This window comes from Eschrichtius robustus, chromosome 15 (assembly GCF_028021215.1).
Source record: "Eschrichtius robustus isolate mEscRob2 chromosome 15, mEscRob2.pri, whole genome shotgun sequence".
Taxonomy (NCBI): domain Eukaryota; kingdom Metazoa; phylum Chordata; class Mammalia; order Artiodactyla; family Eschrichtiidae; genus Eschrichtius; species Eschrichtius robustus.
In genome coordinates this window covers 75,058,565-75,346,922 of record NC_090838.1, presented here as the reverse complement: position 1 = coordinate 75,346,922, position 288,358 = coordinate 75,058,565, and the positions used below count along the sequence as shown (strand labels likewise).

General features: G+C 37.4%; 2 pseudogenes; one reads left to right on the top strand and one right to left on the bottom strand.

Annotated features, from left to right (window-relative positions):
- Positions 1–9,996: 9,996 nt before the first annotated feature.
- Positions 9,997–13,408, top strand: LOC137777391 (guanine nucleotide-binding protein subunit alpha-13 pseudogene; annotated as a pseudogene).
- A 58,038-nt stretch (positions 13,409–71,446) lies between these two features.
- Positions 71,447–271,278, bottom strand: LOC137777390 (tigger transposable element-derived protein 1-like; annotated as a pseudogene).
- Positions 271,279–288,358: the final 17,080 nt, after the last annotated feature.

Genomic DNA, 288,358 nt, shown 5'->3' with positions numbered 1-288,358 from the left:
TAATTATCACTGGAAATTTCAAGGAAACTAACTCCTTCTGCTAAAAGTTATCAATTCCAACTTTTCTAAATAAACTCTAAGGTAACTGGGTAGCCCTAGTGAGGAAAACTCTTCGTTTACAGAAGAAAACCAACCGATAAATACAGCGAAAGGGGAAAATTAGAATATATAACTCCTGTTTGTAACACCTAACAAAATAACTGATTCAGGAAAAGGTAAATGGATGAAACTATTAGATGAACAGTTGATGAGAATCTTTATTTATTTATTTATTTTTTATGTATTTATTTATTTTTGGCTGTGTTGGGTCTTCATTGCTGTGCACGGGCTTTCTCTAGTTGTGGCAAGTGGGGGCTACTCCTCATTGTGGTGCACGGGCTTCTCATTGTGGTGGCTTCTCTTGTTGTGGAGCATGGGCTCTAGGTGGGCGGGCTGCAGTAGTTGTGGTCCCGGGCTCTAGAGCACAGGCTCAGTAGTTGTGGCACAGGGGCTTAGTTGCTCCACGCCATGTGGGATCTTCCAGGACCAGGGCTTGAACCCGTGCCCCCTGCATTGGCAAACGGATTCTTAACCACTGTGCCACCATGGAAGTCTTGATGGGCATCTTTAGAATGAAGGGATAACACTGGCAGCATCTGAACCCAGTGTCAATCAGATGTTAGGTGCCTTCAGAAGTGATACAATATGAAACAGATGGCCTATGAAGCATTCCATCAAAAATATATATCCAAAACCTAATTTAGAAGCTAATTTTCTGCTTATAAGAATGACGAAGGATAAGGGATCATGTTAAACAACAAATGAAGAAGGAACAAGATTTTCAGTTTCCTCAACCAAACAACTGAATCGAAGGAAAAAAAAAATGTGTGGGAGACAGGCTGGTCTTGACTAAAAGAGGGGTCAGAAAAACAGGCACATTTAGATTCTCAAGGTCATTAGTAATCAGGAAATGCAAATTAAAACTACAATGAGGCATCACTTTATACCTTTTTAAATGGTTAAATAATAATAAAAAATACTGAAAATAACAAGCGTTGACTAAAATGTGGAGCAAACAGAATTCTCATATATTGCTTTGGAAAGGCAAAATGGTGCAGCCACTCTGGAAAACAGTTTGCAGTGTTGTAAAAAGTTAAACGTGCATTTACCATGTGACCCAGCAAACCTAGATAAATACTCCTGGACATTTACCCCAAAGAAAAGACATATATCCACACAAAACCTACTGTGAATGTTTATATTAAGATTTATTCATAATCACCCAAAATAACCCAAATGACAAACATTCCAAATGTCCATCAGCTTGTGACTGGATAAACAAACTGTGGCAACAACCATCATCCATATGATGGAATAATGCTCAGCAATGAAAAAGGTACAAGCTATGATAAAGGGAGCAACAAGACCAATTTCAGAATAATTATGCTAAGTGAAAGAAGCTAGACTTAAACGTTTAGACACTGCATGATTCCACTTATAGGATATTCTGGAAAAGAAAAAACTATGGGGACAGATAAAAATATCAGTTGTTTCAAGGAACTGTGGTAACAGGGAGGGAATAGACTAAAAGGAGCACGACAGAACTTCTTGATTATGCTGGTGGTTACACAAATAGATAGATTTGTCAAAATCCATAGGACTGCACACCTAAAAGTAGTAAAATTTGCTGAATATGAATTACATCTCAATAAACCTGAACTTTAAAAGAGAGCAAGAGAGAGAGAAAGGGAGAAGGGCCTAGGAAACATAACAACAAATGCAATATATGGAATTTGTTTGAATTCTGATTCAAACAAATAACTATGAAAAAATATTTTTAAAGCAAATTGGAACACCTAATTGTGGCCTGAATATTAGCGGAAACCAATAAATTATTTTACATTTTGCTAGATGGGACAATGACAAAATGGTTATGTTCTTTTAAAGCCCATATTTTATATTTTTAAGAATAGCGTTTAGGGGTAAAATGACACGCTTTATAACATCCAGACAAAAACCTAAGAGACAAAAAAGAGACACATTTAAAAACTGGCAACATGTGTATAATTCTAGCACCCAGGTGAGGAATATACGACAGACAGTTCATTATAAAAAAGAAACAAGCTAGTCATATAAGCAACTCTATTTTGTGTATGTTTGAAAATGTTTATAATTAAAGATTAAAATAATAGCAAACATTTGTTGAGCATTTATCCCGTGTCTGGCAATGTTTTAACTACTTTACAGGTTAACACATTTAATGCTCATTGCAAACCTAAGTACAATTATAATCCCCCTTTTATACATGAGAAGACTGAGATCCTCTAAAGTTTAAAAATTGTCTCAACATGAAGTAACCAGTAAGAGGCAAGCAGGCTCAGCTTACATTCTTAACCACTTCTAAGTCATAATATAGGTTACAAGGTCTGCTTATAGTCTGTCTATGTTATTTCTCTTAATTCAGTTATCATGTTGACACATTCAGCTATATAACTTCATGCTCATCGTTTTTTTAATTCTGTGATTTCACACTAAAGTAGAGAAACCATACCATCTGCAATTCTCTAAACTGTAACAACAGGCCTAGTTAGATTATGGAAGAAACAAAATGTGAAAGTTAATTTCGTATATAATTTGGAATAAGATAAATCCATTTGAACTACTACTTTTTTTTGCCAGGAGAATGATTTAGTAAGTGATAAAACTGATTTACTCCACTGGTTCCTTTTCAGTTTCATATGCATACCTTCAATTCCATTTTCCCATCTGCGTTTTCTATTACTGAAACGAAGAAGTGTACTACACCATAAAACTATCCTGAACAGGCTCATGAATATTTAGTAAGATGTTTTTGTATAGATATGGCTAATCACTGTCAGCTGAAAAAAATGGGAAATGGCAAAGAATTTGTCAACCCATGGACTTTTACTTCTCTCTGTCTTTTTTTATCCTTGGGAAAAAGTATAAACTCTAAAATCTAGCAAAATCAAAGTCATAGCAAAGACTAATGTTTCTCTTTCTGGATTTGTCTCCACCGACAGGAAGTTAAAAATAACACAGGGTTGTATGTGTGATCCTTCTCTGAGGTACATCTCCAAGAGGAATATTTAAAAACAAGATTATGGAGGGATTTGATTTACACATGAAAGTTTAGCCAAGACACATTGATCTAGGGAATAATTTGGGGTGATCCTAATAGCAGTTTGTTTTTCAGAGCGGCCAAAAAAAGTTAATCAACAAACATTTTGGGAAGTTAAATACAGCTCCTTTTTCACTGAAAAGGGAACACAATGATAAAATCAAATCACTCAGCAACAAAACTCAAAGCTATAAATGAATTTTTATTGGAATGGAGGGTTCTGACTTTTTTCCTCATACTTACATATCAATATTACCTATTCATCAGGAAATACACTCTAGGAAAATATTATTTAATTCAGATTACATAAATTAGCCAACACTTTGTTCTTCTTCAGATAAGAAAAACATTATATTTAAGAATGAGATGTCTTCATAAATTTTATTAGATTTCTCCTTTGTATCCATGACCATTTTAAAGGGAAAAATCAGTTACCCTTTGTATTAATTTTCTATCACTGCTATAACAGATTACTACAAATTTAGTAGGTTAAGCAAACACAAATTTATAATCTTAAAGTACTGTAGGTCAGAAGTCCAAAATGAGTCTCAGCAGACAAAAATCAAGGTGTCAGCAGAGTGGCATCTTTTCCAGAGGCTCTAGAGAAGAATCTGTTTCTTTGTTCATTGAGGTTGTTCCCTGAATTCAATCCTTAGAGGTTGTAGAACTGTCTGCAGTTTCTTGCTGGCAATCAGCTGAGGCCCATTCCTAGCTTTAGGTGCCACTACATCCCTTGGTTCACAGCTCCTTTTCTCCATTTTCTAAGCCACCCATATAATCCAGGATTACTTCCCCAGTTCATGGTCTCTAACCTTAATCACATCTGCAACATCCCCTTTGCCATGTAAGAGAACATATTCACAGGTTCTGGGGATCAGACAGACAACTTTGAGGGACCATTACTCTGCTTGTCACACCTTTTGTACTACAACATCAGAATCTGAATTAAATTTCTCCCTGCTCAATATAAACTTTCAGACATTTTTGCCTTGGCTGCATGCATCAAGCACCTGGTAATACTGAGAGCAGGTAACAAGGCAGTGGATAGTGGGGCCATTTCAATCACTGAATTTTTTCCAAACCTTCTCACCAACAAGGACCATAAAGAAGCCATTAACCGATCTGCGTTACTTACCAGATTATTACTCTTTAAAAAGTATTCAAAGGCATAGGTGATTATGGTCAATTCCAGACTTCTGATCACCGAAAATGTTAAGCATCACCAGGCTGCCCTTACAAAATTTCATGCAAACACAAAGAAGACTGTTGCTTTAGTTGATTCTCATATGTATGCTACATAAAGGTACAGCTGCCACTAGTTTTCTTGAAACATTGAAATCATCACTAAATCCACTGCCCACTAAGATTCTCACAAACTGGTATGGAAAGATATTTCACAGCTGCCAGTATTCAATCCCTCTGGCATTCTTGAAAATCAAAACATCAGTTTTCAAGTGTAATAAATCAGTTTCTTCTATGAGAGGAACAGCAGCCAAAAATTAAATTAGGTGTGTCTTCCTAAAATTAACATCACTGGGAAACTGCCAAAGTCATTGTATATAAAATTCCATTATCATTGTGGTATTTTTCTCCCTTTACAGGTGGGAGGGTGAACCAATTTTCATTTCTGCCTGATTTTTGTCACTTAGCTGTCTTCCAGTCAGGATTCCATCCCACATCCCTTTTTACTTTCCCAACATACATTTATTTAATGACTCCTGGGAGCCAGGCACAGTTCTGGATATTAGAATCTGACAAACTCAAAGATAAGATAAAGATATTTCATGAATATCTCGAAAAAGGTGACAGAGGAACTGGTGAATTTCTGAAACGCCTCCACCTTCAAAAAGCAAATCCTAACTGGACAGCTGCATGTAAATCAATGAAGTTAGAACACACCCTCACACCATACACAAAAATAAACTCAAAATGGATTAAAGACTTAAGTATAAGACATTAGACCAAAGTCTCCTAGAAGTTAACATAGGCAAAACATTCTCAGACATAAATCATTGTAATATTTTCTTAGATCAGCCTCCCACGGCAAAAGAAATAAGAGCAAAAATAAATGAGACCTAATCAAACTTACAAGTTTTTGCACAGCAAAGGAAACCCTAAACAAAATGAAAAGACAACCTGTGGACTGGGAGAAAACATTTGCAAACAACGCGACGGACAAGGGCTTAATTTCTAAAATATACAAACCGCTCATACAACTCAATACCAAAATGAACAACCCAATTAAAAAAGAAAAAAAAAAAAAAAGAAGCAGATCCTAAAAAACACGGATTTCTAAAATCTAATCAGGAGACGGGGTTGCTACAATGGGCATTTCTTGACCAAAGCTCCAATTCAGACCTACTTGCCTTTCCTGAAATAGTGGTAACTTTTGTAGTAACATCTGAGAGCCGAGCATTTGCCATTAAATTTTCTGTCTTCAGTGTTAGATGGCCCACAAGCTTGTGGGAACTCTGTTCAGAAGAAATATCCTTCCTTTGTGCTGAAGAATAGCCAAAGATTTGGAGGTTAAACCATATTCTCCTGACTTCTCCCCAAACAAACACGCTGTCTATTTTAAAAGCCAAGGCAATACAAATATTTAATTTGATGACAAAGGGAGGATTGAATAAAGATTATATTAAACTGGCCCACTGGTGGAAGAGTTCAGATGTCTAATGGGCCTTGTAGGCACCTTTAAACACAGGATTAAATCTTTAATGAGACCTTGAAAAAACAGTGAATTTCTGTGGCCGTGAGGGAGATCCAGGGCCTCAAGACATACCTGGCCAGGTACCTGATTACAAAATGAAGAGAATTCTAAAAAGAAAATAAAAAGTAGGGTAAAAATTTTAAAAAGACAGAATCAAAGAAAAAAAGTACAACGTACGCTATTCAAATATGATAGGAATCCCAAACAAAATGAAAGTAGGCTACAATAAATTATTAAAAAGCAGAGATAAAAAAATTGGAAGTTTGGGATTGACATATACACACTACTATATTTAAAATAGATAACCAACAAGGACTCACTGTACAGCACAGGGAACTCTGTTAAATATTCTGTTATAACCTAAAGGGAAAAACAATTTGAGAAAGAATAAATACATGTATATGTATAACCGAATCACTCTGCTGTATACCTGAAACTAACACAACATTGTTAATCAACTATAATCCAATATAAAATAAAAGTAATAAAAAAAAAAGAATATGCCAAAAAAAAAGCAGAGATAGCCAGTGTGGCTCTTAAATATACAGTTATATACCATTTAACGGACAACATATTCAAAATACAAAAAGACTGAAAGAAAGGAAAATATGCACCATGTGGAAAATTAGATACAATACTTATCTGGCTAGATATTAAGGCTTATTACAAATCACCAATACTGATAAAATATACTGACTTGGAAATTGTCCAACAGACCAGGACAGAAGAGACAGCCCAGGAGCAGATCTATGCTACATGGAAAGTCAGTGTGGACAGAGGGTACATGGCAGATGAGCTTGCAAAAACAGACTACATGGACTTCCCTGGTGGTGCAGTGGTTAAGAATCCACCTGCCAATGCAGGGGACACAGGTTCGAGCCCTGGTCCGGGAAGAGCCCACATGCCGCGGAGCAACTAAGCCTGTGCGCCACAACTACTGAGCCTGCGCTCTAGAGCCCGTGAGCCACAACTACTGAGCCCACACACTGCAACTACTGAAGCCCACACGCCTAGAGCCCGTGCTCCGCAACAAGAGAAGCCACCACAATGAGAAGTCCACACACTACAACGAAGAGTAGCCCCCGCTTGCCGCAACTAGAGAAAGCCCGCACAGAGCAACAAAGACCCAACACAGCCAAAGATAAGTAAAAATAAAATAAATTTATACAAGAAAAAAAAAGTAAAAACAGACTACAAATGCTACTGGGGCAATTGTATTCATCCACACAATGAAAAACATAATTAGATTCCTACCTGACTCATACTTAAAAATATATTCCAGACAAATGATAGATTTGAATATAAAATGACAAAATGTTTAAACTAAAAAGAAAATACAATGAAAAAATGTTTAAACTAAAAAGAAAATATTGGAAAATATTTTCTGTCCTTAAGATTAGAAAAGAATTCCTAAGCAAGATGCCCTCCACTAAAAAGGAAACCCACAAAATGCAAGTTAAAACAATGATAAATTATTTATCTCAAAAGTAGCAGCATCAAAAGTCCCCATTAAATAAAAAATGGCAGAAAATATTTGAACTTTATACAACCGACAAAGGAATAGTATCTTGAAAATATAATGAAATGCCACATATTAATAAGAAAAAGACAAATGACCTAATAGAAAAAAGACCAAAATATCTAAACAGAAAATTTTAAAGCAAAATAAGTAGTGAAACATGTACTTGTAGCTATGGAGCTACTGAGTGTTGGGGTATTTTTCACTCATTTACAATTTCCATTCAGTTGTTGGACTGTCTGGGCCCACTAGTCCAGATGAGGATATCTACATGGCAGCTATTCACACCTCAGTGACCACACCTGATTAAAGGCAGTGATGACGTTAGTATACCCAAGTGTCATCTAAATAATCTATTCAAACATTTTCCACTTACATCTATCAAATGAATTTATAAAATTTTACATTAAAGTATCGGATAAAAAGGATACAATATCACCTTCCTAAACAGAGGGACTGAATTAAACTTAGATTCTCCCATTTTTAGAACAGCAAATGTATTCAGCTCAGAGTGATTGCATGAAGCAAAACTGTCATAAACACATGCAGAGTGCCAGCATTATTAAACTGGTAACACCTTAAAATACCACTTACCTTTATACACCTGACCTAATTGGATTTCAAAATCATAGGGGAAAAGTAAGTGTATTTTAAAGCACCAAATTAATTAATGGTTTAAAATAAATTTTAGGCTATCTACAATAAATGATTTAGAAAGGATGAAGGTACTTCTTCCGCTAATCAAAATATTATATAATATTTTTCTGTAACTTCTTCAAGCCTGAAATAATTTGTAATAGTCTTCCTACAGTTTGAAAGGGCAAATGTCACTGACTTTCCAGTACCTTGTCATATCATTGCAAAATGACCTAAAATAACATTTCTAAAGGAAAGCTATGTCTTTCTGATATGAATCAATATTTTTACAAAACTTGTCTAAATAAATACATAGTTTTAAAATTCCTAAATAGATTTTGATGTCATTAAATACCATTTATTGTAATATTGGAAAATTTTATCTGAAAACAAATAAGTGAAATTAAACTAAAAATGTATCATTCCTTCAAAGAATGAAGAAAGCATTAAACATTCTGAAACTGCTTGTGGGTGGTAAGCAACCATCATACAGTGGAGTCCAATTATAAGAACTTACAGGTGATCCTGACATCTTAACATTGTGTAAAACACATGCCTTAAGCAACTGAACTATGGTTCTCACATGAACATTTGAAATGCACTAAGATCAAAGAGGAAAATCATGAACTCAAAGAAAGCTTAAAATGTAAAACCAACGTGAAGAACATGGCTGTAAACTCATATACTCACATTTTCAAATGAGTAAACTTAAGTAAAATAAATTTAAGTTAAAGTGGAAGTCATGCTTTAAAGTTTTTAGTAGACATATTTCCTAAATGATGCATAATAACTCCATTTCAGAAAGCAAGGAAATCTCTGAACTTCTTCATTTATGAATGAAATAATATGTTATTTTAATACCAAGTTTAAATACATAAGGATTTTAATTTAAACTCTCTAAATAACTGACCCACATATTTTACAACAGGCTCAATGTCTAGTGAAGTTGTAGGTTCAAAAATAAGAGAAAAGCAAACACTAAAAATGAATGATATCATCTATCAATGAGCATGCACATCCCATAAATTTAATATCAGATATACTAATACCTGGTCTTATAAACAATACATAAATAAATATATGACCTTGACTAACAAAATAATGAGATTCTTGTTCTGGACTCTTTAGATGGAATCAAACGAAAGTAGAAGATATAACCTTTTAAAATACTATATAAAGTAATGTGGGTCCTTTTTTAAACTGAGGTATATTATACCTCAGTTTATTTGTTTGTTAACAAATAAAAAGCACAGATATATTTAGTATGTTTAGTTTTAAGAATTGTATACACTGGTGTAACCACTACCCAAAACAAAATATTAAATAAATAGAGAAAATGTCCATCTCCCATAAAATCCCCTTTACCTCCTTCTATTTAATTCCTCTCCTCCCCAACACAGGTAAATGTGGTTGATTTTTTTTAACAAAGCAAACAGAAGTAGACATCTAAATATCTCAATTGGCAATTTATTGAATTGAAATTGTCATTACTAACAAATGTTTGATCTCATTTAGAAGTGTTTTCAGAGCCTGAATAGTGACAAACGTTCATCTTTTAAATGTTTGATTATTGAGAAAAAATTCCAAAGTCATTCATAAATAAGTCTAAAAAAAAAGGTAATTACAGAGAAGAAAAAGGAGGTAACATAGTCCAGACACCTAAGTGCCAAGTGCTGGGCTAACCATTTTAGACTAATGCTCTCATTTGCTGTTCACAGCAATACTGAGAGACAGTTATGATTATCCTTATTTTGGAAATGAGGAAATTGAGATTCAATAATGTTAAGTAATTTGGCCAGGATTCCTCATTTGTAGACCCAGGATTCAAGTTCAGGTCTTTTCCTCCAAAAGAGATGCTCTTGTACTAAACTCCAAGGAGACTCTTTACAGTGGTTAATACTGTTTGGAGGGAAAATGAAGCCTCAGGACTTCCTCTCTTTCTGTCTGTGCTTTCAGTACACTTACCCAGCTGTGTGGTAGTGGAAGGCAAGCCAGGCAGCAGCAGAATCTAGGTAGATGGACAAATGCCTGTCCTGGGAAAAGTCAGACCTACCTGAAGCAGTTCATGAAAAACCGGGCTTCTGGGAGCAAACCAAAGCAGCAGGTCCATCTTCCTGAAGTTGACGTGGGTCATCCACAGGCAGGACTCTGAAGAGTGCTGGTGAGGGGTTTCACCCCACTATCTCCAGCAACATGACCAAAGGTATGCAAGTGCTTGTAGATTTCAAGAGAAGCTTCATATTCCTTGGGGAGGTAATTCAAACCAACTCAATAAAGACAAGATGATGACAGCTGACAACCCTGGTCACCCAAGGTGGCCCAGGGAATGGTGACAATGCCAGGTTTTTGTTTCATTTTTTCAATATTTTTCTGCTATGAGGGCACAGTGGGCAGATGGAAGCACATGACAACCATGGGTAATTTCAGCTGGGTGAATCTGTAAAACTATTTCCTTGAGAATGGATAAGCTTGAAGAGCCAGATACATTCCATCACAAGAGGATATTCTGCTTTGCAGAATACCTAACAAAATATTCCTAAGTACAACTTTGAAACTTACTATGTTCCTTTCAAAATGTCTGATGTAGGCGGTCAAAGATCAAAAAGGAAATGTCGGTTTGAATGCTTCCTTATTTCTTCCAGTGAGTTTGACCAGATGGTAGGGAAGATAGATGACCAATGCCTTACAGAACATCTGAGCATTTTTGAAAGGATTGTCAATAACCAGGTTTTCAGCAATGTCGCCAAAATTCTCTTCTTAAATGAGACAGACTTGCTTGAGGAGAAAGTGCAAATGTTGAGCCCCAGAGATTATTTCTTAGAATTTGAAGAGGATTCTCACTGCTTAAGAGACATCTAAAGACTCCTGGGGGAATGTTGCTGTTAACAAATGCCAGGACCAACAGCATAAGCTCTTATACCAGCGCCTCACAGTACTATCAACATGGAAACACCTGCCTTATTCTACAGTGATGCACAAAAAACTTGTTATTCTAGTATCTTCTCGTGTTTTTATTTTTTTAAATTTACTTATTTTTGGCTGCATTGGGTCTTCGTTGCTGTGCATGGGCTTTCTCTAGCTGTAGCAATTGGGGACTACTCTTCCTTGCGGTGCATGGGCTTCTCATGGCAGCGGCTTCTCTTGCTATAGAGCAAAGGTTCTAGGTGCGTGGGCTTCGGCAGTTGTGGCATGTGGGCTCAGTAGTTGTGGCGCACAGGCTTAGTTGCTCTGTGGCATGTGGGATCTTCCTGGACCAGGGCTCGAATCCGTGTCCCCTGCATTGGCAGATGGATTCTTAACCACTGCACCACCATGTGAGGTGGTAACTCATTGTAGTTTTGAGTTGCATTTCTCTAGAATTAGAAAAATCTTGATTCTATGCTTAACTTCTTGGAAATCTTAGTCCCTCATCTGCAGACTTTGGTTTGTGGCTGAAACCTGCTGAATAACATAATCTGCAAAGTTCAGGCTTTGATCTGTTTCACTATGGCTATGATTTGAGTTAAGTGGTAATCTCCTAGCAGACCTCAAACTAGGTAAATTTCAGGCTTTAAATTTTTCCACTTTTAATACTGAATACTCTGTTGGTGCCAACTACTGGCATCCTTAAATACTGTAGGTATGAGGTTAAGGACAAGCAAAACAAGCAAGATTAAGATCTTCCTCTGCCTTACATCTGTTACCTATCTTTATGGTGGCCTCCTACTTTGAAAAAGATACTGGAAAAAAAATTGATCTAAGGAATGACATTCTCTAAGTTTACACAGATTTAGCCTTCATGTTTTTTAAACTGCTTGTACACCCACCTCACCTTGTTTTTGAATTCTGTGGTTTTTGAAGACAATGTTCTCAAGGTTTTAAAGTTTATACAAGTATTTCTGGTATGATGCTAATGAAGGGTTTGCAAGTGGTACCAAAGAGCAAAAGGTACATGAATGCCATATATAATATTCTGATCAAAAGAGTGGAAAAGAATTTGCCTTTTTCATATTTAATTATTATGTAATTAATGTGTCATATGTAGAACATTCTGGCCATAACAGCAACTAAAAACTGCAAGCAACTTCATAATAGAATGGTCTAAATAAATATATACTTTCCATAAACATTTTTTAAAAATAAAAAAAATCAGATGTCACTATATTTTAATAAAGCTAATTTTCTTAGCGTCATCAACTTCTACATTGGAAGAGATGTAAGGTAATATGTGTTGACCTTGTAATTTTTTAAATGAGGAAACTAAAGTAGAAGACAGTGAGGAGTTAAAACTGGACATAAAATCCACTCTCTTTATTCCAAGTCTGGGTTCCTCTCCAAGTTTTCTGGGAAAACTCATTCACAGTTTTCAAACATCTTTAGTCTGAATGCTTTTCTCAAGAGTAATCAAATGCAGAAATTTGGTATAAAAACAGATCAAAGCAGAGGTGTTCAGGTAGAAGCTGTTGGGGAACCACAAATTCCAGTCTACACCCTCTCCCTCCCCAGTCATATTTCCAGGAATCCCTAAGATTTGGTGGAATACACTTAGAAAACCATATGCTCTATACCGTATCAACTCATAAAATAAATCTGGAAGACATCCAAGTATTAAAATGTGAAAAAAACGTTAAACATCAATACAAAAGATAGCCAAGTATTAAAATGTGAAAAAAAAGTTAAACATCAATACAAAAGACAAATTACAATTCAATATAACAATCTGAGAACTGTCCCAAGTTAGCTCATGATTATGCACCAAATGAATGAGGCTGAAAATGGGCACCCATAAGAGTTCAGGAAAGGAAGCATCACAGTGTGCTGGGTGTGGTCTGGAGTAATTTACCAAAGAGAGGACTGGGAGGTAGGAGGTAGATGGAGCCCTGGGTGAACAGCTGGAATCTGTCAAGTGGAATAAATTGGAGCTCTGTTTTCCCTAGACACTTCAAGGATAAAGTTAATGGCAGGAGTTGAGGTCTGATGGAATCAAGAGATAAAATGACCACATCTATCACTCCTGAAGTCAAGAAAACCTCCCTGGCTGTACATGCACAGGAAGGCTCCTTGGGGGGTCAAAAAGGGAGGGGTCGTCACCCCGTAACAGATGGTGTCAACCTCCCATAGGCCTCTGCACTGGAATCCATCTTAAAAAAAGATGTGCACGCATACTGGGGAGGGCCCTAAGACAGGTCAGATGTGGGAAAAGAAGCGAGATAATTGGCCAGAGGAGAACAAAGACCCAGAAGAACCGCCCTTATATGAATGATTTAACTGCCTCTTTACTGCGTTCCTCCTCAATAAGGAGGACGCCCACACCCTTTCTCTCTGGGTGTGTATTCCTGCTTTGCTTCTGTCTAAAGAAACTGCTTCTCTGCGTGCTCTCCCACATGTTGTGTTGTGCTAATAATAATAAACTTTGTACCTGTTTTTACAGTTTTTGCCTCCTTAAGACATTCTTGTTTTTCAATGGGGGCAAGAGCCAGGGCAACTTTGCTTCTAGCCTCTAGCCCCTGGTGGACTACCGGTTAGGATTCCTGGTTTTCATCCAGCCTTGCCAGGTTCAATTCCTGGGCAGGGAACTAAGATCCTGCTTCAAGCCACCACTCACTGCTGTCTCCCCAAGATCAACTTCACTCTTAAGATATGTGTGGTATTTAAATAAGAGGAGAGTAGTAGTGAAAGAGGAAGAGGTAAGGGAAGTAGCATCAGCAATAGCACTGGAACAAGAAAGAACAATATAATTTCAGCAAAAGTGAGTAAGTAGACCAACTAAGCTCAAAGGATGGGCTGGGGAAGCTGAAAAAGGTGAAGTTAAAACCAGAAATATATGTTGGGTTAGACTATTTCAAGTTAATGAGTTCTGATTTTATCCTGCAGGCTACAGGGAATTACTGAAGGTTTCTGAATCAAGGTAGCAATATGATCAAAGTGTTTTAGGAATTTTATTGAAACAGTGGTGTAAAGATATTCTAGGAAAGAAGAAATTGGAGAAGAAAGATCAGTTAGGAGGCTATTTGCAGACATCCATGCATGATGACGATCAAAACCAGGTTAAAAGCTGAAAGGACAAATTATATATATATATATATATATATATATATATATATATATATATATATATATATATATATATATATATATATATATATCAATCAGGAAGTAAGATTTGAAAGGACTTAGAAAGTTACCTGTCATTCCAGATATTAAAAAAATAGTCTGGATATTTATCAGAGATCTTGTAAAGAGGATGCATATCTCAGACGATAATTGAACTATATGACCTCTAAGGTTCCTTTCCAGTTCTGAAATTAAAATTCTATGTAATAGACTGAATATGTTGATAAGGGATGGGCGTGGGTAGGAGCCAAACAAAAATTAAAAATTTAAAGCTTGGTGACTACATAAATGATGGATATCATTTCTAAGGTGAGACATGTATTATTGACCATTCCAAAAAAGAAATAAAAAGTAGGCCCGATTCCTTTTAAAACACTGAAATACTTTAAGCCAAAAAATTCAAGTAGCATATTATGGTACATAATCCTCTAGAGTCAAGTGCTTCTAATGATTTAATGACCCACATTTTCCCAGGCTATATACATCAAGGAGATACCTCAGAAGAAAGTGAACTGGGTTGTTATCAGTGCTGATATAAAATAGAGCAAAATCATTTAACATTTGGTCCTTTCAACCACCCACACAGGCACTCAACAGTAGGCAAATTACCCTGAGTTTGAATGAGAACAACATAGATACTTTACAGTTTGGACCTTTCATATTTATATTTTTTTCATTAGTTCATTGGTCTCCTGAGGGCAGCATTATATTGTTTCATTTTCTTTGTAATTCTGCATAGCACTTAATCTACACATTCTATGCAAAAGACGAGTGACTAATTCATGTTCAATTTTAGTTCACTATTATCTCTAGATCTTTTTTCACTTATTAAACTTATAGTGTGTCATTCTCATTTTCTACATTTACAGCTTATTATTATTCTGAAGGGTACTTCCCAGAATGTGCCCCCAATTAAATTTACTATCAAATTTTCTCATCTCTTTTTCAATTTATAAAAGTGCTTTGAATTCTACATTTAGCCTGAAGTATTCCCAGTGTGATCTACAAGTACCATCATACTTCCTATACTGACAAGTTATAATCAGCAAATTTCATCGTCAGGTTCTTAATTCCTTTATCTAAATTGGATCATACAATTTTTATATATCAGTTATTTGTGAGAAATTCTTTTCCATGTTTACAAAGACTTCAACAACAGTATCTCACTTTATATCCCAGAAATATGTAAAGGAAAAATTATTCCTGGGATTTGCCAAACACCTGGGATTGTGATACCAAGACCTTGTCCAACACTACTTAAGAAATGCCAGTTATCTCATCAGAAGGAAAACTGTCTACTAGGGGAATACAACACTGAACTGATCCACTGAACAGAGTACTGGAGCTATGTTCCTGAAGACCTTTCAAGAAATAATAGATCAGGATAGACAATTATCTGCTCTGGGTTATTTAGACATCCATCTGTCATAATTTAAAAGACATATATCAAGGTTTCTGACATAATTCTAGCTCATTAAAACTTTCTGAAGAATAAAATCTGCAGAATACCAATAAATGGTAGAGTAATTCCACCTTTCTTTAGATTTCAGGAGCAAATGATAGCTGTGAAAACCCCTGAAGTTCTGTCCTTAATTATAAACAGCAACATCATTAACACATGTGAATTTAAATTTATCTATCACTTGAACGTCCTGGTTTAACACATTTACAAGTCAAGATACAGAATAAATTCTCTAAGTATTACAAGGCAATGCTGTTATAATGTGAGGATTGTACATAATGATGCCAATTTACTGGGTTGAAGAGGACATTACTGCAATTTAACCAGTCATTATAAACCATGGTCTCATTTTAGTTCAGCTGTGTTAATTTAGAAAGTAATAAAATGTGTTTTTAGAATTTATGGCCTGGTTATCTCCACAATAAATATCAACACATTCAATTCCAAAAGGGCTTTGGCATGAGAAGTAATTATAATGTTTTATTTGTACCTTAATAGATTTTTTAAAAGTCTCAGTCTACATATGTTGCTTAAGCCTAGCTGACACTGAATTTAAATTTGCCAAAGAAGTTATTAAATAGGAACACGGAGTTTCCAATGCAGACACAACCATTAAGTGACTGGTGATTATATTTGTGACAGTGGTATCAAGTCCTCCATTAATTCCTGCATGGTTTAATGTTTTAAGACCTAATAGATTCCTAGAAGCACATATGGGATAGGACATCAAAAATTAGGTGGAAAATAAAGCAGTGAAGAACAAAAGAAATGCACTTAGAATTCCTTTATAAATCCTTCAGTCCTTCTCAAGACAAAGAATCAAGTTCAAATTCTTTAGTATAGCATGCCTTCATGATCTGACGCCTCTTTGCATTTGCTCTCTCCTACCTTTTCAATCCCCAGTACACTCACCTACCAAACCATTTCCCCTACATTCACATGCATTTTTGCCCCATGACTCTCCTGGCCGCCTCCTGCTCATTCCTCCACCCAGCTAAAATGGACTCTTTAGCCTCTCCCTGAGAGTACAGCTATTTCCAGAAGGGCTCCCATAATGCCCCATACAGAAACCTGTCACCATACCTAATGCAACCGTGGTAATCATTTACTGTTTGCTTTCTCCTCTAGATGGTGAAATAAGCACTAATTTTGCTTCTCTGTATAATTACCAAGATATAGTTAGTACTTACTTTTTAAATGAATGAATGAATGATTTAATGAACTTAAAAATTAAAAATGTCAATATGTCACACTTCCATATATAATGGGTTCAACATTTACTAAATAAATGAACAAATATTTACTTAGCACTTATGATATGCCAGACATTATACTAAGTGAAGAACAAAGAAGAATACAATAAAAACATGACTATGAAGACTCTTACATTTATCAGATGAGATAAAAATTTATCATCCTACTATATGTAAATGGTATAAGAAGCATTACATGATGTCTGAATAAAAGATCTGGTGTCCTCCTCAGGTCAGTGTCTTTAATGCCTACCTTCTGCCCCATCAAGTCTGCAGGCATCTTGTAAGAACAGTCCAGTCTTCTCTGGTTTAGTGATTTTTTTTCAGGTACCATCTCTCTCCTCAATTTTAAACCATTTGTTCTGTTCTGATTGGAGCCTCCAGTTTGCACCATCCCTCAAAGCCTAACCATCTGGAGTTGATGAGTCATTGCCTGATTTTGGCTTCTTCCCAGGATGCTGTATTGTAAAACACATCCCTTGGCTCCAGCTTCTGTGGCCTCCCCATAAGCAATGGCCACCTAACCTCAGACTGCAATTCCAAGGAATTCACCTAACATCTCTGCCTCTACTTGACTGGGAAGGGGGCTGGGGGGACTCACCAAGCCAGAATAAAGAGGAAGGATTAACTCATTCTGACTAGGATGAAAAGTGAAGACTATACAGGGGCAACAACATTTGAATTGGCCCTTACCTGTTGAGGCAGGTGGAAAAAATGAGAGGCAGAAGGTAGAGGTGCCTTCCTGCTTGAGTAATGGTATAAAACGTAAAACTGAAAGGCCTCTTCAGGTAAAGTCAAGCAGACTTGCCTGCATTGGTCACACTCAATCACATATCCAGTAAATGTGGAAACATTAAAATGTTGTAAAAGCCTTAGGAGTGCCAGATTAAGGTCTATAAGAAATTCAAGGAAAATTCCATCTTTTAGAGATAAAAGATGAAATACATTTGGGAAAGAGAATGCATTACAAGTGATAACACTGTAAGAAAAAAGGAGCAGCATGACTTTATGAAATTGGCCTCATGCAATCTCAAGGCTATTTGAGTTGTCAATGTACCTTAGTCAAATAAATTTCCTTCTTCCAATTCAGCTTTCTTGTCTACAAAATGAGTAACTTTCTTTCTAAATCCTAGTTAAAAAATTAGCTATTATATTGAATTTGGTAGGCATTTTCTATGTGTTTATCCAAATGTTTGTTCAGTATAGTATCTTCTTTTTATTTAAATTCTTGTCAATGTTGAGCATTTGACATTTTATTATGTTTCATTGATTAAAGCAAATCATAAATATGCTACTTCTGTTTTTAACATATCATTTTAGTAAGAACTTTAAGTACAGAAGAAATTCTAATGGCAAGAAATTAAAGTAGGATTCAATTGCCAAATACAACGTAACTTAAAAGTATTTCATTTCATCACAATGGACAGGTATGAATTGTACACTGAGTACCAAACTAAGGAAAAGAAAATAATACTAGGATTGGATTTCCATTTTTCCTTCAGTTTTTCCAATTACATTTTCTCATCATTTTATGCAAAATATTACATTTTCTTTCATCCAAATAATCATAACTATCTCATATGACTGTCTGCCTATCTATGTGCACAGCCAACATCAAGAGAGTAAAATGAAAGAAATCAGTTAAGTGTGTCAGCATTTCATCTTTTGGGTCTTTGCATATCAAGATACATCTTCAATATGCAGATTTAGCTTTGATGAAAATAAAAGTGGAGAACCACTTTGGTTGGCAACCTTATAAAAATTTCCATTTTTCTCCTAATGAATGAAATTATTCTTCATGGGAAAGAATGTTTTCCCGAGAATTATACATTTGGACCTGAATACAGAAAAGATAGCTCTTCACTTACATTCTTCTTTTTTCCTTGCAACATGGGAAAGGTCTTTTCAAGGGGGGAAACAGTCAGAAGGCACAACCTGTATTAGATTATCAGGAATTAACTGTGGCAATTTTTTTAATGAAATACTTTGAAAGCTGGTGGCAAGCATTTACTGGGTTGGTTTGAAGACCCACTCATACAATAGGCCCCCAATAAATGCTGTTTCAATAAATGTCTAATAGATTTCTCCTACTCGATTCCTCTGCATCATCTTGTACTGTTGGCCACAAACTTCCTGATATGTTCTTCTCATGGCATATCATGTGCCTGGTTCTCTGCCTACCTCTCTGGATGCTACTCATTTTGTCTTCTTGGGCTCTATTTATGGAACAAATGTCAACAACCCTCAGGGCTCAACCCTCAGTCCTCTAGTCTTCTCTTTATATTTTTCCTGGAAAATCTCCCTAACTATGGCTTCAACAGCCATTTATGCTTTGATAAACTTAAACCCTATTATCCTCAACATGGATCTCTCCCCTGAGTTCTAGATTCCTATCTCCAACAACCTACTGGGTATTTCTTCTTGACGGCCTTCGGTACTTCACATGAAACAAACTCCTAGTTGAACTCATTGCGTTTTAGAAAAAGTATTTGTCTCTCCTCACACATGATTCCATTAACTGCACAAAAAGAAACCTGAGGATGGTCCTGCACTCGGCCTTTCCCTCACTAATTACATCAATCAAGCACCAAGTTCCATGGATTCTACCTCCTTAATATTGCTTATATTAGTCCATGATTTTACAATCTACTAACAATATCTTAAATTGGGCCATCATTATCTCATATTGGATCAGCTTTCTAAGTCCTCTCCCTGCCTCCAGACATGCCCCCACAACCAGACCACCATGATCCTACTCTGAACTCTAGCTGTCTTTAAATTAAGATGTAAATCTGATCAGGTTATTTCCCCACTTAAACCCTTGTTCTCTCCCACTGCCCACAAGATAAAGGTTTACATTTTAGTATGATCTGCCAGGTCCTTTATGATCACTATAAGCCCCTGCCTATATGGAGTTTACTATTTTAGTGGGAGAAGCGGAAGATAAAAAAATAAAATAGTGCTTGATTAAAACAGCTCAACTGAAATAAATACTTGAAGAGATGTCAGGACTTACAAACTATTAGCTGTTAACATCACTAGCATGATGATTGAACTCCAGAGCAAAAGAGAAAAAAAAATTTAGGATATGTTCTAAGGAACAGAGAAGTATTGAGAGGCCATTCTTTCTACTCTTTGCCCCACATATTAAATTAAATTTAAGCACACTTCTGAAAAAAGTGTGAGCTCACCATTTAAAAAAAAACTTTAATGTGCAATACAAAGGTGTTATAAATTACACTAATCAATTTCACTTTTATCCCACGAAAATCAATGCAAATGTGTATGGTCTGCAGAGTAGGATTTCTAAAATAAACTAAGAATGTGTAAACTCCTCCATTTGAAAAGAAAATTCAATCATCTTCACCTCTCTCAGCTTAAAATATTCTGTCTCCCTCCTTAAGGAACCTCTGTTAAAACGTGTCAGCTAGCAGTGACTTTTGTTAGTTCACCTTTTGTCTCCAAAAGGTTATCTTCCACTAACATGTATGTTACATTATGGAATATCTAGTTGTACAGAGTAAAGACCTGAGTTTGCCGTTGGCATTTATCTAAACAAACAGCTGAATCTTCAAAATTACATAATAAAAACTCTGAAATGAAATTTAATAGGATATTTTTTACAACATCAGTTCAAAATGCATTTTTTACCACCTCCCTGTAACAGGGTAGCTGCATTCCTACTTCGAGTGATGGTGAAAGTGGGCAACATATACATAAATCTACACGTGGCAGAGCCAAAATCGGCTGGAAGGAAAAGAATGCTTCTTGCACCATCCCCACAGGTGCACTCTGGTCAGACCTGCTCCAGGAATGCCTCCTGGAGATGGCCTCCATTATTATAATGGGAAACAGCACCACGTGCTCTATGTCAACAAAGACTGGAACGCAGGAGCAGAAACATACCATTCAATCTTGCCTTCAATTGTATCTGATATGATGACTCTGAATGACCAGTGTATAATTTAGCAAATCATGCTGTTTCCAAATTAATGAAAAGTAAATAAATGTTGCACCAGTATACTTGGTGAGTGTGACAGAGCATAATTATGAGTTGGTTTAAAGAACAACATGTGATTCAAAGGCCTGTCCACCTTTAGAACAGGATTTTAAAATGAAATTCATAAATTAAATGTGGAAATAACTATTTTCATAATTAGTTCCAAATTTTATATGCCTATTTTCCTCATAGAGTAAAATAAGACTATTTTGACCAAATAAGGACCCCATTCCATCCTTACTCCTGCATTTATAAACCACCACCCACTGGAAAACAGCAATGATGTTGAGAGAAAGGGATGCAATTTGAGCTGTGTAATTACACCTTTCACTACACAATGAATTTGAAACAAAACCAATTAATTGTAGTGTAGGGTCTGGATGGTTACATATACAACTTTTTTTTAAAATCTATTTTTGCTATAAAGAGACAAAGGATATGTTATTACCTAGAGCCTGATTGGGGGGGGGGGCGTCAATCCAGACCAAACAACTCTGAATCCCATCATAAATTATATGAGAATAATTAATACATTCTTCATACAAATACATGTACACACACTAAATGAAAAATAAATGACATACACTCGGAAGAGAAAACAACATTGAAAGAAGGAAAGAATATACAGATCCTATTATTAGATGAGATTTTTTTCCAAATGTACAACAAAACAATGTCTGCAAAATATGATGAATCACATACCTGATCATATCAGCTGGATTTGCACTTCACCCATCACATTCAATGTACTATACCATGAATAAACACATTCTTGGCATGTGAGTGCATATGTTGTTTGCATATTTTTATTACTCATATCCATATCTTAGAAAACAGCAATGTCTTAGAAAGTAAGTTCATTAGTATTCTTGTTCTCCCTTTCTCTCTCTGTCACACACAGATACATCACAATTTTAGTATCAAACAAGGACTCTGGCTTTTTAACATCTAACTCCAATTTATCTACATTTATTCTTTCAGATTAATAAAAAGGAAAGTGATATAATGCTGCTTGTTTCACATATGCATAAATGCATGAGTACAGCTAAACAAAATATGGATATATTACATGTATATAATATATCCAAAGCTTCTCTTTTCATGCTACACAGGTTTCCAAAAGGAAACCCATAAATGTTAAGTTTAAAATTACTTTATAATCCAATCAGCAACAAATAATATTCAAATTACAGACCTGAATTGCTGAATAATATTTTATTTTTTCTAGAATTTCTACAACCACAGCCATCAATTTCTCTTCAGATTTGTACTCTCCATCTAGGCACTTTTCCTCTGTCTCTGTTCAGAGAAATTAAGGGCTGCAAAGTCCTATCAAGTTTTCAGCCAGGGAGACTAAAAATATCAACTTTCAGCCAAGGTGACTAAGAACAGAAACTAGCAAATGATTCTGCCTAATTATATTATTAAAAAACACAAACTTTAAATTGGCAGTCATAAGTTTTACGGTATTTAATATTAAAAGGTAGTATTATTTCAAAACTTACTACAAAGCTGCTGTAATCAAAACAATACAGCATTGACATAAAGATAGACATACTGATAAATTGATTAGAATTGAGAGTCGAGAAATAAGCCTTACATTTATGGTCAATTAACTTTTGAAGACAAAAAGTACTGAAACAATTGGATATCCACATGCAAAAGAATGCAGGTAGACTCCTATCTCACACCATATAGAAAAATTAACTAAAAATAGATCAAAGATGTAAATATAAAAATTAAAACTATGAAACTCTTTAGAAGGAAACACAGCTGTGAATCTTTGTGATTTTGGATTAGGCAATTATTTTTTGGAAACAACAGCAAAAGGGCAAGCAACCCCTCCCAGAAAAGAGATAAATTTGACCTCATCAATATTAAAAACTTTTGTGCTTCAAAAGACACCATCAAAAAGTGAAAAGAGGGCGGGGGGGATCGATCAAGATGGTAGAGTAGGAAGAAGTGAACTTACCTCCCCCAACAAACACATCAAACATACATCTACATATGGAACAATTCTCATTGAAACTGGAAACTAAGAAAGACTCCTGTACAAACAAGGCTGTAAGGAAGAGCTACACAGAATCGGGTAGGAAGGGAAGAGAAGCGATCGGGTCAGGACCTGTGCCCCTGGGAGGGGACTCAGAGGGAAGGGGTGAAGATCTGCCATGAGGAGTAAGCTTTTCAAACCATGTCTCAGGCAGCCCAGTCCTGGAATCTGACACAGGGAAGACAAGCTCACTTGGCTGGTTGGAGAGCCGGTGGAACTCACAGAAGGGCCGTGGGAATCCTGGACTCCACTTGTGAGAAGCATGTGAGCGCTGGCTTACTCCCAAGGTGGGGCAGAGGGCTGACTGAGGACTGCTCCAGTGGCTGCCCAGTTTCCTGTGACCACCCCAGTACGTGCCCCAGCCTGAACCAAGTGAATGCTCCAGCCACACTTACTTCACCTCACAGCTCTGCACTGGAGCGAGGACTGCCAGGACCTGGGAGAGAGCTCACTAAGGGGATACAGAGACAACTCGGACCCTGGGTGGCGTCTGATGGGACCATGGCATGGTGGGGGCTGCCACTGCTGATGCTTACACAGGCAGCACATCAGGGGTGGTCCCAATCTGTGACAGCAGCCGGACTGCCACAGCCTGTGTACTGATACATGCCAAGAGCCCATGTAGCCACGTGGGCCCCACCTGCCCTGCCTCATGGCTCCACAACTGAGCACAGTTGGCAGAGGCTACAGGGAGTGATTGGCTGTGAGGGGCAAAGGAGACTCAGATGCAGCAGGGATGGTACACTGGAGACAGACCAGACCTCTGTCTTCAGCTGGCACACTACAGCTCAAAACCTGTCACGAGCCGAGAGCCTGCATGGGCCCCTCCTGCTCCATCACTGCCCCCCCTCTGGGGAGAGGGTGCCTGTGCTGGGAGAGAGGAGAGCACATGCTTAAAGGAAACAGCTAGCTCAAACCTGAGCCATAAGACTGCTGTTCCATCAACTTGGGATGTGACCCTGCCCCCGATAGGGCAGTAACAGTCACTGAGCAGAGGGGAAGCCCCACCCCATACAGAGCTCCAGCCCTAGCCCCTCCATCTCCAGCCCCACCAAGGTGATAGCTGACAATATACCCTAAGGAAGGACATGACTTCTGTTCACATCAAATCCAGCTTTTCCACCAAAGACGCTGGGCTCATGCAGACTGTTTACGAACACTTCCACATAAAGACACCCCTTTAACACTGTTATAGGTAACTGCTCCACCTGTCTTCACAGAGACAGAAAAAGTTAAGTAAAATGAAAAGACAGAGGAACTACAGAGGAACTACTCTCAACCGAAACAGCAAGAGAAAACCCCTGAAAATTTAAATGATGAAACAGAAATAAGCAACTTACCAGATAAAGAATTCAAAGTGTTAGTATTAAGAATGTTAACTGAATTAGGGAAAAGAATAGATGAACACAGTGACAATTCTAACAAGGGACTAGAACATATTTTAAAAAACAGTCAGAACTGAAGAATACAATAATTGAAATGAAAAACTGTACAAGGAATGAATAGCAGACTAAGTGACAGAGAAGAACACATAAGTGATCTGGAAGATAGAATAATGGAAGTTATCCAATCAGATCATCAAAAAGAAAAACATGAAAAAAAATGAGAACAGTTTAGGAGATTTCTGGGATAACAAGCATACCAACATTCACATTATAGGGGTCTCAGAAAAAGAGAGAGAGAAGGGGGTTGAAAATGTATTTGATGAAATCCTAGCTGAAGACTTCCCAAATCTGAAGAAGGAAACACATATCTAGGTACAAAAAGCACAGAAGGTCCCAAACAAGATGAACCCAAGCTGATTCACACCAGACATATCACAATTAAAATGGCAAAAGTTGAAGAGAGAATTCTAAAGGCAGAAAGAAAAAGCAGAGTCATATACAAGGGAACCCCCATAAGGCTATCTGCTGATTTCTCTGCAGAAACTTTGCAGGCTAGAAGGGAGTAGCATGATATATTCAAAGTACTGAAAAGGAAAAACCTGCAACCTAGGATACTCTACCCAGCAAGGTTATCATTCAGAATTGAAGGAGAGATAAAGAACTTCTCAGACAAGCAAAAATGAAGAGAGTTCAATACTAAACCTACCCTGAAAGAAATATTAAAGGATCTTCTCTAAGTGAAAAGGCTATAACAAGAAGTATCTACAGGAAAGGAAAAATCCCACTAGGAAAGGCAAATATATAGTAAGGGCTAAGGATCAACCACTTAAATAAGCTAGTACAAAGATTAAAAGATAAAAAAAATTGTCTACAATAAACGGTGAAGGGATAAACATAAAGATGTAAAATATGACATCAAAAACACAAAATGTGGGTGAGGAGAGTAAAAAAGGTAGATATTTTAGAGTATGTTTGAATTAAATGACTACCAGTTTAAAGCAAGTAGATATAGTTATAGTCAACATATATAAACCCCATGGTAACCGCAAATTAAGAACCTATAATAGACACCCAAAAACTAGAGAGAAAAGAACAAATGTATACCACTAAAAAAAATCATCAAAGCACAAAGGAAGAGACTAAAAGATGAAGAAAAAACAGAGAAGAACTACAAAAACAACCAGAAAACAAGAAACAAAATGGCAGTAAATACAAACATATCAATAATCACTTTAAATGTCAATGGACTAAATGTTCTAATCAAAAGAGCATTTACGGTGGCTGACTGGATAAAAAAAAAAACAAGACCCATTTATATGCTGCTTACAAGAGTCTCACTTCAGAGCTAAATACACACACAAACTGAAAGTGAGGGGATGGAAAAATATATCTCATGCAAACAGAAATGACAAGAAATTGTAGGTAGCAACAGTCATGTCAGACAAAATAGACCTTCCTTTCTTTGTGGAATTAAAAATGGACAAAGGATTTGAACAGAACTGACTCAAAGAAGAGATACAATAGCTAATAAGTACAGGAAAAGATGCTTGACATCATTATTGAGTAGGGAAATGCAAATGAAAACCAAAATGAGATACCTCTTCACACCCACTAGGATAGCTATAATCACAAAGATGGAAAGTTAAGTGTCAGCAAGGATGTGGAGAAATTGTAACCTTCATACACTGATGGAGGGAATGTAAAATAGTACACTCATTTTAGAAAATAGTTTGGAAGTTGCTCAAAAAGTTAAACACAGAATTACCATATGACCAAAATTCCACTCCTAAGTATATACCCAAGAGAAACAAAAGCATATCTTTACACACACACACAAAAAAAACTTGTACTCTAATGTTCGTTGTAGCATTATTCATAATAACCCCAAAATGGAAACGACCCAAATGTCCAACAACTAATAAATGGATAAATAAAATGTGGTGTACCTATATAGTGGAATATTATTCACCATAAATATAAATGAAGTGCAGATAAATGCTATAACATGGATAAGCCTGGAAAACAGTATGGTAAGGAAAAGAAGCCAGACACAAAAGGTCACATATTGTATGACTCCATTTACACAAAATGTCTGGAATAGACAAATCTGTAGAAACACTGTGTAGATAGTGGGGCTGAATAGAGGGGGAGATGGACGGTGATTGTTAATGAGTATGGGGTCTCTTTTAGGGGTTAGAAAAATGTTCTGGAATTAGATAGTGGTGATGGTTCTATAACTTTGTAAATATTCTAAAAATTGTTCTACTGTACACCTTAAAGGGCAAATTTTATGGTATGTTATTTATATCTCAAAAAATGAGAAAAAGCAATATTAAAATGTTAAAATTGGGGAAAAGATACAAGGAGATGAAATCTGGGATCCTTCTTCTCCATGAATGTCCAGCCCTGAGACCGAATAAATAGCTCATCATGAGCATTTCCTTCTGGTTAAGGCACTTCTGGGATATAGTCACAACTCAGCATCTGTCTGTGGCTCTTAAGATCATTTTCTGCTTACCTATTCTTTTTCTACCATATTCACACTTTATTGTCTGGAATTGAGAGGCTTAAGAGATATGCCTTTTCTAGGAAAGGGCGTTTCTTTTGCCTTTCCAATATCCATCCTCTTTTTCTCCTTAATAGCAAGAGTATGAAGAGACAAAGTCACATCATTATCCATCCAACCACCCACACTTGCCACATTCTCCAATTGTTTTTTCCTACCCGTAGAAGCCAGCAACCTGAATGAAAGCCAATTTCAATGACATTTTTACAGTTATGCAACACTCAGATTCTTCCAAGCCTATTTCTATATTTTAAAAGTGTGTGAACATTTTCACCCTGAACATTCACAGACAGGGCCTCCCCTCTTTCTTTTCCATAAACACCAACCTGCTGATAGAGCTGCTACACTCAACTTCTCCTGGTCTCAGAAGACAGACTTCTACCTTGTATTGTCTTCTTCCATCTCCATTTCTCTGAAATTCTAACCTCAGAGGTTGCTAACGACCTCCTAATTGCCAAAACCGAAGATTTTCTCAAGTTCTGATACAAATTTACTTCTCTGAAGCAATTATTGCTGTTTAAAAAACCAGTTTCTCCAAGTTGTCATTTTCTCTTTCAGGTAAGTGAAAAAAATCTCTAGCTGATCTTTCTTCACTATTTTGTCACTATGGCACAAAGATTTTTTTGGAGTCGTGTGTCAAGTGCTGGAGTTATCAAAACATATACACCACACATTCACTAGTTGTTTGATCACAGGAAAATGAAATTCTCTGAGTCCTAATTTTTTTTTTCTGTAAACTGGGGATCTCCCAGGGTTTTTGTAAGGATGATGTTAGATACTGTATGTAAATTTCTTAGCAGCAGCCTGCTACATAAATGGTAGTTTTATAATGGTAAGTAGTATTTACATTTTCATTACCATCATAATCACTATTATTATACACTTTTATAAGAATCAGCTTTAAACTCTTAATCCCCAGTTCTGTGCTGTCCTCTCTTTCAAGCAACCCTGGAACCCTCTTCTGGACGGAGATCCTGGATGTCCTCCTAGCTCCTCCCACTCTCTCCGTCTATCCAAAGCACAATTAACATCGCTGTCAACAACCATGAAACACCACTGCTTCACTGATGATATCACCAGCCTCCTAGCATCAGGATTGAAAGCCTGATGTCAGTTTTGATTCTTTCCTACCATTAGGAAAGAATTTGTTCGCAAGTTTACTCAAGGATATCTCTGTAACATTATCTGAGTACAACCCCTGTCCTCCATTTCCACAGGAAAATGAAGCCAGGCCCTCATTATATCTCATTTATAAGTGGTTCCCAGACCTGGCAAAATATCACAATCAAATCCAGATCCTTGGCACCCCACACCTACCAAATCATAATCTCCAAAGAGTAAAGCTTAGAAGTCAATCAGATCAAAAAATTTCCAGGTGATTAGCATAAATTGCCAGATGTAGAAGTTTAGTGGTATACACTGGGGAAACAACCTCTGACTGTGTACTCTGGTATCAGCTTTTTCCAATGTTTCTTCTTACCTAATGATGTCAGCTCTTATTTTTCCCAAATTTCACCTTCCCAAAGTACTAGCCTAAAATATGCTCTATCTCTCCACTACCTGTAAAGTTGCATCTTGATTATTCAACATTCATTCATCAACATCTGTTTTAGCACCTCCAATAATAGATGCTGAGTATATGAAAATCAAAGATTAAAGATTTGATGAACTGACAATCTAAAGATAGCAAGACAGAGGCAGAAGGATAGGGGTGTAAGGACAAAAAACGAGAGAGAGTGAGAAAGTGAGAGAAAGTATATAGGCATCTATTCAATACCCATAACATGCTAAACAAAGAACCTACAGTTGCAACTAATTTTCTCCTTAGCTTGGCATTCAAAGACTTCACTGTCAGGCTTCAACCTTATTTACCACCACTACCCAAGCTCCAATCAAAATGAAGAGTTCCCACAGTTTCCACAAAAACTGCATATAAATTTTGGCTTACAGTTTGTTCTTTGGCTAGAACATCTCCCTACACTAGTTGATTTCATCTTTCGTGTCCTAGCTAAGCCCTTGTTAATTCCCCAAACAGGAAATTAGTTCTTCCTGTTATTCCAAGCTTCTAAAGCTCTATGTGGTACTGAATACCTTCTACACTATATAATAGATATTTTATATTCATTATCTTTCCTATTACAACAAAAGGCCCTCTAGGGCAAGACTCATAATGGGTCTTTCATTAAACCCTCACAGCACCTACTGTAAACCATAAATACATGTTTAATTAATGAACATAGATAGATACATAACTAATACTTTCATAAAATCTGAATTCTATTATCTATTAGGAGCTTTATTAGAAGAAGAAAAGTTCACTAAAATGACATTATCAATATAAAATGATAGTTGATTAAGTTACAGTTAATAATGGGATATGGGTATAATCATTTTTTCATCATTAGATGGCTGGATCAATCTGCATAGTAGTGCCACGTTTAGCAGTGAGTTAGTAACAATTATGTGCATGTTTAATTGCAAACTAAGCTTTGAGTAAGAAGCTACCTAAACACACCAGGAATATTATCTAAATTTCTTGAGAAAAACCTATACAGAACTAGAATATGCTAATAACTATATTCTGGTCTGAAATGTAAGACTGTCTCTGTATGAATATTTATATGTGTGTATATCTAGATATGTGTAAACACTCTGGAGCTTCTGTGCAATGATGTCAATTGAGCTTCATACTTAAAAACAAAGCAAAACAAAATCAAGCCTAAGCCTCACCAGGAAAATCCTATGCACGGCTAAACAGATAATTCTACTGAACCAAAAGTTCTCACTTAATTAGGTTTACACTGCAGTAGTACGCTTACAAAATAAGAGGTAGGAGACCTAAAAAGTGAATTACATTTAATTTTCAAATGTGCATTGCTACTAGCTACTCTAAGACCTCTCTCCTGGATATTGACTTAAATTCAAACATTGAAAGCTCACCCAACACATTCTGTCTCCAGTTTCTGAAACAAAGGGCTTCTCACTGACAATCACCAAGGACAATACATGCCAAGAAAATAAATGCATTACATCAAAATTAAGAGGGATACCTGAGGCACTGAACTCTTCCAACAGGCAAAAGTTTTAGGTTATGAAGAAAAGTAATCTCAAGGATAACTAAGTCATCATTTAAATTCATTTCTAGGGTTACTATAAGCATAATAAACATAAGTTACAAGGAAAAATGAATTTAAATTTCAGCAGCACCAGCGATGCACCAGCGATTTAGATCAGATATGAGAAAGAGTTTCCTGACTATGACTGCTGTTAGGTTCTGGAATACTCTGCCAAAGACGCTTTAGAGTTCCCCTCTCTGAAGACCTTTAAGAATCAGACTGCATATATGTAAGGAGACTCAACCCAGAAGATAAAGATAAGTAATTTCAGTGACTCACAGAGGTCCTTCTAATCTTATATTCTAAAAAACTAGGTAAGCCAAGAAAACTTTTTTTTAATTCCTCTAATAAAAACTAACATTTCCAAACACTTGCTTTTATCATTTAATAATAAAACCAATCTATTTTATAATACACACACACACACATATATAAAATACCGTTTCCAGATTTAACAACTGGAATCATGTAACTCAAAGAGAGGTTACATAATTAACATAATTTGGGGGGGGGGGGTCAGTATTTAAAGCTACACTTGTCTGGCTTGAAATCCCATTTCATTGCACTATTCTACATAGAAGAAAACAAGGGATGTTAACACTTGGCTACTTTTGCATTGGAGAATAGCTAGGGTATCAGGGGCTGCATTTCAGGCAGGCAGGTTTGAGCACCAGAGAGTTTCAGAACACATACTCATCACACATCATTCGAGTGCCCAGTTTATACACAGCAATGTAACTAGGAATATATCAGGGCACTGGTTTTATTTCAAGCACTACAAGAAGCCATCATTATCATATATGTTTGAAGATGCTCTAGACCAAAAAGTCAGCCATGCCTCCTACTTTTCAGATGCATGGTGAACCAAGAATAAAAGGGCTAGTCGGGTCAGTACACACAATGGTGCATTCTGCCAGGGAGGTCAAGGTTACCACTACAAATCTTCTGCAAACTAGATAGAATTACATGGAAGAGTATCTCTAATCCTCAGTCACGGGCTCAGCTGTAACCCTGCCAAGTTTCTAAGCAAATGGTGGTGGCAGATCACATTAAATGACAGAATTGGGACAGCTCGATACAACCTATAGTCTTAGTCCATTCAGGATGCTATAACAAAACATCACAGACTGGGTAGCTTATAAACAATAGGAATTTATTTCTCACAGTTCTGGAGGCTGGAAGTCCAAGATCAGGGTCCCAGCATGGTCAGGTTCTGGTGAAGGCCCTCTTCTGGGTCACAGGCCGCTGACTTCCCTCTGTGTCCTCACACGACAGAAGGTACAAGCCGGCTCTCTGTCCTTTATAAGGACGTTAATCTCATTCATGAGGGCTCTGCACTCACGACCTAATCACCTCCCAAAGGCCCACCTTCTAATACTATCCCATTGGGCATTAGGATTTCAACATATGAATTTTAGGGGGACAGAAACATTCAGACCATAGCACCTCTCATTAGTATTAGAAAATTCACTCATAGAACTTGTTCTATTAATGATGAGTTGGAAGAGTATTCTATTATATAAAGGATAATGCACTACTTAATCAGAAAAATAAGGCAATGGTAAATAAACCTACAAGGAAGGACTATAGCCTTATTCTCTTTGAAACTTGAGGTTAATGTGTCTTGACAATAATTGGATTCAAAAATAGAGACCTTTACAAAAATTGTAATGGACCAATTTATAGAACCAGAAAGGTGTCAGAGCAGGTGAATTTCTTAAGTTTCAATGAGAAATTAAATCCTCACAACTGCCAATGAAAAGATTTACATTTTTCACATTTGTTTACTTATTGAGCTCAGTCTTTGAAAGGAACTGCATGAAGTCTTTCTTTAGTCAAGGTCAGTGGAAAACACAGTGAGCTGTGTTTGAAGAATAAGCGTTTATCTTATCTTCTGAGTAACTGTTATATTAGTCGACCTTGGCAAAGCCTAATGTGAAAAACACTCTTGCCAAGTGGAAACAACACATAACCAACAATGAGAGCCAATGCTCTAGTCAGAATTCTGTCCATGATAGAGGACATGGTATCTGTTTCTCACACAAAAAGAAATACTTCTGAAGGTATGAAAATAAAGTTATATATTCAGACACAATTCAAATAAAATAGAGCAGTTGAAATGTTAAAACAAAACAAGGAACTTCTTAAATGAGATGGCTGATCGCCTTTTCTAAATTAGTGATAAACCCATATTAATTATTGAAACATATAACATGAATGGGAGATCTGAAGTAAAACTCTCTTTCATGGCTTAGTGTGAAGCCAACTTCACACTCACCTCTCCTTCCCAGCACTGAACACCTCCGCATTCAGGGGCACACATGGCGCATGGCATGCGGGCAGGGGCAGAGGGCAGGCTGCTGGCTGTTTTCTCAGCCACTCTATACTCCACTGTATGCCCTTAAACAACAGTTTTCACATTTTGCTCTTGAAAAGGCAAAAGTAAATTTGCCAGAAAAGAAGAAAAGAGATAGGAACAGTTTTTGTTTTTTGTTTCTTTGTTTGTTGTCACCTACATAGCTTAAAGCACTGTGTTGCTTTGCAGTCCCATTTGCATACAAAAATATAACCCACAAAGGAATGGGCTCTAAGGCAACAAGAGCACTACACCCAACTATTAACCAGCTGAGTGACATGGGGCCTCAGCCTCTGCAGGGCGCTTTTGGGTTTCATCTTTAAAATGAGGAAAGGCAATTACAGTTGACCCATGAACAATGCAGAGATTGGGGGTGCTGAATACCTCTCCCATCCAAGTAAAAAATCCCTGTATAACTTTACAGTTGGCCCTTTGTATCTATGGTTCCATATCTGAGGATTCAACCAACCATCCATCTTGTAGTACTGCAGTATATACATACTGTAAAAAATCCACATATAAGTGGACCCATGCAGTTCAAACCCATGTTGTTCAAGGGTCAACTGTATATGATTTCAAAATGATCTTTAAAACACACTGATACCAAAAATCAATAGGTTTAATATCCATTTTGCTCTCTGGATTTTGTTTCATGCCTCTTTTGGGTAGGACAAGGCAAAGCCACAAAGAAAGAAAACAAAAAGAGGAAGGAAACCAAGACCATGGAAGTATCACCATTTTCCTGTTATGAAATAAGAACAATAATTCCCATTTCTGTGGGGCTGTTTTGAGAAGAGGATTCATTTAGATAAATAGAATGTCTAGTGCAATCTGATGCTTTGCATGAGGTAAGTCAAATCTCCTTTCCTATTTTTATTTTTTACAGAGGCATTCATATAGGAACCTTGACAACTGAACAGAAGTTGGATCCAGAACCACTGGGCTATTTGATTCTGGTATATCAAAACTACCTCAATAAGTCAATGTGTCAGTCCCACCAGAAGGCGACATCTAGAATTATCCCTGGGCTGATCTCAGTGTTCTCTGAAACACAGTGCACAAAACTATATTTTAACAGTACGTAGCATATGTCCTCTCAAAATATTAAGGATCTCCGTACATACTTTTTTTCCCCTAAACAATCTTAAAGGAGATACTTCCAGCAATTAATGCAAACTAATGTTGAGTGATTTTCCTCAAATGATGCTGCAATGTCATTTCACTTCAACATATAGGAAGCTCTTAATACTGTTTCTAATATATATCCTCAGACACTCAAACAAAATTTCATGTACCATCAGACATCAATGTTTATGAAGAGGGCCCAGCAGATGAGTGACAAGCAAGTCTCCATCCACCTTTGCTAAATGCAGCCAAAGCTTTACATCAACAGTATGTTATACTCCAATAAGAATTTTTTTAAAAATCCCCTTCAAAAAAAAAAAAAAAACAGTATGTCACATTGAAGAATCAGACAGCAGATCAAGTATAACCATTCAACAACCAAAATCTATTTGAAGAATTTATATTGACACATTGACACATAGTATAAAATACTAAAAGACACAACTATAAGAACAAGTTGCAAATTGCTCTCACTTCCTAAAGTAATAATAATTCTTATTTATCTAAACGTCCCTCATTGACTTGAATCACACATCCAATGTACTCTATTTCTCCACTTTTTAAGCAGTAACCTTGGTTAAGGTTCTCTATAACACCTTTAGTTTTAATAAGAAGGGCACAGCAGTCCTTGGAAGCAGACCCGGGTTCTACCTGTCACTCTCCCAAACAATGGTAGGATCCCTAACCTTGCTCACAACATAAAGTATTTGGTATAAAGAGTTAATGAATTAGTGAATGTTATATTCAGTGACGTTATGATAATACTACAAGGTGAAGCTTGAACACTTTGATATTTGGCCTTCTCACTATCTTATTTCTTTTCTTATATTTCATTGCATTCTGCTATTACAATCTGGCTATGGTGTGCTGCCTAGATCCCTTTTTCAGGACTGAAATACTCATTTCTCCAAATATTAGGAGAGATATCTATTGGTGGCTTATGTCTGAGTCCCTGTCTGGAAATTGCCTTTGACTGCAGGAAGATGCCTTGCCAAGGTTATGCCTTCTCCCCAGGGAATGACTGCATCCAGTGACTGCTCCATCTAGGGGTTCAAAGATGTGGTCCTTTTACCTCAAACAGAACAACTCTGAGAGACCATTCTAACTTGAGAGTTCCCGGTGGGATCAGCCGAGCATCAGTCGTTTATAAAGGCAGCCACACAGTATAGAAAGGGGAAAACTAGACATTTTGAGAACTGTTAGACACAGAGTATGAAATGACATTGCTCTCTAGGGACATAATAATAACACCATTATGCCCTCCCCCCATTAGAGTGGGGATCTCTGGGAGTCAGGTAACAGAAGGAGTCCTAGTTCAAGTCTGGTTCATAGCGACTCCACTGGGTCTATGGATCCAGCCAGTGAGCAGTGTCAGTGGTCCCTGAAAGTATAATTGAAACAAACATACTTGCAGATAGCAGAACTCCCAGTCTGGCTCACTGTCCTTTAAAATGAAATGTTAGAGAAGGAAAGGCCCAGTAGAAGTCTTGGATACTGCCCTCCTCCTTGTTCTTTCAAGATGGTGTATAAAAAACAATATCCCTTAATAGGGGGAATAGCAGAAATTACTGTGAACCATAATGTTCTAAAGGATCTAGGGGTGGTGGTCCCCATCATGTCCCTATTTATTTCAGAAGACTGACCTCTACAAAAACCACGTGGGTCCTGGAAGATGGCAGTAGGCTACCACAAATGTAATCAAGGTGTTACCCCAAGTGCAGCTGCAGTGTGAAATGTGGTATTTTTACTAGAACAGATTAACACAGACTCATGTATGCAGTCATTGAACTAGTGAATATATTCTTTTCTAACTCTCTTAAGAAGTATGTTCAGAAGCCATTCATATTTACATAGGAAGGAAAACAGCATACATTTATGGTCTTGCACTAGGGTTATGTTAACTCTCTTGTCTTCTGTCACATTGACGTCTGAAGAGAGCTGAACCATCCTGGATGTTCTGAAAAACATGACATCTGTCCCCTATGTCAATGAAATTAAGTTAATCAGACCAGATGAGCAAGGAGAAAACCTGTTTTGGGCTCTGCAGGCAGCATATTCCATACTTTAAGAATCCTGCCCTGATCCATGTGCCAAGTGTCAGGGTAGTTATGGCAACCCTAGGAACTAGACAATAAAACTCCACCCAAAGACATTTAAGTTAATTGTTTTAAAAACCACTCTGTTGGCTAAACCACGTTTCGAATCTCTATGTTATAATACCCTACATTTTAAGACAGTAATTGAGATATAAAACAGAGAATTTAAAATAATTAGTTTTTGCATGAGTAATCAGAAGTAGATCTGAGTTCTAAAACATTATTATATTTTGCATGACCTGTGGACACAAAATCCTCATGTCACAACAGATCTTCTTCAGGATAAATAGCCTTTTCTTTAAAAGACATTTCTACGCAGGTTGGCAGCACTGGGCATGGGTCATCAGCCTGAGTGCCTGGGAGTGGGGGTAGGGAGGTGACACGGAGAAGGCTGCAGCAGCCAGACCGCGGCACGGCACGTGTGAGTCAGGTCAAGAGGTGAAGGCACTGTCGGGGCAGGCCAAGCCAAACCGCACCTGCCCTGATGGGAAGTGTTGCATTTTCAGGTCTCTCCACTTACTCAAGAAATCTCCATCAAGAAAGAGGAGGCAACAGAAGCTGAGTTATGAACTGTCTAGTTCCCGACACGGGTGACCTTCAGGAACGTGGCTGTGAACTAGACGAAGGAGAAAGAAGTAAGAGCTGTTGTACGCTGCTTAGCAGATCATTTACAGAAACGTGATGCTTGAGAAGTACAAGGACCTCGTTTCCTTGGGGCATCAGCTTTCCAAACAGATATAAATCCTCTAGTCAGAAAATGTGGAAAACCAAGGCTGATAGAGAAAAGGAATCACCAAAAGACCTGGCCAGATTCAGAGACTGTAGTTAAAATTACATCATCAATTTTCAATAGTAACACTTCTGAAGATAAAAAGTTCTATGATATTTAAATGGAAGAAATGGTAAGAAATGAGCTCTGGTAACTATCATGAAGAGTCTGGTAATGTAAAGACAAATTGAACAATTATTGGAAGAATGAGGAGAGGCACTTCAGGCAAGTTGCATTCATACAAAAGAAAGTACTTAGGAGAGTCTATGGAAACAGTAAATATTGAGGAGATCATATTCTTCCTGCTCAGCTATGCTTAGGGAGTAGGTCTGTAAAATATGGCTTGTGTTAAAAGTTTAATACATAATTTAGCTTAGTGGACATCAGGAAAGCTATGTAAGTAAGAGAAATAAATATAGTCAAATCTTTTGTTAGAAGAGTCACTTTGTTCAATTTGCAAGAACTCCAGCAGGAGATAACTGAACAAATGACAGTGATAACTTTCTTACTCGTAGTACATCCGTTGGTACATGTGAGGGTATAACTAAAAACACAAGCCCTATGAATGTAAAGAATACAGGCAAACCTCAGAGATACTGCAGGTTTAGTTCCAGCTCAATGCAATAAAGCAAATATTGCCACAAAGCAAGTCACACGAATTTTTTGGTGCATATTATAGTCACATTTACATTATACTGTAGTCTATTAAGTGTGCAGCAGCATTTTGTCTAAAAAAACAATATACATACCTTAAGTAAAAAATACTTTATTCCTTAAAAAATGCTAACCACCATCTGAGCTTTCAGCAAGTCATAGTTTTTTTGCTGGTGGAGGGTCTGAAATATTTCGAGAATTAACCAAAATGTGACACAGACAGGAAGTGAACAAATGCTATTGGAAAAAAATGTCACTGATAGACCTACTTGGTGAAGGGTTGCCACAAACCTTCAATTTGTAAAATAACACAATACACTGAAGCATGATAAAATGAGGATGCCTGTATGCAGCTAGAGTTCTCACTACACTGACATCACATAAATCATACTAGTGAAGAACCTATGAATGTAAAGAATGTGGAAGTATGTCCAAGTCTTTACTGCTTCTATCTTTTTTTTTTGCACATTGGAGAACTCATACTGGAGACAAACTGTATACATGCAATCAATGTGGGAAAACATTTTTTCGTATCTATAGGCTTATTGGAATATAAGATAACTCATACCAGAGAGAAACCTTATGAAAGTCCTGAATGTGGAAAATCTTTCAGACAGAACACCCACTTCATAATGTATCAGAGAACTCATATGTAAGAGGGAGTCTCTGTGAATGAAATGAATGTGGGAACTCTTTTATTTTTTTTAATTTATTTATGTAATTTTTTGGCTGCACCGCCACACCACAGGGCTTGCAGGATGTTCTCTGACCGGGGATTGAACCCAGGCCGTGGTAGTGAAAGCCCAGAATCCCAACCACTAGGCCATTAGGGAACTCCAAATGTGGGAACTCTTAAGGCCAAAAATCTCATCTCATTATGCACTACAGAATTCACAATTGGATGAAACCATGAATGTAAAGAGTATGGAAAATACTTTGAAACTGTCACCTTTTTTTCACATCAGACAATCCATGCAGGAGAGAAATCATATGAATGTCATCAGTGTGGAAAATTCTTTAGCCAGAGTTCTGCCCTTCTTCTGCATCAAAAAATTCATATGGAGAGCAATTATATGAATGTTGTCAATGTTGGAAAGATTTCATCCATAAGAAAACCTTACTGAGCATCAAAGAATGTATACTGAAAGAGTATGTAATCAATGTGGAATTTTCTTCAGCCAGAACTCTCTATTTGTACTCTTGTTAATGGCTTTAACACTATTAGGTACCAGAAGTCATACTGGAGAAAACACTTATTAATATAATAAATATGAAAAATTAGTCACCAAAAATTTTGCATCAAAGAAATCATTTTGGAGAGTAGCTCTGTAAATTTCATCTATGTAGAAATATTGTAAATCAATAAATCATGTTATTACCCCTACTATGCATTAGAGAACTGGTCCTGGAGAGAACCACACATACACATACACACACACACACACACACACACATGCACACTACATTTCAACATTGCAGTAAACACATACATCAGATTTTCTTCTTTCCAAAAATTCCATTAATTCATATAAAAGTAATTGGCCTGGAAGCATTTTTTAATTGATGTACAGTTGACATACATAATGTTAGTTTTATGTGTACAACATAGTGATTCAGCATTTAAATACATTAAGAAATGATCACCACATTAAGTTTAGTAACCAGCTGTCACCATACAAAATTATTACAGCATTATTGACTATATTCCTTACACTGTATACTACCTTCCCATGACTTATTTATTTTATAACTGGTATTTTGTACCTCTCAATCGCCTTCACATATTTGCCCAACCCCTCACCCACTTCTCTCTGGTAACCACCAGTTTGCTTGCTATAAGTCTGTTTCTATTTTGTTTTGTTTGCTTGTTTATTTTGCTCTTTTAGATTCCACATAGAAGTGAGATCATATGGCATTTGTCTTTCTCTGTCTGATTTATTTCACTGAGCATAATACCCTCTAGGTCCATCCATGTTTGCAAGTGGCAAGATTTCGTTATTTTTTATGGCTGAGTAATATTCCATTGGATACTATATGCATCATATACTACATCTTCTTTATCCATTCCTCTGTTGATGGACACTTAGGTTGCTGGTCTAAAGCATTCCTGACCAAGACTTAAGGCTTAAATCTGAGAAGGAACCTTTAAGTAGGCAAGTTGCTGTTGAGAGATGATCCAGGTTCATTATCTTCTTTAGAAAGACAAATAAATAAAAATGCTTCTGCAGGGAGTGCTGTTGCTGAGAAGGCCAAGAATTGTATATAGTTCTTAAGATAAAAGTAGGAAAATAATATTCCAGTGAGTTAACATGCAATTGTTTACATGACTGCTCCACCTTTGAGACATTGAATAGGTTTTAATCTGTTTGTCTGTTTTTAATCTGTTTGTCTGCTCAAAACCACATTCTGGTTAGCAACAGAGAAATGTAAAGCAATCAAAGAGAAATACATACTACTCTTAGTATCTCTTTTAAATATATCTGCATATGGATAAGAATTGAATGAACACCTATAGATAAATGAACAGAAGTAATTTAGTAAATAAAAGGATTATAAGGAAGTTTCATTTTATAGTTTATTCAGAACTACTGTAATAATATGGTGAATAAAATTTTAAATATTTAAAAAAAGGATATCTAGTTTGTCTATAATAAGGTCAAGAAAGCTTGGATACAACTTGCTAGGAAACTGTCCTGTGAATTCTAAGTTGTTTTAGGTCATGGTTAGAGTGCTAGTCTGTGGGACATGGTTTTAAAACTCCTGAGAATTAAAGAACCCAGTAATTCTCTGTAATTTGGGACCTAGAAGAAACAATAGACAGTTCAGGGAAAGGTATCATTTGAGTGGAAACATGTACCTGGATAATATATATAGTAATTGTGCTCAAATAATAAACACAACACTGCATAAGCTGCCCCCATGCCCAACCATTCTCAACTTAGTCTTTAATCTTCAAAAAGAAAACATAGTTAAGAATAGAGACTTAAGCCTGACTGCCCAGGTTAAAACCCCACCTCTTCCCCTAACTAGCTGGGTGATCTTGGCCATGTGCCTGAATTACACATCTCCTCTTTTCTTAAATAGGGATACTAATAGTACTGATCCCACAGGCTTATTGTGAGTATTAAATCAGTAAATAAATGGTTTAGAATAGTGCCTGACACCTATTAAGTGCTTATAATTACTATTAATTTATTATATTTATTAATAAATATAATTTATATTTATTAATTTTATTAATATTATTATTATTGCCCTAGCCTAATTTAAACCTGCTTGAGTACTTACCTCACTTCCAGTCACACATGTTTTCCCCCTTTGCTGAAATCAGGAGTTTCTAACTTGGGAGATCCCTGACCCTTTGTGGGTATATGGATTCACTTTTGAAAATCAGTAAACCACTTTTAATATTAATTTTAAAAGGAAAAAAAGACATTCTCCAATTACACAAAAGTATTGTTTTCACTGTTTTATCATCTTAATATATTGATATTTAAGGTGTTGATGTAGTTAGGATACCAGGTCAGCTGCTATGACAAAAGGCAACAGAGCAAGTGATTAAAGAAGGTTTTTCTTTCTCATGTAACAGTTGGAGCGAATGCAGTTCTTAATTGATATGGTTACTCCATGTCATGGACCCAGGCTCCTTCTATCTTATTGCTCAATAGGCAGCTTCCATCTTGTGCTCTAAATTTCATTACCATAACTCAACCCAGCCTTTGGGTAGCACAGAAGGGGAAGAGGAGTCATGCCTTTTCTCTCTAAGCCTAGGTCCTAAAAGTTGCACACACCATGGTTTACACTTTATTGGACATAACTTAGTCAATGATCACATCTAGATACAACAGAGGCTGGGGTATATATTATCCTACATCTAATTCAGGGATTCCATTCTTTACAAAGGAAGAATGTGAGAATGCATATGGGGGCTAAAATGCTGTCTCTGAAACAGTGGTATTCTATGAAGCCCAATTTAAATATCATATAGATATGTGGAACTAAAGAAAAACCTGAGTCTGCATGACCTATAAGATTCATATTGATATTATCCACTTTAAACAAGAATTTATAATGGAAACATAGCTACAGTGTTGCATATATGATATCATAGCATTCATCAAGACATGGATATTACTAGCCTAGTAATCCTTCTAGGATTAATTGACATATTGCAACTAAAGCAACCACTCCCAAGTAGGCACTCAGTATAGGTTTGTTCTCTTCCCTTTCATCTTCCTTCTAGATATCCCTAGCCTGTTGCCAATTAAATAGAACCATTATCTTATGCTCCAACTGGAATATAATCAGCTCCTCCCTAGTGAGTAAACTGTTGGTCTTCAAAAGGAGTCTTTTAATTGACAGCCACTTGCTTCCTATTGCAATGTTCACCTGTCTGAGCTTGGAAGTCCACCCAGAACTCAAGGAAAGAAAAAAGCCAAGAAAATATTTCTGTTAGGCCACGTGGACTCTAAATACCTGCTAAGCATTTTCCTTGGTGACCCACAGAATTTAAGAAGTGATCTCTATCTCCATACTGTGCCCCATGAAAAATCCACCCTCTTAATGTCACCATGAAATAGCTCTGAAGATATTATACACTCCTACCATGTCACTAACACCTAGTCTAGCTGTTCCTGAACTGCTTATCAACAAAGCCACATGAACTTGTCTACATCTTCTACACCATAGAAGAGACTTGTATTGGCATCCAACATAGGAACTAGTAGAGTTATCTTCTAATCTCAGAATCTCCCCACTTGATGGAATTACCAAATTCAATTTTGACCCATTCCCTTTATCCAAAAGAATTTGTTTCAACTGCTTCACTTACAAAAAAGAATGTCATATTTATAGGTTCTCATGCCAAGAAAGCCACTGTGTGCTATGTCTCTTAATCTCAGGAGGTTATAGACTGACTTTTCTGGAACTGACCTATACATTCAACTGATGTATTACAACTATTCAGTTGTCTTTTTCTACTTTAATAATTTTATAACAAGAATTCTAAATTAAGTAGTCTTTTCTTTATTATTTAATATTTCCAAAATTTTGATGTTAATAAAATTTTGATTTCATGATGAAGGTATAGAGTAGACCTGGTAAAACAGATAGATACAATGTATTATTCCCAGATAGTTCTGCAATATTGTGTAGCTTATGAAATAATTTCTATTGTAAAACCACATTTTCAAATATGGTCATCAATAAAGTGATCTGCTCATTTTCTAGTCAAGTATAAAACCAATGCGTTAAAAAACGTCCAACCAGGTTGATGGAAGTAGCTGAGTTACTGAAAACAACTTGGCAGAGGGAAAATGGTGAATACAAGGTAGTCAAAATAATTGCCCATAAATAAAAAGAGAGCATTTATAAATGGTTGAAAAGGAATTAGAAATTTTTAAAAACATAGGAATTCTATTTTTTAAATGACAAAATATACATCAAACTATTTTGATACTAAATTTACTAAACTCCTCCAAATTCTGATTATATGTTAAAATTTCACAGCAGCATATTAAGGGCAGAAATGCATCATGATGAAAAACAGACACTAAATTATAAATGTTTCTTCTTCAGAGTTTTGACTAATTTACTAGGAGATAGTGAGATTACCTTTTGGGAATAAATAAATGAGTGTGTGTATAAGATTTCCCAAAGTTAAAATAGTTACATTCTACTCTAACATATGTTAAGATAATAATTTATGATAATGTTTCAAGTACTGTGCTATGAATTTTATGTACATTATCTCTAATCATTATGACAACTCTGCAGGTTAGCATTATTACCTCATTCTACAGATAAGTTAATTAGGGCTCAGAAATGCTCATTAAATCTGTCTAGCACTAGTGCGCAATGGAGCTAAGACTGAAATCTAGGAGTTTTGCTCCAAAGCTCAAGACATACAAAAAAATGGAGATATTCTGTTTAACAGTTTGCAACTTAATTTCAAAACATTTGATTCACAGGAACCAAAAAGGTCAAATAATAAATACAAAAAGGAAAAGTAAGTTCTGCTGCTTAAGTTTGCAAAACTCAACACAAAGAATTCTAAATAGAATAGTTATTTTAGAATAAATCATTTCCTTTTAATGTCAGATAATACAACAGTGCGTTTTGTAATACAACATTTCTTTCTTTCAACATTGAAAGGCTGACGACAATAGCCTATACAGGGGGATGAAAATGTGGGCTAATACTGGCAGTAGGAAATTGCAGCAGGCAGACAGAGCCCTTCAGGTCATCATGGCAAGTCTAATAAAAGTGCTAAGAATGTTCACACAATATATAGTACTTTCAGTCTAAAAGGTTAGGCATTTTTCAGTTGTAGAAATATAAAGCATAGTTTTTTAAAAGCTAAAGAAAAAAAGAAATTAGAAGGCCAGAAAGCTTTCAGTTGAATGGCAGTATTAGTTTTCTAGCATTATGAAAAACTATCACCACAAGGACCAGGTCAAATATTCCATAAAAATCATGAAGGTTGGGGAAATGCAAATTCCATACATTCTCAAAGGTACCATTCTAGTAAACTGAGGCTCTAAGCACTATGCTATCTATTTAATCAACTCCTAAGCCCTAGGAATTTGGGCTAGATATCAGGAATCCACTCCATTATTAAGCATATTGTCTAGTACAAACTTCAAAGGTTGAAAATGTTGACAAAACACGCATAGATAAGCACAATTACAATTTTAGATTTAAAACCTAACAAAGAAATATTCCCTCAGGCCATGTCTCATGAACTTTTTACAAGGTACAAAATCACAGGCAAACAAAACAAAACCCTTTGATCAATATGACATTAAAATTACACATTTAATCATACCAATCAGAAAGCTATTAAGTAAATGCTGCCAGTTTCCTACTCTCTAGACAGCATTAAGATGTCTAAAGCAGCTTCTCTGGTCAAACCTGTGGTAAGTAGGAAAATTTTTCAATACTAAAAAATATTCAGAAAAACAAATAAATCATTAATGACTTAAATGGTGTCCAGAAACTACACAAAGCACACTCATAGAATCCAACAGTTTTTTTTTTAAACTTTTAAGTGACTTCATTAATATATAAGAAAATTGAGTCACATATAATTCATTTATATATTTACCATGAAAAATATTTACTTTAGCTTCTTTGTAATGAAATCATCTATTTAATGTACTAGTTATGAACACGTAGCTATTAATTAAAAATTTATTTATCCTGTGAATCAGCTAAAAAAAAGCAAGTGGCCTTCATACCATAGTTTAGGGGACCCCAGTGTAAAAGATTACAACAAGAATGCAATGAAGATTAGTATAATTTTGGCTGAGGAGACTTAAAGTGTGGATATTCCAAATGGAGAGTCAGCTCAAGCAGCAAAACTCTGTTTCTGTTCTATTCATTTTAAGGACATATACTGCACTTACTCTGTGCCAAGCACTGTTTTAGGTGCTTTACAAATATCAAGCTTTTGATTCTCACAGCAATCCTAAGAGCTAAGTAATATTATCACCTCCATTTTACAGATGAGACAGTTGAGGCACAGAGAGGCTCAGTAACTTGCTGAAGCAAGTAAGTGGCAGAACCAGCATTTGGACCCAAACAGACTCCACACCACTAAGATGTGCTGCCTCTCTTTGAATGGTCCAAACCTGGCCCGAAGATTTGACGTGCATTTCTGTATTCCCTCTTTGTCTTACTCATTCCCTTTTGTGATACAGGCATAATTATTATTTCATACAACAAATATTTATATAGGCTCTTGGTAAACAGCAGGCAAAAGCAGACATTGTTTCTGTTCTCATGGAGGTTGCAGTCTGGTGGGGAAGACAGGCATTATAGAATAATTACACAAATGAGTGTATAACTGCTAATTAGGAAAACTGCTATGAGAAAAAGCATGTGACGAGGAACCTGATATGGTCTGGGCAGTCAGGGAAGGTTTCCTTGAAAAGTGACACCAAGCAGGAGCACTAAATACATTGTCATTAACCAGATGAAGAAGCGGGGGAGCTAGAAATTTATAATCCCTCTAATTTCCAAGCAGCTGAGGCCAGCTGAGGAGCTTATTGAAGCAGGAGTGAGAGGACAGATCACTCTAATCCATGTCTTAGGGACTTTCAAATGCTGCCTAGCAGAGGGGTCCATACAAGTATGATGAGATGACAGGATCAGACAACTGAAGGCAAACATAGGCCCAGCTGGGGGTAAAGGTAGCACTTCGAGACCTCCTTTTCTCTTCCTCTCCTAATAAAGCCCCCCACTACTTATTATGTTAAGGATAAAAGTGGGAGGAAATTATGACTAATGCAGAGGGACTTTTGTGAAAGCTTAGTTCTTTCAGCTGTTAGAAGTGACATTAACTACTTCCATGGCACCAATGGGTCTCACAAGGTCAAAAAAGGTTTACTGTGAATTAGCTTTATCTCAAGGACCTTCTGTTATCTCCAGCATTTGAACTGGCCTTCTCTAGGTCTCCCTACACTTCCTAAACAACCTCTTGAAGTGCGAAGACCAATCGAGTCCACAAGAAAAGTAAAAGTTTGAACAATGATGCATACAGCAGAAAGGCCACTTCCTGCCATGTGCATGCCTCACTCCTATTAATATATTTCTCAATAGTGTTGGTTCTGTTTTTTTTTTAATAACAGCACAACACTGCTGACTCACATTCACCATATGGTCCTCTTGGACTCCCAGGTCTCTGTCTGCTGTACTTGTGCCTGCCTAGTTAGTCTTTTCTTAACCATTATCTGTGCAATTACTTGGATGTTTTCATGCCTACGAGAACCTTGGGTTTATCCTTATTGATTCTGATTTTGGTTTCAGCAGATCACCTCTAGATTATGCCATTCTCAAGCACGCTGCCCTTGTTCAGGCCCCCATAAGACCTCACTTGACTTACTACAAGAGCCTCCTATTTGATTTCTCTGCCACCACCTTTCCCAATTATGATTCTCTCTTTGCACAGTCATCATGTCATGCTTCAGACATTAGAACATATTAATTAGACAGCTTCCCCTTGTGGAAAAATGAAGCCCAAATCCCTCAGCTTAGCATTCAAAAACCTTTACATCTGGTCCCAACCGTTTCCCTACCAAACTCTGAGCCCACGGAGCCTAAGTTATCAAGTACACAAGCCTCCTTACCTCTCCACAACATTCCCTGAGCTCCTCTGGTTTTGTTCGTACTCTCCATTTTTTCCCGAATGCCACCATTGCCAACCCTACCCCCTATTTCTACTCTCAAAATCTTCTCAATATTAAGGCCATCTTCCATATTTTTCCCAATCACCCCATTCAACATGTCCTGCCATCCACTGTGCTTGCACAGTATTTTGGATCACTATTTCAAGCCAGCAGTTGCTCACGAATTCTAAGGGTCACTAAATATCATGGCTGGAATAATAAGGACTGGCCTGCTCAAGTTCTGAGAGAAAAAAAGGGGGGGGATTAGGAAGAAATGTAATATTTTTAGATTATAAAAGTACAGTAAGTATAAGGTTCTTAAAGATACTTCTTTTTGATACTTTGCGGTTAAAAGTACAAACAAGGTACTTCCCTGGAGGTCCAGTGGTTGACTCCATACTTCCACTGCAGGGGGCATGGGTTCGATCTCTGGTCGGGAACTAAGATCCGGCGTGCCGCTCAGCACAGCCAAAAATTAGAAAAAAAAAAAAAAAAATACACACAAGTTGTTTTTTTTTTTTTTTTCAAATAATCTTTGTTATGTAACTACTGCTGCAGCGTCATCCCTCTATAAGCTGACAGCTCCACAATTTTTAGGTTATGGAGAAAACACCTTAGTTGCCCTGCCAGGAAGCCAGCTGGGTTTTACTCAAGTTGGGTTTTCCTAAGGTCAGATATGTGATTCCTCTCACTATTGGAAAATACAGAAAAAAATTCCAAAAATAGACACTGGAACCATATGAACAAAAGGATAAAAGGATTAAATGTGATGCAACGACATAAGAAATAGCATGAAGTGACAGGAAGGCAAGAACAGAGCACGGGCAGGGCATTCTGAGAGATGAGATGACAAAATCCCAGAAGAGCAGAAATCTGGGGGAAAGCGTTGGGAAATAAAGTAGGATTATTAGTACTGAGTTCTAATTTCTAGAAATAGTAGTCATTTCACGGCAAGGCAGGTTGGTAGATCGAGCAGGTCAAATCACTCAAGGAGTTATTTTCTCAATTCATCAAGAGAACCACTTTCAGTGGAGTTTTTTGAGCCCACTACATACATATAAAAAGGGCAGAGACACTGCAGGGAAGAATGGCCAATTCAGCCAACAATGACAAAGTGCGATGAACAACATTAGAACCCCAGGTAAAGAACAAAAGGCAAATACGAAGACCAAGAGATACAGGTGAACTTCCACTAAAATCCATGGGGCCAATGTAGTAGGAGAGGATGAGCTGAAAGCAAATGTGTGCACACACTGCCTCCCCGCCACACACACACACACCCCTTCCTTATAGATACTTATATATATTAGTTTAATCACTCAGAAAACCTTGCTATAATTTTTGTCCATATTGAACAATTTTATTAGTCAAAAAATATTTGTCACAATTTTGGAATCTTAAAATGGTAGTGTAGTATCAGGGACAGCTGAATCTATTTGGATCTTACCATTTCAGCTGAGGCTGTATTATCAGCTAGGACAGCCTATTGAGGAATTGGATTGAGTGAATCTGCCCACACTTTTCCTAGCAATCTGGATAGTGACAAACCATACTGTTTGTATCTTAATAGGGATGAATATATAATCAAAATCAACAGAACAGTGATCATGCTATCGTCTGATTAATTCCACCACTCAGCTCTTGACAAACTACAAAACACCCTAGCTACTCAGGAAAGTGAGGCTAGCAATGTGAATTCAGATACAGTTTTCTATTGTGTCTGACTGTTTTGATGAAAGCCTTAACTTTTGGTTTCAAGGTTCATAGGATTCGCTGGCAAAATAACCACTCTACACTCAGTTAAACGAGAATTTAGAGAGAGTTTATTGAATTAACAAAGATTACAGTATACTAACTAAGAATAGTATAACTAAGAAAGAATAGTAAAGACAGAGGTTTATACATCACTGAATTGGGGAAGCACCTACATCCAGATACAAGTAGCGCTGGGAAGTCACTTGAACAGCAATCTGGAGTCCCAGTTGGGAAGGTCCCGGGCAGTGCATCCACCCCACAGGTGAGACTTCAGTTTGCCACTCGAAAAGCCCAGCTTTTAGCATCAGGCCGCAGGCTAATAACAATCAGAATGCAAGTTTTCGGCTCTGGTTGTTGTCATAAATGCCTTGGTCTTAACTTGTAAGTTTTGGAATGTTCTTGATCCCCAGGGGCTGGCCAGACACTCAATATGCAAGAAGTCCCATGACTTACTCTCTCTCTTATCTAGTGGTTTACAACGTGTGCTGGCGCCACCCCTGCTGGCCTGGGTGTAGCTCAGCAGTTTGGCATGCAGCCAGCTTTAGCGTCATTGTCCAGTCAGAGAGAGGCCTGGTGCTGCCTCTGAAGCCTGAACAAGACTACTTTAGTAGCTTCCCCAACACTGACTTTTTGGCAACCTCTCTTCCCATTTCAGCAGACACTGCTCAGTGTCCTATGACCCTGGGCCAGTCATTGCAGGTTTGGCCTCTCTGAAAATTATTTATCCACATGGCCCCTCCTCAAGAAGCTTGGGTACCATCTACTCAACATGATAAATGCCTAAATCAGGAGAGAAATTGAGAACTAGTCACTTATGTGTCTTTTGAGACATTCCAATAACATTAGTGATATTTTCTGGCATGGCAGCTCTAATCATGGTAATTGGGTGGGCTTTTTCTCAACTCATCAACAGAACTGACAACGTGCAGTCATACAGGAGCCTGGGAGAAAAAGAAAATAAGAATCTTAACTTATCATCACTATCTTTAATTCTTTCTGGAAACACCCATTCAGCACCTTGTTTTGCTCTCTCTTCATATTTGATCAATCTCTTGAAACTCAAACTCCACTAGCATTTATATCTGATGTTACTGTTTATTTTAAAAAAGATTGTTTACTTAAAGTAAGATTGTATCATTATACAGTAAGAATAAATGACTCAGAAAGGTGGCACAACTGCAAAATGCCTACCTTTATGTTCTATTTATCACAACTTTTTCCTGATTATAAATTTTCTTTTTTCCTGATTATAAAAGCAAAACATGTTCACTGGAGTAAAAGCTTATCCATTTTTTTTCTGCAAAGGGCTTTTTACTTACTGATCTGTAAGAGGTCATTAACTACGAAATAGACTAAGACTTATACATAATGTATTTCAAAATTTTTTTTTTAACATCTTTATTGAAGTATAATTGCTTTACAATGGTGTGTTAGTTTCTGCTTTAAAGCAAAGTGAATCAGTTATACATATACATATGTTCCCATATCTCTTCCCTCTTGCATCTCCCTCCCTCCCACCCTCCCTATCCCACCCCTCTAGGTGGTCACAAAGCACGAGCTGATCTCCCTGTGCTATGCGGCTGCTTCCCACTAGCTATCTATTTTACCAAAATTTTTTTTATGTGTATAGTTTACTACTTTATTTTGTCTTTTTTTTACTATTTAAAAATGTATGTCATATTTAATCTATCAGTTGTTTACTTTTAAATTCCTTCCTTTTTTATGCTTAGAAAGGCCTTCCCTACTTGCTATCAAATAAATAGTAATATATATTTCTTTCTAGGTTATTTTTGCAAGAATTTTTCACAAATTAGTTTTTCAAATAATTTTTACCAATTGGCCATAATGAGATAACACAGAAAAATCCAGAAATGGAAAAAAATACTCTAAAATTGATATTTTTTAAAGAGGAGCCTGTAACGACACAAATGGAAAGCTACTTAAAATATAATTGAGAAGTTATCACAAAGTCATGAACAATGTTATATTTGAGAAATTGGAGAAAACAAGAACAATATCAAAAATGCAATGAGCGGCTCAGGACAAAAAGCGCTATAGGTACTAGAACAAATACATCTGTGTCTAGATAGTCATGGGTTAAGAACAGCAAAAGTTATTTGTAAATCATTTTTATAATAAACTAATTTTCATCTATATCAGCTTGCAGAATAAAAATGCCTGTTCACAAGTTTCCATTTCATGTCAATTAAGTTGAATAGAATATCTGTTGCTAGCATGACAGTAGAAGGCCTGGGTATAATCAAACACCGCAGGAAGCTATATAAACTGATCCAACAGTTACAGCAAACAATATGGTCATAATCACTAGAGCCTTCAACTCCTATCTGTAGTCTTAGGATTTGTATGCTGATTTCTTACTAGAAAGCTATGCACACAAAGGTGTTCATTTCTAAATTGTTTGCAAATGAGAATCAGAAATAATCTAAGTATTTTTAAATGCAATGAAATATACAGCCATTAATTGATAACTACAAAATGTATATAACAATAGGAAACTACTTATAAATTTTAGAAATAACCATATGCATGGTAAGGTTACAATAAAATGCTGAAAATGAACATGAACAATCCTGAAAGGCAACACAGAAATGGGAACAACATATGCCACAATGATGACACAAGGGTTACAATTTCTCCTTTTAGAAAAAGTTCCTTGGCTACAATATTATTTGTGCAACAAAAATAATTAATAGAAAGCTTTATAAATGCCTCAGATCAGTTATTTCCTCTGGTGTATTTTGCAGGATGCCAGTTTTTCCAGCAGGATTGGGCACAAGAGGGTAGACTGTTAGAGTTGTTTTGTTTTTTTGTTTGTTTGTTTTATTTGCCAAATGACTATAGGTATCTGGATGTCTGATATTTAAATGTAGTTCAACTGCATTTTGTTGTTTGCTTTCGGGGCTGTTTATTTGCCTGTTTACTGACAGAAACTCTCAAACACTATTAAAAAACAAAAACCAGCAAACAAACAACATCATTTCCCAAGTTTAGTTGCCTGGAGAACTTGCTTTGAATGAAGCATTGGTCAGGACTAGTCTCCCACAGAAGACATAGTCTCTGTGCTCTTCTAGATACTCCCAAATCATTACAAACATATGGCATTATTAAGATCTTAACCAGTTTAGGGGTTACTTCTGTCACTCATAATCTATAGCATAATTACCAAATTATGTATTCTTTAATAAACTCTGGTTGATAAAATGCAAACGTTATGATCTTAGATAATTATGCAAGACTATGCAACACAATAACGCATGGGAACTCACTGAGTTTTTTCTAATTCTCAAAGAATAACTGTCAACTTTTTAGATACTGTAATGTTGATATTTCCAAATACCCTCAAATTTATACAAACTTCCAATCACTTCATGTCTTAGAAGGGTGAACATACTTAAATTCAATACGTTTACTAAACTACTCTCATACTTACTGAACATATATTAAATTACGGACACAGACTGAAAGGGATACTTAGATGAATATAACTTATCCCCGCTTTAAAGACATTCACAGTCAACTGTGTAGGCTGTGTAGTGGGATATGTAGCCAGGGCAACAAATACAGCAATAAATCTAAGGCAAGGTATAACATAGGTGGGGTACCAAAAATGGATCTAGATGTTAGGAGAGTGAGATGGAATCATTTTAAGGGCTCAGATACAGGGTCATCAAGAAGGGAGGATGCATACTAGATGGACTTAAAGAACATGTAGAATGTCTCCTGGTAGACAGCAAAAATGAGTCTCAGGTGCCCGTGAAGGAGAAAAGGGGTATAATGGGCGAGCAATGTTGCATACATGCCAGCACACAGGGTTCACATAGAGGAGCATGCGAATATATTTTTGGAATAAGAGATTGACTTTGGAACATGGGAGCTCTGAGTGGCAGGCTAAGGTACTTAGATTTAATTTGGTAGCCACGGAAGTGCACCAAATGTTTTTCAGTAAGGAAAATTAGGACTATGAAAAACTAATCTGGTGCAGGCGTGTGTCAAGATTAGGAGATGTAACACTGGAGAACTGACACTCAGGAAAAGAGAGAGGGAGAGAGGGTGAGGGAGGGAGAGAGAGAGAGGAGATTAAATTATGTGACAGGAGGACAGTATAGAATTAAGTAGCAGCCTGGAGGTTTTTGGATGGTTCAAAAATCTATCATCAGAAACCAGCAAGAGAAAGGAGTTTAGAAAGTTCACATGTCAAGAATAATCAATGATGGTGAAAAGAAATCAATTATTTAACCAGGGGAATGTGGTCAGAAAGGAAATTTTAAAAGGACTGAAGCAAATTCAATGAATCCATCTAAAATCATCTTTAAATTTGATTCTATCACAGTAGTACTTTTGCAAAATAACACAATCATAATACACATTTGGAGGAGGAAGTAAGACAAGAGAGCATTCTCTCTCAGCCGCCAAAATCACTGGGGTCAGAAAACTCCAAAAAGCTTATTTAAGCATCTGTGAAGTCACTCCCTAATCCCTAGGGCAGAATTACTCCCTAGGGATTTGAGTCCACCTCTATAATTTTATTTCCTGAGACAAAGTAGGTTGAGAGGGCAACATTTGTTGATCCATTAACCCTGTCCATTTCAAGAGAAGTGGAGCAGAAATTGGTTACTTCAGCATCCTCAAGCACACTATGATATGGTGGGAGAATTCTTGAGACTGGAGAAATCATTTACCAAATCCAGTGTATGTGACACATTTCAGGAAAGTCCTTTAGGTCTTTTCAATATCATTACTCACTTAGTGGGTTAATATTTAAAATATTTATTAGTATTATTTTAGCAACTCAAATATCATTTTTAGAAATGCAGTAACACCCCCTGCATGCATACTCCTGTGTCAATACCTACACACCTTGCCTGTCTAGGACCCTAGGCTGCTATTCTTGGACACCCTGTTATCTATTATTGCAGGCATAAGGCAAACGTGCAAGGAGACGGTTTCTGTTGCCATGGAAATATCATTTAATGTCCTAATTAGTAGGTATATAAATGTAAAACCATAACATTTGCTTATTTTACAAGTTTGGCAACCGAGTCTATTCTTCATGTCTGAAGACAAATTCCTAATGTCTTCAACACTTTTTTTTAAAGTAAGAATTAAGAACTTAACCTGTCTGGCATTTTAATATTTACAAATTGATTTGGTGTACACAAGAGAAATGAGAGAATGGAACAAAAAGCATATGTAAGTCATTAATTCTTCTCCTTGAACAAACTATATGAAAATACCTGTTTACTAACAAATAAAAACAAGTCGTGGCATTAACTTTAAAAAAGGGATTTCTTTAAATCATAACTTCCCTTATAGTTAGGATTTACAAAAGGTAATGATAATTACAAAACTAGACTTCAGCAATTTATCCGTCATCCAAAGCAAGGCATAACTGACATCTTTCCACCCCTCCACCAAGTTTTGTCTAATTTGGGCTTTGCAATCAGGTAGAAATAAGAGAAATCGTGGAGATGAAGCACAAAATTTTAAAAAGTGGTAGCATTCTAAAACTCACTGCTTTCTACCTACTACCTAATTTGCCAGTGAACTCCCTACGCCCAGGCTCAAGCTGCTCCACTGAAAATGAAGCAAACTAAACTAAACTTTCCCTTTCTACTACCCCTTCCCTTGCCTTTCAGCATCCAACTCTGTCAGACAACTTTGGAAACACACAATTTTCAGTTTCCTTCTTTTTAGTCACTCCTATTTCAGATTTCTGAGCTGACCATTTTCCTGAAACTACTTTGGCAAAGAGCATCATGACATCAGCTTCTTATTGAGCAAACGGTGTCGCCTCTCTTTAGTCTTGACCCTCCCTGATCTCTGGACAGCATCTGGTGATCGCCTTTCGCCCCTGGAAACAATGCATACTTGGGAAACTCTTTCTTCTCATCCGAGAAAAAGTTGAGGAAAACCAATTAATGGTGAGCTCACCTCCACCCGCTCCCACAATAAAATCACGATCCCTCTGCCTGTGCACAGAACAATGGTGTGAAAACAATTTGGCAGGGGCCAGATATATGGAGACATGTTTCCTCTTTACTGATAAACTATTTCTGCTAATTATAGGGGTACTATTAGAAAAACACCTTTATTTTTGCTGGAGACACAGGCACACTGTTAACAAGAGATACAGCTTTTCCCTCCTACTGAAAGCATATTTTGCACAAACCACACATAAGAGTGACAGTTAAAACCTTACCCGTGCCAATAATCGATTAGTGAGTGTAGTGGTAAAGAATGTAACTAGAAGGAAAATTCTGCCAGTTTAAATATCAAACATCAGGATGCAGAGAAACCAAATCTAACACCACAGGCAGCCTTCTAAGCAGACCACGCGTTGGTCATGGGGTCATCATTTGGCTGCTGATCTAGCCACGTCTCACTGCCTCTTCTCATCATCAGCTGAGCTAAGGGGGTCCCTAAGACCAGGCTGCATGACTTCTGAAATCCTAAAGCTTTGGCCACAGAAGAGCCTCCCAGCTGACTGTGCCATCTTTTACCCTCCTTCCTCCCACTGGCTCTCAAAACCCAGAGACCTCATGGGTGGAAGCAATGAACAAATGCAAGATTTTATTTTACAATCTGCCTTTCTTTGCCTCTGTATATTCTGGGTAAAAATCTAAACCAAGTGTTCAAAGTGAGAGTAACAGTTCTCTCTCTGCCATGTTTTGTTTTGTTTTGTTTTCCCTTTGCTGATTTCCTTGACTTCAATGGTAAATACCCTGACATATTTTCTCACTTTCTCATTAAATGTTTTTTATTCTTTGTTTTTCTCTTAAGTGATTGGTGTTCTTGGGAAATCAGGATCCCATATTTCTTATAGCACTTCAGACAACCTCTGGGACACTTCATCTACTTCCATGGTTTTAACTGCCACCTTCATCTTTGCTCCAAAATTTCTAATTTGAATACAAACAACTCAGAAGTCCAGACCTTATTCATAAATGTCTACTGAAAACTTGTGTCTTTAAGCTCTTCAAATTTAACATCACCCAAACCAAACATCAGCTTACTCCCAAACTATCTTTTACACCAGGAGGACAAATTAAAAATCAGAGTTACCCTTGTCTTTGCCTTTGTCCTCTCTCACATCTAGATGGTTCCCAAGTCCTCTGAGTCCTATGTAATCAGTGCTATTTTCTCCATCCTTCCCACCACCTCATACACCAGTCCTCCTCTAAGCACCATGGCAACTGTATTATTTGTTGGTCCCTAAATTTATAATCCTACTTTCATGCTTTCTCCTTAGCCTGGAATGCTATTTCCTGATTTTTCTTTATGAGAAATTTCTACATGTTTTTCAAGTTCGCATTCAAATGTGAATCTTCTAGACCTTTTTCTACTTTTGTTTGACCTTAAATACCCTTTCATTATTGCTATCTAGAACTCTTGTCTATACCTCTACTCTCTATCATATTCTTTAGTTATTTGTTTAAGGTCTGCCTTTCCTACTATACCATCAGATGTCCTAGGAGTAGAAACCATGTCTCACACATCGTGGTATTCTAAATAGGGTATCTTATCTAAGAAAGACAAGTTAAAAATTTTTTCAGCTAGATGTGAGTACAATAGTAAAATATCATTTTTAAAGTAAAATATTCCTTTTCATGATAACAAGAACACAATAAAAGTCTACTCTATAATGTGTATTACCTTTCAGTTCATCTCTTGTGAAAAATATATGATTTAAAATTATGATGAGTAATTTCTACTTTCCAAATGGACAAAAATAAAACCACAAATAATTCTTTGACTTGCTAGCCTTATGTTTTTTTATTGAGATATAATTCACATGCCATAATGTTTGCCATTTTAAAGTGTACAATTCAGTGATTTTTTTTTTTTACTACATGCACAACCAGTAGGTGTGACCATCACCACTACCTAATTCCAGAACTTTCATCACCCCAAAAGGAAAACTCATACCCGTTAGTATTCACTCACCACTCCTCCTCTCCCCAACCCTGGTAACCACTATCCTATTTTCTGTTTATATAGATTTGTCTATTCTGGACATTTTATTTAAATGGAATCATACAATATGTGATGTTTTGGTCCTGGCTTCTTTCATTTAACATAATGTTTTCAAGGTTATTCATGTTTTCACATGTATTAGTACTTATTCCTATTTATGACTGAATATTATCCCAATGTATGGCTATACCAATTGTTTGTCCATTCTTCAACTGATGGCCATCACTTTGTTCCACTTTTTGGCTATAACAAATAACACTGCTATGAATGTTGGTGTACAGGGCTTTGTGTGGATTGATGTTTTCATTTCTCTTGGGTATATTCCTAGGAGTAGAATTGTTGGGTCATAGGCAATTCTGTTTTTGAGGAAATACCAAACTGTTTCCCAAGGAGGCTGTGCCATTTTACAGTTCCACCAGCAATCTATGAGGATTCCAATTTCTCCACATCCTCACCAACATTTGATAGGTCCCTCTTTTTTATTAGAACCAGCCTAGTGGGTATTTATAGCTATCTCATTGTGTTTTAGATTTGCATTTACCTAATAATTAATGATGCTGAGCATCTTTTCATGTGCTTATTTGTCATTTGTATATATTCTTTGGAGAAATATCTATTCGAATCCTCCTCCCAAGAAAAACTAGGAATTTGTCTTTTTATTATTAAATTGTAATAATTCTTTATATATTTTAGATACTACACTGTCATCAGATATATGATTGTAAACATTTTCTCCCATTCTGTGGGCTGTCTTTTTACTTTCTTGATGGTGCCTTTTGATACACAAAAGTTTTTTTATTTTGATGAAGTCCAATTTATCTGTTTTTTCTCTTTTGTGTCATATCTAAGAATCCATTGCTTGATCCAAGGTCATCAAGATTTACACCAACTTTTCTTCTGAGAGTTTTATAAGTAGCTCTTACATTTAGGTCTATGATGCATTTTAAGTTACTTTTTCTGTATGAGGTGAGATTGGGTCCAAATTCATCCTTTTGCTTGTAAATATTCAGTTGTCACAGAACCATTTGTTGAAAAGACTACTTTTCTTCCAATTGCACTGTCTTGTCACCCTTGTTGAAAACTAAGTTGGCTATGAAAGTATGGGGGTTTTTTTCCTGCCTTTTTTTTTTTTTTTTAATTTATTTACTTATTTATTTATGGCTGTGTTGGGTCTTTGTTTCTGTGCAAGGGCTTTCTCTAGTTGCGGCAAGTGGGGCCCACTCTTCATCGCGGTGCACGGGCCTCTCATTATCGCGGCCTCTCTTGTTGCTGAGCACAGGCTCCAGACGCGCAGGCTCAGTAATTGTGGCTCAGGGGCCTAGCTGCTCCGCGGCATGTGGGATCTTCCCAGACCAGGGCTCGAACCCGTGTCCCCTGCATTGGCAGGCAGACTCTCAACCACTGCGCCACCAGGGAAGCCCAAAGTATGGGTTTTTTATAGCTGTTTAATTCTATTCCATGGATCTACATGTCTATGCTTACACCAGCACCACTCAGTCTTGATTACTGTATAATAGTTTTATAGTAAGTTTTGAAACTGAGAAGTGTGAATCCTCAAATTCTTTTTTTTTTTTAAAGTCTTTATTGAATTTGTTACAATCTTTTCTTCTGTTTTTATGTTTCCATTTTTTGGCCGTGAGGCACGTGGGATCTTAGCTCCCCGACCAGGGATTGAACCCACACCCCCTGCACTGGAAGGCGAAGTCTTAACCACTGGACCGCCAGGGAAGTCCCCTGAATCTTCAAATTTTGTTCTTCTTTTTAAAAACCATTTTTGGCTATTCTTGTTTCGTATGAATTTTAGGATTGTTTGTCAACTTCAGAAAAAAGGCAGCTGGGATTTTGATAGCAATAGCATTGACTCCGTATATTAATTGGGGAAATACCACCTTAACAATATTAAGTCTTCCCATCTGTGAACATGGATGTCTCCATTTATCTAGGTCTGCTTCAATTGCTTTCAATATTGGGGGGGAATTTTCAGCATACAAGTGTTTGATATTTTTATAGTACTAGATATTTGCAGTTTCTTGAATGAAAGGCAAAATAGTAACAGTTCGAGTTGTTTCATAATTATAATAAGAAGAGAAAGGAAATCTGTTCAAAGTTAACACTCTAATAAAACTTTTAATGATATCACATATAATTTTGATATGAAATATTTTAAATACTCAAAAAGCAGTATTTTTGTATATTAACTTGTTTTCATTAAGAACAATTCTGCAACTGTAAGTTAGGACAAGCAAAAATAAAATGTAATATATCTGGATTTAAGAGATCAGCTATTCATAACAGCAATGGCAACAAAATTCTTTCCACAGGCAGCCAGGCATCAAGAAAATTTCCTCACATAAACAGATCTATCTCAAATTATTCAAGCAAGCTGGAACAGAAAACAGGTATATGCTGCTCATTGATATCTTTACTCAAACTTATGATATCAAGCACATTGTAACTTACACTTATTTGTATAATTCTTTAGGAAAAACAGAACTATTATAAAGTTAACCACATTTCTGAGAACTAGATTTAGTGATTCGGCATTAACACAAATATCTTACAATTCTATGAATCATTGCTTGCCACTTGCTACTAATTTCACATCCATATTCAATATTCTACAGAGAAAAACCACAGTTTTCAATATTAAATTTATATCATCTATTTACAGTATCTTAGTGTGGATCATAGGATTTTAAGGTAATGGGTTTATGAACGATAAATCAATACTGATATGTATGCATAAGGCTTAGACCAGATGAATAATTACAATTCAAGGCAATTTGCCCATATTCTCAATTTGCAGAATCAGTGAAGCGTTTCCATTCAAAATAATAATTTTTCATGATAAAAGAAGATCATGAAAATAAAACCAAAGTTAAGCTTCCCCTCAGGTTTGAAAAAAGAAGATCTAGTGCCAAAAACTTAAATTCTAGGCAGGAACTGGAGACTTCCAAAGCTTCTTAGTGGTGCTAAACTGGCCACTGTCTTAGTATTTATGCATTTCTAAAAAAACAGTGCTGCCTGTAGGATGGAGATGGTATGTAACACAACAGCTTCAATAGGAAAGGGATGACAAAATAATATTTAAGGTATCAAATAGCCAAATAATAAAGTCATTAAGATAAATTTTTAAAGTTTATTGATATCATGAGCATTATCATAAGCATGTTATCACTGTCATCAGAACACTGCTCAATCAACTCAGTCCAAGATCTAGAGAAGACAAAGCCCATGCCTTTGAAGGGTTACACACAAAAATGTTCATAAAGGCCTAGAAAAGCACTAAGTGAATATTTGGAAGTGAGTACATGAATCCGTGTATACACCGCATGTAGAGAAAGGCTCAAAACATACTGATATTGGTATAAATATAATAATATACTTGGGTTACTATGGAAGAAACAAATATTGAGAATAATTTTAAAAACAAAAAGGTGTGTTTAGACTACCGTATAATGTATTTCACATAGGAAGAATGACTCATTCATACTAAATCTAACAGAAGAAAAAATATTTTATTTAAAATTAGAAAAAAACTAACAGAAAAAATGAGTATTATATTATTATTTTCATATACATATTATTTGAACCATGAATTGTTATCATACCATATAAAGAGGTCATACAAACTGGTAAGAAAAACACAAGATAAAGAACAAAATTTTTGAATAAAGTATTTCAACAAGGTGACTGGGTTTAAATCCAAATATAAAAATCAAAAGGAATAATTTCTACATCAGCAATACCCTTTTAAGAAATGTAAAAGAAAAGTAAACCTTTTCCCAACAGCAATAGAAACTACAAACAAGATGGTAATAAACTCAAGGGACTTCCCTGGTGGTCCAGTGGTTAAGACTCCGTGCTCCCAATGCAGGGCGCACGGGTTCCATCCCTGGTCAGGGAACTAGATTCCGCATGCCACAACTAAGAGCCCGCATGCCGCAACTAAAGATCCCGCATGCCGCAATGAAGATCTTGCGTGTTGCAACTAAGACCTGGCACAGCCAAATAAATAAATATATTTTTAAAAAGATGGTAATAAACTCAAGATGAAAAGAGAAAGACTTTTACTAGGAAGAAAATTCATAATACTGAAGGGCACAAAAAATGGCCTTAATAAATGGAGAGACATGGCAATGGAAAGACTACGAGTTAGAAAGTTGTTATCCCTCCCTCAAATCATCTTAAATTAAATACCATACCAGTTAAAATACCAAAGGTGTTATTAATGAATTTGATAACCTCGTTATCATATCCTTCCCAAGAAATGGTACAAAAATAGATAAGGAACTTTGGAAAAAGAAAAGCCATCACTTACTGTATATCACAGCATACTCTATAATAGTTAAAACAGTATAACAACAAAATTTTTATACCCAGAGAATAAGTCCTATAAATTAAAATAAGATAAATAATCCACTAGAAAAACATGGACAGAGATGTGAACACACTCATGACAGCAGAGGCAAAACTTGGCCATTAGGCCAAAAAATCAAATGAAAAGATAATCAACCTTACTAGAAATCAGAGATACAACCTCTAAGACAAAGATATACCATTCTTACCTATTCAGTGGTAAACTTTTCCAAGTTTAAAATTATCATGTATTAGTAAAAGAGTAAGGACATATGCACGTTCATAGCTGCTGATGGAATATGAATTAGTACTACCATTTTGAAGAGTAATTAGGCATCAACTACTAAAATCTAAGATGCACATATCTCATGACCCAAAATTACAGTGATCAATCTACCTTTCAAAAAATATACTAATACATGTGGGCAAGAAACCAATGTAAGGATGTTCACCACAACATTGTTTGAAATAGCAAAATAGCAGGAACAAACTAAATGTCTATGAAAAGATAAGGATTAAATAAAGCATGGTATAATCACACTATAAAATAATAGGCAGCAGTGAAAATATAATGGTGATAACTCATGTTACCAGCTAAGCTGTATGTGAAATAAAAATGAGGTATACAATACCATGTTACCATTTAAGTAAATACTATATATATTTAAAATATTATATACATATATACACATTGACCATCTATATCTTTGAGGCACTCTCACAGTGCCCCCAAAGTCAACCTCAGCCCATATTTGAAGGCAGATCAATGCAAACATTTCATCTCTGTAGACAGCCAAAAACTAGAAACTTAAATTCCAATCAATGTAATATTACACAGAAATTAACATAAAGGAAGGTTTTTTTACTATCTCAGTAAATGCTTAGATATGTTTAGTTTAAAAAAATAGGACATAAAATTATATCTCAGCTTTGCTTGAAAAAGACCTCTACGTGACAAATTCAGATATACTCAAAGGGGAAAAAAGCTCAAAATTCGCCAAATGTTCACTGGATAGACGGACTGCAGTAATTTTTATTTTCAAGTTTCTTTTTCTGGTTGCTTTCTAGATGTTCTACAATGGGCATGTATTGTTGAAGTGTCAAAGACAAAACATGTTCTTTCTGAAACAGTGTATCTTCTGTTATTGCATTCTTGAGATACCTTTATACGGAAAATGCCAAAATATTTCTCTACTCCCAGCCTATCACCTTCACTGCAGTCCCACTTTTCAGCTGCCCACTGAGCAGTTATCAGCATCCCAGCTTCAGTTATCCTGGATGTGACTTCACCTCTCCCACTGCTGTGCTCACTGATCCCATCTTCCTGCTGGCTCAGCCCTGTCCCAGTTCCCAGACCAAGGCAGGAATGAATTTACAAGTACTAATACAAGGTCATCCCCCCCTCCATCTCTCTCCCATCCTTTGTGAGAAAATGTTTCCAATTTGGGGTCTGCCTGGACTTTTGATGCACGCCCCTGAGAAGTCAGTACTACACTGTAATACACTTTGTATCATACTCTGGTATTAAACCATTCAGATACTTTTCACCTCTACTAGACTGTCAACTCACAGGGTCAAGTACTATATCTTACTCATATATGGATCCAGGGATGTGACCCCCAAAACAGCAATTTGAATAATTCGTAAGAAAGTATCTGATGAATGACTGCAACATGTGTTTAACCAGAAAACCTGTCTGATTTGTTCAAAGACAGAATGAGTTTGGAGACTTAATTCAATCAGCTAGTATTTATTAAGAAACTAATGGGGGCCCAGGATTATAACAGGGAAATATTAGAAAAAGCAAAGGTATGGCTCCTCTCCTTGACACAGAATCTAAAGTGGTTGACACCTTTAAAAACACAGAAAATAATTACTGTTTTAGCTTCTGCCTTAACAAGCAAAACATGAAAATCTTCTTGCCTGAGGTCCTGATTTCACAGATGGGCAAATTGCAATCGAGTTTGCCTGCCTGGATTCCAGACTACTGCCAGCACTGACTTTTGCCTCCTGTCCCAACTCCATGGGCCCCAGTATGCCTAGCTCTGCTTGTCACTATGTGTATGCTTGTCCACTTTGAATGATCCCAGTGGATCTAGACTCCTCCTCCCTCCACCGGTTCATGCTGTGTGCTAGGATCTAAATGTTTCCCTTCCTTTTTTCCTAGGGTACCTCTGTCACCTGTTTCTGTATGCATTCCCACAATAACAAGCTGTGACTACAATCCTAGTTTTCTGCTTCAACCTCTTTCCCACAAGACTGACAACATCATGGCAGGCCTCTAAAACTGTAACAAACACTGCTGCTTGCTGACCCAACATTCATTTCCCTTTTTCTTAACTAAACTGCCATTTAGCTCAGCCATCCCCTTCACCTCCTCCACACAGCCAGGAGCTTCAGGGAAAGAGGACTTCATCCCAGCCCCAGCAGGTGGATTCCTCATTAGTCTAAATCTATCATGTATGGTATTCCTTTTCCCCTTACTGTTGACTGGATTGGGGATCCAGTGCTGGCCAGTGAGATCAGAGGTGAGGGAAAACTTTTGGCAAAAGTTTCCTCGTTTTTTCTGGAAGAGATACCACTGCTGCATGATGGTGTGCTCTGAACTGCAGCAGCCAAGACACCAATGCTGAGGATGAGATCTAGACACAGAGGGATCAGAGAGAAGGGCAGAGAGGATATTGACCAAGGTCTAATACCTGGAGCCACCCAACCTCTGCATTTCTTGGCACTTTTACAAATCTTTTTGAATGCTTTCCCTTTCCTCTGCTGCCAGGTTACAGATAAGGGCATATTTCTAAATAAAATACATCAGCAGCTTTGTTTTCTACTTCAAAAAAGTAACTTTAAGATGGGGATTTGTCAGGTATTTGGGCTGTTTTTAGTTTGAAGCTATTATGAGAAAAGCTGCTATTAATTTTCATGTAAATGCCTTTGTGCGTGTTTTCATTTCACCTGGGAGTGGAATTTTGGGGTTATATGTTAAGAGTATTTTTAACATTAAGAGAAAAATGTTTCCCAAAGTGTTACATTCCCACCAGCAACGTATGAGGGCTTCACTTGCTTCACACCCTCTCCAAAACTTGATATTGTCAGTCTTGTTAAATTTAGCCATTCTAGTGTTTGTACAGTGGTAACATATTGTGGCTTTTAAATTTCATTATTTGGATAACTGATAGACTTAAATCACCTTTTCATGTGCTTACTGGTCACTGGTATCTCTTTTTTATGAAATATTTCTTCAGACATTCTGTTCAATTTTTTGGTTGGATTGTTTGTTTTATTGAGATGTAAGAGTTCTATATACAATTAGTCCATTTTCAGATATATAGAGATAGAAATAAAGATACATAGATCTAGCAAGTCTTGAGTCTTTTGAAGAACAAAAGTTTTTTTTTTTAATTTTGATAAAGTCTAGTTTATGTTTTTCTTTTAACTTTATGATTAGTGCTTTGGGGGCCCTATCCAAGACATCTTTACCTAACCCCAATTCACAAAGAGTTTCTCCTATAATTTCTTGTAGAAGTTTATATACTCTAAACCATAGACAAATCTCAAACACATTTATACTCAATGAAAGAAGGAGACAAAAATGAGTACATATTCCATGATTCAATCTATATTCACTTTTGGAACAGGAAAAACTAATCTATAGAGACAGAAAGCAGATCAAGTGGAAGGGCATTTTTTAGAGCAATGGAAATATTCTACATCTCGATTGCAGTGGTGGTTACATAGGTATATTTATCAACACACAACAGTATTTAAAATGGATGTACTTTATTATATGTAAAACATACCTCAACAAATTTGATCATAAAAAATTTTAATGGGAATTTGGAGCTGGATTGGTTGAAAGACAGATGACCACACAGTCCTATGGGATAGGATTTAGGGGATAAGACTTTGCTTGTGCCTGAGGCAAAAACATTAACCTTAGAGTATATGTAACTACTTAAATAAGTATTACCTAATTCTAAACTCATTAATGCCATATAGCGTTTCAAAGACAGTGGCATTACTCCAACAAGCCAAACATATACTGAGCTAGTCCCTATCCAGAGGTAGCAACTGACTTGTATCTCCAGTCCAGGAAGGAATTTTAAAAAGGAGAGAGAGGGAAGGATGGAGAGGTTAAGAAAGGGACAGATTTCTTAGTTCTTCCTTGGCCCAGAGACACTGTGAAGCTAAATCTGAAGTTTTCTTGGGAAAGGGAAAGCATATGACACTGAAGGTAAAGAGTTTTCTTGAGTAGCAACAATTTGTGTTTCAAAAAAAAAAAAGCAGGGGGAGTGACACAGTAAGAAATAAATCATTATGCCTTGAAATTTTAAGGGAAATTCACATATGGAATTATAGAATTTTATAGCTATAAGACACTATATCATCTGGTCTAAGTCACTTAAAATACAGATTAAATAAATAAGCCTTGGAGGGTTTGAGGCTTGTTTAGTCATATAACTAGTTAGCTGGTTGAAAATCTGGAGGAAAAACCCAGGTGTCCTGATTCCTGATTCAGTTTTGCTATGAAATTATACTTTCTAGCCCAATGCTGTGCATGGAGCAGACATTTAAAAATGCCTGTTGAATGAATTCATGTTAGGTAATATGATTTTAAAAATACATAGAAAGCATAAGTAAACAGAGGGATAAATTTAGACGCAGACATTTTTTCCCAGTGAATTCTGTACATACTTCTTTATGACATTTCTGCATTTTAGAGGGAAAAAGCAAGCACATCTTGTGAAATTACTCTGGCAGATATCAATGCCTGAAGAAAAATATTGAGCACAAGTGGTAAACCCTCAAGAATTGTGGGACACCCTTTCTTAGAAATAGCTGAGGGCAATTAGCTCTTTCTGAGGTAGTTAAGGACACAATAAGAAATAAATCTACCTCCTCACTAAAAGATGCATCAATGATGTTTAACAACTGCCTCAGGCCCTACAAATTTAAGATAAAGTTGGAAGACGGGATTCTCACCAAACTGTTTTCTAACCACAATTAAAATCAGATGGGAATGGGGACTTCCCGAGTGGTCCAGTGGTAAAGAATCCGCCTTCCAATGCAGGGGACGTGGGTTCCATCCCTGGTCAGGGAACTAAGATCCCACATGCCGCGGGGCAACTAAGCCCACGTGCCACAACTACTGAGCTCTCACGCCTCAACTAGAGACTGCGTGCGGCAAACTACAGAGCCCACACACCCTGGAGCCTTCGCACCACAACTACAGAAGAGAAAACCCGCACCCCACAACTAGAGAGAAGCCCCCGGGCACCACAACGAAGAGCTCACGCTCGGCAGCGAAAGATCCTGAATGCCTCAACGGAGATCCCGCGTGCCGCAACTAAGACCTGACGCAGCCAAAAATAAATTAAATAAATAAATAATAAATAAATCTTAAAAAAAAAATCAGATGGGAATGAACCATACCCTTTATCTTAAAGCTCAAGGCCCATAAGGTAGAAGCAAGATAGAAACAAAATGATACACGGAAAACACCAAGATTGCTCTGCAATGTACCAGGGAAACTGCAGATTTAGAAACAACTTGCTGTCAGCCCCTCCCACAGGCACATTGAGGGACTAAAATGACTGATAGGGAGCTTTGGATGTCACAGGCCGACCCCATGTTACATAAGAAAACCGGCTCCCGGGTGAAGAGGCATAAAGTCCAGCTGAAACTGCTGGGCAGAGAACTCCTGAAACTTACATGAAATCTACACTTACTTTTCATCCCTCATTTCTGAGCCCTCTTGCCCTCTTGCTCCCTACTTCCAAAATAAATACTCCACTCAAAAGCTGATGGAGACACAGATCTGAGCTTTGCCTCCTGTCTCCTTGCTTGGCCACCCTGCAATAAAGCCTTTTTTCTCTGTAAAAGACCAGTGCCTCAGCATTGGTCTTTCTGTTGTGCATTGGGCAACGAGCCCACTTGCTCTGGTACAGGAACATCAATTCTCTGGTCTTTTAGGGAGTCGTTGTGGTTTCTGAGTAGGCTGTGGGAGAACTGGCATGCCCCCATTAAGAGTTCATGACTTTAGCTGTGAAACATCAAGGCGCCATAAAAAAAAAAGATATTGGATTTACTGCAGGTACGTAATGAACAATATGAGCCCAATTTACACATATGAGCATATTAAAAGTGTCCTATTAACTGAACAGGCAGTTATAAATTTTTCAGCTCAATAGATGAAACAAAATTAATTTTATCTCATCCTTACTCCACAGTTCCCTGTTCTCTATAAGTTAAAGTCACCACCTTAACTTACAGAGAACACAGTTGCTTCTTTTTCACTCCCTTTAATGCACACTGTCTTCACATCTGAAAGATAACAGTCTGAGTTGTATACACAGATATGGCCTTTAAATAAGAAGGATAAAAGCCCTATAAAATTAAGCTTTATAAGGTCAGACTATCACTTTTTTATAATGTGTTACAAGTAATGATCTCAAAGAGTTGTAGAATGTGTATTTGTGGTTGAGTTAGAATTCATCTCCAAGATAAAAATTCACTTATGAGGAAAATTAAAACATTTGAAAGTAGTTTGTCAAAAATCACTGGTGCTGTAACATGAAACTGACTAGACGTGATACATTTGAAAATGTTTTATTTAGATCCGCTGCATCTTTAAAACATCAGAATATTAAGAAAACTTCCAAAATGGAAAATAAAAATGCTACAGTCTATGGTGTTAAACTTCTAGCTTTTGGAAATATATTCACGTTTTTAGCTATATATCTTAACATAATATTCATGAGACTAATTTTGTATATATTAGAACTACAAAAAAAAATTATAAGAGTATTTTACTATTTTGGAGAAAGGAATGAAATTATGTCTATCTATTAAAAATGAATTAACATGAGCACTATAAACACTGAAACTTGTAACTTGCAGGTAAAATTTTCTGAAAATCCTTTTTTGATAAACTAATTCAAATCATTTATGCTTTTGGATACATATTTCAGGGATATATATTTCAAAATAGTTAATAAACACCAGCCAAAAATAAAGGTGTGTCAACAGACGTAGCCAATGAGCAACTATCACCCCACACTGAGCAGATATTTAACTTGCTCAGTGTACAATCCCAGACAGACCCTCTGGTGTCATCACACCCTAGTCTCCCAGTAAACACTTGAAAGGGCATAACCCATTTGGAATCGTTAATAATCTTGAACACCAAAAAAAGAAAGAGAAAAAAGGGCCTGTGGTAACAAGCAAAAGTCAACAACGAAGTAAAAATAAAGTTCCTGGAAATACAATTACCCTTACAATTACCAGCTTTATGTATGACAAAATAAATAATCATGGTTACTATTCTCCAAGTATATATTCTGGAATATTCATGGGTTAAGGCAAAACAAGAGAGACTTGTGATAATCATGATATTAAATCTTTATTGTCTAGAAAGCTCAACTTTCTCTCTGCCTTGAAGTTTAAAGAAAAGAGAAAGAATACTCTGGGTCTTCATTGTGACACAGACCTTGAATCCTGCGTCTTGGTGTGGGGCTTTGCGTGAGACAAAGAACTAAAACAGGTCCTCTGGGTAGCTGCACATTCTGTGATAAAATGGATCCCACAATACAACAAGTTGTCTTGTCCCAAGTGATAGTGTAATTACTCTGACTGTATGTGTTTAATACCGTTTAATACGCTCCCTAGTATTCAAGTAATTAGTCTTCCCAAACACACGGTGCTTCTCCCCTCTCTGCTTTTGTTCCAGCTGTGGTACCCACCCTGCATGAAATCCTTCCCAGGAATCTCTGTCCAAGCCCCAGTGCTACTCCTGAATATAATCTTTCTCTGGCTACATAAACAACCGTCCTCTTCAGAATCCCTCTAACTACTTGCTTTTCATTTCTTTCCAGTAAATAATCATATATTGTCTTGGATTGTTTTTAAGCCATTTCTCCTAGTTATAATAATGCTTAAGACACACTGTGTTTATCCCAAGTACTGTGTTTAACACATTTAACTAACCCTTAAAGCAATCCTAAGAATCGGGGTCTACCATAATTCCCATTTTGTAAGTGAGGAGAAAGACTTAAATACTACGAAAGGGCATAACACTCTACTACTTAAGTAGAGCATGCACTAAAATTGAAAGCTCTCTCCAAAGATCTTGTTCTTTGCCACTGTGAAATATGACCTCACACAAATGCCTGTTCTCCTCAACTAGGCTGTAAGCTAAGGTTAAAGAGAGTGTCTTTGACATCTTTTGAATAGTGCATATACTTAGCTGAGGGTTGAGCAGGTTTTAAGAACTCTGAGAAAGGCACAGAGAATGTTCCAGAATATTTCCTACAGGGTCCACAAGATGTTGTACTGGGTCTTTGTCTGTACCATACATTCTTAACAGTCCAGTGAACCAAAGGCAGAAACCTCCAGAAATTAAATTCTTCAGAGGAAGTTGGTCTTTATCTGTAAACTGAATAATGATCAGAGTAGCAGGCTGCTTTTTGAAGATGCCAGTTCTTCTTCTGTTTCATATTTTATTCATTTTAACTCAACTCTCTCAAAATCTTGCTGTAAACAAATGTTTTCTATTTGTTAATAACCTCATAAGTTTTGTTTTCACTAAGTAGATGAATGTTTACAAAGTAGACAAATAAACAGTATCTTTGTTTCCATAGTAAGCACAGCGTTAAAAACAGAGGCATACACCCACATCATTCTGTAGAGCAAAACTGCAATCAAGAAAAAGCAGGGCTGACTGAGGGGCTGCCTCTTCCCCACACTCACAACCATGAAGCTCCACAAAGAAAGAACAGGAGAGATGCTGGAAGGGGAAAAGTCATGTGAAAGTACATTAGGATAAAACTAACTTATTGTATTCATATATAATTACTATCAAAGTCTTTCACTAGCTTCATGGCATTCCAGGGAAATCAACAACAACAACAACAGAACACCCCTACCTACAACTGTGTCCGCTATTAAGTAATGTAACCACTCAAATCTGGACAGGGTTGATGGCAATTCTGCATTAGAATGTTGGTAACACTGACAATTCGACCAAGCTTCTGCCACATGGCTTCAGTCAGCCAAGCCATTTATGGAATTGCATTCCCATCAAGGGGAGTTGGGGCAGGGGGTAGATCCATCATTCCTAATATCACACACTTCCCAAAAACTGATGCAGATGATTAACTGTGTCAGCTTTTCATCAAATCAGCACTCAATCACTTTGGAAGGTAATTCACTTCATCTCAACTCCTACTTTACATTCCCGTAAAATGTGAAAGTGCATATTGCACTACTGGCATATAATAACTTAAAAGAAAAAAAAAAAAAATCAGTAATTTGCTCCACAGCATAGTTTCTTACTGGCAGCTTCACTGAATCCACCATTAATTTCAGTCCCTCCCCAGATACTCATTAAGCATAAAACATAGCTATTTATAAATATTAAGGGGTTTTTATATTTTTTATATTTTTTATTTTTTAAAGAGAGTATAGATAGAACAAAATACAGGCTTCTAAATATTCCATTTCTGAGTTATACTGTTTGTTGGCCCTTTCTGAAATGATGAATATACTAAAAATTCTGAGACAGGGCTGTCCCGCCATGTATGAATAAACTTTTCAGCAACAATGCTTGCCAAAAGGAACATTGCCAAATCACTATTAATATATGTAATAGAAGGCATCAGAGTGTAAGCTAAAGAAAGCAAAGTAAAATATATCATTTGGTGAAAACAAGTGGTGCAAAACCAACTGAAATTTTAAATTGTTAATGATGGTCCCAGAGCTAATTTAACTTTTCCACTGGTGTAAACACAGACAAAATCACACAGTATGTTTCCAACAGCTTCACAATTTTTGTAACATAGATGAAAAAGGGTAAGAATATCTGCTAAAGGTGTAATGCAGCTAATGCTATCAAAATGGTATATTTCTAAGCCTGTGGAGTATAACCTCATTACTCCAAACTGTCCATTGTCCTCCTTTAGAAGTTAACTCATGATGAACAAAAGTGCATCTCTTCCACTCTTCTGCTCCCTGTTTTCCCAAATCAATCTACCCTAGTGTTTTGTATGCTGACCAAAACATTCCACAAATAATGCTGTGGTGCACACACATTAAAGTTTAGAGAGTTTCTGCCTCTGAAGTATAGATAGTGACAGAACCAAGGACACAAGGGTTCAATACCAAGGCAAATATTAGGCGGGTGGTTTGAAAATATCAACCCAAAGAGGCCTAAGGGAAAAGGATACAAGCATCCACTGTCACCACCCTCCCCCTCCCCTCCCGTCTTCCTCTCTTGTTCTCTTTCTCTCTCCTCTTCCCTCCTTGTGGCTTCTCACACAGAGACAATCAAAGCCAGGAAAGCTGGATTTTAAATTAGTGAGACACACACTGGGAATATGTAATTCCCAGAAGAAAAAAGAAACTGCTACAGAGGGGAGTGGGGGGTTGTTGGCAACATGTCTAAGTGACAACCCTCCCCACCCCCACCCTAATACAGCAAAAATCCATAGATTCCTCCTCGACCGACCCTCTTCGCCTTCCAGTTCCCAGTACTCTATCCAACTTGACCCTTAACCCAAATAACATTGAAACCCACAGGGCATCCACTGTGCAAGAGTGTGTCTCTCAGTATATGTACCCAATTTTTTGGAAGCCCCTGAATCCGGACAGTTGTGCCAGGCAAGGGATCTCCCACCGGGGAAGGGGTGAAGAAAGGGGGAAAAAAGAGATGGGATCAAGAGAAAAGGGAGGCAGAGCTGCGCTCTAGGGCGAGTGGCTGCAAGGAAGACAGGGAAGAATGAAAGGGTGGGAAGGAAGTGGGGCTGGGAGAGAGGAAGAAAGGGATGAAAGAAAGGCTGGAAGGGAGAAAGGAGGGGAGAGGAGAGAGGGATGTTGGGAAGGATGAGGGCGGGAGGGTTGGGGAGCTGGGAGGGAGGGGAGGATGGAGAGGATGGGAGGGAGATAGGGAGGGAGGGAGGCAGGCAAGGATGGAGAATGCTCTGCCCGGGACTCACCTCTGTGGGTCGGTGGGAGTTTCTCGCCCTCCTCCTCTTTCTCGCCCGTTCCCAGCAACTGGAGGGGTAATCACAGAAGGGACTGGAGAGGCGGCGGCGGGGAAGAGGGCAGCAGCTGCTGCAGCCGCCTCTGGCCGAGGTGCGCTGCCTCCTGCTCCGCCCGCCAGCCCGGGTCTCCGCCTCACTCGGGGCTGGAAGCGAAGCCGCTCCCCCCTCCCCCCGCCCGCCCCTCGTCCTGCCCAAGCGCGAGCGGCAGCAGCCCAGATCGCCGCTAGGGGAAGAGGCCAGTGCGCAGGCGCGGCCGCTTGCTCTCTCGCGCGCCCTCGCGGCCCCCCGGCTCCCGCGGCTCCGCGCTCCGCGGGGCTGGAGAAGGCACGGGGTGGGGGCCACCTGCGCGCGCGGCCTTGGGAGAGCCGGCGGGGCGGGGAGGAGCTGGGGAGGCGAGGCCGGCCGCAGGTGGGGGGAGGGGACGGTGGCGAAGGGGCACTGCCGAAGGGCGCAGGTGCCGTGTCCATGACAACCGCGTTACCCCGGGGCGGGGGACGCGGTGAGCCGCCCGAGGATCAGGGACAGACACCCGGTGCGGGAAAGGTCCTGGGGGAGAAGGGGACGAGGGTTGCAGAGCAGGATGAAAGGGAGAGCCCGAGAGGGCGCGTGGCAGGAGGAGGGGGCAGCGCCCCAGCGCAGCGAACGTAGTGACTGGCGCAGGAGGGAGGTTTGTTGGGATCTGGAGGACCAAGAGAAAGAGGATTGGACTTTAAAAAGGACTAGGAGAGGATGGAAGTGTTAAAACAAATGGCACAATTGCTCATTTCACATGCATTTATTGAGTGCTGTCTCTGTAGAGGGCATTGTGGTTCTTTTATTGATTCAAAGAATATTACTGAGCCCTTAATTTGTACTAGGCACTCTACTTAGGCATTTTGAGATGTCCAGAAATGTTTAGTATACGGTCTTTGTCCTCGCGGAGGTTATACTTTAACTGAGGAACTTACACAGAGATTTCAGGGAGCAAGTGCTCCCATCAACTGGGGCTTGATGGTGGTGGAATTAACTGTTACAGAAGTGCTAGAACCGAAAAAGGTGCACAGCTTTATCAAATATGAGAGGTAAGTTACACTTACCTTTGTTCTGCCACAGTGCCAAGTGACTTTTTAAATCAAGAGAGAAAAATAGAGACAAACAAACCTATGGCAGTTTGGTATGACACAAGTGATACGGCATTCACATGATGCAAACTGGCCTTCTCGCCTACAAGCCATCAGTGTGTTTGTTCATGCCAACAGTTGCACGGATTTATATCACATGGTGCACACATTTTTTCCACTCCTTCTTCACTGGCAACGTCAGCTATGTTACATCCCTCCTTCATTCCCAAGCTGGTATCTGCTGCAATTGTTTTAAGATTGTGTCAAACCCATGTGACTTATTCTCTCCAGGCAATGACTTTAGACCACTATCTGTCCATTCCTCTATCTTTCCCGCCCAATATCTTTTTGCCTTTCTTTTTTAGTGACACCACCAATGTACCGAATTAAAAATCCCTGAGAGAATATGGACAGGAATCACCAGATGTAGGGTTAAGGAAAAAAAAAAAAACCCTTAGCCTAGAACGATGTTTCAGGACCATGGACAGTGCTGTCGCATGCTCCTCCCACAAAGCTTTATCCTTAGGCTCAGCCTATGGATTCAGGAGAACGACGCTAAGAAGGTAGAGTGTGCTTCAAGAAGTAAATGCCGAGTACCAAATGATTTGTGACAAAAGATAGGAACAGAGTAGAAAAAGAGAAAAGCATACCGTGTACTGGAACAAGTAGAAAGCAAGTGACCCAGATAGACTTTGAGTAAAGAATGGGTAAGATTGTGGGAGGCACCACAAGGCCCTAAAGTGGTAAGAGGGGGATAGTTTAGAGAAGGAGGTGCTTGAATAAAAATAGGGATACTTCATGCTACTGCTATACAGTATCTTCCTGGAGTCAGAGGACACCTCTGACTTCAAATGGTCCAAGAATGTGGAAAGGGGAAAAGTAGTTCCAGTTAAATGAGGTAGAATAATCTCTCAAGGATGTTTTGTTGTTGTTACTCTGATTTTTCATTCTCTAGTCCAGCTGGTAGGGGATAAACCAAAAAATACAAGCCAAAGAGTAATCAGATCTCTCTTTAATGTTGGAGAGCATTCATTTATAGCTTTGTGCGTCGTCTTAAATTAAGTTTAAATTTGTAATTCTATGTTTTAATTGGCAGCAGACAGACAGGAGGAAAAAAAAAAAACCTAATGTAGACCAAGTGCTGTCTTGTCAAAATGAGATGTCCCTCGCTTTTGTCTTGTAGTGACTTTCAAAACTATTAGATATTATTGAGAGAACTTTAAAAGTCATTTGTAAAATATTTACAGGGTTTTTGTCCATGCAATTGCTTTAAATTAGAGTTAGTAAAAATAATGGCATAAAAGCCATCCCTTATTTCTCAGACCCCTGGTCCCCTTACTCTTCCTTCAAAATGCACCAGACTGTTGTCTGTCAGTCAGATAATGATAAGAAATTACTCAGGCAATGCATTTAAGTCACCAGCAGGCAAATGACAGCTGAAATTTTTGTTCTCTGCCTCCAAAAACTTTGCTAACTCTTTAATATTTTGAATGAAGGGGAAACTCCAACCCCTACCTACTTCATGGAAACATCCAAATTGAGTACTATTTTAGCTATATTTATTTCTCTCAGATAACAGTCTAAACATCCTTGTATAAATAATGGCTATCATTTATACTGAAAAGCTATTATTTTATTTGTCCCCATTCTAAACCAAGAGGAAATTTTTAAACATTATTTCTTTTGTTTTGAGACTGCTTGTGACTCTGGCTGTTTTCAATTTTCTCGATTTAAGTATTGTCCTTCATTTCAATGACATAAACATATACAGCCCTAAGAAAAACAAGCAGTTTTTCCCTTCCCCCATTCATATTAAAGATTTATGCCAAGCTAAATAACAAACAAAAAGAGTACTGTTTAAAGTGCATTATTGTGTACAAATGGAAAAACATACTGTATGTAACTAAAATACTGTTTAACCTGCAGTGATTTGACATCTAGATTTTTAGAATAGACTCCAAACCAATACCGGCAAATCCTAAGTAAAATTATCCCTAGTGCTTATACATTTAAATATCAGGTCCCTACACACTGGGACCCTCATTCAGTCTGTCAGCTCCTGAAATATCTCTATCAAATCCTCCTGAGATATTCATTTTTTTTTAATTGGGGTATAATCGCTTTACAATATTGTGTTAGTTTCTGCTATACAACGAAGTGAATCAGCTATATGTATACATATATCCCTTCCTTCTTGGACCTCCCTGCCACCCACCTAGGTCATCGCAGAGCACTGAGCTGAACTCCCTGTGCTATACCACAGGTTCCCACTCGCTATCTGTTTTACACATGGTAGTGTATTTATGTCAAAACTAATCTCCCAATTCATCCCACCATCCCCTTCCCTTAGACTTTATATTTTATAGCAGTTTTAGATGCACAGCAAAATTGAGCAGGGAATACAAAGAGTATCCATATATACCTCTTGCAACCACCCACGCAAAACTTCCCCCCACTACTAACACCTTGCCAGTGTTACATTTGTTAAAACCTATGAACCTACACTGACACATAGACATCACTCAAAGTCCATAGTTTACGCTAAGGTTCACTCTTGCTGAACTTTCTATATAGGTTTGACAAACGTATAAATGACATGTATCCACCACTGTTTCATACATAATAATTTCACTACTCTAAAAATCTTCTGTACTCTGCTTATTCATTCTTCCTTCCCCCAACCCCTGGTGACCTCTGATATTTTTGCTGTATACATAGTTTTCCCTTTTCCAGAATGACATATAGTGGGAATCATACAGTATGTAGACCTTCAGATTGGCTTCTTTCACTTAGTAATATTCATCTAATTTCCCTCTATGTCTTTTCATGACTTCATAGCTTATTTCTTTTTAGTGCTGAATAATAATATTCCATTGTCTGGGTGTTCCAGTTTGTTAATCCATTCACCTACTAAAGGACATCTTGGATGCTTCCAGCTTTTGTCAATTATGAATAAAAATAATATAGAAATTTTACTTTTTAATAACCTCCTAAATATGTCAGAACTTGTCATGGTATTTTTTGCGTATGAGTACCCCAGGACTTCTTATATGTTTCATCTTGTTCTCATAAACCTTGCTACAGATTTCTTCTATTGTCTAAAAAATATCAGCCAATGAAACTCTCACTTTTGTTGTTTTTATGTACTCCATTCATTATTAAAAAAAAATCACTAAATATCTTGTTTTAGAATTCTTGTTTACTACCTATCAACTCTAACTTCCCTTTGTCAAGCATATTTATCATTCATAACCCTAGTGTGTGTGTATATGCTGTTTTAATGTTTGCAAATAAGTACAATGGGTGTTTTAGGAATCACATATATAAAATTTCTTTCTTTTGCATTTTGAAACTTTTCAGCTGCAACGTTATATAGGTAGATTGTGGTAGGCAGAATAATGGACCCCTAAAGATTTCCATGCACCAATTCCTTGAACCTGTGAATACGTTACATTACATGGCAAAAGGAACTTTGAAGATGTGATTAAGATTACGAAATTTGAGAATGGGAGATTTTCCAGGACTATATGGATGGGTTCAATACAATCATTTGAGCTCTTAGCTAGAGTCAAGAGATGTATCAGAGAGATGAGGCAGAAGAAGAGTCAAGAGAGATTCCAAGTGTGATAGTGACTTGAACGGCTTTGCTGAATTTGAAGGGGACCTTAAACCAGGGAATGAAGGCAGCCTCTAGAAGCTGAGAATAACCCCTGGCCAACAGCCAGCAAGGAAACAGACCTCAGTCCTACAACCACACAGAAATGAACTTTGCCAACAACTTGAAAGAGCCTAGAAATGAATTGTTCACCAGGGCCTCCAGAAAGGAACGTAGGCCTGCCAACACTTTGATACTGTTCTTGTAAGGCTCTAAGCAGAGAAACCAGTGTAGCCCATAAGATTTCTGAACCACAGAACTGTGAGATAAATTTGTTTTAAGCCATTAAATTTAGGGGAATTTGTTAAGGCAGTGATAGAAAACTAATACAGAAAGATTTTATATCAATCATTGTATTTGAAAAAAAAAAAAAACAACTTCATTGGATGGCACTTATGAGTGCTTTTAAATTCCAGCATTACCATATTCTAGTTTTTGACATTGGGCAAGTTACTTAATGTCAATCAGACTTAGTTCCACAATCTGTAAAACAGTGACCATTTTTATCTGTGCTCCTGACTTTGTTGTGAGAAATAAATTGTCCATAAATTGCTCTTTCTTTAATTAATATTTCTAATATGAATGAGGAAATGATTCAGACATTAAAATAAGATTATTCCTTGTTATATTTTGACCACTTTGGATCTGTTTCCATAATTTTTTATTTCCAAATAAAAGGAAATATCGGGGCTTCCATGGTGGCGCAGTGGTTAAGAATCTGCCTGCCAATGCAGGGGACATGGGTTCGAGCCCTGGTCCGGGAAGACCCCATATGCCGTGGAGCAACTAAGCCCGTGCGCCACAACTACTGAGCCTGTGCTCTAGAGCCCATGGGCCACAACTACTGAAGCCCGCGCACCTAGAGCCCGTGCTCCACAACAAGAGAAGCCACCGCAATGAGAAGCCTGTGCACGGCAGCGAAGAGTAGCCCCCAGTCACCGCGACTAGAGAAAGCCGGCGCGCAGCAACGAAGACCCAATGCAGCCAAAAATAAATAAATAAAATAAATAAATTTATTTTTAAAGAAAAAAGGAAATATCTTTTATCTTTTCAAAGGAAAAAAAATAACCGGTAATATGTCTCCTCAAACTAAATATGTCACTTCCATCTTCAGGCTCCCTAATAGACCCAGGATCCCTTAGAGGAAGATGGGGCAACTCCTTAAAAATTTCCAGATTTTATCATTTTACTCTCAACTGTTATCCTGGAAGAGCGTTTTTCTAAACTCTGTTCTAAGGAAGAATAGTTCCAGTCTGAATTCTTTCAATAGCAAATGACTGCAATCCAACTTAAAATTTTGGCTCACATAGCTGAAAAGTCTAAAGTGTGTCTCAGTAAGGTTCAGCTAGATCCAGGGGGGGTCATCAAAAATATTAATCACGGTGAAGGCTCTGATTGGTTTTGCAAAGGCCTTGTGTTCATCTATGAACCAATTACTATGACCAGAGGAATGGATACTCTCATTCATATGCCCACCCTTGTGACCACATGCAGGAGAAGGAACAATTACCAAAAAGACTTTGAGGAACGGCATGGGAAAGCATACTGCATAAACCAAAAGTACAGCTGCCCAGTCCGGCACTGTGAAATTATTTAAAAAGTGATCTCCACCATGAAATTTTATTGGTAAATGCTGGGTGAAATGCATTTTAAAGCTTTCCTTCATGAATCCTTAGAATGTCATAATGTGCAAGAAGGTTATTTAAGAGAAAGCTATCATATGTAGTGTCTCCTATATTTATTTGATCAGGGAACCCTCTGTCACGAAGTATCTCTTGCAATGAGAGTTCTAAGAAACATGCTTTGGGAAGAGCTGACCTTAGATTTTTGCCTCACTCTGCTGTTCTTTGATTCTCACAGCTTATTAATGAGCTTATTTCTGTTCTTCTTGATTTGTAAAATATCTGATCCTCACTGCCATTATTATTCTTATTATTATAGAACTCAAAGAGTCTTTACTGATAATCCTTCATCTGTGGCTTCCTTATTTTGCAGATGGAGAAACTGAGACTCAAAGTGTTTTTTCTCCCATAATCATGGAACTAGTCAATTCCTGTATGAATCATCTGAACTAGGTTATGCTGAGGTAACAAATAACCTCAAGATCTCAGAGGGTCATGTGGTAACTCTGTTTTATATAATTCTCTTTCTGAGACCCATGCTAACTGCACAGCCACTACCGAGATTCTAATTCATCATCGTTACAGAGGGAAAGAAAGCAATTAATTGTTCTGGCCCAGGAATAACTTGTGTATTGGATCCAAACTAGTCACACAGCCCACATAACCACAAGGAACTTTGGAGTGCAAAACTGCCATGAGCCTGGAAAGACAAGGAAGCTGAAATGTTTGGAGGACAATCCTGATTACTACAGGGGAAAACGTGTTGGGACAGGATTTTCTGACTTACTTACTTCTCTCTACCACTTTTGATTTTCAAATGTGATTTGATGATGCATGGTGATAATGATAGGCATCATTTACAGAATATGCTAGTGCTAAGGACTTATTAAGAATTTTCCACATATTGACTTATGAGGAGATCACTATTATCCACATTTTTACAATGAGGAATCTGAAACACAAGGTGTTTTAATAAGGGTTGCCCCGACTAAAACACGAAAGGTGCCTCATATGTTTAAGGCTTTGGGTGTTAGTTCTTGCACCAGGTCATAGAGTGGTGGGTGGTGGAGGTGAGTTTTAATCTATACAGTGTGGCTCCAGAGTCCACACTACTCTTCGCAGTGCTCCACTACCTTCCCACTGATGGAAGAAAAATAACTCCTTCTTACAATTCAAAACACTAAGTTCTTAGTTCAGCTCTGAGGTGGCTGAAGCAGATTCATTTCTTTTTTAACTTAACACATGCACCAAAACATGTTATGAAGGAGCTTTAAGAATTTAAAAAATAAAACAATGAATACTCCATCAAACAGAAGATTTATACTACCTGAGAAATGTCTACAGTCCTTATTCTACATACAAATGCACTCACCCATGCACACGTGCCTTTCCTCTAGTATTTTGTTTGAAAATATTCTCTGACAATCAGAAATATAAAGGCCAGTGAACAAGCAGATCTCCAATTCTACAAATACTATTGACCCAAGTGCCTGTTTGCACTGTATAGTATTATATATAATGTTCTAACTAAAAGTTCAAACTCATCCTTGTTAAGAACAAATATTCGGAAGCCTTGGCATATTGATTTATTCATCCATTCAAGAAACTTTTGACATTTGCCTATTGACAGTCAAAATTCTCAATGTAGATTATTTAGATAAAAGACAGAGTTTGTGCCATCAATGACCTCATAGTATAATGAAGCAAACTGACAAAGAAGTGCAGTTTAATGTAATGAGGGCTACAGAGCACACTGCTTATTGCTTACCTAGTATCCATTCCACTCTGTTTCCATTCTAACAGCTCTATACCTCTCCACCATGCAGCCCAGGTGCTTTAGGCTGAGGTTAACCTCACCTCTGGCTCCAAGACCGGGCCAGATCTAAGGGGAAATCCCACTGACCTTGTCACAGGCATTAGATCAAAAGTTCAGGACTAAGTTCAATGTCCCATTTCATTCCCTGGACAGAAGAAGTTGATTTAGGAATTAACATATGATGGAATATGCACAAATGGGACAAAAAAGTTTTCAGTGGCTTCCAAGAAATAACTTTCTTTTCAAGAGAGCTAATAGAAGAAATATCTACTTTTGTTTGGATTTAAATGGCATATGGGTATAAAGTAAGGAAATGACACAGTCTTTTTAGGTATAGGAAGGAAAAGATAGACCACTACAGATAGCTCAAACAAAAAAGGATTTAATATAGGGAATTGATTTACACAGGTGTTGGAAAGATTGAGTGAATGAGAGAAAATGAAGTAATTTAGACACTGTCATTATTCCATACATTAAAAAAGAGAAAATAAGGAAATTAGTTAACATTTAAAAGTATACACATATATGCCATACTCCAGAACTCACATATGAATAACTTCCTTTATTTACTACCCATCCCATGTTTACTTTGCCTGCAGCCAGGATCTCAGCTAGTATGGTCCTTTACCAGATGAAGGTAAGCCAAATTTTCATTCTTGAGGGTGTGAGTTTTGGGTGGAGCTGTCTCTTTGGGTTGTACAGACTTCCATTAATTTTTCAGCTGAACATTAAAGTACTAAGATCCACTCTGGGAAACCTCCTTGGTTCCAGACATAATCTGACTGTCTCCTCTATGGAGGAGTAACCCAACTTCTCCTTGGTAAGCACTCCATAAATCACAGTAGCCCAGTATTTGTCTGTTGTTTCAGTGGAATAAGAAGCCCAAAATAATCAGGTGGCAGACTTAACTTCCATTTCATTGAAAGCGTTATGTCTCCTGGTCAAGACAGTTTTCATTATGGAAATAAGACCACTCAACCAACAGACCTAGAAGTTATGTGTACGGGGAAAAATTATTGAGGTCCACTTCTCTTCTTAATGAATGGATTAAGAGTAAAATAATTTCATATGTGGTATCTAATTGAAGCTGGTACTATGTGATGTAGGAAAATACCCCAAATTTTAAAATTCATGTCTCTCAGCTGGCACTGTATCTAATAATCCAAGAAGACATTCTATGTCTCTGTTAAGGCATCTGCTTCTGGGACAAGCAGTATATGGTAAGATAAGTGAATTGTATGAGCCCACAGCTGCCCGCCTTTTGCTTTGTAATAAGATCTTCAGTCAGAAGCAATATTGTATGGAATATCTTGATGGTGAACAGAGCACTCCAAAAGTCTCCTGATATTGGTGCTGAAAGAGGCATTGGAAGCAGGAAAAGCAGATCCAGCATCCAGAATAAGTTTCGTTCCCCTGAGGACAAAGTCATTTACCATTTCTAGCTGGAAGAAGTCCAAAGCAATCAATCTGATACCAGGTAGTTGGCAGGTCTCCACAAGGAATGGTGCCATATCAGGGTCTTAAGTTTGACCCTGTAGCTCCTGTGCACTCAGCAAGGATGGTAGTCAAATATCTTTGTAAAGAAGGACCATATTGTTGAGCCCTTGGAGAACACCTGTGCTACTTTGCAAACAAGCCCATTGAAAAAGCATTGGAGAGGCTAGAAAACTGGTGGCTGGTTGACATCCACAGACCAGGCCATCATGTACACTTTTTCTCTAGGAGTTAAGCGCTGTCACTTGGCTTCTGCCATTCAGGGATCCCATTGTTTCCACTGAAATCAGGGAGCCTATTTCAAAATTGGCCTCTTGCAATGTCATACTCAGAGAACAAAAGATAGCCACCAAAAAACTCATTTTCTTTAATTTTATTATTGATAAGTCAAAAAATATGTAAAAGAAGAGGAATAGTATAATTAATCCATGACTATTTATCACTCAGCTTCAATAATTATCAGTTCATAATCAATCTTGTTCTATCTATGCCCATATCCACCCCCTGAATCACAGAGTTTTTGTGGATTGTTTTACTTCTTTCATTAATGTACTTTACAAATGTCTTTAATGGAGTATTTTCTGGACTCATATGGGAACATATCAGGGGATGGCCGAGTTACAAATAACAGATACACTCTGTTACTTCTACTTCCCTAAGCCTTGGAATATTTCTTCATTATGTCAGGGAAGTTGTAGACTCTGAACATCATTAACTGTAGGTCACATTAGAGTCTGATGTGTTCACAGCTGAACCACTCCTAACTGCTGAAGATAGCACGTTAGATACAGAATCTCTGTAAATCGCCGTTTGTTCCAAAATACTTAGAATCACTTCCCACACATATACCCCAAATTTAAGCTAATATGAATAAAAAATAATAACCTTACAATTCCTTTTTGTATATGTCATGTCCCCCTAGATAGATTTTGCTCTTGCCTCCTAACATATGCCAAAATCTGACTCAAGTCGTAGGTCTGAAGGCAATGAGGCATGGTGGAGATCAGTCTTATCAACAGGCATCCACTTGCAAAGCAGCTTCCTTATAGGAGGTTATTACAGGGTCTCCAAAAAGAAGAAGACTAATAGCCTTTGATATAGGAGATTATTTCTACTATCAATGGAAGTTCAAAGAGATTTGCCGGTTTAAGGTCCTCAGTTTCATCCATGTCTAACCAGATATCCATTCGTTCCGAAGAAATGCTCGAAAGTTCACGTAAGATACATAGTGGGGCAATGAATTCAACTTACATAGTAGTTCTTTAATTTTCACTTTTAGATATGGGATGAGATTTAGGATCTCCCCTACAGCTGCAATAAATGAGACATTGTTTTAAGAACACAGTAAAACCTCTGTGAGTCTCTGGCCTGCCTAGAACTAAGAGATTAAAGTCCTGGACTTGTCAATTTCTCTCTATAAGCAATCAAGGGCAGTCTCAAAAAATCCTTGCCCCACAGGTTTTGTCATCATTACCACTATAGTGGTCAAATGCATTAATCACTTGATTTCCCAGAGCTTTGTCTTCAGTAGGCCTATCATCTAAAGCAACAACAGATAAGAGTTTGGTAAATGAGATGCCTCTGCATGTCATGAATTAGCAGTAACCAGTTTTCCACTGGTGGTAAGATCATCACTATATTCCAGCTAGTTAATGTACCTAACCCAAGAATCCCATCTTTGAAGTCTGTTTCCTGGAACCTGAATAAACAGAAAGCACTCTGATGATTTCAAATAACAGACTTTAATTTTGGGATCTAATTCAGGAATATTATAACATATTTATTAGAAATTCTTTTTTAAAAATTTTTATTGGAGTATAGTTGCTTTACAATATTGTGTTAGTTTCTACTGGACAGCACAGTGAATCAGCTATACATATAATATATACCCTGTTTTTTGGACTTCCTTCCCATTTAGGTCACCACAGAGCACTGAGTAGAGTTCCCTGTGCAATACAGTAGATTCTCATTAGTTATCTATTTTATACATAGTGTCACTAAAAAAGGGGATGAAGATGTGGTACACCAGAGATTAGTAATTGCTGAAAGCAGCTACTTCATCTAGTTCTTGGAGAACGAAAGGAATAAGATGGTGTAATCAGAGCCCCAAAGAACACTCACTGCTTCCCTGGTAGGATGATGTCTAGATAGCACAAGTATGGAAAAGGGGCCTGAAACTTGTGCTAGAACTATGGAAGAGGTGCCATTGAAGCTGAAGCTGCATTGCTGATGGATGGAAGAATGCAGTCGCTCAAATACACTTCAAGAAGAAGAGCAATAAAAAAGAACAATAGCTTCTCTATTCCTCCAACTGATACCCCACTAGTATCCTCTATTGGAATAATATAACTCGAGGTTAGCTAGGAAACAAGGCCAAGGAATGTACTTTGTAGACCTCCTATCCCCAGTATTTCAGAGCAGAGAAGATGGGGGCTGAGAGACAATGTACCATGCAGCCAATGTGATGTAGAAAAATCTTGCAATTATTTTTGTGCATAAGTCATCTTCCTTTGGGTAAGAAAAATTGGTTTGTTCCCCCCCCCCACAACGTGAATATAAAAATCTAACTCAAGTTTGTTAAGCACCTACTATATAGGAAATGCTGTTTATAGTCCACAGACACTGTGTCAAATTAGAATAATACTGATACTCTAGAAATGGAAACAGATGAAAAGCACATAACAAATAAATATGTAGTATAATTTTCAGTGTTGATAAAAGCCATGAAGAAAAGTAAAGTGTGGTAAAGAGATAGAGAGCAGGAATTGGTAGAGGCTTTTAGGAGCATTAGGGTATTTCTGTCTGAGAAGGTGACAGATGAGTACAGATCTAAAACAGTATGTAAGTGTGATGGTTAACTTTATGTGTCAACATGAAGGGTGTTTTAGGATGAGATTAACATTTAAATTGGTGAACTCTGAGTAAAAAAGATTGCCCTTCATAATGTGTGGGGGCCTCATCCAATCAAATGAAGGGCTGAATAAAATAAAAAGACCAGCTTCTCAGAGAAAGAAGAAATTCTCCAGCAGATTGTTGACTCCTGGCCCACACTACAGATTTTGGACTTGCCAGCCTCTATTATTGCGTGAGCCAACACTTTATGATATTTATATCTTCTATTGGTTCTGTTTCTTTGGAGAACCCTCACTAGTACAAGGAACGATGCTTGCAAGGCTCCATGTAGGATCGTTTTGGGCATAAGAAGTAGCAAATGTCAATAAAAACTTTAAAAAAAGACAGAAGCAGCAAATGTCAAGGTCCTAAGGTAGGAACAAGCTTGTCACATTGAGGGAACATTGAAATGGAATAGTATGGCAGGAGTGGAGTGAGTTAGAAAAGAGCAACAGGAGATAGGGCTGGAGAGATCTAGAGGGACCTTATTACATAGAGTATCTGAGGTGATGGAAAGGATTAAGGATTTTATTCTTTTTTCTAATGGGAAGCAACTGAAGTGTTTTGGTCAGGGGAGTGACATAACTTGATTTTAATTTTCAACAGATCACCATATGACTACGAAATGGATAATTGACTTAGAGGACCCACTCAGAAGCACAGATACAAGGTAGCAGGACATTGTTTCAGTCTAGGAAAGATGGGGTAGCTTTGTGAAGTCCATCCTACCTCTGACCTTTGAGTTACATGATATGACTTTTTTTCTTGTTGTTTAATATAGCTTGACTTGAGTTTTCTATTACTTGCAGCTATAGTGATCCTGGCTGATGCAAAATTTGGTAACAAGTGTATGGTGCTGAACCAAGGTAGAAGGAGGTCAATGAAAAAAATCTTCCCCTCTTGGACTAGGAAGCTGGTGATATTTGTTATGCAATTATAGAAACGTTGGGTAAAATGACACTTCTTCTATCTTAGGAAAAGACCATGTACTTATAAATGGTGACATATAGGGTGACTGAGAAGAAAAAGTCAGGACGTCAATCTGTTTTGGATTAGTCTTCCAGCCTCCAGTGAAGTCTACAAAAAAGATATGACTTACTTTAAAGGGAACTTTATGAAAATAGGGAAGAGAAAGATTGGAAGAAAATACCATTCTTTTCTGTCTATGGACTGAAAGCCAAACTCTTTCAAATCCCAAGCTAAGGTTTTTGCTACAAGGACAGAATGGTGGGAGACATTGGGACAAGATGAGCCTAACTCCTCAGACCTCTCACAAGGAAATTCTGCTAAGCATTTTCAGCTGGTTAATCATGTCATTGTGAAGGTGCAGGGGGAAGTTAACTTGGGGTAATTATGACAGTTTTGGTGCCTTTTCATCTAAGTTTTATTTTTTAAATTGCTCTGAGACAGAGGCCAAGATGAAAGTGCCATTCAGCTTCCAAGGTAATGGGCATTACACAGAAGCTTGTTGCTAAGATAATGAAATGATCAGAATCAGACTTTGACCAGGTAAACTACTGTGTGTGGTTACCATGCTTGCAAAATTTTTGCAAACAAAAGATCAAAACCTGTTAACTTTTCAAGCAAGATGTACTGCCAAATAAATTCTAAACCAGGCTAAAAACAGTCTTTGATTTCTTAAACCCAGAAAAATCTTCAGATCCTCAAACTTGTATCACCTGGGACTGGACTGCAAACACCACACCATCACTACAAAGGACGTTCCCTTCACGGCCATTTTAAATATGACTAGGGAGTAAAATGGACAAAGGACACCCATCCCAAAATTTGAACTGGGTACTGTCAGTTTGGCTAACCAAGGATCTCACTTCTCTTGCAGGTCATAAGATAGTTGGTATTTCTGTCCAAGAGGATGTGATATCTATTTATCACCCTGTGACACTATGTTTCTTACCCCACTCATCCCCTTTTTCAACAGAGGTTTATTTTCTTTTATATTTTGTTGTTTTTATTTATTTTTTTAAATTTATCTTATAGAAGTATAATTGATTCATAATGTTTTGTTAGTTTCTGGTGTACAGCAAAGTGGTTCATATACATATATATAGATAAATAGATAGATAGACAGATATATTATTTTTCATATTCTTTTCCATAATGGTTTATTACAGGATATTGAATATAGTTCCCTGTGCAATACTCTAGGACCTTGTTGTTCATGCATCCTATATATAATAATTTGCATCTGCTTATCCCAAACTCCCATTCCATCCCTCCCCTACCCCCCACTCCTTGGCACCACAAGTCTGTTCTCTACGTCTGTGAGTCTGTTTCTGTTTCATAGATAGGTTCATTTGTGTCGTATTTTAGAGTCCACATGTAAGTGATATCATATTGTATTTCTCTTTCTTTTTCTGACTTACTTCACTTAGTATGATAATCTCTATGTCCATCGATGTTGCTGCAAATGGGATGATTTTATTCTTTTTTATGGCTGAGTAGTATTCAACTATATATATATACACACACACACACACACATACACACACACACACACACCACATCTTCTTTCTCCCTTCATCAGTCATGTTTGTTTTAGTAATGGCATCCAGTTCCCTTACTACCACAGTATGTTGGGGTGAATACTATCAGCAAACCATGAAAAGCTACATCTAGATCTGAGGGAAGAGAATGGATAAATCTTCAGGTTGTTTTCTTTGGGCATGGGCACTCTTGTAAGTGTTATATATAGGAGGAAGGGTATGTGTGAATGTTTAGTGGTTAAAACATTGGATTGTGTTTAATATTGCCGAGTGTTACTAGTTATCAGTCTCCCCTTCTCGCAGAATTGAATATTTTTATTCAGGTGTTCACCCCTGCCCATATAATACATGTGATCTCCATCCCAAACCCCAGGTAGTCATCACCAAAAGAGTACTTTATACTATCTTCTCACAGTGATTGATTTAAGTTCCTAGATGTAATAACAAAGGTGTGGCATTCTTCTAGCTACAAATTATTTTTAAAGAAATGGTCATGTGTCTTAACCGAGGCCATGAGAATAAGTGAAGTTTTGTTGGATGTTTTGGGGAAAATTTTTTCCTACTTTTAAATGCTAGTTTTCTTCTAATGGAAATCACAGTAGATGAAGATGAAACCAGGAACTGCCACAGCTATTTTTCCACTATGAGGAGTACATACCTAGAACAAAGTCAAAGAAAAAGGGAATATAGTTTAAGGGTTTAAAGAACAAAAACAAGATCTAGGACCACTGAATGAACTTGTCCCACCGTGAAGTCTTGTATAAGCCAAGAAGTGAGAGAGTAGCATTGAAATATATACACTACCAAATGTAAAATGGATGGCTAGTGGGAAGCTGCTGTATAGAACAGGGAGATCAACTCAATGCTTTGTGACAGCCTAGACGGATGAGATAGGGAGGGTGGGAGGGATGGAGATGCAAGAGGGAAGAGATATGGGGATATATGTATACATATGACTGATTCGCTTTGTTCTACATCAGAAACAGTCACAATATTGTGAAGCAATTATACTCCAATAAAGATGTGAAAAAATAAAAATAAAAGAGAAATTTTTGAATGTAAAAAATAAAATACAAAACTTAATGAAGGTTTGGAATGGGTTTTCTGTTACTTGTATCCAAATTCACCCTGATATTGATATACAGATTAAGAATTGGATATCGGGCTTCCCTGGTGGTGCAGTGGTTGAGAGTCTGCCTGCCAATGCAGTGGACACGGGTTCGAGCCCTGGTCTGGGAAGATCCCACATGCCGCGGAGCAACTGGGCCCGTGAGCCACAACTGCTGAGCCTGCGCGTCTGGAGCCTGTGCTCCCAACAAGAGAGGCCACGATAGTGAGAGGCCCGTGCACCGCGATGAAGAGTGGCCCCCGCTCACCACAACTAGAGAAAGCCCTCGCACAGAAACGAAGACCCAACACAGACAAAAATAAATAAATAAATAAGTAAATTAAAAAAAAAAAAAAAGAATTGGATATCATGCAAATGCAGATTATTACAGAGTGTAATTCCTGGAAGAGATATTTCCTGAGATGAAACTGAAAGGAAAGTGGTACTTTGCCAAAGACAAGAGAGAGAAACTGTAGACAGACTAATAACATTTGGAATACTGTAATACCCTTTTTTACTGTGGGGTCTTCTAGTGGGACATAGCCTAACTCCACTTTACTAAGAGAAGAATCATGGGTGTGCCTAGGTTAGCTTCACGACATTGAGGTGAATGAGTTTACAAGACATTGAGGACTTTAAATTCAAGTGAAGTTTGGTTGACATCATCTGATGTAACATCATTCTGTACAGAGCAAGGAACTGTAGGGACAGAGAACTCATAACCATCTGGTGATACAGAAGATGGCAACAGCAAGAACAAATGCTAGGAACAGTGAGTCAATATCAACGTGGCAACTAATAGAGCAAGACGTTAAACCCAGAGCTGAGGACACAACAACAAAAGCCTAGGGGTAACTGAATCAATAAAGCCAGAAATGTGTAAGACGGTAAGTGGCAACTAGCAACTGACACCCAGACATGGTGTTGGGGGAAACAAAGAGATGTTGAGGGCTGTGCTGAACAGGATAACACATGTTTATGTAAAGAAACTGCTGCTACTCAGCTCTGGCAGGCTCCTTCCATGCAGTACTGTGGCTGAAATTGCCAGAGCTTTGGATTTGTGATAAACTCTGGAACTATAGATTTTTATGAGAAATCTCCCTATTATAAATTCTGACATATAACCGAACGTAAAATAGGTAGCTAGTGGTAAGCAGCCGCATAGCACAGGGAGATCAGCTCGGTGCTTTGTGACCACCTAGAGGGGTGGGATAGGGAGGGTGGGAGGGAGGGAGACGCAAGAGGGAAGAGATATGGGGACATATGTATATGTATAACTGATTCACTTTGTTATAAAGCAGAAACTAACACACCATTATAAAGCAATTGTACTCTAATAAAGATGTTTAAAAAAAAAAGAATATATACATATATAATATTAACATGGGTTCAACCAAAATCAGAAGGAGAAAATAGTAATACACCAATAAATGAAAAATTAGTCAAACAATACACTTTAAAATCTTTCCTGTTTTTTTGAGATTCCACATATAAGTGATATCATATGATATTTGTCTTTCTGTGTCTGACTTACTCAGCATGACAATATCTAGGTCCATCTATTTGCTGCAAAATGGCATTATTTTGTTCTTTTTATGACTGAGTAACAGTCCATCGTATATATGTACCACATCTTCTTTATCCACTCCTCTGTTGATGGACATTTAGGTCACTTCCATGTCCTGGCTATCGTAAATAGTGCTGCAATAACATTGGGGTGCATGTGTCTTTTTGAATTATGGTTTTCTCTGGGTATATGCTCAGTAGTGGGATTGCTGGGTCATATGGTAGTTCTATTTTTACTTTTTAAGGAATCTCCATACTGTTCTCCATAGTGGCTGTATCAGTTTACATTCCCACCAACAGTGCAAGAGTGTTCCCTTTTCTCCACACCCTCTCCAGCATTTATTGTTTGTAGATTTTTTGATGACGGCCATTCTGACCCGTGTGAAGTGATACCTCATTGTAGTTTTGATTTGCATTTTTCTAATAATTAGTGACGCTGAGCCTCTTTTCATGTGTTTGTTGACCATCTGTATGTCTTCTTTAGAGAAATGCTAGTTTCTATTTCGGTCTTCCAGTTTTTGACTGGGTTGTTTGTTTTTTTGATGTTGAGCTTCATGAGCTGTTTGTATATTTTGGAGATTAATCCTTTGTCAGTTGCATTGTTAGCAAATATTTTCCCCCATTCTGAGGGTTGTCTTTTTGTCTTGGTTATGGTTTCCTTTGCTGTGCAAAAGCTTTTCCGTTTAATTAGATCCCATTTGTTTATTTCTATTTTTATTCCCATTACTCTAGTAGGTTGGTCAAAAAAAATCTTGCTGTGATTTACGTCAAAGAGTGTTTTGCCTGTTTTCCTCTAAGTGTGTTATAGTGTATGGCCTTACATTTAGGTCTTTAATCCATTTTGAGTTTATTTTTGTGTATGGTGTTAGGGAATGTTCTAATTTCATTCTTTTACATGTAGCTGTCCAGTTTCCCCAGCACCACTTACTGAAGGGGATATCTTTGCTCCATTGTATATTCTGGCCTCCTTTGTAATAGATTAGGTGACTGTAGGTGCATGAGTTTATCTCTGGGCTTTCTATCCTGTTCCATTGATCTATATTTCTGTTTTTGTGCCAGTACCATACTGTCTTGATTACTGTAATTTTTAGTATAGTCTGAAGTCAGGGAGTCTGATTCCTCTGGTTCCATGTTTGTTTCTCAAGATTGCTTTTGCTATTTGAGGTCTTTTGTGTTTCCAAAGAAACTGTAAAATTTTTTGTTCTAGTTCTGTGAAAAATGCCATTGGTAATTTGATAGGGATTGCACTGAATCTTTAGATTGCTTTGGGTAGTATAGTCATTTTCACAATATTGATTCTTCCAAGAACATGGTATATCTCTCCATCTGTTTTTGCTGTCTTTGATTTCTTTCCTCAGTATCATAGAGTTTTCTGCATACAGGTCTTTTGCCTCCTTAGATAGGGTTATTCCTAGGTATTTTATTCTTTTTGTTGCAATGGTAAATGGGATTGTTTCCTTAATTTCTCTTTCTGATCTTTACTTGTTAGTGTATAGGAATGCAAGAGATTTCTGGGCATTAATTTTGAATCTTACGACTTTACTAAGTTCACTGATTAGCTCTCGTAGTTTTCCGGTGGCATTTTTATGATTTTCTATGTATAGTATCATGTCATCTGCAAAGAGTGACAGTTTTATTTCTTCTTTGCTAATTTGGATTGCTTTTATTCCTATTTCTTCTCTGATTGCCATGGCTAGGACTTCGAAAACTATGTTAAATAATAGTGGGGAGAGTGGGCACCCTTGTCTTGTTCCTGAACTTAGTGGAAATGCTTTCAGTTTTTCACCATTGAGAATAATGTTTGCTGTGAGTTTGTCATATATGACCTTTATAATGTTGAGGTAGGTTCCCTCTATGCCCAACTTCTGGAGAGTTTTTGTCATAAATCGGTGTTGAATTTTGTCAAAAGCTTTTTCTGCATCTATTGAGATGATCATATGGTTTTTCTCCTTCAATTTGTTAATATGGTGTATCACATTGACTGATTTGCGTATATTGAAGAATCCTTCCATCCCTGGGGTAAATCCCACTTGATCATGGTGTATGATCTTTTTAATGTGTTGTTGGATTAGCTTTGATAGTATTTTGTTGAGGATTTTTGTGTCTATGTTCATCAGTGATATTGGCCTGTAATTGTCTTTTATTTCCCTTTTTTTTAAACATCTTTAATGGAGTATAATTGCTTTACAATGGTGTGTTAGTTTCTGCATTATAACAAAGTAAATCAGTTATACATATACATATGTTCCCATATCTCTTCCCTCTTGTGTCTCCCTCCCTCCCACCCTCCCTATCCCACCCCTCTAGGTGGTCACAAAGCACCGAGTTGATCTCCCTGTGCTATGCAGCTGCTTCCCACTAGCTATCTATTTTACTTTTGGTAGTGTATACATGTTCATGCCACTCTCTCACTTTGTCACAGCTTACCCTTTCCCCTCCCCATATCCTCAAGTCCATTCTCTAGTAGGTCTGTGTCTTTATTCCCCTCTTGCGCCTAGGTTCTTCATACTTTTTTTTTTTCTTAGATTCCATATATATGTGTTAGCATACGGTATTTCTGTTTCTCTTTCTGACTTACTTCACTCTGTATGACAGACTCTAGGTCCATCCACCTCACTACAAATAACTCAATTTCGTTTCCTTTTATGGCTAGGTAATATTCCATTATATATATGTGCCACATCTTCTTTATCCATTCATCTGTTTATGGACACTTAGGTTGCTTCCATGTCCTGGCTTTTGTAAATAGAGCTGCAATGAACATTTTGGTACATGACTCTTTTTGAATTATGGTTTTCTCAGGGTATATGCCCAGTAGTGGGATTGCTGGGTCGTATGGTAGTTCTATTTTTAGTTTTTTAAAGAACCTCCATACTGTTCTCCATAGTGGCTGTATAAATTTACATTCCCACCAACAGTGCAAGAGGGTTCCCTTTTCTCCACACCCTCTCCAGCATTTATTGTTTCTAGATTGTTTGATGATGGCCATTCTGACCGGTGTGAGATGATATCTCATTGTAGTTTTGATTTGCATTTCTCTAATGATTAATGATGTTGAGCATTCTTTCATGTGTTTGTTGGCAATCTGTATATCTTCTTTGGAGAAATGTCTATTTAGGACTTCTGCCCATTTTTGGATTGGGTTTTTTGTTTTTTTGATATTGAGCTGCATGAGCTGCTTGTATATTTTGGAGATTAATCCTTCGTCAGTTGCTTTATTTGTAAATATTTTCTCCCATTCTGAGGGTTGTCTTATGGTCTTGTTTATGGTTTCCGTTGCTGTGTAAAAGCTTTTAACTTTCATTAGATCCCATTTGTGTATTTCTGTTTTTATTTCTATTTCTCTAGGAGTTGGTCAAAAAAGATCTTGCTGTGATTTATGTCATAGAGTGTTCTGCCTATGTTTTCCTCTAAGAGTTTGATACTGTCAGGCCTTACATTTAGGTCTTTAATCCATTTTGAGTTTATTTTTGTATATGGTGTTAGGGAGTGCTCTAATTTCATACTTTTACATGTACCGTTCCAGTTTTCCCAGCACCACTTATTGAAGAGGCTGTCTTTTCTCCACTGTATATACTTGCCTCCTTTATCAAGGATAAGGTGACCATATGTGCGTGGTTTTATCTCTGGGCTTTCTATCCTGAACCATTGATCTATATTTCTGTTTTTGTGCCAGTACCATATGGTCTTGATTACTGTAGCTTTGTAGTATAGTCTGAAGTCAGGGAGCCTGATTCCTCCAGCTCCATTTTTCGTTCTGAAGATTGCTTTGGCTATTCGGGGTCTTTTGTGTTTCCATACAAATTGTGAAATTTTTTGTTCTAGTTCTGAGAAAAATGCCAGTGGTAGTTTGATAGGGATTGCATTGAATCTGTAGATTGCTTTGGGTAGTAGAGTCATTTTCACAATGTTGATTCTTCCAATCCAGGAACATGGTATATCTCTCCATCTGTTTGTATCATCTTTAATTTCTTTCATCAGTGTCTTATAATTTTCTGCATACAGGTCTTTTGCCTCCTTAGGTAGGTTTATTCTTAGATATTTTATTCTTTTTGTTGCAATGGTAAATGGGAGTGTTTTCTTAATTTCACTTTCAGAGTTTTTATCATTAGTGTATAGGAATGCCAGAGATTTCTGTGCATTAATATTGTATCCTGCTACTTTACCAAATTCATTGATTAGCTCTAGTAGTTTTCTGGTAGCATCTTTAGGATTCTCTATGTAGAGTATCATATCATCTGTAAACAGTGACAGCATTACTTCTTCTTTTCCAATTTGTATTCCTTTTATTTATTTTTCTTCTCTGATTGCTGTGGCTAAAACTTCCAAAACTATGTTGAATAATAGTGGTGAGAGTGGGCAATCTTGTCTTCTTCCTGATCTTAGTGGAAATGGTTTCAGTTTTTCACCATTGAGGACAATGTTGGCTGTGGGTTTGTCATATATGGCCTTTATTATGTTGAGGAAAGTTCCCTCTATGCCTACATTCTGGAGGGTTTTTATCATAAATGGGTGTTGAATTTTGTCAAAAGCTTTCTCTGCATCGATTGAGATGATCATATGGTTTTTCTCCTTCAATTTGTTAATACGGTGTATCACATTGATTGATTTGCATATATTGAAGAATCCTTGCATTCCTGGAATAAACCCCACTTGATCATAGTGTATGATCCTTTTAATGTGCTGTTGGATTCTGTTTGCTAGTATTTTGTTGAGGATTTTTGCATCTATGCTCATCAGTGATATGGGCCTGTAGTTTTCTTTCTTTGTGACATCTTTGCCTGGCTTTGGTATCAGGGTGATGATGGCCTCGTAGAATGAGTTAGGGAGTGTTCCTCCCTCTGCTATATTTTGGAAGAGTTTGAGAAGGATAGGTGTTAGCTCTTCTCTAAATGTTTGATAGAATTCGCCTGTGAAGCCATCTGGTCCTGGGCTTTTGTTTGTTGGAAGATTTTTAATCACAGTTTCAATTTTAGTGCTTGTGATTGGTCTGTTCATATTTTCTATTTCTTCCTGGTTCAGTCTCAGCAGGTTGTGCATTTCTAAGAATTTGTCCATTTCTTCCAGGTTGTCCATTTTATTGGCATATAGTTGCTTGTAGTAATCTCTCATGATCGTTTGTATTTCTGCAGTGTCAGTGGTTACTTCCCTTTTTCATTTCTAATTCTATTGATTTGAGTCTTCTCCCTTTTTTTCTTGATGAGTCTGGCTAATGCTTTATCAATTTTGTTTATCTTCTCAAAGAACCAGCTTTTAGTTTTATTGATCTTTGCAATCGTTTCCTTCATTTCTTTTTCATTTCTTTCTGATCTGATCTTTATGATTTCTTTCTTTCTGCTAACTTTGGGGTTTTTTTGTTCTTCTTTATCTAATTGCTTCAGGGGCAAGGTTAGGTTGTTTATTTGAGATGTTTCCTGTTTCTTAAGGTAGGATTGTATTGCTATAAACTTCCGTCTTAGAACTGCTTTTGCTACATCCCATAGGTTTTGGTTCATCGTGCCTCCATTATCATTTGTTTCTAGGTATTTTTTGATTTCCCCTTTGATTTCTTCAGTGATCACTTCGTTATTAAGTAGTGTATTGTTTAGCCTCCATGGGTTTGTATTTTTTACAGATCTTTTCCTGTAATTGATATCTAGTCTCATAGTGTTGTGGTCAGAAAAGATACTTGATATGATTTTAATTTTCTTAAATTTACCAAGGCTTGATTTGTGACCCAAGATATGATCTATCCTGGAGAATGTTCCATGAGCACTTGAGAAGAATGTGTATTCTGTTGTTTTTGGATGGAATGTCCTATAAATATCAATTAAGTGAATCTTGTTTAATGTATCATTTAAAGCTTGTGTTTCCTTATTTATTTTCATTTTGGATGATCTGTCCATTGGTGAAAGTGGGGTGTTAAAGTCCCCTACTATGATTGTGTTACTGTCAGTTTCCCCTTTTATGGTTGTTAGTATTTGCCTTATGTATTGAGGTGCTCCTATGTTGGGTGCATAAGTATTTACAATTGTTATATCTTCTTCTTGGATCGATCCCTTGACCATTATGTAGTGTCCTTCTTTGTTTCTTGTAATAGTCTTTATTTTAAAGTCTATTTTGTCTGATATGAGAGTTGCTACTTCAGCTTTCTTTTGATTTCCATTTGCATGGAATATCTTTTTCCATCCCCTCACTTTCAGTCTGTATGTGTCCCTAGGTCTGAAGTGGGTCTCTTGTAGATAGCATATATATGGGTCTTGTTTTTGTATCCATTCAGCCAGTCTGTGTCTTTTGGTGGAAGCATTTAATCCATTTACTTTTAAGATAATTATTGATATGTATGCTCCTATTCCCATTTTCTTAATTGTTTTGGGTTTGCTATTGTAGGTGTTTTCCTTCTCTTCTGTTTCCTGTCTAGAGAAGTTCCTTTAGCATTTGTTGTAAAGCTGGTTTGGTGGTGCTGAACTCTCTCAGCTTTTGCTTGTCTGTAAAGGTTTTAATTCTTCCATCAAATCTGAATGAGATCCTTGCTGGGTAGAGTAATATTGGTTGTAGGTTTTTCTCCTTCATCACTTTAAATATGTCCTGCCACTCCCTTCTGGCTTGCAGAGTTTCTGATGAAAGATCAGATGTGAACCTTATGAGGATTCCGTTGTGTGTTATTTGTTGTTTTTCCCTTGCTGCTTTTAATATGTTTTCTTTGTATTTAATTTTTGATAGTTTGATTAATATGTGTCTTGGTGTGTTTCACATTGGCTTTATACTGTATGGGACTCTCTGTGCTTCCTGGACTTGATTAACTATTTCTTTTCCCATATTAGGGAAGTTTTCAACTGTAATCTCTTCAAATATTTTCTCAGTCCCTTTCTTTTTCTCTTCTTCTTCTGGGACCCCTATAATTCGAATGTTGGTGCATTTAATGTTGTCCCAGAGGTCTCTGAGACTGTCCTCAGTTCTTTTCATTCTTTTTTCTTTTTTCTGCTCTGCATTAGTTATTTCCACTCTTTTATCTTCCAGGTCACTTATCCGTTCTTCTGCCTCAGTTATTCTGCTATTGATCCCATCTAGAGAATTTTTAATTTCATTTATTGTGTTGTTCATCATTGTTTGTTTGCGCTTTAGTTCTTCTAGGTCCTTGTTAAACGTTTCTTGTATTTTGTCTATTCTATTTCCACGATTTTGGATCATGTTTACTATTATTATTCTGAATGGTTTTTCAGGTAGACTGCCTATTTCCTCTTTATTTATTAGGTCTGGTGGGTTTTTACCTTGCTCCTTCATCTGCTGTGTGTTTTTCTGTCTTCTCATTTTACTTAACTTACTGTGTTTGGGGTCTCCTTTTTGCAGGCTGCAGGTTTGTAGTTCCCATTGTTTTTGGTTTCTGTCTCCAGTGGCTAAGGTGGGTTCAGTGGGTTGTGTAGGCTTCCTGGTGGAGAGGACTAGTGCCTGTGTTCTGGTGGATGAGGCTGGATCTTGTCTTTCTGGTGGGCAGGTCCACGTCTGGTGGTGTGTTTTGGGATGTCTATGGCCTTATTATGATTTTAGGCAGCCTCTCTGCTAATGGATGGGGCTGTGTTCCTGTCTTGCTAGTTGTTTGGCATAGGTTGCCCAGCACTGTATCTTGCTCGTCGTTGAGTGAAGCTGGGTTTTGGCACTGAGATGGAGATCTGTGGGAGATTTTCACCTTTTGATATTATGTGGAGCTGGGAGGTCTCTTGTGGACCAGTTTCCTGAAGTTGGCTCTCCCACCTCAGAGGCACAGCACTGACTCCTGCCTGGAGAACCAAGAGCTTTTCATCCACATGGCTCAGAATAAAAGGGAGAAAAAAAGAAAGAAATAAAGAAAGAGGATAACATAAAATAAAATAAAATAAATAAAGTAAAATAAAATAAAGTTATTAAAATAAAAAATAAAAAATAATTTATTAAGAAAGAAAATTTTTTAAGGAAAAAATAAATAAATAAATAAAAACGGACCGACAGACCACTAGGACAAATGGTGAAAGCAAAGCTATACAGTCAAAATCACACACAGAAGCATACACATACACACTCACAAAAAGAGAAAAAGGGGAAAAAATAATATATCTTTGCTCCCAAAGTCCCCCTCCTCAATTTGAGATGATTCTTTGTCTATTCAGGTATTACACAGATGCAGGGTACATCAAGTTGACTGTGGAGATTTAGTTTACTGCTCCTGAGGCTGCTGGGAGAGATTTCCCTTTCTCTTCTTTGTTCGCACAGCTCCCTGGGTTCAGCTTTGGATTTGGCCCCACCTCTGCGTGTAGGTCACCTGAGGGAGTCTGTTCTTTGCTCAGACAGGACGGGGTTAAAGGAGCAGCTGAATCGAGGGATCTGGCTCAGTCAGGCCGGGGGGAGGGAGGGATACGGAGTTTGGGACGAGCCTGCGGCGGCAGAGGCCAGCATGACATTGCACCAGCCTGAGATGCACTGTGCATCCTCCCGGGGAAGTTTTCCCTGGATCACGGGACCCTAGCCGTGGCGGGCTGCACAGGCTCCCAGGAGGGGAGGTGTGGATAGTGACCTGTGCTTGCACACAGTCTTCTTGGTGGTGGCAGCAGCAGCCTTAGCGTCTCATGCCCGTCTCTGGGGTCCGCACTGATAGCCGCGGCTTGCGCCCGTCTCTGGAGCTCCTTTAAACAGCGCTCTTAATCTCCTCTCCTCACGCACCAGGAAACAAAGAGGCAAGAAAAAGTCTCTTGCCTCTTTGACAGTTCCAGACATTTTCCCGGACTCCCTCCCGGCTAGCTGTGATGCACTTGCCCCCTTCAGGCTGTGTTCATGCAGCCAACCCCAGTCCTCTCCCTGTGATCCGACTGAAGCCCGAGCCTCAGCTCCCAGCCCCTGCCCGCCCCAGCGGGTGAGCAGACAGGCCTCTCAGGCTGGTGAGTGCTGGTCGGCACCAATCCTCTGTGCGGGAATCTCTCCGCTTTGCCCTCCACACCCCTGTGGCTGCGCTCTCCTCCGTGGCTCTGAAGCTCCCCCCTCTGCCACCCACAGTCTCCGCCCGCGAAGGGGCTTCCTAGTGTGTGGAAACCTTTCGTCCTTCACAGTTCCCTCCCACTGGCGCAGGTCCTGTCCCTATTTTTTGTCTCTGTTTTTTCTTTTTTCTTTTGCCCTACCCAGGTACGTGGGGAGTTTCTTGCCTTTTGGTAGGTCTGAGGTCTTCTGCCAGCGTTCAGTAGGTGTTCTATAGGAGCAGTTCCACCTGTAGATGTATTTCTGATGTATCTGTGGGGAGGAAGGTGATCTCTGAGTCTTACTCTTCCACCATCTTGAAGCTGCCCCTGTAATTTTCTTTTTATGTGATATCTTTGTCTGATTTTGTTATCCGGGTGATGGTGGCCTCGTAGAATGAGTTTGGGAGTGTTCCTCCCTCTGTAATTTTTGGAAGAGTTTGAGAAGGATAGGTGTTAGCTCTTCTCTAAATGTTTGATAGAATTCGCCTGTGAAGCCATCTGGTCCTGGACTTTTGTTTGTTGGAAGACTTTTAATCACAGTTTCAACTTTATTACTTGTGATTGGTCTCTTTATATTTTCTATATCTTCCTGGTTAAGTCTTGGAAGGCTGTACTTTTCTAAGAATTTGTCCATTTCTTCCAGGTTGTCCATTTTACTGGCATATAGTTGCTTGCAGTAGTCTGTTATCATCCTTTATATTTCTGCAGTGTCCATTGTAACTTCTACTTTTTCATTTCTAATTTTATTGATTTGAGTCCTCTCCCTCTTTTTCTTGATGAGTCTGGCTAAAGGTTTATGAATTTTGTTTATCTTCTCAAAGAACCAGCTTTTAGTTTTATTGATCTTTGGTATTTATTTATTTTTTTAAAATTTATTTTTGGCTGTGCTGGGTCTTTGTTTCTGTGCGAGGGCTTTCTCTAGTTGTGGCAAGCGGGGGCCACTCTTCATCACTGTGCACGGGCCTCTCACTATTTTGGCCTCTCTTGTTGTGGAGCACAGGCTCCAGACGCACAGGCTCAGTAGTTGTGGATCATGGGCCTAGTTGCTCCACGGCATGTGGGATCTTCCCATACCAGGGCTCGAACCCGCATCCCATGCATTAGCAGGCAGACTCTCAACCACTGTGCCAACAGGGAAGCCCGATCTTTGGTATTGTTTTTTGTTTGTTTGTTTCTATTTCATTTATTTCTGCTCTGATCTTTATGATTTCTTTCCTTCTACTAACTTGGGGTTTTGTTTGCTCTTCTTTCTCTAGTTGCTTTAGGTGTAAGGTTAGGCTGTTTATTTGAGATTTTTCTTATTTCTTGAAGTAGGATTGTATTGCTATAAACTTCCCTCTTAGAACTGCTTTTGCTGCATCCCATAGGTTTTGGGTTGTCGTGTTCTTGTTGTCATTTGTTTCTAGGTATTTTTTGATTTCCTCTTTGATTTCTTTGGTGATCTCTTGGTTATTTAGTAGCATATTGTTTAGCCTCCATGTGTTTATGTTTCTTGCAATTTTTTTCCTGTAATTGATTTCTAATCTCATAGCATTCTGGTCTGAAAAAATGCTTGGTATGATTTCAATTTTCTCAAACTTACTGAGGTTTGACTTGTGACCCAAGATATGATCTGTCCTGGAGAATATTCTGTGTGCACTTGACAAGAAAGAGTATTCTGCTACTTTCGGATGAAATGTCCTATAAATATCAATTAAGTCCATCTGGTCTAATGTGTCATTTAAAGCTTGTGTTTCCTTATTTCCTTTTGTTTTCTAATTTTATTGTATTATTATTATTTTTCATACAGCAGGTTCTTATTAGTTATCTACAGCCATACCAACCTGAACGTGCCAGATTTTTCTTATTTATTTTCATTTTCTAGCATCTGTCCACTGGTGAAAGTGGGGTGTTAAAGTCCCCTACTATTATTGTGTTACTGTAGATTTCCCCTTTTATGGCTGTTAGCATTTGCCTTATGTATTGAGGTGCTCCATGTTGGGTGCATAAATATTTACAATTGTTACATCTTTACTTAGGGTTTATCCCTTGATCATTATGTAGTGTCCTTCCTGTCTCTTGTAAGTCTTTAGTTTAAAGTCTCTTTTGTCTGATATGAGTATTGCTACTCCAGCTTTCTTTTGATTTCCATTTGCATGGAATGTCTTTTTCCATCCCCTCACTTTCAGTCTGTATGTGTCCCAGGGTCTGAATTGGGTCTCCTGTAGACAATATATATATGGGTATTGTTTTTGTATACATTCACCCAGTTTGTTTCTTTTGGCTGGAGCTTTTAATCCATTTATATTTAAGGTAATTATCGATATATATATTCCTATTGCCCTTTTCTTAATTGTTTTGGGTTTGTTTCTATAGGTCTTTTCTATTTCTTTTGTTTCCTGCCTAGAGAATTTCCTTTCGCATTTGTTGTAAAGCTGGTTTGGTGGTACTGAATTCTCTTAGCTTTTGCTTGTCTGTAAAGGTTTTAATTTCTCTGTCAAATCTGAATCAGATCCTTGCTGGGTAGAGTGATCTTGGTTGTAGTTTTTTCCCTTTCATCACTTTAAATATATTCTGCCACTCCCTTCTGGCCTGCAGAATTTCTGCTGAAAGATCATCTGATAACCTTAAGGAGATTCCCTTATATGTTATTTGTTGCTTTTCCCTTGCTGCTTTTAATATTTTTTCTTTGTATTTAATTTTGTTGGTTTGATTAATATGTGTCTTGGCATGTTTGTCCTTGGCTTTATCCTGTGTGGGACTCTCTGTGCTTCCTGGAAGCGATTGACTATTTCATTCCTATATTAGGGAAGTTTTTGACTATAATCTCTTCAAGTATTTTCTCGTACCCTTTCTCTTTCTCTTCTTCATCTGGGACCCCTATAATTCAAATGTTAGTGCATTTAATGTTGTCCCAGAGGTCTCTGAGACTGTCCTCAATCCTTTTCATTGTTTTTTCTTTATTCTGCTCTGCAGCAGTTATTTCCACCATTCTATCTTCCAGGTCATTGATCCATTCTTCTGCCTCAGTTATTCTGCTATTGATTCCTTCTGGGGAATTTTTAGTTTCATTTATTGTGTTGTTCATCATCGTTTGTTTGCTCTTTAGCTCTTCTAATCCTTGTTAAACGTTTCTTGTATTTTCTCCATTCTATTTCCGAGATTTTGGATCATCTTTACTATCATTACTCTAAATTCTTTTTCAGGTAGCTTGCCTTTTTCGTCTTCATTTATTTGGTCCTATGGTTTGTTATCTTGCTCCTTCATTTGCAATATATTTCTCTGTCTTCTCATTTTGTCTAACTTACTGTGTTTGGGGTCTCCTTTCTGCAGGCTGCAGGATCGTAGTTCCTCTTGCTTCAGGTGTCTGCCCCTAGTGGATAAGTTTGGTCTAGTGGGTTGCGTAGGCTTCCTAGTGGGAAGGACTGGTGCCTGCATTCTGGTGGGTGGAGCTGGATCTTCTCTCTCTGATAGGCAGGGCCACATCAGGTGGTGTGTTTTGGGGTGTCTGTGGGCTTAGTACAACTTTAGACAGCCTGTCTGCTGATGGGTGGGTTTGTGTTCCTTTCGTGCTTGTTGCCCTGCATGGGGTGTTCAGCACTGGAGCCTACAGGCAGCTGCGTGGAACCGGGTCTTTGTATTGAGATGGAGACCTCTGGGAGAGCTCTTGCTGTTTAATATTCCCTGGTACTGGGAATTCTCTGGTGTTCCAGCATCCTGGACTTGGTTCTCCTACCCCTGAGTCTCAGGTCTGACCCCCGGCCTGGGAACCAGGACCCTGCAAAGCGTACAGCTTGGCAATAAGAGGGGAAAAAAAGAAAAAAAAAAAGAGAGAAAGAGTTGGAGGAAAAGAAACAGACATTAAAAAAAAAAAACCAAGACAATTAGTGAACACAAAAACATGCAAATAGCAACAACAACAATTAAGAACAAGCAAACAAACAAATGACCAGACAGCCAAAATCCCAGACAGAAGGTAAAAACAGAACCAAACAAAAACAAAAAAGAAACACACACATAAACAAAATAAGAAACAAAAACCAAAACAGGGAAAACAAAAAACAAGAGAACAATCAAACAATAGAACCCCAAAATGAAATCAAATAATTAAAAACAAAATTGACAAAAACAAAAAATGAAAAATGAAACAAAAGTAGAATGCAAACTGAAAGAAAAAGCAAACACACAAAAAAGATAAAAATGATAAGAACAAATAAAACAAAGGAAAAAAGATGTAAACAAAATAGAACAAAGGGAAGAAAAGACAAAAAAAGAAAATAGGGAAAAACACAGAACAAAAAAAGTAACTTAGAAATCGAAATAACAAAATTAAATGAAAATAAAACAACACTACAAAACAAACATAAAAAAATAGTAATAATTATATTTTCCTGGGGTCTCAGCTGTCAGTGTCCTTACCCCCACCATGAGTGACAGCCAACCTTCACCTCCCCAGGAGGCCCTCTGAAATGTCTAGGTATGTCTCTGGTTCCCCTGTGGGCACTGTGGGGGTTGCTCAGACTCTGACCTGGCCCAACTCCTGTGTGTACTAGTCCCCAAAATCCACAGCTGCTAGAGCTAGACCAGTTTCATTTGTGGGAACTGTCCATTCAGATATTCCACAGATGCAGGGTTTACCAAGATGATTGCAGGGATTTAATCTGTGGCTTGTGCAGCTGCATGGGAATACTTTTGTTCCTCTTCCTCAGTTGCCCTGCCCCTCGGGTTCAGCTGTGGTTTTAGCCTCACCTCTGTGTGTGAACCACCCACAGGAGTCTGCTCCTGAGGCTGCCCTGGAGCACTCGGGTCTGCCCTGGTGAGGACAGGGTGCAGAGGTGGCATGACTGCTTGGGTTGAAGGGGCCCTGGTGGCCACAAGTGCATGGGAAAGCCAGCCACGGGCACAATAGATCCAGCCCAAGTGCCTAGTGGCCAGTGCAAGAAGGTCAGTCCTGGAGTGGGATAATTTTATTAGCCCTGGTTGCAGGTGTGAGAAAGTCAGCACTGGAGGGGGCTTTTCTTAGCTTTTGGTGGGACAGGGAGCTGTCATGTAGAGAGAGAGGCTGCAATGGCAGCTCCCCCCTTGCACGTCACTCAACAATGGCACCTTGCTTCTTTGGCAGTCTGGGTTTTCTCCACAAGCATTCCTGGTTATGAATTTCCTCCCTCCCATCCCCTCAGGCTGTGTCCTTGCAGCCAACAGTAGTCCTCCCCCTGGGTTTGCTCTCCAATCCTCATGTTCCAGCTCTCAGCCCCCATGTGCACTGGCAGACACATGTCCCAGTCTGGGGCACTCAGGGCTGTGGCACAGACTGTGTAGGTCTCACTCTTTCTTGTCTGCCACATATTGGCTGTTTCACCCTCCTCCAACCACCTCAGATGCTCCCCTTCTGTCCCAACTGCTTTCCCTGTCGGTGAGGGGGCTCCCCAGATGCAGGAGCCTCTCCTGTGCTTCAGCTCCCCCCCAGGGGTGCCGAGGCCGTCCCACTTCCTCTCCTCTTTTTTTTCCCTTCTTTCTTTTGCCCTACCCAGTTACATGGGGATCCTTCTTGTCCTTTCTGGTGTCCAAGGTCTTCTGCTAATGTTTAGCTTGTGTTCTGTGAGAATTGTTCCATCTGTAGATGTATTTTTCATGCATTTGTGGAGAGAGACGAACTCCACATCTTCCTACTCCTCCACCATCTTGGTGAGTCCTGTATGTCTTCTTTGGAGAAATGTCTATTTAGATCTTCCACCCATTTTTTATTGGGTTATTTGTTTTTTTGATATTGTGCATCATGAACTGTTTGTATATTTTGGAGATTAATCCCTAAATGAACTTATTTACAAAAAAGAAGTAGTGTTACAGATGTAGAAAGCAAACCTTTGGCTATCAGGGGATAAGGTGGGGGGAAGGGATAAATTGGGAGATTGGGATTGACATATATACTCTACTATATATAGAATAGATAACTAATAAGAACTTGCTGCATAGCACAGGGAACTGTACTCAATACTCTGAAATAGCCTATGTGGGAAAATAATCTACAAAAATAAAAGAGTGGATATATGTATATGTATAACTGATTCACTTTGCTGTACACCTGAAACTAACACAACATTGTAAATCAACTATACTCCAATAAATTTTTTTTAAAACTTAATAAAAGCAGAAGTTAAAGCTGAATTAAAAAAATCTTTCCTGTAATGGATTTTATACTTTCTAGGTTTTATCTTTCCAACTTTCAAGAAAACAATTAAAAGCATGTATTCACTGAAAATCTATTGTTTAAGATATGGACTACATTTCTTAAAGCATGTAGAATATTTTCAGAGTTTTTTACACTGCCATATAGTATTTTATTAGAAAAAAAGGGAAAATTTTCTATTTTAAGAAATACATGATTAGTTTTAATACAAAAATAAGAATTCTAAAGTTTATAAATGTGGAGAACATGTGCTAAATTTGGTTGCTTTTGTATCCTTTGCCTTTGGTTAACAGAAAGTACTTTTTAGAAGATTATTCATTTGGATTGCTTTTTTCCCATTTGAAGTATACAATTGAATAGTTTTTAATATATTTTCCACTATCCAATTTTAGCACATTTTTATCACCCCCAAAAGCCATGTTTTATCCATTAGTAGTCATTCCTTGTCTTACTCTGCTCTGTCCCCCAGCCTTAAGCAACCATTAATCTAGTTTCTATCTCTGTGGATTTGCCTAATCTGGACATTCTATATAAATACAATGTTAAAATATGTGGTCTTTTGTAATTGCCTTCTTTCACTTAGAATATTTTCAAATTCCATGCATGTGTTAGCAAGTATCAGTTCTTCATTCTTTTTCATTACTAAATATATTCCCGTTTATGGATAGACCATGTTTTGTTTATCCATTCATCAATTGATAGACACCTGGGTTGTTTCACTTTTTAGCAATTATGAATAATGCTTATATGAATCTTTGTGTAGGGGTTTATGTGTGGATGTGCTTAAATTCCTCTTGGGTATATATCTAGGTTAAGATTGCTGGGTCACATGGTAATGACATGTTTAACATTTTAAGGAATTGCCAAACTGTCTTTGCACCATTTTACATTCCCATCAGCAATGTATGAGGGAGGGTTCCAATTTCTCCACGTCTTTCTCAACATATGTTATTATTTTTCTTCTGATTATAGTGAGTGTCAATTAGTATCTCATTGTGGTTTTGATTTACATTAAACTAAGGAATGATGATGTTAAACATCTTTCAATATGCTCATTGGCAATTTGTATTCCTTTTTTGGAGAAATGTCTATTTAAATTCTTTGTCTATTTAAAAAGTCCCATTATTTCTCTTCTAATTATTGAGTTGTAAATGTTCTATATAGTTCTGGTTATAAGTCTCTTATCAAATATAAGATTTATAAATATATTCTCTCATTCTGTGGATTTTTTTTTCATTTTCTTCCTGGTATAATTTGTAGCACAAAGTTTAAAAATCTAATATATGTAGGGTTTTTTTGGTCACATCTTTTTGGTGTCATATCTATTTATGAAACCATTGCATAATCCAAGGTCACAAAGATTCACACCCAAGTTTTTATCTAATTTCACAGTGTTAGCTATTACATGTATATTCTATGGTCCATTTTGAGTTAATTTTTGTACAGTGTTAAAAAGGAGCATAGGTTTTTTCTTTTTCATATGAATATGTGGTGGTTCCAGCACCATTTGTTAAAAAGACTATTCTTTCCTTGTTGAATTGTCTTAGCACCTTTGCAGAAAACCAACTGGCCATTAAATTAGTTTTTTTATTTCTGGAGTTTCAGTGCTAACCCGTTGATCTTTATCTCTATCTTTATGCCAGTACTGCACTGTTTTGGTTATTGTAGCTTTGTGTAGGAAGTTTTGAAATTGGAAAGTGTGAGTCCTACAGCCTTGTTCTTCTTAAGATTATTTTGGCTATTCTGGATCCCTATATTTCTGTAAGAATTTTAGGATTAGCTTATTAATTTCTGCAATAAAAAAGGCATCTGTAATTTTGAAAGAAATTGTATTGAATTTGCAGATCAATTTGGGAAGTATGCCATTTTATTATTAAGTCTTCTGACCCATTAATGTGGAATGTATTTGCATTTCTTTAGGTCTTTTAAAATTTATTTCAACAATGTTTTATAGTTTTCGGAATGTACATATTGCACTTATTTATTTAATTCCTGATTTTCTTTCTTTTGATTATACTGTTGATATAAACTGAATTTTTTCTTAATTTCATTTTTAGATTTTCCATTGTTAATGTATAGAAAGGCAGTTGATTTTTGAATATTGATCTTCTATTCTGCAACTACATTAAACTAATTTACTTTTTCTAATAGTTTTTTTTTTTTTTTTGGTAAGAATTTCTTAGGATTTTCTCTATGCCAGATAATATCACTGGCAAATTGATATAAATTTACTGCTTCCTTTCCAATCTGGATGCATTTTATTTATTTTTCTGGGTGCCAAACTGTCCTGGTTAGAATTTCCAGTACAGTGTTGAATAGCAATGGGAAGAACAGATATCCTCACCTTGCTCCTGCTTTTAGGGAACTACCTGTGGGTTTTTCATAAATGCCCTTTATGAGGTTTAAGAAGGAAGTTCCTTCCATTTTTAGTTTGTTGAGTGATGAACAGGTGTTTGCTTTGGTCAAAAAAGATTTTTTCTACTTCTATTGTGATGATCTTTTGTCTTTTTACCTATTGATATGTTGTGTTACATTGATTGATTTTAGATATTAAACCAACCTTGCTTTCCTAGAATTAATGTCACTGGGTGATGATATATAATCCTTTTTATATATTTCTGGATTCACTTTTTTAGCACTTGTTGAGGATTTTTGCATCCTATATTTATAGAGATAAAGATCTATAATCTTCTTTTATTGTATATCATTGTCTGGTTTTGCTATCAGGGCAATAATGCCTTTATCAAATTAGTTGGGAAGTGTTCATTTCTCTAATTTTTAGAAGAGTTTGTGAAGAATTGGTATTCATTCTTCTTTACATATTTGATAGTATTTTTCATTTTGAAGATTTAGTTTTCATATTATGAAAGGTTACTTTTAAATCCCTAGTTCTTTCTTAAGCTTTTTCTATTTTGCTTACAAATCTTATATTTTCAAGTATAGCAATCACTTTTGCATATACTCTGAGCAATATATTTTTAAAAATTTATTTATTTATTTTTGGCTACGTTGGGTCTTCGTTGCTGCACGTGGGCTTTCTCTAGTTGCAGTGATCAGGGGCTACTCTTCCTTTGCGGTGTGCGTGCTTCTCATTGCAGTGGCTCCTTTTGTTGTGGAGCACGGGCTCTAGGTGCGTGGGCTTCAGTAGTTGTGGCTCGCAGGCTCTAGAGTGCAGGCTAAGTAGTTGTGGTGCATGGACTTAGTTGCTCCACACATGTGGGATCTTATAACAACTGTTATAAGATACATACCTAATATAGAAGCAAATATAGCACCTGTAGAATCTAGATATGCATGTTTCTGCCTTTTCTAGTATTCCTCCTGTACTGCAGGGGCTACAAAGCTAAAGTCTGCATTTCCAAGACATCTTTGCAACTAGGGTTCTGCAAAGTTTGCTTCATCATATACAGGCATACATAGTTTTATTGTACTTTGCTTTGTTGTGCTTCACAGATATTGTGTTTTTCACAAATTGAAAGTTTGTGGCAACACATGTCAAGCAAATCCATCAGCAGCATTTTTCCAACAGCATTTGCTCATTTGATTCCTCTGGGTCACATTTTGATAATTTTCACAGTATTTCAAACCTTTTCATTATTATTATACTTGTTATGGTGATAAGCAATCTTTGGTGTTACTACTGTAATGGTTTTGGGGAGCCATGAAATGTGCTCATTTAAGATGGTGAACTTAATTGATAAATGTTTTGTGTGTTCTGACTAGTTCACTCACCAGCCTTCCCCCATCTTTCTCCCTTCCCTCAGAATCCCCTATTTACTGAGACACAACAGTATTGTAATCAGGCCAATTAATAACATTGCAATGGCCATAAGTGTTCAACTGAAAAGGAGAGCACATGTCTCTCACTTTAAATCGAAGACTAGAAATAATTAAGCTTAGCGAGGAAGGCATGTTGAAAGCTGAGACAGGCCTCTTGTGCCAACAGTTAGCCAACTTGTGAATTAAATGGTAAAATTCTTGAAGGAAATTAAAAGTGCTATTTCAGTGAACAAATGAATGATAAGAAAGTGAAACAGCCTTATTGCTTATAACAGATAAATTTTTAGTGGTCTAGGTAGAATATCAAAACAGCCACAACATTCCCTTAAGCCAGAGCCTAATCCAGAGCAAAGCCCTAACTCTTTAATTCTATGAAGGCTGAGAGAGGTGAGGAAGTTGCAAAAGAAAAGTTTGAAGCTAGCAGAGGTTGGTTCATAAGGTTTAAGGAAAGAATCCATCTCCATTATATTAAAAGTGCAAGGCGAAGCAGCAAGTGCTGATGCAGAAGCTATAGCAAGTTATCCAGGAGATCGATCTAAGATAATTAATGAAGGTGGCTACACTAAACAACAGATTTTCAATGCAGATGAAACAGCCTTCTATTGGAAGCAGATGCCATCTAGGACTTTCATAGCTAGAGAGTAGCCTGGCTTCAAAGTTCCAAAGGGCAGGCTGACTTTCTTCTTAGGGACTAATGCAGCTGGTGACTTTAAGTTGAAGCTAATGCTCATTTACCATTCTGAAAATCCTAGAGCCTTTAAGAATTATGCTAACTCAACTCTGCCTGTGCTCTACAAGTGGAACTACAAAGTCTGGATGACAGCACATCTGTTTACAAAGGGGTTTACTGAATATTTTAAGCCCACTGTTGAGACTTACTGCCCAGAAACAAAAATTCGTCTCAAAATATTATTGCTTGTTGACAATGCACCAGGTCACCCAAGAGGTATAAATTCCCAAGACTGTGTAAAATCCCAATTCCCCTAGTAAATCCCTTTGTGCTTGACATGGTTTCTGTTTCTTGTCCTTGAATTCTGTTAACTATGGCTACTTAAATCTAAATTTTCTTGGCTTCTTAAGATGTTTTCCCAATAAATATGTTCAGATTAGCTAAGATTACTATACTGTTCAAATTACCTAAGATTACTAACAACCAAAGATTTCAGCTGCATATAGACTTGGAATAGCAGACACCAGAACAATTCTTCTATTGCCCACTGTCAAACTGATGTGACATTATAGTCTTTTTATAGCCATTTTGTCATGGGCTTCAAAACAGTATGCAAGTTGAACTATAAATAAAACACATAGTAATTAGAATAAAATAATAGACTTAAAAGAAACAAAGTTCTGACCCGTGCACAGAGTAGGCACATAACATGTTATTGAAAGATGACCCAGTGAATTCCAAATTTTAGTCACATCTCTTCTACTTCCTCTATAACTCTTGGGATTTCTTTACCCATTTCTGTACTTTGATGGGAAGCTTTCTCTGATATGATAATCATCTTCAGTTTTATAGAAGTTGTATGTGCCATGTCAGTTCTTACAACCATTTCTACCACTATATGCTTATGTCATACTGGACATGGGGAGAATATGGAATTCTTACTCCTGGAGAATTCTTACTCCTGGACTCTGCTGGGAAGTGTATCCCCAAAATCCTGTTCTTAAAGGACTCCCTAACCTGCCTGTTCTCCTATCATCTTTTTCTCCTCTAAGGGATTGCAAAATTTCTCAAGACCCACAGAAAAATAAAAAGCTTTAAATCGATATGTCTTCTTCAAAATGTATTATTTCTGACATGAACTTTAAAGCCTAAGACCTACGTGTAAGAAGCTCCAAAATTTCAAATCTTTGCATCTCAAAAACGTCAATAACCATTGATCATACTCTTTTTTCTCCTCTTGTGCTCTGTTGTAATAGTCCTTCCATGTGACAATACCTCCTTTGTTGCTTAGCTGTCTGAATGGTGGATGGTCATGTTTTCAGTAGAAATTATTGGGAGAGGAAGGGAAACATCAACTGGAGTCTCAAAATACTAAATATATAACGTATTGATGCAATTTAAGGTGGAAGCTCTTTTCTGGTAGTCCTTATAACCCTGTTGACTCACATTGACTTCATCATCAAAGACTCAGGATTGGACATGAGGCACTCAATGACAAGTGGCTACAGAGGAGTATCAGAGCCCCAGTTTCTAAAGAAAATAAAAAATCCAACCCAGACACAGAATTACCCACAGCAAGGGCAGGTAAGTGTTTCAGTGCACAAGATCAAAGAATTTGCCAAACTTTGGCATTTTCAGGCAAGCCTGAATTCTGATTCTACAGGAAGAGTAAGAGAGCAAGAAGTTGTGGAGAGTATATATACTATACATAGTCAGAGCAGTATCGAGATCTGGGAATATCAAAGCATGTCTCTACAGAATGGTTGGAAATATTGAAGACAAGACACAACATATTTTATTGATGGTATTGGAAAGAACTAGGCCACCAGATGAGTGAGCTGGGCTTCAATCTTAGAATATTAAGCAAGCAAACAGCAGAGTACAGAGGAAGGACCCACACATAAAATGAAATTTATAATCATGATGAGATGGGCAGGTATGGGCATTCCTTGCAGAGGAAACCAGGACCAGGATGCTGGAGTAGATCTTGCTTTCTTGTTCATGCCTACTGTCCACATATCCCCACTTCTGGGTAAAGGGAATACTAATCTAATTGGATCAGACTGCAGAATAATGATTTTGTTATAGTTACTTATAAACGGGGTCACAGTGCTTCAGAAGTCAATAAACATAGACATACCTCACTCTGTTTTCTTTTCTTTCTCTAACTCTCTGGCATTTCTTTTCACTCAAATAATGGATCAAACGGAGTCAGGTTTCACCTCCTTGGAGTAGATGTAGTTATCTTATATTTTCTCTTCTGTAATAACAAAACAAAACAAACATTGTTTAAAGTTGGTACTGATTGATGTTAAGATTTAGTGTTTTCTTAGACCTCAGCCTTAAGCCCTGTTTATCAGAAAGCCCTGCATTGACTATGTGTACAAGGCTAGATCATAATAAATAAGTGATGTCTTATTTCTCATTTGCCATTATTCTTGTATAAGTATATCCTTAATCTATGAAATCATGGAGAGGAAGGATGGTAAGATGAAAAAGAGATTCAAGCATCCCAGGATGTCCTAAGTATAATACTATATTAATACCATCTAATAGGACTCCAGTCTTTTGTGTTTAAAATGTAGTTCCAGGACATATTTTGTGCCTAAAGATCAGGAAAGTGGACAAGAGTTGATATCAATTGGCACGTCATCCTTATAAAGGAAATCATGAGAACGAATAACAGGACAGAGATCAGACTGAGAATAAGAGAATGAGGGAGACCATGAAACATGCTTACATTTAAGGGAGCAATAAAAAACAGAGCACATAACAGAAGAGAACCAGTCAGAGAAATGTAGAGGGGCCCCAACGTGCCATGGAAGTCAATAAAAAAGAGAATATAGAATAAAGAAGCTGTCAACTTGTTTACATGCTACAGAGATAAAGTGGGGTTGTGAAAAAAAGGAAAGGATAATTAGATTAGCAGCTAAAGTATTATGGATAACTTTGGAGATGCAATTTTAGTAGAATGATGGAAGCATAAACAATAGTTAAGAATTAGAACTGAAACAAGGAAATGGAGGCCAAAAACTAGTGGGAGCAGAGAAGGGAGAAGTTTCTTGAGGAGGGATAAGAAAGTGATGAAACCAATAACATGGGCTAGAGTCAAAGGAAGAACATTATAGGATTAAAAATAATTTTAAGGAATTGTTGTTTGAGGAAAAGTGTCCAGTAGAAATATCCTACATAATTATGCAAAAATTGTAGTGGAATCCAGCAAGATTCTGAAGGACCCAATTGCTACATTGCTACAAGCTAAAGTTTACTGGCCTAACAATCTTGGTAGATACTCAGTTAAATGAGGATTGTGCTTTAGTTTTTAACTTATTATTTACTTAATATTCAAAGCATGTTTAGTTACCTGCTTCCATATAACAAATTACCCTCTAAAACGTGACTACTTAAAGTAGCCATTTATTATTCTCTTTCATGGTTTTCTGGGTTGGCTGAGCTGAACAGGTTGGTCCTCACTCAGGGCTGAGCATGGTTGTAATGAGATGGTGGCTGGGGTTGGAGTCATCTGAAGGCCCAAATGGGTTGAATGTCCAAGATGGCCAACTCATGTGATGCTGGCCAAAGGCTAAGAGCTCAACTGGGGCTGACCACCAGAGCACATTGTCTCTCTGGGTGGCTTGGGCCTCTCCCAGCACGCCACCCAGGTTTCCAGATGGAGTGTTACATATAAGTGCTCCAAGAGGCTCCAGAGGATGCTACAAGACTTCTTGTTAGCTAGGCTTAGGAGACCCAGGATGCCTACTATGTCCTACTGATCAAGCAAACCATTCAGGCCATTCCTGATTCAAGGCTAATGGAATTAGTCTCTGCCAGTTTTGTGAGAAGCAGCATGTGTGTATGGGAAAGAAGGTCTTGATGGAGTTCCTCTTATAGAACGTCTACCACCCCTACTTAAGACTAAAAATATTAAAGATAGGTTATTTTGCAATATGTAGAATATTCCCAATCTTTCTTCCCTTTAGACTTGCTATCAGCCTCTTGCTGAGTTCACAATTATCATCAAATCTACTGTTACGGGATGAAAACAGAAACTGGTTAAATCCCCAAATAGTTAAGATAATTGCTTACATGTTAGTGCATCTGTTAAATTATTTTGGAGTTATTGGCCAAGTTGAAAAAAAAGTAATATATTTGTGTATATATTTTCCTCTTATTAACCAAGATAATTAAGCAGAAACTCTGTGAAGTAAATATATACCTACTCCTTCTGTATATGGGGCTACCCATGTATACCCATGTATAGCTTGATTTGCTAAAATACTTTTCTTCAAAATTGTTGCTACAAATCAGGCATAAAATATTGCTCTCTATTTAAATTATATTAGTTACTAAATATTAAATACTGTACTAATACTAAACACAAATATTATAGTTACTCTTGACTGAATTTTCAGCCTATTAATACAATCAAATTATTTTAAATATTGTTTTTCTTTTATTTGATTCATAATTATTTTAAATCAATTCCTCTGCTTTCTCTGGTCAAGAATTTTTCTGCTTTCTAGTTGTAACATAGTTACCAGAAAAACCTCATCAGTTTCTCTAAGTTTAATATTTATTTCCTCTAGGAAATAGATAGTTTATGAGATATACAAGATGAAAAATTTATTAATTTCCTATTTAGGGAGAGAGGCTTATGCCTGAGATTTCTCCTGTGAAAATCATATTTCAAAACATGAAAAGAGATTCATGGGACTGAAATAAAGGTAAGATGCCTCCTACACCGAGGAATGAGACCCTACCTGAGCTACTGGGGGATTTTGCCTCCTTCAATGCTACAATCCAGCTCACTCAAAGTCATCAGGTAGAGAAAGCAATGGCTTGGCAGTCAGTCTTTGCTATTGTCAATGTCAAGGAATGTTCTGTGCCTCTTTTTCCTCACCCAAACAGGGTTAATAAAACCTGACTTTGTTTTAATGTGGTCATCAGGATGATCAAATGAAATGAAATGTCAAAGCAATTTGCAAACTTAAAAGCACTATAAAAAAATGTAGTTTTTTATGATTGTCCCCAAATAAATTTGTAATGTGCACAGTGCATAGTATGTTAATTTGCTAGGTAGAAACACTTTTGTTAAGCATGAATGGCAACTCTATAACAAGAATCTCAAAGCTACTTATTTCTTGCTATCCCTTAGTTTAAAATAGCTCCTCTCTTAGATGCACAGTCCCCAAATAAATTGCATGCTGTGGTTCTATCATTTGAATTAAAAGAAAAATTTTATTGTTTTTTATTAGTATAAAAGCATTGCTTGACCATAGTAGGTAAATTTAAATGTACAAGTAGGTTTTAAAAAGGAAGTGTATTTTTTTATGACACAAAGTAACAGCTGTTAGCCATTTGGTCTGTTTCTCTATATATCCATCTATAATCTTCATACAGATAGAGACAGAGATAGAGATATATGACATATGTTTCATTTCCAGCTCTTTTCATATAGCAATACAAACATTTTCTGGCAAAAACGTATGACTTATGTCGGGGTTAAAATCTCCCCTTTTCTCAAATTCCTGTCAAGATAGTACAGGTAATATAAAGAAAATTTCTGTTCTCTTTAGGAGAAACTGTAAAGGATATCACTCAACCAGTGAAAATCTTAAGGAGTTTTCAAGCAAGAATGAGGTAAGAGGGGTGAGGAGGGGGAAAGCAAAGTGCCACAGACCTACCATTGCCTGCCAAGCTCCAGAGAAGCTTCCTGTGGACTCCTATGCCTAGGACGGCCCACAGTCACCAGCTGCCTCAGGGAGCACTTACCTGTAAGAGCATTACTGTCCAACACACCTGGGGAGAAGGCTGTCCATCTTCTGTCTGTCTCAGGTAACTGACTCTTTCAGAGGAAGTCCAGATGGATCACCTACTTCTAGCTGGTACACTGAAAGGAAGATCAATCATGTTGAAACAAAAAAAAAAAAGAACATTACACACACACACACACACACACACACACACTTCATTGTTCCTAGCTATACACGGGGAGAATTCTACATTTAGTTTCCATGGTTTAGGGTAGGAGTCAGTCAACTGACCCCGACTCATCACTCTCTGAGGTCAAGGCAAGGTATGCAAAAAGGATTCAGCAGTCTAGCTGACTGCTCATGAATGCCGTATCAGCCACTGTTTCCAAACAAACCATACATATGTTTTTAAATGCAGAAGTCTCTTGCTTTCTGGACTTACCATTATGGTGTTTTATGTTGATGTTCAAAATAACTCCTTTGAAGAATATATAAACATTACATTGAATGACTTTTTTTTTTTTTTTTTGAATGACCTTTTTTTCAGATATTCACAAGGGTCATAGTTTCATCTCTTTTAGGGAGGACTTTCTTTACCTCTAGAAAAATCTTACCATTTCCCATCTCTTTCCCTCTTTTACATATTTCTATAGGACTAATCATCATTTAAAATACTATATACCTAAACTATTTATTTGAGTGTCTTTTGTCTCCCCCAACCCCATTTGAACTTAAGCTCTGTGAGGACAGGAATTTTTGTCCTATTTATTTGTTTTTTCCCATGCCTAGGATAAGCCTGGCCCATAGTAGGTAATCAATGTACAGTGTTGAGTAAAAGAATGAACAAGTGGACTCATGTATATGATGCAACTTTGTGTTTGCCTTCCTCTGTGCCTTTAAATTTATTCTTTGGAGCTAGTTTATATCATTCCTCTGAGAGAAATTTGTGGGAGGCTCTATAACCCTTTGGATTGCTCTTAGGTGATATAAGGTCCTCTGATTATTCTGAGTCATAAAGCATAGTGTTATCTCTCATTTCGGAAATTCATGTATGCAGTTCAATGCAATATTCAAAAACATAAAACCAGGATTTAAAGGTAGAACTTCACTTCTCCCCCAGTTTAAGCTCAATGAAGTAGGAAAGAGGAAAATGTTTGCAAAGACAAGTTGTATTACTCATTTTAGGTTTGCTCTATGTGGTACCCCTTCGTGTGAAAGGATTAAACATCCCGCCCTGCTGAATTCAAGAACACTGAAATGGTAATTACTCCCTTGTGTAATTCTCTCCTCTTGACTGTGGGCTGCATCTTGACTGTGGACTTGCTTGAAATGAATAGAAAAGTCATACAACATCACTTGCATTATAAGGTCATGAAAGACTGTGACTTCTAGCTTGTTGGCATTCTCTCTTTGGCTCTTCATGCATGTTTGTTCTGGTGGAGAGGGGCACCTGGCAAGAAACCAAGGGCAACCTCTAGCAACTGACACTTTCAGTCCACAGCCCATGAGGTACTGAATCCCACTAGTAACCACTGAGTGAGCTCAAGAGCAGATCCTGTCCCATTTGACATCTGGAATGACTGTGGCCCTGGCTGACACTTTGATTGCAGCTCTAAGAGACCTTGAAGAAGAGGAATCAGCTAAGCTGTGCCTGATTATTGACCCACGAATACTAATAGATTATGACTGTGTGTTGTTTTAAACTACTGAATTCTGGGCTAATTTGTTACACAGTATTAGATAACCAGTAGACAAGGGGACTTGCTTTGGAAAGATGTTTGTCATTTCTACCAGAAGTTTTAAAAGTTAGTATATTGTCGAACATGTTTCTTTTTGATTCACCATGTTGACTGGTGATGTTTTAGATGGAGGCTGGATTCTACCACGAAGACACACAGAACAGAGCCACAGCCAAACTGCAATGGACACCTTGTACACATGAGAAATAAACCTTTGTGTTATAAACCACTAAGATTTGGAGATTGTTAAGTCAGCATGCTCTAGCCCAGAGTTTCTCAACCTTGGCACTATTGACATTTTGCTGTATAAACGTCTGTTGTAAGGGGCTGTCCTGTACATTGCATGGTGTTTAACAGCATCCCTGGCCTCTGCCCACTAGATGCCAGTAGCATTGCCCACACAATTCTCCATCTCCCCAAATTGTGATAACCAAACCTGTCTCCAGACATTGCCAACTATCCCCGGGGGAGGGAATTGCCCTTGGGTGAGAAGTACTCTTCTACTCTGTCTTGACTGATAAGATCAGTGTTCCTTCATTCCCACTATCTGCGGTTGTCTTGGCATAAATGAATTCCTTTGTTCTGGCTGGTTGCTGCTGACTCCTCCTTTAGCTCCTTTCCATTATGTTCTTTCCACCTCCTCAAGTAGAACTCCTAAGATCAGAACTGGAAAAATTTGATGCTAGCATTCTTGGGCACGTGACCCACATCTGGTTCAGAGAAAACAACTTTGCTTGGGTAAGATTTGGTAATTCGGGACTTCCTTGGTGGTCCAGTGGTTAAGACTCCATGCTCCCAATGCAGGTGGCCCGGGTTCAATCCCTGGTTAGGGAATTAGATCCTGCATGCCACAACTAAAGATCCCGCATGCCCCAACTAAGACCGAGCACAGCCAAATAAATAAATAAATATTAAAAAAAAATTTTGGTAATTCATGGTGATCCCAATATGCCAACACCAGAGTAGCTGAGCAGCCACATTCTTGACCCTTTCCATGTCTCAGGCTTCAGCCAAGAACCAGCCCACTCTTTCCAAATCACTGGTACACAGTTCAAACTCTCTGAGATGAAGTTGAATCACTTCCCACTAGAGCTGAACTTTGGAGAAGGCACTCTCTAACCCCCTGTGTGTAGGGGAGAGAGGTGGGACCGTCTCTTCAAGGAAATGTGCTTATCCTTTAATCTCCAGCTCCTAATCCTTTTAGCCCTTTGTTGTCAGTTAGAGATTAAAATCACAAGACTAGCTTTTGTTCACTTCATTTAAAAATTCTTGATGACCTTCCCTTTGGGAAAGAGTCTCTACTATTTTAATCTTCAGCTGAAAGTAACATAAATGTAAATACACTATAGCATCCATTATTACAGTTTATCATTTTTCTAATAAATGCATAATATTTTTCCATTGCGCAAAAGAATAAAATTCTCACTCAGAATCTATGCCACAACATGATCTACTCAGCTCAGCTGACGGAAAGTGTCATTTTTATTTTGGGTGTAGTTTAGTATAGGTTTAAGATTTCTTTTTCTAAATACATTTATTTATTTATTTATTTATGGCTGTGTTGGGTCTTCGTTGCTGCGTGCGGGTTTTCTCTAGTCACGCTGAGCAGGGGCTACTCTTCATTGTAGTGAGCGGGTTTCTTATTGCAGTGGCTTCTCTTGCTGCAGAGCATGGGCTCTAGGCCGCAGGCTTCAGTAGCTGTGGCACACGGGCTCAGTAGTTGTGGGTTGCAGGCTCTAGAGCACAGGGTCAGTAGTTGGGGCGCGTGAGCTTAGTTGCTCCGCAGCATGTGGGATCTTCCCGGACCAGGGCTCAAACCTGTGTCCCCTGCATTGGCCAGCAGATTCTTAACCACTGTGCCACCAGGGAAGTCCTAAGATTTCTTTTTGCCAGGTAACATATATCTGGCCTCTTCCATATAATAAACACCAGCCCACTCTTCAATTGCTTCTCCTCCTCCTCTAAGCTTTCTATCAATCAAACCAAACAGACAGCTCTGGAGTGTGTTCAGGGGACAGAGTCAGTAGTGGTGAGTGCTTTAGCACTCACCTCTTCCATCTGACCATTTTTCTTTTTTCTTTTTTGTTTCACAAAGTCTATTTACCGCCTATCTATCTATCTATCTATCTATCTATCTATCTATCTATCTATCTATCTATCTATCTATCATCTACCTACAAAAGCTTTAGTGAGGTATAGCTGATATACAAAAACCCTCTACATATTTAAACTATACAATTTGATGAGTTTGGACATATAGAAACACCTGTGAAAAGATCATTACCCTCAAGGTAATAAACATGTCCATCACCTCCACAAGTTTCCTCATGCCCTTTTGGCTTTTTTCTGTGTAACTGTGTGTGTCTGTGTGTGTGTGTGTGTGTGCACGTGTGTGTATGTGCATGTGTAGTAAGAACAATTAACACAAGATCTCCCCTCTTAACAAATTTTTAAGTGCACAATACAGTATTGTTAACTACTTTTTTGCCTTCTATACCATCTCAGGAAAAGGGGCTTTCCCCACTATCCCCTCTCACTGCCTCAGCACACCTAGATTTGTCCTGCTCATGACTAAACAAAAATTTCCTTCTCCAGATTATCATCATTTTGAAAATGACAAAGCAAGAGGAGAGGGACAGTGACCATGAGGAGAAGCAGAGCATCTTTTTGTTGTCTTTTCATTAATGTATAATTATAGAAAACATACTTTTAGGATGCATTTTGCTAGAGGGAAAATTCAGAGGCACTTTACCCACAGTGATTTTGTGTAGCTCACATAATTTCTTCTAATGAAAGAATTATAATTGCATTTTAATCAGGGACTGGTGAAAGTGCTCTTTAATGTTCACTTTATTCATAATTAGGTTTAGAATTTTTTTTTATTCATGTGAAAAATTAGTGTGACTTTTGCAGTTCTGGGAATGAATTATAATATTTCCATTGAAATAAAAGATGATAGCCACTTGCCTTTGGTCCATTTTTTAAAATACTCCATTAAAGACATTAATTTGGAGTAGGTATATAATCAGACAATTAAATATTTATCATAAGACTGAAAAGAATTATCAGCTGAAAGGAAATCAATTGACCCTCAAAAAGATGGGATTAACACAATAAATCAGGGTAAACTTCAAGAAAATTGAAAATCATTTTCTCTATGAAATTCAAGTGGTTGCTGCATTAGAAGAGACCATGTTGCCATGGAAAAAGGAGGAAATGGAGTATCAGAGTGCATAGTATGAAACATTATTGCCAAAATTAACCAGAAACATACACACAATGAACAGAATGGATGTTTCTAACAGAGATTAGTAAATTAACTTGAGGAGTTATATAAGAATTCAGAGGAATAATAAATTGAAATCAGAAAAAAATGAGAAAGATGAAAGATATATCTGAGAGTCTTGATATCTATATGCTATCAATAGAATTTACAGAAAGACAGCACAAAGTGAATACCATAGAATCAATAACTTAAAGAGTATAATAGAAGATAATTTCTCTGAATTGAAGAAGGATTTGAGTCTTCAGACTGAAAAATTCAGATTAAGTTTATGAATTCCCATGGAAAAAATAAATTTCCTAAATGCATACAGTGAGAAAAAGAGAAAGAGAGATAGAAATAGAGGGAGGGAGGGAGGGGGAGAGAGAGAGAAATAAAAATCAGACAGGAACTTGGTTTTATATTTGCAATATGAAATGCTAGAAAACAATGCAGCAATATCTAAAAACTTCTGAGAGAATCATTGGGAGCTCTAGAATTCTACATTCTGGTAAGTGTATTGTTTTATATCTGAAATTCCATATGAAGTAGTAAAATACGAAGATATAACATTTCAAAGAGAGGTACCAGATCAAATTGGAAATTTTCAAGTGATTTAGCTAGAAAAGTATTTCCACAATTGTGCACCTCACATTGAGTCAAAGAGGGTTGAGGGTGCATGGTGAAAGGAAGAGGACATTTTGGAAGGAGCTCCTTGTGTGCTGTGAGTTCCACTCAAGAGGGGACTGGGGCATGGGATCCTGTCCTTCAGCTCAAGTCTAGTGAGAATGGTCAAAAAACTTCATTGAATGCAGAGTTAATGCATAAAAGAAGGCCCATTTAATAATTGTAAATGGATTATTCAACGACCTTCAGGAAGATAGCATCAATGAAATATGACCAGACATTTATGATAAAAGAGAAATTAAAGACCATAAGTTCTCAGTACAAAATAATATTGTTAAAGCAAATGCACACACACATTACATACACATAATTGATAAGTTCAGTAAGGTAAATACATTAAGCTTGTGTCAGACTCTTACTTGGAAAATCTAAAAGGAGAAAGCAGACTAGAAAGATGCTTTGAAGGTGGGGATAAAGGCAATGAAGGCAAGATGATGGTGTTTTATGACCTGTGTTCTCAGACTTTTTTGGAGCAAAGGATATGTGAATGTTTCCAGTGGATCAGATAAAGGCCATGCATGAAAGAGAATTGGATGGGTGTTTTCTTATATGATAAATCTAGGATAAGAAGGGAGAAGCTAAATGGAAAGCCAGATTCCCAAAAGCTGTAGACAAAGTAAGTTATCAGTAAGATGAGCATGTATCAAGAAAACTGCTAGTGAGAGGCATAGGGCAATGTCCAAGCGGTATGTTCCATGAACAACCATATTTCTTCTAGCTAAGTATAAATATTCATTCCTTTTTTATTGTTACTCCATCTCAGTGTTAATTAGGGTAGTTTACCCTAGCTACCATAACAAATGACCCCCAATCTAAATGGTTTAATACAATAATGTCTCATTTCTCATTCCCATCACAGTTCAGTTGAGTGTTAGGTTTGCAGCCTTCCATCTGGTGATTGACAAAATCACCCTCCTTTCATTTATGACTCTGCCTTGGAGTACCCCACTGGGTTCTCTACATCTGGTCAGAAGATGATATAGATCCAACACACTCCTATCTTAACTACCATCGCTACTAATGATCCATAATTTCCACTTGCATTTCATGAGGGAAAGCTGGTCACATGGCCCAACCTGGATGAAGGGAAGTGGGATGCCCAGGAAGAAGAAATGAGTTTGATGAGCACCTAGCTGGTCTCTTCTATCCTACAGCCTCCAAGCCATAACCCTAAAATTGTTGGAAACTGGAAGAGGAGGAATTTGGAATAAGAGCAGAAACCTGTCTTTCATTTTTTTCACTTGCAGCCATCCTGAGTTGAAGGTAGGGAAGTAACTGCAACTCTAAATGAATTTGGAAGATTTGCTTATATATGGGATCGGCCATTTTAAGTAGCAATTTGACATTATAATTTGTGTCTTGAAATAATCTCAGAGCTTTACATCTCTTTAAAATAATTATAAAAATATATAAATCCCAGATTTTTCATTGCTAAGTCAAAACTAGTCCCACTGAGCAGCTAAAGAAGAGTGAGGAAGCAAAATTAAATTGTCTTGTGATTGCATCCCATCAGTTGGGCTAGTTTAGCATACTGGTTACATAAATTCTTGTTCATTCATTTGAAACAGTAACTGGCATATTTTGTTCCTCTCCCCTGTGCCTACACCCATTCATTTTTAGAGGTCTCCCCGGGCTTCAATTAACTCCAGAGGGAGTTGTAAGCTCACAGGCCAATGATCAAAGATGACACATTCTTGACTTCTGGGTCACCAGAGGCACCATCCAGCTGTGAGACAGCAAAGAGTGCCTAGGGAATGCAAACAAGCAGAACATGTTTCCAAGGCATTCTTTTTCTTTCCTCCTTTACACAAACACACACACACACACACACACACACACACTCACCAGAGATCTGGGAGGTGAAAAAAGAGTTGGAAACAATGCAGGGAATTCATTTCTCACCATAATGAATCTGTCAAGGAGATATTGTGATAGATTTTCCCTTGGTATTCATGGGGTACAAGTTTAAAGAAACCTTTTGTTCTGTATTCTAGTGTAGGGTATTTTGAAGGCAGCAGATTAGCAGAAGAACCCCTGGCCAAGGTGATAGGAAGGTTAGTAAAGACATCTTCTTGGGGTTTCTAGGCGTGAGAGAGGCTTGAGATATCTCACCTATTTCCAGGGACACTGAGTTTTGTCAAGTACAGATGAGTTTACTGATATGAAGGTAACTGAGAAAAACTGCCAATGGCTAGAAGAAATTGTCATAGGGTAAGACAAAGAGACTCTAGCAGCAGAGACTTCAAGGATGGGAGGTGACAAGCTGAAATCAGGGAAGTGACAATGGGCTGAGATCTCAAAAGATGATAAGATCTACAGAGTTGAGGCATGAGTCAAGGTGGCAGTAACAGAATGGAACCGTGTGCATATTATACTTCCTTATGTAGATGAGAACCACCACAGACCAGCCACATTTTCTCCCCATTCCAGAGCCCTTTTATGACACCTACATTTAAGTGTAAATTACCAGTAAAGTTCTGAAAAATTCATTGCTACTGTTAGTGAATGGCTAAAGCTTGTGATATAGACTGAATGTTTGTGTCCCCCCAAAATTCATATATTGAAACGTAATCCCCAATGTGATGGTATTTGGAGGTGGGGCCTTTGGGAGGTTATTAGGTCATGAATGTGGAGCCTTCATGAATAAGATTAGTGCCCTTATAGAGGAGATACCACAGAGCTCTCTTGTCCCTTCTGCCATATGAGGACCCAGTGAGAAGACAGATGTCTATGAGCCAGGGAGCAGGCCTTCATTAGGCACTGAATCTGCCAGCACCTTGGTGTTGGACCTTCAGAACTGTGAGAAATAAATGTTTGTTGTTTAAGCCACCCAGACTGTGGTATATTTGTTATAGTAGCCTGAATGAACTAGGACAGACTTCTTTAACAAAATATGAGCTAATGGCTCCCAGAAGTGCCCCTGGGGAATAGCCATACTATAACCTAGGCTTCCTTCTGCCCAGTTCTCTTGGATTCCTCTGTTTCTTCTGTGAGTCTCTGAACCAGAGGCGAAGCCTGTACCTATATTCCAGGTTTCTGGCTCTACCAGCTTCCTTTCTTGTATTACTGAAGAGCTGAGCCTTCTTCTTTGTCACCCTTGCATGGTCTGGATGGTACTTCTGGCCCTGTACATAATACTCCTACCATCTCCACTCCATATCTTGGTCCTGAGTTTTCAAAATCACATTGCTTTTGCTTCTTAACTTCTGATTTGACACTGAACGATCTTAGACTTAGTTCCTACTCATTGATTCCCTCTGCATATTTGGAAATTATGGTTAAATAATTGATATTAATTCCATAAATAGAAATGGCATCATTCCAGAAATCTAGATTGCTGTTGAATTAAGCTATTAACATTTTCTATACAGAAGTGAATTTGCTATGGCATGGCACTCAGATAATGCATTCAATCCAGGGTTGGTCAAGTTCCTTTCATCTATCTTATTTTAGCTTTTCCTTTTTGCACTTAAGTATCCTCACCAATGTTGATATTACCTAGCACAGTAATGGACCAGTAGGGTAGATTATGGACTGTTAGTATTCAGTCTCATCCAAGGTGCTTTATAATGATGAATAATTAGAATAAGCAGAATATTTTGCTGAATATAATTAAAGAAACTCACATAAAATAAAAATACATTCACAAATTTAAAATGAGGTACGTTCAAAATCAGAGTATTTGAAAGATGTCAGTAAGATTCATACCAAGGGGCAATTTTTATAGTACTGACAATGCTTCACGGTACATATTCATGTGGAATTTTGATTTGTCCTCTCCTTTGATGTTTCCTGTTAGTTTGTAATCTCCATAAAGGAAGGGACCATATCTGCTTTATTTACTGCTCACATAAAGTGAAAGTTCATCAAAAGTACTGAATAGGTGCTCCCTAAGGGGAAAAAGTGAGAATAACTTCTGTCACCTCCTGTTCCACTTACTTTACCTTTTTTTACCTGGACTTGTACCTAGAACAAAGGGAAAAAACTGCTATCTCTGTCTAGAAGACAAGTTTCTGGCCTTGCTTTTCTCTCTGTAGGAGGTTTTCATCTTTACACTCACAAATTATGAAAAGAACACACCTTAGACAGGCATTTCTTATAACATGTGCCATAGAATCTTAAGAAAAAAATAGTTGGTTGGAAAAAAGATTTGAAAGTGAAAAAGTTTATGGGAAACTGAGACAAACCAAGGAGATTTCTTCACAGGAGAATTCCTAGGAGTCTTTCTTTGTATTAGATATAGAGATCACTTTTTTTCAATGTCATATTCTGACATTTTCATCCTTGTTGATAAACAAAGAAGTCCCTTGAGGTTGATGTGCCTGCATGCAGTTTTCTTTCCTGTGTCACTCCTCATGGAGAGCTGGAAGAATCTCAGACCCTCTACTGGAAAGAGCCTGCACGCTGGAGGAGGAGCAGGGTAGTGGGAAGAGAGACTGGAGAAAATAAAAGCACTGAATAGGGGTGTGGAGAATAGGAGGAAATACCCGTGAGAGAAGGAATGTCGAGATCAACAACCTAAAAGGATTGATAGGTGACTTGACTGGAAATGTAAAATAATATTTTAAACCATACTCCTGATTCTGGATTCATAATAATTTATTTTGGAAATGAACTATATCTTAGACACTAAAGGCATTTCATTAATACATATTAAAATTTAAATATAATGATTCTTCTCTTTTATAAATCTTACTACTTTGGCTATCATAGGGTTTTTCACATCTTAAATTAAAGTATAATTAAGGTACGATGAAATTTACCTTTTGGTAAATTGTGTATAGACACACTATGCCTTGCTACACTTTTTGATTTAGACAATGTTAATTTTTAAAGCTGCACATTTAATAAAGTAGCCACTAGCCACATGTGACTACATTTAAGTTAATTGAAATTCAATGAAATTCAAAATTTGGTTCCTCAATAACACTTGCCATATTTCAGGTGTTCAACAGCCATGTGTAGCTAGTCTTACTGACAACACAGAAATAAACAGTTATATCATTATAGGAAACACTATTGGACAGGGTTGTTTTAGAGCCTTAATTTAAGAAAATTTGTATTTAACTTCTTTTATGTCATTTCTTTCTGTAGATCCAAGTTTTTGTTTAAAATTGTATTGCTTCAGCCTGATGATTCTCCCTTAACAATTTTTTGGCAGTGCAAATCAACTACACATACAATAAATATCCTCAGTTCCTGTTTTAACAAAAAAATCTCAGCTTCTTCATTATTGAAAGATATTTTTGCTTTGTGTAGAATTCTTAGTTGACAATTTTTAATTTTTGCTTTCATCACTTTAATGATATCATTCCATAGTTTTCTGGCATACATAATTTTATTTATTTACTTTTGACAAATGGGATGTTTGATATATGTATACATTGTGAAATGATTACCACAATCAAACTAATTAACACACAAGTCACCTTCTTCCACATTTACTTTTGTGTGTATATGTGTATGTGTGTGTGTATGTGTATGTGGGGGGTGGGTTGAGAATACTTGAAATCTACTCTCTTAGCAAACTTCAAGTATACAATACATTATTATTAACTATAGTTATCATGCTGCGCATTATATCTCCAGAATTTATTCATCTTGTAATCAAAAGTCTGTATCCTTTGATCAGTATCTCCCTATTTCTCCCAACCCCTACCTTCTGGTATCCATCATCCTACTGTCTGTTACTTTGAGTTCTACATTTTTTTTTTTTTTTTGGTTTCCACATATAAATGAGATAATCCTATATTTGTCTTTTTGTATTTGTCTTTATCACTTTTCCTCCATTTTTAACCATGTTGTTGCAAATGGCAGGATTTCCTTCTTTAGGACTCAATAATATTCCATTGTGTGTCTGTGCACTTATATATATATATATAATTTTCCTTATTCATCTGTCAATGGACATTTAGGTTATTTCCATATTTTGACTACTGTGAATAATGCTGCAATGAACATGTAAGTGCAGATGACTTCAATATAGTGATTTTTATTTCTTTTGGATATATACTGAGAAGTGGAATTGCTGGATATTATGGTGGTTCTATTTTTAATTTTTTGAGGTACCTCCATATTTTTCTCCATAATGGCTGTAGCAATTTATTTTCCTACCAACAATGCACAAGTGTTTCCTTTTCTTATCATCCTCACCAACACTGTTATCTTTTGGCTTTTTGAAAATAGCCATCCTAACAGGTGTGAGGTGATATCTCACTGTAGTTCTGATTTGCATTTCCTTGTTGATTAGTCATGTTAAGCAGCTTTTCATGTACCTGTTGGCCATTTGTATACCTTCTTTAGAAAACTGTTTGTTCAACTCCTTTACCCATTTTTAAATCAGGTTATTATTATTTATTTTTTTTGCTGAGTTATATTTTTTCCTAATAAATTTTGTAGATTAATCCCTTTTCAAATATATGGTTTTTAAAAAATATTTATTTATTTATTTGGCTGCACTGGGTCTTCATTACGGCATGGGGGATCTTTTAGTTGTGGCATGCGGCATTTTTAGTTGCGGCATGCGAACTCAGTTGTGGCATGCAACTAAGGGATCAAACCTGGGCCCCCTGCATTGGGAATGCGAAGTCGTAGCCACTGGACCACCAGGGAAGTCCCTCAAAAATATGGTTTACAAATTTTCACGCATTCTGTAGGTTGCCATTTCATTCTGCTGTTTCCTGTGCTGTACAGGAATTTTTTAGTATGGTGTAGTCTCATTTGTTTATTTTTGCTTTTGTTGCTTGTGTTTTTGGCGTGAAGTCATTGCCAAGACCTATGTGGAAGAGATTACCCCTTATGTTTTCCTCTGGGAGTTTTAGGGTTTCAGCTCTTGCAATTAAGTATTTAATCCATTTTGACTTCATTTTTGCGTATGGTGTAAGATAAAAACCCAGTATAATTCTTTTGCTTTTGTTAGCCTGTTTTCCCAAAACCATTTATGAAAGAGATTATCCTTTTCCCATTGCATACTCTTGGTAACTGTAGAAAATTGGTTAACCATATATTCATGGGCTTATTTGGGGGCTGTCTATTCTGTTCCACTGATGTATGTGTCTGTTTTTTTTTCCAGTACTACACTGTTTTGAATAGTATGCTTTGTAATATACTTGAAGTTAGTAAGTGTGATGCCTCCGGCTTTGTCCTTCTTGATAAAAATTGCTTTGCATGTTTGTGGTCTTTTGTGATTCCAAACAAATTTTAGGATTGCTTTTTCTATTTTCATGAAAAATGCCATTGGAATTTTGATAGAGACTGCATTGAATCTATGTATTGCTTTGGGTAGAATGAACATTTAGCAATATTAATTCTTTCAATCCATAAACATAAGAGGCCATTCAATTTATTTGTGTCTTCTTTGTTTTCTTCCATCACTGTTTTATAGTTTTCAGGATACAGATCTTTTACTTCCTTGGTTAAATTTTTTCCTAAGTATTTTAATCTTTTTGTTGTTATTGCAATTGAGATTGTTTTCTTAATGTTTTTTTTCCCAACAGTTTATTGTAAATGTATAGAAGTAGAAGTGATTTTTGTAGGTTGATTTTGTATCCTGCAACTTTACTGAATTCTTTTATTAGTTTTAACAGTTTTTGGCAGGGTTTTTAGGGTTTTCTATATATAAGATCATGCCATATGCAAACAGACATTTTTACCTCTTCCTTTCTGATTTGGATCTGGCATACATAATTTCTGATGTAAATATGCTATAATTATTTTCTTTGTCATTCTGTATGCTATGTGTCTCTTTTTCTCTGGCCACCTTCAAGATTTTAAAATTTGTTTTGTTTTTCAGCAGTGACTATGTTGTGTCTATGTGTGTGAGGGTGTGGTGTGTGTGTCTGTGTCTCTGTGTGTGTAAGTTTGTTTGTTATTCTCTGAGCTTCTTGGATCTGTGGCTTTGTGTCTTTCTTTAGTTTTTCAAAATTCTTAGGCATTATCTTTTCAAATATTTCATTTTCCCTTTCCTCTTTCTCTTCTTCTTCTGGTATTCCAATTACAAGTATGATAGATGATTTCAGTTTGTCCCATAGTTGTTAGATACCCTATTCTGTATTTTTTACTCTTTTTAATTTGTATTTTAGTTTGGTAATTTTTACTAGTCAGTTTTTCAGTTCATTGATTCTTTCCTTGGTTGGTTGAGTGGTCTGATTTGCTTTTCAAATGCAGTATTCATCTCTGTTATCATGTTTTAATTTCTAGCATTTTAATTTGATTGTTTTTTATAGTTTTTATCTCTCTGCTAAAGTTCTCCATCTGATAATTCTTGTCCTCTTTTTTTCATTAGGGGCTTTAACATATTCAACAGTTATACCCCATTTGATAGTCCTTATAAATATAATATAATATAATATAATATAATATAATATAATATAATATAATATCTGGATCTGGTCTTATTTATTGATTTATGTCTTGATAATGTGACTTTTTTTTCCTGACATTTTTTGTGTCATAATCTTTTGTTTAAAGTCAGAAATATTTTGTAGGACAATAGAATCTGAGATAATTATTTACACCTGGAAATAGACTCACTTTGTCTTTTTCCAAGCCTTAGTGAAGGAGTTTGAACCCATCTAATCAGAAGTTGGATTGGATTTGCTTTTTTTGTTGTTGCTATAGTTATCCTTAGAACACCCCAGTCTTCAAATTCTTCTCATATTATCTTGTCTTTAAGATAGCGGCAAGTTTGCAAGAGGTTTTATCTCAAGTTCTGCTGCACTTTCAACTTCAGATTCCCCATTTTACTTATATCTCAGAGAAGGTCTCCTTCTATGCTCTTCATCTCTCCCAGCAGTAGATTGCTGTTACTGTTACTCAATGCTTGCTAGCCTAGTTATGGAAAGCAAGTAAGGGGAGGGTGTTCTCTGTTATTATAGCTCAGCATAAGTCTTATGGGAGCATTGGACACATTTGTTTTGGAGGTGGGTCCTTCCCTGTGGTCCTGCATCTCCCCAAAGGAGATATTTAATGGTTTGGTCCCAGAATATATTTCTACCTCTCTTGCAGGAGTACTGGATTCTCCCAGCTGCAATGGATCTTCACTTGTACTCTGAAGATAATAAGGTAATAAGGTAATAAGGTTTGCTGCCTTGTCCTAAACAGCTTAAGACATTTGTTTTATAGAGGACATTGCAAAAAATGCTCCATGCTTTGTCTTCAATGACTGTTTTACCTCTCCTCCAGGGATGAACCATGAAGGTAGAATTCTCACACTACCTCCAATTTTTCTTGTGAGCCTGAGAGTGGATGCAAGTTTCTCTGGTGTCTGTGACTCTTAGGAATTGTATACCCTCACACTGGCCCATGATTGGCCTTTAGCTGTTTGTTTAAAATTTTACCTGAATTATTTCCCCAGCTTGTACGTTGTTGCCTGTCTAATGTAGGTAAACACGTGATTGTGCCCTGTCTTTCTTGAGGTGCCTGTCTTTATATTTTGGTGAGGCTGGTTGCCCTGAACTTCAGCTCTCTTATAAAAAGAAAGTTGTGATTTTGCAAATTAGCAAGTTTTCCTTTTGTTATAGGCATGAACCATAAAAGATCCAGTTACTCTGTACTCTCAGCAGCTCCAAATATTCTTTTCTTAATCTTGGCCAATACGAAGCTGTGAAATGATAACTCACTTTGGTTTTATTTGATTTTCCTGACTGCTAATGAGGCAGAATATGATTTTTCCCCCACGCTTTTACTTTCAACCTTTCTGTGACTTTATATTTAATGCATGTGTCTTGTAATTAGTGTACAGGTAAATTTTATTTTTATCACCGCAGTTTGACCATATGATTTTGGATGGAATTTTTAGTCCACTTGAAGTTCATTAAATTACTGACATACCTAGGTTTGAATATACCACATTAGTACTTGTTTCCCATAATCTGTTCTTTGATCCTTTCTCTCTTGTTTTGCTATTTGTTTTTATTTCATTTATTTCTCTCCATACAGTTGTTAATTACACATTATTGTTGTAGTGGTTGTTCTAGAGATTACAACAGTAACTTTTGACTTGTTTAGAATCAGTATCAGTTTATCATTTTTACCACTTCCTGGACTATACATGTAACTTATAACACATTAACTCCATTTATTATCTTTTTACCCTTCATGTTATTGTTGTCAGGTATTTCAAATCCACATACATTATGAATTCTAAAAGACATTATTTGGTGTTTTAAAATCTCAGTATCATTTAATTTTCCCCATTTACGCTTTCTTGTTCTTTATTGCATTTTTATACTGAATTAATTTAGGAAATATTACATACTGAAAAACATTTTCTAAATATGACTTTATTTCACCTTTATATATGAAGAATATTTTCACTGATTATAAAATTTTAGATTTGCAATTATTTTCTTACATGTCTTTAAAGATATCCCACTGTCTTCTAGCTTCTTTCTTATTTAGAAGTCATTTATTTTCTTTATTGTTGTTTCTTTTAAAGTAATGTGTCTTTACCATAAACAAGATGAAAAGAAAACCCTTAGAATGGGAGAAAATATTTGCAAACAAAGCAACTGACAAAGGATTAATCTCCAAAATATACAAACAGTCATACATCTCAATATCAAAAAAACCAACAACCCAATCAAAACATGGTTGGGGGCTTCCCTGGTGACGCAGTGGTTGAGAATCTGCCTGCCAATGCAGGGGACACGGGTTACAGCCCTGGTCTGGGAAGACCCCACATGCTGCGGAGCAACTAGGCCCATGAGCCACAACTACTGAGCCTGAGCATCTGGAGCCTGTGCTCTGCAACAAGAGAGGCCGCGATGGTGAGAGGCCCACGCACCGTGATGAAGAGTGGCCCCCACTTGCCGCAACTAGAGAAAGCCCTCACACAGAAACGAGGACCTAACACAGCCAAAAAAAAAAAAAAAAGGCAGTATAAAAAATGGTTGGAAGACCTAAATAGACATTTCTCCAAAGAAGACATACAGATGGCCAAGTGAGGCACATGAAAAGATGCTCAACATCACTAATTGTTAGGGAAATGCAAATCAAAACTACAATGAGGTATCACCTCACACTGGTCAGAATGGCCATCATCAAAAAATATACAAACAATAAATGCTGGAGAGGGTGTGGAGAAAAGGAAAGCCTCTTGCACTGTTAGTGGGAATGTAAATTGATACAGCCACTATGGAGAACAGTATGGAGGTTCCTTAAAAAAACTAAAAATAGAACTCCTATATGACCCAACAATCCCACTACTGGGCATATACCCAGAGAAAACCATAATTCAAAAAAACACATGCACCCCAATGTTCATAGCAGCTCTATTTACAATAGCTAAGACATGGAAGCTAAATGTCCATTGACAGAGGAATGGATAAAGAAGATATGGTACATATATACAATGGAATATTACTCAGCCATGAAAAGGAATAAAATTGGGTCATTTGTAGAGACGTGGATGGACCTACAACATGTCATACAGAGTGAACTAAGTCAGAAAGAGAAAAGCAAATATCATATAATAACACATATATGTGGAATCTAGAAAAATGGTATAGATGATCTTATTTGCAAAACAGAAATAGAGACACAGACATAGAGAACAAATGTATGGATACCAAGGTGAAAGGGGTGGGGTGGGAGGAATTGGGAGACTGGGAGTGACACATATACATTATTGATACTATGTATAAAATAGAGAACTGATGGGAACATACTGTATAGCACAGGGAACTTTACCTAATGCACTGTGGTAACCTAAATGGGAGGGACGTCCAAAAGGGAGGGGATATCTGCATGTGTATGGCTGATTCATTTTGTTGTGCAGTGGAGGCTAACACAACATTGTAAAGCAAACATACTCTAATAAAAATTAATTAAAAAAAATAATGTGTCTTTTTTTTCTTTTTTGGCTTCTTAGAACTCTTCTGTTTGTCTTTAGTTTCTGGAAATATTACTATGTTGCAGTTGTTTTATGTATTTTTGAGTAACAAACCACCTCAAGCTTAGTGACTTTAAAAAAAAAATCATGATTTTATTGACAGACTGGACTCATTTGGGCAGCTCTCACTTGGGGTTACATGCAATTGTAGTCAGGTATCAGCTGATGCTACGCTTGCCTGAAGGCTCCACTTGGCTTGACACCCATGGTGGCTCACTTAACAGCTTGCTGCTGGCTGGTTTCTAAACTGGTGTTGTTCAACAGAGTGCCTAAATTTACCCTCTCTAGGTAGCTTAGACTTGTCATAACAACTGATTCTAAATAGTAGGAAGTGGAAGCTGCTAGGTCAGTTTAAGGCTGTGCCTAAACTGGCAAATTGTTATTACTCCTGTTTACTATTGGTCAAGGCAGTTTCAAAGGGTTAGAAAGTTAAACTATACCGCTTGATGGAGGCATGTCAAGATCACATAGTAGAAGAGCATGTGAGAATGTGAGCTAATTCTGTAACAATTTTTGAAAAATTCAATCTGTCACAGTCTGCTATCTGGATTTAAAAACTAATCCCTTCCTCATGCCCAGTACACACAACCTTTCTCCCAAGACCTGCAATGCTTTATTCTGTTATGGCATCAACTCAAATTCTAAGATCTCATTACCACACGGCAGACTTATCTACATCTGAATCTGATATAGATAAGTATAGATGAGGCTGCCATGTGAAGAAGGTCAGTCTAGCCTGATAGAGATGTGGTCCAATGGCCAGCATACATGTTCACATGCTCTATGAGAACTTAATTAAACAATTTATTTTCATTATTTGAATTGTTATAGAACCTTCAATCTTGCAACAACATCCTATGATATCACTTGACCTTCCTTTAAGTGCGAATCCTAAATATAAATACAAAGTCGGGCACAGAAATTATATGGTTGTATTTTATGAAGTGGCATTGTGTATATGTTTATATGAACCTTTTAAACTATCAAAAATGCAAAAAAACAAAATGCAAGATTTTGCAAGAATGTTAGAGCCCTAAAACTATGTCTGAATGACCCCATGTGTGTGCCAACTACAGCTTTAGAAACACTGTCCCACATTAATGAGAATGAAATAAGAAATATCTACAACAGTCAGACCAATCACTACCGCTGATTCTAAAACAGAGGTGGGGACAATGGATGCCTGAGAACCACTGAAAGGAGTGATTCAAAATACTGAAGCTCCTCTCCTACCTATATCTGATCCTCTGATATATTCTTGGGAAGAAAAGACACGCAGGATGTCAATTCTTGTAAAAGTTCTCTTGTATTATGATAACTATTACCCATTGAGAGTCAGAATTCAGGCTCAAGATCAACATTTCCTCAAGTAAAATCTCTCACATTAAATGCAGAACTCTCCAATCTGAAAGGAAGCATCTGCAAAATTAACATGGGCTGCTCCCCTACTGAATTCTTTGCCCTTTCTAATATTTCTGTTTCCTTTGGTTCTCAACTTGCCATTACCTCTGGACTTTGGATTTACAACTATATCTGGAAAACCTTTTGATATTGCATCATAATTTCTGATGCTCAATACCGCATGCCTCCCAGATCATCTGATATCCATTCACTATTTTGGTACTGATAAAACTGCTTCTTGAACTCTGTTTAATCCCAGCCACTTTGTATTATGATAACATTATTTTTCCAAGCTTCCAATTTCTTTACATAAGACAATAAAAAATGTTTCCATTTCTACCATTCTATGGTGAATTTATTTGGAAAGCAAACTAATTGCCTCTTGATAAGAAGTGCTATAGTACTTGACCTGTTGGGAATATATGGCTGTATGGGCACAAGTCACACTAATGCTGACCCTTCTGGCAATGACACTACTTCCACTCTCAAGACTTTATCATGGCCTGATGAGAACAGCAGGCCTCTTTTTCCAAATAATCATTTTCTCAAAATATTAGAGAGATTTATATCTCCAATATATCAAGTGGTTTTCACATCCCTATTTGACTATATTGTTGAGAAAAGAAGAAAGGTGAATGGTCCTACTCTTGTAAGATCAGATCCAAAGGAAGAATACTATAGCTGGCTGCCCTTCCAGTCTGGAGCTAAGCATTATATACACACTTGATAAGGAAGCCACCACCACATATGTTGACTCATGAAAGTGTCAAATGCCTAACCATAACATTTACAGTTACATTATTACACCATTATGCTAGCACACTCTTCCACTTGGCCCCAAATCTAACTTATGATCTGATCCTAGAGAAAATGGAGACAGCTTCCAATCCAGGAAAAGTTGGTAAGTGTGAATATTCTAGCCAATCTCTCCACTTAATCACTTTAAAATGATGTGACACTTAGATCCTTCCTAACAGGGGAGCCTGGCACTGAAGAGTACATCCCAGCTTCCACTCAAAATGTAACCAATGCAGTGAACTTTCCAACCAAAGACTAGATAACAACCCAGAGGCAGCATGGACTCTATCTGTACTTATATCCTCAGTCATTGGCTTTTTAGCTCCAGTCAGTGCCTAACATAGGCACCCAATATGTGTTTGTTGAGTTCTACTAAAGAGAACTTGCTGCTAGAAGGTACAGCTGTTTCCCTCACTGCTTGCCTTTATATCATTCAATCAAAAATACTTATCTATCTGCACCAGGCACTGTGCTAGCTACTGAGGGTGTTGCAATGAGCAAAACATACGTGTTTCCTGCCTTCATTTAGTTTATTTGTTACTATTCTGTGTCATCCACTCTGGTTGCTTCTCCAAATCTAGATGAAAAGTGCAACCAGAGAGTCCTTTGAAGAATCAAGGTCATTAGGAACTTTTATCATTTGATATTCAGCTCTCCACAAATGACTGACCAACTGAGCTAAACTGGATCAGCTGTTCTTGTAGGCTGTAATTTCACAGTTCCTGCGGGGAGGGCAAGACATAGAACGTCCCTTCTTTGAATCTCTAGGCAGATGATCTTGAGGAAAGACATGTCCTCAAATTATTATTTTTTCCAGGAAATGTTTGAGAGTGGTGTGCTTTTTCAGCCGTTCTATATCTGATATTCTTCTGTTGTCTTTACCTAAAAATGTCACCTTGACAGGATGCAGGATTCTTCAATCATAACTATTGTCTCATATCTCTGTGAGGTTCTCCGCAGTTTTTGACATTTATTTTTGTGACAGAAACGTTTGAAAACAATCTAATTTTTTGTTCATTTATAAGTAATTTATCCCTTTCATGTTTCTTTATTATTGAAATTCATAAATTTGGCAATATATGCACAAAAAGCACACGTTCTACATTTTTCCTGGTGACTCTCTCCTTCTTATGAACTCAAAATTTTGTTTTTAATTAAACATTTTTTGCTTTTATACATTGAATACTGCCTTTGCTCCATCTACTGTTGTTCATTTTTAGGAACGAATCTCTTAATCATGGAGAATTCCTAAATTATCTTCTAAAATGGCTTTGTGTATTCTTTCTCATTATTTTAATATTTTTATTCTTTTCTTCCATTAGATTTGATTTCATGCTGTTTTCAGGGTAGATGTAAATTTGGTATCTGTGTTTTTGGTCTCCTTATGGTCCATGTTAACTCATGACTATTGATGGGCAACCAAACTTTGTATGTTAACTTGCACTCCTTCTCAGATAGGTGTGATGGCCTCAACTAAATCATTTGGTTATGGCAGAGTTACCTATCCAGGTCTTGATTAAATTAGTAATGGCATTGGTGTTGATTTCAGACATTTATAACAATGTGGGACAGAAGCCATCTGATTCCCACCGCTTTGTTAGGGACCCTCATACATGATACCAATGGAAACTCTATCGAAGTTCTTATGTCATGCACTCAGATGTTTGGAACCAGCCAAGTCAAAGGTGAGATTGTACACTATCATAGCACTGGCATTCTCATGGTGCTAGGGAAACCCTCTTTCCCTGAAGGGTCCAAGTGAAGAGCAGGGGAAAATTTTTAATTAATGATCATCAGTAAGAAGGATTGTTCTTTTACTTATTTTTTAAAGCAGAGGTTAGAATAAGCACATTTCTTGTATCTTACTTAAGTGACACAGGCAAATTTCATAAGATAATTTCAAAGATGTTTCAGAATATATTTTAAAGCCATTTTTGTTCACTCTGCCACTCTAGATAAAATTACTGGCCCAAAGAACAATGCAAGTGCAACTTGATATTCTTGGTGAAGGTAGTGTTGGGGAGACTATGGAGTGAACAGGTGAGTGGGGTGGAAAGAATTCTGCATCCTTTTTCATCAAAGATCTGGTACTAAGCTCACCAGGCCAGATGTAAGGAGAGTAGAGAATGGAAAAAATCACTCAAACAACACTGTGGATAATGGATAGAACAAATGAAGAATGAAGGCAGAAAGCTTATTTTGGAAAAGCCATAATTCAGGCTTCCAATCCACAATAGGATTGACCTGATGTGATGGCAGTGTAAATGGAGAAGATATCAGAATTTTGAGAGATATTTGGATAACAGAATGAAGAAAATTCAGCAAACAACTGATTGTAGGAGAACTATATAAAAGGATTTTACAATAACCTCTGGTTTCTGGCCTATGTGATAGAGTAGATATTAAAATCAAAGGAGATATAGGAAAAAGGGAAGACTTTGAGGCAATAGGTTGAAAGAGGGGCTGAATGTGGAACATAATAAGTTCTCTTTGGACATGTTGTGTTTAAAACAAATACAAGATTCCCAGGTAGAGGTATTCAATTGGAGGTCAGATACATGGCTCTAGAGTTTTAGACAGAGGATTAAAATGAAGATATAGATTATGAGGTTGGCAGCGTACTAATGCCTGGAAAAGAGCCAATAGAAGATGCCAGGCACTGTCCTAGGGACATAGGATGTAATAGTGGAAAGAAAGACCAGGTTCCTACCCTGGCGAAGCCCAGGTATCAAATAGTAATAGTCAAATAGACAAATATGTATGTAATGTAACTTCAGACTGTTACAAAAAAGACCAAGTATAGATTCCCTAAAAAACGCGAAAATTTAAGATTTCAATAAATGGAAAAATGTTATCTGCAAGGAACCAAGAAAGAGAGGTAGATCCAAGTAATTGTAGGAAAATCGAGAGCCAGAAGGCCTCAGTGTGTCAAGTACGAGTGTTCAAAAGAACCAGTGCTAAAAGTATTGAACAATCAGTAAAATTTCTCCTTGATTTTGTTCAAGGGTCTATGGCTCTGCCTTTGCAATCAGAGCTGCCAGAGTCAGCATATGGGATGCTGACTTTGTCATTCTGATTACTCATTTTAAAACAAATCTCACCATATTTCTGATCTTTCACTACCAAAATGTTCCCACAAGTAAAACTGAGTCATTTTAAAGGGATTAAAAAATCATATATTCTTTGTCCAAATTAACTATAGCTTTCTCATTTCTCAGCCAAAGAAAGCCTTGCTTCCTCAAGCCAAGTTGATGAAAATGGATATATTCTGATGTCACTTTCTTTTTTTTTTTATTGAAGTATAGTTGATTTACAATGTTGTATTAGTTTCTAGTGTACAGCAAAGTGATTCAGTTATATATATATATGTATATATATATTCATTATAAGTTATTACAAGATATTGAATATAGTTCCTTGTGATATAGAGTAGGACTTTTTTTTTTTTTTTAACCTATTTTATATATTGTATTTTGTATCTGCTAATCCCAAGCTCTTAATTTATCCCTTCCTTCGGAACCATAAGTTTGTTTTCTATGTTTGTGAGTCTTTATCTATTTTGTAAAGAAGTTCATTTGTATCATATTTTAGATTCCACATATAAGTGATATATGATATTTGTCTTTGTCTGACTGACTTCACTTAGTATGACAATCTCTAGGTCCATCTGTGTTGCTGCAAATGGCAATACTTCACTATTTTTTATGGCTGAGTAGTGCTCCATTGTATATACATACCACATCTTCTTTATCCATTCACCCATGGATGGACATTTAGGTTGCTTGCATGTATTGGCTATTGTAAATAGTTCTGCAATGAACATTGGGGTGCAGGTATATTTTTGTATTAGACTTTTCTCTGGATAGATGCCCAAGAGTGGGATTGCTAGATCATATGGTAACTCTATTTTTAGTTTTTTAAGGAAACTCCATACTGTTCTCCAGAGTGGCTGCACCAGTTTACATTCCCACCAACAGTGTAAGAAGATTGCCTTTCTCCACACCCTCTCTAGCATTTATTATTTGTAGATGATGTCACTCTCTTTGAATAAAGAAAAACATTTTCAGACACAATACTTAAGTATTCTTCTCTTTGCAACTATGGAAAATATTTTTCTATACACTTCCAATGATCTTAAGAGTAAACTAGATTATTTTATGTTCCTAGAAATGTGAGTTGAAGTTGACAGTACTAATCTATTTTTATGTACAATATATTTGTTTGTCTTAGATGTTGGATGTGATACCTTGAAGATTCTTTGAGATGTGTGATTTTGTGCCTCAAATTCGTTATTTATTATTCAGCTGCCTTTTTGTGTTGCTTAGAATAGAATCAGTATGAGAAGTTTTCATCTTGAATGCACTTCAGGTATAATTATATTTTAAATTCTGTCAGGTTTTGCTAGTACTGTTAATGCATTTAAGTGTGCATTAAAACCAAATCCTTTCCATCCATTTCTTTTTCACAGGCAAGAATTATAGTGTCAGGATAGTTATTTTCTGGATTAGCTGTAAGCCAGGCAAGAAGCTTTACTGTGGCATGCATTTTTTTTTTAGAAATGGCAGAGGAACAAATTTCACAGTGGGCAGCATCACTTTGAAAACATGATTATTAATCTTTTTCTGAGCAAAAGTGCAATAGATAAAGAAATTAGTTCAGCAGGAGGAGAGCCTAAACATTTTTTGGTATTTGTTTCATGGTGTGAGATAGAAAAGAAAATAGATAAAGTTACAGCCAAAATGCATTTTCCCTGGAAAATTTTGACTATAATGCAATGCAAAATATATAATAAACTTTATCTTTTTCCTTTTAAATTTTTGAGGGCACTGGTTGTTCACTTTGTCAAGTGCCTTTTGATGGGTTTGTGCCAGATTGAAATAGAGGATACCCACATCATTATTGCCAATCCTATGGTGTTGAAATATTAAGTGAATGGAAGAATTTTGTTATATCACTTTATGGTCTTTCTAATAAAAACTTCACTAATTTACACAGGTAACTAGTATCTAGCAAAACTACTGCCCAGGAAAGTGCTTGGCCAGTCATACGTGCTCACTCTAGCCATGCTTGTTGTTAAGCTATATTAGGGAATTTTTTTTTCTTCAAAACTCACTCATTTTATTAAAGAGACAATATCATGACTATTATAGAAATAAAATTGTATTGTTTTAGTATTTTGCCAGGGGACATAGGTATGTTCAAATTATGTGAAGACATGAGAAACTACCACATCCAAAAGCACTGAGGATCTGTGAGGAACTTTCTATAATGAGGCAAAGTAACACTATATTTTATGCTGAGGCTTTGGTCCTAATCTTCAAAACCAATCCCAACTGAGATGCTCAAACTCCATGGAGAGTTTACCTGTGACGGCTAAGAGTAGGTTTCCTGAACTTAAGGTTTGCTCTGGAAATTTCCAGCACAAAGCTTACAACTGAATTTTAGATCATTTCTTCTCAGTGTGAGGAAAGGACACTGGTGCCAGAAACAGCCTGTTTGCCAGGAGCTAGCCTGGGTACAGTGCTTCAGGTGCTTTTAGGTCAGGGTAAGAGCTCCTCCATCAGAAGCTAGTGGAGAGTGAAAGGACGGTGGGGTGAGAGAGAGGGAGGGAGAGAGCGAGCAAGTGGATCTATGATCTTTTACTTTCATATCATCATTTCTCTCTCCAATAAACCAATGGACTAAGTTCTTAAACCTGGTTAATCTATCACACTCCCTTTCTTCCTTCCTTCCTCCCTCCCTCTCTCCCTTCCTCCCTTCCTTTCTTTCTAATATTTATTTATTTATTTGGCTGCGTTGGGTCCTAGTTGTGGCATGTGAGATCTTCCGTTGCAGCACATGGGCTCTTTGTTGCAGCACGTGGGCTTCTCTCTAGTTGTGGTGCACGGGCTTTTTGCCCTATGGCATGTGGGATCTTAGTTCCCGACTGGGGATCAAACTCGTGTCCCCTGCATTTGAAGGCGGATTCTCAACCACTGGACCACCAAGGAAGTCCCCTTTCTTCCTTCCTTCCTCCCTCCTTCCCTCTCTCTCTCTCTCTTTCTTTCCTTTCTTTCTTTCTTTCTTTCTTTCTTTCTTTCTTTCTTTCTTTCTTTCTTTCTTTCTTTCTTTCTTTTTCTTTCTTTCTTTCCTTTCTTTCTTTCTTTCTTTCTTTCTTTCTTTCTTTCTTTCTTTCTTTCTTTCTTTCTTTCTTTCTTTCTCTTTCTTTCTTTCTTTCTTTCTTTCTTTCTTTCTTTCTTTCTTTCTTTCTTTCTTTCTTTCTTTCTTTCGTCCTTTCTTTCTTTCTTTCTTTCGTCCTTTCTTTCTTTCTTTCTTTCTTTCTTTTTTTCTTCCTTTCTTTCTTTCTTTCTTTCTTTCTTTCTTTCTTTCTTTCTTTCTTTCTTTCAAGGAAACAGTGAGACAGTTTCAGTGAATAGGCTAGATAGGAAAAAACTTTGCCATTTCTCCAGAAGCTAATCTTCAACATACATTTTTTTTTTTCATAAGAAGATTATAATTTTCTTTGGTTTCATCGGACATGTGATTCAAAAGTTGATAAAATTCTACATCTAACATAATGAAATACAGTAAATTTTATTTTTTCTATAGAGGACTTGAGTTACTTGTATTTACAGTCACCTTTTCATGTTTGAAAATTGAGGTCTCACTTTTTTTCTATTAGAAAGATATATCAAATCTTTCTTCACTGTGAATTGTGGGCCTTATAAATGTAAGAATTGGAAGAAATATGTTACACATGCATGTTTGCTATAGATTTTGGGGAGGACAGAATTTCATGGTATCTTTTTTATCCTTCTTTGAATGCAGTGGACCTAAAATAATTTGTTTTTAACTGCACACTTTGAATTCTTATTATTTAACCATTTGAAATTTTCCATCTGCTTTTACTCCATCTGTATACCATATATTTAGATTTGTCTTTTCCATCTTTCCACAGGAGGGAGGAAAAAAATACATGAGATTGCTTTATTGAGGGTAAAACTCTGGTGCTGAGATCACAGGATTAGCAATTTCAGCACTCTAAGCAAGTATCTTTTTACTCTCTAGATTGCAATTGTTGCAAGAGTGGCAAAAAAATCTTGCCAAAACCACATGCCAGAATTTGGGACAATAGTGGGCCCCTGTAAGATACAACAGAATCCACACATTGATGCCAATTTGCCTTGAAGAGACTAGAGAAAGTCAAAGATTTCTCAGAAGAAACAATACCCAATTTCCCTCTGTTTTAATATAGCACCAAGTGAGATGTATTTTTTTTAAACTTAATACACCATCACATAAAATAACTCTAATTGGTTTGTGGTTGTATTTAATGTTTATATATTTAATTATTGCAAAAATATGAATAAAATGACCTTAAGGATTACATTAACTTCTGACTTTACAAAAGTTTAATTACTGTCAGTAGCAAAAAAATAAAAGAACAGCTCTTTGTGCTAGTTATAGAATCTCAACTTCTTTTTAGCCATTGTAGAGGGGTCTTTAATGAGCAAAAGACAATTTCAGTTTTAGGGGATATTGTGGGCTGACTGATTTAGTGATTTTTGTGACCCAATTTACCTTGAAGGAAGAAAGTTACTTTATAAATTGTAATTCCTTATGAAGATATCCTTAACCTTTGTCAAATATTTCCAGGCCTGAGTGGTTATATTTTAAAGTAATCCCTGGATGTTATCCCTAACAAATTCATAATTCATCCTCAGTGGGTCCCACTTCTCCAAATTTCAAAGTTAAATAGTGAGAACATGGGTCACAGTACCTAAGAGTATAAAATATTATACATGGCATAACAATTCTCCAAACCTTGAGTGGGTCATACTAAGGAAATGGCCAGAGTTGTGATGACCATTACCTGCATGCAAGAATTTTTGTGTAATTATTTTCTTGATCCTTCAAAGGATCAGGATCCTAGCAGGAAACTGATGGCATATACAAACTGAATACTTCGAAGAGTGTTTTAAAATAATCTATTTGAAAACGTGTGTGCAGGTAACAGAGCACCCTGGAGCTGGTAAAGAAAGGTTGACGTTACCCCTGAATAGAAATGAGTGTATTTGCTAGAACCTGGAAACAGTGAAGTATGTGTAGTGGGTGGCCTGACAGGAATGGAGACCTTTGGCCATGAGGCACAGCCAGCCCATGGAATCCTCCCCACCCCCTCCCTCATCAGGAAGCTCAGGTATAAGTACAATGACCTCACTTTTCTCCCTTCCTCGAATCACCTGTTTGTGCTCTCTGTTGGCTGAACACAACCCGAAGTGCTGGTGTTGTACAGCGGGGAATAGATATGTAGGTGCATAAACAAGAGACTGAGCACATCCCCCAATATAAAAATGCTGCAGATCCTGTGCTCTAGATTTCGACTGTGGGTATGGAGTAAATATGACTGAAGAATGATTTTTTTGCCTCAGATTCAGGAATTCTTAGTTACGTCCTGTAATGCACGATAAGCATATGATTTTTAAATCTCTCACCATTCCACTCTCACTCAATCTGACATCCCCTTCGTTTCTAACCATTCTAAGTTTCAGATCAACTTTTCTACCATTACCTCATTCAGCCACACGTACTGAACACAATCTATGGTTGAAAAACTGTGTTAGGTCTGTGGGTGAGGAGATGATATGACCCAGTCTCTGCTACTGCACTGTCTGGTAGACAAGATGAATGCAGAGATGAAATTCCCTAATAGTATACTGTAACAAGAAAGATATGAACAAAGATTCATAGGCCTGTATCTGTAGGGTGGCATCTTTGCAGCCACATTTCATAGAATACAAAAAAGATTTGAGTCTACACTCAAGGCAATATATTTCTCCTTATTTAAATTAATAAAATGACAAACTAATTATGATTAGACCTCTCCTATTGATTGGGGTGGGGGGCATGGGATATGGCAGCTTGAAGCAGGATATTAGTTGCCTGACCAGGGATTGAATCCAGGCCGCGGAGGTGAGAGTGCCGAATCCTAATCATTAGACCATTAGGGTCCACAGGCTTGATGCAGGACCTTGGTTCGTGTCTTATTTGAAGAAAGAATTCATCAAAAAGACAAAAGTAGAGAAGCAGGTAAAGCATTTATTTGAAACAAAGTACATGTGGAAAGACATACGTGCAGGCTCAGAGAGAGTTGTGCTTTTGGGGTGGCTTAAATTGCTTATATGAGGGCAGTTTTCCAGGTTCCCTCTAGCCAATCATCTTGCTTCATCTAGCTTTGTGCCCATATTTGGTCTGACTCAGGGCCCTTCCCAATGCACGCACACATCTTTTAGCCAAGATGCTTTCCAGTGCAAGGGTCTCTGGGAGGTTGGCAGGACATATTACGGGCTAGTTCCCCCTCCCTATTTTGACCCCTGAAGAACTTTTTTGTGCGTGTATAGTCCGGGAGGTCTCATTGACCTAAGAATGAAAAATGTGGTCGTCTTATCTTTTTACTCAAGCAGAGCTCAGCTCCTCTCTGCTCCTGCCTTTATCTTTTCCTTGAAGTGTCAGCAGGAGACAAGCTCCAGCTGCTCAGTCTGGGGCCCATCTTCCTCCTACCTCACTATGAGTCTGCATGTGAAAAACATATATGCTGGCTATGTAGATTGACTTATTTAAACTCCAGAAAATTTGCTTTTCATTTGAGTTTGGTTAATGTAAGTCCATACTGGAAAGACAGATTTAATGTTAATGTGATGGTATTTTGAGACTTCAAGAGTGGGGTAAGATCCTGGAGCAGGGTGATTTCCCTAAGAAGTTTTAGGCCATTTTCAGAGGGCTCTTAGTAGAAAGTGTGCAAATGCTTTCCAAGTAAGTGCTCACACTCTCCAACATTGCAGCATATCAATTTCTTATTTAGATTATTATACTATCAGCATAACATGAAAGAGACATGGGAGAGTTGTGAAATTATAAAATGCATGTGTTTGTGTGTGTAAGACAGAAAGTGGGGGAGTGGAGAGAAGGAGATTGTAAGTACTGGAAATGTGCTAAGAATTGCCAAATTTTATGAAATTATTGACTTAAAATATAAATCATAATTCAGTCATAAATCAGAATATGAGATTGAAATTGTTCATAGGACAAAATTTAAAATAAAACAAAGAAAACTGTGAGAAATAGGATAATTTAGGTAGAAATCACTATAGCCTAGTGATAAGGACAGATTAAAGTGATAAAGTAGATGATTAAATAGTTAACTTCACTAAAGGATCATAAATAGAGAAAAAAATGTGGGAGGCCCCTGGAAGTAAATGATCACTCAAACAGACTTGCTTAGCAAAAAAAAAAAACCAAGCTAACGTGCTTGGCAACAAAACCATGCAACAGAAGCACAAGACATGTTCCCAAACAATAAAACAATTGTGGAATAAGACCTACATCCTGCCCATTGAAGTCAGAAAGTTAATGATCCTTGAGAAAGGGTTTTTTCTGCATGTACTAAGAGCAGAAATCTAGGGGAAAGGCGACATTATACTGAAACCTGAGATGATTTATCATATTTTGGTATATGTTCCTACCTTTTTGCTCATTTCCATAGCACCATGGCAGTCCCAGTTTGACCATGTAGGGACAAGAAAACTCCTCTGCCTGATGTGGAGGAGGAGCTGATGATGGAAGGTTGACGTCTACTCAAGAATGAGGAAGAAGATGGTCTTCCCCCACTCCCCAGTTTTCCTTTGATTATAAAAATGTAGCCCACTAAGTTCTTGGGGTGGCACTCCCTTGTCTGCCCACTTGTATCTCTCACAAGCATCCTATACTAATAAACTCTTACCTGTCACTCTGCCTCTCGTTGAATTCTTTCTGCACCAAGACAGAAGGACCAGTGCTCTACTGAGTCCCCAAACGCGTTCTGCAGTTTCACTAGGGGTTAAAAGAACAAGTCTGCACATGCAGACTATTAGGGCCATGAAAGGTAACATACATACCTTACACTATCTCGGTTATCTATATGACCTGGGATTAGATGCTGTTCCTGATCCTATTTCTAATAACGTAATAGACCTTGTGCAACTTCTTTCTTCTAGAACTGTGAGGTTTCATCCATAATAAGATAATAAAAATGGATTTTCAAACTTGTGTTTGCATCTGCATTGTTTATTATCTTGCATAGAAGCCCACACAGGGTGACTGCTCTTGTTTGAATCACAGTGCAGTTACCGATTCTAACTACCTCTACTTTCCTAACCTTGCTTCCATGGCCTCTTTGGATACATATCCAAAAATGACAGATTGAAAATCACTGAACTAATGATTTAAGAAATTTTTTCAGTATAAGATTCTTGGGATAAAGCAGGAATAGCTCGACTAAATAGGAAGCTTGCCTTCAGTCTTGATTAGATAAAGACCTACCTTCCTCTTTTGTAAAAACATGTATGTTATCAGTGCTGTAAATTACTTCTCACACCTGAGGAAAGGAAATACCTGAACCCTTACCACTTAGAGAAAGCCAAGCATACTTAATTTGTTAAAGAGTCACATGTGACATGTGACTTGCTCTGAGCACATTTCCTTCCGGGTCAGTTGGGTTCTCTTGCAGTACTACAGAGGATGGATAATTTTTAACTTACCTGGCTGTACACATTTTTAACAGCATGTAAATTATTACTGCTCCTGTTTTCACATTTCATTGTCACATTCATAGCATGTGAATTACTTGAATTAAAGTACCGAAGTCAGAGGTCATATTTGAACTTTCTATTTAAAACAGATACTGCCCACCTCACCGTTTCTTTTTTTTTTTTTTTACTTTGATGTTTTTTTTTTTTAATTTTTTAATTTATTATTTATTTATTATTTTTATTTTTGGCTGTGTTGGGTCTTCGTTTCTGTGCGAGGGCTTTCTCCAGTTGCGGCGAGTGGGGGCTACTCTTCATCGCGGTGCACGGGCCTCTCGCTATCGCGGCCTCTCTTGTTGAGGAGCAGAGGCTCCAGACGCTCAGGCTCAGTAGTTGTGGCCCACGGGCCCAGTTGCCCCGCGGCATGTGGGATCTTCCCAGACCAGGGCTCGAACCCGTGTCCCCTGCATTGGCAGGCAGATTCTCAACCACTGCACCACCAGGGAAGCCCTCACCGTTTCTTTAGAGCAGAGTTAATTGTTTTCTTTCTTTGGTCCCCTGAGTCAGCCTTATTTGAATCCTTTAAAATTAACATCAGGTTCCAACAAAGCAATGCCTTACCATAGTAATATGCCCAAACTGCATAGAGTATTTATATAGGACATTAATTTTTTTTAACATCTTTATTGTAGTATAGTTGCTTTACTATGGTGTGTTAGTTCCTGCTTTATAACAAAGTGAATCAAGTATACATATACATATATTCCCATATCTCCTCCCTCTTGCGTCTCCCTTCCACCCCTCTAGGTGGTCACAAAGTACCGAGCTGATCTCCCTGTGCTATGCGGCTCCTTTCCACTAGCTATCTATTTTACATTTGGTAGTGTATATATGTCCATGCCGCTCTCTCACTTCATTCCAGCTTACCCTTCCCCCTCCCCATGTCCTCAAGTCCATTCTCTACGTCTGCGTCTTTATTCCTGTCCTGCCCCTAGGTTCTTCAGAACCTTTTTTTTTTTTTTTTGAGATTCCATATATATGTATTAGCATACAGTATTTGTTTTTCTCTTTTTTGACTTACTTCACTCTGTATGACAGACTCTAGGTCCATCCACCTCACTACAAATAACTCAATTTTGTTTCTTTTTATGGCTGAGTAATATTCCATTGTATATATGTACCACATCTTCTTTATCCATTCATCTTTCGATGGACATTTAGGTTGCTTCCATGTCCTGGCTATTGTAAATAGAGCTGCAATGAACATTGTGGTACATGACTGTTTTTAAATTATGGTTTTCTTAGGGTATATGCCCAGTAGTGGGATTGCTGGGTCATATGGTAGTTCTATTTTTAGTTTTTTAAGGAACCTCCATACTGTTCTCCATAGTGGCTGTACCAATCTACATTCCCACCAACAGTGCAAGAGGGTTCCCTTTTCTCCACACCCTCTCCAGCATTTATTGTTTCTAGATTTTTTGATGATGGCTGTTCTGACCGGTGTGAGATGATACCTCATTGTAGTTTTGATTTGCATTTCTCTAATGATTAAGGATGTTGAGCATTCTTTCACGTGTCTGTTGGCCATATGTATATCTTATTTGGAGAAATGTCTATTTAGGTCTTCTGCCCATTTTTGGATTGGGTTGTTTTTTTGTTATTGAGCTGCATGAGCTGCTTGTAAATCTTGGAGATTAATCCTTTGTCAGTTGCTTCATTTGCAAATATTTTCTCCCATTCTGAGGGTTGTCTTTTGGTCTTGTTTATGGTTTCCTTTGTTGTGCAAAAGCTTTTAAGTTTCATTAGGTCCCATTTGTTTATTTGTGTTTTTATTTCCATTTCTCTAGGAGCTGGGTCAAAAAGGATCTTGCTGCGATTTATGTCATAGAGTGTTCTGCCTATGTTTTCCTCTAAGAGTTTGATAGTGTCTGGCTTAACATTTAGGTCTTTAATCCATTTTGAGTTTATTTTTGTGTATGGTGTCAGGGAGTGTTCTAGTTTCATACTTTTAAATGTACCTGTCCAATTTTCCCAGCACCACTTATTGAAGAGGCTGTCTTTTCTCCACTGTATATGCTTGCTTCCTTTATCAAAGATAAGGTGACCATATGTGCGTGGGTTTATCTCCGGGCTTTCTATCCTGTTCCATTGATCTATATTTCTGTTTTTGTGCCAGTACCAAACTGTCTTGATTACTGTAGCTTTGTAATATAGTCTGAAGTCAGGGAGCCTGATTCCTCCAGCTCCATTTTTCGTTCTCAAGATTGTTTTGGCTATTCGGGGTCTTTTGTGTCTCCATACAAATTGTGAAATTTTTTGTTCTAGTTCTGTGAAAAATGACTGTGGTAGTTTGATAGGGATTGCATTGAATCTGTAGATTGCTTTGGGTAGTAGAGTCATTTTCACAATGTTGATTCTTCCAATCCAAGAACATGGTATATCTCTCCATCTATTTGTATCATCTTTAATTTCTTTCAGCAGTGTCTTATAGTTTTCTGCATCAGGTCTTTTGTCTCCTTAGGTAGGTTTATTCCTAGGTACTTTATTCTCTTTTTGCAATGGTAAATGGGAGTGTTTCCTTAATTTCCTTTTCAGATAATTTATCATTAATATATAGGAATGCAAGAGATTTCTGTGCATTAATTTTGTATCCTGCTACTTTACCAAATTCATTGATTAGCTCTAGTAGTTTTCTGGTAGTATCTTTAGGATTCTCTATGTAGAGTATCATGTAATCTGTAAACAGTGACAGCATTACTTCTTCTTTTCCAATTTGTATTCCTTTTATTTATTTTTCTTCTCTGATTGCTGTGGCTAAAACTTCCAAAACTATGTTGAACAATAGTGGTGAGAGTGGGCAATCTTGTCTTGTTCCTGATCTTAGTGGAAATGGTTTCAGTTTTTCACCATTGAGGACGATGTTGGCTGTGGGTTTGTCATATATGGCCTTTAGTATGTTGAGGTATGTTCCTTCTATGCCTACATTCTGGAGGGTTTTTTTCATAAATGGGTGTTGGATTTTGTCGAAAGCTTTTTCTGCATCTATTGAGATGATCATATGGTTTTTCTCCTTCAATTTGTTAATATGGTGTATCACATTGATTGATTTGCATACATTGAAGAATCCTTGCCTTCCTGTGATAAACCCCACTTGATCGTGGTGTATGATCCTTTTAATGTGCTGTTGGATTCTGTTTGCTAGTATTTTGTTGAGGATTTTTGCATCTATGTTCATCAGTGATATTGGCCTGTAGTTTTCTTTCTTTGTGACATCTTTGTCTGGTTTTGGTATCAGGGTGGTGATGGTCTTGTAGAATGAGTTTGGGAGTGTTCCTCCCTCTGCTATATTTTGGAAGAGTTTGAGAAGGATAGGTGTTAGCTCTTCTCTAAATGTTTGATGGAATTCGCCTGTGAAGCCATCTGGTCCTGGGCTTTTGTTTGTTGGATGATTTTTAATCACAATCTTAATTTCAGTTCTTGTGATTGTTCTCTTTATATTTTCTACTTCTTCCTGGTTCAGTCTCGGAAGGTTGTGCTTTTCTAAGATTTTGTAGGACACTAATTTTTAAAGTACACATTTTCAAGGATGTGACACAGAACTGCAGCTATTCCTGGATCATAGCTGATATCCAGGACAGATGTGAATTCACACCAAATCATGACTATATACAGACATTCCTAAAAACAGTTTCAGTTAGTGTACATTTCCAAATTCTCCCAATTTTCCAAGTTTTAATGTTTCAGGAAGCTGACTCTTTAATCAGTTACAAATTAGTTTTCATATGGTAGAGGATGGTATGTATTTTATTCTTCTTTAATGATTTTAGGTGACAGTGGTTATCCTTTGAAAAACTACTTAATTACTTTTGTCTCATCCCCGGGCTCCTTCTAAACATAGAATCAATATAAGTTATACTGGGACTCAATGAGTGACTGGAATCGTAATGAAGAATGTGTTAAGAATCTTTACAAACAGGACGTGGATTCCTTTTTTAATCTAGTGGAGCCTCACCATGCTGTCCTTCAGATGTCTAAAGGCTCTGTAATATTTAGCATGGCCATTAAATGCAGCTTATCTTTTAAAAGAGCTGCAGAGATTAATGCAGCTCACCAAATGGCTGAAGTGAATGACTCTGATGATGTGCACTTTTGCAAAATTGGTTCAAATAGTAAAATGGAGTTTAAAATATTGGAGCAAGATGTTGATTTTCATTTTTAAAATTAATTAATTAATTAATTTTTGCCTGTGTTGGGTCTTGGTTGCTGCACGTGGGCTTTCTCTAGTTGTGGTGAGCGGGGGCTACTCTTCATTGCGGTGCACAAGCTTCTCATTGCTGTGGCTTCTCTTGTTGCAGAGCACGGGCTCTAGGTACGTGGGTTTCAGTCGTTGTGGCACGTGGGCTCAGTAGTTGCGGCTTACGGGCTCTAGAGTGCAGGCTCAGTAGTTGTGGCACTCGGACTTAGTTGCCCCGTGGCATGTGGGATCTTCCTGGACCAGGGCTCGAACCCGTGTCCCCTGAGTTAGCAGGAGAATTCTTAACCACTGCACCACCTAGGAAGTCCCAATGTTGATTTTCATTTTGAAAGGAGGAAAGAAATTCTTTCTAACAACCATATTTGGGCAATTATTTCTATTATAGAAGTAAATTATGTATCATAGTTATATTTTATCTGTGTGTAGGTGCCTTAGCAGTAAATACTAGGAAAAAAATTACTTTGGGCAGAAGCATTTCTTTTCTCCAAGCAGAGGCTGGAGATATTGTAACTGTGGTGTTTCATTTGAGGATAGGTCTAGTTTGGAGGAGCAAACAAAGTATATTTGTTCAGTGTGGTTATTGAGCTCTCTTTTAGAAACTGACATGAAACTTAGGTCTCAATGGAAAGCACTTTTGCCTTCTCAGCTACCCATTCACCTCTTTAGGGGAGTGATAAGGGTATTTATTATTTTTATTGCTTTCTTATATTCCTTATAAAATGTTTTTAATGTTATCTACTAGCCAGAAAAATGAACTAAGAAAAAATAAGTTGAAACACTCCAACAATGTTAGGCTGCATCTTTGGAGTAAGCTTTGAGAGTTTTCAAAGTGCCCCCATATAGTGTAGAAGAAATAACGTTTCTAAAGTTTGAGGTTTTATTCATGTAACCATTTTGTTAGCAGAGTACTAGGATGTTGTTCAGTGGAAAATGATTATGCTATTTTGTATTGTGGGAAAAATATATTTGTGCTAGAGATCTTTGAAATATATGTATTTGAGTTACTATATTATTATTATTATTATTAAAAGCAATCCAAATAGTGATTTTTAAAGATAAAATGAATTTAAGTAATTGAGTGTTTGAATCACAAGAGTCTTGAACTGATATCTTGCCCATTGAATTGAATTACATTGTTGATCTAAATTCTTGACCTTAGGAGAATCATTCAGTTTTATTTTTTTGTTTTTTAAGGTACAGATGTTTACCTTCTTTTTTTTAACTGAGGTATAATTGATATATAATATTATATTAGTTTCAGGTGTACAAATAATGATTTGATATTTGTATACATGGTGAAATGATCACCACAATAAGTCTAGTTGACATCTCTCATCATACATATTTACAAAATTTGTTTTTCTGGTGATGAGAACTTTTCTACTCTTTTAACATCTTCCAAATATGCAATTCGGTGTTATTAACTATAGTCACTATGCTTTACATTATATCTCCATAATTTATTTCTTTTATAACTGGAAGTTTGTACCTTTTGACCTCCTTCACCCATTTTCCACACCCCCCAATCCTGCCTCTGTCAGCCACCAATCTGTTCTCTACATCTATGAGCAGGTTTTTGGTTTTTGTTTATGTTTTTTAGATTCCACATGTAAATGAGATCAAACAGTACTTATTTCACTTATAATGCCCACAAGGTCCATCCATGGTGTGGCAAATGGCAAGATTTCATTCTCTTTTATGGCTGAATAATATATCACTGTTTACCATAATTTCTTTATCCATTCATCCATCAGTGAACACCTAGGTTATTTCCATATCTTTGCTATTGTAAATAATGCTGCTGTGAACACAGGGGTGTACATGCTTTTTTGAGTTATTGTTTTCATTTTCTTTGGATAAATATCTGAAAGTAGAATTGCTGGATCATATGATAGACTTATTTTTAATTTTTTGAGGAAGCTCCACACTGTTTTCCATAGTGGTTGTACCAGTTTACATTCCCACCAACAGTGCACAAGGGTTCCCTTTTTATTTCTCATCTTTTTTTTTTAAACATCTTTATTGGAGTATAATGCTTTACAATGGTGTGTTAGTTTCTGCTGTATAACAAAGTGAATCAGCTATACATATACATATATCACCGTATCTCCTCCCTCTTGAGTCTCCCTCCCTCACTCCTTATCCCACCCCTCTAGGTGGTCACAAAGCACTGAGATGATCTCCGTGTGCTATGCAGCTGCTTCCCACTAGCTATCTATTTTACATTTGGTAGTATATATATGTCCATGCCACTCTCTCAATTCGTCCCAGCTTACCCTTCCCCCTCCCTGTGTCCTCAAGTCCATTCTCTACGTCTGCGTCTTTATTCCTGTCCTGCCGCTAGGTTCTTCATATCACTTTTCTTTTCTTTTTAGATTCCATATATATGTATTAGCATATGGTATTTGTTTTTCTCTTTCTGACTTACTTCACTCTGTATGACAGACTCTGGGTCCATCCAGCTCACTACAAATAACTCAATTTCATTTCTTTTTATGGCTGAGTAATATTCCATTGTATATATGTGTCACATCATTTTATCCATTCCTCTTTCGATGGACACTTGGGTTGCTTCCATGTCCTGGCTATTGTAAATAGAGCTGCAATGAACATTGTGGTACATGACTGTTTTTTGAATTATGGTTTTCTCAGGGTATATGTCCAGTAGTAGGATTGCTGGGTCATATGGTAGTTCTATTTTTAGTTTTTTAAGGAACCTCCTTACTGTTCTCCACAGTGGTTGTACCAATTTACATTCTGACCAACAGTGCAAGAGGGTTCCCTTTTCTCCATACCCTCTCCAGAGTTTATTGTTTGCAGATTTTTTGATGGCCATTCTGAGAGGTGTGAGGTGATACCTCATTGTAGTTTTGATTTGCATTTCTCTAATGATTAGTGATGTTTAGCATACTTTCATGTGTTTGTTGGCATTCTGTATATCTTCTTTGGAGAAATGTCTGTTTAGGTCTTCTACCCATTTTTGGATTGAGTTGTTTGTTTTTTTGATATTTAAGGAGACAAAAGACCTGTATGCAGAAAACTATAAGACACTGATGAAAGAAATTAAAGAAGATACAATCAGATGGAGAGATATACCATGTTCTTGGATTGGAGGAATCAACATTGTGAAAATGACAATACTACCCAAAGGAATCTACAGATTCAATGCAATCCCTATCCAACTACCAATGGCATTTTTCACAAAACTAGAACAAAATATTTCACAATTTGTATGGAAACAAAAGAGACCCCGAATAGCCAAAGCAATCTTGAGAAAGAAAAACGGAGCTGGAAGAATCAGACTCCCTGACTTCAGAATATACTACAAAGCAACAGTAATCAAGACCATATGGTACTGGCACAGAAACAGAAAGATAGATAAATGGAACAGGATAGAAAGCCCTCAGATAAACCCATGCACATATGGTCACCTTATTTTTGATAAAGGAGGCAAAAATATACAATGGAGAAAAGACAGCCTCTTCAATAAGTGGTGCTGGGAAAACTGGACAGCTACATGTAAAAGAATGAAATTAGAACACTCCCTAACACCATACACAAAAATAAACTCAAAATGGATTAAAGACCTAAATTTAAGACCAGACACTATAAAACTTTTAGAGGAAAACATAGGCAGAACATTCTATGACATAAATCACAGCAAGATCCTTTTGACCCACCTCCTAGAGAAATGGAAATAAAAACAAAAATAAACAAATGGGACCTAATGAAACTTAGAAGCTTTTGCACAGCAAAGGAAACCATAAACCAGACGAAAAGACAACCCTCAGAATGGGAGAAAATATTTGCAAGTGAAACAACTGACAAAGGATTAATCTCCAAAATATACAAGCAGCTCATTCAATTCTCTTTATTCTAGTTCCTTCACCCATAAAATGAGATGTGTGAAACAACAGTGATTACTAACCTGTGTGCCATGGGTTCCTGAGAGATGCAGAATTACTTTTAAAAGGTCTCAATTCCACGTTTTATTTATAAATGGTCTAATGATTTACTCACTTAAGCAAAACACACAGTGTATTTAATATACTAAAGTGAAGTGCATTTAATGCAATAAAATTTTTCAAAAAACATTTCTCAATTTATAGTAACTATTTCTCATAATGTAGTTTGTCAATCAATTACACTGCTATCAGCAACTGCTCATCCATAAGATTTTTTTGTTTTGATTGTAGAAAGAGGCCCTGATATTTGAACGTGTTTGGCAATCACTTGAAGATATTATCTTTCAAGTCACTTCCAGCATAGTATTCCATGATTTGAGGATAATTTCATCATTTCTACCTTAGCTTGATTCAAATGAAAAGTAAATCTGGCAAAATGAACTCTATTTTATGGAGTAGCTGTGTAATACATATTCTCTGACACTTAAAATGTGAACTTTTCCTTGCCGCTACGGTGATGACCATGTTAGAAAATCTCTTGGTCTATTACATTTATAATGTTTGACATAAAAAAATACAGTGAAGCTTGTATCTAAAGTATGGGAGGGATGGTTGAGTGTCTATAGAACAACCCCTTGATTTTGTATGACTTGCACACAAGTGGACCATGGCATGATTCTTTAATGTTAAATCTGATAATCATTACTTTCTTTAACCTTTTAATATATAAATATTAATCAAACTTTTTCAAGACTGGTATCAAATTTCTTTTAGACTTATGACAATAAAAAAGGAAAAAAATTTAATGATCTTTCTACCTCTTCTGGACCTCAGCTCTGTAGTATGTTTCTGAGGCATCATCATTCTAGAAAACATAAGAGTGTCACGTTAATTAGTGTTCAGTCTCAGACATTGCCCACAGAATTGCCAAACCTCCAATTCTTTCCCTCCTCCATTTTCTCTGAACTGGTACTAGAAGAAACCAGTTTAGGATATATCTGTATGGTGGATTTTTGTTGGACTATCTACACTCACAATTAGATTTTCCTTCATAAGAATTTTTATTTGGGTCGCTGGGAAGCTGGTAGATTAATGGCTCTGGAGCTAGATGTTGAAACAGCAAGGTGGTGCTCATTTTCCACAACACTCTTGGTGAAACAAAAATTGTCAATTTGCAGAGAGAATGAAAGCATAGTATAGTGAGAAGAAGAAATGTAAAACCAGGAAATCTGTCTTCTGAACCCTTTTATTTTCTCAATCCAGTAAATGTTGTTGGCACTTCCTCATTTAAGTTTCATGAGTTATCCCTGCACCTGCCAATGTGTTCCTCCTCTTCCTTGTGCTTGTCTGAATGGATGTCTGCCACTTACCATGAAAAAAGACTTGATTCACCAATCCTATTCTCATATGCTAGAGCATAAGTCTATTGCAGTCCACTAGTATTGTCCCCAGTATTACCATTTTGCTTCCAATGTTGGCATGTGGCTCATTCTCTCCAAGCTCCCTGGGAAATGTTGTTACCTATACATAGAAGATCTTCTGTCTTTTTTCTACTCCAAAGAATGATGTACTTTTCAATGTATTGCTTCCATTCTCTTGTACTGAATTGGGAAAAATGATCTCTTTTCACTTGATTAGCACACTCAAAAGTCCTGCTGCCATATACTTCCAATCCCTGTAGAGATTTCTGTGTGCTGAACCTTTCATTATAAAATTCTTTTTTTGTTGTTATTGACAGTCTTCTCAAAACACTGAGGAACGAGTCACAGAACTATTGATATCTTGAGGACCAACTTGAATAGAATGCATCATTCAATTTTAAAACTGGCTCTCTACTTCAATCAGAATCTACTGACAGTGAGTCAAATGTGTGTTTTTGACTCTCCTTCTTTAGGATAACTTCCCATAAGGTCCCTTGATTATCGATACACATATACCTTTAAAAAAAATTTTTATTTATTTATTTATTTATTTATTTATTTATTTATTTATTTATTTATATTAATGGCTGCTTTGGGCCTTCATTGCTGCACGCGGGCTTTCTCTAAGTGTGGCTAGTGGGGGCTGCTCTTCGTTGCTGCTTCTCATTGCGGTGGCTTCTCTTGTTGAGGAGCACAGGCTCTATGTCTGCAGGCTTCAGTAGTTGTGTCACACGGGCTCAGTAGTTGTGGCTCGTGGGGTCTAGAACTCAGGCTCAGTAGTTGTGGCATACGGGCTTAGTTGCTCCACTGCATGTGAGATTTTCCTGGACCAGGGCTTGAACCTGTGTCCCTTGCATTGGCAGGTGGATTCTTAACCACTGTGCCACCAGGGAAGTCCCACATATAGCTTTAGTGAGCTCACTTCAACAGTTTTTTAAAGCATGCTCAGACAAGTCTGAATCCATAGAGTCCATGGAACCTGAGCTCTCCATCATGATTTCCATTGAACCATTTGGTTATCAAATTCTCATAACACAAGAAGTTAGCCCTATGTGTCTTTGAGGTGTCAGAATAGTTGTCACATGAACCAAAGCTGTCAATTACCGATTGCCCATCTCCGTTTCTGAATATTGCTTATTTCTGTATTCCTAGACTTTGTATTCTGTCAACCTATTCTAACCACCCCATATTGGCACTCATAGAAATCAACAACTGCTGTAACTAAGAATTGCTCACCATTGGTCTCATCTGTGGCTACTTTTTTTTTTTTTTTTTTTGACAGACACACTGGAGGTCTATGGCCTTCTGCTCTACACCAGCTTCTAACTTGATAAGCATGCCACTTTGTCCTCACCTGGGTCATTGAAAAAGATCTAATAATCCTTTGAACAGAAATGAAAGAACCTGTAAGCTTTTGATGATTAGATTAAAGATTGTTACTATTCTCTAAGTTACAAAATAAATGTATAAATACATCAAAACATTGTTTACACACAAACTATTACTTACAATAAGAAAAGTCTACCAGAACTTAAAGAAACAGTTCATGAAGACTACAGATATTGTATAAAAAATGATCTTAGAAGAAATCAAGATCTGAAAATACAGAGAAAGTTTTCTTTAGTGCAAATCTACAGTAATATGTTATAGGGTGTAGAATGGCTTATTTGAGATTCACCAGCATCTCATCAGAAGTATTATGAGAATTTTAAAAATTATTTTTATTGCCATAAATCCTAGATTGATGTTCTGTACATCTAGGAACATCATTTATACTGCTTACAAGAAAATCTAGTGAAACACTCCTAGCCTAGCATTTCTGGAAATTTAATTTTAGGACTTCAGGTGTCAAAATTTATTCTCCCCTCCCAGTCCCACCACCGCTACAGAATTGCCCAATACATGCTGGGACCAAAAATTCTTTGGTATTATTTACAAAAGGGCTGTGGGACAGAGATTTAACTTTTTCCCTCCTCCACCAATTCGATCAGTGCTTCCAGAAACTTAAAGTACAAGTTACAGTTTACAAGTGGTAATGGGAACAGAGTTTACTCATTTTAAATTCAAATGTACTGGTCATCTATTGTGAGCTAATTACTTTTCTATAAAATGTGGTTTCCAGCCCTCAGAGGAACCCAGTAAGTTAGGTCTCATGCTCTCATTTCAGATGAGGTCACCGTTAGTTAGTGGCAGGCCTGGGACTGGAAACCCAGTATCTTTGGCATTTCTGCATTTCTGCAGCTCCTATTCAGAGGGAAGATCCTGTACCGCAGGGGGTAAATTGCTGAGGAACTAATTAGGAGGCACTGGGCTTAACCTTGAAAGATCACTTTATAGCCCCAGTACATTAGGCAGTTTCTTTCCTGGTCTCCTACTTAACACATTTTTGGTTTTCTTTCTCCAGGTACTTACTGTCTGACTTTGGGGAAGTCAAAGTCTTCTTTGGGGAAGACAGCAGGAATACCATTCTTAAAGTTGTGTTACTTCAGATATGAGCATGAAGATGAAATGTCGAGTTCTCTGGAAAATTATTTTTATAGCATAAATCAAATGTCCCTTCAGTGAATGAGAGTTTATAATAATGGCTTGGAGGAAGCAGTAGCCATAACCTGGTCAATTTAGAGATCAAGTAGTTCAGGCTTTTCATTTTTCCCATGAGAAAATCAAAGCCCAAAAAAGGGTAATGAACTTCCTAAAGCCCTCTAACTGGATAATGACAGTACAAGGACTCAGACCTAGGTCTCTTGACTGCCTGATGAGACTTTTTCTTAAGTTTATGACCCAACATTGCTCTTTGTATAAGTGGATCCCTAAGAGTATGTTGGCTCTTCTATTTAAAACTGAGCATCTATATTTTCAGGCAACTATTTCTCAAAGTCATTACGGAGCCAAAATACAGATTTGGTAACAAATAACAGGGCAGGTTATTTTCTTTAATCCAACTTGGAGGAAAAAAAAATAAACAGTAGCTTAAAAAGTAGATTTAAAGGAAACCAAACAGCATTGTCTGATTATTGGCATAAGAATTATTTGGTATTAGAGGTTTTGGCACAGCTTCAGCATTAATTGGTCAAAATCCCAAGTTCACTTTTTATATCAGCCATAGCATAATAGCTTTGGGTTTGTTTTGCAGGTCTTTCCAACCTAGTTCATTCACAGGGCTGAAAGCTGGAGTCCCTTTGAATCCTGGAAGTCAATTACACATTATATTACATCAGCATTGTGGGCACATTGAACGCCGTTCTCCATCGTTGAAAGGAATAGGCCAGCAGAGGGTTTTGGGCAGCCTTGGCTTATACTTAAGTTTATGTGAGACTGAGGATAATGTAATTCTGTTTCTGTGTGAGAGATTTGTACTTCCCTAAGCAAATTGGCTTGAAAGAAACCACTGTGTTGTCCTCTGCTAAGGCACACAATTTCTTCTGCAGCAATTCTGCATCTGTAACTACTGTGCTTCTGAATAGAAGCTTCTTCTAAATCCTGGTGAAGCAAATACTTAGAAAACTGCCAGTGGGATTTGCAGAAAACCCTGGAGAGCCATCTTTCCCTTTTCCAATCTTCCATGTGAGAACCCTCTAGGGTATCCTTTTTGGAGAACAAATTAATCCATACTTTTCTAAGAATATTGTGAAGCAGCCCAGTCCTTAACTCATTAATCTAATACATTCTGCAAATACTCATCAAGCCCCAAATATGTGTTATGTTAGATGCTTCAGATATAACAGGAAATAAGACATCTTTGCTGACCTCATGAACTCTCTACAGAAAAGAATAAAATAAAAATATAAGAGTTTCCTTTGTCCAAGTACACACTGCCTGTAACTCATCTGAGCTCAGAGTCTGATCTTAGAATCCAAATTCTTAACTACTCTGCTATACTGCTTTTAAGTGATGTGTCAGAACTTCACCTTCTCTAGAAGTCTTTCTAGCTCCTTTTGAATGTGTCTGTGGGTTGCTTTCTGGCATTTAAAGAATTTCCTTGGCCTGCTGGATAGGAATTATTCAACAGTGTAAGTAAATATTATTTGAGGAAAAAAATGCTAATAGAATACATAATTGCTCTTGTTTTATTTTATGTTGTTAATGGAAATTTCAAAATACATATTCTATATTTTCTTAGGAGCAATTAAATCACAAGAAGGACAATATTTTAAATTTCAGGCAAACTTCATGTACCATTTGCTTGAGAGGACAGGAGTTGTGAGAGGGACAATTGGGGAGGGTGCCATCAAAGTCACAGTTTTATCCTAGACTACTCTGGATATGAGCTTGCACCTTGGCCACTCATATTTGCTGTTTCAGACATCCCACAATTGAATTTTTAGAACCACTAGTCAACAAGTGATTAGGTCAAAACTGAGGCTTGATATGTTTGAAGTTAATTTTCACCTAAATGGAAAATTGTATAACCTCTGATAGAAGCTAAAAGGGAACACTTGTCACAAAGGGCTTTAAGATATTATTTAATTCCCACCAAATCACTTTGTGGCTCAGAATTTTCATCTCCATTTCACAGATAAATAGGAGAGGAACCATGCGAGGTTCAACATCTGGCCCCAGGCCATGTAAAAAGTCAATATCAGCGTAGAGATCAGAACTCTGCAAACTTGGATCCTTTTGACTTCTCTGCTTTGAGGACAATGCATCTTGTAAATTGACCCAGTCTTTGAAAAACCAAGCTTCTTGGTAAAGTCCCTGTGTCCTTTGCAAGTCAAAACTTTCTGACTTGTATTTCAGGCTCTTTGGTAACTCGCTACTCTCCAAAAGACATGGAGGGCTGGGGGAGGGATTATCAAAGAATCATGGTGGAAATTGAACTGATACAAAGCAGTATAAACCTGATTTATGTATTAACCATGCCTGCCTAGCATCTTCAAAACCAAAATGCTGCTTTATTTGGCAAAGTATGACATCTCAAATTACCCCAATAGTATTTCTAATGTTCTGTGTTGACTGAAAAAAAATGTACAACCTAAGCTGAGAATTATGTTTTATTCAGTGGACTTTCTGACAACTCAAGCCTGAGAGGCAGCCTCTCAGCTCTGAGGAACTGCTCCAAAGAGGTAAGGGAGGAGCCAGGATACATAGGGGTTTTGCAACAAAAACCAGGTAGTTGGAACATCAAAAGATTACTGTTAATTAAAGAAAACTAGACTTCTCAAATTAATGAATTTAACACTTTTCTAGTATGGGAAGATGCAAGAGTCTCGGCTCATTGAAATCATTCCTTTGATATGCACCTTAACTATCCAGGGCCAGTATATCCCTTTTCTCCATCCTAAATCCACTCAGGGTGCACAGTCAGGGCTTGCTGCAGTGGCTGCTGACTTGATGTCCACAACATCCTTTGTTTACTGATATAGCAGGCAACATTCTTCAGCCACAACTTCTAGCTGAACTTTGAGAAGAACTTTTTTCTAACACAACTCCAGGGCAGAAGTAAACAAGTAACTAACAATACCAATAGAACTTTATCATTAACATCTAAGTGATGACCTAATTTACCTTTTTCTCCATGGAGAGATATTCATGCTCCTCTCAATCTCATTTGGACCAAAATGCAGATGATGTGTGTACAACCTCATTATTTGATCCATATTCACATTGAGAGTCTTGGGAATCAAAAGACCACTAGGGCTAATTAGAGCAGAAAAGACTGCTTGGAGACCACCAGGGGGTTCATAAGATAGGAAATGGGATGGAGAGGCAGGACAGGCAGCGTGGGCAGCAGCAGAAAGAAAATTAGCATTTGTAGAATATCAATTGGTACCTTGTGAATAACTGCAGGAAAGTAAATCTTTGTAACTAATTCTGTTCCTGTACACTTTGCCTCTTACACTCCACTCCTCCTTTCACCACAGTTATGTTTCCTTGAATTGCACATATTATTATAAAATATTTCTTAAATTCCTTTTTATGATGATGTAACCATGCTTGAAATTTTCCTATGGAATATTATTATTTTTCTCCCTTTAAAAAAGTTAAACATTATATATATACATATATATATATGTTATATGATATATCGATATGTCATATAATATATATATATTAGTAATCTATTACTATGGATCAACTTATCCATGAATGTATCAGCTTAAAGTAGCACACATTTATCATCTCATCATTTTGTGGGTCAAGAATCTGAGCACAGTTTAGCAAGGTCCTGTGCTTTAGGGTCTCTCACAGGCTGCAATAAATATGTCAACTGGATCTATGGTCCCATCTGAAGACTCAACTGGTGAAGGACCACTTCCAATCTCACTCAGTTCCTTGAGAGCTGGTAGACTGAGGGCCTGCGTTCTTCACTAGTTATCACTACCTTTAGGCCCTTGCCAGGTAAGCCTCCCCAGCTTGCTTTATCAGAGTAAGCATGTGGGAAGAACCAGAGAGAGAGAGAACAAACAAGACCAAGTTCACCATCTTTTGTAATCTGTTCATGAAAATGACATCCTGTCATCTTTGCAGTACTCTATTCATTAAAAAAAGAAAGTCACTAGGTCCAGCTCACACTCCAGGGAAGGGATTATACAAAGGTTTGAGAGTCAGAAGGTGGGGAGTCTTTAGAGCCAGATCAGAAGCTGCCTACCACAGTATGTTTTGGTTTTAGCTAGCAAGTATGTTTTGCTTAAAACATATATCTGAGAGAAGAAACATATTCAACAACTCAATTTTGTCAGAGAAGGTTTTGAATCATACAATTAGTAAAATTCTCTCTCACTAAGTTAAGACAGATAAACTAATAGGAAATATACCCTATCCTCAACTCCTCTGATTGATAGGATGAAATATGTCAAGAAGAGATGAGTCCTCACTTCTCATATATTAATCCTGACGAGGAAGGATCCATAAAGTGTTGTCCCAGTTTTTGATGATCATGAGCATAAATGTGTGTGGGATGGAGGTGGGAGTTCTATGGGGAATGATGGAACAGTGTGGCAGGAAGGTCAAGTTCTGTGTGTAGTAGGCCTGCTCTGCTTTGAAGTCAAGTTCAGCCTCTCACAACATGCCTTGTGTAAATATACAAAGCAATCAATTAGGGTCCAAATATGTTTGTTGTCATTGAACATAAAATGGACCATGTTTAACCTGAGAGAGTGTTCCTTTTGAGCCTCTTATCTTATAATCAAAGGTGGAAAAAAAAAAAAAGAATCAGTGATTTGATTATATTTTTACCTACTACATCTAATAGTAATAGGTTCCTGACCCTTTTTTAAAATGTGTGACATTAATAATACTTATTTCATTTTAATCACATAGAAAAGTTAAGAAGGATTTAGATAAACTAGTTCTTAATTTCTCACACTACATTGTAAGCCATTTTGTAACAGCAGAACATGTATATATTTATAATGATTTTCAAAAAAGAGGAAAAGCAGAGCAAAACAACTGAATCAGCTTTGAGAATTAGGCTTTGTGTTATTGCCTTGACAACTTCAAGGAGAGCTCCTTATGTCAGTTCACTAATTAGCATATGTTCTTATATGAGTGGCACTATATGTACCCTTGGAGTGCTGAACAATAAATAGACCAGATTTTATTCTTTAGGAGCTTATGGAGAACAAAAGTATATGTTGGTTAATTTGTTAAATATGTATTTATTGAGAGCTTATTTTATGAGAGCTATTTGAACTAATCAATCAAGGAAAAAAAAATATACTGACAAGTTCCTTGTCTTGTGAAGCATATGTTAATGTCAGGAAAATATATATGAACAAGTAAACAAATATAGACTTAAAACAGATCATAATAAAGTGCAATGAAGAAAAATAAACTGTGTGGTGTAATAGAGAACAGTAAGAACTAATTGGTCATGGAAAATGCCTCTGAAGAGGTGACTTTGAGGCTGAGCACTGAAAGATGAGAATCCATATGAGAACTATGGGAATGCTATTTTAAGGAGATGAGACAGTAAAATAGAGGCTCTGTATAGGCAACAGTTGACTTGCTCTAGGAATGGACAATAAGGCCAGCATTACCTTTGGATCCATAATTAGCAGGAGAACAATTGTTAGAGACAGCTTTTATGGTGTCTTTCAGGTCATATTAAAGATTTTAAATTTACTCCAAGTACAATGGGAAGCAATGAAAGGGTTTTTTAATTGGGGAGAGCTATCTGATATGTATTTTTAAAATATAACTTCATTGTTTGTGTAGATAATGGATTAAAAGGGGACAAAGCAGGATGATCATATAGCAGGACATTGAAGGTGTCCAGGCAAAAGGTGGTAGTGGTTTAGACTAGGTGGTGATGGCTGCCATGGGAAAAAGGGATAGATCCAAAATATATTTGGAAGTATAACTACTAGGACTTGCTGGTGTTTTGAAAGAGATAAAGGAAAAAGTCAAAATATTCTTCCCAGGTTTTATGCTTTAGTACCTAGGTATATGATAGCATCATTCACTGAGTTGGAGACATGTACATGGCAGAGGACTATTGGGAATTCAAATATATTCTGCTAATGCTTTTACAATATAAATATTACACACTGCATAAAACTATAAAAATATAATAATCAAGGAAATGTTTTGAGTTACAGAGGTCATACCATCAGATAATTGGCAAAGCTGAATTTGGTACTGCTTCTGAAGTAGGTTGTACTTAGCCATAGTCTAAAGGATGAGATGGATACCCCATGGACAACAGGAGGAATAACATTCCTTGTATGGGACAATTTAATACTCATATTTAAATTAGTTCAGCTCATTGGACAAGAAAGTATTTGCTCAGGAAGTGAACTGGTCCATTCTGGGGTGTGTAAATGCTTTTACAACAGTCAGTCCCTGGATGGAGTCCTCTCTCAGAGATGGTTCTAAGGAGAACATTGCTTGGCACTAAACCACTTCTTACCATAACTTGTACAAATAGTTTGAATGAATTAATTAAAAGATGGAGTTTGTGTTTCAATGAAGTGGAAAATATGAATCTCATTATGGTGCTTCATGGAAAGCCAAGAGACTAGGAGGGGCAGACAAGGCTTGAAGCTGGTTGCCAGAGACAACTGGCTGTGTATTATGGAGTTCTATCCAATTTGTGGGGCTGTCACCCATTGATGAGCAGAAAGACCAGAGTCTTCTCAAGGCTAAAGCTCTTCTCTGGTAACAAATTAGAGATGCAGGGAGCACTTTCACTCTCCAGACCAGGAGAAGCCTCTTTAGTGAATAAAGAACTCAGGATGATTTAATGAAGTGGATGTCTCACTTAGGCTGTGAGGGCACTTATGTGTATGAATGACTGTTATTGAGATTCCAGATGTATTAGGCTCTATAGAATTGGATCCCTAAGTACTAGGTCTTTGTATTACAGCCCCAATCTTCCCCAGGAAAACAGACAGATAACAAACACACAAAACACAAAACAATTGTTTTTCTTTTTATAATGAAAATAACAGTGGATCTAACATTAAAAATAGAAATTCTCTTTTCCTCCTGTGAAAGGTCAAAGTACTGAGCCATCACATACAAAAAAGATGATAAGGCCAAGAGATAAGACTCTCCAGTCCCCTGGTTCGAGCTGAGAATGTATTCCAAGAGAGACAGTATCTTGGTCTCTTATTATTTCTCTCCAAAAAAATTCTCACTTTTTCCTTTCCTTTCTAAGCATTCTTCTCTATTCATTTCCTGTTCCCTCCTCATGCCAAGCAGCATGTCATAAGTGGATATCTTATATGTGATGTTAGAACACACATACCAATATGCAAAGAGGTGGTCAAGTGTGCTTTCTCATGTCACACTTTTGAAGCAAGGGAGTTGTAGCTTTTAATAGATTCTTATACTACATCATAAACAAAATATTATGGGGCCAACCCAGGGCCCCCAAACTGTAAGGATAAAATACCTTTATACTAAGGTTTCTTCAGTTATGAGGCTTATTTCTTTAAAGTAATACAACTTATGCTAAACTTAATGATTTACTTAAATGTCTTTTTCCTAGTAAAAATCAAATATTTATCACAACGTATTAAAATGTTTTCATACAAGGTGAAGAAGAGTCAGGGTGGGAATAGTCTGGGCAGTTGTTCTCAAATATTAGCACACATCAAAGTGACCTAGATAGCATATCCCCCTAGAAAATCAGGCCCTACCCCAGGATTACTGAATCAGAATGCACATTTTAACAAGTAATTCTTTTTTAAAAATAATAACTTTGTTGATAATTCACATGCCATACAATTCACCCACTAAAAATGTACAATTCAGTTGGTTTTAGTATATTTACAGAAATGTACAACTATCACTCTAATTTTAGAACACTTTCATAATTCTCAAAGGAAACCTCATAACCATTACCAGCCACACATCGTATCTCCTCTCCCCCTCCTAAACCTTGGAAACCACAGATTTACTCTGTTTCTATGAATTTGTCTATTTTGGGTATGTCATATAAATGAAATCATACAATATGGGGTCTTCTGTGTCTGGCATTAATATTTTAAAGGTGCATCCATGTTGTATCATGCATCAGTACTTCATTCCTTTTTATGGCTGCATAATACACCATTGTATGGATATACCACATTTGTTTATCCATTCATTTGTTGATGGACTTAAGGATCGTTTCCACCTTTTGGATACTATAAATAATGCTGTTATGAGCATTTGTGTACAGGTGTTGTCTGGACTTATTTTTTTTTAAGATTTTTTTTTTTTGATGTGGACCATTTTTAAACTCTTTATTGAATTTGTTACAATATTGCTTCTTTTTTTCTATGTTTTGGTTTTTTGGCCACATGGCATGTGGGATCTTAGCTCCCTGACCAGGGATCGAACCCATACCCCCTGCATTGGAAGGCGAAGTCCTAACCACTGGGCCGCCAGGGAAGTCCCTGGACTTATGTTTTAAATTATCTTGGGTACCTACCTAGGAGTGGTTTGCTGGGCCATATAATACCTGTATGTTTAATATTTTTAAACATGTTTAACATTTTAGGACCTTCTAAACTATTTTTCAAAGTGGTTCCTCTAGTTAACAATCCTACTAGCCATGTATAATGGTTTCAATTTCTCTATATCCTTGACAACACTTACAATTGTCTGTCTTTTTAAATTTTAGCCAGCCTAGGACATGAGAAGTAGTATCTCATTTTTGGTTTTAATTTACGTTTTCCTATGTACTGATGCATTTTAGCATTTTTTGTGTGTTTTCTGGCCATTTTATGTATTCTTTGGAGAAATGTCTATCCAAATCCCAAATGATTCTTATGTACGTTAAAATTAGAGAAGTGCTCCCCTAGGAGAGGTTTCAGATTACACAGTCACTTATACCTAGCACAGTGGCTCTCAACTGGGGATGATTTTGCCCCCTTAGAAGACATCTGACAACTTTGAGAGGCATTTTTGGTTGTCACAACTGGGGGAGTCCCACTAGCAACAAGTGAATAGAGGCCAGAGATGCTACTAACCATCCTGCAACACATAGGATAGATCCTCACAAGAAAGAATTATCCAGACCAAAATGTAAATAGTGACAACATTAAAAAAAAAAACAACCTTGATCTAGGGTAGCCAGCCATCCTTTTTGCCATGGACTAAGGTGTTTCCCAGGATGTGGGACTTTCAGTGCTAAAAATGGGACCATTGCTGGCAAAGCAGGATGGTTGACCACCCTTATTCACAGGGCTGGGGTCATCCAAGGTTCTCAGATTTTAACACTATTGGGTGAAAGAGAGCCCACAGTAAGAAATAAAGGCTGAGGATCTGGAAAGGCAGCTTCTCAGGGACTCACCCACACTCATCCTTCTAAGTTTCAAGGTGCTTTCTGCCAGCCAGGCCCTTGCAGGGAATCAGGGCTCCACAGAGACTTCTGTCTCTGTGTCTCCATGCACTGTGAGCTGGGCCCAGCTGTCAGTGGTTACTGGCTTCAAGGAAACTGCATGACTGCTGCCTGCATTTGAGGCTCGCTGACGCCTTTGCTTCTCTCATTCTTTCCTTAAAAAGAGGTATAATAATAGGCACAATACAGCCCAGGGTAGGCTGAGTGGAGTCCAGGGACATAGGCACAGAAACCATCACAGCTTCTCTGGTTGGAGAAGGGTGGGATCACAGACAGTAAGAAGCAGAAAAGGCCCTGGAGAGCACGTTCAGCCCCTCATTTCATGGAGCCTGCGTGGCTCAGCGCTTGAACAAAGAGCAGTGTGTTGAATTCATTACCATGTGGGAGTTGTGTGAGACTAATGCCCTTTAATCATCAGGATGGAGAAAGAGAACCAAAATCTTCCCTTTATAAATAAATCCTAGATACCCCACTGGGGAATGTTCAGTCACATTTAGAGACTGAAGTGTTCGTGACCCAGCTCGGCCAGGTCAAACAGTGACGGGTGTTTCTGTCATGGAACGGAGCAGACGTTCCCAGACTTGAGTGTGGAGCAGAACCACCTGCTGGGATTGTTCAAACACAGCGCCCCCCTCAAGGCTTATGATTCAGCAGATCTAGGGTGAAAGCTGAGAATTACATTTCTAACAAGTTCCCAGCCCTGGAGTAGAGTGAGAGACTCTGGCCTTCCGAAACCTTGCTACTCGGTGTGTTGAGCCTGGCCAACATCATCCATGCCGCCTGGTGGCCATGAGAAACGAAGACTCTCAGGCTGGCTGAAACAATCTGCATTTTGACACTATCCCTGGTTGAATTGCGTGCACGTTAAAGTGTGAGAAGTGCTGTCAAGATTGTTTAATCCAGGGGCCCATGCTCTTGCTGATCCTGTAAACCAGAGGTTGACTACACTGTAGAATCATTTGAAGTGATCTAGAAAGGCCCCCTGCCCAGGACATACCCCAGGCCATTAAATCAGAACCGCTGCCGGTGGGACGGTGTTTTTAGCGTCTCTAAGTGATTTCAGTGTGGCCACGTTTTGAACTTCTGTTTTAAATACAGTCAACCTCCCCAACACATTTAACCACGGAGGACACTAGAAACACCAGCCAGATTCAGGGACCCTACCAGGAAAGCCTGCTCACCTGCTCCACCAGTTTTCTTGTGATTGCCTCCAGATTTCCAGTCACTTACTTTGAACTTTGAGTCACACCATCTGCCCTCCTCATGTTTGACAATCTGCTCTGGCTTCTCAAACTTTTGTCCAAGTTTACTCTCTTGGTTCCAATGCAGGTGGAAAGTATAATAGCATCATCTCTAATATTCATGATGAATGCTAATCAAGCTTGAGGCTAGACCACTTCAGAATCACTTATGGTGCTTCTTAAAAATGCAGACTCCAGGTGTCACCATAGACTGATGAACCAGAAGATTTGGGGTGTATTCAGGAATCTGCTTAATTTCACACACAACCCCGGTGGTAAGATGCATATAACAGGACAGTAATGACCCAGACCTTCTGGTATACCTTCATACCTTCAGCTTTATTGAACTTGTAGTAAACTTGGTATCTAGGAAATGTTCTGCTTAAGTACATGAATTAAGAACTGCACATTAGTGAGTGTGTTCTCAGCTCCCTCAGAAGAGACTAGACAGGGTTATCTGTGCTGCTCAGGCAAAAGCCAAGGCCTGCCTGAGTCAATCTGACACCATCTTCCCTGCCACCCAGCCTCTCTAGCAGATTTTCTGGGTGCTACCTCAGACTCCATTTCCCTGCTGTATTTGTTGTTTACCGGTGAAAGTCAGGTTCACAGAGTTAAAACCTCTACATTCTGTTGCCTCTTGTAGCTTTGTTTTCTTTTTAATGGTTTTCTTGTTTCCCCAATAATATTGCAAGTTTCTGGTTACAAGTTTTCTATGTTCTGGCATCAATTTATGTTCTCTTCTGGGGGCAAGAGGTTGTTTTTCTTCTGAGGCATAGAGTAAGCTCATCTTGGCAGTGATTTTCCAGTATGGAGGAATGAAACAAGCCACAAAAATACAAAGTTTGTCTCATTGGGCTCGACCAGCATCATAGGAGACTTTTACCATAGGCCTGAAGGTCTATAAATAGTTTCAAAACAAGCAAAACAACAAACAGCAGCATCCAATCAGCTTTCTCTGTTAGGTACAGGGTGGCTCACAGGAGCAACCTCCCAGTGAGTCCTGCATGTTATCTTCTGTAGCTAAAATCTTGATTCTACCCTTGTGAGTGAACCTCTCACGTGAGACTCAGGAGTAGTTTCTTCCGGACTTGTTCCTGTTCCCAAATAGATAAACAACAAGGATGTACTGTATAGCACAGGGAGCTATATTCAATATCTTGTAATAACCTATAATGGAAAAAAATCTGAAAAAAGAATATATACAAAGAATCACTTTGCTGTATACCAGAAACTAACACAACATTGTAAATCAACTATAATTCAATAAAAATTAAAAAATAATAAGGAACCAGTTCTGGTGTTCTTGGGAGGTAAATTCATTTCTGACGCAATTAGCTTAAAAAAGTCTTTAATTATCTTAGATTATTTAGAAAAGAATAGCATTATAAGATTGAGTTAGGCTGAAAATGCCTTTTGAGAGTTCTTTTTTTAAATCAAATATAATACATCTAATGTACTACAGATGAAAAATGAAATTTGATTCATGTAAAATATAAATTGGCATCTGTAAAAAAAAAAGTATGTAGACACTGGGAGGAAATACATCAAAATTCTAATGATGGTTATCTTTGGGGGGGTGAGAATTATGGGCGATTGCTAAGTTTTACTTTATGTTTTTATGTATTTCTAGCTGCCTGCAATGAATGTTTGCATTGTATTGTTTGTAAAATTGGAAAGAAAACAATAAATGTCATTAAAAATGGGAAAAAAAAAGAGAAAAGAATTTAGGTCTACACGTTTGTTTTTCAAACCGAAACAATGATTTGAAAGAATTTCTAGATTTGAAAATACAATCAAAGTGAGAAGCAAGCATAAAGTTCTATAAAAACATCAGGCTGGTGCTAGGAGAGTGAGCTGTGAACTGGAGGATGGAATCCAGCCATTGGAACAATCTCGGGGAAGCTGGCTCCATTTCCCTCGTGCGACATGCTGGCATCAGCTTCTGTGTAAGCGGCAGCTGAAGCGTTTACTCCAATTACTATTTGAAAACAGCCTTGCTGACAAACAGGAAGAGTCCAGGCTGTCTTTATCCAACTTTGCCATTTGTTTCCCATAGACCAATTAGGTTTGGCTGGAGGCCCACTTAAATAGTGATATGATTTTCTGTTGAAGATTAAATTGGTCAGAGAGCCTCTCTTATTGGGGAGTAGATGACAGTGCAAAAAAGCCTTGAGTTTTATCGGAGCTGACCCCTGATACAACTATGACAGAGGATAAGTTTCTCTTGTTGACTTCCTGGCAACACCACAGCCTTCCTAAGTGAAAATGAACCTGCAGATCTCCAAAGCTGGCACTAAAATGGAAACATACTGGTGGGAAGGGGTAGTAGGTCTTTGACTCTGAAACTTTCCCAGCCTTACCTTTGTGAATTCTCACTGATTAGTGTTTCCAATCTCCTCCCATTGGGGAGGATACAGTACTTTTTTTAATGCTCTGGCAAAAAACAGTTAAGTGAAACAAATGGAAGTACCATGAAAGTACAACTAAGGTAAGGCCAAAGCCTTCAAACAACACGTCACATCAAAACTAGAAGATAAAAAAAAGGTAACGTCATAAATCTAGGTAATTCCAACTAACATTGTAAAAGTACCCAAAAAAGTACCATGACATGTGGCTTACTCTAGAGGACTCCAAAAAACTTCTTCTTTTGTAACTATTGATATTTTGCCATGTAGTTGAAACATTATGTAGTGGGATAGACATAGATTTTGGAGTCAGGCAGATTTGGGTTGGAATACTGGCTCTGGTTACCTAACCTCAAATGATGTAGTTAACTTCATTGAGCTACCATGTTCTCAGCCTTAAATGGTCATGATAACAGTGTGTACTATGTTTTAGTTGTGGTTGATCATAATCCTATTTGCCAAGCATTTCACTTGGCATTCTATTCCATACGCAGTGTTATTAAGCCATCTTTGGAGATTTTGCAGCCAGAGCAAAAAATAGCCTATGGTACAAATAGGTAAATTTGTAAGAGAAGTTGGGGCTTCTAACAGATATAAAAGTGCTAAAATATGGAATCAGGACCTACTCAAGAATATTCCACATCTCCATTAAAGTTCCCAAATAACATCTTCCCAGTGCTATTTTGAGATTATTATGGACCAGTCTATGCACCTTACATTTTCAGCTTTTCACATGGGAGGCTTTATTGCAGATATTCTCTCTTTGTCCCACAGTTGAATATTGTGTATGTAAGGAAAGATAATATCTTTTTGTTCACAAGAGGAGCAATGCCCAGGCCTATGGTTAGAAAATTGTGCATCACCTAGACATCCTGGACTTTAAGCTAGCAGTGGTGGCTGAATGGGAATTTCAGGTTGTTTCCTTAGGGAAAGAGGTGTGTTTTGCATGTGGGAGGGGAACCAAGTATTTAGTAGCTGAATAACACACTGCTGATTGTACTTCTATTGGCCATGTACTCCATTTACCCATCTCTTTCCTTACCTGCAGGAGGGTTATGCTTCTCCTACCTACAGAAATTAGGAGTGACTATCTGACTTACTTGTCCAACAAATGAGGGCAGAAGAATTTTGTCATGTATGAGCAGAAGTTTAAGAGCCAACATATTTTTTCTGTGTCTCTTTCTCCTCTGCAGTTTTCCATTCAGAAGTGTTTTTTCTGCCTACATCCCAGAACACTCATTTTAGATTCCAGAACAACAACAAAAAATGTGGAGTAGAGCTACAGCTGATCTGCATTAGATCTAGAGCAGAATAAAAAATAAATCTTTGTTGTTGTGTGTCACTAAGTTTTGGGTCTTTCCTATCTCATGTTACTGAACTCAGGTTCAACTGCTTGCCACTCAGAAGCCAATAATCAAGGGCAAGTGTTGGTAGAAAGGAAAGATGCTTTATTCAGAAAAGCTGGCAATCTGGCAATCTGGGGAGAAGGTAGACTCATGTCCAGAGACCAACTCTGAAGATTCTGCTCAGCCATGACAATTTTTTAAGGAGAAATGGGGAAACAATCCCAGTTAATCATTAAGGTAGGAGGTCAGATTCTTTATCATTTTTCCATCATGTGCAGAACCACTGACTTCTCCTGATCTTCTTTTGGATGCTGTCTTGCCTGAATCGTCCACCTGCAAATTTGCTAAGGGGGAACTGGGGGTAGAGAATCAGTCACTCTTTAACTACTTAATTCTTCATTCTTACTCCTTTTAATCCAGGAAAGGAATCAACAGGTTAGGCAAAGCATTGTGTACATTCAGTAAAGCAAATTCACGAGTTAAGTTAAATGTTCCTTAGTGATTTCATTTTTACGATTAAGGTTTAAGAGGAACAGAAATAAACAAACACAAGAGAGGCAAAATAACTGCTTACAAATCCCCACTTGTCAGACATCATTCCATTTCTATGAGATTAGGTTCATCTTTTGTGACTTCTTCATTCTGACATAGGTTGCGATATTCTTAGAGTAGAAGATGTTGACATGGATCTGTAGCATCTCTGTTGACAATTTTAGTTGCCCACTTACACACATGGGCAGAGCAAACTATAATTAATCTAATACCCACAAAAATATAGACTGTTATGAACAATAGTGTTAATCTCATTCTTTCATCAGACACTGAGTCTGTGACTCTATTGTCCTAATCATTAACTGCTTGAGCCTGCTCTTTTGTGACTCTGGGAGGCCTGAGAAACTTTGGCTTTTCTACAAACAAGAGGCAGGAGATGTGGAGGTGACTTTGTGCTTGGGGAGCCCTGCAGTGTTCTCCTTGGTTTCACTCAGTGTCACCTAGATTAGGCTGATTGATACGGTAGTTGAAGCTATTATGAATATCATATAAGAGAGCAATGTTTACCAGTTTCTAGACCTGTGTCTGACATACAATGGGGGTTCAATAATTTGTGTTACAATAAAGTGGTGGGTATAACCTTTAGCCTACATAATGGGGAATATATACCTAATTATTTGAATCCCTCAAAGTCCATCCTCAAAGAGGCTCAATCTTCTCTCCTGTCTTATAGGGCCCTCCTCATAATTCTAGTTTCCTATCTGAGCACTTGTTGCATCCTTGGTCATTAGTACTAGGGACAATCTCAGTCTTCCAACAATGCTTGCTTTCCTTTCCATAGGAAAAGAAATCTTCAAATAAGTGATAAAAATATGATAATGAGGAAGAGTAATTTTAATTTACCATCTTAATATATCAAAGACATACATAAGATATCATATACCGTATGATGGATTCTATATGTAACAATTTTTTATAGCCTTTTTTTGCCTGGAACATGCCTATCTTTCTTTGAATCTTGGGAAGTAATGTGAACATAACTAAGGAATTAGCTGAGAAGGAATGATACCTTATATGGACATTTTTATAGGCATAGGGATTTTTGTAGCCTTAGTCAAACCAAATAACCTCTGCATGCCTCGTTTTCTCCATATATAAAATGAAAATGAAAATATGTTCTTTAGAGAAATGTGAGGGTAGTACATTCAAAAGGTCTAGGAGAACACTGAGCATATAGTTGACACTCAATACAACCACAAATATTTAAAGTCCAAATAAATGAATCTCTAATGGTGAAATGGTAGGTAGTGGTATTGCTTTGGTTGTTGTATAGTTTTTGAAGGTGCTGTCTTAAACTCAAACTATTACTCGTTTTTGCCTGCTCTTAAAGCCAGCCCTTCTAGGTATAACAACATATTTTCTCTTATGACAGAATGTCCTGGATTTCTCCAACAAAAATTACCAACTCTTAGAAAATTAGAGCTTGTAAATGATTCGACAATGATAAGAAGCCCTGATGTGTGATATATTTCAATTTAATAAAAATTGCTTTCCCTCTCTCCCTCTATCCCCTGAGCCTTTGAAGCAAGAGCATTTGGACAACTTCCCTGCATTATAGCTCTTTGGGTATAGTTTAAATCATCATCAGTCACAGAGGTAGAGACCATGACTTACAGGATTAAGACACGGGTTAATAACGTCCTAGCCTTGGGACTTCAGATTCTTGCCTTTCTCAAGCCCTGTGACCCTGCATATGTCACTTGACCTCCATCTACTTATATTTCCTTTGCTGAAAAATCATATTTTCTTCCTCTTGTATTTGTTGTTTGAGAAAATGTAGAAAAATGGTGTAAAGTCTTTTGTAAGTGATAGCATTCTTAAATATGTTAAATAATACTTTTCAGAAATAAAGATGACTGGCTTTCTAAATAGATGTTAGGTGTAATCTTAAGGCACACAGACATGGTTGTAAGATGTCCATTTTAATGCCAGTTTTGTTGAACTTCATATACTCAATTTTCTTTTCACTAGTTCAGTTTTATTATTGGATTATTATTTAATTATATTTTATGGTTTTCCTCTGGGATAAAATCACATTCACCCTTGGAGTTTCATTTGAAAACTCTTGTTCAATTTAAATCTGCATATTTCCTACTGCACAAAATCTACCCTCATAGTTTCCTAACATCCTTGAGTTTTACAAGGAGAGTTTCATCCACAGTGAAACTTTTATCTTTCTGTTTAATTTGGAATCCTTGTGTCATTGCAGAATGAATTATGATTTTCAATTTTTCACTAGGAAGGACCAAGGATGTCTAGTTAAATTAAATGAACGTTATAAAAGTGATATGGTGTAATGATGATGATGATGATAGCTAATATTTATTGACTACAAACTACATATCAGCAGTGAACTGATTATAAGTTTAAACATTTTATCTTATTTATTTTCAACAAAAGCCTTCTAAGTTAGATACTGTTGCTATCCAAATTTTATTGATGAGGAAACTGAGGTTTAGAGCATTATTTGCAATAGTCACAGATCTAAAAATTGGAGAAATCAGGCTCTTCAGCAAATTAATAGATTAAAAATGTCCACAAACCTACCTTGTTTTTTTGCATAAAATGTTTCAAGCCAAATAACCATTTTAAAAAATATTTTGCTTTCATTCTTTGAAGTCCTAAAAGGGTCAGTTTGAGCAATGGATGAGTTGACCTATCTTGGTAGTCTATTGTGGTTAGGAATAATAAACAAGGAGAAATGGAGGCAATTGAATTACAATAGCTTGAAATAATCAGGCCCTTCAGGCTGGAAGGAAGGTCATTGTGTTTACCAAAGTGAGCTCTTGCCCTAGTCCTAGCCTCTCCCTAGCTGTTTAATGGTGGCATCTTGCCTTCTGCAACTATAGCCCCTTTTCTCCCTGGGATCCATGAAAGTTTGGCTCTCTCATTTACTCAACTCTACTAACTAGCAGGCTTGGACATGACCTTTGCCCCCAGCATACTCAAGAGTGGTATTATGTTTATTGGACATTATTGGTATACGCTTACAGTCCCTATAGAGGTGTAGTTATCTACTAACCCACTTGTGAACAGGTCTATTGGGTAATATTTTTTTCAATACCTATCATGGCTGTAATATCTAGGGTGAGTACCAACTGTGTATCATGCTGAGGTTTGCATTCCATAGTTCCTGTGAACCCCATTTGCCCAAGTCAGACATTTTTCTACATACTGCTATCTCATCTCAGATTGTTTTTCAAATGTTTTTACCCTCTCTACCCGCACTTTCCAATCCGTGGCCCCAGGGCAGAACTTCCTTGATTGGAGGTGGATCTGTGATTGCTCTTTACACCCTGGTAAGCAGAGTGTCTGGAGTGTGACCATAGTGATTGCCAGATGTTCCAGCTGACCTGCTCCTTCCTGTTTTCTCACCTTCTAGTGTGAAGCACTAGAAGAAAAGACCACAAAGTTATCTAGTAGCATTACTGGGCCTGTAGCAGAAAAGAAAATCACCATTTAAAATAGTGAAAGCAATTAACTACTGACATTTTCATATTCAAAGGAAGCTCCAGAATTTACATCAGGAAGAAATTTACTCTTTTATTGAGGAAAATATTTATTAAGTGTTTTGGTCAAGGAAAACAAACAGAGCTAAACTGCTCTCCACAATAAAATAAAGAACAGGGACTTCCCTGGTGGCCCAGTGGTTAAGAATCCGCCTGCCAATGCAGGGAATATGGGTTCGAGCCCTAGTCTGGGAAGATCTCACATGCCATGGGACAACTAAGCCCATGTACCACAACTACAGAGCCTGCACTCTAGAGCCCACAAGCCACAACTACTGAGTCCATGTGCCACAACTACTGAAACGCACGTGACTAGAGTCCATGCTTCGCAACAAGAGAAACCACTGCAATGAGAAGCCCATGCACCATAATGAAGAGTAGCCCCTGCTCGCCACAACTAGAGAAAGCCTGCATGCAGCAATGAAGACCCAACACATTCAATAAATAAATAAATAAATAACTTTATTTAATAAATAAATAAATAAAATAAAATAAAGAAGATGATGCTTGGTGTTTTGAGGACAGATCAGAAGATCTGCCTTAAGAGGAACTTAAGTCTAACAAAAAGCAAAACTATGAGGAGTCCTCATAGTTTTTGAGGAAGGGAGTGCCAGAAAGGGAATGTATTGGAAAAGTGACAGGGTGAGGTTGACAGAATTTAAGACTAATGATGTCAGATATGCAACTACCCTATTCTGTAATTTCCCTTCATTTTCTTCTCAAGTATCCAGCAAAGATCTATTAATCAGTATTAGTATTAGCTTTGTGTTAGCACTTCCTTTAGGAATGACAAAAACACTTTGTTTTGGGAGAAACAGAACAATGAGTCCTAGACTACCCTGGAGATGTGGTAAGAAGATGTAAAGAAGTGAATGAAAAGATGATAGATGGTGGAGAAAACAGTAGCTGCTGGAGCTCAGAGTATGAGTGGACAAATGACTCAAGATGAGTAAGATCTGCTGGGAATAATGAGAAAATCTGGGAGAAGACTCAGTTTTCTTGTTGGGCCAGTTATTAGGAGATTGGACTCATTTATTTTCTTTAAATATTAAAGAAAATCATGTTCTCAGAAGGCTGAAGGACTTGAGGTCCCTTGGCTTCATAGATCACAGAATCTGATAGAGAATGGAAAGAAAAATGGATTCAGATAACATTTGGATAAATACATAGAGTAGATTCATTCAAAGAATGTCAATCAGAAGTTAGTAAATGTTATTAAAAGTTATGAAAGTATATTAATGGAAATTAATGAGGTTTTAGTAATACATCCCAAGTCTTGAAGACAGATTACAAAAAACCCACAACTTCCCATTGTTCCCATATTACTGAGAACAAATATCCAGTAGGATGATACACCCAAAATATTCATGTAAAATTATACACAGAGCAATGAATGGTTAGCATCTACCATTATTCTCTTTAATGACATAATGTTTCTTTCTTATGTACTTTTCATAGTATAAGTTTGCCTTGTTTATTTGCCTATTGCCTGAATCTGATCACTAACATTGAATCTCCTTGAGGGCAAGACCTAATCTATATAACTCACTGCTATATATCTGGAGACCAGAACAGTGACTGACAGATAGCATATGCTCTATAAAAATTCATTAACCTGAATGAATGAAGTTAAAAAGCTACAGAAGTTATAGACTAATACATGTATTACTTAATGAACAAAAGACAAAAAGTAATGTTACAGGTAACAGAAAGTGAAAATAATTGTACCACACAAGAGCATGGTACAGATATCCATAACCTGGCATCAAGGCTGATAATGCAATGATTTATTCACTGAGCATAGAGACTATTTTCTCTAATGCCTGATTAATGTACTGCCTGTTCCTAACTGTCTGTGCCATCTGGCACTACAGTTTTTTTTAATAGAAATATATGGGTTGGGCTTTGGCATTTATGAGTCTGAAGTATATGTAGAAACTGCTCAAAAATAATTACAATTTTTGAAAAATTCAGAACGTAGGCATATAAATTGTTAGTATATGAACGTAGGCCACATTCAAGTGCTGTTACTATTGCTCAAGTATTTTGAACATCAATCTTTCAATTGCCTTTAGAATCAACTAAAGAGTCACACACAGTCAAGTCTATTCAGTGTCTATATTCTAGGATTTTTTCCCCAAGCATCACAACTCAATTTGATAACTATTATATTTTTCTCAAATAGTCTCCAAAGACTTTTGGCTACTTCAAAAGAATTGTTATATGTTCATTGTTCAGGAGACTCTAATATTTTATGAGTATATTTCACAAAATGTTTCAGGAGATAGTGGGCTCACTGGATACACTTCGTTACATTGAAAGGCTTAACATCCATTTAAAGTTTTTAGTTTTAAAATGTTTGTTAAATGACCAATATTAAAACTTTTCCATGTATAAGTTATAACCATTCCATATTATAGGTTTTCTCTGTGCTAATATGTCTGTTGTCAATTCACTAATGTGTTGTTCTTTTAATGAGGACCTAGAAACATTATAATGAAGACTACTGAGAAAGGAAAATGTCTTTATTCTTCATTTCTATAGTGATGTTATAGTGTTGGTTTCAAAATGCTACAATACTCTGTAGATGAGGGAAGATTTCATAAAGAAGACAATTATGCAAGTATATCCCTTTAGTGTTAGAGAATATTCATTCATGATGATGAAATCTACAACTTTTTTCAATTGCTAGTAGACACCAACAGTTAAGGTACATGCGTACACAAATAAACTGGTCTTCTGTGACTTCCTGCTGGTTAAAGAGCCTTTGGGGCCTTTTAAATAATTGCTAATCATCTATTCCTAGCCAGGTTAGCCTACAGTTTCATTTAAAAACTTTTTCTTTCATCTTTGGCCAAGGAGTGAAAGTAGCAGCAAAATTTCTTACTGCCTATATATTTATTATATACCCATATCTATCTATAAATATCCTTCTATCATCTATCTATCATCTATCTATCTATCTATCTATCTATCTATCTATCTATCTATCAACCTATCTATCTACCTATTTATCTAAAGAGTAAGTGTGTTTTTCTTTTCTCCCTCTGCTTAACAGATATAAACCTAGTAGGAGAAATAAGATTTCATTTTACTATTGGCTGCCCACTTCATTAAGGCAAGAAGTTCTCATTCTATCTGGATGCTGACTAGCTTGAGTCTATAAAGTACACATGACACTAAAGCTGACATAGTCATTCCTCCATTTCTTTTCTACAAAATTAATTCTACATTAATTAAACAAAAATTTGCTTGCCACTAGACGTGGCTACTTAAGACAGCCATGGGTGCTAATTTTATTTTTATTTATTCAATTTATATTTTTTGACTCACATGGAAGTCATGGCACAGAAACTGAAAGAACTACCCTACTGCTTGAAGGAGTTGGGTCTTTTCTTCAGAAGATTGAATTTGTCTTATTGCTTTTTCCCTTACACATTGGATTCCAAAAACACTTCTCAGAACAAAGTCCTCACTTATTCAGATATCTTTTCAGATTCCTGCATATGTAATGAAGAAAAATACAACAAGGGTGTAAAGGTATGTGGTAACTTTCATTTGTTATTGGTTATCATTGTGCTCATTAAGTACAAAGCACAGTCTCACATTGCATCAAATGATGTATTGTGGCCAAAACAATGGAAGATGGTAATACTGCTTTGCTGTATACTGACCCATTCAGTAATGAGCCTCAAGCTTTAAAAAAAAAAATGATAATTGAAATATTAAGGTACATAAACAATAATTCAAGGAACTAAGAATGTTTTGCCTAGAGAGAGAAAACCCAGGGAGAATATGATTCTGAATTCCTCATAGGAGGAAGAGAGAATAAACTTATTCTGGATATATCCAGTGGATAAAATTAGAATATATTACAGACTTGGGGTTATTGCAAGGGACAGGCCAAAGCAAGAAAGAGCTATTATCCCCAGTGGCTTCATAGCTATACTTCTTTGCCTGCCCCAGTCACCTCATCTCACCGAGTACTCTGGCTTTGGTTCTCTTTCTTGACATCTTAGAGTTCAATCAATTTCCCCATCAGTACAAACAAACTAGGAAAACACATCTTCTTTGAACAAATCACAAGAACTGGAAAGTATAAAAAGATGTTTTTGTTTGTTTGTTTTGTTTTGTCTTTTTTTTTTTTGGTTAAGATCAAAGATAAATCAAGATCTGGCAAAGTTTATAGGTGGAAAGTACAGAGTTACAAAGAATAACACAAAAGAATACCTGCACTTAACAAGCTTCCCAAATAGTTTGCATAAAAGACCAAGAAAGAAAGGGGATCAAGATGGCAGAGTATGAAGACCCTGAACTCACCTTTCACAGGCACAACAAAATTACACCTACTTACAGAGAAACTATCTATGAGAATGACCTGAAGACTAGCAGAGATTTTCCACAACTAAAGAAGGAGCCACAATGAGATAGGTAGGAGGGACAGAGACATGGTCTAATCAGGACCCACACTCCCAGGTTGGTGACCTGCAAACATGAGAGATGTCACATAGGGATATCCTCTGAGGAGTGAGGGGTCCAAGCAGCACATTGTGTTCCCTACTCCAGGGGTCTTGCATCAGAAAGACCAGACCACAGAAGGCTGGGACTTGAAAACCAATAGGGCTTACATTCAGGAGAGCCCTAGGGTTATAGGAAACAAAGACTCAGCTCTCAAAGGGCACATGCAAAATCTCACACACCTTGAGTCCCAGCACAAAGGTGGTAGTTTGAAATGAACCTGAGCCAGACCTACTCGCTCATCTTGAAATCAATTATAATGAAAAGAAACCCCTACAAAACCCCCACAAACATATGAAGCTTAAACAAAATGCTACTAAACAAATAATGGGTCACTGAAGAAATCAAAGAGGAAATTAAAATCTACCTGGAGAAAGATGAAAATAGAAACAAAATAGTCCAAAATCTGTGGGAAGCAGCAAAAGCAGTTTTAAGAGACAAATTTATAGTGATACAAGCCTACCTCAGAAAACAAGAAAAAATGTCAAATAAACAATCTAAACTTACACCTAAAGGAACTAGAAAAAGAAGAACAAAACAAAACCCAAGTTAGTACAAGGAAAGAAACCATAAAGATCAGAGCAGAAATAAATGAAATAGAGATGGGAAAAAAAATCAATGAAACTAATAGTTACGTCTTTGAAAAGATAAGCAAAATTGATAAACCTTTAGCCTGACTTATCAAGAAAAAATGAGAGAGGGGCCAAATAAATAAAATCAGATATGAAAGAGAAGAAGTTACAACTGACACCATATAAATATAAAGGATCATGAGAGATTGGTACAAACAACTATATGAAAATAAAGTGGACAACCTAGAGCAAATGGATTAATTCCTAGAAACATAGAGCTCTTGGAGAATTCCCAAGACTGAATCATGAAGAAATAGAAAATACAAACAGACCAAATACCAGTAATAAAATCGAATCAGTTAAAAAACAAAAACTCAAAATAAACAAAAGTCCAGGACCAGATGGATTCAAAGCTGAATTCTACCAAGCATGGGAAGAAGAGTTAACACCGATCATTCTCAAACTATTCCAAAAAATTGAAGAAGAAGGAACACTTCCAAACTCGTTCTACAAGGCCAGCATCACTGATTCTAAAAAGAGACAAAAACACCAACAGAAAGAAAATTGCAGGCAATATTACTGATGAACAAAGATGCAAATTTCCTCAACAAAATATTAGTAAACTGAATTCAACAATATCTTAAAAAGGATCCTAAACTGTGATCAAATGGGATTTATCCCAATGATGCAAGGATTGTTTAGTATCCACAAATAAATCAATGTGATACATGACATTAACAAATTGAAGGAAAAAAACACAAAGGATTATCTCAATAGACGCAGAAAAAGCTTTTGAGAAAATTCAACATCCATTAGTGATAAAAACTCTCAAGAAAGTGAGTATAGCGGGAACATAACTCAATATAGTAAAGGCCATATATAACAAACCTACAGCCAATATCATATTCAACACTGAAAAAGTGAAAGCATTCATTTCTATCATCAGGAGCAAGAAAAAGATACCCACCCTTGCTCCTTTCAATTAATACAGTATTAGAAGTCCTACTTTGGTCCATCAGAGTCCTCCAGACCCCATGTAATATCAAACGGAGAAAGCTCTCCCAGAGATCTCCTTCTCAACACTAAGACCCAGCTCCACTCAAGGACCAGCAAGCTACATTGCTGGACACCCCATGCCAAAGAACTAGCAAGATAGGAACACAACCCCACCCATTAGCAGAGAGGCTGCCTAAAATCATAATAAGTTCACAGACACTCCAAAAAACAACACCAGAAGCAGTTCTGCCCACCAGAAAGACAAGATCTGGCCTCATCCACCAGAACACAGGCACCAGCCCCCTCCATCAGGAAGCCTACACAGCCCACTGAACAAACCATACCCACTGCGGGCAGAAACCCAAAACAATGGGAACTATGAACATGCAGCCTGTGAAAAGGAGACCCCAAACACAGCAAGTTAAGCAAAATGAGAAGACAGAGAAATACACAGCAGATGAAGGAGCAAAGTAAAAACCCACCAGACCAAACAAATGAAGAGGAAATAGGCAGTCTACCTGAAAAAGAATTCAGAGAAATAATAGTAAATGTGGTCCAAAATCTTGGAAATAGAACAGAGAAAATACAAGAAACGTTTAACAAGGACCTAGAACTAAAGAGCAAACAAACAATGATGAACAACATAATAAATGAAATTAAAAATTCTCTAGAAGGAAATCAATAGCAGAATAACTGAGGAAGAAGAACAGATAAGTCACCTGGAAGATAATATAGTGAAAAAACTACCACAGAGCAGAATACAGAAAAAAGAATGAAAAGAACTGAGGACAGTCTCAGAGACGTCTGGGACAACATTAAATGAACCAACGTTCGAAGTATAGGGGTCCCAGAAGAAGAAGAGAAAAAGAAAGGGACTGAGAAAATATTTGAAGAGATTATAGTTGAAAACTTCCCAAATACGGGAAAGGAAATAGTCAATCAAGTCCAGGAAGCACAGAGTCCCATACAGGATAAATCAAAAGAGAAACACGCCAAGACACATATTAATCAAACTATCAAAAATTAAGTGTAAAGAAAAAATATTAAAAGCAGCAAGGGAAAAACAACAAATAACATATAAGGGAATCACCATAAGGTTAACAGCTGATTTCTCAGCAGAAACTCTGCAAGCCAGAACGGTGTGGCAGAACAATGTTTAAAGTGATGAAAGGGGAAAAACTACAACCAAGATTACTCTATCCAGCAAGAACCTCATTCAGATTTGATGGAGAAAATAAAACCTTTACAGACAAGCAAAAGCTAAGAGAATTCAGCACCAAAAAAACAGCTTTACAACAAATGCTAAAGGAACTTCTCTAGTCAAGAAACACAAGAGAAGGAAAAGACCTACAAAAACTAACCCAAAACAATTAAGAAAATGGTAATAGGAACATACATATCGATAATTACCTTAAATGTAAATGGATTAAATGCTCCAACCAAAAGAAATAGACTGGCTGAGTGGATACGAAAACAAGACCTGTATATATGCTGTCTACAAGAGACCCACTTCATACCTAGGGACACATGCAGACTGAAAGTGAGGGGATGGAAAAAGATATTCCATGCAAATGGAAATCAAAAGAAAGCTGGAGTAGCAATTCTCATATCAGACAATATAGACTTTAAAATAAAGACTATTAAAAGAGACAAAGAAGGCCACTACATCATGATCAAGGGATCAATCCAAGAAGAAGATATAACAATTGTAAATATTTATACACCCAACATAGGAGCATCTCAATACATAAGGCAAATGCTAACAGCCATAAAAGGGGAAATCGACAGTAACACAATACTAGTAGGGGACTTTAATACCCCATTTTCAACAATGGACAGATAATCCAAAATGAAAATGAATAAGGAAACACCAGCTTTAAATGATACATTAAACAAGATTGACTTAATTGATATTTATAGGACATTCCATCCCAAAACAACCAAATACACTGTCCTCTCAAGTGCTCATAGAACATTCTCCAGGATAGATCATATCTTGGGTCACAAATCAAGCCCTGGGAAATTTAACAGAATTGAAATCGTATCAAGTATCTTTTCCAACCACACCACTATGAGACTAGATATCAATTACCGGAAAAAAATCTGTAAAAAATACAAACACGTGGAAGCCAAACAATACACTACTAAATAACCAAGAGATCACTGAAGAAATCAAAAAGGAAACAAAAAATACCTAGAAAAAAATGACAATGAAAACATGACAACACAAACCCTATGGGATGCAGCAAAAGCAGTTCTAAGAGGGAAGTGTATAGCAATACAATCCTACCTCAAGAAACAAGAAACATCTCAAATAAACAACCTAACCTTACACCTAAAACAATTAAATAAAGAAGAACAAAAAAACTGCAAAGTTAGTGAAGGAAAGAAATCATAAAGATCAGATCAGAAATAAATGAAAAAGAAGTGAAGGAAATGATAGCAAAGATGAATAAAACTAAAAGCTGATTCTTTGAGAAGGTACACAATATTGATAAACCATTAGCCACATTCTTCAAGAAAAAAGGGAGATGACTCAACTCAAATCAATAGAATTAGAAATGAAAAAGGAGAAGTAACAACTGACACTGCAGAAATACAAAGAAACATAAAAGATTACTACAAGCACCTATAGGCCAATAAAATGGACAACCTGGAAGAAATAGACAAATTCTTAGAAAAGCACAACCTTCCGAGACTGAACCAGGAAGAAATAGAAAATATAAAGAGACCAATCATAAGCACTGAAATTGAAACTGTGGGGATTCCCTGGTGGTGCAGTGGTTGAGAATCTGCCTGCCAATGCAGGGGACACGGGTTCGAGCCCTGTTCTGGGAAGATCCCACATGCTGCGGAGCAACTGGGCCCGTGAGCCACAATCACTGAGCCTGCACGTCTGGAGCCTGTGCTCCACAACAAGAGAGGCCACAATAGTGAGAGGCCCACGCACCGCGATGAAGAGTGGCCCCCACTTGCCACAACTAGAGAAAGCCCTCGCACAGAAACGAAGACCCAACACAGCCATAAATAAATAAATTTAAAAACCTTCCAACAAACAAAAGCCCAGAACCAGATGACTTCACAGGCGAATTCTATGAAACATTTAGAGAAGAGCTAACATCTAACCTTCTCAAACTCTTCCAAATATAGCAGAGGGAGGAACACTCCCAAAATCATTCTACAAGACCACCATCACCCTGATGCCAAAACCAGACAAAGATGTCACAAAAAAAGAAAACTTCAGACCAATATCACTGACGAACATAGATGCAAAAATCCTCAACAAAATACTAGCAAACAGAATCCAACAGCACATTAAAAGGATCATACACCATGATCAAGTGGGGTTTATGACAGGAATGCAAGGATTCTTCAATATACGCAAATCAATCAATGTGATAAACCATATTAACAAACTGAAGGAGAAAAACCATATGATCATCTCAATAGATTGAGAAAAACTTTTGACAAAATTCAACACTCATTTATGATAAAAACCCTACAGAAAGTAGGCAGAGAGGGAACTTACCTCAACATAATAAAGGCCATATGTGACAAACCTACAGCCAACATTGTTCTCAATGGTGAAAAACTGAAACATTTTCCACTAAGATCAGGAAGAAGACAAGGTTGTCCACTCTCACCACTATTATTCAACATAGTTTTGGACGTTTTAGCCACAGCAATCAGAGAAAAAAAGGAAATGAAAGGAATCCATATCGGAAAAGAAGAATTAAAGCTGTCACTGTTTGCAGATGACATGATACTATACATAGAGAATCCTAAAGATGCTACCAGAAAACTACTAGAGCTAATCAATTAATTTGGTAAGGTAGCAGGATACAGAATTAATGCACAGAAATCCCTTGCATTCCTATACACTAATGATGAAAAATCTGAAAAGGAAATTAAGGAAACACTCCCATTTACCAGAACAACAAAAATAATAAAATACCTAGGAATAAACCCACCTAAGGAGACAAAAGACCTGTATGCAGAAAACTATAAGACACTGATGAAAGAAATTAAAGACTATACAAACAGATGGAGAGATATACCATGTTCTTGGATTGGAAGAATCAACATTGTGAAAATGACTCTACTACCCAAAGTAGATTCAATGCAATCCCTATCAAACTACCACTGGCATTTTTCACAGAACTAGAACAAAAAATTTCTCAATTTGTATGGAAACAAAAAAGACCCCGAGTAGCCAAAGCAATCTTGAGAAAGAAAAACGGAGCTGGAGGAATCAGACTCCCTGACTTCAGACTATACTACAAAGCTACAGTAATCAAGACCATATGGTACTGGCACAGAAACAGAAAGATAGATAATTGGAACAGGATAGAAAGCCCTGAGATAAACCCATGCACATATGGTCACCTTATTTTTGATAAAGGAGGCCAGAATATACAATGGTGAAAAGACAGCTTCTTCAATAAGTGGTGTTGGGAAAACTGGACAGCTACATGTAAAAGAATGAAATTAGAACACTCCCTAACACTATACAGAAAAATAAACTCAAAATAGATTAAAGACCTAAATGTAAGGCCAGACACTATAAAACTCTTAGAGGAAAACATAGGCAGAACACTCTATGACATAAATCACAGCAAGATCCTTTTTGACCCAACTGCTAGAGAAATGGAAATAAAGACAATAATAAACAAATTGGAAACTTAAAAGCTTTTGCACAACAAAGGAAACCATAAACAAGGTGAAAAGACAACCCTCAAAATGGGAGAAAATATTTGGAAATGAATCAATGGACAAAGGATTAATCTCCAAAATTTACAAGCAGCTTATGCAGCTGAATATCAAAACAACAAACAACCCAATCCAAAAATGGGCAGAAGACCTATACGGACATTTCTCCAAAGAAGATATACAGATTGCCAGCAAACACATGAAAGAATGCTCAACATCACTAATCATTAGAAAAATGCAAATCAAAACTACAATGAGGCATCACCTCACACCAGTCAGAATGGCCATCTTTAAAAAAATCTACAAAGAATAAATGGTGGCGAGTGAGTGGAGAAAAGGGAGCCCTGTTGCACTGTTGGTGGGAATGTAAACTGATACAGCCACTATGGAGAACAGTATGGAGGTTCCTTAAAAAACTGAAAATAGAACTACCATACAACCCAGCAATCCCACTACTGGGCATATACTGAGGAAACCATAATTCAAAAAGAGTCATGTAGCACAATGTTCATTGCAGCTCTATTTACAATAGCCAACCATGGAAGCAACCTAAGTGCCCATCAACAGATGAGTGGATAAAGAAGATGTGCCACATATATACAATGGAATGTTACTCAGCCATAAAAATAAATGAAATTGAGTTATTTGTAGTGTGGTGGAGGGACCTAGAGTCTGTCATACAGAGTGAAGTAAGTCAGAAAGGGAAAAACAAATACCGTATGCTAACATGGTACTAGAGAGTACTATGCTAAGTGAAAGAAGTCAGACAGAGAGTGAAAAATACCATATGATCTCACACATATGTGGAATTTAAAAAACAAAGACACAAAACAAAATGAAAACTCATAAATACAGAGAAAAATGTGTTATTGCCAGAGAGGAGGGGTTTGGGGAGACAAAATAGGCAAAGTATATTTAGAGGTGCAAACCTCCAGTTATAAAATAAATAAGCCATAGGGATGTAATATACAACATAAGGAATATGGTCAATAATAATGTAATAACTTTGTATGGGGACAGATGGTTACTAGACTTATTGTGGTGATCATTTCATAATGTATGTAAATGTCAAATCACTATGTAATACACCTGAAACTAACATAATATTGTACATCAACTATATTTCCATTAAAAAAAAAAGAGAGACAAAGAATTCTAACCCAAAACTGATTTAAGCTTGCAGTATTTTCATACTTGTTGGGAACTTAATTCTGTTTTTTGATCTTTTCTAAACGTCAAAACTATCCCCCTAGCCACAAACCATGTTATAATATGTTATAATTCTGTAGTCTACAGCTCACCTCAATTTAAACAAACAATCTATAAGGTGAAATGTTTACCTACCTTTTTCTTTCTCAGCACAAAGATTTCTTATAGTCGGGTAGAATCCATTCAATTTTCATATCTATCTGTATCAATATCTTGAGAGGGGTTCTTTAATATGCTTTTATATAAATTTAACCAAAAGATTTTTCTGTTTATTTGTTGCTGCTTAATAAACACCTCAAAACCTAATGGCTTAAAATAATAAATATTTTATTATATCTTATAATTTTATAGATCAGGATTTAGGCTGTTGTCAGTTGAGCAATTCTTTTCATGCAGTGCCTACAAAGGTCACTGCATGGTATCAACTGACAGATATGTTGGTCTGGAGGGTCCAAGATGGCTTCATTCACATGTCTGCCACCTAGGTGGGGATGGATGGAAGAGTGGCTCATTTAGGGCTATTGACCAGAGTCCCTACATGTGACTTTTCAGTACGGCCATCTAGGGTAAATTAGAATTCGGTCATCGCTGTTTCAGGCTCTCAAAGAGAGTGTTCCAAGGTAAAGGAAGTAGAAGCTATCAGTCTTTTAAGGCCTGGGCCAAGAAACTGTATTTCTTTGGTCAAACAATCACAAACCTCTGAATTTCAAGTGGAATTGACATGAGCCCACCTCTAAATAGAAAGAGAGTCAAAGAATTTGCAACCATCTTTAACTTTCCACACTGCTAAATATAGGAGTCTATGGGGATGTACATAAAAATATATACAATAAACTGCAACATACACTCTCTTTTCCCTGCTCTTAAAGAATAAATGATGATTTGGCTGGCCTTGTGTCCTCTTCTTGCACTGTGAAATTCTGTGTTTTTTTCTGCTCCATGTGGTACTTGACTTGTTTCATACCTATTTGTTTTTGGATGACACCTTTACATCACAATGTCTTTATTTTTTGCAGAAAATTATAATTATCCTTTACATGTGTTCAACATTCACTTTACTGACCACCTTTATTACTATCATTCTGCAGAAATTTTATTTCTTTGCAATACATTCTGTGCAGTGCTGGCTTCCAGCTTTAAATTCCTGGGAATGGTGCCCTTATTCCTTTTTATTTGAACTCTTTAAGTTATGTGCTACTTACTTTGTTTTTTGTTTGTGTTTCAAGATTTTATTTTTTAGAGCAGTGTTAGGTTTACAACAAATTTGAGAGGGAGGTACAGAAATTTCCCATATACCTCTTGCCCTCACACATACATAATCTCTCACATTATCAACATCACTCACCAGAATGGTACATTTTTTACCAAGAATCAACCTACATTGACACATCATAATCACCCAAAGTCCATAGTTTATGTTAGGATTCACTCTTGGTATTGTGTACATTTTATGGGTTTGGACAAGTGTATAATAACATATATCTATCATTATAATATCATACAGAATATTTTGACTGGCTAAAAATTCTCTGTGCTCTGCCTGTTTATCTCTCCCTGCAACTCCTGGAAACCACTGGCCTTTTTATTGTTTCCATAGTTTTGTCTTTTCTAGAATGCCATATTTTATTTTATTTTGTTGGCTCTCTGACAGCTATGTCTGTGGAGATGAGAGACATTGAATGCTGTATACTCTAGTTTTCTCAATCTCTACATTGTTAACATTTTGGGAGGGATAAGATTTTTGTGGAGCACTGTCCTGTGCATTGTAAGATGTTTAGCTGCATCCCTGGCATCCACACACTAGATGTGAGTAGCACTACCCTCTCCCATTGTGCCAGTTGTGTTTAGACATTGCCAAACATGCCCAGTGGCACAATTACCCATTGTTAAGAGCCATCGCTTTAGCAGGGATAGTAACTCCTTGATTAGAATTCAAGATGAAAACAATAATTTTACCACTGGGTGGAAATACAGAACTCACATAAAACCTTGACACAGGAAAGCAGAAACTTCTCTGTTTAACTTATCACGACCAAAGTCCAGTGCACTCTGCCACTACTCTGTACCCAACCTGATTCCCAGACTCCTTTCCCTGACTCATAGCCCCAGAGTAAGATTACATATAATCTCTCATTCTTAGCTACTCTGATTAGTGGTCCCCTCATGTCCTAGAACCCGAGTAATGCCTCTTAGATCCTGATTGCCTCACATTTCTTCCCACTTCAAAGATAGCTATCCTGTAGAAACTTCCATCAAATTCCCTTTCCTGAGATGGAAGATACTAAATTTTAATTAAACCTAGATAAACACATATGGCTGGAATTCCATGAATCAAATAAATTTTCTCCTCTTCCTTCCTGACTTCCATTGACCAATCACAAAGGTTTTTAGGTAAACATCTCCATTTAATTTTCAACAAATTACATGTAAAGGGATAATTGATTTGTTAGAATTTTATAAAATTAGAAAAAAAAAAAAAAACCTCCTCAGTTCTGACCAAGCTGGAGTTAACCCATAAAATGTATTTCCCTTATTAATTAAAACTAAAAACTCTTTATAACATGGAAAAACAATGACCTGAGAACACTAAAAAAACAAAAGCAGAATTGCACACAGGAGTCAAAATTTGACTGTCAGAACATGACCTATTTTAGGTGAATTTCCCACTTTATTATTTCTTCTGACTTGAATGTAATGGAAGGCCACAGTCATGAATCTGTATGGAAGCAAAAACTCTGATAGGAACTCTATCTTTCTATGCAAATGACCTGGGAAAAGGGACTACTGTGGTTCAAATAATTGGAAGGAAATCATGTTAAATTTTTTTTCCTCCTTTTTTTACTCCTGGCATGCCACAGGAAGCAGGACCCAGTAGCAAAGCTGCATGGAAGTTGCAGCATAGGAAGATAAAGCTCTGAGTGAAACTACATCTGTCTAGTCAAAAGAACTGGGAAAATGGGTTTCTGCAGGCCAGGAAATATTGGGAGAATTCTAGTAAAGAGAAAGTTGAAAAGGAGATCAACTAATTCTGTACATGAACCTGTACAGGTCCCAGGTTCACCCAACTACACATTCACAAGACAGAACAAACCAGCATAGCAAAGGCTACCAGAACTAAACTAAGATTTATGTCACCATCCAATTTTCAGATTAAGCCCTGAGTGGCATATATTTGAGGAGATCAAGACAACAGAACAAAGGCTTTACAGACTGAACTGAGATTAGAAACATGGCCCACAAAAGGTAAGGCATAACTCTCAGTCTGCACCTAAAATAAAACAACAACTACACAAAAACAAAAACAACAAAATAATATTTTTTGGAAGATTCTAGTAGGATTAACAATCTGTACAATGTTATATTTAAAATTACCAAAATAAATCCAAAATTGTTTGAAATACATAAATAACATAAAAACATGACTTAATTTTAAGAAAAAATAAACATTTATTAGATGACATCTCTAAGATGACCCATGTATTAGAATTATCGTACAAAGTCTTTAAGTAGCTGTTGCAAATATGCTCAATAAGGTAAAGTAAACATACTTGAGTGGAAAGATAGAAGCTTTCAGAAGATAAATTGAAACTTCAAAAAATAACTAAATAGAAATTTTTAAACTGAAAAATACAGTAATAGAAATTTTTAAAGTTCTCTGATGTGCTCAGTAAAGAATGAAATAAAAAATCAGTTAACTTGAAGACAGAATATAAATTATTCAGTCTGAAAAACAGAGAGACAAAATATTGAATAAAATGAGCAGACCTAGAAATCTACATCAAATGTTCTTGACAACCAGATAATTGGAGTCACAGAGGGAGAAGAGAAAGAGATTGGTGCAGAAAAATTTTTGATGAAATAATAGCTGAACATATCTCAAATTTGATGAAAGACACAAATGTACAGATTTAAGAAGTTTGGTGAACACCAAAAGGATGAAATTTAAACAAAACCATGGCCTGAAATATTATCATCACTGTGCTTAAAAACCAAAAGTAAAGAAAAAAAATTGAAAGCAGGTAGAGAAAAATGACACATTATCTATAGGAGAACAACAATTCCAATTACTGTGAATTTATTATCAAAAAACACAGAGGCCATAAGACAGTGAAACGGTATCTTTATAGTGCTGGAAGAAAAGGACTGTCAATCCAGAATTATATATTTAGAGAAAATATCTTTCAAGAATGAAGATATTATCCAGTTATGGATCTTGTGGTTCTTAAATCTGTGGCTTCTGATCTTTAAACTTCCCTCTAGTGTCAATATCTTTTTTTTTTTTTAGGAATTTCAACCATGAAAGGTCTGATTTTGGTTAATCAGATCATCATAAGGTGAAAGATGTGAGATGCTGATCTCATAACATCTTAAATTTTCTAGCTATATTTGATATTAACTGGCCTTTTTTTCTGGATGATTAATATAATAAAATTCATAATAGGTTATTTAAAGTTTCATGACAGTCAAAGTATCTTTTCTCTAAGAAGAACTTTGACAACCTGGAATTGGTCCATAAAAGTATGACCTGGACTGTGAGATATATGGAAATAATGTCACAAAAGTAATGGATGGAATGACCTGGGGCAGTTTAAGGAATAAAAAATGCCTTGCTTTTCAAATCAGTTAAACTGATCTCCTATTCTCCTTGAATGTCATATTCTACTTGGTATTGCATATGCAATAGACAATATACAGAGTGAATATACAGTCAAATTCAGCATTCTTAAGGTCTCTTGAATAGTTTTTGGTGTGAACCTGAATTTTGCTGTTTAGTGTTCATGTACATTTTCTGAGATTTTGAGGATTTCTGCCCTGGAAGCACCTTGCTCCATTTAAGATAGATGGCATGGTGATTTATTGTGGAATGATAAGTCTGGTTGTCACTTTCAGAAATTTAACAGTGAAAGAGAAGTTATAATAGTGAAGTGTGACTGATTGGGAAAGGAATATACTGATGATTTCACCCAAGAAAAACCTTACGTTCTAGTGGAGATGCTGAAACAAACCACATACTGTATCATGTTTGACCCTGCAGTATATGGCTTGAGGACAATATTTACAGTATACTATGCCATCAAGGTATTAACCACATGTATGAGAGAAAAAAATAAAACAAAAATCCCGTGGTTTTACTTATCCAAAAATTCACTAGCCCTATTAACACTTGGGACTCAAGAGATATTCTCACAGGAGAATATCAAAGTTTCATTTTCTTTTAATCCCTTGTTTATTTAGGATAAATTTTCTTTTCACCATTTTCTCAAATTTTAGCTCTTTCATAAGCAATTTGGCTTCCACTTGCCTCCAAATTTGCTACCATCTGACAACTCCCATCAGTTATGGGAAAAAAAGGCTTATTTTTGCCCATAATATTTATTTTTCCTTTTTCTTAATTAATCAATTTTATTTTTGGCTGCATTGGGTCCTCACTGATGCACGCAGGTATTTTTTTTCTCTGTTAGTGGCGAGCGGGGGCCACTCTTCGCCACGGTGCACAGGCTTCTCACTGTGGTGGCCTCTCTCGTTGTGGAGCACGGGCTCTAGGCACGTGGGCCTCAGTAGTTGTGGCACATGGGCTCAGCAGTTGTGGCTCATGGGCCCTAAAGTGCAGGCTCAGTAGTTGTGGTGCATGGGCTTAGTTGCTCCACGGCATGTGGGGTCCTCCCTGACAAGTGTCGCCTGTATTGGCAGGTGAATTCCTAACTACTGCACTACCAGGGAAGCCCTGACCATGATATTTAGTCCTAACTCATTCATTGCTTTCTGATACTGCATCTAGGAACACTTCATATTGTTAAGGACTCGGTTGTTTTCAATAAATTATTTCCTTTCAAATTCTTCTACACAAGTATTCCCAAAGGTAAAAGAGAGAAAATCTATCCTCTTTAGGGAAACTGAGGGAGTAGGGAAGGCATAACATAGTCTTAAAAAACACTGCATGTTAAAATATCCAATTGGGGACTTCCCTGGTGGTGCAGTGGTTAAGAATCTACCTGCCAATGCAGGGGACACGGGTTTGATCCCTGGTCTGGAAAGATCCCACATGCCACAGAGCAACTAAGCCCATGCACCACAACTACTGAACCTGTGCTCTAGAGCCCACGAGCCACAACTACTGAGCCCGTGTGCCACAACTACTGAAGCCTGCATGCCTAGAGCCCATGCTCCACAAAAAGAGAAGCCACTGAAATGAGAAGCCTGCACACCAGAACGAAGAGTAGCTCCCACTCACCGCAACTAGAGAAAGCCCGCATGCATGAACAAAGACCCAACGCAGCCAAAAATAATAAATAAATAAATAAATTTATTTTAAAAAAATCCAATTGATTTCTCACTTAGTTTTAAGGTGAATGTAATATTTGCATGTATCTGTTCCAAAAGATATTCATGTCTATGTAACATAAAATGCTACTCTAAGTTACCAATTCAATTACATAATAATACCACTGCCACACCAAAATCCTTATTTAAGACTGACACCTTATGAGGAACATATCACATTTGACCCTGAATATGAAAGTTGAGTGACAATCAAGAGAATATTATCTTTGTTATGTAGATGAGAGGTCTGAGGCCCAGGGACAGTGAAAGTCTTTCAAGACCAAACTTGTAACTATAACTATCTTGACACGATTTGAGTGTTTATTATGTCCCAAGGTCTTTATTTCATTAACACATTTAGTCCTAAGTACTATTATTGTCCCCATTTTACCTGTGAGAAAACAGATGTGGATAGGTTAAGCAACTTGTCCAAGTTTAATATCTACTAACTGGTAAAATCAGGACACAAACTTCTGTTTGACCTAAAAGTTACACTTTTAACTTGTCTGCTGTGCAACAGAGTCTAGAACCCAGTTACTCTCTTTTTTTTTTTGTTCAGGCAGTTCAGGATACTTTTAGTCTACTCCTGTCATGGGTATTTCATCTTTTATTAAGTGTCCCATATTATTTTGGCTTTTCCCATAGACTCTTCCTAACAATGTTATGCAGTTAGCATGGAGTAAGTTGATTGGACCAATTGTTTTAAGGCCCAGCTGCATTTTGTTCGTACTTTGAGTCCCTGGTCTATGATAATTTCCTTGAACAAGGAGAAATGCTGGTGACTATAGAAATAGAGCAGGAAGTAAAATTAGTAGAATCCTGCTCTTTCCATTTCTTTGAATTCTTGGCTCTTGTTGCCTTTTGTCCCTCTTTTGAGACATTGACTTTGCAGTTTCCCAGAATTCTCAGTCACACTTTAAGCTGGGCACTAGGCCAGCAAGTAGTTGGAAGCCAAGGAGTGTTCCTGGGATGCTAAACCAAGGTGAGAGCCATTTCCTCACCAGGCTGGAGAGCATCCATGAATATGAAGAAAGCTGAAAAGCAAAGTCAGAGTTCATGGCTGAAGATGCAGCATGCTGGAAATGTGAAAGCCAAGAGGGAAAGCCATCATGATGATGATGATAATAATAATAATAATTTATTGAAAACTTAAAAAATAAAGCAAAAGCATAGCATGTCCTTCCAGTATCATACTGGGGAATTATTTAATGGACCACCCAAGATTATTTATTTTTAAGAAAATATTACTATATTGACTTTGCTATTTACTATTTAAAATGTGGATACTGAAAAGTTATATGTAAATTTGTAGATTTTTATCTTCTAGCGATGTAAATATTTTTTTTTCCTAGAAAAGATAAACCCAAAGATATGGATTATTGCCCTGTAGAACATTAACAAGTTTTATAACTAACTTCACTATCTTATCTAAATTTTATTCTCTGCTTCCCCATGCCCCATTTCCCCCAATTATAAACATGTTACATTAACGTGGTATAGTCTTACAATTGCTGAGTATTGATCCATTATTATTAATTAACCTCATTATCTTAAAAGACTATAAATAATGGGTCTTCAAATGCTTTTCAACTAGCATTACCATCTTACTGCTACAGGCATATCTCATTTTATTGTGCTTCATGGATATTGCATTTTTTACAAATTGAAGATTTGGAGTAAACTTGCATTGAGCAAGTCTATTGGTGTCATTTTCCAAGATCATTTGCTCACTTCAAGTCTCTGTGTCACATTTTGGTAATTCTCACAATATTTCAAACTTTCTCATTAATATTATATTTGTTATGGTGATCTGTGAACAGTGATCTTTGATGTTACTGTAGTAATTGTTTGGGGGTGCCACAAACAGCACACATGTAAGATGGTGAACTTAACCAATAAATGTTCTATGTGTTCCTACTGCTCCACTAACTGACCATTACCCTGTGTCTCCTCCTCTCTTTTGGTCTTCTTATTCCCTAAGACACAAAAATATTGAAATTAAGCCAATTAATAACCCTACAATGACCTCTAAGTGTTCAAGCAACAGGAAGAGCTACATGTGTTTCACTTTAAATCAAAAGCTGGAAATAATTAAGCTTCGTGAGGAAGCCATGCTGCTATAGGAAGAAATCTCGACCTCTTGTGCCAAACAGTTAGTCAAGTTGTGAATGCAAAGGAAAGTTCTTGAAGGAAATTAAAAATGCTACTCCAGTGAGCACACAAATGATAAGAAAGTGAAACATCCTTATTGCTGACACAGAGAAAGTTTTAGTGGTCTGGATAGAAGATTAAACCAGCTACAACATTTCATTAAGCAAAGGCCTAATCCAGAGCAAGGCCCTATCTCTCTTTAATTCTATGAAGGCTGAGAGAAGTGAGGAAGTTGCAGAAGAAAAGTCTGAAGCTAGCAGATGTTGGTTCATGAGGTTTAAGGGAAGAAGTCATCTCCATAACTTAAAAGTTCAAGGGGAAGCAGCAAGTGCTGATGTAGAAGCTGCAGAAAGTTATCCAGAAGATCTAGCTGAAATAATGAAGATGGTTACACTAAAAAACAGATGTTCAATGCAGATGAAACAACCAACCTTTTATTGAAAGAAGATGCCATCTAGGACTCTCATAGCTAGAGAGGAGAAGACACTGCCTGGCTTCAAAGCTTCAAAGGACAGGCTGACTCTCTTGTTAGGGGCTAATGCAGCTGGTGACTTTAAGTTGAAGCCAATGCTCACTTACCATTCCAACAATCCTAGGGCCCTTAAAAATTATGCTAAATCGACTCTGCCTGTTCTCTACAAAGGAACAACAAAGCCTGGATGACAGACACATCTGTTTACAAAGTGGTTTATTGATTAGTTTAAGCCCACTGTTGAGACCTACTGCTCAGAAACAAAAATTCCTCTCAAAATATTACTGCTCGTTGACAAGGCACCTGGTCACCCAAGAGCTCTGATGTAGATGTACAGTGAGATTAATATTGTTTTCATGCCTGCTAACACAATATCCATTCTGTAGCCCACAGATCAAGGAGTAATTTCAACTTTCAAGTCTTATTATTAATAAATACATTTTGTAAGGTAATAGCTACCATAAATAGTGATTCCTCTGATGGATCTGGGGAAAGTCAATTGAAAACCTTTTGGAAAGGATTCACCATTCTAGATGCCACGAAGATAATTTTGATTCATGGGAATAGGTCCAAATATCAATATTAACAGGAGTTTGGAAGAAGTTGATTTCAACCTTTATGGATGACTTTGAGGGTTAAAGTCTTCAGTGGAGGAAGTAACTGCAGATGTGGTAGAACTAGCAAGAGAAATAAAATTAGAAGTAAATCCTGAAGATGTGACTGAATTGCTGTAATCTCATGATAAAACTTTAATGGATGAGGAGTTGCTTCTCATGGATGAGCAAAAAAAGTGGTTTCTTGAAATGGAATCTACTCTGGTGAAGATGATGCAAAAATTCTTGAAATGACAACAAGGAATTTAGAATATTACATAAACGTATTTGATAAAGCAGCAGCAGAGTTTGAGAGGACTGAATCGAATTTTGAAAGATATGTGTAAAGTGCTATTAAACCGCATCCCATACTATAGAGAAATTGTTTGTGAAAGTAAGAGTCAATCAATAGGGCAAACTTCATTATTATCTTAGCTTCAAGAACTTGCCACAGCCATCCCAACCTTCAGCAGCCACCATCCTGCTCAGTCAGCAACCACCAACATTGCGGCAAGGCCCTCCACCAGCAAAAAAGATGATGACTCACTGGAGGCTCAGATGATGGTTAGTAGTTTTTAGCAATAAGGTGTTTTCTAACAAAGTGTACACAATTTTTTAAGGCATAATGCTATTGCACACTTAATAGACTATAGTATAGTGTAAACATAACTTTTATATGCACTGAGAAACCAAAAAATTCATGTGACTTGCTTTATTGCGATATTCACTTTATTGTGGTAGTCTGAAAACAAAGCCACAATATGTCCAAGGTATGCCTGTACACTCATTTATGAGTTAAATAATTTTTACATTTGTATGATACACTTTTAAAATAGTATTCTTTGAAATAGGAACCTGAATTTTTGATGGATAAAATAAATTACCCAAAGTCACATAGCTAGTAGGTAACACAAGCAGGCAGAAATCAAAGAGCAAAAAGCATGAAATGATTCTGAGTCAGAAGATGAATTGATAAAGAGAGTATTTCTCTCATGGTATGGAGCTCTTTAAGAATAAATACTATTCTGCCTTCATGTGCCTCCTGCTTCTCAAAGGAGTGAAAATTGGAGCGGATTCAGAGAATGGTGTCTAATTCTTTTGCTTAGAGTGGCATGCCTAATTGTGCTAGCTATGTCATTAATGTCCTGTGAATTAATTAAATCTCTTGTTAATAACTGGTATATTTTAATAACCTTAATTGCTCAATGTAACTTGTTCAGTAAGAATGCATACTCTACATATACTGTATAACTCCAGGGAGCAATAAGATTCACCCACCGTTACCTAAGTCAGTAACTTCTGGGTACCAAATATGCTAGAATTATTTGTAGCTCATTAGCAATTTCATTCATGGATTTGACACAAAAATCAAAGACAACATGTTTTATTTAATCTTCACAACGAGCTGATGAGGGCAGAGTGCAGCTCTTCTGTGCGTATTTATGGAAGAAGGGACTGAAGCTCAGAGTCTAAGTGGCTGATCCAATGTCAAACATTTGTTTGACCTGGTAATGATTTTTTTGGACTTATCTGATGCCTGGGGCAGGATATGCTTCACAACACAGTGTATCTGGAGTGTGGAATAGAATGTGCACGACCACATCCAACACCCAGTTCCTGACCAAAAAGCGCTTTCACCCTTAGAGATAAGGTCCATATCTATTAAATAATTCATAGTGGAAGTCACTAAAATGGTGTTTAATAAGTATGGTGTGCAAGTTGAAGGGGGAAAATTAGGGTGGGCTAGAGTGCTCAGAGAAGACTTCATTCTGAAGATGGATCTCACACTAAACTTTGAAAGACAGACAGCATTTGGATAGGGAGAGGAATGAAACTGGAGAGTTCCAGAAAACAAAGTTTTAGTTAATCTTTAAAAGTGTCCCAATAAACTCTTTGAGTCACTTGTTAATTCAATCTACTACTGAATGCTTAGCACTTATCATAGGCCATTTTCAAAAGCTTTCTTATATTATTTCATTGCTTTAACTAACAACATACAACCCCAACCTTTTTGAAGAAGAAATTGTGATTGCCTTTTACACCTATATTTATAATCCTACAAAATGATTCACTTCCAAGTAATGTTTTTATTCATAGTCTCCTGGACTGAGATGAGTACTTCTGTCTCTAGCATGAAATCCAAATCCTAAGCTTATTTTGAAATTTAGTACCAAGCTTTACTCTAATCTTCTCCAAATGCCAAATTGCAGTTGAGAATATTTTTAAAGCTACAAAACTTCAAGTTAATATCCCTCAAGTTCTCTTTCAGTTTCCATGCTGTTCAACACGGTCAAAATATTTTATAATAAAGATCCTAGAATATGAAACCTGGCGGGACCTTTCAGGACTCTCTCAGGTACATGAGCCACCCCTACCTCCCCCCGTGTCTATGTCCCCCTTCTCTTGAAGTCTAAGGCTTTGCTTCAGGCTTCCCCTGAGTCTCAAAATGCTGGCTCAGGAGTTAATGATTGAGAGAATGTGAATGTGTAGTAACAAAGACTAACAGTTGGGCCAGGAGAACTGGTAACAATTTAAATATAGCAGACTCACAGAATCTTTAGTTCTTCCCTGAAGAACATAGATAATGATATGTGACACACATTTCTAAATTGGGTTTACAGAAACCAGACCCCTACCAGATGGAAACTGCTGACCACAAGCATGCAGACCCTAGACCAATTGGGACCAGAGGTTGATGTTGTTGACTTATGAAACATCATCCTGTTACCTCACCACCAACCAACAAGAAAAATGTCCACAAGCTGATCAGGCACCCTGCAATGCACACCCTTCATGTTGCCTTTAAAAACCCTTCCCTGAAAGCCATCAGAGAGTTTGGGTCTTTTAAGCACCAGTTGCCCTTTTCCTTACTTGGTGCCCTACAATAAACTCTGTACTTTCCCTCACCACAACCCTCTGTCAGTAGATTGGCTTTGCTGAGTGTTGGGTGAGAGGACCCAAATCCAGTTTTGGTAACAGATATATTTACTTCATAAGATTTCTGGTGACAGAAGGAGAATGTGAATAGATAAACTCATATGTGATGCCCACATTTGGGGCATCATCAAAGACTTGTATCTGATGGAAGTAGTTAGTGTTCATTTAGTGTGCTGTCTTAGAGTTATGGGGGAAAATCCTGTAAGAATTTATGTTTTAGAGACAAACTGGCTCAGTCTTTTAAGTGATTTGTGAATAAAAGTGCTGAGGAGAGATGAAGAGGAATAGAATTGCCTAAAATATTTCCCTGTGCATGAAGTATATTTCCTCTATTCTGTGACCTCCTCCTATCCATATCTTATTTCTATAAACCTGTACTCTCATGGGACTGTCAAATATATCTTCAACAGTTAATCTAGGTGGTTGTTGACAAGGACTATTCTGTTCCAGAACTAAGTGAATTTTTATACTAAGCATAAAGGACACAAATCCAAATGATTGATTAAACAATTATTGTAATTGCATGGGATAGGGCTGAGCATGTGGTTTTGTCCAGTGCCCCATCAAACTAAATTATTTAGATGAACACACACCTTGTTGCTATCTATAGCCAAACATGATGAAGTGATGTTAATATACCAAAGTCATTATAAACAGCAGCCTATGTTTGAAAAAGATTAAAGTAAAGCTTTAGAGTAAGATTTTGAAATAAACTTAGAATTTGGATTTGGAACAGGATGCAAAATTACTGTTTAGAAATGGAAGTGCTCTTAACTTGGAAACATTTTCTTCTCAAAAAAAAAAAAAAAAAAAAGAAGAAGAAAAGAGAGAGACCAGAGATACATATCTCTGCTCTTAATGTGAAGAAAAATGACTAGGACACTGGAGCACAGAGAATGTCAGTGTGGAAGAAAGTGTCAATTAAATATAAAGTAGTTCTGGGAAAAATGCTAAAGTAATCCATGAGAGTTTCTTTTTCACGTGTCTTATTAATAACTGCCTTTAACTTTTAGTGATTTATTTACAGTGTTTATCTAATTTCAATAATGAGACAGTTGTTATAACTCTTGCTGATAAAGTAAAATAGGATTGAGATTTGATAACATTTACAAAAGAACAAGCAAATCGTATATCAACATTTATTTCCAAGGAATGATAAATAAAGCTCCACAGTTGTAAGACTGATAATTCATATTTACTTTGAGATCTGGAGATTTTACCTATAAAATGTATGAACAGGTATACCTACGAAGTTATTGATGAAGAGGACCATATTTGATTCTCCATTGGAAAGACAAACACTTTTAGCATAATTCTTCCAGATACTAGGCTTACATTCAAACAGAATAGAACAACAGGACAGTATCCTGAGAAGAATTACTTCAATAAGGAGTCAACTATCTTCTATTTTCCTAAATAATATTCCTTAAGAAGATAATTAAGCTATGTCACATAAGGATGAAATCTTCTACCTCCCCATTCCTGAAAGTATGTTCCTGGAGATGTTAATTAGGTATTTAATGAAACAAGTATTTCAAGGTCAAATCAGTTTGCAAAATGGTGTTTAATACTAAGTTGCATCAGTTATCTATTGCTGTGTAACACACTTCCCCAAAACTTAGTGGCATAAAACAACGAACTTTGTATTTGCTTACAATTCTATGAGTCAGCTGGGCAGGTCTTCATCTGGTCTTGTCTATGGTCACCAATATGGTACAATCACCTATTGTCAACTGGGGTTGGATGGTCTGAGATGGTCTTACTCATACCTCTGATGGTTGGTGCTGGGTAACAGCTGGGCCCATTTCCACGTGGTCTCTCATTCTCAAGGAGACTAGCCCAGTTTCTTTACAAAGTGTCAGAGGGGTCCAGGAGGGTGAGAGGGAAGCTAAAGGCCTTGTGAGTTCTGGCTCAGATGTCGCATACATTCATTTCCACTACTTTTTATCGGCCAAAGCAAGTTTTAAGGCCTGCCAAGATTGAAGGTCCTACTCTTGATGGGAGCATCTGCAGAGAATTTATGACGATTTTTAGACTACTACATATGTAAGACAATTTTCTATACTACATAATCTCACGTAATTCCTAAAAAATCATTATATCCATGAGGACTACAGTATATATTGCTTGTGAGTGTTTCTATGTGCATGTGATAATTCATTGACACAGTGTTCACGAGAATACACTTGGGAAAACTCAACTTTGGTCCATTAATCTTCCTCTTTTGATCCTCAGGCCCACTTCTTATAATCTCTAGGTCTATGAAATTTCTGAGGTTCATTCTCAATTTCCCTACCATCCACTGGAAGCTGGGGCTCATTAGTAGTCATGATTATAGCCTTAGCTTAGGACTCATGTATGGAAAAAACCTAGCCAGTTGCCTTCAGTTTTATCATATGCTAAATGGAGGAATGAGAGAGGGAATAATTTTTTAAAATACCTCCATATGCAGCAAACCTTGATTAGCCATATTGGCTTGTTTTCCTGAGTTTTATATTTATTAAAATTTAGTTATATTGGTTGTCAATTTTATAAGCTAGGGAAAGACACATGCTTAAATTCAAATTTGGCTCTGATCCACATTAGCTGAGAGATTTAAGACAAGTAAATTAATAGCTTTTAGAATAGATTTCCTCATTCATAAAATGTAAATAGTGAAATCTATTCCAAAGTGTTTTTAGGATTCAGTGAAATATGTTCAAAGAGTTGTTGACCTAAATTAACTGCTCATAAAGAGAAGCTACTACTGTTACTACCAATGCTCATTTGGTCCTATAGGTTTCACCCTAATTCTTTCCTTCTTTTTTCATACCATTCTTTTGGAATGTGTTGCATACCTTCCATCTCTAATCCCTTCACCATCCAGCTTCCCCTCTACAACTTACTCTTTGTGTTCTTAACCTCTTAATGAAAATTTCTTCCTCAAAGTTCACCACATGTACTGATGTCAAACCATCCTTTTATTTCTGTAATAAGCCCTACATGATCAGTATGTACAGCTGGTCCTCTAGAAAGAAGAAACTGAGACAAAGATGAGGTGCTAACAATTTATTCAAAAGATGCCAGTTCAGGACCATAGGGATTAGTGAAAAGGAAAAACTGAGGTCAGGGGAGATGCAGTGCATCATATTGTGATGCATCCTAGCACTGGCTAGTGCTTCACAATGAGCTCTGGATAAAAAAGACTGACAGCATTCTCAGTTGGCTTTTTTATTTAGCATGTATTTCTCTGGCAGTGCTGCAAAGAGAAATCATGTCTCTGAGAGGTTACATTAGACAAAGGGGGAAGAGTTTACCTTCCCAGCTCCTTCCGAGTCCCCATTTTTCATTGGTTAAGGTTCACCCCATGGGGCCCTAATGCCCCCATACTTCTTTATTGTACCATCTTGGTGGCTGCTTTGGAAGCTAGATCTCATACTGCAGAGTATGGGGTTTTATCCATATCTGAAAGTGGAAAAGTGTCCCATCCTTTTCTTTAGAAGGGATAACATAGAATATCCTAAAACCACTGGACCTCTAAAAACTTTCCCTGATAAATTAGTACTCTGAGCACTTTTGGCTATTTTTATTCCATTTTCTGAGACACACTTGTCTAGTAGGAAATCTAGTATACTCTAATGTATGCATCAATTCCTACCTACCTGGTTCATAATTGTGTGATATCATCAATATAGTAGACCCAGTAATGTTCTTTGGAATATCCAAGCAATCAGGGTCCTTAAGAACTATATTATGACTGAGGTCAAATAAGTTAATATAACTCTGAAGCAGAAAGGAGAGATTTAAAGAGGCAAATTTAATAGGCATGTGATATGAACTATTGGACCCACATTAAAACTTTTTTTTAACAATAGCACTAATCTCTGTAATTCCTCTAGGAAGTAGCAGAAATTAGAGAAAGCATGTTTTAAGGTAAATGGTTCATATAAACTTCAGCTGCTATTGGGAGTCAGTAATATTGGGAAAAGGCGTAGAGACCAACCAGAGTCTCCCACAGCTCACCCATATCCCATTGAGGCAATTTTTCAATGTCACAAGCCTGCTTGTTTCCCATATCTTCTATACAATTATGGTAACTACAGCTCAGCTTCACTCTTCCCCAGCTATTTCCTCTTATCCTTATTTCCATTAAGTATCATAGAGAATTATAAAGTATATCTTTCTACAATTAATTTGGATTAGTGACAGGGATTTAAAGCCCAGAGAATTTCACGTTGAAGCATTCTAGTTCTTTAGTTAGCATTCAAGGCATTGCATACCCGCTCATCCATCTATTTATTCATTTGTTCCATAAATTCTTTTTGAATAAGAACATGTGGAGTTCTGAACCTAGATCTCAAATGAGATGAGGGAGTTAGAAAGACTTGAGAGCCAATTGCATCGAGATGAACAAGGAAGATTGAAGGCTGCTCTGCAAGAGAGAAGGATGTAAAGAAAGATGTAAAGAATGAGTTTCAAGGAAAGCTCAGACTTAGGAGGATAAGAAAACGCTATTATTAAAAACAAAACCCCACTTGGATGTAAAAGGTTTAGTTCTTGTGGAAGATACACTCTGTAGAGAAGAGAACATTTCATCTCTTCAGAGAATGTTGTTATTCTCAAAATGTGGTCACTGGGCCAGCAGTCTCAGCATATCTGGGAACTGGTTAGAGATACAAAGTTTCACTGTAGCCAAGTGCATCAGAAATCTGTGGATGAGGCCCCAGAAGTATGATTTTTAAGAAGCCCTCCAGGTGATTCTGATGCACACTCAATGTTGAGAAGCATGGCTATAACAAATTCTATCCCTTGGCTCACAGAGGTAATACATGAGGATTCTTATGTCCTCCTCCAGAGTAACATGCTTATTAGGAATGAGATGAATTTTTTCCTCCAAATTCAGTGGTCTGTTGTGAATGTTCACTCTCATTAATTGAGGGGAAAAGTATTAACCTACAGTCAGAGTTCTTCCAGGCAGAAATTGGATAAAATATTTATTATTATTCTTACCGATCATGGCACTAGGATGACCTTAAGACATATGAAGAACTCCTTAAATACCTGCTGAATTAGTTCAAATGAGAACAAATCCATTTTTGAGGTTTTAACTAGAAAAGTAAAATTCAATAATTATGTATTAGATTGGAAGCTATTCAAACCTAATCTTCTATATATCCAAGATCGTCTCCTTCAGTGTACAAGAATGAGAAATGAAGTTCAAATGAATGTCCCTGGAGAACTATAAGAAACTCAATGATAAAAGAAAGATTAAATTATGTACTGAGGCAGAAAAATACACTAAAGCAGAAAAAGATCTCAGATATTTTAGAATGATGTTAAACAACAAAACAAAACCATACACAACAAACCCTTACCTGGTTAAACTAAGAATTCATGCATAAATAATACTACATTTTAGAAAATGAAAACAAATTAACAGTGTTAAGTTATATTGTAAATATGAGGCATAATAATAACTCCCTTGTGTTAAGACTGCTGCTTATGTTATCACATGGAAGCATGTCAGGTAGGTATTATTCATTTTACGGATGGGAAAACTGAGAATCAGGGAGATTAAAGGTTTACCCAAGGCCACCAGGCAGTAAGTAGTCTAGTGTCAGGACTCCACCTAATTATGCCTTATTCTGAAGCATATGTGATTTACTATTAGAGTATACTGTCAATGATCTGGAGACTTTAGAATCCTGATACTCCTAGTTTCTAATATTTTTATCTTTGTTATGTATACATGATATGAAGCCTGTGTACTGAAAGAGAGCAAACCCCTTACTCTCTCTTACCCATGCTCCTGTGTGGACACATTTCTAAGTCTCTCAGACAGCTATGCTTTAACCTTTCCAGAGCTGATGAGATGTTTCCTCTCAATACTTCTTTACTATTATTAATCACATAGTTGGAGATAGATGATGGATTGCCCCTGGATGCACCAATAGTCTTACTCCCAGAGTACATTTTGAATGTGAATGGAGAAGTGAGGTACAGATTCCAATTTTTTTTTGAGATATTAAGACATCATTGGAAAATCTCTTCTGCAGGTGACTTTCTGGCACTTTAAATGAAAAAGTCAATATTGTATCTAAAAAGGGAGGCCTTGGAAAAGAAAAAGTATACAGGGACAGCATTCTGGTAGCCTGAGCCACCACTCTGTAATTTGGGAGTTATTAATATTACCTACATTAAAGGGAGGTTGTGAGTATCACACTAGGAAGCACAGATAATGCCTTTAGCACTGTGTCTGTCACAGAGGCAATGGTCAATAAATGTTAATCATTGTTGTTGTCAGTGTTGTCGTCATCATGTTCATCACAGGGTTTTATGCACAAACACCTACAGCCTTCACACATGGACCACAGTGACCCTCACTCACTCACAGTGCCCTGTTGGGCTTTACTGAAATAAGTGGAGGCTGGTGACTATTTGGACTGAGGTCCAAGTCTAAGGACCTGTAAATAAGACGAAAGGGTCTTGTTCAGTCTTCTGTGCTAACTCAGACGTTTGATTAACTGTGGTCAGTCTTTGACCAAAGGGGCGGGATATGAATGCTATTGGGTGTCACTGTGCTTTAGAAATTGGTGTCCTACAGGGCCAGAGGGTGTTAGGAAGAGTGAGATAAGGGATCTGATTTACTAATCTCTGCCTTAGGCAGAGGGTATATTTGATCTCAGTGTGATGCAGTAACTTCACTTCTAGATTTATTTTCCTAAACCAATGCAATCTTAAGAAACTTTCCAAACTGCTTATTCCATTTTCACCCTTTTTTATGATATAATTTGTTCAGTTTCTGTCACCTTATCACTGTTCAATCAATAAACATTAGCAAGTTTATTAATGACAAAGGCTTGTTTTTAAGAGTTTACTCTTAGAAGGATCTCTCATCACTTTACATCATGAAAGTTCACTGCTGATGTGAAATACAGGGCAACAAGCTGTGCTGCCAGGAGTGGTTCCTATGCCTAAGGTTCCCCTTCAGTTCAAGTCATAGTAGATGAGAACAGAAGAAGATACACAGTAATTGTTAGAAAGAAATGAGAAAAAACAAAACCAACAGAAAATGTGTCCAGAATCTGGCGCTGAGTGCAGTGTCATGCATGTAAAGGCTATATCTCCACCAGAACTCCGCATTGGTGAGTGAATCAATGGGGGGTGATTGCTTAACCCCCATGTTGATCAGGAGTGCAAAGCTGTGTGCCCACATCTAGAGACCACAATGGAAAGTGGCCCTAGGATAATAAGATTTCTGTCAGCAATTGAAATAAATGACACAGGTCGCTGGTTCCCCTTTGTTAGAACTTGAGCCAAGAGGAGCCGAATGACCCTGAGCAGAGAAGGCGGCGCCTGGAAGTCTAGGCAGCCCAGCAGGGTTGGACAGAAATCAGGGAATTAAAGGAAAAAGTATGGCATGGGATGTGATCCTGCTGGGAGCAGGGCTTTATGGTCGTTTAAACCTATTTCTGATCTAAAACAACCAATCCCATGGTTGGCGACTGGGAGGGAGAATAGATGTGGACTGAGTTCTATCAGCAAAGGCAAACCACAAGGTATGTCCATGCTCCCAGTCATGCTCTGGTTTGTTATTGGAAATTCAGAGTTTGGAGGAGAAGCTTTCTCTTTTTCAGTGAGCGTCCTCTTTCATCCCACTGCTACTGATGTGCATATTTCATACTGCTGGAGGAAATTACTCTAGATGAGGGATTGCCAAACTTTTTCCATAAAGGGCCAGATAGTAAATATTTTAGGCTCTGTGGTTATACAGTTTCTGCTTTATTATTCAGTTTTGCTAGTGTAGCATGAGAGAAAGACATAGGCAATATATAAACAAATGAGTGCTCTGTGTTTGAATTACACTTTATTTAAAAAACAGGCAGTCTGAATTTGGCCCATAGGCCATAGTTTGCTGACCTCTGCTTTAGTTTTGGTTTCCAAGTCTTTTATGACTAATAATAATAGAGGTCATAAATAATATAAAATCCATAGTGTTTTTTTGACATTGATGCTGTTACCTGGTGCTTAGTCTAATGAGTTGGGTAGTGCTTCCGATAAGCTTGTGACCAATACTACCTTCCTACTGGCCCCAACCTTAAAAGTAAGTTTTCCTCAGTGTCTTTTTGCCCTAGAAAAAGGCTTTCCCAAGTTTTGATCATATCCTTACCCAAATCTTTCTCCTGTAGTTCAGAGGTAAGGTTAGGATTTTCATTAAGTGACCTGTAAGAGATATGTGAGGTTTTCCTTGTTAAATTTACAAACTCATAAAGAGATGAAATATATTCAGAATTGGCTTCAACCATCTGGAAATTCCCCAAAATGCCATTTAACTAAAAGCTGTTTATTTGGAGAAAAAAATTGATTTATATTTCTGATGATTTCAGAAAGTTATGAAAATGAACTGCTGCATAGAATATCCTTAAAAACAATAAGAAAAGAAGGGATTGGAAATATGAATCAACAGAAAATTTCAGGGGAAATGATGACATCATATGAGATTTCCATTGTGTTTGAGAACAGTTGGATAGAATCAAATAAGAAACCTGGGAAAGAAAAATTCTTTCCAAAGAAGAAAAATATGAAAGAAGGAACTAAATTTTTAGGAAAATAAAGATAAAAATGTTTCTGTTTATTTTTGGGGCAAGTAAATTAACAACCAAAGAAAAAGTCCTGGCATTTGGTCCAATGATGACAGATCACTTAACAAAATCATACTTTCTCCTAGGTTACCTAAGTAAACTGAAACAGTGACTCAAAAAATAGTAAGCTAAGACTTCAGACAAGAGGTTAATCCTTTACCAATCCTCTACTTTAGTATATTTTTGAGTTTTGTTGAAGATCCCCTGCCTTAGGGATGCTTCTTAAAAATTATATAGCCAACAGCCTCACTCTAAAGCTACTGAGTTAGAATTTCTGGGTATGGGAACTTGGACATCTGTGATGTTAAAGGACACTTTAGTCCATCTCGGTCACGCTGAAGCATGAGAACTATTTCCACTCCCACTCTCTTGACCAAAACCTTCCCCCATTCCATGAGCAAGTGTTGATCAGTGACACCTCTGGAAAAGGCACTGTTATGGATTGAATTGCTCCCCTCCCCCCAAACCAAATTCACACATGAAAGCCCTAACTTCAAAGTTAATGTAGCCCTTAAAGAGGTGATTAAGGTTACATAAGGTTATGAGCATGTGCGCTAATCCAACCTTACAGGTGTCCTTATAAGAAGAGGACATTTGGACATGCAAAAGGACATCACTGGATACATATGCACAAAGGAAAGACCATGTGAGGACACAAAGAGAAGGTGGCTGACTGCAAGCCAAGGAGAGAGGCCTCAGGAAAAGCAAACCTACTGACACTCTGATCTTGGACTTCTAACCTCTAGAACTGTGAGAAAATAAGTTTCTCATTGAACTTGATCCCTGTGCCAGTGCTTTATGTAAACCATCAAATTATATCCATTCAACAACCCTCAGAAATAAGATCTATTATCATTCTCATTCTATAGATGAGGAAATTAAAGTTCCAAGGACTTGAATACTTAGCAAAAAGTTACCCAGCAAATAAGAGGCAAATTAAGGAATTGAAGCCGGGTCTTGCTGTTGCCATAGGAGATATGCTCAAGAACTTGGGTGAGCTCTAAGTACTCAACAGGTCAGGGCAGGAAGGTGGAGCTCTGTGGTTGACCAGATGGAGCGTTCTTCTAGGCTGGGGGGCAACACTAATCACAACACATAGCTGTAGGCCTAGCTGGTTTGGAGAGAGGCAACGAGGTTGAGAACATCTCTTATGTGTGTGCTGCCACCAGATCATCATATGCAGCAAGGGCTGCTAAGATGCACTAAGGAAGCCTAGATATTTAGTCTCATGCCCTGTAGTCCTGTGTAAGGTGTGGACACAATCTCTCCCATCAGCCTTCTTTAGAACCCCTTTGGGCCTTCTTGTGATGAGACAGAATACCACAAAACATCAATCTAGAGCTGGAAACTCACTAGGAGCTTACAACTCTCCATCAGGTAATGATGTCTGCAACAGCAGATAAAAATATATCAATATAGTGGGAAAAAGTTTATAAAGCTGGCAATAAAATAAACATTTGGTTTGGTGGTTTATGGGGAGACAGCAAAGCATAGTGCTCAAATGTGCAGGTGCTGGAATCAGATTATTGGGATTTGAAACCTTAGTTCTACTACTCTACAACTTTTGGCAAGTTATTAGGCTAAGACCCAGTTTCCTCATCTGTAAAGCTGAGTTGATAATTGTATGCACTTCACAGGTTTATTATATATATTGAGACAGTTAAATGAAATAATCCATTGTAAGGACTCCTCAAATGTTAGCAGAAATGACAATTGTGATGCCGGTTAGAGATTCCTACAGCATATAGAGAAAGAGTAGCAGGCCTGAAGGAAGGGAGAGGAATGGGAAAAGTGGGCAATGGTGTATCCTAAGGTGGGGATCAGGACCCTCTTCCTTGGCTCTTTGACTTCCCTCTCTTTCTTCTACTCTTTTAGTCACTGGTTTCCTCTCTGGATCCCTCCTTAGGAACTTCTATTTCCTTCATTAATGAATTAATCAACTAATTAATTCAATCACATGTTCTTTCATTTCTTCATTAAAGTTGTTGAGCATCAGTTTCCTTGGAGGATACAGGGATAATAGGAAGATACAAGTACGAGTTCACTAACATCCATGGTTTAAGAAGATCTGTTATATACCTTGTCAAGTTTGGATGGCACAACAATCCTGGAAAATAGACAAAACTGGTATCATCCTTTTCTATATAAGAGAACCAAGGCTAGTTACCACATAAATATTGCTTGGGTGGGGACTTACTCTGACTCCACTGAACAATGTCCAGGTGTTCCTCAAGTAGCAGCCATATCAAGTCATGTGTGAGGATGCTACAAGAAAACTATAAACTTAGTATTGGGGTTTAAGGTAGAGAAAATAAATCTTATCTAAATGAAGTAATCATGGAAGGCTTGATGGAGGAGGTGGATTGAAACTATAATTTGAAGGAAGAGATGAAATTTTTTCATCTAATCTGAAAAACAGAACTCTCCTAAGTCTGGGGCCTGAAGTAAATTTAAAAGACATTTAAAGGATAGTCAGGTTCAGTATGCCAGAGATCATGTCTCCAACTGCTTATAAATATATGAAATTTAATATAATTATCAGCTGGGCTCTGCTTAGTGGCTTGTTTATTGCTATTTAAGCAATCAAGTTTTAAATAAAACACGGAAAGAGAAATGCAAAGTGGTGCCAAAAGAAATAAATCAAACTTAATTAGTTTCCAGGTACACACCTCTTATTCAGGCCTCCAGCTGGCTTTCTTTATGGTCCTTGTCAATGTGAAGAATGAGGAATGACCAAGTTAAAGCAGATATTCAGAGAACAAAGACAAACAGGTGTACTTCCCAGAGTTTAGAGAAAAAAAGGTTTTGTTGGTTGTTTATAAAGTTAGACTTTATGCTTTTTAAGGGAGTGGTTGTGGTTGCCTAGAACGTTTATTCTGAAGTAATCATGAAAATAATTAACTACTTTCCAACATCATGATCAGTTGATGATATAATTGTGTAATAATAGAAAGAGTACCGTTGATTATTACTTCGTGGATGAAAAAACACACCCTTTCCTAAGTTAGCTCAAAACACAAGAGAACACAAAACACATAGCTGAAATGTAATGTAAATTAGACACATTTTAATTCATGCCACTCTTTCTTTGATGTTGAAAAATCCCAAGCCAGCTCATTCACATTGTATAAGTTATGATGTCAGACCAAGATCAGCTTCCTCATTTTCTGTGTATGACGCATAGTGTGGGAGAAAACAAAACTTCTATTGAATAAATTTACCGTTGCTTCTCTATGAAACTGAAGACGACAAGAATTCACCTTTAACAAAACATATACTTACTAGGCATAAATGTGTTTTTAATTTATAAAATGTGCAAATATCTCTTTTGTCTTGTTTGTTTCTGAACATTGCTTAGCGCTGCAGATTTTCCCCCAGGTTTTTTATCTGTGAAGTGCAGTGACTCATTTGCATATTTGTAGTCTCATGAAAATTTAAGGGTACAGGACCTAAGTGAGTGTTTTCTATTTTACTTGATATTCAGTCTATGAACAGCATCTGGATCTCTCAAATTTTTGGCTTATTTTCCTATTTCTTTTAGTTATGTGATGGACAAGAATTGTATTATCCAATTGGCAGACTTTATATAGTGAGTCAGATTTGTGCTTAAGATAAATAATGTTAACCATTATGGTGATTCTTTTTAAAAAAATACATGCTTTTGTTTGTATTATTTTGGTATCAATATGTTCTCTCAAATTCTTCTTTAAAACACAATGATTTTAAGACATTTCTATCTATGTAATAATCTGGAGAATTTCCAGGTAAGATTATTCTATCGATCATGGTCTTTTTGTGTATCTAGGTATAGTATAACCCCCAAACTATAAACAAGGTTAAATTTGATAATGTCTGGCCTGGCTGGAGCCAAGGTAGATTACTTATGATTAAATGCAGGTGAATTTTTATTTTGCAGGAAAAAATGTTGTTGAGATGAAGCCCAAACGCTGAGGTGTTTGTATGGTAGTGGTTAGAGGTGGGGAGGGGGTAGAAAAGGAAAGAGGGGAGAGGAAGAAAAGGGAGAGTGCATTCTAGGACCCAACCGTGAGTTGATGAGATCAGGAAATGAAGTAGTTGTCCGTAACTACCTGTGCCCTAATTGAATATTTGCAGACAGACCAGAGACAAGTAACGTGGAGTGGGAATCAGACCAGGCTAGAATAATCTTGAATGTAGACTTGGGACACAATTGTGCAATGAGGTTATACATAGGTATACTGAAGAGATGCATTGTATTTGTTTGTATTGAAACCTCATATTTGAAAGCTGTGTTTGTATTTGAAACCTTGTTTTCTATTCATTTACTTTTTAAATCTACAAGTAATTTCAAAAATAAGAGAGAGAGGTAGTCAATAATGCTGTTAATCAAAGATTTCTGATTTTGTAACTTCTTTTCAAGTCCTAGTTTCCTTGTGGTTGGATGGGCCTATGTAACTAGTTCTGGCCAAAAGTCATAAACAGAGGAATCATGTGTACCTTCTAGGCTGGACCTCTAATTGCTAATTAAAGACCTTCCAGAAGTCTCCTTCCCTCTGAAACAGTGACTTGCTCCCTTAGCCTGAGTTCCTGAGAGAGCAAGGTCACCAGACCCCCTCCAAAATGCAATATGTGGTGTGAATTACAAATAAATCATTGCTGTCTTAAACTACTGAGATCCTGGGGTTGGTTCCTAGCAGCATAACCAAGTTTATCCAACTGAAATACACCTCCCAGTTATGTTTTTAGGTTTCCCAGTTTCTAGACCAATTCCGATTGAGTTACAATACTATTTAAACAGCCTCATTCTCCCTTCCAAAAGAGTAAGGTATTAAGTCCTGCTTCAAGATGCAGAATCTGATGGTTTATTATTACCACCCACAACATCCATTCCACATGACTCTCTGGTTATATCAGGTTCTTATGTTCTGTCTCCCCCTCTCTCATACCTGGTTGTGGTTACTTCCACAGATTTGCTATCATCTTTAGTTCTCAATGGTATTCTACAAGTCCAGCTCTTTTCTAGAACCAGAGCCTTCCCAGAATGTTTACTTTAATGTCAGTGAGCCCCACTGCCTGCCTTTGCCATGGCCAGTCTAGAGCTCTACTCGTCTTATCGGCCCATGTTTTTGAAGTTCTGTTTTCTTTGAATAGAGTTTCTAAACTTACCACTAGCAGCCAGTCTGATCCCTGGCTGCATGATATGCCTAGTTGAAAGCATCAGTGCCAGCTAGTGCTGAAACAGACACTGTGAAGATGGTGCTCCCTTGGACTTGGCACTTGGCTCATGCAGCTGTGCCTCTAGAGCCAAGAGCTGAATCTACATCCATTTTCCAAATGTTAACTTCACCATGGAGCTCAGCTCTCAGCTAGATCCTGGCTCTTGCTTCTCTCATGCTGGTTCCGTATGGCAAAATGTGACCTATGATGACTCAGAGCAAGTTCAGAATGGAGAAGAGAATCTCTGATGAGTGAAACTGGAGGTATGAGAGTTTATTAAATAGCTCAACAAAAGAGCATTAATAACAAGTTCGGGAGAGAGAATAAGAGAAAGAACCTCAGGTTCTGAATGCTTAGAATCAAGAGAGGGGTTGGCCAAAGCCCATGCCCAGAGCCCAGCAAGGTAATCCAAGACAGGTGGCTGCACTTATGGCATAGGGACTTTGAACACTGGGCCAGGAACTTAGAAAAGACCTCAATTCTTCAGATCTCCAGGGAACTTAGAGAGGTCCTCAAAATAAAAACAGGGTGTTATTTTCCAAGGAAAACTAAAACAGAGACAGGCTCTAAATGAGCATGTGATAGTATACAACTCCATTTTTGACTCTAGCATTCTCTATAGACCAACGTTTCTCAAAGTGCTGATCAAACAGTATGAATAAATGGACCTACTAAACAATAAAATCAAGATAATTCAGATGAATATGAGAAGATTCTGCTGCCCACTAAGAAAGACATGACTCCCTTTGTCAAGAAGCCTGAAACCAAATAAGGCAGAGAGAAGTACAACAAATTATTAGATAAATTGAGGTTAGGCAGCACAGAGGTGGCAAATGAGTTTACAATTTAAAGGCTAAAATATTTTTCTGGGAGCATTCATTAACTTGACGCTTTTAGGTTTCAACATGAAAGGAGAGAAAATGTCAAATGTGAGAAAAAGTTAGTTAAGGCAAGCTTTGATAAATAAGACAGAGTGGGGACTTTCCTGGCAGTCCAGTGGTTAAGACTCCGTGCTTCCAATGCAAGGGGTGTGGGTCCCTGGTTGGGGAACTAAGATCCCACACACCGCGTGGGGCAGCCAAAAAAAAACGACAAAAAACAAAAAAACAAAAACAAAAACAAAACAAAACAGAGCATGTTATGGGGTTGCAGAGAAGGAATATTTATTTCAAATTGAGAGACTATTTTTTTTTTTAAAGGAATATTTAAGTTCATGAGCTTTTTAGATTAGTATATTGTAGAAAGGTATTGTAAGAGGAGGAAAGAGTGTAATCAAAGACACAGACATGGGAAAAAGCATTATCTCCTAAGCCAGTGGCTCCCAAATGTTGTCTCACAGATTTAGGTCATGCTTACTGTCGACAGGCAGTTTATTAAATGACTCCTGGGTCTGAGACATGAGGATTTTGGCTTAGGAGTTGAAGTGGACCCCAGGGAATTACAATTTTGAAAGGCTCCTCAATCAATTAGGAATCTTTGTTGCAGGGAGCAGAGTCTCCTCCAGGGGCATGAAGAAATGTACTTGAAAATCCTGTGTAAAGGCAGCATTATCCATTGAAGCCAAAAAGTGAAAACAACCCCAATGTCTAACAACTGTTATATGAATAAACAAAAAGCCATTAGAATACCATTTAACAATAAAAGAATCAAAGTACTGATACATACTACATCATGGATAAACTTCAAAACCTTATTCTTAGTGAAAAAAGGTCAGATGCAAAAGACCACATATTGCATGATTGCCTTTGTGTGAAATATTCAGAAAAGGCAAATCTATAAAGACAGACAGGAAATTAATAGTTGCCTAAGGCTGGAGGATAGAACCAGGATTAACAGCAAACAGTCATAAGAGATTTTTTCAGGTGACAGAAATGTTCTAAACTGGATAGTAATGGTGAATGCACATCTCTGTAAACCTACAGACATGTAAATCATTGAATTGTACACTTAAAAGGGTGAATATTATAGTATGTAAATTATACCTCAAAAAACAGTTTAAAAAACTACACTGTATATTCACAGCATTGCAGCTCAGAGGGCACCTGCAAAAGTACCCCAAACCATAGCACAGAACTATTGCCACTGCTACCTTGTTCTAGACACCACAGAGCCCTAGCACTGTGCCTCTCCCTGACACCTGCAACACTCTAAACATGCCTTTCTTACTTGCTTCTCCAAAACCCAAATTTGGAATCTAAAGTGGGTGTGGTGGTTGGCAGCAAGGGAGACTAATTAAATGAGTGTCTCACATTGGTTCTTCTGTGTTGACAAGCAGTGTCTGTATCCCAGCAAATGGCATCTCTAATCATAGGAAGAATACTTAGAAGTGAGGCAACCAAACTCATTCTGAGATGCCAATAGACAACCAGTATTAGGGAGCAGTATACATACTATAAGCTCCTCTGGGGGTGTATTTTCTGATATTTGGGTTTTAACACAAGTAGCCTGTTATGGCTGGAACACAGCTAGAAGAGGGGGCATTAGGGGAAAGGTGAAGTGCAGGTAGGGGTTGCTCTAAAGTGAGAGGGCAACCTTCATGAGTGGTGAAGTAGCCAACTAATAGGATGCCTCAGGTCTCTCCTAATAGTACCTGCTTAATGTTCATGAAAGAGGCACAGACTTACATGAGGACAATGGCCCCAAGACCCAACACACTAGGTGCTCAGCTTTCCTGACTACTTCCCATCTCCTGAAGGCTATGACTCAGGAAGATGGAAACATGATGAGTTTCAAAAAGGGGAATGAGCGAATCATAGAAAAAGAGCACAATGTAAATAGGTAATAGAAATTCTGCGCATATGCAAATAAATGCTATTTTATCCTATATTCCATAGCTTTATGGATGAATGCTGACCTATAAGTGTACCTAAGACTGAAGTAATGTGAATATCTTTGTAGTACTATCATCATTATTCTTTTTATTAACAAAGGCTTTTTAATGTGACTTTTATGTGACATTGGACTACAATTATGATGCAAACCTATATTCATGTCAGCTAGTCTGGTCTTTAATAAGTAATGAGATTAGAGGTCATAGACATAAGCGGGGTGGACTTGAAACTGAGTAGGATTTTGACAAGGAGAAGTAGGGAAGGAAAGATTGTGAGCAATGGGGTTAGTGCACACAAATGCACCAAGAGGATGCAGAGCAAGTGAAGAGATAGCAAACAGCTTGCAGTCACACTTACCCTGCTTTTTAAAGATATCAAAGTAATTTCCTCTGAGTTGTCTTGAGTACCTAACATCCTAAGTGCCTCCTAATGCATCCATTGTTTATATTCATTCCACTTAGTGTATTTCAGAGCAACTCTGACATCTACATTCCTTATAACCTTTATTTCAATGTGTTTGACATTCTAGTTGGTTTGAACACCTGAAATAACATGCATTACTCTAGAAAGGGGTGTAAGAGAGAGAAGAAATATTCATTTGAATTGCCAGGGAAAATGTATGAAATGCTTTCCTTGTACTTCCTAGAAATGAAAATCAAATTTTCCTGACTACAAATGTGAAATCACTAGAAAATTCAGTAGTTACTTTTAAGACTGAGAAAAGAGATGTTTAAGCTAGAAATGATGAAAGGCTCTTTAATTAAAGCAGCACGAAAGATGGCTCTGCAATTTACTCTGATTGTTTTCATCATAAACTCCTTCCTAACTTCAGTAAATCCTGTGAAGCCAAGTGCCCCATTCCCTGTGTGGATCTTGGTTGCTAAATATTTCTCATTCATTATAATGCAGTGCCTATAAGAATCATCCAATTTCTCTACGTCCTTTCTACTCTTAGGATGGCAAAGATTATGAATGGGCCTGGATAATAGGGCCTACTCTCCTCTCTCCCTCTCTGTCAAAGATAACAGTTGCTTGTTACCATCATAAATAGGGATGCCATGCAAACAGAAGAAAGCTTTTCTGTGTGCCATTTATTGCATCCAGAAAGGTAGACAGCCCCCTGACACCCAATTTCAGCAAAGGACTGGTGGTGTTTGATTGACAAGAAACTGCTTTTCAAATCACACAGAATTCAGGAGATGGTTCCGAACATCAAATTGGGTATGATGCTGTTATGGCTGCTGAAATCCACTTATTTGTACCAAATATTATAGCCTAAGGCAACACTTAGGACCTGGTATTGGGATAGCAGGGGGATGGATGTGTTAATTACCTTGATCTTGGTAATCATTCTACAGTGTATATTTACATCAAATCATCACGTTGTACACTTCAAGTGTATTCAATTATATTTGTCAATTATTCCTCAATAAAGTAAAAGAAAAGATAACAGGGGCAAACTAGCTTAGGGATAAGTTTTTTCAAAACATCCATTTGCTATGTACCATGTTATGTGATAAGAAAAATTAGAAAGTAAAAATGTACTTCCCCAAATATCTTCTTACTGTCTTGGTTATCTTATACCAAGATCTTCTTATAGCATGCATATCCTAGTTTCTGTGTAGTAGTTCATGCTCCCTCTTTCTTGTTTTTCTTTTTTCTTTAAACATTTTTTTAAATTGAAGTTTAGATGATTTACAATGCTGTGTTAATTTCTGCTGTACAGCAAAGTGACTCAGTTATACATATATACATTCTTTTTTATATTCTTTTCCATTATGGTTTATCACAGAATATTGAATATAATCCCCTGTGCCATACAATAGGACCTTGTTGTTTATCCATTCTATATATAATAGTTTGCATCTACTAATCCCAAACTCCCAATCTATCTCTCCCCCATCCCTATGCTGCCTCTTTCTTATCTTTTATCTCTCAATAATTCTCTCTAAATTTCTATCCATTCTTTAGGTCCATCCTAAAACCCAACCTTTCCATTCAATTATTTCCCCTACTTTCCCAGATCTTATAGAATTTATAGAAAATACTGTCTAATTTGATGTGTTCTTATTTTAGTTATGTCATTTTATAAGAATTTTAGGTGAATTAGCCTTATTTCCTAAGCATTAACAAAAGCTCTGTTCTGAAAGGAACTCTGTTTTCTACTGCTTTTACTCCCATAGCTAGACTCACCAAAGGAGATTCACAAATTCTTGTTGATATATGGTGTATAACTTTTCAAAATTAAAAAAAAAACTCATAGAATGCTAGCATATTAGAGTTAGGAAGTTGAGTGGAATCTCTCAAATAACGTGTTACTTTTCTTTTCATCTCTACAACATCTCTGACAGGTGGTCCTCCAGGCTCTGCTTCAACATTTCCAAAGAAAAAAAAGTTTGTTAAACATCAAAATAGTTCATTTCAAAAAAAAAATATAGTTCATTTCATTTTTGGACAGCTTTAATTGTTGTAAAATTCTTCCTAATGATGTCCTATGGTATTCTCCAGCAACTTCCATTTGTGGGCCTAATTCTACTTTCAGAAACAACATAGGTTGAGTCTTCCTTGTTTGTAACACTCTCTTACATATTTGAAGGCAAATAAGCATGCGTTGGTAGGAGTTTAATCAGAATAGAACCTACCAGAAGAGGAAGAAGCAACTTCCTTTGAAACCAGGCAACTCCAACTCATCACCTCCATCAAACAGAAACTTCAGCTCAAATGAAAAGATGCTTGTTGACCAGCCTATTTTGCCCCAGATACCTGGAAACCCTGGACAGTCACATGTTTTATAGACAGAGAGGGGAGTCACATTGTGCTGGAGCCTCAGAACAAAAATGCACCTCTCATCAAGAGGAAACCTTGGTTTATTTCTCAACTGTGATATCAACTTTTATAAAATAGATCCAATGTAGTCTTCTCTGCTTGAGCTAGAAATCTTCACTGATGCATAAGCAGCAATAGACTTGATTTAACGAGGAGGTTACTGCAATGAAGCCATGGCATTAAATGGTTAAAGGGAACCCAAGCGTATTTAAAGTTGATTTGATGGTTTTTGACCCATTGAATCAAAGCTATGAAGATGCAAATATAATACATCACTGAAGACTGTGAAAATTGTAATACAAATCTTATTGGAGGTAAAAAGGGTTTTCATTGACTAAGGACATATTGAGGTGTGTTGAAAGAGTCCTGGCGCTGACATCTGTGTGATTTGGTCTCTAGGTTTAGTTTTGCTTATTAACTTATATAAGTAATTGGGTAGGTGGGTCTGAGTTTATTCAATTATAAATTGAGGAAGCTGGAGTGGGTGACCACCAAAGCTGCTTGAAACTCTAACATTTTCTGTTATTAAGCACTCGTTTGAATTCTTCTACGTATCACTCTGCTTTCTTAGAAAAGTTCTTCAACATCTTGCTGAAAAAAGAAAGCAAAATGTCAGTTGTTGCTTTGATTGATACTATCAATCTGTCCCTGAAAAATTCTATGAAAACCAAATAAAAAATCTTTAAGTGATCAACTATCTTCATTGCTTACTTGTTTTTCCCAAATTCTGGATTTCCAGATTCTATGACCTGATTCCTGTGTCAGCCTCTATGCAGTATATTTCACATACAATTTAAATTCAAAGGGGCCTTAAAGATTGCACCCCCCATCATATACTTCAGTTATACTGAATTCTAGTTCAGAGTTTCTTACACTAAACCATCACTTAACAATGAGATTTTTACAAAACAGTGAATTCTTTCATAATGCTAAGTACCATCTGCTAATTTACTTGTTTTATATACTAGGTGATTCTTACTATGAAGAACCAAATCCCTATCTCTGAAGCCATGTTTAATTGCCATTATCCAGGTGTTATAAGACTTTAAAATCCTGCTTTTTCTATAGTTGCTTGCTTAATTGAAGGAAAGAAATAATAAAAACCCTGATGGAGGAGCAGTCAAACCTTGAAATATGCATTTAGACTGCTTAGAGTAACTGAATTCACAAACTAATTATTGGTTCATCATATGTTCTGTGCTGTTTGATTTTGGATTGTAAGGAGCTGCCACATATGATTGTATCTCTTTAGACCCAAGTTGGTATGACAGGCAAATGTGTGCCAAAGCCACAAAATTTTCCATTTTCATAAAGTGGAAGAGGCACAGGTATAAAAGACAGAGTAATGCTACTGCCTTCAGGGTTATAATAGTGAAACCTCTTGTCCCTGAAAAACTTAGGATAACTTGTTCATTCTCAGTCACGAAAAAAAGAAAATAACAGAAATTTCTCAACCTTATTGCAGTTTTATTCCCTGTAATACCCATTTCTCTAAACAAGACTCTCAGACACAAGTGCCTGGGAGGTACTTTATAACACTTTCACTCTTTATCATTTTGCAACAGAATTTCTGTCCAGTTCTAAGATTATGAGAAGTTGTTTCGTAATTTCTCCATGGACAAAACAAAGCGATGTAATAAAATTGCAACAACCCATATTTATAAACAACATTAACAGAACTGTCCCAATTGTGGAAATTAAGGGACACTGGGGATGCCAGGGATCTATGAAACTGGATATTTTGAGCACTAGTGTATATAAATTATAGGATTGAGTTTATGTTTACTGTGGATGTTGAAGTGAGAATGGGATTGAAGGAAACTATCTACATCCTTCCACAGATCCATCTTTTCTCTTTTCCCCTTTCTTTTTCTCATTTCCAGAAAGATAACAGGGACAAAAGTGAAAAAAAATAAAGAGTAGAAATCAGGGATGGTTCATCCTGCCCAGAAATAGTGACAAGAATGAACACTTTCTATATACCAAAAACTTTAGTATTTGCATGTGTGTGACTCAGCCATTCCACTTCAAGGTGCTGGCTCAAGTAAATTATTTGACAAGTGTGAAAAAGTGTTTGTAGAAGGATCTTAACCACAATGATATTGTTCAATTCAGTTGAACAAATATGTTAAAAACCCTCTGTATGTCAGCAACTGGGTAGGCATTGGAATTTTTTTTTTTTAAGTAAGCTAAGTAGACATAGATATACATAAGCAAGGAACAGGTAATTGCATAGCATGATAAGTGTTGTGATGGAGTCCCTCTAGTTGCTATGGGGACTTGAAGCATGGCCATCCAACAAAGACCAGGGGGTAAGTGTATGGTAAAGGTTTTGTGATACTATGATTTATAATAAGAAATATATATTTGGTCTTTGTCCCCTTTTCTGGTACAGAGCTCCTATAACCCTTGGGATTTCCAAAGTGAGGAGAGCAGATAAAGGTGTCTTTTGTTATGTTAATGATGTGAATTTTGGGATATACTAAAAGATGGGGGCTGGTTACCAGTGGAGCCAACCTAGGGATTAGAGGGTTGGAACTTTTAGTCTCAATTCCCTGACCTCTGAGCGAGGGGAGAGGTTCAATCAATCACCAATCACTAATGAATCCTCCATAAAAAAGGATGGGGTTCAAAGAGCTTCTTCTGGGTTGATGAACACAGGGAAGTGCTAAGAGGGTGGTACACTCAGAGAGGGCCTGGAAGCCCTGTGCCCTTCCAGCATACCTTGCCCTATGAATCTCTTCCATCTGGCTTTCCCTAAATTATATCCTTTTAAAAGATAAACTAAGGTATATTAAAAATGTTGAATTTATTTGAGCAAAAACTGATTCAAACTGGGCAGCACCCAGTTTAGCAGATAGAAAGGAATTCCAAGTAGCTGTACTAAATGAAGACTTTTATAAGCCGAAAGGAGCAGGAATAAGGAAGTTATACTAGGCAAAAATGTCAGTGGTTATAGCAAGGTTACTCTCCTTTAGAGGATGACGGGGTCTCTAGGCAGATGACCTAACTAGTGCTGATACCTGATTGATTTGTTTAAGATTCCATTTCTGGGGGATCAGAAACTGTTATTAAATCTCACTTGGTTTGGTCATGTGGGGTTTAGCATAAGCAACTGTGTATTGGGCCTGTTGCCTTACTTTTTAACAATCTTTTTAGAATAAATTGGTGATTTAGTAAGTAAAATGTTTTTCTGAGTTCTGTGAGCTGCTCTAGCAAATTAATCAAATCCAAGGAGGAGGTCATTGGAACCTCCAATCTATAGCCAGTGGGTCAAAAACACAGGTGGCAACCTGGACTTGTGACTGGCATCTGAAGTAGGGGGTGGGGGCAGTGTCCTGAGAATGAACCTTTAACCCCTGGGATCTGACGTTATCTCTGGGTAAGTAGTGTCAGAAGTGAGTTGAATTATAAGACACCCAGCTGGTGTTGGATAATTGTTGGTGCGGGGACCTCTCTCCCCAAACAAATATGTTGGAATGGGGTCCAGAACCTTAAGGCTTTTTGGAAATGTCCAGATATGTTTTAATTCAAATAACTAACAAATAAATGATTATATTTTTATATAATGGAATATTATGCAACCATGATGCATGTAGCCATTCATTTATTTATTCTCATAGAACAGTGTTCATAATATATTGTTAAGTGAAAAACAAATCAGGCCAACACAAAGTATGTGCAGTGGGATCCATTTTTAGATAATATAGAACATATTCATGTATAGTTAAATATGTACAGAAAAATTCTCAGATTAACTGTAGCCGTCCTTGGCACTGTCTCCCTTTTTGTCTATCTATATTTAAATATATGTAAATTTAATCTCTATTACTTCTGTAATTAAAAACAAAGAAAAGGGTTATGAAATGAAACAACTACAGGAAAACAAGTGGGTCAGATGGTGGAAGGTGAGCGATGTGGTATCTGGTCAACCTCAGCAATTCTGTTGCTGTGGGCGGGATGCTTCATCAGCTCTCACAATGAAAGTAAAAGTCAGTTTCAGAATTTGTATCTGAGTACGTCTGACTCTAGAGCTTGAGCTTTACTTGAGTAATTTTTTTTTTCTTTTTAATCATACTATGTGGCTATCCACAGCTGCCCTGACTGCTGATGCAGATGAGAATGAAATAGTAAAGAGGATTCAAAATGAGTCTCAGCAACAAACAATTTACAAGCTGCGAAAACTGCAGGGAATATGCATGTAGGATGATTCTAAAATAAGTAACTCTATTATGCTGGGAATTGTCACCTCATTATAAATGTCTCCATCCTAATATCCATCCCTCGCTCTCTGTTAATAATTCAAGCATTTAAATTTTTATTGGATTGCAAATTGGCACACAGGTCAGGAGTCTGACTTCACAATTGTCATATTGAAAATTGGAATGGAATGAATCTCCTTCTGCTTCTAGTCAAGCCACCCATTTGTACTACCCAAATATGCCTAATGGGAAGGAGAGATGCACTTGATGGGAAGAAAAATATTATGAAGTTAGCATTTGTAGTGTAATCAAATTACATTTCCATCGGATTTTAGTTTAAAATGTTGCTTGCCTAGTTGCCCCTGATGCATCTTCTCCCAAATTTCTACTAAAATATCAATGAAGACAGAAAAAAAACAAAAATACACATCATCTCCAGAAACTAAAACTTAAAAAAAAGCCTATTGCTAGAATCAGAGAATGTTGACTCATTGTAGGACCAAAGAAGCACAATAGAAGAAAATATTGTTAATCTAACAATGCTTACTCCCAGGAAACTCAGAAAACCTTTCCCCCTGGAAAGAGATATGAAAATATTTTATTCCTTTCTGCACTCAGTCTGTGAATCAGAGTGTTAGAGTTTGTAACAGCCAAAGTAAGCAATTACCCTTTATTGACTGTGTGTGCTTATTTTGTAGGAGTTAAAATACTGAATTGATTCCTCTTTGTACCTCTTTCTATATTCTTTCAGAAATGTTAATCCCAGAAAACAAAAGGGCAAGAGACAGGAGAAGGTATGCAGTGTTATGCATTGGGTTTCTGCATAAGATTTTATTTGAACAAGTAGTCTTCCCACTATTTCTTTTTTTTTTTTTAATATTTATTTATTTGTTTATTTGGCTGTGTCGGGTCTTAGTTGCAGCATGTGGGATTTCTGTTGCAGCATGCCGGATCTTTTAGTTGAAGCATGCGAACTCTTAGTTGCTGCACGTGGGATCTAGTTCCCTGACCAGGGATCGAACTTGGGTCCCCTAGCACTGGGTGCATGGAGACTTAGCCACTGGACCACCAGGGGAGTCCCTCTTCTCACTATTTCTGTTGCTGCTGCTGCTGAATGATCCGGGACTTGGCAAGTGGGGAAAGTGGCAAATCCTATTATAAGCATTAGATTGTCTCAGTTGGCTTAGCAGAACAAGATGATGAGCAAGATTGAATAAGATAAGCTAAGAGTCTTGCCTTTAAGTTCAGACAGAAGATACTTACAGACAGTATCCTGCTATGGCTGGGCTGCTTCTGAAGACGTTCATTTTGGACTTCAAGGACATGCTTCCACTGGCACTGATCCTGAGTCCTGGCTCTGAGACTTAAAGCTGTGTGGCCTCAGGGAAGCTGCTTAACTTCTCTGAGTCTCAGCTTCCTCATATGTAAGATGGAGATTATTATACTCATTTCAACAGGGTATTATAAGAATTAAATATGATAATGGGTATGTTTGGACATTATAAAGCAAATGTAAAAGCTTTTTATTACTGTGTCATCTCTTCTTGAAGTTTTAGTGTATCTAGTTTACTTTGCAAAACAGCCCTGCTTTGGTGATTGTACCCTCCTCCAAATTTCTACTGCATTTAGGGTCTGGGTCACTCACTGACCAATTAAAAAATGCTACCTAGGAATTATTTATGTTTTTGTGTATGTTTACTTCCTCTCCCTCCAACTAGATTGTGGTCTCATTTAGGGCAGAGTCCAGTTTTTATACTTGTTTGTATCCCCTTCTGTGGTCCACTGCCCTGTACTTACTGAATGCTTGAGAAATGCAAGTTGATGTTGATGGTAATCAATTTCAGTTCTATAATCATGTAGGTATTCTCCTGCTGCTGACAAGGGCATATTTGTCTTCTTCAGGTTTGAATCACTAATTTTAATAGCATTCTCCTTGTCTCAGTAGGAATATTTACCATGGAGTTTAATGTCTTTGAGGGTAGGCCTTCCTTAAAGATGTGTTATTTATTTAACTCTGTGCATTGTGCAGAGCCAACTGCAAATATAGGCTTAATAAATAAATCTGATAAAATTTTCTCCAGTGATGAAGGTGCAATCTTCAGCCAGCAGGTACCATAAAAGTCTCAAACCTATGTTTGGTTTTGATATGTGATAGATAAAAAATAAAATGTAGGTACTCTATAATAAATACTTGCTATTCTAATTCAAAGTGTGAAACATTATAACAATTTATTACAAAACATTTCCTATTGCTATATATTTTGCCAAGGATTACACTGTCCTTTTTATTCACTTTATTATATCTTATTATGTTTCTATGCTATGTGGTTGTCCATTTGCAAGGCACTGCATTTCCCAGTTGTATAAGCTGAGGGGTCATTTGTCTTCTGAAGAACCTGTGGAAGTGGGAGCGCAGTGCAAGTTTCAGTTTCAGCCACCTCACCTTTCTTTGTATGTGTCCTTCAAGAAGATGGAACACTTTCTGTTGGCCTCTGACAGTTTAGCATTCAACTGCCTCATAGATTTTGGCTATAACCAACACCACATTTATTCTTGGCAAAATAACTGTTTCGTCAGTTTGAAACTCTTTATATTCTAAGGTGCTCTTGATTGACAGGCTTGAACCTGAAATGCAGCCCTTTTGTTGCCTCTTTGCCCCTCCCTTTTCCTTCCCTTTCTTGTCATATTCTATCACTAGTTTCGATTCCCCTTCCCGACCTCAGAATCTTTTATTTTTTCTTTCCTTTTCTTTTCAGAAACTTTTTTTCCTTCTCTCATTAGCCACTGAAAAGAAAGAAGTGATGCCTGATCTTTCTGGTTTTTCTCAATGATGGAAGCTTGGTTATGTTATACCCATGGTATGCAATTACCTCAAGCATGGAGAGGGCGTGAACACAATCCCTGCAGACCTTATTCAAAGGGGCCTCATTTTTCTGTAATTCTTGGAGGATAAGGTGAAATGCATATGTGGGGGTCCCTCTAATATTATCTGGGAAGATTCCCATCAATTAATGGCTTCTTTCCTGAGCATTGACCCTAAGGAGTAGAAATAACACTTTAGAGGGAACTCCTGACTCCCATCAGCTGGGGAGCAGTACTATTTTGTCCAGGTGTGGGCACTCAGTAGTTCTCCCTTGCTTCCTCCTGTCTGGCACCTAACACTATCAATCGGGAAATCAGAAGCCCACCCGGTACAGTGGTTCTCACTCCTGCCACTGCCTAGATCCTACCCCCATAGAACCTGATGTTGTCCAGACATGGGCCAGGCATCAGGGGTTTTATAAGCTTTCCATGTGATTCAAAGGGTTGAGAAAATCTGGTTGAGAATTTTCAGAAACCACCAACTCATTCTGTTTTCCTTCCTCTTTTTAATTTTTCTCTCTTATACACCTACTTGACGGGTTATGACAGAGATTAAATAATAGTGTCCAACCAGCTGGTGCCCCAGCATCACAATCACCTAGCAGTGCAGGGAAGAGAGATCCCTAGGTCTTGTCCAAGAATAAAGAATCAGAATAATTAGAGGTGTCATAGGGTAACTGGTTGTCCTAGTTTGCCCAGAACGGAGGGGCAATTATTTTAGGAATTTGAGTGATAAGACCAGGAAAGTCCTGTGCAAACCCTAATGTTTGGTCATTTTAGGAAGACCCTAGTTTGTTTTTTGTTTTTTTAAGATTTTTCTTCACTGCTATGCTTTTTTAAAAAAAAATTAATTTAATTTTTATTTTATATTGGAGTATAGTTGATTTACTATGTTGTGTTGGTTTCAGGCATACAGTGAAGTGTTTCAGTTATACATATACATATATCCATTCTTTTTCAGATTCTGTTCCCATATAGGTTATTACAGAATATTGAGTAGACTTCCCTGTGCTATACAGTAGGCCCTTGTTGATTGTCTATTTTAAATATAATAGTGTGTATATGTTAATCACAAACTCCTAATTTATCCCTCTCCCTACCCCCCAACATTTTCTCTTTGGTAACCATAAGTTTGCTTTTGAAGTCTATGAGTCTGTTTCAGTTTTGTAAATGAGTTCATTTGTATCATTTTTTTAGATTCTGCATATAAGTGATATCATATGATACTTGTCTTTGTCTGACTTACTTCACTTAGTATGATAATCTCTATGGGAAGACCCAGTTTTTAATCATGTTCCTCATGTGATTACTATGCACAGTGTGGTTGAAAACTAATACCTTAACCTTCTTTAGAACAATCATTTTCTCAGGTGTAGAAATGAGTCTCCAGCAGGGACACTGGGGAGGAGTTCTCCTGTCTGCCCAGGAAGGAGCTGGCCCTGTCCTTGGCTCCATGTGTCATGAGCTCTAGTCTCTGGCCATGTGGTCCCGTCTTCTGTCTCCCACTCCGACTCCCCATATGTGGGTTCCACAGCGTGGGCGTTTCCCCTCTGTCTGCTGCTGCCAATGGCTGCTGCCTCCTCACACCCTCCCACTCAACCTTTGTCCCTGTGGTGCATTTGCCTGTTCATCGCCATCTGTTTCTCCTGCCTGGAGAAGTTCCATGATATGTGGCTGGTGAGAGAAATGCTCCTTCCATTGCATCTTTCATTCCAGAGCCACCACTTCAAACCCCTACAGGCCTTTCATCAGCAGCCTCTGAGGCCTCTCCCCCTCCTCTCCTCTCCAGCTCTGCCAAAATGATGCAAGAACTTACTTTGCTCTCAGGTCACTAATGGGAGTATCAGCCGGCAGAGGGGCAGGGAGGTTTCTCTGAGTGGTGAAGGCAGGGCACAGGAAAGCTGGTCAGGCCTGAGCATGACCTGGGTCCAGCTGAGCCCTGGTCCATCCAGTGTGGGATCTGGAGCCATGAAGCTGGGGTGCTCAGGGAAGTGCTTGTGCATTTAGGGAGGAGACGAAGCTGTGATTGCAGACTTCCCTCCAGTTCTCAAAAGGGAGGAGGCAACAGGCTAGGGTTAGCATCTGGACACTCTAACTTATAAAATTATAGAGCCATTGCTCTACTTTTGAAGGTACTAAGAGAAAACTTGCCAAGTTTTCAGAAAAGGGGCTATAACCTAGAGGTTCAAGGCACTGAAAAAACCCTGAAGTTATGTACCTCCTCTGGCTGGTTTGTGCTTATATGCATTTTCCTAAGTCTATGATTTGAATTATATTCTCAGTGGGTTCTATGACTCAAAAAAAGAAAAAAAAAAAAAAGGTTAAGAACATTGCTGTAGGAAAGAATGCAGAGAGTTCTGGAGTTCTGAGTGTAGAGTTGAGTTCATGTTATTTTTATTTCCTTTTCTCCTTGGTCTCACTAACCCTAGTACAGAGCCCGGGGCATAGAAAATACAAAGTACTAGTCAAACTATTTTCTCTTGCTATCATCCAGACTCCAAAGACAGAAAATGCAAAAGGACAATATGTGGAGATTCACTCAGGAGTTCTAGCTGGGAATTCAAAAGGTTTAGGATCCAGCCCTCATTTTACCGTCCATCTCCTCTTGACTTGGGGCAAGAAAGTTCACTTCTCTGGGCTTCTTTCCTCCTTAAGTTTGGATTATATAATCTCCTAACTATTGTTCGATTCTGAAAGCCAAGTGGTCTGTCCTTGCACAGAGCAGAGTTAGAATTATTCTACCATTTTAACAAACAAAACTAGAGAGTCTAATTCATTCTGTGTAGAGAATTTGGACTTTCATAGGGATATGAGAAGGAGCACAAAATATCTTTGGATTCTCTTATACTGAGATCAAAATCCTGTTCTCTAGTTCATGTTATAAAAGGTACTGGCCCAATTGTATGGCCACAAAGTTGAGCATCTCCTCTGTGCCCAGATTTGTGCTAAGCAGTAGTAAAATACCTGTATTTTTTCTCCCTCAAGTTATCTTGCAACCTTGTAGATAAGATTCAGACATATTAAACAGGGAGAAGGCAATTAATTGCTAAACTGCAAAGTAGTGATCATAATTGTACCTTGTACAGACTGTACATAACACAATTCTAGTAACTCTGAAGACTGGAGTGAGACTAGAGATTTCATGGGGGAGGTGGAAATTAAACTGTGTTTTGAAAGTTGAGCATAAAATAAGTGGTGGCATTTAAATAAGTGGTGAAGGGCAGGCACTCCCAGTGGAAGTGGATGAGGGCCATATGGGCAGAGGATGGAGATGGGGATAAGCAGAGTGTTAGGGAAAAAGCAGATTGGTTCCTTTCGGGAAGATGTGAGGGTGATTGAGTTTGGTGAGCCCTGAAGGCCTGGAAGGAAGTTCAGGGCATTTCTCCTTACCCAGGGAAGCTGCTTTAGACTATTGAGTAGGGGACCATTGGTAGGGAGTGGCATGGGAGGAGCATTAGGGACAACAGTGTACCAGAGGCTGGTATGTTGCTGCAGTCATGTGGGTGGGCCTTGATCAAAGCTGAGACAGCATTGGATGTAGAAGAAAGAGGACAGCACGCTCTGGAATCTGCTGCCGCAGCAGCTGGCAATGTTGGGGGACTGTGGGGAAAGTTCACTGTGTGTGTTGTGGAGGAACCATAAAGGGACCACACTGTTTTCTGCTGATGTATAAAGTTTGGGCTTGGAATCTCTGTTCTCCCCAGGGAAATCCTGAATCTAAAAACTCTAATGGTGCCTGTATTTTATCCATTTGTAGGGCTGATGAGGAGTGGCCGACTGAGAGCCACCTCATTCTTCCTTCTCAACTCCCTTATTCCCAGCAGCATCTACCTGAGATGCCCCAGTGGTTAGAGAAGAATTATTTGGCTGTGTTAGAGGTTGTTCTGGGTGTATTAGTAGCCAGCCAGTCTCTGTGTTTAAACTTTAATAGGTAGGGTTAGAGGTTATCCCCATCTAAGATTAGGGAAGAATCTGGCAGGAAAAGATTTTCTTTTTCAAGTTAATATCATCCAGCTCTTTTAAGGAAAAAGCAAAAGCAAAAACAAAATAAACCAAAACATTCTGCCCTTAGATCATTAGGACCTTATCTAAACAAAGGATCTAACTTGCTTGTACCCTATGGCACAAGTGGCTGGATATAGAACTTTAATTGTTGTTGTTGTTGTTAATGAAGTGCTTGATGGTGAACTTTTTCTAAGTAGACTACTTTACCTTGAGTGGCCCAACTGAACCATGTTCCATTTCAGGGTGGAGGGAAGGGTACAGTGTTTCATTCCTGGCAGCTTCATGCATAAGCTGCTTCCCTGTCTAATGAGCCTGTGGTGTGTCTGAGGAAGGAGGTGTCTAAAATGTCTTCTCTTTTCCAAGTTCAGGGAGCCCATAGTGGTATGGAAGAAGAATCAATCTTGGTTACAAGAATAGGGAGCCCATTCCAAGTAAATCAGCAAATATGAAAAAAGGAGGAAATCTTGACAGTGTCCACCTAGGGAGTAGGTAAAGACTGAAATGCTGGGATGATGCCCTGAGCAAGATGGGGTGATGCTTTTACAAAAAGATTATTGCAGAAGGGAATTCTGAGCAGTGTGGAAGGACCATAAAATTTTCCCCAGAAGAATGAGATGAAACAGAATTTAGATTGGAAAGAAAGAGCTCTGAACAGGAAATAGGAATAGGAGAAAAATGCCAGGACAGATAAATGTATATGTTAGTTGCTCTATGCAAAGGCCATGGAAAGATTTGTCAAAAGGAGTCTTTTATTAAATGTAGAAAGTCTGCTTCTTAGATGTGTGTTAATTCTTTCTCTTGATTTAAAAATTTAAATTAACTGGATGATGGAGAATACCAGCTTCATCAATCTACATTCAAAGGTAGGTAGTGTGTGGACAAAATTTTGTCCATCTTTATCAAACCCTATACTAATAACCATTGTCATCCTTTATTGAGTACATACTCTGCATCAGGATTATGGCATTTTGTCCTTACCACAGGTCTATTAGGTAGATAGTATTATTTTCCTCAGTACCTATATAATGAAACCAAGATGCAAAACTTTCTCATCTGTATACTGCAGATTATAATAATAGTATAACTGAGATAATTCATGTAAATCGCTCATCCTCTTTGTGCTATTGCCACATAGCACATAATTTCTAATTGCCAGAGCGATGCCAATTTAGTTTCTCTGTCTCTAAAGCCCACCTATCCCTTGGCTGGATTATTGGAACCATCTTCTAGGAGTTGCTCTGCATCCCTTTGCCTTCTCTGGTAGATTCTCAGCTGAGCCGTTAGGGAAGTCAGGCCCTGGCACTCTTCCGCCACAGACCTGCAATGATCTACACAGCCTCGCATAATCTCCCTGCCCCATTAGGTTTCAAATTCATCTCCTACTGCTCTACCCCTTGTTACTTGGCTCCAGCCACACAGGCCTCCACTGCAAGTCCCTTGAAAATGGGACATACTGTCATCTCACGGTCTTTGCACTTGCTATTTCCTCTGCCAGGAACACTTTCTCTTTATTTGCTTGTTCTGTTCTCTCACTTCCTTTAGGACCTTTTGCTTAAAGTTCTCAGTGAGACCTTCCCAGATCAACCTATTTTATTTTATTTATTTATTTATTTTAACATCTTTTTTGGAGTATAATAGCTTTATAATGGTGTGTTAGTTTCTGCTTTATAACAAAGTGGATCAGCTATACATATACATATATCCCCATATCTCCTCCCTCCCACCCTCCCTATACCACCCTTCTGGGTGGACACAAAGCACCAAGCTGATCTCCCTGTGCTATATGGCTGCTTCCCACTAGCTATCTATTTTAAATTTGGTAGTATATATAAGTCCATGCCACTCTCGCACTTCGTCCCAGCTTACCCTTCCCCCTCCCTGTGTGTTCAAGTCCATTCTCTACATCTGTGTCTTTATTCCTGTCCTGCCCCTAGGTTCTTCAGAACCTTTTATTTTTTTTTTTAGATTCCATACATATGTGTTAGCATACGGTATTTGTTTTTCTTTTTCTGACTTACTTCACTCTGTATGACAGACTCTAGGTCCATCCACCTCACTACAAATAACTCAATTTCATTTCTTTATATGGCTGAATAATATTCCATTGTATATATGTGCCACATCTTCTTTATCCATTCATCTTTCAGTGGGCACTTAGGTTGCTTCCATGTCCTGGCTATTGTAAATAGAGCTGCAATGAACATTGTGGTACATGATTCTTTCTGAATTATGGTTTTCTCAGGGTATATGCCCAGTAGTGGGATTGCTGGGTCGTATGGTAGTTCTATTTTTAGTTTTTTAAGGAACCTCCATACTGTTCTCCATAGTGGCTGTACCAATTTTCATTCCCACCAACAGTGCAAGAGGATTTCCTTTTCTCCACACCCTCTCCAGCATTTATGGTTTGTAGATTCTTTGATGATGGCCATTCTGAGCAGTGTGAGTTGATACCTCATTGTAGTTTTGATTTGCATTTCTCTAATGATTAGTGATGTTGAGCAACTTTTCATGTGTTTGTTGGCAATCTGTATATCTTCTTTGGAGAAATGTCTATTTAGGTCTTCTACCCATTTTTGGATTGGGTTGTTTGTTTTTTTAATATTGAGCTGAATGAGCTGCTTGTAAATTTTGGAGATTAATCCTTTGTCAGTTGCTTCATTTGCAAATATTTTCTCCCATTCTGAGGGTTGTCTTTTCGTCTTGTTCATGGTTTCCTTTGCTGTGCAAAAGCTTTTAAGTTTCATTAGGTTCCATTTGTTTATTTTTGTTTTTATTTCTATTTCTCTAGGAGGTAGGTCAAAAAGGATTTTGCTGTGATTTATGTCATAGAGTGTTCTCCCTATGTTTTCCTCTAAGAGTTTGATAGTGTCTGGCCTTACATTTAGGTCTTTAATCCATTTTGAGTTTATTTTTGTGTATAGTGTTAGGGAGTGTTCTAATTTCATTCTTTCACATGTAGCTGTCCAGTTTTCTCAGCACCACTTATTGAAGAGGCTGTCTTTTCTCCACTGTATATTCTTGCTCTTTTATCAAAAATAAGGTGACCTTATGTGTATGGGTTTATCTCTGGGCTTTCTATCCTGTTCCATTGATCTATATTTCTGTTTTTGTGCCAGTACCAAACTGTCTTGATTACTGTAGCTTTGTAGTATAGTCTGAAGTCAGGGAGCCTGATTCCTCCAGCTCCGTTTTTTGTTCTCAAGATTGCTTTGGCTCTTCGGGGTCTTTTGTGTTTCCATACAAATTGTGAAATTTTTTGTTCTAGTTCTGTGAAAAATGCCAGTGGTAGTTTGATAGGGATTGCAGTGAATCTGTAGATTGCTTTGGGTAGTATAATCATTTTCACAATATTGATTCTTCCAATCCAAGAATATGGTATATCTCTCCATCTGTTTGTATCATCTTTAGTTTCTTTCATCAGTGTCTTATAGTTTTCTGCATACATGTCTTTTGTCTTCTTAGGCAGGTTTATTCCTAGGTATTTTATTTTTTTGTTGCAATGGTAAATGGGAATGTTTCCTTAATTTCTCTTTCAGATTTTTCATCTTTAGTGTATAGGAATGCAAGAGATTTCTGTGCATTAGTTCTGCATCCAGCTACTTTACCAAATTCACTGATTAGCTATAGTAGTTTTCTGGTAGCATCTTTAGGATTCTCTATGTATAGTATCATGTCATCTGCACAGAGTGACATCTTTACTTCTTATTTTCCAATTTGGATTCCTTTTATTTCTTTGTCTTCTCTGATTGCTGTGGCTAAAACTTCCAAAACTATGTTGAATAATAGTGGTGAGAGTGCACAATGATGTCTTGTTCCTGATCTTAGGGGAAATGGTTTCAATTTTTCACTATTGAGAATGATGTTTGCTGTGAGTTTGTCATATATGGCCTTTATTATGTTGAGGTAAATTCCCTCTATACCTATTTTCTGGAGGGTTCTTAATCATAAATGGATGTTGAATTTTGTTGAAAGCTTTTTCTGCATCTATTGAGATGATCATATGGTTTTTCTCTTTCAATTTGTTAATAAGGTTTATCACATTGATTTGTGTATATTGAAGAATCCTTGCATTCCTGGGATAAACCCCACTTGATCATGGTGTATGATCCTTTTAATGTACTGTTGTATTCTGTTTGCTAGTATTTTGTTTAGGATTTTTGCATCTATGTTCATCAGTGATATTGCCCTGCAGTTTTCTTTCTTTGTGACATTTTTGTCAGACAAATCTCTGCCATTTGTCACAAAATGTCTTTGTGACATTTTGGTATCAGGGTGATGGTGGCCATATAGAATGAATTTGGGAGTTTTCCTCCCTCTGCTCTATTTTGGAAGAGTTTGAGAAGGATAGGTGTTAGCCATTCTCTAAATGTTTGATAGAATTCTCCTGTGAAGCCATCTGGTCCTGGGCTTTTATTCGTTGGAAGATTTTTAATCACAGTTTCAATTTCCATGCTTGTGATTCGTCTGTTTATATTTTTTATTTCTTCCTGGTTCAGTCTCAGAAGGTTGTGCTTTTCCAAGAATTTGTCTATTTCTTTCAGGTTGTCCATTTTATTGGCATATAGTTGCTTGTAGTAATCTCTCATGATTCTTGTATTTCTGCAGTGTCAGTTGTTAATTCTCCTTTTATATTTCTAATTCTATTGATTTGAGTCTATTCCCTTTTTTTCTTGATGCATCTGGCTAATGGTATGTCAATTTCGTTTGTCCTCTCAAAGAATCAGCTGGTAGTTTTATTGATCTTTGTATTTGTTTCCTTCATTTCTTTTTCATTTAATTTTGATCTGATCTTTATGATTTCTTTCCTTCTGCTAACTTTGGGGCTTTTTATTCTTCTTTCTCTAATTGCTTTAGGTGTAAGGTTAAGTTGTTTATTTGAGATGTTTCTTGTTTCTTGAGGTAGGATTGTATTGCTATAAACTTCCCTCCTAGAACTGCTTTTGCTGCATCCCATAGGTTTTGGTCGTTGTGTTTTCATTGTCATTTGTTTCTAGGTATTTTTTGATTTCCTCTTTGATTTCTTCAGTGATCTCTTCGTTATTTAGTAGTGTATTGTTTAGCCTCCACGTGTTTGTGTTTTTTACAGATTTTTTTTCTGTAATTGATATCTAGTCTCATAGCATTGTGGTTGGAAAAGATACTTGATACGATTTCATTTTTCTTAAATTTACCAAGGCTTGATTTGTGACCCAAGATATGATCTATCCTGGAGAATGTTCCATGAGCACTTGAGAAGAAAGTGTAATCTGTTGTTTTTGCATGGAATGTCCTATAAATAACAATTAAGTCAATCTTGTTTAATGTATCATTCAAAGCTTGTGTTTCCTTATTTATTTTCATTTTGGATGATCTGTCCATTGGTGAAAGTGGGGTGTTAAAGTCACCTACGAGTATTGTGTTACTGTCCATAAAACAGGACTTTTATGGCTGTTAGCATTTGCCTTATGTATTGAGGTGCTTCTATGTCAGGTGCATAAATATTTACAATTGTTATATCTTGTTCTTTGATTGATCCCTTGATCATGATGTAGTGTCCTTCTTTTGTCTCTTGTAATAGTCTTTATTATAATATCTATTTTGGCTGATATGCATATTGCTACTGCAGCTTTCTTTTGAATTTCCATTTGCATGGAATATCTTTTTCCATCCCCTCACTTTCAGTCTGTATATGTCCTTAAGTCTGAATTGGTTTCTTGTAGACAGCATATATATGGGTCTTGTTTTTGTATCCTTTCAGCCAGTCTATGTCTTTTGGTTGGAGCATTTAATCCATTTACATTTAAGGTAGTTTTCGATATGTATGTTCCTATTACCATTTTCTTAATTGTTTTGTGTTTGTTATTGTAAGTCTTTTCCTTCTCTTGTGTTTCCTATCTAGAGAAGTTCCTTTAGCATTTGTTGTAAAGCTGCTTTGGTGGTGCTGAATTCTCTTATGTTTTGCTTGTCCTTAAAGGTTTTAATATCTTGTTGAATCTGAATGGGATCCTTGTTGGGTAGAATAATCTTGGTTGTAGGTTTTTCCCTTTCATCACTTTAAATATGTCCTGCCAATCCCTTCTGGCTTGCAGAGTTTCTGCTGAAAGATTAACTGTTAACCTTATGGGAATTCCCTTGTATGGTGTTTGTTGTTTTTCCCTTGCTGCTTTTAATATTTTTTCTTTTTATTTAATTTGTGATAATTTGATTAATATGTGTCTTGGCGTGTTTCTCCTTGGATTTATCCTGTATGGGACTCTCTGTGCTTCCTGGAGTTGATTGACTATTTCTTTCCCATATTAGGGAAATTTTCAATTATAATCTCTTCAAATATTTTCTCAGTCCCTTTCTTTTTCTCTTCTTCTTCTGGGACCCATATAATTTGAATGTTGGTGTGTTTAATGTTGTCCCAGAGGTCTCTGAGGCTGTCATTAATTCTTTTCATTCTTTTTTCTTTATTCTGCTGTGTGATAGTTATTTCCACTATTTTATTGTGCAAGTCACTTATTCTTTTTTCTGCCTCATTTATTCTGCTATTGATCCTTTCTAGAGAGTTTTTTATTTCATTTATTGTGTTGTTCATCATTGTTTGTTTGCTCTTTAGTTCTTCTTGGTTCTTGTTAAATGTTTCTGTATCTTCTCCATTCTATTTCCACGATTTTGGATCACCTTTACTCTCATCACTCTGAATTCTTTTTCAGGTAGACTGCCTATTTCCCCATCATTTGTTTGGTCTGGTGGGTTTTTACCTTGCTCCTTCATCTGTTGTGTGTTTCTCTGTCTTCTCATTTTGCTTAACTTACTGTGTTTGGGGTCTCCTTTTCACAGGGTGCAAGTTCATAGTTCCCATTGTTTTTGGTGTCTGCCTCCAGGGGCTAAGGTTGGTTCAGTGGGTTGTGTAGGTTTCCTGGTGGAGGGGACTGGTGCCTGTTTTCTGGTGGATGAAGCTTGATCTTGTCTTTCTGGTGGGCAGGACTGTGTCCGGTGGTGTGGTTTTGGGTGTCTGTGAACTTATTACTATTTTAGGCAACCTCTCTTCTAATGGGTGGGGTTATGTTCCTGTCTTGGTACTTGTTTGGCATAGGGTGTTCAGCACTGTAGCTTGCTGGTTGTTGAGTGGAGTTGGGTCTTAGCGTTGAGATGGAGACCTCTGGGAGAGCTTTTGCAGTTTGATATTACATGGAGCCAGGAGGTCTCTGGTGGACCAATGTCCTGAACTCGGCTCTCCCACCTCAGAGGCACAGGCCTCACACCTGGCCAGAGCACCAAGACCCTGTCAGCCAAACGACTCAGAAGAAAAGGGAGAAAAAAAGAAAGAAAGAAAGAAAAATAAAGTAAAATAAAAGAAAATAAAAAACTTAAAATAACTATTAAAAATTTAAAAATTAAAAAGTAATGAAAAAAAGAAAAAGGAAAGAAAGAAAGAAAGAAGAGAGCAACCAAACCAAAAAAGCAAATCCACCAATGATAGCAAGAGCTAAAAATTATACAAAAAATAAATAAATAAATGAAAATAACGGACAGACAGAATCCTAGTCAAATGGTAAAAGCAAAGCTATACTGACAAAATCACACAAAGAAGCCTACACGTACACCCTCACAAAAAGAGAAAAAGGAAAAAAATATATCTATATATATATTTAAAAAATGGAAGAGAGCCACCAAATCAACAAAGAAATCTACCAATGATAATAAACTCTAAATGCTAAACTAAGATAAAAAAAAAAAACAAAAACAAATTAGATGAAGAAAGCAACCCCCAAGTCTACAGGTGCTCCCCAAATCTACCACCTCAGTTTTGGGATGATTCGTTGTCTATTCAGGTATTCTAGAGATGCAGGGTATGTCAAGTTGACTATGGAGATTTAATCCACTGCTCCTGAGGCTGCATGGAGAAATTTCCCTTTCTCTTCTTTGTTTGCACAGCTCCTGGGTTTCAGCTTTGGATTTGGACCCATCTCTGAATGTAGGTCACTTGAGGACGTCTGTTCCCCGCCCAGACAGGACGAGGTTAAAGGGGCAGATGATTAAGGGCCTCTGGCTCACTCAAGCCAGGGGGAGGGAGGGGTATGGAATGCAGGGTGAGCGTGTGGCGGCAGAGACTGGCGTGACGTTGCAGCAGCCTGAGGTGCACTGTGCATTCTCCTGGGGAAGCTGTCCCTGGATCACAGGACCCTGCCAGTGGTGGGCTGCACAGGCTCCCAGGAGGGGAGGTGTGGATAGTGACCTGTGCTTGCACACAGGCTTCTTGGTGGCTGCAGCAGCAGCCTTAGCGTTTCATGCAGGTCTCTGGTGTCTGCGCTGATAGCAGCAGCTCGCACCCGTCTTTGGAGCTTGTTTAGGCAGTGTTCTGAATCCCCTTTCCTCTTGCACCCTGAAACAATTGTCTCTTGACTCTTAGGCAGGTCCAGACTTTTTCCTGGTCTCCCTCCTGGCTAGCTGTGGCACACTAACCCCTTCAGGCCGTGTTCACGCAGCCAACCCCATACCTCTCTCTGGCGTCTGACCTCCGAAGCCCGAGCCTCAGCTCCCAGCCCCCGTCCACCCCAGCGTGTGAGCAGACAAGCCTCTCGGGCTGGTGAGTGCTGGTCGGTAGTGATCCTGTGTGTGGGAATCTCTCCGCTTTGCCCTCTGCACCCCTATTGCTGTGCTCTCCTCCGTGGCTCCGAAGCTTCCCCCCGCCACTCTTGTCTCCACCATTGAAGGAGCTTCGTCATGTGTGGAAACTATTTCTCCTTCACAGCTCCCTCCCACTGGTGCCAGTCCCATCCCTATTCTTTGTCTCTGTTTTTTCTTTTTCCTTTTGCCCTACCCAGGTGCGTGGGGAGTTTCTTGTCTTTTGGGAAGTCTGAGGTCTTCTGCCAGCATTCAGTAGGTGTTCTGTAGGAGTTGCTCCACATGTAGATGTATTTCTGATGTATTTGTGGGGAGGAAGGTGATCTCCACGTCTTACTCCTCTGCCATCTTGAAGGTCTCTCTGATCATCCTATTTTAAATTGCACTTCCTGCTTGTGCAACACAACTCATCCTTCTTCTTAGAACAACTATATCTGACACACTATATATTTTACATAGATATGAAAATATCTGCTATTTATTTCCCTTCCTGATATAGTTGTTATATCAAGGTAGAATATCCTTCTTTGTACCCAGCTTATATATATATATATATATTTTTAATTTATTTATTATTATTTATTTTTGCTGTGTTGGGTCTTCGTTTCTGTGCGAGGGCTTTCTCTAGTTGCGGCAAGTGGGGGCCACTCTTCATCACAGTGCGCGGGCCTCTCACTATCGCGGCCTCTCTTGTTGTGGAGCACAGGCTCCAGACGCGCAGGCTCAGTAGTTGTGGCTCACGGGCCTAGTTGCTCCACGGCATGTGGGATCTTCCCAGACCAGGGCTCGAACCCGTGTCCCCTGCATTGGCAGGCAGATTCTCAACCACTGTGCCACCGGGGAAGCCCTACCCAGCTTATATTGTGTGCTCCCAATTTGTGTTGCATATGGAATGAATGAATTCTTTATCTGCTTTGATCTCTAATGACTCTCCCATGACACTAGAATCTTATCCCTGTACTCAAGGACAAGCTATTGCTTCCACTTTTCCTTCAGAATCCCTCTACCAATTAGACAAACCAGAATAAGCCAGCCCAAAATGAACAAGACTTATAGACTCTGTTCCTTCTGAGAAACAGCCCTCTATCTTCTCCTCCCCTTTGGCATTCACTGGGCTCTGGCAGAGAAAAGCCCAACAAAAGAGCATAATTAGGAAATGACAACTCACACCAAACAGGCCACACAACACATAGAAAATTGGGTCATTATTCCTAATACAAGGAAGAAGATCCTTGTTTCTAGCCAGCCTGTGATCCACTTGTATGAAAACAACATAATTAATTGAATTAATTTAATTCTGAATATTGTGGGAAGATGTGTGTCTTTTAGAAATCTGCCTCTTTTTTCTCTTTTGCAGATGGCATATCTTGTGCCCACTTTGCATAGCTCCTAACTAAGCTATCTGATGATCTGTTTAAGGGATCCCCTTACTTTGTCCTCCATGGGACATATACCCATGACTACCTACTATGTGTAAGCCAAACACAGCCCTTGGCTTCCAGCAGGTTATGAGGCTTCTACTGAGAGCACAGACTATCTTCATTTTGGTTAAAGCTGCAGAATATCTAATAGAAGCTTCCTTCTCCACCTCATAATTGTTGTGGGTGAATTGAACATTAACCCTCGCTGGGTAACCTTGGGAAAACCTTTAAATGTGCAGTAATCATAATCCATCATACTTGCCAGTGACCAGGGACAAATCAAGCTGTGAATTACAGTGGCCATTACTGAAACATTTCACAGGACCCAGGAAACGTTACATTTCCGTGGCTCCCTTGGTAGGGGACAGAGAGGACAAAGTGAAACATAGCTAAGCCTAAAAGAACCACAAAGGAGCCAAATCATTTTCTTCCTTATCTCCAATTGCAAAAATAACCGGAACCATCTTATTTTCTGAGTTCCCATTTGCAAACATTTATTTTGCACATACCAAGGAATATTGCAATATAAATCTGACACAAGTTTCAAGATATGGAGGTGATCTTGAAGAGAAAGGCTAAAATCATGTACTTTGCAAGGAAAGAAACAAAACAAAATTTAAACAAAAGTTAAGTATTTTCTGCCTGTTTCTCTCTTACCTAAACTATTACCCTTACCCCCCTTTGTTCATAAAGTTCACACTAGTTTACATGTGAAATCTACTTTTGACATAAAACGAGGTTGATGGAGAATGAGGCTACATTCTCTCAGAGCCTTAGCTAGGTTCCAGTGAAGTGAAATGTCTTTGAAATGTTTTACCTCTAGATTTTGTTCAACCTAAAGCAGCTGAGGGTTCTGCAGCTTCTCTCCAAAAGACAACCCAAATTCCCAATAAGGTGCTGACTTGCTTTAATATATCACTCCTTTGCAGGCTGAAAAAAACATTATTTCACCCAAAGAATTTCAAAAACTAACACAGACTAGTTAGCAAAAGATAAATTGTATGTGTTGAACCAGTAGGTTTTCCTACTAGTTACATATGACATGTCTGTAGATCTCCTAAGTACAAGACTGGCCCTGGTAGTGACAATAGACTTGTTGGAACTTACAGCAAACGTATTACAAGTTACTGTTCATTGAATGTATGTTGCGGAATAAAAAAGCATCTCATAAGTAAGTCATTCTATAAACCTAACAGGACACACGGTTATGAACTTTCAAAAAGACTTGTTTTGGTGGTGGTCCAATTACCTTGCTAGGGAATAGTTAGTTGGGGCATTTCCTATTTACTCCTCTTGTTTACCAATCAACTTAGTTCATCTGCCTACCTTAAAAACTTTCCCTGGTAGTTTTGTTTCTTTTTTTTCCCCAAGACCTTACAGTGTGAAAGACTTTAATGTTCACAATTTGCTGTGGTGGGGAGGTGCCCCATGCATGCTCAAGGTACCTTCAGACTTAAGTGTTTCCTCTCCAGCTCAAAGTCACATGAGGAATTAAAACTCTGATCCAGTGAGGAGGCAGCTATTTTCAATGACTTTCTCAGTGACATTCAATCCTTTTTGAACTGCCTCTCTGCCTTTTATTTGCATTCTAGCTTGGCCCAAGGCGAGTGATTGCCTGTCCTGGATTGCTTCTCACACTGTGTTGATTTAGTGGTGACAGTGTACTGTATAAATTCATCTGCTCCTTGGGCCTGTAATGACTTGGCTTATATAGTGTACACAACTGAATATTTAGCTGGAGACCTTGACCCTAAAGCATTAAGAACAGTAAAGGAGAATTCTTATTCCGGAGATAGTCCCTAACCTATGGTCGGAAGGGAAGTTTCAACCATGGTTGTTTATAAACAATATAAGAGGCTTCCATTTTCTTGTGGTGTCATCTTGGATGTGTGTGTGGGTTGGTGGGAGGGGGGAGAGGGGATGAAATTAAATGTAATGGGTACCTACAATGTGATAGATACTGGGACAAGCCTTTTACATATGTTAATTCATTTATCAAAACAACTGATGAAGAAGCAGGCTCAGAGGGGTTAAGTAACATTCCCAAGATCACACAGCTAGGAAGAAGTAGAGAGGTTAAAACTTAAATTTATCTGACATAAAATCCTGTGTTATTTTCCCATTTGATCTTATTCCTCTGTTTTCTCATGGCATTGCCTTTGTCTCCTGTCTCACCTCCTATCTCATCTCTGCCCCTGTCAATCTGATAGGCTAGGCTAAGTTATGCTGTGGTAACAAATAGCCCCTAAATCTGAGTGTCTTGAAACAAATAGGTTTATTTTCCCCCAGCTTAATGTTGACTCTAAATCAGCTGGAGGTTACGCTCTGCCATCCTTAGTCAAGGATCCAGGCTGGTGGTGCTGCTACTATATAGAATGTGACACTCACCACAGCAGAGGGGAAAAGAGCTGTGCTAAATCACATGCTTGTGATTACAGCTTTGGCCCAGAATTAATCCATGTTTCTCTGGCTCACATTTCATGATGCCTAAGGAACTGGAGAGTGATTTACCATCACATGGGAAATGAATTGGGAATATTTGGTAAACAGCACTAGTGATTACTACACCTCTTTGTGGGAATAAAAATCCCACTGAGTTTTTAAGTCTAGAATGCCAAAGGTGAATTCACCTGCTACTGGGGGGAACCCCTTAGTCTACTTTTACTAATACTTGATCATGGAAGATGTATCAGAAATGTTAGGGGATACCTTGATGCTCAAAAGCTGTGACTATGATTTGCAATGTTTGTGGGTGCATTTGGGAAGAGATATTGGATGAGTGGAAGTTTGCCGAGACTAGATTATGGGTTCTGGCAAGGAAGAGAATGCTGAGCCTGGCTGGACCACACCTGGCCTCCTACAGTCATTGCTTAGTTTGAGAGGATTGAGCAAGCTTGAAATGGCAAAATTAATAAATAGAATAACAAGTCTTGCTAGTTAAAGTCTGAAATAAAACCAAGTTTTAAAATTATGACTGATTTTAATCAACTAATATTAGTTTAAAACCCAGGTAAGTATAAATAAAACAAATTTCTTTCTATGCTCAAAAGCCACCCTTGGATATTAATTAAAATTTTTTTTCATTATAGTTTATTACAAGATATTGAATATAGTTCCCTGTGCTATACAGTAGGACCTTGTTTTTTATCTATTTTATAGATAGTAGTTTGTATCTGCTAATCTCAAACTCCTAATTTATCCTTCCACTGCTCTTTCCCCTTTGGTAACCATAAGTTTTCTTTCTATGTTCATGAGTCTTACAGACAATTTTTGATTCTTAAATATTCTTTTCCATAGCCAGGGAACACCTTGAAGTATGACCAGCTAACTTCTTTTCAAATTCCATATAACATGATCCTTCCTCTATAAAGGCAGGAAGTAATCATCCTATGAAAAGATAATGGAAGGAATCAATGTAGCATAATCCATGTTCCATTTCCATTTGTCATTCCTTCTTCTGATATTGTCACCTTTTCTTCTGCCAAACAGGAAGCTTTCCATTGGACTTCATTCTGATAAAGTGTAACTTCTCTACCCAATTAGATTTATTCTTAACTTTATGATACTTTTAACTACATACTTTTTGTTTGCTTGTCTAAATCTTTACCATGTTTGTGTGTCATCTATTAAAAACATATGATTAGGGCTTCCCTGGTGGCACAGTGGTTAAGAATCCACCTGCCAATTCAGGGGACATAGGTTCAAGCCCTGGTCTGGGAAGATCCCACATGCTGCGGAACAACTAACCCCGTGCACTACAACTACTGACCCTGTGCTCTAGAACCCGAGCCACAACTACTGAGCCCATGTGCCACAACTACTGAGACCACGAGCCTAGAACCTGTGCTCCGCAACAAGAGAAGCCACCACAACGAGAAGCTGGCGCAATGCAACAAACAGTAGCCCCTGCTTGCTGCAACTAGAGAAAGCCCATGTGCAGCAATGAAGACCCAATGCAGCCAAAAATAAAATAAATAAATAAATTTATAAAAACAACAACAGCAACAACAAAAACCCCCCAAGAGAAGGATTTCTTAAAGGGCCAGGGTATTTATTCTGCTGTAGATTTCAATATAGGGTCAGGAGAGGTTATTATTTTTTTACCAAGATCTTCCCAAGGAAGACATGATATTCAGAAAGATTGTTCCCTTCCTCTACTCTGAAAAAGTGAAAAGGGTCTTGTGGTTTCCTCAGGCCTGTGCACATTTATACTCATTGGCTTCCCATCATCTTGAGTTATAGCAATGCCTTTCTCTGAGACTGACAACACAGACTCTGGTAACTAAACATTCTATATATAATCGTATAATGTTCAAAGCTTGACTGATATTTATTTACTCACTTTACCTTCAAAGTAACTTTGGGAATTAGGGGAGCATTATGGTCATCTGATATCCAGTGAGGTAAAGATATTTGCTTAGGGTCAAACAGCTGGTCAGGATCAGAGATGGATCTTATTGCTTAATTTTTGGTGTATTTCTTTGCTCCTCTCTTATACATTTCCCTTTGACTTTTTATATATTCCCTTTAAACTCTTTACCCATACCTTAATTAGTACCTTAACTATAAGAAATTGATGTCTTGTTAGAAATTTCTATTTGCAATAGTGGGAAGTTTCTTTTTTTCCTCTCATCTTTACAATGAATTCTCATGATCATTAAAATTAAATCCATATTCCTCTGTCTGGAACTCAAACCTCCTCATACCCTAATCTCGTCTCATATTCTTGGCTTTCCCTACTATTTCTCTTCATGCACATGACACTCTTGTCTAAGAGAACTGGTTGATACCAGAAGTGCTCCATGGTCTGTGCTGCCTCTGAGCATCTGACTGTGCTTTTCTCTCAATCAGAAACACTCGGTTTCCAGATTACTGCCCGTTGAAATTCTCATCCTTCCAGACCCACCTCCTGATCTATCTCTTCCATGGATCTGTTACTGACTAAAAACATATATGACCTTTTCCTCTTATGAACACTTCATACTGATGTTAGTAGGATAGAACGTTTTGTTCTCAGGGCAAAGGAAACTCTCAGCATTGTGTCTTAGTCTTAATATCAGCTTAATAATATTTGTTCAACTACAACAGTGTTTTTCAAACATGTTGGTTCAGGATCCTTGACACTCTTAAAAATTATTGAGGAGTCTAAAGAGCTTTTGCCTATGTACATTGTATTTGTTGATGTTGAGCATATTAGAAATTAAAGTGGAAATTTTTTAAATCACAAGAATACTCAAGCACACACCCATTACCTGTAAGAGTGATGATGTCATCACATACCACGGAACCATATCATTATATGCTTAGGAGAGAGGGAGAGTGTAAAAAGCAAATAATTCTTTATTACTACTATAAAAATATTTTTTACTTTACAGATGCCCTGAAAGACTTTAGGGGATCCTCAGGGGTCCCCATACCACATTTGGAAACCACAAAACTGCTATCATAGAAAGGACCCTGGACTGAGTCAAGAGTTCTGGGTTCAGGCCCTCTCTTTGCCACAACATACTTTTAATATTTATCTGGGCTTCAGCCTTTTGAAATTGAGGAGATAGGGGCTAAGTGATGGTGGAACATCTCCTAGGGCTGAGCACCTGCTCCTAATCCTGAGAAGATGGATACCATGATGCTCTCTAATGACTTCCCACACAGGGTTTCTGCTCCCACTTGGCATTCACCTTCTTGCTGACCCTTGACCTGATTGTCCCTAATTGTTACTGTTTCTATGCTTAGAAAATCATGGGCTAAGTATACAAGTTTATCTGCATGACAATATGTGGATGCCAGGAAGGCAGGCAGCAGAAAGAATCTCAGACATCACTTTGAAATAAGGTTTCTCTTACCAGAGGGGCCACACTAGGGCCCTGTGGGGGGTTCTAACAGGATTGGGTCATGCAACATACGAAGCTACATGGGGAAGACTGAAACATAAATTTAAAAAGTGCATGAGTGTTCTTAAGAATTAAGTTCCAGGTCCTTTGATTTCCCCATGGATGTCCTAACACCCCTCTCCCAGGAACTTTGTACTTGGCCTTCTTGTGCAAACCCCTGCCCCATCCCAATACCAGGTTTCAGTTAGCTCTCTTCATCAACACATTTCTTCTGCATCAAAAGTTATTGGGCTTATGTCCCATCTCTTCAGGCCATACTCAAAACCTTAAAGTTAACTGACTCAGCAAAATAAATGATCAGGTGTTACTAGGATTTATAACAGCATATTATATCTCATAGCTATAACTGTGAACTTTAGTAGACACCTTGTAGTTATTTAAAAATGGACTCATATGCATCTATGTCACAATTCAAGTTCTGTAGGTAAGATGGCTTGGGTCAGGGATTTTTTAGTTATTCAAGTCACTCTACCTAGGAGTCTCTGAGTGATGAAACAGAAAGTGAACTGAAAAATGTCTATTCAGATCCTCTGCCCATTTTTTAATTGGCCTGTTGTTTTTCTTTGTTGTTGTTGAGTTGTATGAGTTCTTTATATATTTTGGATGTTAACCCCATATTGTATATATGATTTGAAAATATCTTCTCCCATTTGGCAGATTGTCTTTTTGTTCTGTTGATGGTTTCCTTTGCTGTGAAGAAGCTTTTAAGTTTGGTGAGTCCCATTTGTGTATTTTTGCTTTTATTTCTCTTGCCTGAGGAGACATAACCAGAAAAATATTGCTAAGACCCTTGTTAAAGACTATACTGCCTATGTTTTCTTCCATGAGTTTTATGGCTTTGGGTCTTACATTCAAGTCTTTAATCCATTTTGGGTTGATATTTGCACATGGTGTAAAGTTGTGGTCTTTGCATGTGGCTGTCAAGTTTTCCAAGCACTGTTTATTGAAGAGACTATCTTTTCCCCACTGTATGCTCTTTGCTCCTTTGCAGTAAATTAATTGACCATATATATGTGGATTTATTTCTGGGCTCTCAATTCTGTCTCATTGATCTGTATATCTGTTTTTATGTCAATACTAAGCTGTTTTGATTTCTATAGCTTTGTAGTATAATTTGAAATCAGGAAGTGTGATACCTCCAGCTTTGTTCTTTTTTCTCAGGATTGCTTTGGCTATTTGGTTCCATATAAATTTTAAGATTTTTTTTGTTCTATTTTTGTGAAAATTTTTATAGGGATTGCATTGAATCTGTAGATTGCTTTAGGTAATATGGATATTTTAACAATGTTAATTCTTTCAATCCATGAGCATGGGATAGCTTTCCATTTCCTTGTATATTCTTCTATTTCTTTTGATAATATCTATGGAAAACAGTATGGAGAGTACTAAAAAATTAAAAGAACTACCATACAATCCAACTGTACCACTTCTGAGTATTTATCCAAAGAATATGAAAATACTAATTTGAAAAAGATATATACACTCCTATGTTCATTGTAACACTATTTACAATACCCAAGATATGGAAGCAACCTAAGTGCCCACGGATGGATGAATGGTTAAAGAAGATATGGTATATTTATATACAATGAAATACTACCCAGCCATAAAAAAAAGTTGAAATCTTATCATTTGCAACAACATGGGTGGACCTTAAGGGTATTAGACTAAGTGAAATAAGTCAGATGGGGAAAAACAAATACCATATGAGTTCACTCAGATATGGCATATAAAGCAAAACAAAACAAAATAAATGAACAAACCAAGCCACACAAAAACAAGCTCATAGGGACAAGAAGAGAATAATGGTTTCCAGAGGGGAAGGGGGTTAGGAGAAGGGGAAATGGGGAAAGGGGTTCAACTTTATGGTGACAGATGGAAACTAAACTTTGTGTGGTGAGCACACTATAGTGTATATAGAACTTGAATACAATGTTGTACACATTAAACTTATATAATGTTATAAACCAATGTCACCTCGATAAATTTTTTAAAAGTATATGAAAAACTTGGGTTCGGTTTCTGACTCTGCCACTAAATAGCTGAATGACCTTGAATACATTGTTTAAATTCTCTGAGCTTCTGTTTACTCATCTGTACAATGAAGTTATTTAGAGTTATAAATGTAGAATATTTAGACAAATTTGCTGCTGCTTTGATTTCATGAAATTAATGCTTTGGCCCTTGGCCTTCAAAGCTTTCTGTTTAGCTGCTCTACCAATCTTATGTGACATGTCCTCATTTTACTTGTTCTTTTATAAGAGAAAATTTTCAACAAAGTGTTTTTTTTTCTTTCCAGAAAAAAAGAATTTCCAGCTATTTGGAATGAGATCATACTGAAGGTGGAGTATTTATTGTAGAATTGACAATTTCAATGGTTGCCCCTTGATAGGAAGAAAAATGTTTTGTCCTCATTAAATTTAGTCTTCCTTTGCTGTTTTAGAATACAAGGATGCTAAGGTAATGGGACCCAATAGAAGAATAAATAAAAGGAGGGTCTTGACCTGGCATCAAGAAAAGACCAGAATTCAGGGTTGCAGCAAAGGAGAAATCATATCTGTGTAGGCAATTCCAAGAGATTTCATATCTCCTTCTTCTCTTTTTAAGTATATTTTTGCTGGATTATAGAATTCCAATTTCATAATGATATTACTTATTTTTTTCTTGCTTCCATTTTTCAGAAATTAGCAGTCTCATTCTTGCTCATTTGAATATATTGTGTATTTTCCCCTCTGTCTGCTTTTTTTCTGCTTTATTGAGGTATATTGACAAAATTTTAAGATATTTAAAGTGTACCTGTATATTATGATGATTTGATATGTGTACGTTGTGAAAGAATTTTTCCTATCTAGGTAATTATCACATCATTCACCTCACATATTAACCTTTTTTTTTTGGTGAAAACATTTAAGATTATCTATCTATTATCTATCTACATCTATCTATATCTATCTACTATCTGTCTATCTATCTATCACCTCACATCTTCTTTATCCATTCATCCATTAAGGGACACTTATATTGTTTACATATCTTGCTTACTGTGAATAATTCTGCAGTGAAAAAGGGAGTGAAGATATCTCTGATATCTGGATGCTTTTGAGGTTGTTCTTTTGTCTTTGTTTTTCAGCAGTTTTGTTATGATGTGTCCCAGTGTGATTTTCTACTTTTTTATCCTGCTTAGGGTCTGTAATGATTTTTGAATCTATGATTTGATGTCATTCAATTTGGGGGAAATTCTTGGTCATTATCTCCTCAAACATTGCTCCTGCTCATTCTTTCTCTTTCTATCTGAGACTCTAATCACATTTATGTAAGATTGTTTCACATTGTCCTAAGTGTCTTTTATGCTCTTTTCTGAATTATTAATATTTTTCTCTCTGATTTAATCTGTGAATTTTCTACTGACCTATCTTCCAGTTCACTAATTATATTTTTTGTTGAGTTATTTGTTTCAGTTACTTGTGTTCTTCAGTTGCAGAATTTCCATTTGATTTTTACAAAATAGATTCTAGTTCTTTAGTGAAATTCTCCATCTTTTCATCCAATTTCTTGAATATTTAATCACAGTTATGTTCTCTGGCTAATATCTTTTATCTAGAATACCTGTGTGTCAGTTCTGTTGTAGGTTTTTAACTTCTGATCCTATTTCTGGGTATTCATGGTAATTTTTGATTGTGTGCTTTTCATGTGTAGGAAGTACTACTATGGATGGTGCAACTTTCTTATAGATGGGATTCAACATTCCCTCTGTCAGGCAGCTGGAGTAGGGGCAGTTCACCTTAGCTAATCAGTGACTGAGCTGACTAGAGTGTGGGCTGTATTATTTGTCTAGCTTGATCTAACTCTTTTATTTGCCCCCAAATAACAGCCTCCTTGTTGGAGGTTCTCCTTCCAATTCTTTTCTCTCTAGAGCAGTGAGAATACAAAACCCAGCTTCACCTTTCAGTTGCTTTTACTCTGCATCCCAGCCACTTGCCTCATGTTAAGAATGAATAAATATAAGACACCAAAAAGCAGTAACAAAGGAAAAAATTGAATATCATCAACATTAAAAATGTTTGTGCATCAAAGGATACTATCAAGAAAGTGAAAATACAACTGTGGAACAGGAGAAAATATTTGCACTTCATCTATCTGAAGAGGGTCTAGTATCCAGAATATATAATTATTACAATTTAACAAGAAAAAAGATAAACAACCCAATTAAATAATGGGCAGAGGACATGAATACATATTTCTCCAAAGAAGATATATAAATGACCAATAAGCACATGAAAAGACACTCAACATCATTAGTCACTAGGGAAATGCAAACCAAAACCACAATTACCACATAACACCCACTAGTACAGGTATTACTTTAAAATAGGAAATTAACAAGTGTTGGCAAGGATACGAAGTTGGAAGCCTTGTGCATTGTTGGTGGGAACGTAAAATGGTGCAACCACTTTGGAAAACTGTTAGTTAAATAAAAAGTAAAATATAAAATTACCGTATGGTCCAGCAATTCCCCTCCTAGGTATATACCTCTCAAAATTGAAAAACGTTATTAAAACAAATACTTGTACATAAATGTTCACAGCAGTACTATTGACAATAGTCAAAAGGTAGAAACCACCCAAATATCCAATTGGTGAATGGATAAACAAAATATGCTATATCCACATAATGAAATGTTATTCAGTTATAAAAGGAATGAAGTACTGATACATAGTACAACATGGATAACCTTAAAAACATTATGCTAAGTAAAAAAGCCAGACACAGAAAAGACACACATTGTATGAGTCTATTAATTTGAAATATCGTTCATGGGTAAATCTATATAGACAGAAAGTAGATTAGTGGTTGCCAAGGGCTGGGAGTTGGGGATGTGAAGTGACTACTTTATACAAGGTCTGTTGGCAATGATGAAAATGTTTTGGAATTCAGTGTAAGTGACAATCCCATAACATTGTGAATGTACTAAATTCCACTGAATTGTACACCTTAAAAAGGTTAATTAATTTTATATGAATTTTACCTCAGTTTAAAAAAAAGATAAAGCAAATATCCTGATGGTAAAAGCAACATGCAATCTGTTGGTCACAACTCAGTGGGCTTCCCTTCTTTCTAAAACCTTGATTCCTCAGTTCTTGGCTCCCTCATCTGAGCTCTAATGTCTTAAAAAATATGCTTTTTAAAAATATTTTATCCAGATTTGGTGCCTTCCTGATTTATTCAAACTTGTTCTAACTCCTTCTTCTAAATTCCAAGAGCTATTATTGACTGCTATACTCAAATCTATAGAATTTAAATCTCTCTCAAGTTAGGTATAGCTTGTGTCTTTAACCAGCTTAATTCCTCTTTCACAATCAGAATAATTTGTTTTTCCTACCTTCATCACATAGCACAATGGTTAAGAGTGAATCAGAATCACCTGGAGCAATTCATTGGCTCTAACCCCAGAGATCCAGAATAAAAATTCTAGGCTGAAACCAAGGAAAGTGCATTTAAAAAATACCACAGATGTCTGAAAGTCATGAGCTACAGAACTTCAAGAAACACTGCTGAATACTGTTAATATAAAAGATACTTAACAAATATTTGTTGAGAGAATAATGACTATACACATGACTGACTAAAACATTTTGATATGTTCTTCCAATCTTGTTCCCCATTGATGATGCAATGTCCTATGTGTTACTTACATTTCACCCTTGCCATCATTCCACCCAATGTTAAATCAGAATATGCAGAGAAGGCTACACCTTCAATATGCATGATATATCAAACTGTGGACAAGGTGATGAAGTTACTATTGCTAAAAGGAATTTCCATTTTGCATATCATAACTTTTATCTTAATGTTGCATTGATATTCAGTGATATGTGAAAGTAATTTGACTCTACCAATTGCACGTTTTTTTGGCCTACAAAAATCTAATATGCCATATATAGTGGCAGAGGCATTGCCAGCAATTGCCTCATATTTAACCATGACCAAGGTAAGGAGAGTGTGAAGGGGGATGAGAAAAGGAAACATCAGGAGGTGTAGAGATTCTCCTTAAAAAGACCAAGTAAAGACCCCTGTGTCTGGAGAGAATAGAGGCAAATGTAAATCATTATCAGAGCAATTCATGCTAAAGTATTTTTGCCTCAATTATCTGAATATTTAAATGAAAGTATTTTAGAAGCCTCTAGGACCCAAGTAATTTACTTTATGCCCTAGTTAATGTTGGATGGAAGCATAGGCACATAGCCATGGGTTTTAGCTCAGACCATGATTATTAGAAATGCTGAGAGAACTGTATGTCTCAAGGTCCCCTGTGCTATTGTCTTAACTCTTGGTAGCCCCCCACATCTCTCTGTCTCCAGTGGATAACTCTTATTTTTCTGAAAGTTTAGATTGTAGGGAGTTCCCTGATGGATTCTACCCTCACATTTGCTCTCTGTGTATTTTAGAGCCAGGTGCTGATATCAGGGAAATGTTTTCCCATAACAATTCAGCCACTTCTAAACTCTTGAGACTTTGACCAGATTATTCAACCATTCTAAGCTTCAGTTCCCTCTTCTGAAAAATGGACCAATATCTACTACTATCTATGAAGAATAAATGAGATAATGCAAGTAAAGCAATAAACATAGTGCCTAAAAAATGAAGCACTTGTTAATAGAGTACCTATTTTTATAGGCGTTCAAAGTGAGTAGTTTTGCATTTTTGTTCTACCAATGGGGTTTACTTCATGTTGTCCATGACATTTTGTCCCTCTTTAATGAATCTCGGCTGCATCCTGAGCCAACTATGCCTTTCTCCTTACCTTGTTCCCCTACTCTATACATAAAGTCTTTCCAGTGAATGCTATTCCTTGTCCGGATACTGGCTTAGATGGGCTCTGGCAAGTATCCTGTCCATAATAATGGCCACTTAGACAGGTGGTTGTCCTTGTGGACAGGATACTTGCACACCTTCCCATATACCAGTTACTTTACACACATTACCTTATTTAATCCTCACAGAAGATGTACATAAATATATGTATATATACATGTGTATATATATTTATATTTAGCTATATACAGCTATATCGATAGATCAATAAATACATAGATAGATAGGTAGATTGATGGCTGAAAACTGAATCTTAGAAAGGTTACACAACTTGATAAAAATCACACAGTTTGCAAGAGATTTAGCAAGTATCTACTCTGGTTCCATCTATCAGATACAAAATTGATTTTTTTTTTTTTTTTTTTACATTATGCTCTGTAAGGTTTAATCTAGAAGGGTTGAATTTTGACCTGAGCTTTAAGCTAAGAATGGATGGTAAGACTAAGAGGGAAAGCCTTCCTGGTAGGAGCATTCGGGGAGTATTTAGAGTTAACTCATAACAACTTCATTTGGTAGGATCCTATTGTGTTTCATTACTGTTTCATCGTGCTCTTGCATAATTTAAGATCTATTGTGCCAAACTTTTCCAAAGGGGAAAATGTCATAAAAGTCAAGCTGAGACTTTTCACAGTTATTTAGAGATTGTAATATCACTGAATTTAAGCCATGAGAGTAGAAAATGCCAACCATTGAGGCAATAGTTGCCGCTAGGGAAAAAAAAATCCATTTACCATACATGAGCATCAAATGATTCTTGCATTGAAATAAAAAAAGAATTCCAGAAGCATCATTCCCTTGCTTTCTGATGACAATGCCACCCACTGCAGGTAATCAGTGCAGGGACATCTGGGAGGCCACTACACAAAGAGCTGTACAGATGGGTTTCTTTGGCAATTCACCGGGCAAGGACTACCCCTCTGGGCAAAGCACCTGCTAGAAAAGAAGTGGAAGGCAGCTGAGTTTTGCAAGCAGCATCCCAGGACTGGTAACTTGCAACAAGAAATGGAGTTGGGGCTTATAGACCCAGAAGCAAAGGAAGTTACAGACTGGGAAATGCCCAGGAACCTCACTGGTCTTGGATCTAAGATTCTAACCACATAAATAGCACATGATATTTTAATTTTTTTACTGAATTAATTTATGACTCGAGTTATAAGACACTTGGGTTATAAGAACCCAACTCTGGTTAACAAAAGCACACTTAAACAGAAGGTTAAATGGCAGGTTGAGAATTAAAGGAACAGCTAAAGAATTAGGTTCAGAAAAATGAGGACAGAGTAGCAACAGGGATTTTAGTAGCAAAAAATAATGGTCTGTCTCTTCAGGTCACTGCTATAGGGGTTAGATCAATATTAATACTTTTTATTCATTTTCCATAATTCAAATCCCTGCAAGTGAGAAAGTGTCCAGTTTCGCCTAGACTGGGTCCTGTGCCTGCCACCTTGACCAAGGGTACATTGATCAATAGCCCTATCAAGATTGCCTACAGTGGAGAAGTTGTACCTGGGACAGGGAAATCAATATGCTATTTCTAGAAGTTGTAAGAATGTAGGGCACATGAAACAATCCTCTTTGGATTGTACACTTTTATTCCTGAGGGCAGTACTTAGTTCTTCTAGAGCAGAGTCCAGCCCACAGAATTTCTCTGCAAATTAGACACTTTCCACACCCTGAAGTGAAAAAGAAATTAACTGTCTTTCCCAGCATACATCATATTTATGGTATGGGTATGCTCTATTTTTGAATTTAAAGGTTTATTTCTTTTTAACAATTATGATTATATATACCTAATTTTTCTCCATTATATTGCATTAGAAAAATTGCTTATCATTAAATGTTTTCAAATATATAATCTTAATGACTATTATATCATTATGGGTTATCATAATTTATTCTATCATCATTTGCAGGAAATTTAAATTTTTAAATAAATTTAAACTTACTGTAATGATTAACCTTGCACATAAATGTATGTGCCCATCTGCAATTATTTTCCCAGGATAAACTCCTAGAATTATCAGGTCTAAACAAGTGAATATGGTTAGGATACATATTGCCAAATTTTTCCTTCATAAGGGTATTTACATCCACAGAAGGAAAAGACAGGGCAAGTGTGCTTAAAATGAAGGCAGAGGCATAGGACTAGCACCTTGAAACATATTTATAGACCATTGCCTGGCTTGGCACAGGGAGGGATATTTGGTCTGGTTATAATATGTCTATCCCTGGACACAGGGTGAATACTCAACTCCCAAGAGGGTATGTAGATTTCCAAGTTAATTTGTGTCCCAGGAATAGCCAACATTAGATGCTCTGTGACTAGAGATATATTTGCAATTATTAGCACAAGAACGACTATAAACCAATCTTAATAAAGTACCCACAGCATGTCAAATTCTAAGTACTGCATCATCCTGATAAAATATTCAAGATAACTAATTGCAAATATACCCCTAGGTAATTAAATGAGGTGATTAATCGTTTTATTTCTTCTTCCGGGATTATTTGTATTCAATGTCTTCCTTCACAGGTGAAAAGTTGTGGTATAGAATCAAACACAGAGGTGGAAGAGACATAAAATAACATTTGTCTCAGGAGGCAAATATGCAGAATGTGTACTAACTCTCTCCTAGTCAAAACCCATAGCAGAAAGCACTAGTCTATCAGGCAATCTTTCCTACTCAGCCCAGATACAGTTTTAAAATCTGCTTCATCAAGCAATCCAGGCAGAAAATAGTGGTCAACTGGAGCTGGAACTTTACCTAAAATCTATTTTAATCTTTGATAACAATGAAATCTTGTCTATAGAATCAACAAAAGCCTAAGTTTATCTGTTATCTTAGCACTTTCCATCCCCGTCTAGTGCTCCCATGTAGATATTAGCTAAAGTTGACATAATAGGCCATACATTGGATAGCAAGCTCTACATTGGTTGCTATATTTAATCTTTATGATATTGGGACACTTGTTATCCCTCATTTTATGGCTAAAAGACTGAATCCTAGAGAGGTTAAATAGCTTGCCCCAAATTGCCTAGCTAGGGAGCATCAAATTTGGTGGAGGGCCTGAGACTGTACTCTAGCTACAAGATGACAAGTTAACTTGCCACAGTTAGACATAGGTAGAGGACACAAGACTCCTGGGCCAGCGATGAAGGAGAGTTTATCATTCACAGCAATATCAGTAGCCAGAATATCAGCATTTGTCTCAGTTCCCAAGCCCTAATTCCCACGAGGCTGTACAAATAGGGCAAGGTGATCCCTGTACACTACTTGGGTTATGTTACAGGAGAGGAACCCTGAGCTTAGTGAACACAAATATTTTAGAATGGATAGTAAGCATGTCTGCTTTGTGCTCTAAGGGGACACATATAATGCGGACAGTAAGCATGCATGACCTTTTCTCCAAAGGGAGATACTATCTCTCTCTTCTAAGGCTATTTGCTATACAAACATCTTTGAAAACGAGAGTCTGTAACAAAGGCAGTTACTTCCAAGATGTGCAGAGACATGAGGCCCATGGAGAATTGTCCTATAACAGAGTGGAAGAGTCAGAACTGGAACCCAGGTCTGTATAACCCCATCGCTGACAATACAACCTTAATCCACACACCTCATGTTTCTCTGCCCACTTGCCTTCACTTCAGACTGGTAAAGTTCAGAGACTGGTCTTACCAGAAATGGGCAGTTAGGAAATCTCACAGCCCTGAAAAATGTTCTTCAGCCTCTAACTAATTATTCAGGTCACGCTGCATTTAATTGTTCACTTATTTTTCCTATACTTTTTAAACTGTAGGCACTCTAAGGGTTGAATCCTCTTCACTGTTATATTTCCACTTGCTTTCTTAGTAGAAGACATAAACACCCAGTCTTTGAAGTAAAGAATACCTGATTTTGAATTCTGACTCAGCCACTCAGCAGTTGTGTGATGAATATCAGCCTGTTTCCTCATTGGTAAAAACGAATTCATAATAGCTATTTCCTAGGGTTGTTATGAAGAATGAATGAGATTTTATATATATAGCACTTAACATATTTACTGTATATGGTAGCCATTTTATAATAGTAATATATAACCTCCTTATCTTAGTAGGCAGCACATCAATCTCATATAATAGTAATATATATATATATTTGTTGAATGTTTGAAGACTTGTGTTTTTTACCATCTAGAATCATTTTATTTACTAGATGCCTAGGTTTTGTCCTCATGTATTCCTTTTCCTTTTATCTTACTCTGTTCTCTAGCTACTACTTCCTTCATGTTTGGGCTGAGGGTTTTGTTTATAATTTCAGTACTGTCATTGCTTCTTGATATTTCTGTTTCTCCTAATATTAGTTTACTGCTCTGGCCAACTAACTGCCTGGGATGAATAGCCTCTGTTGTGCCTGGTTAGAGTAGGTAATAAGCATGTGCATTTTGTTCCTCCTTGGTCACCTCTACTGATGGGGAGTATATGACCTCCAAGGTCATCCAGCATAGCGCTCATGGTTAGAAAGTTTTTTCTTTTATCTATCTATCTATTCAACTATCTACCTCCTTGTCAGCATCTACTCATGATAAACAAAGCATCGGATGTTTATTATATCCTTCAGATATTGAAAATAACATCTGGTACTTCTGGTTTTTTTTCTCTTCCTTTATAAATGACATTCTCCTCCTCCCTTTCATTATGTCACACAGCCCCCCAGAAGGGTCCCAGAGCTGACTTTGCCCCTTGGCTCAGGTTCCAGCCCTTCAGCCTCATGTGAAGTGCCCTGCCAGTTTATCCAAGTTGCCCTTAAACTGTAAGGCCTAGCATTGAGCACTAATCTTTAGAAGAGATCTGGCTGAGCAGAATAAACAAGACTATCTGCAGACTCAGATGACCTTTGGTAAAGGAATGACAAATGACAATGAGTTGGTAGAAAACATTTTATTTGGAGCAGAAGGCCTGTCTAGAACCCGTAAAATTACCTTGCATGGGATTGGGCTCAGTGTTCTAAGCCAGAAAACCTGCAGATAGAAGCTCGTGTGGCATTGTTTTATTTTTCTTTTCAAAGGTTTCTCGTCATGCTGTAAATCAGGTACCATGGGGCAGCACTCTCCCTTTCCTCCTTCTCAACTTAAATTAGAATCAGAATGTCTGAACTTAAGCCTTGTCTCTGGATCTATGAGCTGTGTGACATTAGGCACATCAATTAACCTTTCTGGGTCACTGTTTTATCATCTGTAACAAACAAATCATATGTGTGGGAATTTCGAGGCTTATTGTAAGTATCAAATGTGACAACATACATCATAAAAACATTTTTAAAACCGCAAAGAACCATAATAATATAAAAAAATCACCATTTTAAAAATTTCTCTCACTTTGAATCTTGGCTAGATATGACTTTGGTACTATCATTTGCCTTCACTGAATGGGTACATCAGGCACTCTATGGTAACAATACCCTGTAATTTGACGATTGCCCCTGTGAGGTTGGTTCTTGCTATGGTATCTCATTCTAATAGGAATTTTTCAGTTATCGACTCTCCTGACTTCTTGACAGCATTCAACACTCTTATTCACTCCCCTTTGAAATGCTTTTCTCTTAGATTCTGTGATAACATTCTCCTTAGTTTCCTCCTACTTCTCTAGTTAGTCTGTCTTAGCATTCTTTGCTAAATTTTTCTATCTACTTTTACATGTTGTAACAGCTCAAGGTTCAGTCCTAGACCATCTTCTCTTCCTACCCTTTTTTTAAAATTAGATGCATGCATACATTTCAAAATAATTACCAAAATAGGGTTGGTTAACACCTTTACTCCCTTAATTACCACTTTTTAGCAACTTTCAAGTATATGATATTGTTAACTATATTAACCATCCTGTACATCAGATTCCCAGAACTTATTCATCGTATAATGAAATGTTTGACCAACATCTCTCCATTTCATTTTTCTTTACCTTGTTTGTAAACTATAAGTTTTTGCTTTGTGGTTTCCTTGAGGCTTACTGAAAACATCTTATAGACAGAACAGTCTCTTTTTCTCTGCAACTTAACTTTGATCACATACAAAAATTTACCTTTTACTCCCCCTCCCTCATGTTTTATGTCATAATTTTCCTCTTTTTATAGCATTTCCATCAACAAATATTTTAGCTATAACTATTTTTAATACTTTTGACCTTTAAACCTTTATACTAGAATTAAGTGATTAACACAACACTGTATTACAGTATTAGAATATTCTGAATTTGACTATGTACTTACTTTTACCAGTATGTTTTATATTTTTGTATTTTCATGTTACTAATTAACATTCTTTCATTTCAGCTTGAAGAACTCTTTTTAGCATTTCTCGTAAGGCAGTTCTAGTGATGATGAGCTCCCTCAACTTTGTTTGAGAAAATCTTTATCTCTCCTTTATTCCTGAAAAACAAATTTGCTGGGTAAAATATGATTATAGTTTGGCTTTTTTTTTTTCTTTTAGTATTTTGGCTATATCACCCCTCACTTCTGGCCTGCAATGTTTCTGATGAGAAATCCACTGATAACCTTATGGGGGTTCCATTATCTGTGAAAAAACCACTTTTGTTCCTTTTAAAATTCTCCTTGTGTCTTTGATTTTACAGTTTTATTATAATGTGTCTTAGAGAGGAGCATTTTGGGTTGAAATTTTGAGTTGATCTATTAGCTTAATGAACTTAGATGTCCAAATCTTTCCCCAAATTTGGGAAATTCTCATTTGTTATTTCTTTAAATAAATGTTCTCCTTTTAACCTCTCTTTTTCATCTGGGACTGCAATAATCCATAGATTGTTTCTTTTAAGGGTATTACATAGTTCATGTAGGTTTATGTCACACTTTTTCATCTTTCTTTCTTTTTGCTTCTATGACTAGACGATTTTTAATGGCCTGTCTTCTAGTTCACTAACTTTTTATTCAGCTTGGTTGAGTCTGTTGTTGAAGGTCTCTACTGAATTCTTCAGTTCACTCATCATGCTCTTCAACTCTAGCTTTCTGTTTTTATAAAAAAGTTTCTATTTCTTTGTCAAACTTCCCATTTTGTTCATGCACTGTTTTCCTAATTTCTTTTTGTTTTCTATCTCTGTTTTCTTGTAGTTCACTAATTTCTTTAAGAGGATTATTCTGAATTCTTTGTCAGTTCATAAATCTCCATTTATTTAGGGTCAGTCATTGGAGCTTTATTAGTTCCCACTGGAGGTGTCATGTTTTCTTGATTATTCATGACCCTTGTGGCCTTGCATTGGTGTTTGTGTATTTGAGGAAGTATGTACCCATTCCAGACTGGTTTCAGTAACAAAGCCCTTAACAAGTCAGCCCAACCAGAGATTCTGGGTGGGTTGTCTGGTGGTGTACATGAATAGGTTTGTTTCTGGAGTCACTGTGGTGGGTCTGGGACCTGTGGGTGAACCTGAATCCTGGGTCCACAGGGGCCAAGCAGGTGCTGAAGTCCACTGGGGTGGGCATCGCATCTGGATGCAAGGGAACTGGTCCTACATTGGGATGGGTCAGGAGCTTGGTTTTGCAGAAGATCTTCTATGGGTGGGGGCTATGGGGACAAGGGGACTATGGGGCTATGGGGACTAGGTCAAGCCCGGATATTGGGGCCACAGGAGTCAACTTGTAACCTGTGGGCCTCAAGGAACAGTCCAGAGGTTAGGTCTGTGGGGGCTGTTCTGATGCTGGGAGGAGTCAGGAGCCTGGGTATGTGGAATCCAGTCTCAAGACAACATCCAAGGAGGTTGACCTGGCCTGGAGACAGGGCAGGAGCCTGGGTCTATGTGAGTCAGTTTAGTCTATATCTATGGGTCTCAGCCTAGTGCTTGGGTAGGTCAGGGTCCTAGTCCCATGCTAGTCATTCTGGTGCTTGGCCTGTCTAGGAGCCTGGGTTCACAGGTATCTACTGAAACCTGGGTTCATGGGAGCTCTTTGGGAGTCTGGGACCACAGGAGCTGCCGAGGACCATGGAAGCCAGTGGCACTGGGATGTTCCAGGAGCCTGGGCTCATAGGAACTTCCCAAGTGCTTGGTGCCATAGGAGTCAGCTGACAACTGTGTAGACCAGGAACCTAGGTTTGCCTGAGCCTTGGGCCTCAAGAGCTGTCTGGGGCTTCAGGAGCTGGCAGGTGCCTGGATGGGTCAGGGACCTAGGTTCACAGGCACCCTCTGGAAGCCTGGAGCAGAGGGAGCCACCTGGAGCCTCAGGAGCCTCTTAGGGCTGTTGGTGCCAGCAAGAGCTGAGAAGCACTTAGAACTTGGATTTATGGGATTAAACTGGGACCCTGGTGCCATGAAAGCCACCTGGGGCTCTGGGAGCTACCTAGGGCCACTGGAGCCAAAAAGCACCAGGGCAAGCCAGGGGCCTGAATGTGCGGGAGCCCATGAAAGACAACAAGGACCATGGGAGTTGGCTTGGTACTAGGGTGGGCTGGATCTTGGATCCACACTGAAATTGGGCATTCATTTCATTCTTTTTCTCACATGGGGAGGGTATCCTTCTCTGCACTGGGCTTCCTGGGATTAAGGGAAGTGTGATGGTGATGGAGGTAGTATGAATCTTTCTGTCTTACCCTCCTCAATGTGTCTTTTCTTATTTTTGTGCTTTATCCAGGTAGAATAGGTGTTCCACTCTCATCTGGAATCCTAAGCTCTTGTGATGGTAGTTTGTTTCACAGATAGTTGTTCAAATTGATGTTTCTGGGGGCGGGAGTAAAGCGCTAAAAATTCCTATACCCCCATTTTGCTGATGTCATTTCCTATCTTCTTTCATCTCACTCTTTATTCTCTCCCTATATAATTCACCAATACCTATGGTTTCAAGTAACTTATATTTGTGAATGACATCCAAATATTTTCTACCTATAGCTATCTGATTTTCAGAATCATATATTCAGATGTTTCAATATCTACCCTTGAGGATCTCAATGGCATTCTAAAATTAACATGTTCAAAGTCTAACTCATATTCTGCCCCTCTAAGTAGGTCCTCTTCCAGGGTCCTTACCTCAAGGAATGTTAACTTTAGCCATTCAAGTCTGCAGACAGAAATTGTGAACTTATCTTTCACAAATTCCTCCCAATTCTATTTCATTCATCATCAAGTTGATTTTACTTCTCTCAAAGATTTTTATCTTTGTGGTCGCTATCCTAGGCCAAGCTATAACCATCTCTTGCCTGGATATTGAAGTGGATCCCTCTAGTTTTCCCACCACTGCTCTGGTCTCCCCTCCAATTCATGCAAAGTAACCAGAGGAATCTTTAAAAAGAAGAATAAGAAGAAAGAGAAGGAGGAGAAAAAGAAGAAAGAAAATGGATCGTTGTATTCACTACCTAAAACCTGACATGGCTCCGTGCTCTACCTTTTCATTTACCCCTCCAGTCCCATTTCACACTGTTCTTTTCATTCTTTGTGCTAGTGGCTCACTGGCTTTTCTTCCATTCCTTGATATCTCACGCTCCCTCACACCACTGGATGCACTCTGCATTTTTTCTTTGCCTCATATTTTCTTCCCCTGCATGTATACACACACATGCACACATGTGCACACACACATCATTCTTGTAGCCTATCTGTGCACAAATATTCCTCCTCTGGAAAAACTTTTTCTTACCTCCCTGAATAAATGAAATCTTCATGAAGTTTTCTTACTTTATTTTTTTTAAATAACATTTATCACAATTTGTAAATATCAAATAAAGTGATTGCTTCTCTCCCACCAAAAGCTGCACATAGGTAAAGATCTTGTCTGTGTTGATTCATTATTATTTTATAAATGTAGAGCAGGCAGTCAGCACTTAGTAAATACTCATAGAGTGAATAAATGAATGAATGAATGAATTCCATTTTAACAATGAAGAAATTTCAGTTGAGAGATTCTAGGTAAGCTCTTTAGTATCACATAACTGGTCAGATGGTAGAGGGAAGTCTGTCAGCTGCAAAGTCCTATCCAAACCACCGCAGTGCATCCCAGGTAGCAGATCAGTTTCTGAGACACTAGGATACATTCAGCTCCCAGTATCAGTCACAGTGCTGCATGTGCCACAGCTGGAACGGGTCACCTCAATAACTTCCTGCAGATACATATTCTTATTTGAAATTTCAAAGAAGCAAAGCTTTGGTCAGAAACCCGTGCCCCTTTTAGGGTCTGTCAGGGCTCTTGGTATAAATAGGTTAAGTGAATTCTGACTGACTAAAGCAGAAAAGACAGTTACCAGAAAGATATCCAGGAGCTTATAGAACTAATGGGAAAGCTGGTGAAGCAGGCTTAGGTCTGACAGGAGTTAGGAAACAACTAAGGTCACACCCTGGGAACAGTCTGTTCATATCCCAGGAACACCATTGATTTCACCACTGCCAGCACCTCTACTGGACACTGCTATGACTGGACAATACTGCCATGCCACCACACACTTCCTCTCTGAAGGAATTCTAAACTGGCCCTTTAAAGTGTCACTTAATCAACCTTTGCAAATTCTGGCAGGGACTTCCAGCTGGCTTGGCCTGAGTTGAATGCCGTGACCCAGAAAGCTATTACTTCTTTTCCAGTTGCCACTAAAGATAGGTAAAAAGTGCCCTCCATTTCCTAAATGACCTCCAAACCTGAAGGACAGAGGAAGGCAAAGGTTTGCATTAGTCTTTCTCTTCTCTCCTTGCCAGACCAAAGAGTCATCACTTTAAACCATGCCAAAATATTACCTTCTCATTTAAGTCTAAACTACTGACCTTCCTTTCTCCCCTTCTTTCCTTTCTCTCCATCATTCTTTCCTTTCTATCTCCCTCCATCCTTCCTCCTATAATTTTGCATAAACCCCATTTTCCATATGTGCTCTACCCTAAGGATACTTTTAGTCTGAGGAAAACAAAAAGGATCTGACCTAGTAGCAGAGTAATCAGCTTGTCTTCAGACTCCAACATGGTTATGATTCCCCTTCCAACTTTTCTATTCCTTATCCAACTAACTTGCAGTTTTTTCCATGTAGTATAGAGGGAAATCCATGCTGTTTGGAATTAGGCTTCTTGGGCTCAAGTTACGGCTCTGCAAACTTAGTTTTACTACCTTTAACAAGTTACTTCATCTCTATGATCAAATAGTTTTATGGTCAATGTAAAGTTAACTAATTTTATGGTCTTAAACAAATCACTTCATCTATATTATATCCTAGTTCTTTATCTCCTCTAAAGGATAAAACTCTGGGTCTTCAAATACATTTGTGCCCATAATTCATTTTTAACAATATTTATATTATCATTAAAGATCATTTTTGTTTTTCTTTAACAGGCATCCTTTAAACAACTAGGTGTATTTTCAGTATTTTAAAGGCTGACCAATAGTACTTTTCTGTCCTGAAAGCCTCATTCTTTCATGTTCCACTTATTTTTAGTTTTTAAAATTTATTGTAGTGAAAACACTTAACATGAGATTTACCCTCAACGCATTTTAAAGTGTACAATGCAGTAATGTTAACAATAAGCACAGTGTTTTATAGCAGATCTCTAGAACTCATCAACAAGCATAACTGAAATTTTATACCCATTGAATAGCAATTCCCCCTTTCTACCTCCCTGCAGCTCCTGGCTACCATCATTTTACTCTCTTCCTCTGTGTTTCACTATTTTATATACTTCATGTAAGTGGTATCATGTAATATTTGTCCTTCTGTGGCTGCCTTATTTTATGTATCATAATGTCTTCATGGTGGATCTATACTGTCACATATGGCAGGATTTCTTTCTTTCTTAACGCTAAATAATATTCTATTGTATGTATACAACACATTTTCTTTATCCATTCATGCATCGATGGAAATTTAGGTTGTTTCCACATACAGGAATCTCGGAGATATTATGGGTTTTGTTCTAGACCACCACAAAAAAGCAAATATCACAATAAAGTAAGTCACATGAATGTTTTTTGTTTCCCAGTGCATATAAAATTTATGTTTACACTATACTGTAGTCTACTAAGTGTGTGATAGCATAATGTCTGTAAAAACAATGTACATACCTTCATTAAAAAATACTTTATTGCTAAGTCTTACTGAACCTTCGGTGAGTCATCATCTTTTTGCTGGTGGAGGGTCTTGCCTCAGTGTTGGTGGCTGCTGGCTGAGCAGGGTGGTGGTTGCTGAACGTTGGGTGGCTGTGGCAGTTTCTTGAGATAAGACAACAATGAAGTTTGCCATATTAATTGCCTCTTCCTTTCATAAATATTTTCTCTGCAGCATACAATGCTGTTGAATAGCATTTTACCCACAGTAGAACTTCTTTCAAAATTAGAGTCAATATTCTCAAACCCTGCTGCTGCTCTATCAACTAAGTTTATGTAACATTCAAAATTCCTTGTTGTCCTTTCAACAATCCTCACAATATCTTCACCAGGAGTAGATTCCATCTCAAGAAACCACTTTCTTTGCTTATCCATAAGAAGCACCTCTTCATTCCTTAAAATTTTATCATAAGATTGCAGAAATTTATTCACATTTTCAGGCTCTGCCTCTAATTCTAGTTTTCTTGCTAGTTCTACCGCATCTGCAGTTACTTCTTCCACTGAAGTGTTGAACCCCTCAAAGTCATCCATAAGGTTTGGAATCAACTTCTTCCAAACTCCTATTAATGTTGATATTTGGACCTCTTCCCATGAATCTTGACTGTCCTTCATGTCATCTAGAATGGTGAATCCTTTCCAAAAGATGTTCAATTGACTTTGCCCAGATCCATCAGAGAAATCACTATCTATGGCAGCTATAGCCTTATAAAATGTATTTTTTTTAAATAGTAAGACTTGAAAGTTAAACTTACTCCTGGAACCATGGGCTGTAGAATGGATGTTGTGTTAGCAGGCATGAAAACAGCATTAATCTCATTGTCTATCTCCATTAGAGTGCTTGGGTGACCAGGTATATTGTCAATGAGCAGTAATATTTTGAAAGGAATCTTTGTTTCTGAGTAGTAGGTTGCAACAGTAGGCTTAACATAATCAGTAAACCATGTTATAAACAGATATGCTGTCATACACACTTTGTTATTCCATTCTTAGAGCATAGGCAGTATAGATTTAGCATAATCATTAAGGGTCCTAGGATTTTTGGAATGGTGAGTGAGCATTGGTTTCAATTTAAAGTCACCAGGTGCATTATCCCCTAACAAGAGTCAGCCTGTCCTTTGAAGCTTTGAAGCCAGGCACTGACTTCTCCTCTCTAGCTATGAAAGTCCTAGATGGCATCTTCTTCCAATAGAAAGCCATTTCATCTACATTGAATATTTGTTGTTTAGTGTAGCCACCTTCATTAATTATCTTAGCTAGATTTTCTGGATAACATGCTGCAGCTTCTACATTAGCACTTGCTGTTTCCCCTTGTTTTTTTTTTTTTAATTTTATTTATTTATTTATTTATGGCGGTGTTGGGTCTTCATTTCTGTGCTAGGGCTTTCTCTAGTTGCGGCAAGTGGGGGCCACTCTTCATCGCGGTGTGCGGGCCTCTCACCATCGCGGCCTCTCATTGCGGAGCACAGGCTCCAGACACGCAGGCTCAGTAGTTGTGGCTTACGGGCTTAGTTGCTCCGCAGCATGTGGGATCTTCCCAGACCAGGGCTCGAACCCGTGTCCCCTGCATTGGCAGGCAGACTCTCAACCACTGCGCCACCAGGGAATCCCTCCCCTTGTATTTTTAAATGGTGATGGCTTCTTCCTCAAATCTCATGAACCAACTTGTGCTAGCTTCAGACTTTTCTCTGTACCTTCCTCACCTCTCTCAGCCTTCATAAGATTGAAGTGAGTTAGGACCTTGCTCTGGATTATGCTTTGGCTTAAGGGAATGTTGTGGCTAATTTGATCTTCTATCCAGACCACTAAATCTCTCTCCATAACAGCAATAAGATTGTTTCACTTTCTTATCGTTCATGTGTTCACTGGAGTAGCACTTTTAATTTCCTTCAAGAACATTTCCTTTGCATTCACAACTTGGCTAACTGGCACAAGAGGCCTAGCTTTCGGCTTGTCTCAGCTTTTGATGTGCCTTCCTCACTGAGCTTAACCATTTCTAGCTTTGAATGTAAAGTGAGGGATATGTGACTCCTCCTTTCACTTGAACACTTAGAGGCCACTGTGAGGTTATTAATTGGTCTAATTTTAATAGTGTTGTATTTCAGGGAATAGGGAGGTCCGAGGAGAGGGAGAGAGATGGGGGAATGGCCAGTTAGTGGAGCAGCTCATGGAGTCAGAATGCACACACATTTATCAATTAAGCTTGCCATCTTTTATGGGTGTGGTTTGTTGTGTCCCCAAAACAATTACAATAGTAACATGAAAGATTAGTGATGATAGATTACCGTAACAGATATAATAATAATGAAAAAGTTTGAAATATTGTGAGAATTACCAAAATGTGACACAGAGACTTGAAGTGAGAAAATGCTGTTAGAAAAATGGTGCCAATATAGTTGCTTGACACAGATTTGCCACAAATTGTTAATTTGTAAAAAATGCAGTATCTGTGAAGGGCAATAAAACTTTGTATGCCTGTATTAGATACTGTGAATAATGCTGTAATGATAATGGGAGAGCAGATATCTCTTTGAAATCCTGATTTCAATTATTTTGGATAGATAACTAGAAGTGGAATTGCTGGACAATTTACATTTAAAATAATTATTGATAGGGTAGGATGTACTATTGCCATTTTGTTCATTGCTTTCTGTTTGTAGCCCTTTGTCCCTTTTTTCCTCTCTTGCTCTCTTCCTTTGTATTTCATTGATGCTTTGTATTGATATACTTTGATTCCTTTTTAAAATTTCTTTTGTGTATTTTCTATAAGTATTTTTTTTGGTGTGGTTACCATGGGGCTTACATAAAACAACTTATAGTTATAACAGTCTATTGTAAGCTGATAAGTTAATTTCAATCATATACAAAACCACACTTATGCTTCAACCCATCTCTTACTTTGTGTTATTTATGTCACATTATATATCTTCTTTTTATTTTGTGTATCCATTAGCACACTTTATAGTTATAATTATTTCCAATCATTTTGTCTTTTAAATTTTATACTAGAATTAAAAGTATTTTACCAACAACTGCTATGTCATTACAATATTATGAATTTGTCTATATATTTATTTTTACTAGTGAATTTTATTCTTTTATATGCTTTTCTATTGACCTTTTGTTTCAACTTGAAGAATTTTCTTTTGCATTTCTGTAAGGCAGTTTTACTGGTGGTAAACTTCCTCAGCTTTTGTTTGTCTGGGAATGTTTTTATCTCTTGTTCTTTTTTGATGGACATTTTTGCCAGGTGACATATTCTAGGTTGACAGGTTTTTTTTCTCTCAACACTTTGAATATATTATTCCACTCCCTCCTGGCCTGCAATGTTTCAACTATAAGTTGAAAAATCAGCTTATAGTCTTATGGGGGTTGGTGGAGTGACAAGTTGCTGTTTTATCTTGCTGCTTTCAAAATTCTGTTTGTCATTACTTTTGACAATTTGACTATAATGTATCTTAGTGTGGATTTCCTTGTGTTCATCTTATTTGGTATCCATTATGCTTCCTGTATCTGGAGGTTCATTTCCTTCCCGAGATTTGGGAAGTTTTCAGCCATTATTTCTTTGAATGAGCTCTCTGTCCCTTTCTCTCTCTCTTTTCTCCTTTTGATACTCTTGTAATGTGTATATTGGGTTTTTGGATGGTACTTCATACATCCCTTAAGCTCTCATTACTCTTTCCTTTTTTTTTCTTTTTGTTCCACTGGCTGGACAATTTCCAATAACATGTTTTTGAGGTTGTTGGTCCTGTCTTCTGCTTGATCTAGTCTGTTGTTGAACTCTCCCTAGTGAATTTTTCAGTTTAGTTATTGTACTCTTCAGATACATGACTTTTGTTTAGTATTTTAAAATATTTTCTATCTCTTTTTTCAATCTCTCACTTTGTTTATGTATTTTTCACCTGCCCTTCCCACACTGATTATTTTTATGTTGTTTATTTTGAATTCACTGTCTGATAAATCATTTATTACCATTTCATTAGTGTCACTTTCAGGAGATTCATCTTGTTCCTTTGTTTGAAAATTATTTCCTATTTCTTCTTTTTCCTTGACTCTGTGTTAGTGTCTGTGTGTTAGATAATAATGTTTTTATCATCATCATCATCATGATCAACATCACAAGAGCTAACATGCATTAAGCTTAATACATCCTAGGCCATTGGGGTTTAATACTTAAAATCACCTAAGAGATAGGAACTCATCTTACAAAAGAATAAACTGAAGCACAGAGAGTTTTACTAATCACCACATTCACACATAGAGCAAGGAGAAGAGCTAGTTTTGAAACTTGGCAATCTGTTATCAATTTTATTGAGCACTTCACAATTCTACTCCCTTCAACTATTTTCTCCTGCTCACAAAATCTTTTCATGCTTTAAGATATATCTCTTCTACAAAGTCTTCCCAGACACTCTATCTTTTCTGCTCTCAGACTTGTAAGCATGCTTTCTCCCCTCCTTTGTGCTCTTATAGCCTTACATTTTCCTCTCCTGTCACTGTCTTCCACCTTTACCTTTTATGAGATGTTTGCATATTGTGTTCTCTTCCTAACAATGACATCTCTGAAGGTAGAGATCTCTTTTTCAAATTAAATGATATTGAAATTATATAGTTTTTCAAGTTTAGCAATCTCCATAACATTCTTAAAGTGTAACATTTTTACATTGCTGCCCTTTCCTTCTCTCTCTTACTCTTCTCCCCTTCACTGCAGACTCCTCATACTGCTGGCTGGAGCCCCCATATGTTGTTTTGTTAGGTTTGCCTGTCCACATTCCTCTCCTCCTTTGCATAATCCTTGTAACATGGGTTCATTACTTTGCCCCTCCCCTACTAGCCTTCAGATTGTGTAGAATGCTTTCCAGGGAGACATCTGGCCATAATACCAATCAGCACAGGTATTATCATATCCATTTTATAGTCAAGAAAGTCAAGATCCAAGAAAATCAAGACCCAACATATTTAAGAAGCAGATGGGTGTCCAGGTCACCTGAATCCAATTTCCTTTCCTTTTAGTAGACCAGCTCCCTTGTCATGATTAGTGTAGCACCTGGGCAGAATCACCAGATGGCCAAGAAAGAAAGACAAGTGTTAAAAGGATTCCTGGAATATTCTTCTGTAATGTTTCCTAAATTATAAAGGGGAAAACAAATATAGAAAGAATCTAAGTTTTCTGAAAAATGGCTTCTGGATATTTCTCATCCTCTTTGTACTTATACTCTGCCAATTTCTAAAAATTTAAATATTATAATAAGCCCAAATAGTCTTTATGGCCTCCCCAAATGTTTAGAATCTGTTATTAACTTTTGAATGTTTTCTTCAAATCTCTTACTTTTGTTTCCAGATATCTGGTACTTTTTTCTTTTTGCTTGCTTGGCTTTTTTAACATGATATTCCACATTCATGCGTATGATGTTCCCTTAGCCCCTTAACACTTTGGTTGTTCTTTCTTTTTCATATCACAAATCCCCTTATTATTACTTGTTCAATGTCAAGTCAGACACTGGTAGATTTTGCAGTCCATAAAGGCAGCATCGTGCTCAGTACATGCTCAATAAATGAAGAACTAATGAATGATATAGCCAAGTTTCTGTGTTTGGTCCCTACAAAAACTCAACAGCTTTATTCTATTTCTTTGTCATAAGTGTTTATTTTTAGTCATACACTGGCTCTAAACCCTCTTAGACTGACTCCTAAACAAAGTCAGATACTGGGCCACCTTTCACCTCTCACCAAATCTACACAGTGATAAAAAGGTGGCAGAAAGAGAGACACACTTCCTAAACATGCTGCCAATTCAGGACACTATACTGAGTGCCTACAGACAACCCAAGAGGAAAAGATCAAAAATGTAAGTGCTGTGATGAGAGAAGCCCAAGGTTCAGTGAGAACCTAAGGATAACCTGGTATTCAGGGGAGGTGCTGCCTGGGCCATATGATGCTGCTGCACTTGATCTACTCATGACTTGGCCAAAGACGGTGCTGGGCAGCATTGCTCCATTGATATCATTTTATGATGTACTGGGGACAAGGTATTCAATAAATTTTTCATGATTGATTTTACGTGGGACAGTCAGTGCCTATCTCATATTATAGGGCACTCCAAGAAGTTTACTTGTTGGATTTTTTAGTGTAAAGGACCCATCCAAGCAGCACATACAAATGCTGAAATTTTATTTGAAGAAGACTGAAAATAATGACACTCTTATTCTTACATAGATTCTCAGGATCTCTGTAGGTAGAGTTCTTAGCTTCTTTCTTTGTTTTCTGGCAGCCTGAATTTGAATGATTATTGCAAGAGAACACATCTTTAAAATGGTTTGAAAAGGTAATCCCATAGCCTACAAGATCTAAGCTTTAAGAAGTTTTGGGGAAAATAATCCTTGATATTTTTTCCATTGATACACTTATTCCTGTTTCTCATAGTTCGGTGCCCTTCCTTTTTGATGTAATCTCTCTCCTAGATGTGTGCACCTCAGGGAGATCTTAGGAGGTTTTGAACTTATCTCCTACCTTAATCTTCCAATATAAACGAGACCTTCCTTTGTGTTTCATCAGAGGGCTTTGACAATCGGCTTCAGAAAAAGCCAGAGATTTTAGACTTATTGAAGAGTGGTGGATATATGTAGCTCTGTTTACCAGCAATGCCAGTCCATCCTGAGCCTAGACCTATTTCCTTGGCTATAGGCATCTCCATCTCAGATTGTTCCTGGCTATTAAGTATGGCTTCTCCTTGTACTGCCTCCTGCCATGCTCTGGAGGGTGTAGGAAGAGTGACTTCTGGATACCAGCTGTTCAAGATTCTTCCCTGAAAAGTGAATGCCATATATGTGTAGTGTGTGTGTGTGTATGTGTGTGTGTGTGTGTATGCATGCTAAGCTCATGATTTTCAGGGCATACTGGGGTGCCCAGGGCTCCTGGAGGCAGAGAAAGGAAATGCCCTGAGTTGCCTTGGGAAGCTTGTCAAAGGCAAATGGCAAAAGGTGGCAGCTGCTGTTCCTTTCCGTTGACCAGATGTAGTATAGTTTTGTTTTGTTTTAATTTTGTTGTCCTAATCCAGTTGTGAGGCACTGGCTGGAGGTTGGGTCAGTTCCCCTATTTAGGCAGTTGATTAAGTCCACACTCAAACCACTTCCTTTATCAGGTTCTCACATTCCAGGGCCCCTATACATCTAATGCCTAATTGTCCTGGGGCCAAATACCATACAACTAAGGACAGTCCCTATGTCTGGGCCCAGAGAAATTATTCAAATTAGCCAATCCATAAGGAGGGAAAAACCTAACTAACTCACCCCACTTGTGATAAATAAACTATACCCTACAACTCCAGCTTGTTGCTATCCTATCCCTGGATTGCAAACCTCTGTGTGGCCTGCTTGACAGCCTTCTCTCATTCACAGCTGTAAGTAACAAAAAGTTTTGCCTTCCATCTATTCAAGTATCATTATATTGTGCCCCACCATTAAAGAGTCTTTAAATCTCATAAAACAGCAGGGTACTGTTTAAGAAGCACTCACACTCAGGAATTGAAAGCATGGACTCAATTGGTTTAAACAAGGAAACCTTCTGTTTCACATAACAAGAAATACTAAATGATGTCAGCTCAGATCAAGGCTTGGGTGTCTCCTGTAAGTGGTTCTGAAGGCCCTTCTTTCCTTTTAAAACAACTTAAAAAAAATTGAGGTATAAGTAATATAAACATTATATTAGTTTCAAGTGTACAGCATAATAAATCAATATTTGTATATATTGTAAAATGATCACCACAATTTGTCTAGTTAATATCCATTACCATAGCTACAGATTTTTTTTTCTTGTGATGAGAACTTTTAAGGTTTACTCTCTTAGTAGTGAGATCATATGATTTTTGTCTTTCTCTTTCTGAGTTATTTCAGAATAATGTCCTCAAGATCCATCCATGTTGTTGCAAATAGCATGATATCTCTTTATTATCACTAAATAATATTTTGTTATACATATCTATATCTGTATCTGTATATTTATATATATGCATATAAATATGTCACAATATCTTTTCCCATTCATCCATTGATGGTGCTTAGATTGCTCCCATGTCTTGGCTATTGTAAATAATGCTGCCACGAACATGAGAGTGTGTAAAAAGTGTAGGGGGTCCCTGAAGTAAGAGAACCAGGAACAGCTTTCTTGATGTAAGAGAAACAATTTTTGGCCTAAGCCATTTTGTGATCTAAGCCTGGCCACAATGCTTGCCATTGAACAGGTCTCAGTAATTAATGATCTTAAGGGAACAAAAGAATGCACAAACATTCTGACTGTTATCAAGTAAGAGAAGTAACAATAACTCAGTTGTAAAAACTCCCAGTTCTATTTCAATGGTAAAGATTAGCCTGAAGTGCTCAACCACCAAATCAACTGGAACCTAAGGAATGATGATGTTGACCTTTTCTGACCCTTGTGACTTCCATCAACTAAAGCTTATCCTCTGTCAATCACCCAAGCTCCTTCATGAATATGCATGTACCCTTCGCTTAAAACTTCCCCAATTTTTCTGTTCAGAGAGTCACTGCTGTGGGAAAGATCCCTGGTGTTCTCCTTACTTACTGCAAGAAATAAATCCTTCCTCCTCCCGATCTTGGCTTAGTTGTGTCTTTTGGCTTGACACCCACCAAGAGGCAAACCCAGTTTTCAGGTAACAGGTGCATATATATTTTCGAGTTAGTGTTTTGTTTTCTTTGAATAAATACTGAGAAATGGAATTGCTTAATATATGGTAGTTCTATTTTAAATTTTTTGAAGAATCTCCATACTGCTTTCTAAATGACTATACCAATTTGCAGCCCCTCCAACAGTGCACAAGATTTCTCCTCACCAACACTTGTTATCTCTTGTCTTCTTGATGATACTCATTCTAACAGGTATGTCTATTTTTATGTCAGTACCATACTGTTTTGATTACTATAGATTTGTAGTATAGTTTGAAATCAGGAAGTGTGATGTTTCCAGCTTTTGTTTTCTTTCTCAGGATTGTTTTGTCTGTTTGGGACTTTTGTGCCACTAAACAAATTTCAAGATTGTTTTTTCTATTCTGTGAAAAATGCAGTTGGAATTTTGTTAGGGATCTCATTGAATCTGTAGATGGCTTTGGTTAGTATGGACTTACCAGATTGTGAAATAAGATTCATATTTTATGGAAAGACAAGAAAAATTTAAACATAAAAATATTTCTCTGCCCTTTGGCCTTCTCTCTCCCACCTACTGTGCATTGTGTAGCTGCCTTATGCAATGACCATAATTCCTCATCAGCAAAAATACCTGCTCAACCATAAAGAGCAACATTTTCCTAGCACCAACAAGACAACTCCTTAAAAAAGAACATTCCTTCTTAATCTTGTAAGGGGCCATATGACCCATGACCATTTACTCCGTAGATTGTATAAACTGCCAGTAATATGCCATTTAATGTACAGCCCTCTGTCTCAAAAACTTATATAACTGTGCTTTGACCTCTAACAGGCAGAACAGTTCTCAGAGCTTTCTGAGAGGCTGTTCCTGGGTTACAATCCTCAATTTGGCTTGAATAAAAATTTCCATTTCTTTCTTAGATTGACTGATTAGTTTTTTGTCAACAAGATAAAATAGACTTTAAGCCAAAAACAGTAACAAGAAACAAAGTAAAAGCATATGACAAAAGAAAACACCATTTCCTAATTAAAACCCTCAACAAATTGGGTACAGAAGGAGTATATGTCAACATAATAAAGGCCATATATCACAAAATAATAGCTAACAGTCTACTCAAAGGTGAAAAATTGAAAGCTTTTCCTGAAGGTCAAGAATAAAACAAGAGTCCCCACTCTCACCACTCTTAACTCTGATTTTATATACAGAAAATCCTAACGATTCAAACAAAAAAGTGTCAGAACTAATCAACAAATTTAGTAAAGTTGCGGGATATAAAATCAACATACAGAAATCAGTTGTGTTTCTCACTTTCTTTCACGGGAGAAATCGTGGCTGAGAAGATCTCTCTTGGACTTAGGCTGTGCCATCTTGGGAGAGAGCTGTTGTATAGATAAAGTCAAGCCCTTCCTTTTGATAGGGATAGAGTATGATAGTTACAAGGGTAGTTTTAGAAATCCCACTAGGGGATTATAGATAGAGAGGGAAATTTAGGGAACTTTGGGAAACCACTGTAAGCTGATGATCACTCAAGAAAGCTATCAGAACATTGTGAAACAAAGCAGGCTTGCCTAATAATAAAACCATAAATAAAAGCACGATATATGCCTTAGGCGATTAAATGAAAAAGTGAGGCCTGCAGTCCTGCTGACTGAGGTCAGCAAGATAATGATCTTTAGGACATCCACCTCCTCACATATCAAGGACAGGAATATAAAGGAAAGATGACATTCTAAAGTAGAAGCCCTTCATTATATTGAAACCTGAGATGATTTAACATATCTTAGTATATATTACTACTCCTCCTTTTGCTGATTTGAATAGCGCCATGATAGGCCTGGTTTGACAATAGAGGGTCAAAAATTCCCCCACCCAACGTGAAGGAGAAACTAATGGTGTAAGCCTGATGTCTACTCAAAGAATGAGGAAGAAGATATTCTTCTCTCCCTCCCCACTTTTCCTTTGATTATTAAAATGTAGCCCACTTAGTTCTCAGGGAAGAGCCCTCTCGCCTGCCTGATTGTATCCTTCACAAACATCCTATATTAATAAATCTACCTCTTACCTATCACTTTGCCTCTTGCTGAATTCCTTCTGTGTTGAGACATAAAGAACTTGAGCTTCATTCACGTTGTGCAGTATCACTTTCACCCTCTTCAGGTGTCCAAGCTTGTATTTTTTTGCTTCAATGGTATGCTGGAACTTCTCCTCTGGAAAACTATACTTCCACAAAGGTTGTCTTGTCCATGGGTAATTGTCTAAAACATTGTTTTCCAGAGTCTCTCTGACCTTGCTGAGAGGGACTGGAGCTGGTTCATGGGCTACTGCAGGTTTCACGAACAGGACCTAGGTCTGTCTACCTATTACTGAATGCACAGGTGGGCAAGACTCCTCTGCGGTTCCTTGGCATATAATACTGAACATCATAGTTACTACAAAGACATTTTTGTCTATGGATAAATACCAAATTATTGTTCTTGAAGGGGAGGACAAAAATGAGGGACATCTTATTCTGCCACATGCTGATGTCACTCCTCTTCCATTGTCCTGAACACTAGCTCTTGGCTTCTGCTGAGATAGCTGACTAATTTCCTTATCAAACAGTCCTTTGGTCACATCCTTAATGTTCTCTTCTGACCACACTCTCTCATTTTTCACCATATGGATAAGCTGAGAATTTTTCAAATCTTTAAGTTCTGTTGCCTTTTTGATTAACAATTCATCTTTAAGTCAATTATCTCTTCTCACATTTTACTATAAGCAGTTAGGTGAAGCCAAGCCACAGTTTCAACACTTTGCCTACAAAGAACTTAGCTAAATATCCAGTTTAAATGCTTGCAAGTTTTATCCTCAATTTAGCCAAATTCTTTGCTACTTTATAACAAGGATGGCCTTTCCTCCATTGCACAATAACATGTTCCTTATTTTCTTCTGAGACCTTATCAGAATGCCTTTACCATCCATATTTCATCCAGTATTTTGTTAAGGATACCTTAGAGGCTCTCAATCTCTAAGGAGATTGAGAGCCTCTAGAGTACTCCTTTTTCTTTCTGGGCCCTTAACAGAATCACCCTTAATAGTACATTTATGGCAATGCAGGCTTTTTCTGGCATGCATCTTGAAACTGTTCCAGCTTCTCCCCATTACCCAGTTCCAAAGCTGCTTCTACATTTTTATGTATTTGTTACTGCAGCACCTCCACTTCTCAGTGACAATTTCTGTCTTCAAGGAAGTGAGGAAAAACTCTGAGAAACTCCTACCTCCTTGTCTCCAGGAGACTTTCCCACAAATATAATCAGAATAAATTTGTATTATAGGCCCAAACCTAAACCATTCACTCAAAGGGGGACCATCATTAGATTAGATTAAACAGGATTTAGATAAAGTCAGTCTCCCTTGAAACTCATAGCAACACAGAGAAGGTTACATGCTTGAAAAACAAATTGTGGATCTTCTGGGGTTTTTTGTTCATTTATTTTTTGGTTTTTAGAGAAGAAAATGGAAATGCATGTTGGATGGAGAACATCTGCTGCTCCTAGTTTCACACCTTTATTTACCTTCACCCTCTAAACTTTTACAATTACCAGCTTTATAACCTTGGGCAAGTTCCTGAGGCTCTTTAAACTTAAATTTCCTCATCTATGGTATACTTTTAGAAAAAAAAATTTCCATGCAAACTCCTCACCTTTAATATATAAGACAAAACATAATATGATTGATGGATTGTATTGCCTTGATCTTTAGACAAAATCTTTTCTTCCTAAATGTAGAGTCAGCTTTAGAATGCAAATACTTCTGAAAAGGGGAATAAGTTACTATCCCACTGTGGGTGACTGATATTGGATACTGTCCTGTGGTCAGGATTGACAGGAGGACGGGTAAATATGGAGCTTAAGCACACCAAGGATCTGGAATTTGGGAGCAAGGGCACTACTAAATCCTGTCTATCCTCTATACTACTTCTCTTTTTCCTAGCATGGTAAAATATTCGAAAGTCTATTAAGAAAGATGTTAAAGCAAAGAGAAGATATTTGCAGGGAAATAATCAGCATTAAAACTTGGAAATTTCTCTCCCAAAACACAAAAGTAATCACTTACTAGTGAAAGAAAGCTACAGGGAAATGGGTGGGTAGTTTGGTGAGGTGGAAAGAACACCTGATCAGGAGACAGAAACCAGGTCCAAGTCTGTCTTTATCATTTATGACCAATTTTACCTTGAGTAAATTCTGAGCCTATTTTAGATCCAGTCTTCCCATTTGTCACATGACAGTAAATGTGTCTGCCCTCCCAACCTCTCAAGTGAACCACAAGAATTGAATAAATCAATGAAAGTAAGTGGTTTGAAAAACATTATTCTTCACTAATATGGATGAGAATGTTCCCTGTCTTTGTTAAGATAATCCAAGTTTCCAACACCTATCTTCTCTTTTTACCAGTCAGTAAATTTAACCAGTAAATTTAACATCTAAAAAAAATCTGGGTTGAGGATATTTTCTAATTTTAGAGTTTGGGAAAACTGACAATGCAAAATCCCATCTACTTTCTAACTGATGTGAGATGTTCAGAAAAAAATCTTGCCAAATGATTTCTTTCCTAATAACAGATACATACAGATATATGAAGATGAAGCACCTCAATTAAAGATAAAAAGGTAACACAAAGCCAGTTCAAGTCCTCAATGAAATAATGGTAAGACAGTGAAAATAACATGGCAGCATCCCACAGTCCATCAACACTTAAAAGACCATTCTTCTAGGTCTCTGTTCATGACAATTATCTTCGTTCCTTTGAAGACTTCTCCTTTAAGAGAGTATCCTGAAGCCCAGGGATCATTTCCAGGAAAAATCCTGACTATAAAACAGCTTTACTGAAGTTTTGAATTATTAATTATTTCCTATTTAGTTTCTGTGATCACATTTGCCCTTTTATCTCCAAATGATGCTATCACTGTAATTTTTATAATTGAAAAGAATAAAGATGTGGACTTCAAATGCTCAGTAGCAGCACAGTTGAGGATAATATGTCTGATGGGATGTTACCTATGTCTGCCAAAACCCTGTGGCCAGTCGGAGTCTAGGACTGAAATTGGGGAATTTCTGTGCAGCTACTTGACTGAGACTGTGTGTGTATGTATATGTGTGCTCATGTGTATTTGTGTGTGTGTGTGTGTGAGCAAACAGACTTGTGGGAGAAACTAGACAAGTTTGACTCCAAAGACCTGCATCTTGTCTCTGTTCTTTATCTTACAAGTGTACCCAGAGTCAGCTACTCTCCCTTCCTGATCTTGGGCTTTTATCTGTAACACTAAGATCATAAAACTTGTTCTTCCTATTTCTTATTTCACAGTGTGTTCATAAGAATTAGTTAAAAGATGGATCATTAGGAAATATTCTGAAAAGGATTTTCCTGTCAATGACTCATCTAACACTCAGCAAACAGAAATGCTAGTCAATACTCAGAGACCAGCTTATATCCTTCCTTCTTCATGAAATAGGAATAATCTTAACTAAGGAGGTTAAAGACCTATACTCTGAAAACTATAAAATACTAATGATGAAATTGAAGTTAATAGAAAAAAATGGAAAGATATCCCATGCTCTTGGATTGGAAGAATTAGTGCTGTTAAATGGCCATACTACTGAAAGCAATCAACAGATTTAATGCAATCCCTATCTAGTTCTGTGATATTTTTCACAAAACTAGAACAAATAACCCTAAAACTCATATGGAACCACAAATTTTGGCCCTTAATTGCAAAAGCAATCTTGAGAAAAATGAACAAAGTGGAGATATCATCCTCCAAGACTTAGAAATATATTATAAAGCTACAGTAATCAAAACAGCATTGTACTGGCACCAAAATGGACACACAGATCAATGGAATAAACTAGAGAGCCCAGAAATAAACCCATGCACTTATGGCCAGTTAATATGTGACAAAGGAGGGAAGAATATACAGTTGAGAAAAGACAGTCTCTTCAATAAATGGTTCTGGGAAAACTGGACAGATACATGTAAAACAATGAGATTAGAACATTTCCTCACAACACATACAAAAATAAACTCAAAATAATTGAAAGTCCTAAATGTAAGACCTGAAACCATAAAACTCCTAGAAGGGAACATAGGCAAACACTCTTTGACATAAATTGTAGCAATGTATTTTTGGATCTGTCTCCTAAGGCAAAAGAAATAAAAGCAAAAATAAACAAATTGAACTTAATTAAACTTAAAAGCTTTTGCACAGCAAAGGAAATCACTGACAAAATGAAGAAAACCTACAGAATGGGAGAAAATATTTGCAAATAATGTAACTGTCAAGAGGTTAATACCCAAAATATATAACTAGCTCATACAACTCAATATCAAAAACAAAAAAAACAAAAAGCCCAAAAAACAAAAAACACCAAAACCCAAAAAACCCAATCAAAAAATGAGCAAAAAATCTGAATAGACATTTTCCAAAGAAGGAATACAGATGTCTAACAGACATGTGAAAAGATACTCAACATCACTAGTTATTAGAGAAATGTAAATCAAAACCACAATGAGGTATCACCTTACACCAATCAGAATGGCTATCATCAAATGTCTACAAATAACAAATGTTGGCAAGGATGTGCAGAAAAGGGAACACTTGTACACTGTTGGTGGGAATGTAAATGGTGCGACCACTATGGAAAATAGTCTGGAGGTTCCTCAAAAAGCTAAAAATGGAATTAACATATGACCCAGCAAATCCAGTCCTGGGTATATATCCAGAAAAAATGAAAACACTAATTAAAAAAGATACATGGGCCACAATGTTCATAGCAGTACTCTTTACAGTAGGCAAGATATGGATGCAACCCAAGTGTCCATCAACAAATGAATGGGTAAAGAAGATGTAGTATGTATATACAATGGAATATTACTCAGCCATAAAGAAGAGTGAAATTCTGCCATTTGAAGCAACATGGATGGACCTAAAGAATATTATACTTAGTGAAATAAGTCAGACAGAGAAAGACAAATACTGTATGATATCACCTGTAAGTGAAATTTAAAAAATAATACAAATACATGTATACCCCAAAACAGAAACAGATGCACAGATATAGAAAACTACTGGTTATCAGGGGAGAGAAGTAAGGGAGGAAGAGCACATTAGGCATATGGGATTAAAAAATACAAACCACTATGTATAAAATAGATAAGCAAGAAAGATATATTATATAGCACAGGGAATTATAGCTATTATCTTGTAATAACTTTTAATGCCGTATAAACTGTAAAAACACTAAATCACTAGGTTGTATACTTGAAACTAATATAATATTGTAAATCAACTATACTTCAATAAAAGAAGAAATAGTTCTTAATGCATTTTAATAAAATTTTGAATTTTTAACTGTTATAATTTGCCCAGACTTTTGATACTTCTGGGTTTCTTTATTATTCTCAGAGAACAAAACTGTATATTTTATTTTGAGCTCCTCCATGATGTTCTCATTTTTTTAGACTGATTAAGATGGTGTTCTCATTGTCTGAAAAAGTCAAACAAAAGACAGACCTGCCTTCCTGCACTACATCCTGTTCAGTGCTCACAGCAATTTTTGGCAAACCTGTGGCCATCTTCTCCTTGCTGAGACTGCTTGCCTCCCTGTTGCCATCTCCTGACTGTGGCCATCAGTTCATGAGGCTGGATTGCTTTGCACCATTACAGACAACTTTTTCTTCCCTCATTTCCTGAAAATACCACTCATAAAAATGTTTAAGTATCTACTGAAAAAAAATAGGGACACTGGGAAGTAATGCCAATGTAGAGAAGAATACCACATCAAGATCAATGTCAGATAACACAATTCCTTGAAATTCCCTGACAAAATGAATTCCCACCAGTTGAGTTCCCTCATGGTCCCTTGGCTTAAGAAGGTAAGTGAAGTTCCGTTCTTCACCTCATGTCTTCTTGCTTCTTGCTTTTTCCCAAATCCTCTTGTCTTGTGTCTCATGAGATACAGTGAACAACTCTCAAACCCATGTTTTTTTTGTAAGCAGAGCAGTCTTTATTTAGTTGTGCTCCATTCTTCCCAGAAATTCCTGAAAAAAATTTGGGGGATTATGTTATGTTTATTACCTTATGAGAAATATCAAAAGATTTGTCTGAAACATGAAAAAAAATTCTCATATTTTGGTGATTTATTCCACTACCATAGTAATTAGAGGCAACTTTAGACATTGTTTTTTTTATGAGATACATTGTTTACAGTAAATAAGGGGAGGGGAAGTCACTGTGGATGAGGATAATCAGATACAATTTTAAAAGGATAAAAATGTGGTCTTAACCTGAATTCCAAGGTCTTTAAAATGGGAATGAAAAGAGAAATGAAGGGAGGTGATGATAGGACAAAATGCTAGACTTCATTTCCTAGCCCCCTTGCAATCATATGTGGCCTTAGGCTTGAGCTATAGCCAATGAAATGTGAGCAGACATAATATGTACTAATTAGGTATGTATTTGTATTCTTCCCCTTCTGCCTGCTGAATGATTAGGATGATGAAGGTATAGAAGAGACAAAGCCATAGGTAGAAGGAACCTGGAAATCTGAAGAGCTACATGGAAGAGAACTCTCCTGCCGATGCACTATTGTCTGTGAATAATGTCCACAATAATTTCCTCTTGATCCGGAGGAGAAATGAGTAGTGTGTTGGTTAAACTTTACATCTGTACTTTTACCTGGGTCCTTCTCTATACTTAGAAAAGGACCTCTGTCTTTACTAAACAGTGTCCCTTCCTTATCTTCAGTATTGGCCTCAGAAATCCCTTTCTACAAAAAAAAAAAAAAAAAAAAAATCATTCTTAATTTCTCAATGGCTTTTACCTCCGTACTTCATTTTCTCGGTTTACATTAGGATTGTTCTCATACTGCATCATTTATGGTTCTTAGTGACCCTTGCCCTTGCTAGATCAAGCTTGAAGTCCAAATGTAAGAGCCGATATCTTCTTTATTTCTTCAGATGGATGTAAAGAAGTAGTAGTGCTCTTTGAGCAGGGCCTAGCAATCTTGTTCTGTAAAGGACCAGATGGTAAATATTTTCAGCTTTGCAGGCCATACAGTTTCCATCATGACTACTTCACTCCACTGTTGTAGCAGGAAAGCAGCTATTGATAATAAAATAAATGAGCATGGCTTTGTTTCAGAACTTTGTATTTAGAAAAATACAGATTTGGCCTGCAGATCATAATTTGATGAAGAGTATTCTTGATGATTCCTTAGGCCTTCACACTCTCCTACAGAGTGCGTATTAGGGAGTATCTCAATGGCCATAATACTGACAACATACATCTCTTTATATGACTGAGCAGAGCTCAATGTCTGGAGATCAACAGGATCAATCAATGTTCCTTAATTCAAATTGAACTGGAACCTGATCACCTTTGAAAAAGTACGGAAATAGCTACTCTGTGGTAAGAAAAACTCAATTCACATTCAAGATGAACCCTTAAAAAAATCTTTCCTCTTCTTTCCCCTACCTAAAATTCTATTGTTATTGACTGAATTGCATTTAAATGATAACTCTAATAGAACAATGATGAAGAAAATAATTAAATCATTACTTCTAAGTCCAACATCTGGATATTGCAATACACATATTATGTGTTATATGCATTATACAAGTTGGTGTGTATATATCCTTTCTATACATACATTTTTAAAATAATTTAGATCAAACTATATTTATTTGGAAGACTTTTTATAAGAACATATTATAAAAATTACCACGTCAATAATATGGACAAATAGCCTCAACCTAACATTCACATTTTATTTGTCTGAGCATAATAGGTGTTCAATAAATATATTTAAATAAATGAATAAAACGTTTTATTATAATACCCTTTATATTGCTGCTTAATTTCCCATTCTTTATTTGAATGTTTCAAAAAATTAACAAATTTATATTGATTGATATTTATTTCAATATTTTTTCTTTCACTTTTGAATACCTATTGTGTTAATACATTAAGATAAAATCACAGAAAAGCTTAAAATCTATGGCAAATTTTAAGGCCGTTTACAAATCTAGTTAAATTTCAAAGAGGGCTAGAATTTAAATTAAGGTAAAGCAAATGACCAATCTGCTCTATTTCCAACCAATCTTATGAAATCAGATATATTCAAAGTTTCATAAACTTTGGAAAGAGAAGCCGAGCAGAATTTGAGATAAAAGGCCATTTCCTTAGATTTCATAGAAGCATATATAGAAAGAGCCCACTGTGCAGCGAAATCAGTTCAGTTCATCACACATTTATTTAATAACTGGTTTGGTAGGCTTTGGGTTTGACCCTGCCCTAAAATACATATACTCTTGGATGAAGAGAGTCTATGCAAAAAGTCAAATAACCCAATTCATTCTATAAGGACAGTAATACCTTGGTATGAAAAGCAGACATTACAAGAAAATAAAACTACAAACCAATATCTCTTACAAATATAAATGCAAAAATCCTCAGTAAAGTATGAGCAAACAATTCAGCAACATATAAAAAGAATTATACACCATGACCTAGTGGAATTTATCCCAAGAGTGCAAGATGGGTTCAGTCTGTGAAAACCACTTAATGTAATGCACCATGTCAATAGAATAAAGGGCAATAACAAATTATCACCTCAGTGTTTTCAGAAAAAGCATTTGACAAATCCAACACCTCTATTGATAAAAGTGCTCAACAAACTAGTCATAGAAGAGAATTTCCTCAACTTGATAAAGGGCATTTATGAAAACCCCAAATTTAACATAATACTTAGGAGTCAAAGACTGAATGCTTCCCCCTAAGATCAAAAAACAAGACACAGATGTCTGCTCTTGCTATTTCCATTCAGCTGGGAGTTCCAGCCAGAGCAATTAGAGGGGAAAAAAAAAAAAAGGAAAGAAAGAAAGAAAAGGCATCTAGATTTTTTAAATGAAGTAAAACTATCTCTATTTCCAGATGACATAATCTTGTGTATAGAAAATCCTAAGAATGCACAAGAAAACTATTACAGTTAACGAAAACAGCAAATTTGCAGGATACAAGATCAATATACAAGTATCAGCTGTATTTCTATACACTAACAAGGAACAATCTAAAATGAAATTAACAAAACAATTCCACTTACAATATTGTCAAAAATAATAAAATGTTTAGAAATAAATTTAACAAAAGACATGCAAAACTTGTACTCTGAAAACTACAAAACATTTTTGAAAGAAATTAAAGAAGACCTAAATAAATGGAAAGATCATCTATGTTTATGAATTGGAAGACCTGACCTAATATTGCTAAGATGGCAATTCTACTGAAACTGATCTATGGATTTAACATTATCCCAGTTTCTATTTTAGTAGAAATTGACAAGCAGATTCTAAAATTCATATAGTAATGCAGAGGTACCAATAACTAAATGTCTTGAAAACGAACAAAGCTAGAGGACTTGGTCTTTACAGTTTCAAGATTTACTACAAAGGCCACGTGGTACTGGCATAAGAATAGACATATAGATTACTGGAATAGAAGAGTGACCCCATAAATAAACCATTATATTTATAGTCAATTTATTGTTGGCAAGGGTGCCAAGCCAATTCACTGGGAGAAGAATTGTCTTTTCAACAGTGGTGCTGAGACACTGGATAGCCACATGAAAAGGAATGAATTTGTACCCTTTCCTTAAACCATTTTAAAACAAACCTAATTCAAAACAGATTCTAGACAGACATAAATGTGAAAGCTAAAATTATAAATCTCTAGTAAAAAAAACTTGAGAGCAAATCATTGTGACTTTGGGTTGGTTAGGCAAAACTTTCTTAGATACAACATCAAAAGCATGCGTGGCAAAAGAAAACAGAGATAAATTGGACTTCACCAAAATTAAAGTCTTTGGTTTTGAAAGGATATCAAGAAAGTGAAAAGACATGCTGTAATCAAAACGGTATATACTAATATATGTTGGTGAAGATGTGGAGAAATTGGAATCCTCATTAACTGGTGGTGGGAATGTGAAATGTTGAAGTCACTTGGAGAACAGCTTGGCAGTTCTTTAAAAGGTTAAACATGGAATTACATTATAACCCAGAAATTCCACTCCTAGGTATACTTCCAAGAGAAATGAAAACATATATCTATACAAAAACTTGTACATGAATATTCACAACACCATTATTAATAAAAGCCCAAAGTGGAAAGAATCCAAATGTCCATCAAATGATAAACAAAATGTGGAATACACAGTGGTGGCCAAGATGAAGGAATAGGAAGACCCTGAGCTCACCTCCTGTCAATAACACACCAAAATTACAACTATATAGAACAACAATTGATGAGGATGACTTGAAAATTAGCAGAAAAGATTTCTACAACTAAAGACATAAAGAAAGAACCACAAGACAGATAGGAGGGGCACAGACGTGGTATAGTCAAGATCTATACTGCTGTGGAGGGGATCCACAAATGGGAGGATTATTACAATTGCAGAGTTTCTATCCAAGGAGTAAGGGTTGCAAGCTCCATACTGAGCTCCCCAGCCTAGGTTCCTGCACCAGGAAGATGAGCCCCTAGAACATTTGGCTTTGAAGAATAGTGTGGTTTAATTTCAGGAGAGCCAGAGGGCTGTGGGAAATAAAGACTCCACTCTTAATGGGTGCACACAAAATCTCACATGCTCCAAGACTCAGGGAAGAAGTAATTTGAAAGGATCCTGGGTCAGACCCACTCACTGATCATGGAAAGCCTCCCAGAGAGGCAGGAGGCAATAGAGACTCAACCTGGGGACACAGATGCTGGCACCAACAATTTATGGGAGCTCATCTTACTACGAGAACACTAGTGCTGGCAAGCACCATCTTGGAATTCACCCACTACCTTATTAGTGTCAGTACCTGGCCCCACCCACCAGCCTGTCAGCACGAGTCCTGAGATGCTGTAGCCAAACAGCTAGTTGGGTAGAGACACAACCTCACCCACCAGCAGGCCAACTCCAGCTCCAAGGCCTTCAGGGTCCTGAAACCAGAGACCTCAGGACTCAGCATCACTCACCAGTGGGTCAGCACTAGTCCCAGGGCTGGCTGGGTTTCAGCCCCACCCACCAACTGGTGAATACAAGCCCAGGGACTCTGGCGCCCCAGACCCAGCCACCAGAAGGCAGATATCAGCCCTGGGACCAACATGACTCCACAGCCAGCTGTGTCAAGACCCAGCCCACCCACCAGCATGCCAGCACCAACCCTAGGAACCCCAGTCCTGCAGCTAGCCATCCCACTAGCCCTGATATCTTGTGGGGCTCCACAACCAGCCACCTCATGACCTGGCCCTGCCAACCAGCTGGCTGACACCAGGAATGGTACTCCTCTGGTCTTGCCTCCAACCATGCCAGAACCCAGCCCTGTCCTCCAGTCACTAGCAGCCTCTATACAAGGCAGGGCCTGGCAACCAACTGAACCAGGAGCCAACCGTGCCTACCAATGGACCAATAATTGTCAGCCTCCAAAAACAGAAAGACCCATGCAGCCTAGATAGAGGGCATCCCTAAAACATACAGCTTTGGTGACCAGAGGGGAGTGCACTGCTGGACCCCATAGGATGTCTCTTACATCAGGTCACTTCTCCAAGATCAGACAATGTAACCAACCTACTAAAGACATTGAAATAAAAAACATCAAATTAAGGAAAATGAGGCAACAGAGAAATATGTTCCAAATGAAGGAACAAGATAAAACCCCAGGAGAAGAACTAAGTGAAGTGGAGAAGAACAATCATTCGATAAAGAGTTCAAAGTAATAATCATAAAGATGTTCAAAGAACTCTGG